The 288,358-nt window shown below is 33.7% G+C and overlaps 6 protein-coding genes across 8 annotated transcripts in view; 4 read left to right on the top strand and 2 right to left on the bottom strand.

Moving 5' to 3' along the window:
• The window catches only part of LOC145261230 (uncharacterized), an 84,618-nt gene extending 37,320 nt beyond the window's left edge, over nt 1-47,298 (top strand). Inside the window, exons 2-6 of one of the 2 annotated variants that reach the window (XM_080119599.1) lie at nt 23,004-23,303; nt 26,416-26,467; nt 35,007-35,141; nt 39,406-39,716; nt 45,479-47,298. In XM_080119599.1, the coding sequence (XP_079975725.1) occupies nt 23,004-23,303; nt 26,416-26,467; nt 35,007-35,141; nt 39,406-39,716; nt 45,479-45,814 (1,134 nt within the window). In that variant the 3' untranslated portion in view covers nt 45,815-47,298. The remainder of the gene's footprint in view (nt 1-23,003; nt 23,304-26,415; nt 26,468-35,006; nt 35,142-39,405; nt 39,717-45,478) is intronic. The other variant, XM_080119600.1, reaches the window with a different exon arrangement.
• A 12,921-nt stretch (nt 47,299-60,219) lies between these two features.
• LOC145261232 (vacuolar protein sorting-associated protein 29) lies at nt 60,220-75,685 on the bottom strand. Its single transcript, XM_080119602.1, has 4 exons — nt 75,546-75,685; nt 67,255-67,446; nt 63,173-63,408; nt 60,220-60,598 (listed from the first exon to the last, which is right to left on the bottom strand). The coding sequence occupies exons 1-4, from the start codon at nt 75,546-75,548 to the stop codon at nt 60,481-60,483; spliced, it is 549 nt and encodes a 182-aa protein (XP_079975728.1). The 5' UTR covers nt 75,549-75,685; the 3' UTR covers nt 60,220-60,480.
• A 45-nt stretch (nt 75,686-75,730) lies between these two features.
• Nucleotides 75,731-132,263, top strand: LOC145261231 (cell cycle checkpoint control protein RAD9A-like). The gene is made up of 12 exons (XM_080119601.1): nt 75,731-75,883; nt 86,025-86,095; nt 89,549-89,701; nt 95,453-95,567; nt 102,224-102,323; nt 104,219-104,322; nt 109,746-109,852; nt 112,083-112,147; nt 117,019-117,153; nt 120,175-120,442; nt 122,399-122,527; nt 132,050-132,263. The coding sequence occupies exons 1-12, from the start codon at nt 75,850-75,852 to the stop codon at nt 132,146-132,148; spliced, it is 1,380 nt and encodes a 459-aa protein (XP_079975727.1). The 5' UTR covers nt 75,731-75,849; the 3' UTR covers nt 132,149-132,263.
• A 9,028-nt stretch (nt 132,264-141,291) lies between these two features.
• LOC145261234 (retinol dehydrogenase 12-like) lies at nt 141,292-176,600 on the top strand. Its single transcript, XM_080119603.1, has 2 exons — nt 141,292-141,871; nt 175,573-176,600. The coding sequence occupies exons 1-2, from the start codon at nt 141,507-141,509 to the stop codon at nt 176,492-176,494; spliced, it is 1,287 nt and encodes a 428-aa protein (XP_079975729.1). The 5' UTR covers nt 141,292-141,506; the 3' UTR covers nt 176,495-176,600.
• Nucleotides 176,601-195,126: 18,526 nt separating this feature from the next.
• Nucleotides 195,127-270,264, bottom strand: LOC145261235 (lysine-specific demethylase RAD23A-like). Its single transcript, XM_080119604.1, has 9 exons — nt 269,987-270,264; nt 218,180-218,258; nt 212,137-212,216; nt 210,873-211,078; nt 209,192-209,417; nt 205,139-205,265; nt 202,742-202,869; nt 200,326-200,613; nt 195,127-195,695 (listed from the first exon to the last, which is right to left on the bottom strand). Exons 1-9 carry the CDS (start codon nt 270,050-270,052, stop codon nt 195,570-195,572), a joined length of 1,326 nt encoding a protein of 441 aa, XP_079975730.1. The 5' UTR covers nt 270,053-270,264; the 3' UTR covers nt 195,127-195,569.
• Nucleotides 270,265-271,071: 807 nt separating this feature from the next.
• Nucleotides 271,072-288,358, top strand: part of LOC145261237 (tRNA:m(4)X modification enzyme TRM13 homolog) — a 58,141-nt gene continuing 40,854 nt past the window's right edge. The window contains exons 1-2 of one of the 2 annotated variants that reach the window (XM_080119610.1): nt 271,072-271,404; nt 280,557-280,603. In XM_080119610.1, coding sequence (XP_079975736.1) covers nt 271,255-271,404; nt 280,557-280,603 — 197 coding nt within the window. In that variant the 5' untranslated portion in view covers nt 271,072-271,254. The remainder of the gene's footprint in view (nt 271,405-280,556; nt 280,604-288,358) is intronic. The other variant, XM_080119609.1, reaches the window with a different exon arrangement.

The following is a 288,358-nucleotide window of genomic DNA, read 5'->3' on the forward strand; positions in this document are numbered from 1 at the left end:
TTGTATTATTTGAATATTTAATCTCTATCCTCGGGGCTCTTAGGTATTAACTTGGTTGTATGCGCTTTAACGGTTTCTATAAACCGAGTCTAAAATCCCACTCTCTTTGATTTTCTTCTCTCTTTCTTCTTCTCTTCCCTGACATACTTATCTTTGTTTTGTTGTCGATGTAATTCATTACAAAACCTAAACAATAAGGATCAAACAGAAGTAAGGAGGTGATGGTGGCTAACGACGCAGGCTGAAAACCTGAATGTATCAAGTTCGAATCCAGTTTGTTCCACAGAAGTACTTAGGGATGTTGGCAACCTTAAAATAGTCCCTTCTGTAAGTACACTTTTTTTTTTTTTTTTAGAGAGAATTTTAGGGAATTGCTTGTAGACACCACCTAATTAAATAAGTAATTGTTAAACATGAAGAAACCATCCCTCTTTTATAAACGAAACAACCGAAAGACCAGTAACAGGTTAAAATGTTCGAAGGAATCGAAGGTCCAGTTGTGTGGAATCATGCATGGGGTTCTCACATAGATTTTGGTCGGATCCTTCGTGGACTTCTGTCGGTTCCCTCGTGGTGTCAATCGGCAGTTATTTCTGGTAAAATCGTTGATTCTGGAAGACGAAGGAAGGGTGTGTCCGTCTTTCCTGGTGGTTGGTTTCTCTCTGTCGAACCCCAGGCTGGAGGCCGGCGAGTTCTATTGAGTCCTCAAAGAGAAGATAGGGATTGACCCATACCATGTGGAGTTGTTGTCAGTCTAAGGTCTGCAAAGAAAAAGAGACAGTGTGGTGCCAGTTTAACCTTTTATAAATTCTATCACGTGACTGAGAGCTGGCTTCTGATTGGACAAGCCAGGAAGGAAGTGTATTTAAAAATTTCCAGCCATAAAAATTCGGTCCTGTTGGTGTTCCTTGCAATTTCGTCTGCTACAGAAGTCTTAAAAGAAACATATTAAGGGGAGCAAATACCAATAAAATTATCATGATTGATGCTCAACCAACAAACAAACAAATCAACAGAAACAACGATAATTATTTTTATTATAAAACTAAGAAAAAAAAGAAAAGATGTTTAGTTAAATTTTACAATAGGGATTATTGAAAAATCGGGCTTATTTCGTTTCCATTTTACAGCATCCATCCATAGCCCTTGAGCCCCTGGAGGGTGTGCGAGCCTGTCTAGTCTCGCACAAAAACACGCGTTAACATCTCAAGCCATATTTCTTGTCATATACATACGCGCACACATACATACGCGCGCACATACACACATCACATAGATATATTCACGTTCGCGAACATACACTCACATTCACGTGCATACACACACGCTAATGTACACACATATATGCACACATACGCGCACACGTACGCACACATGGACAACGTCACTTCCCCTTTAAAGGAAATCCACACATGCGCAAAAGACCACCGGAAATAACTATAAAAGCAACAGCAATAAGCTGCTTCCCCCTTTTTCAACACGCCTTCCAAGCTGAGTGGTTGATGAACCATTCACCCCTTTCGGCGTGCATGCGCCCGCGCGCATCACGCCACCTGCTACTATGTGGGGCAAAAGCCAACAGACAGTACGTACACTTTATACACTTTCTCTCTTCATGAACTGAATTGACTTTCTCACTCTTTCTTCCCTTTTGCCTGGGTTCGCCAACTAGACAAGTTCGCATCCACAGCTAGTGGCCTGAAGACCGCCATATGCGCGCAGCTTTACTGATGTCAACCCTCTCTCTTTCTACATGACGGACTGCCATTTCTCGTTTCTTTACTCCATTTCCTTTTCTTGCCATGCGCGAACAAGGGTCATAAGCCATCTACAACATTTTGTAGATGTTTTTGTAGCGAGGAGTTCTTTTTACAGGGTGAGGGTGCTGGCCCCACGTCCAACCTTCCCAGAAGGCACATACAGCACCTAGCTTTCCCAAATGGTCACGCATCTGGTATTGGCCAGACTCAACGTTGCTTAACTTTGGTGATCTGACAAGAACCGGTGTGTCAACATGATTGTGCCGTACATTTTACAGCATACTTTTAATCAAATGTTTTAAATTAGAATATTTTACTGTTACTGAATTTTTAAAATGAAGTTTGATTATTCGTATTGTTTTGATTCTTCAGACTAATGTTCTCAGAAAGATTCCCAAATTAGACCAGATACATCCGAAGAAGGTTGGAGGTTATATCGACAGAAACGTGGTGAAAATAACACTCAAGATGAAAACAGTAGATCCAAGAATCCATATTATAATATGAATAATTAATCCTCATCTTACAAATTCAGAAACAGATAAAAACTCTGTGGGCCGTTCGCCTTTGCTTGAATTTTGTCTTCAACGATCAGGCGATTCCATCTTTTAAAAAAGGATGACAAGCGAATATATATATATATATATATATATATATATATATATATATATATATATATATATATATATATATATATATTTCGATCTTTATTAGAGTTACCTCCCCTTTGTCAACTAATTTTTTTTTCACAAATACAAAATCATAGCCATAAAATAGAGACTAACTCATGAAAATATCTATGAAGCCAGTAATGTTTCTCTTTTTTCTTTTCCAAACAACAACCAACATGCCTGAAGACGGTCAAAGGACAATGCGGCTAAAACATTACACAAATAACACTCAAGATGAAAACAACGATCCGATCAATACAAATTTCTGTTTCAGCTATCAGGTCTGTTATTGCAGACATTGATGATCATGATTCTCTGCATTTGGTCTTTCTGGTGAAATCTATAATCATGTTTTGTTGAGACTGTTAGTGCTATGTTCGTTGTCTTCCTCTGCTCCTTTTTCCAGCAATTTTGTCCTAACATCAAGCTTTTTTTTCCAAGCGTCCACTCACATTAAACCGTTGAGGAACTTTAACTGTCTGGCGTGGACGGTATTGAATAGTGATCTGCTGTACTCTACCTTCTGCATGTCTTTTTTGTTCGTCTTCATTTCTGTCTATGAGATTCCTAGAATTCTCCTTAAAAACCATATTTCCGCTGCTTCCAAACGACTTTCAGCCGCCTTCATTACTGTCCAGTATTCGCAACTGTAAGGGAAGAATTGACCATATGTACGCCTTCAAGATTCTGATTTTTATGTTCCGTTTTATGCTTCTATTTTGTAAAATGCACGCCATGCTATGGAAGACGGATTTTGCCATCATGATTCTTTTCTTGGTTCCCATGTCACTCTTGCCATCAGATATAATAGTACAACCCAAGTGTTTGAGTGCATCCACCTGTCTAATGGTCTCACTTTAACATTTGGTATTTCATTTTGGAGATAACCGTGCATATTGTCTTCTTAGCATTAAGTTGCATCCCTTTCTTTTCACTTTCATCCGTCACTGTTGTCAATATTCATTGCAATTTGTCTTCAGAGTCTGCGATGACGAGAATATAATCCGTAATTGTTGATGATATGATCACCTACACTAACACCTTCTTGATTTTCAATTTTGCTGTAAAATCATTTTGCTGTAAAATCATTTTGCTGTAAATGTTGAAAATATCATAGTTACAAAAAAGGAAGTCGAGTTATTACGTTTCCTATGTTCCTTACGATGTAGACTGCATATATTGCTTCATGAGTAATTATTATTATTATTATTATTATTATTATTATTATTATTATTATTATTATTGCATTCATACACATATAATATCATAGGAAGAATAATATATTATGCATAGATTTTCAATAATCGAGTAGAAAAATAATATGATGAGCCAGTAAATGACCGGAGTAGATTTTGCCTCAATGAGAAATTTGAAATTCTAAACATTATATATTAAAACCTATTAAAGTCTAGAAATGAAACAGCAAACAATTGAATAGACATAATAAAGCAGAGACCACACCACATATTAACATAAGTCACAAAAAGAACATGTGACATTTTTGTTACTCATGATCGGCTCCAGAACTATTTCTAAATAAAGGTTTTAGGTTGACATCAATATGTGCAAGAAATAATGTGTGTGGGTTTATCAAAGTTTTTTCAAACGAAAGCAACGAAGCTTCTGCCTTGCAATTGTGAGTTTTGTTTTAAAGCATTTCCATTACAATCAAAAGTTTTCCCACAAAACTCACCTCATTCTTTTGTTTGTTTTTTTTTTGTTTTTTTTCCTTGTTGGTTTCCTTTCTGTTTCTCTGCCGCTGATGCCATTTCAATTTCGCAATAAGAAGTGTGATTAAAAATTAGTGCAAATCTGATTTTTTTTGTACAGCATGCAGTGTCCGTGTCAAGCGAGGAGAATAAAGAAGAAAAAATGGCCGCTGCGTTTACTTACAGGCTGACGATCCCATGAGGGAACGAGACTTCATGCATCTGATATGCATATGAGAATTATGGCAACACTTCAAAAGCCTTAAATGACAACGTTCTCTCTGATTCTCTCTCCTCTGATCTTGAGCGCATGGTACAGTGGGAGAAGAGGTGGCTGGTTACTTTTAATGCATCTAAAACCAAGCTCCTATCTTTAAATTATCAACGATCTGATCCCCATCTAGCATCAATTGAAATTGATGGCTCTCGTCTTGGGGAGGCTCCATGTTTTGACAAGCTTCTGAGCTTGACCTTTACTCCTGATCTGAAATGGAACACATACATCAAATCCGTTGCCAAGATCGCTGGAAAAATGGTGGGATCCTTCTACCGCTCCAGAAGATATCTCACTGCTCATGCAATTCTCTATCTATATAAAAGCCAAGTACGTCCAAGGATGGAGTACTGCTGCCACATCTGGGCAGGAGCTGCTAAAAACAGCCTATCCTGCCTTGACAGAGTACAATATATACTTTGTGGCTTAGTGGGGGATGCCCTTTTCTCTTCCCTGCAACCTCTCTCCCACAGAAGAGACGTTGCGAGCCTGTCTTTGTTTTATCATTATTTCCATGGAAAGTGCTCGTCTGGGCTCCAATCACTAGTACCCCCTCGCCAATCTTTCACGAAAAACACCCGTCTAGCTGAAACCACTGTCAATAATTTTCCCCACTCTTTATCTGCGCTTAAATGAAAACGTACATTCCATGAACAGAGATTCTTTCTTAGAATTGCACGCCTGTGGGACATTCTTCCGTTTGCCTGTTTTCCACCCGACTACAACTTGGATGTCTTCAAGTCCAATATAAACAAATTCCTGATAAACCGCCCCCTTAAGTAAGACACTTTATCAAACCCATTCTCTACCCCTTCCGCCATAAGCCCCAAAACTCAAATGACAGATGTCAGTGAGTGGAAAACTTTCCAACGCGATGGTGGTGCCTTTTTGGCAATGAAGAAATAAGTTTAACGAATATCTGAACACGTGGAAACTCCCGCCCGGTATTTTTAAAAATATCAGTGCTAAATTGTCCTTATTATAATTACTTTGTTTGAAGTGCCTCTTGGGAAGAAACACAACTGAACACTCTTAAACGGAAATTACAGTAATCTATATCTATTCCATTTTCATTTCATTCGTAATTATGGGAGGGGAATTTATCTTCAAATATCTTAAATTTCGAATTAGAGCAACGGATACTAAGTAAATATTAATAAGTCCTTACACCCCTCTTTTTTTTTGTGGATGCGTTATCAGCAGTTCTCGTTACTCTCGCTTCCTCTTATTTGTCCCTCAGTCCTCATTTCCAATGAGTGATGTTTCTGACAAAGGGTGAAGTAAAAGCTGCTCTCCAGGACGACAGTACTTTGTGAATAGTAGTCTGAGATGTCGGAAATTTTCTGTTCCTATGTCTATCCTTGTGGCCATGTCACTAGTAAAGGTGCTGGAGGTAAACGTTTTATTTGGGCTGACGTTATCCACCTGATAGTCAGGGACCCGAACCTTGGATTAACCACTAAGGAGGCCGTCCTATCAGCAGGTGCAAAATACTGGGGCTGCTGTATTGCCATTTGGTGAATGGACTCTGGACCGTGCAGTAGTTTCTAGTGGGGCCTCTCGATACCATACTAGTGGGTAATTGTTACGGCTTTACCTTATCATGGCTACAAAAAAAAATTTCCTCTCTTTTTCTCTCTTACTTTTCCTCTCTGTCCTGCTCTGACCAAGTCTGTCGACCTGTTCCACAAATCCAATCCTCAACATGAAATACCTCCAGAAAAATAATATGTGTAAACCTAGAACCCCATCCTCTAACGTAGACCCCTACTACCATGTCTCCTTCCCCAACATCAGGGGTCTACGTTCCAACCTTCCAGAGGTTGAAACCCAATTACAGGAGACTAAACCAGACATATTCTTCCTAAGCAAAATTGGCATAAAGCCGACCACTTCCCTCGACGAATTCATAATTAAAGGATACTGTAAATTAACATCTAAATCTGACCCCCAAGGTCGCCATGGACATGAAATATGTGCCTACATTAAAGATGGCTTTCCGTGTGGTAGGGATATCTCCAGAGAAGACCCTAATTTACTTTATATGTGCTTCCGGGTTGCACTTGCTTACACCACTGCATTTATATTTGCTCTCTATCGCCCCCACAATAGTAGAGTTACTATCTTTAAGAGCATATCTGAAAAAATTGACCACATCACCCTTCAGCTAACATCTACACTTATGGTGACTTCAATGTCCACAATGTGGAATAACTGGCCCACTCTAACAAGACAGATGATGAGGGGAAGTTCTGTCATGATTTTGCCATTGCCTATGACCTCACCCAGATTGTTCACGAACCCACCTGAGTTCCCAATACTTCAAGTCAGTATGCTAGCCTTCTAGACCTTTTTCTTACAACTTCTCCTGAGCTATGTTCAAGTTCCGTTCTGTCTCCTCTGGGATCTTCTGACCACTCGGTTGTATCAGTTAAGATAAAAACTAAATGTAATAAGTCTTCAGATGTACCTCTCCACTGTACTGTATATCGATACTCTACCGCTGACTGGGATAGCTTCTGTACACCTATATCCGATCTACCCCTGCATTCCAAGTTTAAAAAGGATGTGTCCTCCCTAGTATCAGACCTAACCGAATGGCTAATTGTAGGCATAGCATCCAAAAAATTCCAACAAAAACCTAACAGCCAGCCATGGTTCGCCCTAGAATGTGTTGCTACCATCGCGCACAGAAATCACTTTTTCCATAGCTACCAACGTATTAGATGCACTGAGACTAAAGCTGCCTTCAGGACTGCCAGCAACCACAGCAAAAAAGTAATAAAAAATGCAAGAGAGCTATATGCTCAGTCCGTTAAATCCAAAGTAGCTGAGCAGCGGCTTGGTTCCCACCAGTTTTGGCAAATAGCAAACAGGATCCTGAACAGAAGTGTGCATTCTATCTCAACCATCATCAACGGACCTGAGGTCATCTCGTCAGCATCAGATAAGGCCAAACTATTTGCCAAGAACTTTGCAGCTAATTCTACCCTATGCGACAAAGGCCATCAACTCCCCATATTTCCTCCTATAACAGACAACACGCTCTGCAACATACAAATATCTGTGCGTGAGGTCGCCAAGCTAATCAAGAACCTTGATTCCAGTAAAGCAACTGGCCCTGACAGCATTCCAATCATTGTGCTGAAAAAGCTTCAACCAGAACTTGTCCCCATACTTACAAAACTCTTTAAGCGTTGCCTTAAAGAGAAGTGCCACCCTGGAAAACCTCATCAGTATGCCCTATATTTAAGAATTAAGGTGAAAAGTTATCTCCCTCTCAGTACAGACCAATAAGTCTCCTGTGTGTCATGATTAAGCTGCTGGAATCTATATTAAACAGAGAAGTAGTCAACCACCTCAGCAAAAATAACCTTCTTAGTGACATGCAATATGGTTTCCGTTCTGCTAGATCTACAGCAGATGTGCTAACTGTTATATCTCATAGGATTAGCGAATCTCTTGACAAAGGCTTCCTCTCTAGGGCAATTACTCTTGACATATCAAAGGCCTTCAATAAGGTATGGCATAAGGGACTACTTCACAAGATTTCCAGCTACGGTATAACTGGAAATGTTTTCTTGATCATTAAATCATTTCTCTCCGATAGGCTCATAAGAGTAGTGGTTGATGGGCAAAAATCAGAGGCCCTCAATTATTATGTTGGAGTCCCTCAGGGGTCCATCCTAGGCCCAACTCTCTTCCTGATCTACATCAATGATCTCCCAAACATATACTTAAATCATTAGCTGACATCTATGCTGATGACACGACCATTTATGGCAACACATCAAAGGCTGTAAATAACAAAGTTCTTTCAGATTCTCTCTCCTCTGATATTGAGCGTGTGGTACAGTGGGAGAAGAGGTGGCTGGTTTCTTTTAATGCACCTAAAACCAAGTTCCTATCTTTACATCATAAACGCTCTGATCCCCATCTGGCATCAATTGAAATGGATGGCTCTCGTCTAGGGGAAGCTCCATGTTTTGATAAGCTTCTGGGCTTGACCTTTACTCTTGACCTGAAATGGAACACATACATCAAGTCAGTTTCCAAGGTTGCTGGAAAAATGGTAGGATCCTTCTACCGCTCCAGAAGATCTCACCCCTGATGCAATTCTCTATCTGTATAAAAGCCAAGTATATCTGGGGAGACTTGTTGTCACTCAGCTTCTAGAGAACACCACAGTTTTCCAATCAGATCTTTGATGACTTGTGTGAAAGCTCCATGTGAGCCAATAATAATAATAATAATAATAATAATAATAACAATAATAACAATAATAATAATAATAATAATAATAACAATAACAATAATAATAATAATAATAATAATAATAATAATAATAATAATAATAATATATTGCAACTAAAAATGATCAACACAACCTTAAGAAGAATAACAGTCAAATTATTAAAGTATTATAATCACGTAGTAGCCTTCTGCGTACTTGACAAGATGGAGACGTGAGCTTTTAACTGTCCTTAAATATAAAATCAATTAGAGGCAAGTTATACAATTTTGGTCCATTTAACATCGGCAGAGAACAGTGGTCCTAGTCTTTTTTTGCACACACCTGGTGGAGGTCTGGTTAGTGTTTTATCTTGCAACAGCTGTTTTCCATTGACTTCTCACTGGTAATGACCACTGGTGTTTGACTGCGATTTGAGTAGCAATTATCTCCCAAAGATCCCAGTTCCCTTCGCATCCATCTCATGGAGGTCTGGTTAGTGTTTTCTCCCCTCAATCTTTCCAACATTCTCAACTCTTCTCAACTATTTGATGTGGTGTCAATCAATGCTGGCACTCCGATTTTTTAAGGGGCGTATTATTATTATTATTATTATTATTATTATTATTATTATTATCATTATTATTATTATTATTGTTGTTGTTATTATTGTTATTGTTATTATTATTGTTATTGTTATTGTTATTATTATTATTATTATTATTATTATTGTTATTGTTATTATTGTTATTGTTATTATTATTGTTATTGTTATTGTTATTATTATTATTATTATTATTATTATTAGTATGATGATGATGTAGCTTCAAGTTAAGATAATTTTGTTTGTGTTTCTTACCTATACTGTCTATCGTCTGCATTATGTCAAAACAGGTCATGGTTTGGGATACAATTAAGTGCATGATTGGAAAAACATTTTTTTTTTTTTTTGCTTTTATTTATAAGCTTTTGGGATTTTTCTGACGAGTCACTGTCCTAGAATATTCAAGATATGCTTGAAAACCTTGCCTGCCTTGATAAATAATGTATATCATTATTGGAAAATAAAGATATAGTTACTGGAATCTGCCGTTCCTGTTGTTTATTGTATTTTAAGACTAGACAACGCCGGGCTGCCTGCTATCATTTTACATTTTTTTTTTAACTGTTATATTTATATGCAATTGTTATAAGCCTGTTTAAAGGGTTAAAAGGAAAACAGAACACGAGAATACAAAATGTATTGACAAAAAAATATAAAAGTGAGGATTATTCGTTCAGCTGACAAACAACCTTAGTTGGTTCACCGGATATCAACTTCCGCCTCATGGATTTGTCTTCCGGTAACAATAATTTTTGGATGGTTCTGTTATATATATCTATGTATATGTATGTGTATATATAAAAATATATGCGTGTGTGCGCGAGTGCGCGGGCGCGCATGTATGTGTGTTTATATTCTTTTGTTTCATTTTACTTCAATCAGGGTTCTCCGAAATCAATTTCTGGGGATAACATTTGATCTATGTATGAGATACACACATATTCGAATATTTCATTAAATTCATTTCTTATCTCTCAAACACTGAGTCTTTTTGTTTTTTGTTTTTTACATAGGAATAGCCACTTATCAAGGCCCAGAGACCACTCGAGGATAAGGGTTAAGAGTGTACAGTAGTCAATTGGACAATATAATAATTGTTAGTAATTGAAATTTGGTAAATTTGTTAACTTAAGTGGAACGGCTCATCAAGAACTTCCTTACATTGGACTTGAAGACAACCATATTGTAGTCAGCTGGAAAGCAGGAAAAAGGAAGACAATTCCACAGGCGCGCAGTTCTAAGAAAGAAGCTTTGTTCATGGAATCTACGTTTAGGTTTAGACACAGATAAAGAGTGAGGGGAATTATTGATAGTTTTCAGCTAGAGTGTGTTTCTTGTGAAAGTTTGGCGAGGGGAGGACCATAGATTGAAGCTCAGTCAAACACTTTCCATGAAAATAACGATAAAGCAGAGACAAACTTGCAATATCTCTTCTGTGAGATAGAGGTTGCAGCAAAGAGAAAAAGACATCTCCTACGAGGCTATGAAGTCTATTTTGAACTCTATCAAGGTAGGACAAGTCCTTTCTAGCAGCTCCTGCTCAGATGTGGCAACAGTATTCCATCCTTGGACGTACCTGGCTCTTATATAGATAGAGAATTGTATCAGCAGTGAGATATCTACTGGATCAATAGAAGGATCCCACCATTTTTCCAGCGGCCTTGGCAACAGATTTGGTGTACATGTTCTACTTAAGATCAGGAGTAACAGTCAAGCCAGAAGCTTGTCAAAACTTGGTCTCCCCAAGGAGAGAGCCATTCATTTCAATTGATGCCAGATAGGGATAAGAATGTTGATGATGTAAAGATAGAAGCTTGGTTTTAGATGCATTAAAAGTAACCAGCCACTCCTTTCCTCATTGTATCACGTGTTCAAGGTCAGAGAAGAGAGAATTGGAGAGAACTTGGTCATTTACGGTCTTAGATGTACTACCATAGATGGTAGTGTCATCAACAGAAATGTTTACGAATGATGTAAGGATGTGATTTGGAAGGTCATTAATGTAGATCAAGAAAAGAGTTGGGCCCAGGATGGACCCCTGAGGGACTCCAGCCTTAGTACTGTGAGCTTCTGATTTTTGCCCCTCAACTACTATTCTTATGATCCTATCAGAGAGAAATGATTTAATAATTGAAAAGACATTTCCAGCTATACCATAGCTGGAGATCTTGTGAAGTAAACCTTTATGCCATACCCTATGCCGGGTACCCTCGCTAGTTCCTTGTAAAAGCCAGTGTGGATTATCTCATGCCAGATTGTTCTGACAAATCCCTGTACAGAGAAACCTTAGACACGCGAGGATAGTGTCTAGAATGTATTCCATATATATATGTATGTATATATGTGTGTGTGTGTGTGTGTGTGTGTGTGTGTGTGTGTGTGTGTGTGTGTGTGTGTGTGGAATTGATATCTAGTAAATCTATATATCTATAAATGTAAGATTGTGTGTTAGGATACTTCTCAACCTATATACTCAACGGATTTTTGATTTACATATTTGTAATTTCATATATATGGTATTCAAACATGTAGAAAACGTTTTAATCGGTTTTCATCCGGAAAAAAAGGGCTGCAAAATTGAAAAATTGTTACTTGGGAGGTTATCGGATTTTTATCTGTTTTTCAACTGTTTCATGAAGTTTGAAAACAGTTGTTAAAGAACTTGGCAAGTTGGTATAATGGTCATCGTGCTTGACTCACTGTTTTTAGGTCTTGATTTCGATCTCAGTTCGAGTATTTTTTTTACTTACAAGATAATACTCGCATGCTGTGCATGCGAGTATTATGTTTTTTTTTAAACAGTTTCTTTCCGTTTTTTTTTTTAATTTCATTTTTTTTTCTTTAAAGGAATTTAATGTTACGGTTAATATCGGACAACTGTTGTTGTTGTGGGGGGGTATAAGGTCTATATATATGTAAGGCGCTGTATATAAATTGTGTTAGATATGTGATGATTTGTGTATATAATGAAGTTTATTCGTGTCATCTAATGTTCATAATTATTATGGATTCGTGTGTGGCATGCGTTAGAGTACGTTTACAATACGGATAACACAAAAGGGGCAGAACACAGTTTTGGGCGGTTATACATCTTGTCAATACAGAAATTACACTTTTGTTCAGCCGGATTTTGGTTGACGAATCTTCCAAAAGCTGAAATAAACATTTCTTCCAAAGAAACGACGAGGAATCATCAGTTATACTTTAGACAGATTTATTTCACTGTTTCCTTGTTGATTGCACGCTTGTCTTACATTCTGCCTAACCGCCTTACAGAGCCATTACGGCCCTGTCTCCAACACTCTCCTCATCCGTCTAGCCCTCTCTCTAGCTCTGTCTCCTTTTAACTCCTTACTCTCTTGTATATATGTAACTGTTCCTTTCTGCTTACATCACTCGATCACTCGAAGACACAGCACGTGACCTTCGGTCACGTTTTCTAACCAAATTTATTGTTTTTATTCCTAGGTTTGAAAACTCATTCTGCTTATGTCCACCACTTTCTTTCCTTATTATTGTTTCTAAACAAAATAATTAACTAAACATTCCTTTATTTCAAAACATTCTCTATGCATATCTTTTTCTACATAACATTTTCAAAACAATAATAATGTTCATTATCTAATATTTTACTTTTTAAATAATAATAGTCGATGTTCTAAATCGACTATCAACAAGGCCACCCGGTGTTACCCCAGTGTAACATAACACAACATTTTCTATTACTGAACAAATTTTAACTTGTTTGGAGGTAAGTAAGATCGATTCTAACCAAACCTGCCGGCCTTAAGAACTCCGACAAGACAATAGTCAAGAAGTCTTGGAGGCAATTGAAGTAAAGCGAAGTGTAATAGTCTTATTTTCTATTACAGCAAATTACAATCAAGTCGCGTCTGTTAATCAACGATCGTTTCTATCGTTTAATCAGTTTAATTGTTTTTGTCTGTTTATCTTCAACAGAAAACGTAAATTGGATTTGACTAATCAATCATTCACGTTCCAATTAATCGATAAAACTTATCTTGATATTTGACTTTCTTTTTACGAAAGAGTCACCATTTATGAAGGTCCGAAGGCCACTCGAGGATACGGATTAATGGGTGTAAGATGGTGAACGAGACAATAGCGTAATGATCAACAGTGGTCGAAATTGGGTATAATTTGATTATTTAAGTAGGCGGTTCAACAACAACTTATTTACATTAGACCTCGATAACAATTTCGATATCTTTTCAATTTCAGTGTCGGGACTTATTAACTTAATTTATACCTGTAGTAATGTTACCTTTCCACCTTGTGCCATGCATGAAAGTTCGTAATCATACATCGTAAGTTACTGTTATGAAGCAGGGTGGGGGGTTCAAATGGATGACATGTAATTTAAAAGGTTTTTGAAACGGCAACAACTGTTATGTTGTATACTGATGTTGTATATAACCATCGTAACCATACAGCGAGCGTATATATGGTTGCCGTATATATATATATATATATATATATACAGTAGCATTCAAAACTAAGAGACAAAATTTTAAAACCTAATATGTGTTAGAAATAACAACTGTGAAAAGCTGAAATTCTGACAACTGGTAGTCGTTATCATCCATAATAACATACTCAAATTTGAATCATTTGGAAAGGATAGAAAAAAGAATTATTTATTTATTTTCAAAATAGGAACGTCCAAAAGTGAGGGACAAAATCGAGAAAAACAATGTAAACAGCCAAAAAAACAATAAAAATACATGTACAATTAAAGTAAATGAGCCCTTGCTCTGAATGACAACTGCACATCTTCGACTACAAGAACGAATCAGTTCTTGACAAATCTCGATACTAATTTTAGACCATTCTTCTTGAAGCTTCATCCACAAATCCTCCGTATTAGTGGGATTTCTTTCCATAATTTTCACTCCTTGCAGTAGGTTTTAAAATTTTGTCCCTTAGATTTGGACGCTACTATATATATATATATATATATATATATATATATATATATATATATATATATATAATGGTGTAATGGAAACATATTATAAGGTATTTGCAGCTTCTCTTTCAATTTTCGGATTTTTTAATCAAGTCGAAACGCATTTTATTTCCTTTTAGAGGGTTGATTGTTGCTATTTCTTCAGATGAGTTAAGGGCAAAATAGATTCACTGATTGATATAATAATTAAGTGATTGATTTTGCGCTACGGAACAGATACTGTCAAGAATTGTAAGTGTCAACTGAATTAAAGGAATAAATTGTAAGATGGTAAACATCATGAAATTTGGAATATAGACTTTTGCCATTCATTCATCATATATATATGTATATGTGTGTGTGTGTGTGTGTGTGTGTGTGTGTGTGTGTGTGTGTTTACTATTTAATGGGAAAGAATTCTAACTGCTCGATTACAAAGAAAAAATTTCAATATAAGAGTTTAATATTTATTTATGTAAAACTGTACAAAAAGTCAGAAAAACATTCGTACCGTCAGCTTGAAACCGACGGTACCAATGATTTCCTGACCTTCTGTACAGTTTTAGATAAATAAATAAATATATATATATATATATATATATATATATATATATATATATATATATATATATATAATAGATGCGTGTTTCTATAATTAATCTCTTTTAACTTATGAGTGTTAACGTTCTGATGTGTGATTCGTCTAGTGTATTCTCTACTGGGTGTTGATGTGTGTATACATAAATTAACAGTTTATAGTTATCGTTTTCGATTAGAACATCAGGAAAAACATACCTTAAATCTTTTTTCCATGCGTCTCTTCCATGCGTCCTGAAATTAAAAGGTACTTCTCTCCGAAAGTGAAAACGCTCAGGCGGGAATTATATTTTTAGATATAATCATTTATTCTTTACTGAGTTCTTTTCCAGAATTGGCACGCTTTGTATAATATTACATTTTTCTAAGTCACCCCTTCTGACTTCCATTGGGCGTCATCAAAAAAAAAAAAAACAACCCATCTGTCCTTAACGCTTTGCGTATCGAAACTGATCTCCCACGTAACTACATCTCAAAATCTATATTTTTATTACGTCATCACTACACACATAGCCTAAAAAACCTTTGCTTGGGTGTTTTGTCACGTATATTTGCTTATATTATGGTTCCTATTTACAATGCCTCTCCACGGGGCAGAGTTAGACACCAGGGTCGTTTTTTAATGTGGATTAGTTTAAATTCCATCTGTCAAATTAACATCAGGTTAACATTCATGACAACTATTAAATGTAAATTTTTCAACTTAACATAACTTTTCACATCTTTTAAATATTTCTATCTAACAATATACTTTTACAAATCATAATCATCGAAGATTATAATTTCATCATAATAATCGACCATTTTAATAGCTTCCGGTGTTTTCCGGTAGACTAACATAACAATTACTTGTTGTAGAATGCATCATTGCGGTGATCCTTCCAGACTGAGGAAGTACCACCTGCAAATAAGTCCTATCTTGCCTAAAAAAACAAAATAAAATAAAGACAAAAAAGTTGGAAGACAAATGAGGTTTATTCTGCTTAATCTTTGTTCCAAATCACTGATCAGCAGCAGAAGGAGATCGAAAATTATTGTCTAATCATATCTTATTTGAACATTTTAAAATCAATATGTTCACATGTATAGTGTTTCCAATAAACTGCCCAAATCTCTCTCTCTCTCTCTCTCTCTCTCTCTCTCTCTCTCTCTCTCTTTGAGCCATGTTGTAACGTTGTAAACTCAGTCGCAAAAGAACATAAGAACAGGAAACAATTCAAACTGACTTTTTTCTCGTTGTGACATTGATTTTCTCATTCTCCCGCCACACTGACTTCTCGATACGAATGAGGCGTCATTCACGTGATCTCGAGCGTCTTCCACGTCTCTGACATGATCGTCTTCTCTAACGAGCACCTTCTTATAGTCTTCTTATTTACCGGTGACGTCATTTCGGATGCATTTGCATATGTGCATCTGTACTCTGTTACAATGTGACGTCACATTCGTTTCTCTGAATTCCCACAGCTCAATTAAATCTATCCTCGGGTCCAGTTGACCTCGACTGAACGTTCACTTCCTGTTGTTTTCGATTAACCAACTTATACATGGCAAGTGATGGACTGAACTCCAATCTATGGCTCCCTCATTGCCAAACTTATACAAAAAACACTCGACTAGCTACAACCACTAGATACCATTTCCTTTGCTCTCTAACTGTCCCTAAATCTAAACGTAGATTTTATGAACAAAGCTTTTTCCTCAGAACTGCCCGTCTGTGGAACGTTGTTCCGCTGGCCTGCTTCCCGGTTGAATACAACATGGTAGCCTTCAAATCCAATGTAAACAAGTTCTTGTTGAGCCGTTCTCATAAATTCTACCCAACTTACACCATTAACGATGACTACACCTCCACCTTACATTCATTAATCCTTATCCTTGAGTGGCCTTTGGGTCTTGAATAGTGATGACTCTGAAGTAGAAAAAAAATTGCATACCTGAGTCCGCGCTCTGTTACAATATGACGTCATATCTGTTTTTATCAATTCACAATTAACTATTCATTTTCTGTTGTTTTCAATTAAGCAACTTATACACTAGCATGTCTACATACCAAATATTTAACAGTAAGTTATGTGTAAAAATAATGTTAAAAACGATATGAGTAAGTTGCGGGAATCTGTGTTAAATAATGAAGTAATCAACCACTTTAGCAAAAATAACTTCTTCAATGACATGCAATATAGTTTTCGTTCTGCTAGATCTACAGCAGATGTGCTAACAGTTATATCTTATAGGATTAGCAAATGTCTCGGCAAAGGCTTCCTTTCTAGGGCAATTGCTCTTGACATATCAAAGGCCTTTGATAGGTTATGGCATAAAGGTTTACTCCACAAGATCTCTAGCTACTGTATATAGCTGGAAATGTCTTGTCAATTATTAAATCATTTCATTCTGATAGGTTCATAAGAGTAGTGCTTTATGGGCAGAAATCAGAAGCACACATTATTAATGCTGGAGTCCCTCAGGGTTCCATCCTGGCCCAACTCTCTTCCTGATCTACATCAATGATCTCCCAAATCACATCCTAATATCATTTGTAGACATTTATGCTGATGATACTACCATCTATGGCAACACTTCAAAGACCATAAACGACCAAGTTCTCTCTGATTCTCTCTCCTCTGATCTTGAGCACATGGTACAATGAGGAAAGAGGAGGCTGGTTAATTTTAATGCATCTAAAACTAAGCTTCTATGTTTACATCATCTACGCTTTGATCCCCATCTAGCATCAATTGAAATGAATGGCTCTCGTCTTGGGGAGGATCCATGTTTTGACAAACTTCCGAGTCTGACCTTTACTCCTGATCCGAAATGGAACACATGCATCAAATCCGGTGCCACTGCTGAAAAAATGGTAGGATCCTTCTACCACTTCAGTATATATCTCACTGCTGATGCAACTCTCTACTTGTATAAGAGCCAAGTACGTCCAAAGATGGAGTACTTTTTTTACACAGTGATCACCACTTATCAAGGCCCGGAAGCCACTCAGGGATAAGGGTTATTGCAAGTACATTACGTTAGTGTGGAGATTTGATGAAGTGTTTACTTAAGAGGGCGGTTCATTAGGAATTTGTTAACATTGGACTTGAAGACATCCAAGTTGTAGTCTGGTGGGAAGCAGCTGGGCAAGAGCTGTTAGAAATAACTTATCCTGCCTTGACAGAGAGTTCAAAGTAGACTTCATAGCTTAGTACATTTTGAGGCTGCTGGCAATGGTTCTGTTGTCATAACTTGGATCAATAAAGAGCATGAGTTGTACAGCGGCGCATCTCTGATCTCGCTCGTTGAACATTGTCACTTACAGACATGATAGAAGGCTCCTATCGCTCTTGGAATCTGTGCATGACTGGTCAAATAGTAGATGATCCGAAAAAAAAATCGGTTTTCATCAAACGGATATGGAATCATGTCGTCTTTTCTAAGGCGACAATTGTATCGTTCCACTGTATTACGAGGGCTTCGGTTCAATCATTGTCGGAAATAATCGGATGACATTGCGTAGCGTATACAGTGACTGTATACGCAATCATTTCGTTTAAAATGCCTCCCTCCAAAAGTCAACAAATCTAGGAATGTTTTTTTTTTGTTTGTTTTTGTTTTTTGTAGGAGTGGATTTAAGTCTTAAATATATAGACCAATCGATTCTGCACTTCTTTTAAGCCTTTCAGCTGCTTACGCCGTCCAAACACACATGTATGGAATGTCCTCTCGCAACGGGAACATTTCCCCCTGCAATCTTGAGGAGAATGTTAATTTTAGTTAATCAAACAATTTAACCGCCATTCTTCTCTTCTCCTCGTCCAAATCCAGACGACGAAACCGACCCATTCAGAAAAATGTTACTTATTCTGATGATTGCATTTTTCGTGTGCCTGCTCGACTCTTCTCTTCACGTATTGTTTTTTTGTTTTGTTTTTTTCTTTTTTGTTGTTGTTGTTGTTTTTGTTTTTGTTTTTTTAGAGACCTTTTGGTTCGAGGATACTTTTTACTAAAAATAAAATACACCTTTGTTCTAAATTAGAAACAGGCGATTCAAAAGCATAGGGCGATTCAAAAGCATAGGGCGACTCTAAATGCAGGTGAAAACCTAGTCTCGATGTGAAAATGTTCTGATTACCAAACCGGACTTCCTGTTTTAGTTTTAAATAAATCTGTAAAATATATTTAAAAAAAAAAAAAAATGAAAATGCGTTCAAAAGTTTCACATATATACTTTTATGTCAATTTGCTTATTTATTTTAAGCTAAGGCAGGAAATCTGGTTTGGTAATCGGAACATTTTCACATCGAAGTTAGGGTTTCACCTAACACCGGTGTACGATAGCACAGAGTCGCCTATGCTTCTGAATCGCCCAGACAATCAACCTTACTTTTTTCTTCCAGAAACGAGACACATGAGACACGATTCTTTATCAGACGGTTCGTATTTATTTATTTATTTATTTATAACTGCTAGGGATACCCGACATCGCCCGGAGTCCTAACTTCTATAAATTACCTAGGTTGCAAATAATAATAATAATAATAATAATAATAATAATAATAATAATAGATAGATAGATAGATAGATAGATAGATAGATAGAATTACAATTTAATTTACGCAAGTACGAAGAGAGTAAATATGTAGTTTCAATTAGAAAAATAAGCACGAAAAAGAAAATGGACCGACAAACCCTGGATGGGAATTAAAGATGGAAAACTCAGATCAACAAACATGAAAACAAAGAAGTCAAAGCAATGAACAAGATGAAAGCAAATAGAAGAAAACGCTAAAGTAGAAACGTGACTAGCATCTTACTGGAGTAAGATATGGGAAGAGCCACAAGATCACAATAAAAATGGCGAATGACCAAGAGACATGAAAGAAGATCCACAGCAAATAAAAGAAGGAACAGAGAATGAAATCAACAAAGAACCCTTTAAGAAAACCCTACGAAAAATGGAAAACTGGAGAGTACCAGATCACAGCAGAATGCACGCATACTAGTTCCAAAAATTCACGACACTACATGAAAGACTAATGAAAAATCTGGAAAAAAAATGTATCCATTAAGCAAACGTGGCAGAATAGATTACGAAAGGTAGAACTACACTGATACAAAAAGGACAGAAAAGGGAACCGTCCCAAATAACTACAGACCTATAACATGCTTACATATGATGTGGAAAATACTAGCAGCACAATTGAAGGAACTAATTTATCATTCCCTTCATAATCGCGGACTACTTCCCAAGAAACAGAAAAAATGCCAAAAAGGAAAAAGACAATGACCTATTATATATATATATATATATATATATATATATATATATATATATATATATATATATATATATATTTATATATATATATATATATATATATATATATATATATATATATATATATATATAACAGAGAAACGAAGGAAATACGCAGATCTGGCCAGACAGCTGAAAGGGATATGGAAGATGAAGAAAGTCACGATAACATGAATAATAGTAGGAGCATTAGGAACAGTTCCGAAAAACTTTTTAAAAAGAATGGGAGAAATTAGAATCAGAGGAATGGCTAATGGATAACAATAATGAAAACGGCTGAAATATTAAGAAACCCCCTTGAATATGGAGGCTAATATACAAGAGCTTGTAGGACTGATCTGAGTCACCCCTAAAAGCCAAGAAGTAGGATGGAAATAATACCATTCCCTCCCAAAAATAATAGTTTTATAGCCCTTCTCTTTTTCCTTCTCATAAACCAAACACAAACCAAGAACTGCTATCCAGAGTCCCTCATCATATCCCCCCTCTCTCTCTCTCTCTCTCTCTCTCTCTCTCTCTCTTTCTCCTTAACCATTCCCTAGCCAGCATGACAGGCGAGCGTCCAGTACACTCTTAGCCCCCGAACCAACAAGATGTACGTTGCCGGCGAACATTATTAGCAAGAGGTGTACTCACGTTGTGAGATTAACACTCAAGATAAGAACGGTATTTCGAAGAATCCAAATGATACGAATTCTCATGTTTGTGTAATTTTCTAGAAGTGTGTAAATCTATATATTTATTTTCTGTCTTCATTTTTTTTTTTTTTTTTTTGTATTTTACGGGCAACGAATCAACAAAAGAATAAAGCATTAAAGATTGTTTTTATTTTTATTTTTATTTTTATTTTTATTTTCATTTTTATTTTTTATTTTTATTTTTTATTTTTATTTTTATTTTATTTTTTTATTTTTTATTTATTTATTTTGTTACATAATTATAACTACAAAGCGAGGGGAAATATTTATCTGAATTTGAATATTTAAAAATCGTAAAATCAAAGAAAAAAAGAAATCATATACAAATTTTTGTTTTAATGTTTTTTTTTTTCAGTCATTTGTTATTAAGAAAATGTTTATTCATAAAACTTATCTTACAATGATTGTTTTTGTTTTATTGGTTTGAATTTTAATTTTCTTAAAGTTTCGTTAAAATTATCCAATAAATATTCATTGTGTTTTCTTCGTAGCAAAAAAAAAATATTCTTTTCATTTTTCAATTCATTTTTTCATTGAATCATCTTCGTAATAACAGAAATAATATATTTGTAATTGAAAAAAATTGGCCAGCGTTTGCACAAAAAAAAATCACAAAACTTTCGTTTGACACATTTCGTAAATTGCCTGGAAAATTCCGATGATAGCACAGTCCTTATTCCGCATAAGGACCAAAACTTCTGCTGTTACATCACCACTACAGCCATTTTTACAACTAAACGTCACTATCCAATGAAGCGACTATTAACATGCAAGATAGATAGATAGATAGATAGATAGACAGACAGACAGACAGACAGACAGAGGGGGAGAGGGGGGTTACGAACAACTGTGAGGATCAAAGAATATCCTTTCCCCACTCAAAGTGTTACTTTTCATGTTGCGGACCAGGATATAATAATATCCTAACTCGCCATAAGAAAATAATGAAACGAATGGAATTGAAGGAAACAAAGACTCAATTGATCGATAAGATAAACGTCGTTTATTTACTGTTGAAAGAATGAATGTTTTAGACATAACATGTGTTCATATCCGCGCGGGTGTAACCATTGTTCGTCGCGGGACTGGTGTTGTAGAAAGAAAAGGAAATGTGTGTTCATCTCAAGTTCGGGTCACTATCGTTTGTTCGCGCGTGGGAAAAGAAGTGAGTGATGTAGTGGAAATCGGAATGATAGTCCAGCGTGTAGACAAAGAAGAGGACAGAGGGTTGACATCAGTTAAACTGCGCGCCATGTTAGAAGTCAGCTACGCGGTGGTGTTCTCAGGGACAAATAGTAGATAGAGAGAGAAAGAGTGAGAAGTGTACGTACTGTCTGTTAGCTTTTTGTCCCACATAGTAGTGAATGGCGTGAGGTACGCGCGGTCGGTCCGTAGACCGACCGGCTCGAAAGCTGGTCCTAAAAAAAGAAAGAAGCCGCCTACTGCTCTTTTTTATACTTGTTTCCGGTGGTCTTTTGCGCATGTGTGTATTTCCTTTGAAAGCGGAAGTGACGTCGTCCTTGTGTGCGTGTATGTGAGTACATGTGTGTACGTTAGCGTGTGTGTATATACACGTGAATGCGAGTGTATGTACGCGAACGTGAATATATGTACGTGTGTGGATGTGGGCGCGTATGTTTGTGTGCGCGTATGTATGCGACAAGTAATATAGCTTGAAATGTGAATGTGTGTTTTTGTGTGAGACTTGAAAAGGCTCGTACATACTCTTGAGACCCCACTTCACACTCGTTACGTCACAACCATGCATCCCCGTACTACAAGATACAACATTCTTAATACAGTTCTGACTGTTTGAGATGAGGATTGATTTTTCGTATTATCTGGCCTCTTCAGACTACTATTCTTATCTTGAGTATTATTTTCACAACGTTTCAGTTGATATAATGCTGACCTTCTCCAAGGAATGAGAACATGCTATTTCTGTAGGTTAAATAAGGGGATCCATTCAAAATTCTGTGCTAATTCCCAAGTTCAACAAAAAGATTCCAGAGTTCAACAGAAAGATTTCCGAGTTTGACAAGATATACCTGAAGAAGGTCGGAAGTTACATCGACCGAAATATTGTGAAAATAACACTCAAGATGAGAACAGTAGTTCGATGAATCCAAATAATATAAACAGCATTCTTAGTTTATCTTTTTTCTTCTTTTTTTTTCAGACGGACGAAAATGATTTCAGACAATACCGACCTCATCGGACGGTATTTTCCGTGCCTAACCCAGCACTCCCAAGAAACATAAGATCATTGTTCTTGGCGTCAGAAAGATACACAATGGAGTATCCACTTCTCAAAAGATCGCGAATGCCACATTTACGATTGATGTCCCGTAACACAAAGTGGAACCAAGTCTTTCTCATGGGAATCTTTGTATTCCTCTCCGCCTTCCTATTAATCACAATCATCGTCCTTCTTGTGTTCCTCATTCAGTTTAGCGCTGAAAAAGCAATCGACAAAACAGTAAGTAAACATTTTCTCTAGCAATCTATCATTACACTATGAGTTAATCAACGTAGCTAACAGAGAGACCTGGTGTTGCCCGGGATTAGGATTAACAAATGTTCTACATTTCTAATACATCAAACTCGGTGAAGCTGCCTATTTTTTCAATCAAATTCGATTGCTTGGCTACTTTAGTCGGAAACCCACTGCAGTGCACTGGGATGAAGCTCCACATGTTTCCCTGCAGTGACTTAACCCACAATACATTGGAGTCTACATTGCACTGTAGAGAACCTTCTGTTGATTTTATAAAAATATTTTTATAATGCTTTAAATTAAAGTTTAAAATGCAAAAGTCAAGTATCATGGTTCAATTATGTTCTAAACAGAAACATTCATTTCGAACGCGCCTCTGTCTTATCAAAGAACCAACTGTTGGTTTTATATTTCTGCTTATGTTGTGATAAAACTTCTCAAATGTACTTGTAATGTTAGTCTGTATAAAGGTGTTAACTTTGGTCAAAATCGAACTCCTTCTTCTTTAATCGGATTTTTTTCAATTATCAATTTTTTATACTTGTCGGGGGTATTCCAATATAAAACCTATCTAAGAACATTCCCAAATACATCAGGAGTACATTTATGAGAAATTTTTAAATTCGGAGGTTATAGGAAACGAACACACACACACGCACACACACGCACACACATACAAAGTGCCTTTTATATAGTATACACACACATATATATGTCTTTTGATGAATACTCTTCTAGTATATATATATATATATATATATATATGTATACACACACAGACACAGACACACAGACACACATACACACACACACACACACACACACACATATATATATATATATATATATATATATATATATAGAGAGAGAGAGAGAGAGAGAGAGAGAGAGAGAGAGAGAGTGGGACGATACAATTGTCGTCTTAGAAAAGACATGATTCCATTTCTGTTTGATGAAAACCGGTTTTCTTTTTTTTGTCGCAGACCATCTACTAGTTGGCCAGTTGCGTATGAATTCCAAGAGTGATTGAAGACTTCTTTCATGTCTGAAAGTGACACAATGTTCAACAAGCGAGATCAGAGATGCGCCACTGTACAACTCATGCTCTCTACCGATCCAAGTTATGACAACAGGACCATTGCCAGCACCCTCAAAATGTATCGCTGGGTTGCAGCAAATATGAAGAATGCACCCAGGGTGATGAAAACAAAGTTTCCAGCCACGGTTATGGTGTTTAGTGTGGTTTCAAGTGAGGGGTAAATCATGGCACCTCACATCTTCAACCTTTCTATCCACTGTAACAATATATATACCATTCGGTACGGACCCGACCATGGAAGATCAGATAATGAATAAACATGGATTTATAATTTGATCGCCCTTTGGGGCCCGTGGCGCAGTGGATAGAGACGTTTAATCTCTACGATTCCAGGTGAGAATTGTCTGAAAATAGCGGTTTCACTCCTACCCAAAGTCGGCCAGAGGCTTACTTGGTCAAAACGTGGTTAGACGACAACAACTACGGATGTCAGTAATTGCCGAGAATGCAGTTAGGAGATTCGGAGTTCCTATCCCGCCGCGGTTACCACCTGACGAAGGCCAGAGGAATAGTTGGCCGAAACGTCATGAAACAACACCTAAGAAGGATGAGGATAATAGTCCGCAATAAATAAATTAATAAATCTAACTTTTTGTTTAAAATTTCCTCTTTAGAATTCACTATGTGGTATGCCTCAAGTAAGCATAGATTACATCATTTTGGTGCATTTTGTTGTCTAAAGAGTAGCTATTTTGGAATATTTTAAATGATGTAATATTTTAAAGTGTTCAAATGATTATGAAACAGTTGTAACGCATCAGAAAATACACAATATGATGTTCTCATTTTATATTTTGTTGTCTTGAGTTTTGCGAAAATATTATATACTAGCATGGGTCCCTGGCATTACCCGGGTGTTTGGAGGTGTATGCTGAGCAAAACAAACAAAAAAAAACGGTCAATTTTTTTAACTTTGGCCTCTATTATGACCCCTTAACATTTATTGTTTAGGGCTCAAATAAAGTTATTAAGTTAGATCCATGTCCAAGGGATCTATATCTAAAATTTCACGTGTTTAGTTCCAAAATTGTAGAAGGAGTTTGGTAGAGTTCTCAAATGTCAAATCGTTGAACTTTGACCCCTTAATCGCAAAATTTCTTTCCGAAAACCAATCACATCGATTTTCCCAAATCTCAGTACCCTGTATATCAAATTTCGAATCTGTAAGCTTAAAATTGACAGAGTTATTGCGTAGGGAAATGTACACAGACACACAGACACACACACACACACTTTCACTTTTATATATATATATATATATATATATATATATATATATATATATATATATATAGCTTCTATCCTGCCTTGACAGAGTTCAAAACCGGCTTTGAAACCTAGCAGGGGATGGGTGCCCTTTTCTCCTCCCTGCAACCTCTTTCCCACAGAAGAGACGTTGCAAGCCCATTTCTGTTTCATTATTATTTTCATGAAAAGGGCTCGTCTGAGCTTCAATCTCTAGTCCCCTACCGTCACAAACTTTCACAAAAGCACTCATCTAACTACAACCACTGTCAACAATTTTTCCCACTCTCTATCTGGGCCTAAATCTAAATGCAAATTCCATGAACAAAGCTTTTTTTTTCTAGAACTGTCCGCCTAGTGAAACAGTGTTCCACTGGCCTGCTTTCCAGCTAACTACAACATGGTTGTGTTAAAGTCTAATGTAAATAAGTTCTTTTTGAGCTGTCCCCCTAAATAATACCCCTACTGATCATTACGCTGCTGTCTCAGTAACCATCGTACACTCCTTAACCCTTATCCTCGAGTGTTCTTTTGGCTTTGATAAGAGGTTACTCCCTTGTAAAAGAAAAAAAAAAGACTCACATCCATTGTATCATTCTTATAATATTTCTCTTCATGCAACACATATCCTCAACCCTCACTGATCAGGTTTCATATTTCGTAACAAATTAATTATACATACATCGCATCCTTCTCAGATTTTATTTAATAAAACTAACAATTTAAAATGAAATACATTTTTTTTTCAAGGAAGAACGAACAAAAGATCAGAGAATCGGCCATCTTTACCCATCACATACAAGTAAGTCATTTTCATTTCTCAAATATATGTATAAGTGCGCGCGTGTGTGTGTGTATGTGTGTGTATGTGTATGTGTGTATGTGTGTGTGAGTATGTGTGTGTATGTGTGTATGTGTGTGTATGTGTGTGTATGCGTGTGTGTGTATGTGTGTGTATGTGTGGGTATGTGTGTGTATGCGTGTGTGTATGTGTGTATATTGTGTGAGTAAGTGTGTGTATATGTGTGTATGCGTGTGTGTATGTGTGTAGTATGTGTGTGTGTGTGTGTGTGTGTGTGTGTGTGTGTGTGTGTGTGTGTGTGTGTGTGTGTGTGGAGAAAAAAATCAATACGAAAAATATATAAATGTTTATATCTTTTCTGTGTTTATTTCCTACGTGTTGACGTGTACGAATACAAAAAGTCTTTAAAAAAAAACGGAAATGTTTCTTTCAAAAGTACATATTTTCGACCGATCCTTCGGTCTTCTTCAGTGTGAATGATGGAAACATGAGTGCAGGGCAGCAGGGTTAGCAGCAGGAGGGGCACGGGTATAGTCAATGGGGTTATGATCTATCTGAATATGACCCTTCCAATATTTTTAACTTGGAATGGTCAGCAACTTGTGTGGCCTCTATTCAAAACCAAATCTTTCATAAAATATTGAATTGGACACCCCTACTCTCCGCGTACACACTCGCATATGTAAACATACATGCACGTATACTCGCACACTACCACATATGCTTCTACACGTACCCGTACCCACACAGAATACGCACGCACACGTTTGTAGAAGTACGTACATATACACCTTGAAACTGATTACGTACATATACATCTGGAGACTGATAAACAAATGTAGACCAATAGGATAAGTGGAAACTTCTCACCAAAAGCTTGCAATCATAAACTTATTATGGTTCTAGGGCAATCGTAGATTGCTTGCCATTATTATTATAGGTACGGGACGGGGTGAAAGGAAAAGCTGCTTACCTGGATTGTCTACACACACACGCGAGTGCGCGCACATTTATTTATTTTTTCAATAACTTACTGTAGATTCCCGCGTCTTTCATTAATTGATATATACACACATATAATGTTTTTAGAAAATAAACGAAGAATATTCTTCTTCATGTTCATTATTATTTACTTAATTTCTTTCTATTTTTGTTCAAACATATTAAAAGATCAGTGTAAACCTCTTGGATTTCGGGCTCTTTTATGTATAACACTCTTTAATTGCCATTGCTCCCAGGTCCACTCTGACCCGGAATGGTAGTATCTGTTAGGGTCCCAACTATGGGTTAAATAGAAACCGATTTGAAAACAACGAATATATTCTATTAAAAAAATTTTCTTCAAAATCTTTGGATTTGGCATTAAATAACCAGAAAAGGGTTGATATGCCGTAAAACAAAAACAACCAACCAACTAACCCTTTCTTCTCTGTCCATCTGTGTGTCCATATATCTCTCTCTTTCTTCTCTGTCCGTCTGTGTGTCCATATGTCTCTCCCTTTGTTTTTTAAAAAATAATTATTAGATCAGGGTTAAGGTTCAAATGAAGCAGATTTCATTTTTTTCCATCATATTTTTCCCTTTTGGCAATGGTTTCAACCATTTGTTTGATTAAAAATTCGATAATATGCGTAAACGCTTACTTTCTTAAGTGGCCTTATGATTTTGACCAGGACTGTATATATTTATATTTATACCACATAATCACGTTGACACACCGGTTCTCGTCAGATCACAGAAGTTAAGCAATGTTTAGCCTGGCTAGCACCAGATGGGTGACCATTTGGGAATTCTAGGCGCTGTATGTGCTTTCTGCTTCTCTCAGCATTGTTTCCAGTCGTCCTGAACCTCCACTTGCCAATGTCGACTCGAGAGAGGTGTGGTTAAAGATTGCGCAACTCTTGCCACAAAAATTTCACGCACAGACTCCCTTACAGTGGGTATCCATAGTCTGTCAAGATTGAAGGAAGCCTTCATATATATATATATATATATATATATATATATATATATATATATATATATATAAACCAAAACACGGAATAATAAATAATGTTTAAAAATACACATTGTTGATGACCACCCCCTTATTTAAATATACATCTTTCGCATATATATAATGGGTTAAGAAATTCCAATGAGAGAAAGATGTATATTTAAATAAGGGGGTGGTCATCAACAATGTGTATTTTTAAACATTATTTATTATTCCATGTTTTGGTTTTTCATTGAAAATTATGTTTAGATCATTGTAATAATGTTTTTAAATCATTGAAATCGTTTTTAACGCGTTTCAGACGTTCTGTGAAGCGTCCTCTTCAGAAAGTATTTAAAATGTTTAGAATATATTCAAGATGTGTTAAAAAATGTAAAAGAACATTTTCGTAGTTCATTTGAAATGTTTCCGAGAGGTGGAAATATGTGCAAATGATTCTACTTTTCATTCGTATATTCAATTTTTATTACTGGTTCATTGGGCTGGATTGTGGTCACTGATGTCTTATGTTTCTCTCTCTCTCTCTCTCTCTCTCTCTCTCTCTCTCTCTCTCTCTCTCTCTCTCTCTCTCTCTCTCTCTGCTTGTGTTTCTATTTATCTTTCTTTGTTTTTTCTGATTTTTTCCCTTTTTTACTCTTACTTGAGTGGGGATGAGGGGCTCATTGGTACTTGGTCAATTGAGTACATAGGTTAGGATGTGTGCGTGTGGAGGGCGTTTTTTTTATTAGTTTGAAGAGTGCATGTTCTGTTTTATAGTATTATAGAGTTATTTGCTTCCCTAGGAAGGTAACTGTGATCCAAGGTCGTTACTAATGTGTGTGTGGTAGGAGGGGGGAACTAGCTCCTCTGAAATAAGGGTAGGGGTGTTTTGATTCAATTTTGATATTTATTTTTTGGATTCTTAGATTTTAGTATTGTGATTTTTCGTTTCAGTCTTAGACTGTTCGAGTATTCTTAATATTATGTTTGTTTAGATAAAGAGGTGTCTTTATAAATATACGTAGGGTTTTTTTTAATGTTTCTATTTATTTGTCTCCCCGTGTGGGTATGGCCAGACTCAGGATCAGTTCTTAGTATGGGGAAGATCTCGTTCCCCAGAGGAGAGTGGCCACTTGGAGGGGTATAGGTATTTGAGGAGAGATGATAGAAGGGATGATAGTTATCTCAGTCATGAAGGATTTCTCCTCCACTGACTGAGGGGGGAGGGCGAGGTGTTGGAACAGATATTACACTATGGTTCTAGGTGTTTCCTAGTGTTGTTGGTTTCGAGGTTAACTAGGGTTGGTATTGTTCAATGTGTTGTATTAGAGACAGGGGTCTTATGTCTGTGTGTGGCTGTATGCGTGTGTGTGTTTTAATGTGTCGGTTCTGATTTATGTGTGGGTGTGTATATGTATATGTATATGTACGTGCATGCGAGTGTGCCTTGCATTTCATGTTTTTGTGTGTTGATATTAGGCTCTGTTTAGTTCGGGAGTAAATCTTGTTATGAAATGTTTTTCCTGTGTAAGTAAATAAAAATAATTGTCTGCTTGGAAGATTGGCATTATTTTGAAGCTATTTCCACTGCATGTGTGTACGTGTTTTGTTATCTGTTATCTGCAATTTTGTTGTTGCTCTTATGTAAGGCCACTCTATTGCTGAAATCTTTGGTGGCGCCTATGTAGGATTTGTTGCATGCTGTGCATCTTAGTGCATATACTACATTTCTGGAGGTGCAATTTAGATCTTTTTTTATTTCGAATGTTTGTATTGGGTTTTTGAATGTGTATGTGTTTCCTTCTATTATTATGTTACATACTCCACATCGCGGTTTATTGCATTTTGTTACCCCTTTTGTAGCGTGTGTGGAACAAGTTTTGAGGAAGTTAGGATGTGTTTTAGGTTTTTGGGTTGGCGTTTACTTTTTATTATTTTTTTGTTTTAAGTATGTTGTTTGGTTTGTCGTTCTGTTTGAGGAGGATAAGGTTTTTTGTCATCTGTGTACATAGTTCTGGGTTGTTTGTGTTGTGCGTGGAGACGTATGCTAAAATTTGTTCTTTGTTGTGTTCTTTTGGGATTCTTAGTTGGTCTATTGGAATTTTTTCAGCCAGTCCAATACCTTTCTGTATTAGTGGTAGTGGATATCCTCTTTTCCGCAGTGTTATTTGCAGTTCATTCAGTCTAGTCGAACGGAGGTGTCTGTCTGTTACTATGGTGCAGACTCTACGTGCTAGGGAGTAGGGTATTGATTTTAGACAGTTTTTAGGATGATGGCTTTTGAAGTGGAGGTATTGTTGAGTGTCTATGGGTTTGTGGTAGATGTCTTTAATTATGTTGTTGTTTTTGCTTGTTACTATATGGTTGACTATTATAGAAAACTGATCACATATAATGATAGAAGATGTATCGAGACACAGGAATGGGTATGTTTGATCTGGCATAATGATGATTCATTAAAATTGTGGGGTCTGCGTACGCGCCTGGTTAATAAAGTATGAAGATAAAAAATTTAAACATTAAAAAAAACGTTTACAAATGTTTTTGATATAGATGTACATAATAATACTTTGATAAGTATTTTTTAACTTAAATGGGATGGTATAATAAAATTGTGGGGTCTGCGTTTGTGCTTGGCCTTCATGGAATGGAAATAGGCACAAACTTTAATAAAGATTTTTCATATCTATCTGCGTAAGTATACTTTGATAATTATGTTTCAGTTTGAAGAAATATGGTATAATAAATTTATGGGGTGTTCGTTCGCGCCTGACCTCCATAGAATGGAAATATGTCACAAAGTTTAACAAGGTTTTTTAATATAGATCCACAGAATATTGTGATAAGTGTTTCAGTGTGAACAGGTATGGTATAATAAATTATGGGGTTTATCTATTTTATTTTTACTTTCATCATATTTTGCTTTGGTTTTGATACTCCCAAATTCGAAGCTATCTCTTTACAACCCTTCCTTTTCATAACCTATCATACTTTCATAAATCAGAGTCCATTTTCTGTAGGCTGTTTTTGTACCCAGTCAACGACGGGTACTTTTGCTAGTATATATATATATTTTTGTAGAAATATATTTTTCTTATTATATATCAATCCTTATATAAGAAGCTCAATGTGAATACGAAGCAATATATAGAATAAATGACAAAAGTTATATTCCAAAATCCTTATATATATATATATATATATATATATATATATATATATATATATACACACACACACACAAAAACTTTATTAGCTACATATGTGCATACATGTTTCTGTAGTGATCTTTTTTAAGTGATCCCACATCGTTAGGTTACAGAGAAAATATCATCACAACGTAAACACAGATGATAACAGCAGCAGCAGCCATACAAAAACATTACGGATTATCAACAGTAATGACGATTGTTCATGCTGACACGGCTTGATTAATGACATGTTAAAGTGTCAGGAACTATGTTCTTTATTCGTATTATTTGGATTCATCGGATTACTGTTCTCATCTTGAGTGTCATTTTCTCAACGTTTTGGTTGATGTAACCTCCGACCTTCTTCAGGTGTATCTTGTCGAACTAGGAAATGTTTCTGTCAAACTCGGGAATTTGGACGGAATTTCAAGCGGAACCTTTTATTTACTTCATGGGGTAGCATGTTCTTGTTCCATCAGCCATGACTGGAGGTCATAGTTAATAAAAAACCTAAGTAATTCACAATTGTATTTTTTGGTCACCCACACTAAGGATTGAACCTTCAACCTTCAGGAGGATATCACATTTTACCTTTGATTTTTCCAAGTATTCTAACCACTGCGACATGGGTCCTTGCGGACAAATTCCAGAGGTCGACAGAAACATTGCCTAGTTTGACAAGATACACCTGAAGAAGGTCAGAGGTTACTTTGACTGAAACGTGAAAATCAAACTACGTATCTTCTTTATGTTCATCTTTTCATTACTCAGTTCATTTTGGTGAATAAATATTTCACATAACTCATTTAACCAAGGAAATAATCAAGCAAGAGAAAGAAAACATTTCAATTTCGACAAAAGACTACGACATATATATATATTGACAAAATAATTTTAAGAAAAAACATTGTGGATGACAAACTTAGTTCGAATCTATTCACAGATATACCAAGTTTGATTTTATACAGAAAAATGCAGGTTCCGGGAAACGGAGACCCCCTCACATAGGGTCAAACACGGCAGAACTAACACGTCAGCAATGGGGATAAACGTCCTTCTGCAAGCATATAAATACTGACGCTAACTATCCTTTCCCTCTTCGCAATAGCAACAGCAGCCCGCTAACCTGCAACACCAGTATACGACTCATACAATCACTCTGATAATACTATTTGTTGTATCGCATATCCATATTTACACGAATAAACCAGAAACCAGCAGGAGCAGCGACGGCGACAATAATGGCAAAGCTAAGACAAAGCCCGTTCGTCGACACAACGCAAACGAACACACTAAACACACACGACAACTTCAAATCCCATTTTTATTATGTACACACATCAACGGAATAACTCGCACATCACTCCAACAAAGAAAACCACCGGAGGAAGCCGTGCATCCAAAGAAAAACCCAAATACAAAACACAAACATCACAGCAAACGCAACTCTGGCAGCATATAAACACGAATAATTATTTCACGAAACACTGCAGCACTACAACACCTACTAGAACACATCTACAACTTTCTTAGCTTCAAATCGATATAAAACATGTATACATACACCAAACAGACGATTCCCTACAATGCACTAAAACACAAAAAACAAACACCAATAAAAAGCGAAACGATGACCAGCGATTAAAGCCGCCTTTTGTCTACTACTATGTCCGCATCGTGAGCATAAAAACGACAACGTTTTCGACAAACAGGCAGATCGGCCCAGATCAGCCCCTACGTGGCAAGCTGTGAATCTTGCTCCATCAGCAGCAGTTAATCCCTCGCCAACGACTGAAATTACTGCGCCACAGCTGCCGTCACCGCACCGCCGCCATCTCACTTGTGATACTGGACAGCAAGCCTTAAAGTTTACCCCTCTTCGAACGTCACCGCCGCCGCCAGATCACCACAGCTCACCAGCCAACAGCCATCAACCCCTCGCCAGCGACACCAGCTATTAAGGATCGCCGCACCCGTATCCCAGACACTAGAACGCTGCCACGTTCCTGCCATCGCCGCCCCCCCCTCCACATCAACCTGACAATAACTTAGATCGTCGCCGAGTTTATATCAACACCCGACCAGCATTCCTACCGACGCCTCACCGCCGCCGCCAAACTATCCTGACACACTAAACAGTTCGTTTCACGATCATTTAAACTTTAAATAAAACGTTTACACTCAACCTTTTCGTTTGTCACTTTTTTTGCTTTCCACACGCTCAGTTTTGTAATATAACATATTTCTTCCTGTTCGTGCCGGACCTACAGTGACAAGGATAATTTTAACCCTCCTTTCTTTCGGGTTTCAATGCTTCCTAAAACAAGAGACATTACTAATTTTCTTTTTCAGCAGACACTGACAAGACAACATTAATAGTTTCTTTACTTTTTCGAAACATCCCAACAACAATAGACGATCTCAACCATTTTGTTTCTTCAAAATAAATATTTAAACTTAATATTCCTGTCTTTCTTGCTACCATACGCTAATTTGTTGTCATAATTGTCAACATCAAGTGTTGAGATACAACATTTTATAGCGTCAATATAGCAATTGGTATCAATATATTATTATTAGCAATTGGTATCAATATATTATTATTAAGAGCATAATGTGGTGTCCTACAATTGAATAAAAACGGATGATATGGGAAAAATGTTATGCGATGTGTCGAAAGATACCAAAGCAAAAAAAAAATAAAATAAAATAAAAATAAAAAGGGGAAAAAACACAAGTTGGGAATATCAAATCTGTTTTTTTTTTCCCCCTTTTTATTTATTTATTTATTTTTTTTTTTTGTTCTGGTATCTTTCGACACATCGCATAACATTTTCCCATATCATCCGTTTATATTATTATTGGTAATTTTTGTTGTGGTATTATTACAATAACACATTTCCAGTTTTATTTATTTATTGTAAAAGTATTTATAACTCTAGTATTGCACGATCGAGCTATCTGAATGAACTTTATATTATGAATATTTATATTTGAATACAAAATTTGAACATTTTATTTTATATATATATATATATATATATATATATATATATATATATATATATATATATATATATATATATATATATATATATATACAGGGTGCCCATAAAATCCGAGTGCAATTTTAAAATGAATTGTTCCAAAATCAAATCCTTTTTACATGTTATTTCTATTGCAATCACAAATAAAATTATAAATATTTTAAGACGCACACGGACTTTATGGACACCCTATATATATATATATATATATATATATATATATATATATATATATATATATATATATATATATATATATATATATAGTTTGTTATATTTCAATTTATTTGTGCTCATTATCATCATCATTATTATGATTATTAAAGGTACTGAAAATACAAAAGACCGCACTCGATGTTATAATACTTGTTGGCCATACACTGCTTTCCGTTTTGAATCTGTCTGTCAATATGGTTACTGTTATTGCAAAGGCAGCGGATATGACAACTGGACGTGTTTACGTAAGTAAATGTCGGTTTCTTTTATCTAAATTTTAGGTAAAGTAAAATAAACGTTTCAATTTACTGCAACATGTTTAGAAAGATTTCTTTGAACAATTCTATACAGAGCAACACTTTCATAGTAAAACACACACATATATATATAGCCCCTCCACACACACACATAGAACGTATATATATATATACATATATACATACATATATATATATATATATATATATATATATATATATATATATATATATATATATATATATATATATACAGGGTGTCCCAAAAGAAGCTGACGGATTTTAAATTTGATTAACTTCCTCAATATTTAAATTGTGCTTACAAATTTGAGATATAGTAAGATATCTTAGTCTACTTATTCTAATTTTATTTACGCAACTTAATCTAGAGTATGTTTTTCACAAGGTCTAATTTTAGTTATGAAAAATGATGTTACTCAAATGTCCACCATTTTCATTTTCACACTCTTGTGCTCTCTGCAGGGCATTGTCCAGCACATCATTTAATGTTTCAGGGCTTAAGACCCTAATTTCCTCCTCTATATTGTTTTTAAGGGCATTTATTGTAGCTTGTTTGTTTGTGTATACCCGCTCTTTGAGGTAACCCTAAAGGAAGAAATCTGCACATATGACATCTGGCAAACGGGGTGGCCAATTTATCTCACAGCCACGAGAGATTATTCGGTTGCCGAATATGTCCTAGAGCAAATTTAATGTTTCTTGTGCCGTATGCGCCGTATCACTGTCCTGCTGGAACCACATTGATCGAGAGACCCCAATTTGACTTGATCTCTTTCTTTCTGATGTGGATGGATCCTCGACCACATTCTCTGCTAATCTCTGACGATTCACATCACTTCTTGCCGTACAGGGTCTACTAGATTTAGGGAGGTCACATACAGACCCTTGCTCATGAAATCGAGCCACCATAGCTTTTATTGCATTGGGGAATTTCTTGTGTTGATGTTTCGTCGAAATTCTCTTTGAGTTTCTGATATTGACTCATTCGACCGAAAAGACGATAAATATCCGCTCCTCGGTAGTGTAACGACTCATGATGAGCTTGGAAGGGTTACTCTAGATGATCTGAAAAAATAAAAGAAAAATATAAAAAATTAAGAAAGTTTTAACCACATATATATATATATATATATATATATATATATATATATATATATATATATATATATATATATATACAAAAAAGTTTATATTCCAAATTCCAAGATGTTGTCCATCTTACCGTTTATTCTGTTCAGCATGTTAAAATGTTCAATTCTTGACAGCACCTGTTTCGTAGCGCAGAAACATTCATTTAATTATTATGTCAAGTTTTAAATATTTTCTGCCCTGACTCATCAGAAGAATAAAAACTCATTAACTTTAAAAGAAAAGAAAAAGAATTTGGGCATCATTACATAAATCCGGAAAGATCGGAAGAGTAGTTGCAATTGTGTTTTATGCTATTTGCTATTTATGCCATATATATATATATATATATATATATATATATATATATACATTTTTTTTATTATTTCAACCTTTCACAAAGATATTCAGCTCTACTAAAGTATTCAGCACTTTTCCCCCTTTTTTTTACTAAATATACTTCCAAATATATATGTGTATGAGTGACTACTTTATATAATCACATAAATTAATATATGAAAATATAATTTTATACGTAAATTTTCACTATTTACTTCAACAGTGCTCAATACATAGATAGAGCTAGATAGTAAGTTATAAAAATATACATGGCAATTAAGCTACACAGAATATTCTGTTTCATTCTCGTGAGAATTCGTCAGGCACGCGGAATATTCTGTGTAGCTTAATTGCCATATGTATTTTTATAAATGACTATATATATATAAAGCTGAACGTCTGTGTGTGTGTGTGTGTGTGTGTGTGTGTGTGTGTGTGTGTGTGTGTGTGTGTGTGTGTGTGTGTGTGGTCACGAATAGGCTCCTATATCGTTGACTATTTTAAAAAGCTGATTACGTATAATGATAGAAGATGTATCGAGAATCAGGAATGGGTATATTTGATCTGGCAGAACGGTGGTTCATAAAAATTGTGAGGTCTGCGTTCGCACCTGTTCCACAAAGTATGGAAATAAAAAATGAAAAAAAAAACGTTTACAAGTGTTTTGGATATAGATGTACATAAGAATACTTTCATAAGTATGTTTCAAATTAAATAGGGATGGTATAATAAAATTGTGGGGTCTGCGTTCGCGCCTGTACTCGATGGAAATAGGCACAAACTTTAATAAAGACTTTTCATATCTATTTGCGTAAGTATACTTTGATAATTATGTTTCAGTTTGAAGAAATATGTTATAATAAAATTATTGGGTGTTTGTTCGTGCCTGACCTCCATAGAATGTAAATATGTCACAAAGTTTAACAAGGTTTTTTAAAATGGGTGAGTGTCCACAATAACATCTTAACTTTAATCTTAATTCACGTTATCTTTTATTTATTTTTTTTTTTAGTTGAATCATATTGTGTCGAATAAATTCACCTCATAAATTCACGTTCTTATTAAAGTGAAAGCCAAAAAAAAAAAAAAAGTCGGAAATTTAAACAATCCTCGACACAAATTTTGCATTACTCTGTTTTTTCCTTCTGCGCCAGCTTTGAGGTTAGTTGTTGGAACCGGTTGTGTTTGAGGGAAGGTTATGCTAAGCATTTAAGTATATTGGTGCTGTTTCGAAATGCGATTTGATTAAGATTAGGTCTTTGTGTTTTGATATAAATAGCTTCAAAAATTTTAAGCTTTTTTATGTTCGTTTGTGGTGTAATATTTTTGTGTTGTTAACCAAAATTTCTCTGAAATTCGAGGGGGGGCACTGATGTTTTTTGTGTAACTTTTGGAAGATGGCACTAGATTCAACATTATGGAAGGTGAGGCGGCATGATAATGTGGTGGTCGTGTGACCGACGTAACTATTAATTGCATTGTTGTTAGGGGAGTTACATTCTCCCAAGAGGCATTTAGAACTGATAGATAACGTTTGTACGTTCTAGTGGTTCAAACGGAGGGGAGGAATTGTTTTTAATAACTAAGTTTTTGGTTTTAAATTTTTATAGTAAAAGATGAATCTAATGGTATTGTTGTCTACAGGAGAAATGTATCTATGAATGTTTTTATAGCTATTTCTTCTAACTTAAAACCCGGATGCATTTGATTGCAGTAGAATAGATTAATTGTATTGAAGTTATAGTGCTGTGGGGTATTGCTGTTATTTGTGGTGTTGTTTAACTTCTGGAGCATGGATTTTATGTGTTGATCAACGATAACACAAACTTCCCTGACGATGCGTAGATGCCTACAAGAAAAGTAAAAACCATAGACACTTCGAAAACTGCTTGGAGCATACGTCCATACTTTCGATGTATATACAAAAAAGACAATATGGAAAATTGAAAAAATAAAAAAGGTATTACTAAACAGGAACTCTCTGTTGTTTTTAACGATATCTGTCTGAATATAATTACATATATATATATATATAAATATATATATATATGCATACATATATATATACATACATATATATATATATATATATATATATATATATATATATATATATATATATATATATATATATATATTGGCAGCAAATCATTATTCAAGCACGTCTGATTGAACACAACAGAGTTATTCTGTTTTCCGAATTTTTCTGGATTTTTTCCCATTTGCCGAGCGGTCTTTTTTATTTCAGCTAGCATGTTGTGTAATATATATATATATATATATATATATATATATATATATATATATATATATATATTACTGACAGATCACTGCTTATCAAGACCCGGGGTGCGGGTGGGGAATCCAAAGATAAGGGTTAAAAAGTTTGCTGGTTGGACGTTGCTCACCATCATGAGAGAATTGGAAATAATAATGAGTGGAATGGGCAGAGGAGTAGTTAAGACGTTTTTAATTTTCAAAAGAACAGCTTAATAAGTATTTGTTTGCATTAGACTTGAAGACAACGATGACGTAGTTGGTTTGAGAGCAGATTCGTGGTATCTTGTTCCATAGTTGGGATCTTCTAGGAAACAAACTTTGTGCACGGAAGCTCTGTTGGATTTTTTGGTACTCAGAGGAAGAAAGGAAAGTTCTTTGCAGTGGTTGTAGCCTGACGAGTTCTTGCTGTGAATATTTCACAGACTTATAATATTCATATATTGTTGTTGTTTTTTGTTTGTTTGTTTTATTTCATCTCTTGCAGCAATATTTGGTGATTGTGTCATTAGTCGGAATCCCAGCAATGCTGCAGCTTTTCTCCGAGACAAACACCAAGACACATTCGGCTGCCACACTTCACCAAGTTCCCAGCCAGCAAACAAGACGCAGGTGTACGTAATAAGTGTCATGAACGACAGACGATTTCGCCATTCACTTACCGTCAGTGTGACCGCATTGTCAGGAGATGCATCACACATCACCGGTCAGCCGTTCAAGTTGGTCCTAGCATCCTATTACCCTCTCCATTGGTCAGTAGCAACTGATTCGAGACTAAAACTGAATTCAGTAATACAGGTAAGAAAGTCTTTGTTAATTTTAGACGTTTTTTAAAGCCGAGTCCCATGCACTGACTTCACCATGACGATGGCCAGTTTGGTCTCAGATGACTCGGATAACTAAGTGTTTTGAAATAAGATAAACAAATTTTGATGATTAATTTATTAAAACAAACGACGGAAAAAAGAAAATGAATCAACCAAGGGCTTTCCATTTTCATTGGCTACTATAGCGAGATGTAGGAGAGTGCGCCATTCCTTTTACAGGATTACTCCACTTACCCTTGATCCTCACTTTATAATGTGAAATATTTAGAAAGGGGGTATCAAGTACTATTCTTGTAGGCTATTGTGTCCATCCAACGAGAATTGGATACCAGTCCCACGAACACTTAGCAAACACTTTAACCGTTAACTCATATGTACAAGTAACGTTATTTCCATGGGAAGTGCTCGTCTGAGATCCAATCTCTGGTCCCCCCTTTGCCAATCTTTCATGAAAAAAACCCATCTAGCTGAAACCACTGTCATTAATTTTCCCCACTCTTAATCTGTGCCTAAATCAAAACGTAGATTCCATGAACAAAGCTTCTTTCTTAGAAGTGCACGCCTGTGGAACTCTCTTCCGTTTGCCTGTTTCCCACCTGACTACAACTTGGATGTCTTCAAGTCCAACATAAACAAATTCCTGATAAACCGCCCCCTTAAGTAAGAAACTTTATCAGATCTCCATTACTAACGATTACTACAATATTGTCCCATTGATTACTGTACACGCAATAACCCTTATCCCCGAGTGGCCTCCGGGCCTTAATAAGTGGTGACTTCCATGTAAAAAAATTAGTAATAATAATAATAACAACAATAATAATATTAATAATAATGGCAATTTGGAAGCTTAACTCATTGTTCTAAGGGAAGTAAATGTGTTTTACTGTATGAAAAAAATGTTATTTAACTATTTTATTAAATGTAACAAAGTTTTATAACATTAACAACGAAAAAAAAATGTAAAGTGAGACGATATTGTAATTTTTCTTAAACAAAAAAATTCGAGTAACTGTAAGAATAAAAATGATTAATGAAATCGAGTTACCTCCCTTGTACAATGAGTTAAACTTCCGAATTATCGTAATAATAATAAAAAATAACTAACTTTATTCATCCAGCGTTGCCCAGGATTCATTGTTTGTGCATTTTTAAATTAAAGAAAACAGAAATAAATGAGAGACGAAAAACGTTCAATCATAACTAGGGCTATGACAACAGCATATTCTTATCATTGTTTTGACTCTCGAGTATATATCCCACACAGTTAGACACAGTTAATCAACCGAGAACCACATCACTCTGCATAAAAGCATATGAGATATCAACGGATATATATTCGAGAGTCAAAACAATGAAAAGAATATGCTGTTGTCATAGTCCTAATCATAACTCAAATAATGCAAGAGGGATAAGAAATACTGTTAATTTTTAAAGATTTATCTCCCTTATTATATTTTATTTATAGTTCTCCACCCATAAATCACATCTTTTTGTGATTTCCTATTATCATCGGGTGGGTGTCACCTCTGACCATTAGGTGTCACTCAAACTTCAAACACTGCCCTCGTTTCATGTATCTATTTTCAGTATTTACTTCAACAGTGCTCAATGCATGGCAGAGCTAGGTAGTAAGTTTTGAAAATATATATGGCAATTAAGCTATACAGAATTTTGATAGTCTGACGATTATTATTATATACATTTTGAGATTTTATTGTTATTATTATTATTATTATTATTATTATTATTATTATTATTATTATTATTGCCATACAATTTTCAAAGCTTTCTAGTAAATAACTAAAAAAGCTATGATGAGAAATGGGAGTGGGGGTGGGGAGAATGGGCGGGGATAGGGGACGAGTAGGAAGGAGGAAGACATGCTTTAGAATCACCACCAATAAATTGATTCTGGTTGTCCCCTTTTTATTCTTTTTCTTTTCCTTTTTCCATACTTCCTTTCCTTGTTCTTTTCTTCTTTTCCTTTCCTTGTTCTTTTCTTCTTTTCTCCCTGGTGTCTCTTTTTCTTCCTTATCTCTTAACCCCTTTACTAATGTATGTAGGGATGATAGTGGTAAGGCAGGGATGTACGTTTTCTGACCATTATAAAATTCTAGTCAAATTAAAAGCATTTTTATAACTGAATAACTCCAGATTAAATCTGATCCCCTTTTAACATAGATATGTTAAAATTCACATTCTCCTGCTGATTGAACCTATACACACTAGTATGTTTAAGATTTAGGACAGCCATCACACATGCAGATACTATTTTTCTAGTCTTCCATTATCTCTATCCCAATCTTTAGCCTCCATCCTTTCCCCTTCATTCCCATATCTCAACACAGACCCTAAGCTGCACCACTATTAGGTCTTATTTGCATACAACTAAATCTTATTTTTCACATTTGACAGAATCTCCAGATATTAACTCACTGTCACCTAAAGAGGTCTCTAGTTACTGGTAACTAGCTGACCGAAACATGCTCATGAGTGTGTAGTAATATATTACTACTTGGAATCATAAGTTGTCTTTTCTATGGTGACAATTTTATTGTTCCACTATATATATATATATATATATATATATATATATATATATATATATATATATATATATATATATATATATATATATACTTTAAATACAAAAGAAGGTTTTTGTGAAAAAAGGGTCAGCTGTGAGTGTGGATTTATTTATTCATTTTTATTTTTTTTGTATTTATTTATTTATCCATTTATTCAGTTTTATGTTGAGGTTAGGGAATGGAGTAGGTAGGGTTAGGGTTGAGGAGTAATGGGACCAAAGCGTATATAGATGTTATCTTCAACAAGTGTTTGTTTGTCTGTTTGCTGCCTGCTGCTAGTTTAAAACCTATATGCACTAGTGTATTTTTAATTCTTTTTTATTATATTTTTCTCTTAGTATTCTTATGTCTTTCTGCGAAAAGGTTAAGATTTACCCGGATCTATTGACCATTTCTTGGACTCCTAGGGATCGGTGGAGGGAGGGGAAAGGGGAGTAGGAAATAAAGGAAAAGGAGTCAGAAAGAAAAGGAGTAAGAATGAAAGGGAGTAAAAAATAAAGGGAGTAAGAAAGAAAGGAAAAGAGGGAAAGGGGCAAAGGACGATGTGGGAGAAGAGGAAGATGGAGGAGAAGGAAAAAAAGGAAGAAGGGGGAAGAGAAAAGAAAGAGAGAAGGGGGAGGGGCCCATAATTTGTTTAATAGTGGTAGTTTGTTTACTCTCACTTTACCAAAACCTGTTTTTCTAGACTAATATTTATTACCATTTCATTTGTTAGTTTAATATTAGTATATTTATAAATTTGTTATCTATAGTCTTAAAACGTTTCGTAATAATAGTAATTGCAAACTCAGAAAGTATATCATTACTAAACATATGATGATCAAATGCAGTCATTTGTTATAACAGTGATAATAATTATTTAAAAAATAGAGGATGATTGGGAATCGATCCGAGTTATTTACTATTAACTAGCAATCATGTAACTTTACTGAAGGTTATGTTAATTATTTGTAAATAGTAATGCACACGGATATATATAATTTGATTTCCTTTTGACAAATTGATTGTTGCTATTTCTTCTAATGAGTTAAGGACATAATAGATTTACTGATTGATATAATAATTAAGTGATTGATTTTGCACTACGAAACAAATACTGTCAAGAATTGTAAATGTCAATTGAGCTAAAGGAATAAATTATAAGATGGTCAACATTATGAACTTTGGAATATAGTCTTTTGTCATTTATTCACTATATACACACACACACACACACACACACACACACACACATATATATATATATATATACATATATATATTATATTTTATTTTTGTACTTTTTCTCCACGTTAAAAAACGACCTTGGTGTCTAACTCTGTCCCGTGGAGAGGCATTGTAAATAGGTTCTACTACTACTAAACAATTCTGAAAAACTTTGAAAAAAGAATGAGGGAAATTGGAATCTGATGAATGACTGGAAAGATACAACGAATAACAATAATGAAAACAGCTGAAATATTAAGGAAAACCTTTGAATGCAGGAACTAATACACATGAGCCACACATGCGGACCAGACGAACTGCTGCAGAGACATAACATGAAGAAGTGTCACAAGGAATCAAGAACATATGATACATATCTATAAGTTCTCTATCCCTCCCCTATCCCCTCTCCCTTTCCCTCCCGTTACTCAGTCACTGCCCCTCCCCCACAGAAGAATGATGCCAAATGGTCGAGAAGGGTCAAGGATAATGGAAAGACCGAGGAGAGAGCACTGACTAGACCTCTGCTGGACAAGTACAGAAAGAACTGGGGCCTTGGGGAGGCATATTGCCACTCAAATTCCATTGGAAACCAATGGCCGCAGCTAGCAAGAGATCGATTGTGGGCAGCTGTTGCGATAATGCAAATTCATTTGCAAATGTTGTCAGAAGAGGTGGAGAGTACTGAGAGAGTACTGGAAAACTGGAGAGACTTGTTGTCGCTCAGCTTCCAGAGAACACCACAGGCTATTTTCAAGGAGAGATCTTTTATGACCTGTATGAAAGCTTCTTGTAAGCCAATGATAATAAAAACAACAATAACAAAACTGACAATCATAAATATAATAATAATTAATAAATAAACAAATACGTAACAGGTACTCTAGTATAACAAAAATAAATAAACGTCTAAATTAAATGTATGGATGAGAAATTAGCTATGCTAAACTTTAAAGAAACCCAAAAGTTATTAAACTGCAGGAGTGAAATAGCAAATGTATGTATACACAAAATAAACTTTAACTTAGGCTAAAAACAACAACACACACACATACACACTAAAAATATTAATAAATAATAATAACAACAACAGTTACAAAAATCATAATCATAATTATAATAATTAATGAATAAATAAACACATAAACAAATACACTAGCACGTAGTAAGTAGCAAATATGCAGATTTAAACTTCCCAACACAAAAAAAAAGTAAAACTGGATCCACAACAAAAGAACAAGGAAAGAGGTGAATTAGAAGTCACATGAACCTTTGCCTGACAAACGTGCGCCCATTGATGGGTGTGCGCCCATTGATGGGTGTGTGAATAACAAAGAATCTGATTGGCTGACTATATAAAAACATGAAGCATCGATTTCATACAATGGTCTGACAAATCCTCACAAGGATGAAACATGGGAAATTCAGTGTAGTTTAATTACCATATATATTTTCAAACCTTTATATATATATATATATATATATATATATATATATATATATATATATATTCAGACAAATATTGTTAAATAGCATGGAGTGTTCTTGCTTGATAAGCTTTCTTTGTCGTTTTTCAATTTTTTGTTTCTTGGTTGAAAGCAAGATTTTTACATTACCAGCATAAATACACTTGTTTTGCATTGGCAAAAAAGTGTGTTTATTCTGATGGTGCTTATTTCGGTTGATACATTTTTGTTTAAGCCGAGATATGTATTTAAAAGTTAAAATCCACAAGAACTTTCTTGCCAATCTGATACTTCCTCCCATAACGTATCTTCTTTAACATGTCAGCCTATCCTCTAATTTACCTTTTACTAGAACATGTATTTAATGCGTGAATTTTCATTTTAAACACACAACTTAATATTGGTACATTACAAAGAAGGTACTAACCAGAAGATGAAGGTTTATTCTATTTCTTTTCTTTCTTTTTCAGATAAGTACTGTCCGTGCTCACAAAGGAAAACTTACCATTAATGGGAAAAATTTGACTGAGGACAATGAGCATTACATTCGCCGCCGGTCGCTTGTCGGTTATGGAGATGACAGATACAGTGGTCACACCCTTCGTCTTCTTGAAACAGTCCAGAAAATTGCCGGCAACTTTACTAGCTTCTGTGGGTCAAAAGAGGCCGACAGATGGCAGTTGACCATCCAACCTGATTCGACAATGGTAACACCCAGGCAACAGACAGATTTTTCTCTGACAGAGGAAGCTGACAAAAATGCTACAGGGAAAACAGTGAACACAACGATATTGTCATCCAGATGAAGAAATGTGGATGAGGATAAAACTTTCTGCGAAATCAGAAAAAAAATAAACTTGGGAAAATTATATTTCATCAAATTATTTTTGTTAAAAATGATATTATAGAGAAATAAAAGTTATAAATATTTTGTCAACCAGCCTTGTAAGGTCTTCTTTCTATATTGGACTTGTGAAGAACTTACTCTTAGGCTGATCTGTTTGGAGTCCAGAAGATTGAACGCTGGTGGTGGGGGTCTTTTTCAGGCTTCGTTTGCCTTGAAGAGATTTTACCTTCCTCTCTTTTTTAATTATTATGATTAGTTCCCTTACATAAAATGGCTTCATGCCTTGTTTGGAGTGACTTCCCTGAAAAAAAACTTTTTAAAAAATCTATTCTCGTGGCATGTTAACTTTTTCAGAATCATAGTAAATATTGCATAAAAATCCTGTTAGATATTTGGTAGGTGACCCCAAAGAAGAGAGGCATTCGATGGGTTGCACACATGCAGATCAATTCTATCTAAGAAATGTAAGATTTTTCACCATTGTCTATTGAAATGCATAATTTGACTCAGAATATGTGAGAGGATATCGATCAAAGGAAATATTAAATAGACAATGGGAAATGTTGAACATTCTAGGATAAAGGAATGTTTATATAAAGCGTTACAAATAAAAAGTGAGACAGTCGGTCACAGAGCGAGGACAAGCTGACATATTTTCTTCATTGCCAAACATCCACATTCCTGCCACACGCCTTCACTGATGTCAAACACCTGTCAAAATTAAATCCAAAACTGGTGCGTTATATATTCATTGAGGCCAGTTGTTCAAATGTGCTTTTTAGTCTATACAATTTCTAAATCTGCTTTTGTTACTGGTCTGTTATATATACCCGCTGACAGCAAATAAAACACAACACAGCTGATTTTACAAAATAATATTTTGTTTTATTTCACACCGGCAACAAGTTTGGATTTAGTTATGACGGGTGTTTGACATCAGTGAAGGCATGTGACAGGAGTGTAGACGTTTGGCAATGAAGAAATGTGTCAGCTTGCCCTCCCTCTGTGATTGACTTGTCTCGCTTTTTGTTTCTGTCGATTTATATAAATATTCCTTTACCCTGGAATGCTCAACATTTCCCATTGTCTATTGTTTAATATTTCCTTTGACCGATATCGTCTCACATATTCTGGGTCAAATTATGCATTCCAATAGAATATGGTAGAAAGTCTTGCATTCCTTACATGGAATCGATCTGTGCGTATGCAACCCATCAAATGCTTCTCTTCCTGGGCCACCTGCCAAATATCCAACAATCCTTGCATCAGATGATTCTTTTGCAATCTCATGTTTTGAGTTCAAACTGAGACAGTAAAATCATTAACATTCTTCATCATCATCATTATCATCAACATTATCATCAGTGTCATCATAATCTCTTTTTGTAGATGTTTTTAACCATTTCAATAAAAATGTGGTCGAATGGGAAAATAACTGGAAAATCGTGATTTGTTTTTATCCAATTTATTGTGTTCTAAAATCGATGCCAATTCAGTTTTTGCTTTTATTTATAATAAATTTAAGTTCATATTATTTGAATTCTTCCGACTACTGTTCTCATCTTGAGTGTCATTTTCATAACATTTCAGTCAATGTAAGGTCCAACCTTTTTCAGGTGTTCCTTGTTGAACTCGGGAATCTTTCTGTCAAACTCGGGAATCAGTATGAAATTTCGAATGAAAACTTTTATTTAATCTACAGGGTAGCATGCTCTCGTTCTGTCAGCCATGACTGGGTAGAAGTCCTAAGTAATTCACAATTGTATTCTGTGTCGCCCGCACTGAGGATTGAACCTTCAAACTCTAGAAGAATGTAACTTTAGAACTGAATTTTACCAAGTACTTTATTCATTTCGTCATAGCTCAAGATTAGAACAGTAACCACTTAATTACTATATATATATATATATATATATATATATATATATATATATATATATATATATATATATATATATGTACACACTCAATTTACCTGTGACCCATAGAATAATTTATACTAATTATATAGTCTCTGTACTGTTATTATTGTTATTATTATTATGATTATTATTATTATCTGTATACATTATAAAAGTGACCTTGTCTAAACTGTCTGTCTGAGGAACGGTCTCTACCAAACTGCTCTGTCAATTTTTGGTTTACAAACTTGAAACTTGACATATGGGATATTTGGACCTTTGGAACAAATTCGATTTGATTTTTAGCCAGAAAAAGTGTTACTAAGGGATCGAAATTGAAAAATCGGAACTTGGCAGTCAATTAATGTGTATCCTCTACGCATGCGCAAATATACATTCAAATGTGGCACTATGGAGACCGACTCTTTTGGGGGAGCTGGGTTTTATACATTAATAAACCTTATGCCTAACTTGTTCTGTACTTGTGTGGAGGCAAACATACACACATTTCAGTGAGTAAACATTTTTAAAGGTTGATGCTGTTGGCACCCGAAGAGTGACAGTTGTTTATAATATTGAACCAAGTCAAAACGATATCAGACCTTATAATTTGAAAGGAGAAAACCTGAAAGAACTCATAATGGGATACGAAAACAAAACAATGTTTAAACGTTATGTCACTCTTTCTTTCTCTCTTTCATTCTCCTTTTTCTCTCTTTCTTCATTGAAAGCGAGAATTGAATATGATTGTATCGTTTTACAGTTGAGGCTTGGAATGGACGCATGAATAAAGCAGTTTTGGTTGATGACTAAATACGAGGGGTGTGCAATAAGTAATGCCCCTGGCCCACTTACAGTTGTCTGATCTAGCTGAAATTTTGCACGTGCAATGATTTATATCTCTACGGGTTATGTGGCAAATTACAACTCTGAACTAATTGTGTTTCTGTTTTACAGATGTTTGAACTGAGTCAGGTGTGAAATGGAGCCTGTTAATTGTCGAGCAATGATCCGGTTTTTGTATTTGAAAGGACGCACACCACAGGAGACTTTTGATGAAATGAAAGAAACTTATGATGATAATGCCTCATCATATGACCTTATAAAACGCTGGCATCATGAATTCAAACATGGCCGGAAGTCTGTGGAAACAGCTCCCAGACCTGGCCGGCCCACTCCCCTCTGCCATTGATGAGGCATCTATCCGTCAAGTTGAGGTTGCCATTTTGGAAGATCGGCGCATTACTATTTGCCAAATAGCCTAAGATGTCAAGATTAGTACAGGGTCTGTGGAAACTATCATTCATGACCATTTGCATATGCATAAGGTGTCTGCCAGATGGATTCCCAGGTTGCTCACACCATTCCAGAAGTGAGAACACGTTAAGTGCTTGAGGATGAATTTGGAGATGTGCCAAGAAGATGAGTCAAAGTTTTTCAAAAGACTGATTACACAGGATGAAACCTGGATCCATCACTATCATCCAGAGACCAAAGCCCAGTCAATGCAGTGGAAGCACTTGGACTCACCACCTCCAAAGTAGGCAAGGGTGCAGCCCTCTGCTGGCAAGGTCATGCTCACAGTCTTCTGGGACCAGGACAGAGTAGTGATGACAGATTTCCTGGCAAAGGGTACCACAATTACAGGAGCCTATTATGCTTCACTTTTGAGGAAATTAAGGGAAGCTATCAAAATCAAGAGGCAGGGCAAGATCAGCAAAAGTACCCTCCTCCTGCAGGACAATGCTCCGGTCCACAACTCACATGTTGCCAGATCAGAAGCACGGCCACGTGGTTATGAAATCCTACCCCATCCTCCCTATTCTCCTGACCTTGCACCCTCTGACTTTCACCTCTTCCAAGCCATGAAGTTGTTTCTGAAAGGAAAGCGTTTCCCAGATGCTGCAGCCTTGATTCCTGAAGTCACGTCATGGTTGGAGGACCAACCTGGGATGTTCTACAAACACGGTCTCCAGAGCTGCATCAAACGATGGGAGAAATGCATAACTCTGGGTGGTTCCTATGTAGAGAAAGACTAATAACTGTGCTAATTTTCGTTGCTCTACTACTATGGGATGTGGGTCAAGGGCATTACTTATTGCACGCCCCTCGTATGCTCCTTCATTATTAAATGTAAAATAAATTATATATTTTTATAAAAAATGCATTTGTTTACTATTTCTATCCAAGCATTCAATTTCAGCATGCAGTTCTTGCCATTAATGCCAAAGATGGAAATGCTGTCTGTAACAACGCAATGAAAACTCAAGAAGCAACCCATGCCAGCGGTCATAGTCAATGACATCTCAACCTGTTGCTGTTTCATTGTGCCTATCGTTTTTTTTTTTGTTTTTTTTTTTTACAAAGGCGTCACCACATTATCAAGGCCCAGAGGCCACTCAAGGATAAGGGTTAAAGAGTGTACAGTAGAAATTGGTCAATATAGTAATCATTAGTAATGAAAATTTGGTAAATTTAATAACTTATATGGAACGGCTCATCAAGAACTTATTTACTTTAGACTTGAACACAACCATATTGTAGTCAGCCGGAAAGCAGGAAAACGGAAGACAATTCCACAGGCGTGCAGTTCTAAGAAAGAAGCTTTGTTCATGGAATCTACGTTTAGGTTTAGGCACAGATAAAGAGTGGGGGAAATTATTGATAGTGTTTACAGCTAGACGAGTGTTTCTTGTGAAAGTTTGGCGAGGGGGGACCATAGATTGAAGCTCAGTTGAACACTTTCCATGAAAATAACGATACATCAGAGACAAACTCGCAATATCTCTTCTGTGAGATAGAGGTTGCAAGGAGGAGAAAAGGACATCTCCTACGAGGCTACGAAGTCTATTTTGAACTCTATCAAGGCAGGACAAGTCCTTTCTAGCAGCTCCTGCCAAGATGTGGCAACAGTATTCCATCCTTGGACGTACCTGGCTCTTATATAGGTAGAGAATAGCATCAGCAGTGAGATATCTACTGGATCGATATCGTGTCTAACACCCAGGGAGCTGGTTGCATTTCCATGACGTTCCTCACCCAAGTAACGCTCCCCGGGAAACAATAGTGTCGGACATATGTTTAACTGCATTAATTTGAAAGTTTTGATATGCATTAATTTCAAAGTTTTGATATGCATTAATTTCAAAGTTTTGATATGCATTAATTTCAAAGTTTTGATATGCATTAATTTCAAAGTTTTGATATGCATTAATTTCAAAGTTTTGATATGCATAGGTCAGATTGTAGCAAATACATCTTGATGTCACCCAAGTAATGTTTTTTTTTTTAACTTTTGAAATCGCTATTTTATATTGGATACATTATAATAATCACTAAATACGAAATCTGCATAAATTTAAATTAATCTATATTTAAATGTATGTTACAACTGAGCAACGTAAGGTGGCTTGCTAGTGTGTGTGTGTATATATATTGTATGTATATATATATATATATATATACATATATATATACAGGGTGACTCCAAAAAAAAAAACGGGTCCCAACTCTAATTAGGCCCCATTTCTTAGTGTTTTGTTCGAATGAAATGAAACTTTGATCATAACAAGTTTATTATATTCAAAACATCACATCAAAACACTAGGGTCTTTGTCCTTTTTTTCTCCGTTCTACAGCATACATTCTAGATGGCCTCCATTTAGCTTTTGTTTTTTTTTGGAGGGGGGGTCACCCTGTATATATATATATATATATATATATATATATATATATATATATATGGTGAGTCATGGTAAGCGGATGTTTTTTAAGGAAACAAAATTCTGTGAGGAGAGCAAGAAGCGTTCTAAAACATCCGTTTCCGTGCCTCGCCCTACACACACACACGAGGTGCCTTAAATAAATATCCAGACTTTTTTTGTACAGGCATATAAATTGTTGCAGACTCTTGAAAATTCGGTATGTTATTGCTATACATCTTATGAGATGACTAATTTTGGTATATATTTTAGATATGCAATATTGTGTCAAATCTGACATTTTAGCTTGTTTAACGCATTAAAAGGAGCAATTCTTGGATAAAAAAAAAACAAGCAAAGATCATGAAGTGAAAAAAATGGAAGCTTCTAAAGAATTGGATGCAAACAATTGACAAAGACCTTTAATGATGAAATTTAAATGGAATTGATTCTTAAGACAGTCAAGCTTGAAGACTAGGATTGCAGGCTGCCAGAAAATATTAGACCCCTGAGTTAAAGAAATAAAGATGATAAAAGTCAATATTAGGATGATAACTTTGAATTATTATAATTATGGCTCTGGTAAGGAGGATTTTTTTTTTGGTAAAGTTTGTTTGTTTGTCACTATGTGTACAATCCTAGCATTAATCATCATATTGTATGAATCCGAAGATTCTATGATTGGCATTGGTTTCCCTGATATTTTTCTAGTCAGAATTATTTCTAGAAAGACAAGAGATACTCACGGGAGGAATCACGTGAAGGTTGACAACATCCTAAGTTAAAGTGATTTTGTGAAACGAACTGAATTTGAACTTGAGGCACTCAAGTGGCCAGTCTTTGTCATTAGCTACTGTCACCTACTAACATCACTTGACTAATCGTACCCAAACTTGGTTAAAATGTCAGTCACGGTCCAACATAGAACTCATATGATGTTTCTCATTGAAAGAGGAAAATTAAATCCTATGGAAAGTGACTCATTATTAAGTTTTCACAATGAATTATCTATGCCAAAGAGATTATCGCTTTGATAAAATTCGCTTGTTCGTCTGTGTTCAGCCTATTATTCATATACTTGACCAACCATTACCAAACCTGGTCAAAATATCAGTCATGGTCTAACGTAGATATCCAAAATTAAATCAATTCAAGGTCAAGGTAAATGTAAAAGTAACACTTCTTTATGTTTCTGTTCATCATAGATACTCATACTCACAACTTGGCCCATATTGTAATCAATGAAGTCCTACATCTTATATGACCTTGACAATTAACTGAACAACAGCATTTTACTCCTGACCTGAAATGGAACATGTCCATCAAGTATGTTGCCAAGGTCGCTGGAAAAATGGTAGGATCCTTCTACCGCTCCAGGAGATATCTCACTACTGATGCAATTCTCTATCTATATAAAAGCCAAGTACATCTAAGGATAGAGTACTGCTGCTACATCTGGGCAGGAGCTGCTAAAAACAGCCTATCCTGCCTTGACAGAGTACAAAATAGACTTTGTGGCTTAGTGGGGGATGCCCTTTTCTCCTTCCTGCAACCTCTCTCCCACAGAAGAGACGTTGCAAGCCTATCTTTGTTTTATTGTTATTTCCATGGCAAGTGCTCGTCTGAGCTTCAATCTCTGGTCCCCCCTCGCCAATCTTTCATGAAAAACACCCGTCTAGCTGAAACCACTGTCAATAATTTTCCCCACTCTTTATCTGTGCCTAAATCAAAATGTAGATTCCATGAACAAAGCTCCTTTCTTAGAAGTGCACGCCTGTGGAACTCTCTTCCGTTTGTCTGTTTCCCACCTTACTACAACTTGGATATCTTCAAGTCCAACATAAACAAATTCCTGATTAATCGCCCCCTTAAGTAAGACACTTTATCAAATCTCCATTACTAACGATTACTACGATATTATCCCATTGATTACTGTACATGCAATAAACCTTATCAAGGCCCGGAAGCCACTTGGGGATAAGTGCTGACTTCAATGTAAAAAAAAAAAAAAGAAAAAAAAAAGAATTTCAACTTATGATTTTTAGAAATTTAATGTATGTAACCACCATGCAAAAAAATTTCAGTCTAATCAAATAAGTAGTTTTTAAGTTGTTTTCTTGACATAATTTTGCGAGTGTAACTGAGTGCAGATGCGCAATGAGCAAGCCTTGTATGAGGTAACGTCACAGCAAGGAAGAACAAAAGAAAAAGATCATAAAAGACAGAGATAGTCAGTGACACGTGTGGCCAAGAGTAACAGGAAAAGACACATCCTAGACATGGCTGGACAAAGAGTACCACGTGTTCAACACGGCAAAGTCTTGTTAAGCACATTCAAGTACTAAAAGACTTTTAAACAAAACAAAAGATACTAAAACTAAAGCTCTTTATGAGAAAAAAGACGCAGCAGTTGCATTGCCATTATATGGATTCATAAATTCGGACAGAACTTATGGGATGACCTGATAGCTTAGAAAATGACAAATAAGAGAAGTAGTAAAGTAACACACAGAGTGCTCATGTTGGATAGAAGGATTGCCAAAAATAAATAATAAAGGTTAATCCCAGTACTGTGGTAACAAAATAGGGGAAAATGCAATGAGCGTTGCATAATATGGTGATATCTAAATAAGTCAAGGGCACAGATAATGCTTCTAATCCTTTGGGTTAAGTGTCAACTGTAATTGTATAATCTCATTAAGAGAGGACTGAATAGTTATAAAAAAAAAAAAAAAAAAAAAAATGGACCATAATTTTCTCGAAGAAATCTTGTCAAAAGTGACTGAGCAATTAAGAGACAAAAAGGGGCTATAAGTTTACTTTATGACTGTACACAATTTCCAAAAAGGTCCAAGTCGTAGTTATTGAGAAAAGAGCGAACAAATGAACGGATGAACGATTTGGGGGTAATTTTACCCCTATAATGCTCCCCTAGAGAGGAAGGGGCAACCAGAATTATCCCAGAAAATCTGTTCAGCCAAAGATTTACTTTCACTATGACTAATGTTTGTGTAAATTTTTTTTAAAATTCAAGCAGTAGTTATTTGAGAAAAGTGAAAACAAATGGATTAATGGGAGTGAATTACTAGGTCCAATCCCTCCTGTGTCGGGGGATTAATAAACAAATTTTATTACAAAAATATACCCTGTTTCAGTTTGGGGAATTAACAGATCAAAAAACATGAAATACTATTCAACAGAACTGATTTAGTCCTGTCTGAAGTTAAAATTTTGTTAACATTCAACACTTTATTCTTAGTCAACATATCTGAAAAATTTTGGCACTGATTCAGGCAATTTTTTTTTTAAAAAAAGTGAAGGATGCATGGTCCTCTGTGAGTGCATAGTGAACAAGGCGTAAAAAAAAAAAAAAAAAAAAAAATGACTAAGTTCAGCATTGCCCCCCCTCCCCATTTTAGCACCCCAGCGGTAGCAGTGTCAGAAATTTCGTGAAAATAGTGAATAATTCCACCCCATCTTTCCAAGCTTATAACTCCTCGAAAAATGTAATTCAAGCCCTAATTTTTTTTTTCAATTAAAGGAGCAAGGACCAAGGTTTTATTAAAAAAAAAAAAACAAAAAAAAAAACAATGTGTTTTTTTTTTTAAAAAAAGGTTTTAAACTTCGGACTTTACAGGTAAATTTCTAAAAAAGCGATTTTTTTTTTGTTTTAAATTTGAATATATTATTTATTGACCTTTTCTCTTCAATTTGTGATATATAAAACTCCCCGATATAATTAATTATTTACTTTTTAATAGACATTTCAAAATGAGAGGCGTGAATTATTCGACCCCCTGTCTTTTCAAGCTTATAACTCCTCGAAAAATGTAATTCAAGCCCTAATTATTTTTTCAATTAAAGGAGCAAGGACCAAGGTTTCATTAAAAAAAAAAAAAAAAGACAAAAAAAGACAAAAAAAAAAACAATGTGTTCTTATAAAATAAGGTTTTAAACTTCGGACTTTACAGGTAAATTTCTAAAAAAGCGATTTTTTTTTTGTTTTAAATTTGAATATATTATTTATTGACCCTTTCTCTTCAATTTGTGCGACATAAATTAATTATTTACTTTTTAATAGACATTTCAAAATGGGTGACACTTGGGGGGGGGGGCGTGAATTTAAAAAAAAAACGTTTGTCTAAAATATTATATTCGGTTTATTGGAAAGAACATAAAATTTCACATTGACCCTGAAAATATCGTAAAAGTAGAATCAATAGAAAAATTTTGATAGATTTTTAAAGTTTAAAAATTGAAAAATATTGAGTTCGGAAAATTCATTACTGTTTTTAAAAAAAAAAAAAAAAATATTTCTATTACTTTTAAAACAACTGTAATAGTTTATTTTGGAAGTATAATCCATAAAGAAAATAAATAACCCACTTTTAACAGAGAAATTACGAGATTTTTATATTGTATTCGCAGTTTCGTGTTAGGGGTGTCAAAAATTCCTACAAAAATTCTGATACTGCTACCCCAGCGGACGTCAAATCCTGGTGAAAATGAACAAACGATGCATGGCTTGAACATGTGTAAATTTGAGTTCTGCACCATGCAAAAAAAGAAACGCCTATGTCCATCATTTGCCCCTCCCTCCCCCCATTTAGTCCCAAAAGTCCAAAGTCTTAACATATTCAAATTTGAGTTCAGCACTATGCAAAACTAAATAGACATACACAGAAAATTTTGGACAAATATGGTAAAATAGTCTAAAAAATGTAGTGGTTTTATTAGCCCTAAAAAAGCCCCTGGGACACACCCAAGAGCTATCGCAAAGTATAGACAAAATTATATAGAAATCAGTTAGTTACAACTTTTCAGAAAGTTTTATAAAATCCAAGGCATCAATTTTTTTTAATAAGTACAAAAGTGTCAATTTTAGCAATTTTAACCCGAAAGGCACCCCTGGGGGAGCAACCGGAGTTTCCCCGGAAAATCCGTTCTGTTACTTTGTGCAAAATTTTTTAAATTATTCAGAAAAGTGCGGACAGACAAAGGGACAAGAATTAATTTACAAAAAAAGAAAAATACATTCATGCTACTTAAGTTTTTTTTTTTTTTTCCTTTTTAAACATATTAAAATGTTATAAATATTTAGAGAAATACATCCACCCACTTTTTTTTTTCCTTTTTAAACATATTAAAATGTTCTGAAATATTTAGAGAAATACATCCACCCACTTTTACTTTTTTTTTTTTTTTTTTTTTTTTACACAAATGAGAAAATAAATAAATAAAGGAAGCAATTTCTGACAGGGGAGAGAGGGAAAGAGCAAAATGAAAAGGTTGAACAAACTATACACTAAGACATTTTATTTGAATTTATTTATCTATGTTTCTGTGTGAAATTTTGAGATTTTCTTTTCTTCATTTACCTCGAAGCAGGTTTTATCAAATTCTTGTAAAGAATTTTTTTTAGCATATGAAGGTATGTAACAGTGTGCAGATGTGCTAATGGCAGCAGCAGCATGTGCAAGGTGACGTCACATAGAGAAAAAAAACAAAAGAAAAAGATTATAAAGGGCAGATCGACATGTTTAACATGTGGCAGAGAGTGACAGGAAAAGACGGCCTAAACAAAGACAGAGTACAACATATTCGACACGGCAGAGTCTTGTTAAGCACATTGGAGTACGAGAAGACTTTTGAACAAGAGACAAGGCGTTATTCTGAAAAGTACCTGTAAATAAATGTCTGTTGTTTCACTGAAAAAAGTGTCAAATTCTTTCCTTTCCTCTGTGTCTCTGCGATGAATTCTACATGTAAACGTACTCTACATTACACGAGTACTTCATACTTTGACCTATTCTTACATTGTCAGATAGAAACATGCAGTCTCACAATGTTCTTGTCTTTGCGGTGGGGGGGGGGGGGCATTCCAAAAGTAAAGCCTCTTATTTTCTTTTTAACTCAAAAAGTTGAAGAGCTACGAAGATGGGAGTGGTACCATTAAAACGAGTAACCATTTTGTGCTCCAGAATTTACTTTTCTAAATAGTCACCACCATTCTCAATGCACTTTTGCGAGGAATTCAATGATGCATTTCTGTTCCTAATGCACGTCCACGACAGGGATCTCATAATATCAATATTTGCAACAGAAAGATGGAGATTTCAGGTCATGAATGCATAAGTTCAGTCATCATAACAATGCAATTTTGCAATTACCTCTGATTTATTTGGATGGAATAAAAATGAGTTATTACTTTTCTCATACATATATTTATGCTGTATTCAAAACTCCAGGCTATTTTCGGTCCCATGCTTATTGGATATTTGATAGTGTATCAATACTACTATCACAATTAATGCCAAGTGCTCGACTGAACTCCAATCTATGGTCCCCATTTGCCAAACTTTCACAAAAAAAAAAAAAAGAAAAGAAACACTCAACTAGCTGCAACCACCATATATGATTTCTCCCCACTCTCTATAGGTGCCTAACTCTAAATGCACATTCCATGAACAAAGCTTCTTTCTCAGAAATACCCGCCTGTAGCTTGCTTCCCAGATGAATACATGGTCGTTTTCCAATTCAATCAGAAAAGGTTTTTAACAACCCGATTATTTGATAATTTATATAACAACAATCAGAGATATTTGCCCTAAATTCCCACATACAAAAAAAAAAAACAAAAGGAAAAGAAAAATCTGTATGATGTTTGTACTAATGATGGAAAGAAAATATTGTACATTAAAAATCACATAAATTGATCAAATAATTGTATTTTTAATAAAAGAATAAAATTTTATGACTAAACTACGAGTGATGATCTGCTGACGCCATTTTGAAAAAAGGCAGAAGAAACAAGGGAATCCCAAATAGAGATTTTAGAAAGCCAATCAGCATTATCAGGGGTGTATTGGAAAAACTCAAATTCTCTTAAAAACGATTTCCTTTATAAAAATGCAACTACTTGATTAATTTACATGACTTTTGATGTACGGTATTCCCCCCACCCCCACCCCATTACAGGTACATACTTTTCTTTATTTTTGTTTTTTCAGGTGGAAATAACTCTAGACAAATGCCCAATCAGACTTAAAAAAAACAAAAACAGTAAATAAACAAAAAAAAATTTAGAGAAGAGTAAAGAAGTAATTAAACCATTATATGTTAAACTTACATACAAAAGTGAACACCCACTTAAAAATTGAATGAGTTTTTAATAACATGAAAATTGATATTTATTTATTTATTTGCGGACTGTTATCCTCATCTTCATAGTTGTTGATGTTTCACCACGTTTCGGCCAACTCATCCTTTGGCCTTCTTGAGATGATTAACCATGATGGGATAGAAATGCTGAGTCTCTTAACTGTATCTTCCATAGTTGTTATTGTCTCATCACGTTTTGGCCAACTAAAACTCTGGCCTGCTTTGGATAGGATTGAAACCACTTTCTTAAGACAAGGCTCACCTGGAAGCGTAGAGATTAAACACCTCTATCCACTGCGCCTTGGATCTTTTGGATAAATCCAAGCTTTCCGTTCTTATTTGGTCTTCTATTGTCGGGTCCATACTGAATGGTATTATATATTATTTATTTTTTATGAAGATGAGGATAACAGTCTACAAATAAATAAATAAATACAAAAATTACTCATCTCAAACGATTCCGACAAAAAATAATATATAGGGAAAATTTAGTGGTTAATTAATATATTTGTAGAAAAAAAATAGATAAATTTATAAAAGAATGCATCTTATTATATCCACCAGAACAAGCAAATTAAAATAAAAAAATTAAAAAGTGAATGCGTCGAATAAAGGGTAAGGTGCTTCTGCAGTATAATGAAATTTCATACAAATGCATTTCAGGTGAAAACATTATGCTGTACTTGCATGTCATGTCAAAATTAGTATAAATACTACAAAAAATGATTGAGTAGAAAAATGATTACAAGTAAAAATAAAAGTTATCAAGTCAAGTTTTATTGCATGGTTTGAAGAAGAGTTATTAAACTCTAGGGGAGGCAACTGCAATCTCATTTTGATTTATCTCCCTTGCTTTTCATAAAAATCAAACATTTTAAAATAGAAAATGTTACACTTCTTGTATCTATGATCTGTTATAAAAAATAGATTGAGCATCTTCTAGTGAATCATTTTCCATAATTTTTGGAATTCATACTAATTTCGACATGACACCTAAGTATGTAATAGTGTTTTATTTGAAATGTGTTTGTTTGTTTCATTATACTGCAGAAGCATAAAAATAATTGGTACTAGTACAATTTAATCAAGACATTAAAAAATGAAAATATCAAAAAAAGTTATATTGTACATATCCGTTTTGGACTGAAGTTCTCTCCGAAAAAAAATTTCATTTAATTTGATAGAATAGTTTGTTTTTTTTCACAGCGGACAAAGACGTTTTTATGACAGCGCGCTAAAGGTAGCCATGTTTAGAGTTTTAGAACACGCCACAGGGAGATAACTCCGTCTAAAGCGCCAAAACCTCCTCCCATCTTAAATGATAGCTTTTCTTCTTAAAAATCGAAACATGGCAACCTTTTGATCAGTATCATAATGTTTCTCACTGTAAAAAAAAAAAAAAAAAAAAAAAAAAAAAAAAACTAATTGATCAAATTAAGTGAAATTTTTTCCGGAGCACTTCATTCCATAATGGGTATGTACAATATAACTTTGATATTTTCATTTTTTTAATGTCTTGATTAAACTGTACAAATACCAAATAATTTAATTGAAAAGGGGCGATAATGTCTTAAACAAACAAAAAACAAAACAAAAAAACAAAAGGTTTCTTATTTTTTTCAAATAGGGAGAGAAGGAGTTTTATACATCCACAAAACAAGAAAAAGAAAAAAAAAATAATGGCCAAGGTCTATTCAAATCTTGGTTGTTTTGTGATTCCCATTATTATTTATTATTTATATATATATGTATATATATTTTGTTTTATTTTTATATTGGTCAATTGTTGTCCGTTGTTGATAAATTGAAATGTACAAAAGTTTTAGAAGAGCAGTGAGGCAGGGTAAAAAAAAAAAATCTTCCTAAGACTTTTTATATTCTATTCTCTCCACTTTGACGTCATCATTTATCAACTTGTAGACATAGGCAACAACTGTTGATTGCTGGATATCCAAAATCACAAAAGAAGGAATCACATTTCTGAAACGAAAAAATAAACACATTGAGAAATCAGTAAATGTTGTAGAAGATGAGGCAATATCAATGGATGATAAAATCCATCCATATATATTTTGATTTTATTTAACAACTTGTTAGGCAAAAATTCTTTCCTTTAACCGTTAAGATTTACAAAAAAAAAATTTTCTCAACCACCGATTACCATCACTAATAATACACTAACGTACGAACAGTGTTATATAAAGAAAAAAAAAATTAAATACTTGAATTGTATGAATGGCTTATTTTTAAAATGCATCCAAAGAACTTTTTCACATAGATATATACGTAGATATGAAACAAAAGAGAAGGAGAGAGAGGAGAAGGGGGCATGGAGGGGGGAAAGAGACAAAGATAGGGGGAGAGAGAAAGAGACATAGACCCCTTTCTATGTCTCTTTCTTTTATCTTCTAGACAGTGATGTCGGAAAAGGACACAGTGGGATCTGAAAAGGACACAGACGGGGATTCCAAAGGGACAGAGAATTATTTTTTTAAAATTACATTTTTTTTAATTAAAATTCAACACACAACACATTGTTTTGTGTTGTTTTCTGAATAATTTTTTAATAAAAATTATAAAGGAACAGATGTCAATTCACTTGCACATTTTTTTAATTTTAAAATGAATTTATAATCAAATAAAAAAAAAACTTAGTCTCTTCTCAACATGACTTTTTTAAAACTATAAAATAAAATAGCCAATTTGAAACTGTAAACAGATAGCCATGTTTTTTTTTGTTTTTTTTTTTTTTAATTTCTGGAGAGGAAGTACTTTTAATGATTTTTAACTGATAAAGAGCAACTATCAAAGGAGATAATTCGTTTCTCATTAATTAATGTTTGCGATGATGTTTCGTTTTTGTGCCACCGGACAAGTTAATTAATATTTAGATGTGTACCCTGATCAGTTCTTGGAATTGATCTGCCAATCTTCCCATTTGGGAATTTTTTTTACTAGGATTTTGCTCTAAATTCAAATTTAATTTTCATGATTTCATAAGTATTTCACCAGGATTTTTCCAAGATTTAAGTTTCTACTCATATTTACATTTTTGGATTTTTAGATTTAAAACAGCTGCCATCTTCTTTGTTCTCCAGAAACCAATTCTGAGGATTTCACTTGAAATTATTAATCTTTTTTTTTTTTTTTTTTTTTTAAATATTTTTTGAATATCTTAAGGATTTTAATGTGGATTACTTCAACTTTGGATTTAACTTCCTTGAAACATTTTTTTATTTATTTTCTTTTATGTATTTCCATACCCATTATTTGCTTTTTCTGTCTCCACTTCTAATTTCTTCATTTTTCCTTCTTTCTTTTTTTCTTTTACTGTCTGTTCTTCTTCAATGATACCTATTTTCTTTTTACTATTACTTATATATATTACATACACACACACATTTTATATATATATATATATATATATATATATATATATATATATATATACACACACACACACACTGCCCTTACAATTTTTATTCTCCTATTTTTCCCTCTCATATCCACGTATGCTTAACTCTTTCCTCTTATTTATATTTTAATATTTTTTTATATTTCTCATTCAATATATATACTTTCTTCATTTCCAATCTAAATGTTTTTAAGATAGTTTTTATCTATATATTTTACATAATTCTGGCTACTTCTCTTCTGATGAAAAGCATTTAGCTTTGAAATGTCTTTGTCTAAAGAGGTTTTTCTCTATCACTCTTTTCTGATTGATCGGATGATATAATAAAGTTATTTGTAACTTTTATTCCTCATCTTTTATTTAATGTATTTGATTGCTGCTCTTAACAATGGTGATAGGTTTGCTTTGTTAATTTGATTACTTCATTGTGTATGTATGTAATATATATATAATACACATATTGCTTTCTTTTTTTTTTTTTTACATGGGAGTCACCACTTATCAAGGCCTGCAGGCTACTCGAGGATAAGGGTCATTGCGTGTAGAAACAGAAAATTTCCAACATCTCAGGCTACTGTTCATGCAAGTACAGCCGGCCTAGAAAGCAGCTTTTTCTTCACCCTTTGTCAGAAAAATCATTCATTGGAAATGAGGACTGAGGGACAAATAAGGAGAAGCGAGAGTTACTGGAGTTGCCGATAACACATCCACAGTGCATTATCTACTCTCCATTTAAAAAAAATAAAAAAAGTTAAAAAAATAAAAAGGTTTGGAATTTGTGGAACAGATCGACAGACTCGGTTAGAGCAGGATAGAGGGGGAAAGTAAGAGACAGAAAGACAGGAATTTTTTTTTTTAAATTTAATTTTTTTTTATATCATCATTATAAGCACAGAAAAAATGCAACATATGCAGAAACTGACAAATGTACAGGGTTTCTTATAGACATGCATGAACATGTCGAGAGAAATTAAAAAAAAAAAAAATTTATATCGAATAAAAAATTTTGATAAAATTAAAAAAAAATTTTTTTTTAAATCAAATAAAAAATTTTTTGATAAAATAGAATAAAAAATTTTTTTAATCAAATAATAAATTTTTGATCAAATAAAAAATTTTTAAAAAAATGATATACTAACTTTTCTGAGGCACTATAAGCTCCTGTAGCAGAACCTGGATTGATGTAAAATTTATTTTCGTGCTCAAAGGCATCAAATATATGGGTGTGGCCTGAAATGAGAATGTCAACATCCAATTGCCGCTGCACCATAGATAAGCTGTCTGTCTCACCCCAGGGGACCACTTGGTGACCATGACATAAACCAATCCGAAATTGTCCAACAGTTACAACTTTTTGTTCAGGGTAATTTAAATTCTGAAAATAAAATAAAAATAAACAAAATAAAATATCTTTTCAGATTTCTAGGAGAAAATTTAATTTTGAAAAATTTAATTTTGAAAAAGCATATCTTGAAAATGATTAAAAACATTGTTATTATATATTGGGGCCCGAGACCAGTAAATAGAGATTAAGTCAACTAGTATGAATTTTGAAAACATTCATAAAGTGCATGTCATGACGGCTTGGCAGTGAACAGATGTAAACTTAGTGCACTCAGGGAGCGAGGCAAAAGGTCAATGGTTAACTTCCTAGATAAAACAAATGTGAGAAGCAGGTGTCAAACTGTTAGATGAGGACTGTGTTAAAGTAAGAAGTTAATTTAGTTTATACTTTATAAGGAAGAAATTTTTGGTCTCTCCCCTTCTGTGAACATATTTACATATTTCTCTCCCCAATAAAACCTTTAAAATCACAACAAGTCTCAGTTGTGTCTCCATGCATGAATTTTATTAGTCTTGAGTAATAGATCAAAAGCCTAGATGATGCAAGAAACAGCCACATGGGAAAAGTGATGATCAAAGAATGAAGATCTAGCACATTAAATTGATTTGTATTTCTTGATTGCTCACCGGCAATAATTAGCTGTTGCAGCCGAGTAATTGTTTATTGAAGCACACAAATGTGTTTCCATGTGCGTCCTTCATGTAACATCGTTGAATGTCTGTTGAACAATGACGTTCTGATTAAATTTGTTAGTAAATAAATATCTAATCAAAAATTATTAAATTCGCCAATATTGTCATTTGACTTGCAAGGTTCGTACAGATTTTCATTGTCTATTTTCAATGACTTTTCAAACTTTTTCAAGGCCTTCTCCAGATAAAAATTAAAGTTTTCAAAACAAAATTTGATACATAAACAATGACATAATAAACCAAAATACTTAATTGACAACAGGAAAAGTCATACAAAACAATATGCTTGTCGACAATCATATTTAAAGTCCCTGATCCACTTTTATTTGACCAACCAAGAGACATTGTAGATTGATCTGTGCTGTGTTCGTTTTACTTTTAAATTTTGAATTTCCGGTATTGTGGATACAAGAATTACGTCCCTTTATAACAAAACTACTCAATTATATGAAAAACATCAGATATTTTCATGATAAAAGGGGCATAACTCTTGTATTCACAATACGATTTCAGAACAATGTATTTTGATTTTATTTTCAATATTTAAAAATATTTTCATGATATTTTTATTAATACTTAAAAAATCATTTAAAGTATTTATTTCGATTTTATTTTTAATATTCCAACACAAATTTTTACTGAATATGAAGAATACGATTTTCAAAGCCTTTTCAAGATATTTTCCATATTTTCAAGGATTTTTCAATGTAATAATAGAAATAAGGCCTTTTCAAGGCAAAAGTCAAAATTCAAGATTTTTTCAAGCCTGTGTAAATCCTGACCTAATATTTTGTTGTTTTGTAATAAACAGGGTCAGCAACCAAATTATATTGTACCGCTTTGAAAAAAATTTTTTAAATAAAAAATAAATAAAATTTAGCTTCTTATATACTATGCACACACAACATGAGCTAATTTCTAATTACAAAAGAAAAAAGTACTTTCTTTGATGGTTGATATTTGGTTCTTTGTTATTGTAGCAAAATTCAAGAATTGAAATATTGAAATTCAAGTGAAACCAATGTTGTGCCGCAGTAATGAAAACACCAAAAAATTATGAAACGATAAGATAGAAAATAAAATTATTAATGAAAACAGTTTTCAAAGACAACTAGGGAAAATTAAGTTTCGCTAAATTGGCCAAAGGTTTTCAATTTTGAGAAAATTTTTACCTTCCTTTTGTTACAACTGGAACTCTCCAATTTCTTTTGTTGCGAAATTCAATTTTCACTAATTGTCTTTGAAAACTATTTTCATTAGTAATTAAGTTTCTATCCAATCGTTTTTCATAATTTTTAGATATGTTTATTACTGCGACATGATAATTCAATAGATACTATTGAATACCATTTAATATTTAAATTTTCGAATTGTAAACCGATTTTCTTTTTTTTCCAGATCATCTACTAGTTGGCCAGTTGTGTAAAAATCCCAAGAACAATAAAAGCCTTCTAACATGTTTGAGAGTGATGCAATGCTCAACGAGCGAGACTGGAAATGTACCGTTGTACAACTCATGTTCTCTACTGATCCAAGTTAGACAACAGGACCATTGCCAGTAACCTCAAGATGCAAATCTGGACGGTTCAATACTGGAGGGCACAGCTTAAAGTTTCTGACCACGTTTTTGGTCTTTGGTGCGGTTCCAAATGAGGGCCACATCATGCCATCTCACATCTCCGAAGTTGTCTTGAAAGTCAACACCAAAGTGTACCTGAAGAGTGTGGTGATCCCCTGATGCAAATAGGTGGCCACTGGCAGACACTGGGTGTGGCAGCAGGACTAGGTGCCAGCCCACAAGTCCAAAGAGACCCAGGCTTGATTGTTTGTTGATTATTTTATGGCATATCAACCCTTTTCAGGTTATTTAATGCCAAAACCAATGATTTTGAAGAAAAATTTTTTAATAGAATATATTTGTTTTTTTTTTTCGAGTCAGTTTCTATTTAATCCATAGTTGGGACCCACCCCAACAGGTACTACCACTCTAGGTCAGAGTGGACCTGGAAGCAATGGCAATTAAAGGGTGGCTCCACACTCCCCAAAGTCCACAGGCTGGGGCCTCACCATCGGATATAGTTTAAGGTCATATCCAGAACTGTCCCAGGTTTGGAGTGTTACGACTTCGTACCATTTCTCTCACTGGACTCCCTTCTCTTCCGACCTAAACTTGTTGGACTACTTCTTTTGGTCATACGTCAAGATACGTCAACATGACCTCCCACAACACCAAAGCCAGTCTGATCGCTGCCATCTGTCAAGTATTCGCCAAGCTCCCGTTGGCACTTGTGGAAAAGTTCGAGACCCATATCAAGGCGGTGATTGAGGCTAAAGGCGGTTACATTGAATAGATATCAACTCTACTACATAATCAAGTTACCGGAATTGATATTTTTCAATAAAAGTTTTAAAATAAAGCTGTAGTGTTGTTTTCTTTAGGGCGACAAATTTATCATTCCACCCTGTATAAAAGTGACCTTCTCTGTCATTCTCTGTGAGGAAAGGTCTCTACCAAACTACTTTGTTAATTTGGTTAACAGATTTAATATATAGGGAATTCAGACTTGTGGAACAAATTTAGTTTGGTTTTTAGCCGGTAAAAATAGCTGCTAATGGGTCAAAATTCTTTTTTAAATTGGAACTTGAGAGGTGTAAGTGCTTATCTACGCATGCACAAATGTACATTTATACGTTAATGTTTGTTAATTTTTAGAGTTTTTATATCCATCTGTTGGTGGAACAAATAAACCTGGAGTGTTAGTGCTAGATGTTTTGGTTTCAAGTCTAGCTGATGGCACCCAAGTCATATTTTTTAACTTCTGAAATCACTACTATATATTGGGTACAACATAATAATCAATAGAGTATTGGTTCTATAATAATAAATATGAAATCTCCACAAATTAAAATATCATATTTTGGTGTATTTTACGACCGGGCAAGACAGCCTGCTAGTAAAGATATGTTTTTAAAAAGCAAAAAAGATATATTGTTAACGTAAACAAGTTCTTGATGAGCCGTTCCCCTTAAGTAATTCAATTTACCAAATTTACACTTCTAACGATAACTATGATATTGTCCCTTTGACTACAGTACACTCTTTGACCCTTAGCCTCGAGTGGCCTCTAGGCCTTGAAAAAAGGAGATTCCTTTATAAAAAAAAATTTTTTTTTTAAATACTTACGTCATCAAAATCTCCTCGTACAACATGAACATCGCTTGCCAAAGTTTTAAGATAATCAAAGGATTCTTTTGTACAAAGGTTGCCTGTACAAAGAATATGCTGAATCTTTCCGGGAACAAGCAATTTCTTGAACTTGGTCGGCATGTTATTACAGCGGTGAGGAATGTGAAGATCTCCAAGAACTAGCACCAACTGAAATAAAAAAAAGAAAAAAATTTCTTATCTGCAGAAATAGCATCGCTATTATTTGTAGATACAGCATAATCATGTTGACATATAGACTCCTATTAGATCACCAAATTTAGACATCGTTGAGCCTAGTCAGTATTAAAATGGGTGACCATTTCGAATACCAGGTGCTGTATGCACTCTCTGCTTATCTCAGCATTGTCCTGGACTTCTTGTTACAGGAATCAAGCAGAGGTTAAAGATTGTGCAATCCTTGCTTCACAATCCACTGTGTTATCATCATCACAGCAGGATGATCACATGATGTTTGTAGTTACGACAGACGAGCATCCATCCATTACTTGTAGATATCGGTTAAGCTACTGCAACTTGTTATAAGTTACGAGGATATGCTTGACTAAATTTAGAAAAAGATTTCTTTTGTTTTAGTTTTTGGAAGAAGGGCTTTGTGCAATGGTTCATTATAACACTACAAGAAAAAAAAAAAAAAAAAAAAAAAGGAGGGTTAAAAAAAACAAAAAAATTGTTGCAATATTTTTTATATGAGGGGTATGGTTACTGAAAATTGGAAAATTCTACTTATAGACAATGGCAATAGGAAGTGACGAATCAAATTGAGATATGTTCTGCTAGCAACCAATCAGAAACCAGAATTGCTCTATAAAAAATTGAATCTTTGACCATTCCAGAACATAATTTTTTTCGTGTCAACACGAGAAGGATCTTTTGCTCATTGCCTGAAAAATGATAAAGTCCAGGACCTGTACAGAACAGCTACCCACTGTACAGTTTAGTCAAGACATTAAAAAATGAAAATATTGAAAATAAAGTTATATTGCATGTATCCGTTATGGAACGAAGTTTTCCGGAAAAAAAAATTTCACTTAATTTCATCAAGTAGTTTTTTTTATAGCGAAAAAACAATTTCTTATGATACCGAGCAAAAGGTTTGATTTTTAGGAAGAAAAGCTAGAATTAAAAATGGGGAAGGAGTATCGGCGCTTTACATAGAGTTATCTCCCCATGGCGTGTTCAGCAAATTTCACAATGGCTGACTTCAACGCGCTCTCATAAAAACATGTTTTTCCGCTGTAAAATAAAAAAATAAAAATAAAAACTACTCGATCAAATTAAATGAAATTTTTTTTCGGAGATCTTCAGTCCAAAACAGATACGTACAATATAACCTTTTTTTTCGATATTTTCATTTTTTAATGTCTTGATTAAACTGTACAAGTACTGAAAATTCATTTCCAGAACTTGTACAGAATAGCTACCCATTGGGAACTCTTCTGAAATTTAACATGGCTTCCAATTCCAGACAAATTCGCAACAAATAACGTATCTTTATCTTCTATTGATCTACACAGTTTTTTTATTCTTGAAAAATTTTTTTCCTTAAATACGAGGGGCATTCTAAAAGTAATGCTTCATATTTTATTTCTCCCAAATGGATCTGAGAAAATTATAAATTGCTTTGTTATGATGACTGAACTTATGCATTCAGCATCTGAAAATTTAATCTTTCTGTTGCAACTTACTGACGGTGTGAGACTCTATGAAAGCAACCTCTATCATGGACATGCATCAGAATCAGAGGTGCGTCATTGAATTCCTCCATGCAATAAAAATTGAATTGACCAACATTCACTAGTGCCTATTGAATGTTTACTAAGCCAATTCAGTTGACATCAGAACAATTAGGAGATGGGTTCGTCGATTTCAGAGTGGTGATAGCGATGTGAGCGACAAAACGCGCTCCAAACTTTTACAACTGAGGGCGACAAAAATGCATTGAGAATGATGGTGACTATATGGAAAAATAAATTCTGAAACATAAAAGGTCACTCGTTTTAATAGTACCACTCCCATCTTTGTAGCTCTTCAACATTTTAGTTTTGGAGTTAAAACTAGGAGGCCTTACTTTTGGAACAACTCTCATATATATATATATATATATATATATATATATATATATATATATATATATAAATATATATATATATATATATATGTGTCAGAATTTGTATTACACCTGCAGAGGCTTCCATTGCCATGATTCAAAATGGCTATCATTTCTTTGATAGAAAGGTTTGATGTTTACATTAAAAAACTGAAAAATCAAAAATTCAACAAAAGTTCAACTGTCACCAATTAATTGAAAATTTAATTTTAAACCGATTTGTATATTTTTTAACATACTGAAATCGTTTCTAAGTTTTGTTTACTTCAAAATATTTTGCATGCTACTGAACCTTTTGGCTTTACATAGTCGTATTTACAAGCCTCTGAGGCTGCAATACAAATTTTGACATTAGAAACACTTCAAAAATGTGCCAAAACTAAACAGACGCAGATCAATAAATCAAATTTTCTTGCATTTGTAAAAGTTTTTGCCCATCCTCTTATTTTTTTGGAGATATATATATATATATATATACACTTTATTTTTTTATTACCGTATCTTTCTGTTAAGTTACATTATTGTTTCAGCTACTCGGCCAAGTAGCTGAAACAATAATGTAACTTAACAGAAAGATACGGTAATAAAAAAATAAAAAGCATATTTGCTCTACAACAGTATTGAGCACTTTCTTCAGTTTTTATTAATTACCATTTCCACTAAATATATATATATATATTTCCCAAAACCTCTGGCTTTGATGGAGGGGAGACTAAAACTTGTTGCTATGGTTTCAAATGACCTGAAATAACAGCAAGGGGAGACTTGATTCCAAATATTTCTCATATGTTATATCTCCCCTCACTAGGAGATAGGGTACGATTATGAATATCTCCAGTATCAAATAATCTTTATACACTGTGAAATTTACTTTATGTATGAAAACCAAAGAAAGGAGATATACAATATGAGAAATACTTGGAAATATCAGTTATTTTGTAATTCATATGCAAAACTAGGAAAACAAATGACTATGATTGAAATATTGGTAAAGGTGCAGTATCTTTCCACCGACAAAAAAAATCCTTTAAAGTTAATACTATTATAGGTTTTCGAAGGTGCTGAAAACAGTTAAAATCCCAGGAAATGAGTAATTTCAATGATATGAATAAATTATAGCTTTTAAAAAGTGGGAGATCACTTTTCTATATTAATTTAACGTAAAATGAACACACACTTTATAGCCAAGGTGGCCATAAATTGGATGCTCATTTTACGTTAAATTAATATAGAAAAGTGATCCCCCACTTTTTGAAACAATAATGTTCGACCTTACGGGCAAATGTCACATAGCCCACTACACAATTCAGGTTATTAGCTTTCCAACGAACCTTCATTTGTTAAATTCTGATCAATAGTTGCCGAGATTTAGAACTTATAAAACTGCCAAAAAAAAGTGATTATATATATATATATATATATATATATATATATATATATATTCGATCCTGGCTTGAGGTCGTTGCCTGTCTAGCCGCACTAATGAGCTGTGATACAGTGAAACAGTACTGTATGTGGATGACATATGTATATATATATATATATACTCGTAGTCAAATTGAATATTGAACTGCTCATATATTTGGTTCTATGGGACAAAACTACATGAAACTTTGCATGTTTTTTGAAAATTATAATACTATTCTATGGTTAAAATTTTACAACAATTGATAAAAAAGAACCTATATTTTCAAACCAATAAAATGTGCCAAAATTTGCCTACATTTGTATATACAGTGTCCTGGCAGACCAGCATCTGTTTTGCTGCTTCTGTTGTCTCCCCCGTGGCCTTGCCAGGCCACTGATATACTCCTATAAATTTGTCTTTTTTGTTTTTTGTGTATTGATATTCATATTAAAAAGCCATTTTTCTATTTATTTAAAAAGAAAATACAACTTTGCTATATATGGGTCGTGGAACTGCATTCATCTGCAAAAGATCTAGCTAATTTGCATATTCTTTTAAACATTCATTTTAATTAATTCAATATTAGTTTTTATCGGTTTTCTTATGTGATGATCATTCTTTAGTTAACTATTACGTGTAATTATATTCATGCAGATATTCTACATGATTTATACTTACGAAATATTTGTGTAACAAGTTTATAGTTTCTATATATATTTATGTATGCGTATATATATTTGTTTAAAAAATTTAGCCTACCAAACTCCTGTCAGTTTTTGGTCTACAAACATGAAACTTAATATATAGGGTATTCAAACTCATGTGAAACTTTATATTTGGGTTATAACATGAAAATTAAAGAAATGGAATTTGCTCAGTGAAGGTCCAACAACAGCATTACGAATATGTATGCATAACGTAATAGCTACTGCTTCATGTTTTAATTTTTAACCTTGCAGCAAACATGTCTTCATAGCTCAGGTATTAACGTCAAAGGAAAAAGTAAATCGTAAGCTAAACGTTTTGATTCTTGGTGGTGGCACACGAGTCATTTTTTTTTTTAACTTTTTAAAACATTACTATATATTGGATCTAATATAATAATAAATATGAAATTTGCATTAATCAAAATATCATATTTAAGTGTATTTTATGACCGGGCAATACCAAGTGGCCTGCTAGTATATATATAGCCTGTTCTTGTTTTTAAATATATTATTTCAGGAAATCATTTTTCTGCATTTGGATTATTCCGACCACTGTTCTCATCTTGAGTGTTAGTTTCACAACGTTTCAGCCAATGTAACCTTTGACTATCGTCAAGTGCATCTTGTCGAACTCCAGAATCTGTGTGGAACACTTCATTTAATCCACAGTGGTAACATGTTCTCATTCTGTCAGCCATGGCCAGATAGATATCTTACGTAATTCACATTTTGAGTGTCAACTGCACTCCAGAACAATTTTTACTTAGAACTGAATTTTATCTAGTACTTTAACCATTATGCCATAATTCTAGTATGAATTTTGGCAGCCTTAAACCTAACCTATTTTGTTTTTAGATATATGATCTTACAACTTATAACTATGGATCACTACTTATATATATATATATATTCTATTATTTATAATTAATGGCTCCATATTGTATTGGAAATATTACGTTGAAAAGAAAGTTCTTGCAGAATTTTTCATTTTGATTTCAAATGATGTACTTTCAAATTAGTTTTTGTTATAATACCTTTACTTTATATATTTATATATCATTTTGAAAAGCATTTTTGGCTCTATCATTTAAATTGTTACAATCGTTTTAAAACAATTATGTTTTCTTTTCAGAATGTTGATTACAAGATGGAAAAAAAGAAAATTTGCACAATTTTCTTATTTCAATTCAAGTTAGGCCGAAAAGTTACTGAAACAGCTTGCAATATTGCTGAAGAATTTGGCCCAGGAACCACAACTGAACACACAGCACAATGGTGATTTGAGAAATTTCATGGCAGCAACGAGTCTTGAAGATGATGAGCATACTAGTTGGCCATCAAATGTTGACAACAGTCAATTAAGAGCCTTAGTCCAAGCCAATCCACGCACAACTGTTTGAGAACTTGCTTCTGAATTAGGGGTAATGTATAGAATGATTTTCAAACCGCTTGAAAGAGATTGGAAAGCCAAAAAACTTGATAAATGGGTGCCTCATGAATTGAACAACGACAAAAAGAAATGCTGTTATGAAGTGTCATCTTCCCTTCTTTTACGCAACAATATTGATCTGTATCTCAACCAAGTTGTAACTTGTGATGAAAAGTGGGTTCTTTACGACCAGTGATGCTCAACTCAGTGGTTAGACGCCGATGAAGCTCCACATTTCCCGAAGCCAGAGTTGCACCAAAAGAAGGTCGCGCTGTTTAGTAATCTGTGACCAGTTTCATCCATTAGTTTTTTGAATGCAGGCGAAACCATTTCTGTGGGGAAGTACTGCCAACAAATGGATAAAATGCATCAGAAACTTCGACAACAACACCCAGCATCAGTCAACAGAAAATGTTCAATTCTCCTCTATGACAATGCTCAACTGCACATTGCTAAACCGACCCTGCAGATGTTGAATGAATTGGGCTACAAAACTACCTCATCGGTCATACTCTCCAAACACCCCCTCCCTTCCACACTACTTTTTCAAGCATCTCGATATCTTTCTGCTTGAGAAATGCTTCAAAACCTAAGTGATATCAAAAACACCTTCAGAATGCAAGACTTTTACGTTACTGGCATAAATGCACTTGTTTTGTGTTGACAAACGTGTGTTGATTCTGATGGTGCTTATTTTGATCAATAAAATTTTGTTTGAGTCGAGACATGTTCATCTGACTTTAAATGTTAAAATCCGCAAGACCTTTCTTGTCCACCCGATACATTCAAATTTTCACCGTTATGGAATTTGTATTTCTTTCACTTGACTCTTTTAAGAAGAATCATCTAAGGATTCCACTTTCATTTCTCATACAACCATAACTACAATGAGGATCTCTTATTTTCATAAAAATTGGAAATATTTTCAAATTTTTCGCCAATTATGGGCAAATAGCTCCACTGCAGAATGCTATTGTCATATTCGAGAGAAGGTTGCCATCGACATTGTATTGAATTCTATACTACATCTGCTTAGTAAGTGATCATCGCCCGGCATATACACGGCTTCTTTGAAGTGTTTTATTCTTTACTCTTCTTCTTTGTTTATAATTCTCTAGTTCGACAAGATGCACCTGGAAAAGGTCAGAGGTTACATCTGTTGAAACGTCATGAAAATAACACTCAAGAGGAGAACAGAATTATCAATCCTTATCTCAAAAACTCAGAAAAATAATTACAACAGACAACAAAACGAAAGAGTGGTCAAAAAACAAATACATAACAAATACCGGTGAAAGTGCACTGGGGGACCACCCGAAGACAATCAATGCACGGTTGCCGCACTGGTTGTTCAATCTGCAAAGGATGTTTATTCCGAAAGCCGTTCTTAACATGGGGAGGTTAGGGGTGTTTATTCCGAAAGGCATTTTCTCATTTTCAACCTCCTCGTAATCAACTTTTAAAAGGTAAATCTTCGGGTGGTCCCCCAGTGCACTTTCACCCAAATATCATCAAGGCAAGATAAATTACTCTTCTACCTAACTGGATAAGTTTTTTTTATTTTTTTAAAACTTATTTTAAAGCGTTTATTCCATTCGAAAAACAAGTAGTGCCGAGTGTTACGTGAGAATAAGAAAAAAATGACCGACACGAGACGGTCACGTCTTTGGAATCTGGATAATCGATCAAAAATAGAAAATTAAACAAAATGTTGGTAGAAACCCACACAATAAATGTTACTGTGACGCTACTTGTTTTGAATTGAATAAACGCTTTAAAATAAGTTAAAACATGAAAACATCCAGGCAGGTAGATGAGTAATTTATCTTGTCTTTGATAACATTTATTTGTTACATGCTTTTTTGTTTTTTTATTTTTTGAGAAGGTGGTATCGTTTTTTCACAGTTGTTTACAGTTAAAAAATTAATAATAAATGTTCTATAATACTGTCGGATCGCATATACGATGGTCGAAGTAATTTGTTTTTACTAGGCGGCGTCAAAGGAACTCCTGCATGTAGCTGTGGACATTTTCTGGGCTAATCTCTCGTATGGATCGGAATTGTCCTTTCATGTGGTTACAATTGATATGGATTGAAAATGATTCAACCAAAGTCGACATGAACAGCCAAACCCTTGAGAAAATATTACAGAATAAAATAATGCTGCAAATAAAGAATTATTAATTTTCAACATTTATTTAAAATGGGAGGGAGGGAAAAAAAAGAAAAACCGATTGTGTATTTCTGTTTGAAGTTTTAACTTCAAAAGGGCACGACGAAAAAATAAATAAGTGGTTTAAGACCTTATTTGTTTATTTTTAAGATCTTACATTTTAAATGGGAACTTGTTTGGGTTTTTTTTAGGTATTATAACAAATTATTAAAGTAATGTTTATACATTTACCAAAATAAATACAAGGAATTTAAGACCGAAAAGGAGTGCGAGCGAGTACACGAAAAAGCCGAATTCCAAAATATACGCCCACTGTCAGAGTTTTAACAAAATAAAAGTATCAGTTTGATTGCTTTGAAAAAATTACAACGCATTCTCTTTGGGATATAAGAAAATAAAAATTTCAAGTAAAATAACTTACCATATTGGCAGTGAACGATTAGTTCCTTATACAACAAAAATTCTGAAAAATTCTTTAAAATAAAGGCCAAGTTTTGTCAATGGAAAAACGTCCGCTACAAGAGTGGCACCTGACTAGTCGCTAACGTCGTTCATTAGGACATCACTGATTGGTTAACAGAAATAATTCCGACCAATCAGAATCGTTCATAACTGGAAAGGAAATAATCGTAAAAATGATCGCCTCTCGCACGGAAAATTACCCGGTGAAGATTTTATTCTGCCAAATGTAAAATTAATACCGAAATTATTTTTATATATCAAGTATGAACTGTATTATTCCGGGTAAAAACATCAAAGGTAATTAGTAATTGAAAATATGCATTACAAACTCAACTTATCTATCTATCTATGTATATATTTTTTACCGATACATACTGTTTGGAACATAAACAATAATTTAGCTTTTACGTTTTTTTTTATTTTGTTTTTCAAGTGTATTTTTTAATAAATAAAAAAAAAAACGTAAACATTATATTCATACTATAATTATAAAAAAGCTTTTGAAAGTATAAGTAAAAAATTCCGACTATTTTAGCGGTAAATTCAAAAAATAAGGCGTATTGAATTATTTTCATGCATTAAAAACAGTGTTTAGTTCTTATTTAGAATTCAACTTAAAAAAAAATACAGAAAAATCTTTGCGTATCCTCGTATCCACAGACGAGACTATCATATTCCAAAAAGCACGTAAATTGATTAAGTATTTTTAACTAAGAAAATCTAATTTTTGAGTAAGCAAAAGTCCAGCGTCTGAGCGTCAGCGTCACCATCTTCAAGAAACATAAGCAGATAAGTATACAATAATTCAAACTTGTGCGATCAGCTTTGTAATGCTAAGGATTTCACATTAATCGTTTAAAATCGATTTTGGTACTGGTCGCGATTTGAGTTCCCTGCCGAACACCATAAAACACTGACTTCTCCCTACGCATGAGCAAAGGAAGGACATGTTTTAGTTGCCATAGTAACTAAACGATCATGAATTTTTATCGACTTTTTATAAGTTTTACTGTTTATGAATATTGAAATAAAAGAAATTACTATACATTAATAATACCTCACTTTTATCGACTTTTCTTTTTTTTTCTAATAGCATTTTCTTTTTAAATGACGACGTTTTTACTGTTTATGAATACTAAAAGAAAAATAATTACTTAACATTTATTAATAAAAAAAAATGGGTGCTAGTGCACTTATGATCCGCGCTATATTTTAAATCGTATTTCTAAGTTTAATTTTGTGGTACTAGTGCAAGTGCACTTATTGATCCGTGCTGAAATAACGTTATTATTTAAAAAGCCATTCTTAACATGGGGAGGGTGTTTTGTACCTATTCTCTACTTTAACCTTACAATTGAATAAAAAAAAACATTAAACTTTAATTAAACTTAGAAATACGATTTAAAATATAGCGCGGATCATAAATTTTTCTTTTAATATTCATAAACAGTAAAAGCGTCGTCATTTAAAAAGAAAATGCTATTTAAAAAAGAAAAAGTCGATAAAAGTGACACATAAACAGTAAAACAAAGTCGATAAAAGTGATAAAAAACAAAGGCGATAAAAGTGAGATATTATTAATGTGTAGTAATTTCTTTTATTTCAATATTCATAAACAGTAAAACTTATAAAAAGTCGATAAAAATTCATGATCGTTTAGTTACTATGGCAACTAAAACATGTCCTTTGCTCATGCGTAGGGAGAAGTCAGTGTTTTTTATGGTGTTCGGCAGGGAACTCAAGTCGCGACCAGTACCATCGATTTTCTTTACATAAATAATTACTTAATCAATTTAAGTGAATTTTGAAATATTTTCGATCCGTGACGGATACATACACCCATGTTGTTGGTTACTACACCATAAAGATTTTTCTGCATTATTATTATTATTATTATTATTATTATTATTATTATTATTATTATTATTATTATTATTATTATTATTATTATTATTATTTCCATTTAGATTGAACTGTGGAATTGCACTTGATAAATCCCGACCGACCCACATTCCTATATATTTATATTATAATTATGAAAATGTTTTTACAATTGTAAGTCAAAATTCTGGACAGTACATAAGGCGCGTTTTCTTCAATTGGATTATTTTGATGCATTAAAAACATTGTTTTAATGATTAATTTGTTTATCTTTTAGTTGCGGCAAACGAAAAGGACGGCACTTACACTATCTGACGAAATTTTGAAAATCGTAATACTGAATTTCACATACAAAAAATAATGGTATCTATTCCTCGTATTTTTAAGATGATTATATCCAAAAATTACGAAAATCGATGACAGAAAATTATTTATTAAAGAAAATATAATTTGAAGAAAACGACCGTATTTGCTTATGTAAAACACAGGAGCAGCGAGCGGAGGAGCGGAGCGGCGCGCGTTCAAAGGGGGGGGGGTAATTTCCTCTCGATAATTCTTGGAAAACTCAGGAAAAAGTTTTTTGAACTTGTATGTATGTTATTTTTACGTAATTTAATTTTGAGCGAATTTATTTTTATAGTAAACAATTATGAAAAAAATCTTAAATAAAAAAAAAAAACAGACTCAGAAACACTGCATGTATGTTATGTTTATTTTGTTGTTTGTTTTGCGTTAGTCACATTAAAAATTTAGAGTTACTTCCCTTGTTTGTTTTCGATTCGATTTATTGGTACTTGTACAGTTTAATCAAGACATTAAAAAATGAAAATATAAAAATAAAAAAAAGGTTATATTATACATATCCGTTTTGGACTGAAGATCTCCGAAAAAAAATTTCATTTAACTTGATCGATTAGTTTTTTTGTTGTTGTTGTTTTTACAGCGGGAAAACACGTTCGGGTTTGTATTACTGTACACATAGATTCGAAAAAGTTGCCAAAAAACAAATATATAACAAATAAATGTTATCAAAGGTAAGATAAGTTATTTTTCTACCAAAGTGTACATATTTTTCGTGTTTTTATTCAGTGTAACATATTTATTCAGCTCGAAAAACATACAGTACCGATGTATTGGAAAATTCAAAATGGCGGCCGACTCTCTCTCGGAGAGGGTAAGTTTGGGAAAAGGTATTATAAATAATAAACTAGACAAAATACTGTTAGAAATTCGCTCAATATATGTTACCGTGACATAAGTTGACATATATTCGGTTGTTTTTTAATAGTATTTTGTCTAGTTTATCATTTATAACATCTTTTCCCAAACTTACCGTGTTAAAGAGACAGTCGGGCGCCATTTTGAATTTTCCAATACATCGGTAAACACTGCATGTTTTTCGAGCTGAATAAACATGTTACATTGAATAAAAACACAAAAATATATGCAGTTAGGTAGAAAAGTAACTTATCTTGCCTTTGATAACATTTATGTTTTTTGACAACTTTTTCGAATCTGTGTATGTGTACAGTAATACAAACCTACACGTTCTTATGAGAGCACGTTGAAGTCAGCCATTGTGAAATTTGCTGAAGCTGAACAACATGTCACGGGGAGATAACTCAATGTAAAGTGCCGACACTCCCTCCCCATCTTTAATTCGAGCTTTTCTTCCTAAAAATCGAATCTTTTGCTCGGTATCATAACAATTTTTTTTTTTTTTCGCTGTAAAAAAAAAAAAAAAAAATACTTGATGAAATTAAGTGAAATTTTTTTTCGGAGAACTTCGTTTCATAATGAATACGTGAAATATAACATTTTTTCAATATTTTCATTTTTTAATGTCTTGACTAAACTGTACAAGTACCGATTTATTTTATAAAAACAAGATGGTCGCAATTTTTCACCTACTGACACGTTTAAAATTGTTGTTTTTTTTTAATAATTCAGTAATATTTAAGTAATTTCGATCACATAATTTGGAAACTAACGTTGCAATTTATTAGACTTGAACCATTGTTTTTTTTTTTATTCGAAAATTCTATTTATCGACTACAAAATTTCGTTCTGATAGTGTAGAAGAGCCGAAAGGACTCAACTCGCAATTCGAAGTCCGCAGTAAACGGTGTTATGTCAAAATTAGTTCCTGCTATTAAAGACTTCCTGTTTTGTTTTTAAAAAATAAATAATCAAATAGGTTTTTTGTACTTATTTTCATTTTAAATAATTTCTATAAAAAAATAAGTTTTTTTATGACCTAACTCAGCATAGTTTACTTCTTTAAAAAGAAATCAATATCTACTTTTTATTTTTATTTATTTATTTTTTTTTTTTTTGTTAATATATTTCAAAGACCTTGAAAGATGATATGAAAAAAAGGAATTATTTTTTAAAAAAATAATCAAAATTTAATATTTTACGGAGGGAGGGTCACTTTTTTTTCTTTTTTTTTTTTTTAATTACATTTTCACCCCAAACAAGGCACATTACCACTTTGATGTAGGGGGCTACTATTAGGGACACAGGCTACAGGGGTACTAAGTGGGGAGTTGGGCAGCAAGATGTCGGTTCACATTACACTTGAACTTCTGCATGTCAGTACAGTTGGGGAAGCAGGAACCTGGCAGGGAGTTTCAAAGTCTAGCGGTTCTGGGGAAGAAACTACTGGAGTAGAAGGCTCTCTTACATCTAGGGATCTCTACTGTGAAGGGGTGGGATTGTACTGCTTGTCGGGGGTATTTATGTAGAGGGGGTACAAGTGCTTGCAGCTCGTTGGAACATACACCGTTAAAGTACTTGTAGAACAGGCAGAGGGGTGCTACATTGCATCGATGGGACAGAGGCTGAAGCTTGGATGATAGTTCAGGACCTATTAGGTTGGCGACTCTCTTTTGAACCTTGTCTAGGAGTGAGACACTAGTAGCAGATGCCTCGGCCCAAATATGACAACAATACTCCATACATGGGCGAATGCTGGCCTTCTAGACGGAAAGGATACTTTCAGGGGTCAGCAGCTTTCTAGCACGGTAGAGAGAACCTACCTTTTTCGCAGCGGTCCTAGCAATACTCTTAATGTAATTGCTCCAACTCATGTTTCCTGTGAACGTTAGGCCGAGGAGTTTAAAAGATGTACTTTCAGATAAAGAGTCTTTGGCCATTGCTATTGGTGGTAGAGAAGGTTTCTTGTAGTTATTGAAGGAAACAAGTTTAGTCTGGGTAGCATTGAATGTGACCATCCATTTTTGTCCCCATTCCACTACAGATTGGAGGTCATCCTCTAGTGTTTCTGCCATTTCTTTAGATATGTGTTCATTTGTTTTCCTGTCGTGTCTGTTATAGAGTGTGGTGTCATCAGCATATATACCCATCTCACAGACAATTTTGTCAGGGAGGTCATTTATGAATATTAGGAATAATAGAGGTCCAAGGATAGACCCCTGAGGCACTCTCGCATTTATATCATTGTTTAGATGTCCGACCGTCGAGGACAACCTGGATTTTTCTCTTATTTAAGAAGGATTTAATTATGTTAAGTATTCTTTCAGTGATATCGTATGATCTGATTTTCCTGACAAGACCTTCGTGCCATACCCTGTCAAAAGCCTTAGATATATCTAGAGCTACCACTCTACCCTCCCCTGCTTTGCTAAGTGAATGGTATATACGCTTGGAGATTACAGTTAGAATGTCTGCTGTGGAACAGGCTTTCCTAAATCAATATTGTTGGTCGGTAAGAAGTTTAGCATCAGTAAGGTGATGGACTAGAGCTTGGTTAATTATGGACTCAAATGTTTTGGCAAAAAGTGGGAGGAGGCTAATGGGGCGGTAATTTGCTGGGGGAGTTCTTTCGCCAGAATTCTTGAAAACTGGTACCACAGAAGCAGTTTTCCAGCAGGCAGGAAAGCAAGATTCATTAAGGCATTTGTTGTAAAGTTTGGAGAGGATTGGAGCTACTTCGACGGAGCACTTTTTTAATAGCATAGCCGGGATGAGATCAAGTCCACATGGTTTTGCAGTGTCAAGATTTTATATAAACTTAACGTAAAACGAGCACCCACTTCTTGGACATGCATGCAGTGGTCAACGAGACCTATAAACGTAAGTATTTTATCAAGTTGGGGGGGGGGGCGACGAGGGAGGTCATAAGTTCCAAACATTTTAAAAACACACAGAAATACTTCAAACATTTGGAGGGGGGGGGTCTTAAAACTTCACAATTTCCACTTTTTTTTTTTTTTATAAAATTTGCCGTGGCAAAAGGTCTCACTGTTAAATATTATTTCCTGATATTTTTTAAGTCTGTTAATAAACAAAAAATCACTACATTAATCCATCATATTAAAAAAAAAAAATTTCAGTGTTGGTAAAGGGTGCTCAGTTTCCCTGATCTTGAACCACTCAACAAGAACACCCGTCTTATACAAAGGAATTTTCACTTATTAATATAAGAGCAATAATATTGACATTGATATTCCGTATTGCGAATGCATTCATGACAACCAGTGAATACAATACAAAATACATTGGATAATAAAAGTCTTAACGTCATTGCCTTTAGATTAATAAATGAAAAATCCTTTATATAATAGAGGTGTAATCTGTTGTAAAAAATATTTAATGGTGAGACCTTTTCAAAGCAAATCTACTAGCATTTCAGCCCGGTGTTGCCTGGGTGTATAGGTGTGTATGTTGAGCAAAAAAAAAAAAAAGAGTGGTAGTAGGAAGGCAGGCTCAAATCCGTACCGCAAAGGAGGAAAAGAACGGGGAAAAAACCTGACGTCTATGCTATTACGACCACTGCCAAACCGAAGTGACATTTTTTAAAATAAAGGCTAGACAATCAAAAGGAGAGGATGACTTTCGAAAATATCAGCAAAAAAAAGCCCCCCCCCCCCGTAGAAAAGTGCCCAGTTGAAGGTGAAGATATTAATGTTTTTGCCCAATTTTTCGATATTTGTCATCTGAAAGGTCGAACTTCAAAACTATAGTGATCTTGAGAAAATCCGTCGCCTCTGTCAAAAGTGTTGGGCAGATATGCAAACATACATACATTTACATATTGGTAACTAAAAATTTTCGACCCAAACCGATGAAAAAGCTTGCCCTATCTCTGAATACCTTTTATGTAAAATTTCAAATATTTAGACCAGAAATTGTCTGAGTAATTTGGTAGAGACCGCAGTTATTGTATAGGGAAATATACACACAGAGACAGACACACAGATACGCAGACACGTTCACTTTTATAGATATATAGATAAAAGTGAACGTGTATGTCTGTGTGTCTGTCTGTGTACATTTCCCTATGCAATAACTCTGTCAATTTTAAGTCTACAGAATCGAAATTTGATATACAGGGTACTGAGATTTGAGAAAATCTTTGTGATCGGTTTTCGGCCAGAAATTTCGCTGTTAAGGGGTCAAAGTTCAATGATTTGACCTTTGAGAACTCTACCAAACTCCTCCGACAATTTTGGGTCTAAACACTTGAAATTTTAGATATAGGTTCCTTGGACATGGATCTAATTTAATAACTTGATTTGAGCCCCAAACAATAAATTTTAAGGGGTCATAATAGGGGTCAAAGTTTAAAAAATTGACCGCTTTTTTCTTTCTTTTTTTTTTTTTTGCTCAACATACACCTCCAAACACCCGGGCAGCGCTGGGCTGAAATGCTAGTCTTTAAAAAATTTAAAATTGAAAGTCCCCCTCCCTCATGTTTTGAAGTGTTTCTATGTGTTTTTAAAATGTTCCTAGTTCCCTCTTTCTGCCACCAAACTTGAAAAAAATGTTAACGATTACATTTCGTTTGGGTACTCATTTTACGTTAAATTTATATAGGAAAATGATCCCTATTCTAAAATGTTGAATTGTATTATTATTTAAAAATTCCTTCTTTTATATTATCTTTAAAGGCCATTAAAATGTATTAGGTAAAAAAGTAGATTTTGATTTCTTTTTAGGAGGTAAAACTATGCTGGGTTAGGTTGTAGGTCCTTCCTGTCATCTACCGGGCACACCCGAGTAACTTCCTGGAAATCGCAGATCGATAAATGCAGAACTTTCCGGTTTCTTTTTTTTTTTCTTTTTTTTTTTTTTTTGCAAAGCTCAATGTTTGCTAATTGTCTTCGAAAACTATTTTCATTGATAATTTTTTTTTTTTTACTTTATCCTTTTTCATAATTTTTGAATATGTTAATTACTGTGACATGACAATTCAGTAGATACCATTGGTTTCACTTGAAATTCTATATTTCAATTTTTGAATTTCGAATTTTGATACAATAATGAAGAAGAACCAAACAGTTTAGGTAGCAGTTTCAGTTCATGAGGGAAGACCAACAAAAACCTGGGGCAAGTGATAAGAATGTCTTTGAGAGAGAAAGAGTTTTAGGTAGATTTTATGTGCGAGTGCACAAAATGTCTAATAAAAGATTAATTTGCAACATAAAAGCGTAGAATAATTAACCAACAAAACAACGAAAGGGTTTATTTCGATAGAATGGCTGTGTTCAAAATGAAAAAAAAAAGTGGAATAGAAAGTTTTAGGATATTCTCGTGTCAGGAGGCGGAAACTTAATGTGTCCTTAGGTTATCCAGTAGAGGTCTACAATGAAGCAGTCGCAGCCTGGAGGGATTCAGTGGACAGAGAGTGAGAGGAGAGAGGTCTGTCTTTGGTGGTCTCAGATCCTCTGCTGACTAGTTTCTAACAGGGTTAATTAGTTCCGTAAGGGACATATAGGATTAATGCGCCCTGGTAGCTGATTAGTCAGTGCATGGCCGCATCAGTTAGCAAGGGGGCATTATTCCAAGAGAAAATAGTCTGATATGGTAACTGCTACAGAGGAATAAATTTTGTAAGTGATAGGTTAGTTTAGAAGTCAAATTCTAAAAGCTGTCCAACACTTGCGATGTTTGTTTTTTTGTTAAGTATCATTGATCAGGATTTTGTTGGCATTTGTTTTCCTGATATCTTTCTATTAAGAATTTGGTACAATTTTATTATAGTGTGTCGACCAACCTAATCATGTATTTCCAACAAAAGGCATTTCAGAGAAAAAACATTATTATGTAGTTAAATGTCATGTCGAAATTAGTATAAATACCAAAAATTTACGAAAAATTGTTCAGTAGAAGATGTGCTAGAGTTAATTTTTAGAAAAAAGCATGCAATAGCTCGAGAAAAAACACGATGGTTGACCTGAAAGATAGTTTTATTAGATTCTGCAAAAAGCAACTTAAACAATAGAATGCACTTATCTCCCCTGTTTTCTATCTTCTAAAGGGTTAATTTACAGTGAAAAATCGCAACTTCAAAAAATTTTGTTTTTACTTATAGTCATTTTTCTACTGGACCATTTTTCGTAATTTTTGTTTTTTAATTTATGCTAATTTTGGTATGACACATGACTACGTAATAACGTTTTTTTCTGAAATGCATTTTTTCAAAGATACACTATAGTAAAGTTGCACCAAGAATTCTTTCTAGAAGGATATTGAGTACTTACAAGAGGGACTATGTGAAGGTTGCCAACATCCCTAAGAAAAAATGTTTCTGTGAAACGAACTGGATTCAAACTTGACACACCCAGGTTGTTAGTTTATGTCATTAACTTCTAAGCCACCATCACCTCCCTGATGCTGAAGTCAAAATAACCAATAGTTTCCAAACTTACAATTAAACAAAATAGAGTTGTCAATTTAAAGTTTGATGTCTCTCTAAAAAACCATCTTATACATGTGTGTGTGTGTGTGTGTATATATATATATATAGAGAGAGAGAGAGTGTTTTTATTAGATGCAGAAATGCAGAAATTTAAATACAATTTATAATTTAAATACAATTTATAATTTAAATACAATTTATAACTTAAACACAATTTATAATTTAAATACAATTTATAATTTAAATACAATTTATAATTTAAATACAATTTACAATTTAAATACAATTTATAATTTATAAATTAAATGCAATTTATAATTTAAATACAATTTATAACTTACAATCTATAATTTAAATACAATTTATAATTTAAGCACAATTTTATAATGTAAACACAATTTATAACTTGAATACAATTTATAATTTAAATACAATTTATAAGGTAAACACAATTTATAACTTAAATACAATTTATAATTTAAATACAATTCATAACACAGACCTTACATATCCCAAAAGAAAATAATTGAATGGGGTTTAATTACACAAGTGAGGTGACAAATTAACAAGTCCATTTCTGTGAAATTATTTGTTCATCAAATGTTCCTCTCAATAAATTGATCATATCAGATGCAATCTGCAAACGTTGCTTGCATGTCAGTCTCTTTATGATGAATTGCCAAACCAAGCTGAACTCAAAATAACTGATAGTCGCCAAATTTGCAATTAAAGAAAATAGAGTTGTCAATTTGAAGTTTGCCACCTCTAAAAATATACCCTATACTATTTCGAGCTGAAAAATAAGACAAAATTCAAAAAGAAAATACTTCCTGTTGAAAGATGAAGTTACATCTAATAAGTTGATGCTTCGTCTAATTATTCTATTTGCAGTTTTTGCTCGGGCGATCCATTCTCTTGCAAAAATAGGAGAAGAGTTATACATTGAATCGCTTAAAAATGGGGTAAGTAAAAAAGAAAACACTTGAATCATAATTTTTTTATTTATTTTTTTACTCACCTTCGCACCAGAAAAGGCATGTTGTCACTTGGACGTAAGGGGTTACTAATTGAAACCATGCCTAGGAAAGATTAACAAGATGTTGGTTTGTGTTACATTTAAACTTCTGCATATCAGTACAGTCAGGGAAGCAGGTAGTAGGAAAGGAATTCCAAAGTTCAACTGGCCCTGTCAGTGGGGCATTAGAATACGTCGACTGCCCCCCTGCAGAGGGTAAAAGTCCCTCAATGGGTGTCCTGGATATGACCTTAAACTATATCCAGTGGTGAGGCCCCAGCTTGTGGGCTTTGGGGAGTGTGGAGCCACCCTTTAATTACCATTGCTCCCAGGTCCACTCTGACCCGGAGTGGTAGTACCTGTTAGGGTCCCAACTATGGGTTAAATAGAAACCGACGTAAAAACAACAAATATATTCTATTAAAAAATTTTTTCTTCAAAATCTTTGGATTCGGCATTAAATAATCCGAAAAGGGTTGATATGCCGTAAAACAGAAACAACCAACCAACCAAAGTTCAACTGCTCGAGTAGAAAGTCTTCTGCCATTTACGGACCTCAAGAATGAAAGGGTGTGATTTAATTGCTAAACGGTTTGTCGAGGATATGTGTAACGTGTTCATCAGAGCACATTCCATTAAAATACTTGTAAAACAGGCACAGGGATGCAACATTACAACGATGGGGCAGGGGTTGGAGCTTAGTTGACAAAGCGGGACCTAATAGATTGGAGACTCTTTTTTCGACTCTATATAAGAGGGAGAGATTAGGGGAAGATACACCAGCACAGATGTGGAAACAATGCTGCATGCCTGGGCAAATAGTGGTTTTGTAAATGTACAGGATACTCTTAGGTGTGAGTAGTTTTCTAGCCCGAACTGAAATGTATAATTGCAAATAATTTACGTTTTTTTTTTTTTACTCGGTTTATACTTTAGTTATGAGTTGTCAGTCATCTTAGTTTTAGAAAAGAAGAGAAATGAAGATTGTAGAAAAACAGAAAGAAACAACAGCTGCTTTTCAAATCCTGAGATTGAACATCCGAATTTTGAATGCGTTTAATTTGTTCATTTGAGTACGTTGTTAATAATTATTGGTACCCTAAACAAAGGAGGGACTGGACCTAGTAATTCACTCCCATCCGTCTGTTTGCATTTTTCTCAATAACCACGCCTTGGATTTAAAAAAAAATTTGCACAAACATTAATTATGATAAAAGTAAATTTTTGCCAGAACAGATTGAAGCTCAGATGAGCACTTGCCATGAAAATAATTATAGAGTAGATAGATTCACAACGTCTATTCTGTGGGAAAGAGGTTGCAGGAAATAGAAAAGGATATCACCTACTAGGTTTCGAAGTCGGTTTTGAACTTTGTCGAGGCAGGATAGGGTGCTTCAAGCAACTCCCACTAAAATATGGCAACAGTATTCCATTTTAGAATGCATTTGGCTCTTATATAAATAGAGGATTGTGTCGGGAGATAGATACCTTCTGGAGCGATAAAATGATACAGCCATTTTTTCGGCGACCTTGCCAACAGATTTCATATACGTCTTCCAGTTCAGGTTAGGAGTAAAGGTCAGATGTAAAAGTTTGTCAAAACAGGGAGCTTCTTTTAGATGAGAGCCATTCATATTAATTGGTGGGGGATCAGAGCGTTTATGGCGAAAAGATAGAAGCTTGGTGTTGGATGAATTAAAATTAACAAGTACCTTCTGCCCCATTCACGACATATTCAAGGTCAAAGGAGAGAAACTCAGAGAGATCTTATTCAGTGTTGGCTTTTCAAGTGTTGTGTAGTATCATCTACATAACTGTCGATGAGTTTTTTTTCTTTACATGGAGGTCACCACTTATCAAGGCCCGGAAGCTACTCGGGATAAGGGTTATTGCGTGTACAGTAATCAATGGGATAGTATCGTAGTAATCATTAATATTGGAGATTTGATAAAGTGTCTTACTTAAGGGGGCGATTAATCAGGAATTTGTTTATGTTGGACTTGAAGACATCGAAGCTGTAGTCAGGTGTGAAACAGGCAAGTCACCACAGGTGTGTACTTCTAGAAAAGAAGCTTTGTTCATGGAATCTACGTTTTGATTTAGGCACAGATAAAGAGTAGGGAAAATTATTGACAGTGGTTTCAGCTAGACAGGTGTTTATCATGGAAGATTGATGAGGGGGGGCAGAGATTAGAGCTCAGACAAGCACTTGCCATGGAAATAACAATAAAACAAAGACAGGCTCGCAATGTTTCTTCTGTGGGAGAGAGGTTGCAGGGAAGAGAAAAGGGCATCCCCCACTAAGGGAATTTAGACTGTGATTTGGGAGATTATTGATGAAAATAAGGAAGAGAGTTGGGTTCAGTATCGATCCTTAAGGCATGTCAACATTGATACCTTGGTACATCTTTTACCCATCCACGACTATTTGTCAGCATAATACGGCATAATCACGTTGACACACCGGTTCTCGTCAGATCACCGAAATTAAGCAACGTTGAGTCTGGTTAGTACCAGATGGGTGAACATTTGGGAATTCTAGGTGCTGTATGTGCTCTCCGCTTATCTTGGCATTTGTTTCCAGTCGTCCTGTACTTCACTTGCCACTGTTATTTAACAATGTCATCTCAGGAGAGGTGTGGTTGGAGATTGAGCACCTCCTGCCACAAAAATTTCACGCACAAGCAACCCTTCATGGGTATCCATAATCTGTCCAAGACTGAAGGAGCCTGCTTTTTTGATCAGAGAGAAAAGATTCGATGGTTGAGGAAACATTTCCAGATATTCCATAGCTGGAAATCCTGTGAAGTAGACTTTCATGCTATGGTTTCGAGTTTGAGTGTCGATGACTTTTTACAATTGTAACAAATACATTGAGGACATTGCTAAGGTTGCTGCAAAGAAGGTGGGTTCCCCTTTATCATGCTAGAAAACTACTCACACCTCAGAGTGTCCTGTATCTCTATAAAGCTACCATTCATCCATGCATGGAGTATTGTTGCCACATCTGGGCTTGTGCATCTACCCATCTGTGTAATGTTGCATCTCTGAACCTGTTTTACAAGTACATTAATGGAATGTGCTCTGATGAACTCATAGCACTTGTGCCCCTTCATGTACATACTCGCGATTAACCTGTCAAGCAATTAAATCCTACCCCTTCACTGTTGAGGTCCTTAGATGCAGTTAAGTTTTTTTACACTGATAGCTGCTTCCTACAAACTGCTAATCTTTATTTGTCATTTATCAATGTCATCCTTTTACTCTATTTTGCTACTATTTCAGTTTTCTTTTTTATTTATGTCATTTATTTATGTCATCCTCTTGCTCTCTTCTTATGTTACTACTGCTTCTACACCTCTGTTGCTTCAATTTATGGTTATTTTTTTTTCTATTCCAGTTTGAACTCAAAACTGTCAATTCATCCAGATCAGCTTTTGGTTCATTTCTCTTCGACCCAAGATTTTTTGAAAAGTATCAAAGATCATCGGATGACAATGCAACACTTCAGCAAGATGATCATGAATCCCTTCGGTGTAAGATAGGGATGACTGTAAGTACAGGACGATCCTTTCTTTACAATAACCCCCACCATGTATAAAAATAAATAAATGTATCAATTGTTGTTGAGGGTGATCTGAAGGCTCCCTTTTCGTTAGCTACTGGACCGAGATGTAGAGGAGGCTGTAGCTTCTTTCTCTGAATATCTCCACTTATCTTTGATCCTCAGCTAATGCTTAGTGTTTAGCAAAGAGACATCGAGTACAATTTTGTTTTAGTCTTCAGCATGACTCAACTGAGGATTGAACTCCAGTCTCCTGGCCCATTAGTGAACATTCTAATTTTTATACCAACCGAACCATCATGTACAAAATAAATAAAAATGTGCTATTTTTAAATAGTTAAATAATCTTAGAAGCTCAAGGAATAAACAAATGATATTACATGATAATATTATAGGCGTATTATTTGGATTCTTCGGACTACCATTCTCATCTTGATCGTTATTTTCACAACGTTTCGATCGATGAAACCTCCAACCTTCTTCAAGTGTGCTTTGTTTAAGTTACACTGCAACAGTGTACCCCCCCTCAAAAAATATTAAGTATAATTTTAGAATTAAAAATGATTTCTAATCAGAAGGTAATCATAATCCAAGTAATGTTATGTATGAAGCAACCATTTTCCTGAAAGAGGATTGCAATAACAGAAGAATATATATATATATATATATATATATATATATATATATATATATATATAATGTATATACTAGCAAAACTACCCGTCGTTGACTGGGTTCAAAAACAGCCTACACAAAATGGACTCTGATTTATGAAAGTATATGATAGAGTATGAAAAGGAAGGGTTGTAAAGAGATAGCTTCGAATTTGGGGGTATCAAAACCAAAGAAAAATATGATGAAAGTAAAAATAAAATAGATAAAATCCCATAATTTATTATACCATACCTGTTCACACTGAAACACTTATCACAATATTCTGTGGATCTATATTAAAAAACCTTGTTAAACTTTGTGACATATTTCCATTCTATAGAGGTCAGGCGTGAACGAACACCTCATAATTTTATTATACCATATTTCTTCAAACTGAAACATAATTATTAAAGTATACTTACGCAGATAGATATCAAAAGTCTTTATTAAAGTTTGTGCCTATTTCCATTCTATGGAGGCCGGGCGCGAACGGAGACCCCACAATTTTATTATACCATCCCTATTTAAGTTAAAACATACTTATCAAAGTATTCTTATGTACATCTATATCAAAAACACTTGTAAACGGTTTTTTTATTTCCATACTTTGTGGACCAGGCGCGAACGCAGACCCTACAATTTTAATGAACCACCATTCTGCCAGATCAAACATACAGATTCCTGTGTCTTGATACATCTTCTATCATATCATTATATGCAATGAGTTTTTTAAAATAGTCAACCATATAGGAGCCTATTCGTGACCAGACACACACACACACATTCAGCTTTATATTATAGATATATATAAGAGCAAATAGTTAATAAAACATGTTAAAAAACACTTTGAGAAAAGAGTTAAAAACATATTTAATTTGAAAAGGAAACACTAAATGAGTGGATAGTCCTTAATCTGCGGAGTTTCGAAGAAATACTTTCCTTCTCATCAGAGGGTAGGAATTAGCAAAATGCGGGATCAAATTTTATTTTATATATATATATATATATATATATATATATATATATATATATATACATACATTTTTCTTATTCGGGAAGTGATGTTATCCACTGGAGAGGCATGTATTTAACAGCTGTCCTGTTTTTAAATCTCAGAAACAGCTACATGGTAAGCAGCTGAGGATCCCTGTTTTCTATTTAAAAAATTTTAGTTCAGGTTTTTTTTTTCATCCTTATATAGCTAAATTCTCTTTTATAATTGAAGACTTTTGCGAAATCGACTTATGCAAGTACTAAGTCTATTTCTATTTAATAATTTTTGTTAAGGCTTTTTTTTCTCCCCATCCTTATATAATTGAATTCTCTTTTGTAATTATAAACTTTTTAGAAGTCAGATTATGTAAGTGCTAACATTTGGTTTCTTTTTTCCAAGAATTTAAACTGCATTCTTTATATTTATTTTTTACTCAAAGCTTCTTTAGACTAATATATATATAATCAAAATCAAAAAGTAAAAAATTAAGTTTCCAAGCCAAAAGCTTCTGTAAATCTCATGTGAATATAAATATCAATACTTATGTAGTGATCCCACAAAAATAAAAAGCTCAATACAACCAAAATAGATAATAGAGCTTGTCATAAAAGAGCACAATTTAAGATTGTAAATTATAATTTGCAAAAATTTATTGCTTGATTGAATACTCAAAAAAGAAATGTTAAGATTTCCTTAATCTGCGGAGTTTAAAAGAATTCTTTTCATCAGAGGAAAGATATTAACAAATGATTATTATAGTATAGTTATGAATTTGCTGGTACTGGCATAAATTGAAGTGGCATTATATGAAAACTTGTCATGTATGCAAAAATATTTACAAATAACAAATCTTTAGCTGGTAATGAAAGCAGTGTTATGCCAGCCGCATTATCTTAAACGCTTCGAAATAATCTTTCCTCTTCGACCACTAATAAACTGGATTTTTCTACGGATTTTGGTTACACATGTTTTCGATTTTTAATTTAGATTTATTTGTCAACATCTTATGGAAATACTTAATATCCTTTAATCTGGATTTTTAATTTTTAGTTTTTAATTTTTAGTTTTTAATTTGTAGTTTTTGATTTTTGGTTTTTAATTTTCAATTTGTAGTTTTTAATTAATTTTTAGTTTTTAATTTTTGGTTTTTGATTTTTAATTTTTAATCTTTAGTTTTTAATTTTTAGTTTTTAATTCGTAGTTTTTAATTTTTAGTTTTTAATTTTTAGTTTTTAATTTTTAAATTTTTATTTACTTTTTTCATTTCTCATGTCTTTTCTCTGTTTCATGAAATTTTTAACATTAACATTTTTTTTTTTACACATTCTTTGGAACTCCACAAATTAAGGAAATCTTAACATTTCTTTTTTGAGTATCCTATCCAACAATAAATTCTTCTAAATTATAATTTGCAGTCTTAAACTGAACTCTTTTATGACAAGCTCTATTTCCTATTTTGGTTGTATTGAGCTTTTTTATTTGGTTGGGATTACTATATAAATATTAATATTTATATTAACTATAAATTTACAAAAACTTTTGGTTTGTAAACTTAAGTTTTACTTCTTGATTTTATATATATATATATATATATATATATATATATATATATATATATATATATATACTAGCTGGAAGCCCAGTGTTGCCTAGTCATACAATATGCTTAAACGTGATATTTTTATGCAGATTGCATATATATTATTATTATGGAATCAATCCTCTATTAGATATTATATACTAGCCTGGGTGCCTGGCGTTGCCTGGGTGTTTGGAAGTGTGTGTTGAGCAAAAAAAAAAAATTGTAGTAGGCAAGCAGCCTCAAACCCGTACCGCGAAGGAGGAAGAGAACGTGAAAAAAACAAATCTGACGTCCTTGCTGTTGCGTCCATCGCCAAACCGAAAGTGACGTAGGTTTAAATTAAGGCTAGTCAATCGAAAAAGGGGATGACTTAAAAATATCAGTGAAAAAAGCGACCCTGCCTGTAGAAAAGTGCCCAGTTGAGGGTGAAGGAATTAATGTTTTTGGCCAATTTTTTTTTTGTCGTTCAAAGGGTCCGGCTTCAAAATGATACTGATCTTGTGAAAATCCAATTGTTTTTGGCCAATTTTTCAATATTTGTCATCTGAAGGGTTGAGCTTCAAAACGATGCTAATCTTGTGAAAATCCGTTGCCTCTGTCGAAATGCGGTATCAGATTTTGCTTGCAAAAGTATTTGATGAAACTGCAAGTAAGTCAAAGATCTTACTTGATAACAAAAAGTGAAGCGGAGGGGATAGGGTGAAGAAAAAGGTGATTTCACATGAATGGATAGTCTGGCGAAAGGTAAAGTATCCAATGACAGTAAAATCCAAAAATGTAAATCCAAGAAAGTTAGTTAAATTTCCATTCGCACAAGTAAAATTCCAGGAAATCGCATAATTGGAAGATGGTCCAAAATAATCCAAAAGGCCAAATCCGTGGAATAGTTCACAAATAGGTACAAGGAAAAGAGGAAAGAATTCCAATAATATTATTAAAAGAAAAATAAGATAAGCGTTAAACATGGCTGCCGAGACAAGGTGTAATTAAGAAAAATGAGTGAAGAAGAAGAGAGAAAAAATGAGTGAAGAAGAAAAAAAAATTGAATGGTGATTGAAATAAATATAAAATAGAAAAGCAAATGTCAAAATGACCCAGACAAGATGATGTTAAAAGGCGCCAAAAATGTAGGGCAAAAAAGAGGTCAACTGAAATGTACAGGTTATTACTTAAGAAAATATCAGCAGGAGTTATTAAAAGACACTAAAAAAAAAGAATTTTTAAGGGGAGATGATGTTCGGTATCTGCAAATTCCGGATAAAGCAAGTAATATGTAAGTAAATGCATATAGTAAAATATAAGTAAATATACATACAGGGTATGAATGTGTAGGTAGATTGATATTTGATAGATAGGAATATTTAAACACTAAAACGGAAAGTGCAGATTAAAAAACCGGCCAAACAAAGAAGAAATAAAGAATTAAAATAAAGGATTATTAAGTAATAAAGTATTAAGAAAGTATGTAGAAAAAACGATAATGTTAAAGAAAAATTATATATATCTGAAAGGTTAAAGTAATAGCTATGTAATTTCAAAAACCAAATATTTTTCTTTCTTCTGATACAACTGGGTGGGTTATAGAGGTATTACGATGAGTATTTTGGTTTGGATTATATATGTAGACTGGTTCATTGTTATTGATAGCGGCAGATCTTGTTCTTTGAACTGGTTTCTTGCGAGTCATATTGTGTGTGATTACAGATTTAAGGTGGCCAGCAGGAGGAGCATAATGGTTGTATTTAATCTTTTCATTGTGTCCTGAGTTCCTTAAGGCATTATTGAAGAAAGTAGCATTTTGATTAAAAGCTTTTTATCAGCAGAAAGAGCAGAAATTCTTCTAGAAACGGATGGTACTATAGATTTTATAATTGAGTTTGGGTGGTTTTATATATATATATATATATATATATATATATATATATGAGAACAAATATTTAATAAAACATTTTAAAAACACTTTAAGAAGAGTTAAAAACATATTTAATTTTCAAAAAGGAAACGCAAATTAAGTGGACTGTCCTTAATCCACAGAGTTTCGAAAGAAATACTTTCCTTCCCATCAGAGGGTAGGAATTAGCAAAATGCAGAATCGGATTTTGCTTGCAAAGTATTTAATGAAACTACAAATAAGCTTACTGATAAAAATAGTGAAGCAGAGGGAATGGGGAAAAAAGAAGAATGATTTCATGTGAATCGATGGTCGAGTGAAGAGTAGAATGTCCAATAACGGTAAAATCCAAGAAAAGTTGGTAAAAGTTCCGTATCTACAAGTAAAAATCCAATCACTAAAAGAGATACTTTGATATTTCCAAATTCTGCACTGTATTTATTACATTTGAAAAAATATGATTGACAGATAAACAAAATCTTTATATATATATGAATAAAAAAAATTTTTATTGCATTGTCTGGTTTCTAATTATAATTTTTCTTTTTTAATTTAAAAGTAGTTCCTTTCTAAAACAAATAAATTAATAGCTTAAAATATTTATTTTTTTCTTTCCAGTCCTGCATGAATATCTTCAAATCTGCATCGACCATCGAGAAGACGGTAGAGAAATGCCAAATTTCTTTAAACATGAAAGACGACAGACTTTTGATCAAAATGTATTGTAGACATGGTTTGTCATTTTTTCTCATTTGTTTCGATACATCAAGGCCATCTCTATAACAGGCTGAGAGATTTTGATTCTTTTCAGTTAGTCAGCAGAAATCTCTTTAACTTCTAACACTTAACCAAGAAAACTTGATGCTTATTTAGAAATATACTTAATTTTTTTTTTTTTTTTTTTTTTTTTTATTACATTTTCACCCCAAACAAGGCACATTGCCACTTTGGTGTAGGGGGCTACTATCAGGGGAAACAACTACTGGGGTACTATGTAGGGATTTGGGCACCAAGATGTTGGTTCACGTTGCACTTGAACTTCTGCATGTCAGTACAGTTGGGTAAGCAGTGACCTGGAATGGAATTCCAAAGTCTAGCGGTTCTGGGGAAGAAACTACCGGAGTAGAAAGATCTTTTACATCTAGGGATCTCTACAGTGTGGGGGTGGGATTTTGCAGCTTGTCGGGTCTGTTGAGGGTGTTCACGTCGTGGGGGCACAAGTGCTTGCAGTTCATCAGAGCATTCACCATTAAAATACTTGTAGAACAGGCAGAGGGATGCAACGTTTCGTCGATGGGACAGAGGCTGAAGCTTAGATGCCAGTTTAGGGCCTATCAGATTTGCGACTCTCTTTTGAACCCTGTCAAGGAGTGAGAGACTAGTAGCCGATGCACCAGCTCAAATATGACAGCAATACTCCATACATGGGCGAATGGTTGCCTTATAGAGGTACAGGATACTTTCGGGTGTTAGTAGTTTTCTAGCACGGTAGAGAGAGCCGTCGAGGACAACCTGGATTTTTCTCTTATCTAAGAAGGATTTAATTATGTTAAGTATTCTACCAGTGATACCATATGATCTAATTTTCCTGAGGAGACCCTCATGCCATACCCTGTCAAAAGCCTTAGATATATCTAGAGCTACCGCTCTGCCCTCTCCCGCTTTGTCCAGTGAGTGGTATATGCGTTCAGAGATTACAGTGAGGATGTCTGCTGTGGAACGGGCTTGTCTAAATCCATATTGTTGGTCGGTCAGAAGTTTAGCATCTGTAAGGTGCTCGACTAGAGCATGGTTAATTAAGGTCTCAAATATTTTGGCAAAAAGTGGGAGGAGGCTAATAGGGCGATAATTTAATGGGTCAGTTCTTTCACCAGAATTCTTGAATACTGGTACCACAGAAGCAGTTTTCCAACAGCCCGGAAAGCAAGATTCATTAAGGCATTTGTTGAAGAGTTTGGAGAGAACTGGAGCTACTTCGGCTGAGCACTTTTTCAATAGCACAGCTTGGATGAGATCAGGTCCACATGCTTTTGAAGTGTCAAGGTTTTTTATGATAGCATGCACCTGAGCAGGGGTGATTTTCAGATCGTCTAGCGTGACGTCTGTCCGCATAGGAAATTGAGGTAGGGGGTGGTTGGAAGGGTCCAGTGTGGAGTTTGAGGCAAACCGACTGGCAAGCATGTTAGCCTTTTCGGTTGCTGAGCAAACAACTTCGTGATTGTTGGTTAGTGGGGGAATTGTTGATTGCCCATTGTTTACTACACTGTTGTAGATTTTCCAGAAGTCACGAGTTCCTAGTTTTTGTGCTTCGATGCGTTTTTTAGTGGTTTCCGTAAATTCCCTCTTAGCTGTCGCTATTTCTTTCTTAACGTTACTTCTAGCTTCTATGTACTTCTGTCTGTTTGAACTGGACTTATGTCGGTTAAACCTGCGGAATGCATGCTGCCTTTGAGCAATGGCAGTTGCGCAAGTCGAAGTAAACCATTGGGGAGAGTGGGGCTTGCTATAGAATTTCCGCATGGGAACATGGGCTTCGATTGCAGTTTTGAACCATTCAGTGGTCTCGTTTGCACACTGTTCAGCAGGAAGAGAAAAAATATTTCCCCATAGGGCGTCTCTGATAAGATCTCTGATGGCTTCCCAGTCAGCCTTTTTATAATATCTCGTTTTGAGCACTGGCTCTTCAGTTTTGGGTCTAGAGTTTAGGGCGATTTCAACCATTATCACTGCATGATCAGCGTTCCCAAGTGGGCTGTCAGCTTTCGTTATACAATCATCAGGAACTGTGGTCAAAAACAGATCTAAGAGTGATGCGTGTTGTTCTTCCTGATCAGGAAAACGGGTTGGAAAAATAACAATTTGCGATTGGGAGTGAGATATAGAGAAGCTGTGAGTTGCGCTGCCCGCTGCATCTGTGTAAGTAGAGAATCCAAGCCAGTTTTTGTGATGGACATTAAAGTCACCAAATACATGTACTTGGGCGCTAGTGTCGAAGGAGAGTGCTGTGTCTATGCTGTCAGATACTTTGTTTATTATGGTGCAGTCTTGGGTCGAGGGAGAGCGGTAGAGAAATTAAAAGTAGCTAACATTGTGTTGCATAATTAGTCTAAAGCACATAAAGGCTTGATCATCCGTTTCTAGGTTTGTTTCTCTAGTCAAGGGAAGGGTATTACGAATGTAGACTCCAAGTCCGTGCATATGTCTGTCAGAGTCCTTACGGCAGAGTGGGAGATATCCAGGCATGTTAAAGTAGTTAGAGGGGATGGAGGAGTGTAGGTTAGTCTCACTTAAAGATATCCGGGGTATTTGTTAGGAGAAATGCTTCAACATCAGCTAAATTAGTTCTAAGCTCACGGATATTTGTGAATGCAAGCCTCAAGGGAGGAGGCAAGTTGGATTTGTTTGACCCTAAGCCTGGTTTAAGCTTATTTTTAGATTATACTGTCATCATATTTTTAACGAGTTTCAGTTAGGTTAGGGGGAGCCAAACAGGAGGTTATGCAGAGTATCACACATGCATCACAAGTAGACCATCAGCTGACCCTCCATCAACTAGGACTGTGGCCTCGGGAAAGCCCACCGGGGATGAGTGCAGGGTCCCTTTCCATGCGCGACATGGCACTGCAAACATCCCGATATTATACAGCTGTTGAGGTAGCAGCCGCTCCAAGTGCTACCAAAGAGTTAGGGCTCCTGTACTACCAGTCGGAAACAGCAGCCAGTAACTGTCAATCCGGTACCCTCATCCCATCAGAGGAAGGTCAACCCAATCTAATTGCTCAGGCATTTATGGTACTCAAGCACTCAAGTGCCCAGCTTTAGGGGTGGGGTGTGTCAGGAGTGGGGAGATGGCGTTCATTGCCCTAGACAAGAAACAAGATCTATCACTGGGTGTTTCTGTCGAATCACTGTGATTCAATCTCTGCGCCTGACTAATAGGCAAAGAAGGAGTACAGAAGCCGGGCGATAGACAGAACCTATCTACTCCTTAAGCAATTTAGGTTTGCAAACCGGTAATTTGTTTGAGTCACCAGCTCTAGGAAGGTTGTCATCCAAGACTGAAGAGGCCTCCCTCCCCTTTGGTTTAGTTTCAGAGTTTTCCTTCTCCTAGACGGATGATCTGGAAAGATCTACTGGGTCCGTCACCACTGAGAGGGTTTTGCTCCGCGCCTGGGTTCTAATCCAGGTATTTTTGCGACCCCCGCGTGGTTAGTTAATGTTACTGGGTTAATTTGTAGAGGTTATATATCTGCTAAATAGTTACACTCCTCAAAGTGAATTAGGGACATTGTTATATCATTGTTACTGGATAAAGGGGTTGAGTAGAGCTCATGCAGTGTAAGAAACTATGAAGAAGGAGATAATGTGGTTTGAGGCTTTCCCTTTATACATATATATATATATTTTTATTTTTATTTTATTTTTTTTTTTTTTATTATTCATGTTAGCTTGGGTCTAGGATAACATTTAAAATGTGAGTAGGTGTTAAGAATTGAACTACGAGTTGTGCCCAAACAATATTTTAGATGACAGCAGGGCATGGAAAAAATCAAGATACAGAAAAATCTTAATAGTGTAAGCACGTGTCCCGAAAAGAAGATGTCATATTTGAAAAATCACATAAATTGATCTAGTAGTTTTCCTTTTTAATTAAGAAAATCAAATATTTGCAATTTTTAGCGAATAATAATAAAATAGCACAGTCTGTAAATCTCAGTAGTCAAATTGAGTTGTCAGCCTTTGAATTTTAACATATTCTAAAAAAAACATGGCGTTTCACGGCCCTCTCCTTGCTTACTCATAAAATTTTATTTTCTTATTAAAAAAAGTACTTGATCAGTTTACGTGATTTTTGGAATATGACATCTTCATTCTGTAATGAGTATGTACATCATAAAGATTTGCCTGTATATATATATATACATATATATATATATATATATATATATATATATATTAATGTTGGGACGATTCCTAAATTTTTTCCAATTCTGATTTCAGGAAAATGTTGATTAACGATTCCGATACCGATTCCCGTGCAATTGTTGTTTTGAAATATACCATTATATAATCAAAAGTTTTTGTGTAGCGAAAAAATTTGGTACAACGAAAAAGTAGAAATACAATTAAGAGAATTTCGGAAACGATTTGATTTTTTTCGTAAAATTTCTTTCATTGAAGATAAAAGTCAAAACAAATATTTTAACCATGAATTAAACATGCACGATGAAATTAATAACAATCAATTTCAGGAGTTATTTTATATATTTAAAAAATATAAAGAAAAAGTAAGTCATGGTTAATTCAACAAAAATACAATAACATCAAATTTAAAGGGGAATAACATGTTTTGTTTATTTTTTTATATTCATTTTTTTTGTTTTATTTTCTCTTTATCTTCGATAACTCTTTAAATTTTAACATTTTTTTTTATAGCTTCAATCGCTAACTGATTTTTATTCCACTTTCTAGAATATTCAAATATTCTAAATGAAATTTACAAATAACTAAATCTTTGATTAAATTTTTAGCATTTTATATTCAATCGTCTCAAATTATTCCTATTTATTTATTGGACTTTTTAAAAAATATTTTTAACAATAATAACATTATTTTTTAAATCTAAATAAATTGGTTTATTTTTATATTTATTTTTATTATATAATTATATACAGCAAACATAGCGATACGCTACAACAGAAAACCGACCACTCTAATTTAATTTTTTAGAGGTAATCGAGGTTGCTGACAACGAATCTGATAATCAAACGTGTCGCAAATTTACCGTTTGTATGGTATTAACCCCTGAACCCAGGGATTATTTTCCACCATTTTACAGCTTACGCTATGCGTGAGCGCGCAGTAACATAAACGACGGTTGTTGAATGTGCCTTCATGTAGCAAACTGCCTTTTCACATGGCGTACAAATCTTTTGTGGAACATTTAAAATTATATGAAAAAGAAGAAAAGCACTCCAAGTGGGGAGGGGGCTGATGTCGGAAAGACATTTTTTTTTTTTTTAGAACTGGGGTGGTGTTGGGGCGGTGTTAATAAATTTTTCACATTTTTTTTTTTTTTTTTTGGTTTTTGTTGTGCAAAGAAGTTCCAAAAAAAATGTGTAATTGCTTCATTCGCAAAATATTTTAATGAAATGTAAATTTCTAAAAGAAAAAAAATTAAATTCACTTACCACATTTATTTAACAGATAGCAAAATGATTGTTTTCGTTTGTAGTTTTTGAAAGACCTTAAGCGGAACCGTCAGTCAGCATAATATGTAGTTCTAACGTTTTTGTTTTTGGATACTTTAAAAAAGCCGACCGATAGATAACTAATCATGGGCCTCAAAGTTTTGAAATAGACAGACAGCGCTAAGATAAATAAAGATTATCTTTAAAGTAGTTATTAAAATTCTTGTTTATCATATTAAATGTGTTATGAAAAGTTCTATTACGTTTTTATCAAATTTTTGACAGCTTTAATCTCACTTCAAACAAACAGTTCAACTTAAAAATATAAGAGAATCATAATGAAAGAATCATAAATCTAAGGTATTTTTTAACAATCCAATTCCGATTCCCCCCAAAATACACGATTCTTATGATTAACGATTCTGATTAATCGTCCCACCACTAATATATATGTTTTATTTTTCAAATTCAGATGTCAGCATGCAAAGCTGACCTTTCACTGTGCACCAAATTATGTAAACAGCTGTCAATCTTTGTGTGCCGAGAGCGTCAACCTTTAAAAATGTGCACTCGTTGAGATGTGTGTATGTTTGCCTCCCTACAAATACAGAAGTTTTGCACAAGGTTAATTAATGTATAAGCCCTCCCCAGCTCCTCCAAAAGGGAGCTTTTTCATTGTACTACACTGTCATCTCGCATTTACATTTTGATTTTAAGTTTGTAAGTATATCGTAAATTGTCCAAATTGAATTTTATTGAGAACTATTTTTTGATATTATTAATTTTTATTAAAAGTGGAACACTAGTTCATACTGTTTTTAATGTGTTTCCTAGTTTTTCCACATTAGCATGGAATCTCACACACACAATACTTAGTCATAATTTTTTTTTTCTGCTTGACTTACACAAAATATGAATTATCAATCCTCATCTAGTCATGCTAGTCTATTATAACAAAGTTAAAATAATCATTGAATTAGAAAACAATAACAATGAATAGTGAATTAATGAGATGGCTTTTTGCAAAGCAATATGCAAATGAGTTAACCATAGTAGGTTGAGTGCATAAACCTGATCAGTTTATTAGAAAGTTATTATTCTATTTTGAATGTGAATTTTAATCTCATCGTTAGTATGATGAACCAACTTTATAAATAGAGATTTTAAATTTGTTTTTTTCTCTTTTTTTTACTTACAGGTATCGTAAAGACACACAATCTTACGTTTATTGAATGTGAATCGTTAAATGCTATATTTAATAGTGACAACTGTGAAAATTCACTTATTTCACCCAGCAAGTAAGAACTATATCTTTTTCTTCTCTCTGCAAGTAGGGGGTGGGGGATAGCAATGATGGTTCTTCTTTTTCTTCTACTTCTTTATTTTGTTTTTTCTCTTTTTCTTTTTCTTGTTTCTTTTTCTTCATTCTTCATTTTCTTTTTCTCTTTTGTTTCTTTTTCTTCATTTTCTCTTTTTCTCCACCCCCAGTTTAACATTTGTTTTACACACTCTGGCATGCATCTGACGGCTTTTAGAAATTAACTTTCAAACTTAACTATCTCTGGCCAGGTCTTTATTTATACTTTTTTCTCTCAGATTCATCCTCATCATTTCCTTCCATGTTTTCTTTTTTGCTTCCTCCAGTGAAATGAATCAGATGTTCTACATCTCTCATCCATTCTTTTAATATGAATAATGTGTCTTCTATTGTACATCCATGAGGTATTTATGGCAAACCATACGCTAACCCTTTGAATTCTCATTTATTTATTGTGGACTATTATCCTCATCTTTTAGTTGCTGTTTTACAATGTTTCGGCAAACTATTCCTCTGGCCTTTGTAGGGGCCTGTGGTGCAGTGGAATCTCTATGGTTCCAGGAGAGCATTGTCTGAAGATAGCGGTTTCAATCCTACCCAAAGGCTGAGTTGGCCAAAAACATGGTGAGACGGAAAACAACTATGGAAGGCAGTAATTGCTGAGGATGCAGTTAGGAGATTCGGAGTTTCTATCCCGTCATGTTTATCACCTGACGAAGGCCAGAGGAATAGTTGGCCGAAACGTCATGAAACAACAACTAAAAGATGAGGATAATAGTTCGCAATAAATCAATGAATAAATAATACTCATCTCAATAAAACATTCCAATTAATTAAATAATATATATATATATATATATATATATATATATATATATATATATATATATATATACCTTTGAATACTGTATGACACAAACCACATTTGAGAATTTAACAACATTTATCTGGTAGCCGGAGAGAGACCAAACAAACCTCCATCAAAATTCATTAAATTGTTCAAAATCGGATACTACCATGGTCACCAGTGGCAGAATGTATTTATTTATCATGGAAAGGATTAGGGTTTCGGCATTACGGTTTGGTACAGTCACCAATAAATCCTCCTCCTTTTTGGTGGAGTCATGCACGCCCTATCCAGTCTTGATAGAGTTCAAAACTAGTTTCGAAATCTAGGAAGTGATGCTCTTTTCTTTTCCCTGAAACCTCTTTCCCCATGGAAGAAATGTTGAAAGCCTGTCTCTGCTCTATTATTTTCATGGCAGGTGCTCGACTGAACTCCAATCTATCGTTCCCCCTTGCCAAACTTTCACAAAAAATACTCCACTATCTATAACCAATATATACGATTTCCCCCATTCTCTATCTGTGCCTAAATCTAAACGCAGATTCCATGAACAAAGCTTCTTTCCCAAAACTGCCCGCCTGTGGAACATATCGTCACCAGTAGAGTCTGGAACGGATCATCATTGGCAGAGTCTAGAATGGATCGCAGAGTCTGGAACAGATCGCCACCAGCAGAGTCTAGAACAGATCATCACCAGTAGTCAGTCTAAACAGATCATTACTGGTAGTCATTCCAGAATGGATCATCGCCAATAGTCAAAATAGATTATCACCAATAGTTGGTCTAGAAAGGATTCCCACCGATGATCAATCTAAAACGGATCACCAACTATTACACTTTGCCCCTAGTCAAAAGGCCAGTGTCTTCTTTAGCAGTTCAATATTATTGCATGATAAAGTTTTTTCACTCAGACCCAGCAAATACTCTTGCTGTTTTTCTAGTTCATCCTTAGAATTATGTTGCTTTTATTGTAGATTTTTTTCCCCTCTTTAATGAAATGGGTGTTTTTTTTGTTTGTTTTTTTTTAGGATGTTGTGTGATGCTGTTATCCATTTCCAAAGTAACCAAGAAGAAGTCACATTAGTTGTATCATCTGAAAAAATATCCTTCAAAAATTATATCGAAGAATCAGGTAAGAATTTGTATGACATTATTTTCATATGCATACACAATAAAGGGTTGCATTATTTCTGGCGATAAAGTGATATTTTTATATTTAGGTATATTAAATCATGTTTAGGTATATTAAATTATGTTTAGGTATATTAAATTATGTTTAGGTATATTAAATTATAGTTAGGTGTATTAAATTATATTTAGGTATATTTTGTTATATTTAGGTATATTGAATTATATTTAGTTATATTGAATTATATTTAGTTATATTGAATTATATTTAGTTATATTTAATTATATTTTGTTATATTTAATTATATTTTGTTATATTTAGGTATATTAAATTATACTTAGGTATATTAAATTATATTAAAGAGAAATTAACGTTTATTTGTGTGGTATTTGAAATGTAAGCAACCTATAAAATACTATAACCCTTTGTTTAAATAGTATTTGTACTTTCCTGATAAACACCTTATAAGCATTTTTAAAAGCAGGTTATAATTATCTCTTTTTAGCCTATAATCTTGATTTACTGTATTTTTTGATATTTTCACTTTGGTGTTTTAACTATATCGCATCCTTGCAAGGATGTGATATAGGTAAAATATTTTCGCTTGTTTTCTTTTCTTTATAAGAGAAATGGTTTCCATAATGTTTCATTGTTAAAGTGTTTTTTATTCAATAAGTCTGAAGAAAGGCTATTCTTGTGAAAATTTTCAAATTACATAATGTTTGAATTTGTCCGAATAGTCTTGAAACAATTGTAACTAACGATGAAATACACTATTTGTTGCTATCAACCAATTCTTTGATGTCTTGATTTTTGTTAAAACAATATATGAATGTTCAATTATGAAATATGATAATTTTGTAGCTTACAGTTTAAGTCATCTCTTTTTGGCTTAAAATTTATTGGTATATGAACGATTACTGAATTATATAAACCCAGTAAAATTCGGAATACTACAAATAAGACTATATATATATATATATATATGTAGTAACATTTTTCTTAGCATTCCATTTTCTTATATATATTTTTCTATATTCTTTTAGTATTTATTACTCTTTTACCCCCATTATTATACCCCCTATAATTTTTTTTTTTTTCAATTCTAATCCCCAGAATTTTCCCATTTTTAATCTGAATGTTTTCAAAGTCTTTTTTACTTTTACATTTTTCTTTAGCTCTTATTGACTTAATAATGTAATAAAGTTCTTATGTAACTTTAAGCTTTATCTTTGAAAGTTCTTGTGGTTTTTAACTTTTCAATTCAGATGAACACATCTCAGCTCAAACAAAAATTTACTGATCGAAATAAGCACCATCAGAATCAATGCATTTTTGCCAACGCAAAACAAGTTTATTTATGCCAGTATTGTGAAAATCTTGTGCTCTGTTGGCGATGAAATCACTGAAGGCATTTTTGATATCGCTTAGGTTTTTTAAGCATTTCTCATGCAGAAAGTTGTCAAGATACTAAAAAAGTGGTAGTCGATTGGTGACAGGTCTGGAGAATATAGTGGATGAGGCAGAGTTTCATAACCCAATGCGTTCAACTTCTGCAGGGTCAGTTTAGCAACGTGTGGTCAGGCATTGTCGTGGAGGAGAATTAGGCCTTTTCTCTTGACTAATGCTGGTTGTTGTTGCTAAAGTTTCTGATGCATTTTATCCATTTGTTGACAATACTTCACTGCTGTAATGGTTTCGTCTGCATTCAAAAAACTGTAATAGATGAGACCGGTCGCAGACCACCAAACAGTCAGCATGATCCTCTTTTCGTGCAACTCTGGCTTTGGGGAAATGTTGTAGAGCTTTGTCGGCGTCTAACCACTGAGCTGATTGTCACGGGTTATTGTAAAGGATCCACTTTTTATTGCAAGTCCCAACCTGATCAAGAAATGGATTGTTTTTGTTGCGTAAAAGAAGGGAAGATGACACTTGATAAAGCATTTCTTTTGGTTGTCATTCAATTTGTGAGGCACCCAATAATCAAGTATTTTTTGTATTTTGAATCTCTCTCAAGTGGTTGGAAATTATGTCTAATTCAGAAGCAAGTTCTTTAACAGTTGTACATAGATTGGCTCCAACCGAGGCTTTTAATTGATCATTGTCAACATTTGATGACCAACCACTATGGTCATCATCTTCAAAACTCTCGTCGCCGCCACAAAATTTCTTAATTTCTTAAACCACCATTGTACTGTGTGTTCGGTAGTGGTTCCTGAGCCAAATGTTTTCTTGATATCGCAAGCTGTTTCAGCAGCTTTTCGGCCTAGCTTGAATTGATACAAGAATATTGTGCAAATTTGTTTTTTCAATCTTGTATTCAACATTCTGAAAAGAAGACATAATTGTTTTAAAACGATTGCAATTTAAACAATTAGAGCGAAAAATGCTCTTTAGGTATTATAACGAAAACTTATTTGAAAATACATCATTTGAAATTAAGATTAAAATTTCTGCAAGAACTTTCTTCTTAACCTAATATATATACATACATATATAATAGTAAATAGTGATATATAATGATAAGTATTGAGATTATACATCTAGAAAACAAAAATAGGTTTAATGCTCCTGAAATTCATGCTAGAATTGTTGGCAATCTTTGATATTGTCAATCATGAATATTTGTATTAAAATACTTAATACATTTGAATAGTTGTATTAAAAGTGTTGTGGTGGCACACACTCATTTACATATGTCGATAATATTACACATAAATAACAAGACTCTGTTAGTCTGAGTGTGTGTTAACCAGAAGCCACCGAAGGCCGAGCCGAGAGCAGATATGTTCTCCAGCCAAGACTCTCTTACTTGACAACCATTATGTAAATATACTGTAAATATACTTTTCCTAATACACTTCTTATTGATCTACCTTTGTTTGTTGAGTCTTCATTTATATTGCCTTATATGTTATTTGGTTCAACCTACAAACATAACAAAAAGTTACCTTCATTCCTCAGATACTTGTCAAAATGGCTATTTTTACAAACTCGTGCCCAAAAAGTTTTTAAAAAAAACTTTGAAAACTTTAAATAAAAATCAAGTTGTTTGTTTGTATTTTCTCAAACATGAAACAATAATTATCAATTGCCATTAATAAGCAACAGAACATTACAACTGTCAATCTAGAGAAGAATCTATCAGGCATGTATATGCAGTGTGATGATCTATGGAAGTAAAATTTGATAGTCAAGTTTGAGGATATGTGTTGCATGAAGAGAAATGATAGGAGAATGATAAGATTACATTTGGATAGTCTAAGGCAGGGTTTTATGTTGCAAGTAAAACAATCACATTTGCAACTAGAAATAATAAAACGCTTATCTTTTGGTGATTGTGTTTTTTCACCAACACTCTTCCAAAGCTCATTACTGAGTGAAAAATGTCTTTTCAACCTTTATTTTAATAAAATGAACAGTCAAATTACTTTTTAAAATACAGTGATACCTTGGTTGTCGAATGTGTCAGTGATCAAACAACTCAATGTTCAAACCAAAAGTTGGAGATTTTCTTACCTTGGTAGTTGAACAAAATTTTGGAGTTCAAACCACTGACTTCACTTCAAATGTAAACAAGCAGTGGTGTTCCTTAATGGAACTTTGTATTTCATACTGATTGTTTTGATACTTTTGAAGTGTAGTGTGACGAATCAACCCCACTCCAATGACGTCGCCATGCGAGTCTGAACTTTGTGACAAGGTATATTTGAGCAGCAGCATCGCAACCCCTTTGACACTCTAGAGTTATTTTTAGCACATCAGCGTGGCGCAAGAACGACACAATTTGATTAGTCGACCCCTTCTTTGCATGGGATGACAAAGGACCTTGAGGTGTCCAAAAAGTAAAAAAAAAAGTACGTAGACTTCAATACGACAAACAAAACAGGCGTATCTCGGGACGACAGTAATTAATTGCTCAAGAATAAAACTTTGCTTCTAAAGTCTTTACACAAAGCTAAACCGATTATTTGAACAACAAAGTAGAAATGGACATTCTTTTACCATTAAATGTATAAAATCCTCAAAGTTTATAGATAAAAAAAAGACTTTTAAACTCTGGAACCAATTCTGTTTGAGTTAATTTGAAAGGGAAATATCGTTTTGGTTGTCAAACATTTTGGTGTTCAAACATTTAGGTTTAATAGAAAATATATGCTTTGTTTTTTTTTTGTTTTTTTTTTAAACAAAGTCTGTTTAAAAAAAACATCTGAAGAAATTTGAATGTTTATGCCTTTAAATCTTGACATAAAATCCGATGCATATTTAGAATTATACTTATTTTAAAAAAATACAAAAAATCTTTATGGTGTATGGACTCGTCATGGAACGATGATGTCATTTTCCAAAAATCACATAGGTTTGGCTAGTAACTTTTCTATTTGGATAGTAAATGAAAATATTTAGTTTTCATAAGGTAACTAAAGATAAATTTATCAGTAGAGCCCTGTAAGGAAATATATACAGAACAGGAGACTTTGTTGGTTTGGTCAAATTACAAAAATGGATGAGGGTACTTGTTTAGTAGATGTAGAAAAGTTTAGGTAACGAGATCAGTTGGCAGGGAAGGGTCAATTGAAACATTGAGAGGAAGTGATACAGATAAATTTGAAATAAAAGAGAGATAAATAAAGACCTGGCCAGAAAGGTTAGTTTGTAAGTCCATTTTTTAAAACAATCAAAGACAAGCCAGCAGATGTTAAACTGAATTTGACGTTAAATCCACACAAAATAATTTTTTTTTTACTATAGACAACAAAACAAAAAAGTGGTAAAAAAAAGTATAAAACAAATAAATGTTCTCAAAGGCAAAATAAGTTATGCTTTTACCTAATTGGATAAGTTTTTAACATTTTAACTTATTTTAAAGCGTTTATTCAAAAACAAAACAAGTACTGTCAAGTGTTACATGGAAACAAGAGAAAATGGCCAACACGAGAGGGTCACATCTTTTGGAGTCCACATAATCACTCAAAAAGAGAATTTTCTTTTACGCACGGTGACAAACAAGCTACATCTATATGAAAAATAAAAAAATGAAATAGAATGTCATTTGTATCCTTTCTTTTTCTTTTTCGTTGACACCATTAAGGTCAAAATTTTATTATTAAATTGGTGCAAAAATGTTGTTTTTTGACGTTCAATTTCATGTCAAAAAAACGACATTATTTTTCCACCAACCTAATAAATGTTTTTATTTGCCTTGTCAAGACAAATTAAATAAATTTTACAAAAAAAAAAAAAAAAAAGAATGCCATAAATTATATAAAAAAAAAGTTAATGGTAGAAACCGAATAAATGTTACCGTGACATTTATTGGGTGGGTTTCTACCAGTATTTTGTTTAATTTTCGATTTTTCTACTTTCTCGTACTGTTGTTTATTGTAAAAAATGCCCAAATCTTATTTATGTTTTTGTGTTTCTAGATTTAAAGAAACAGATGGTTACTGAAGTAAAACTTCATCGTGATGAGTTTGATGTCTGTGATATCGGAATTAGTACGGAAATAACCTTCTGCTTGAAGGAACTCCGGGTATGCTTTATTCCCATAATAATCAATTATAATTATTAATCAGAATTGAGCATGGATGGAAGTTGATTGGGAAAAAATTTTTGGTTCTTGTCCAGAATTCCCCCTACATTAAGACGAAAATATTGTTTTGTTTATAATTCAATTAAAACTAAAAAGAAAAAATTATGTTAAAACAAAATGTGTCCTTTCAGTTGTCGTTCATTCTAGGGTGCCTCAAATCTATTTGATCCTTAATCATTAAAAAATGTGATTTTTGTGCATAATTCCCCCTATATTAAATAACTAGCAGGGGTACCCGGCATTGCCCGAGTGTTTGTTTCCGGGACGGGGGGGGGGGGAGTTTTAAAAAATGTTATGGTAGGTAAGTAGGAAGGATCAAACCCGGAGTCATGAGTAAAAGTAGGAAAATAAAGTGTGAAAAAAAACAAACAAAAAAAAAAAAACATCTGCAACGTTAAAAGTTCGGCCACCAAGAAAAGTCCATTCCAGTTGTTTAGGAAAAAAAAAAAAAAAAAAAACGACTACGGTAGGTCGGCGCGAACGTGAAAATATAATGTGAATTGTCCAGCACGCTAACCACTACGCCACAGAGCACTGCAGCTTAGTTTAGTGATTTTAAATAACTTCACATGAAAGAACTACGAAGCCAAACCGGTGTTCTCTTCTCAACTGTTCCTTGTGAACGATCCCCAAACGGTGTTAAGTGGTGGCAGGAGGAGGAGGAATTTATTAGAGAGAAAATATTTTACCACTTCCATTGATCTTAACCGATTTTGGCCGTGACTTCTCAGCAGAAAAAATATAGAAATCTAAGATTATCGAGGAATTTGAGAAATAAGCCTATAACACACCTCAGATATTGTTCTGCCGTTTGTGCATATTATATTTGCATGAAATATCTTGATTTTTAATCCTATTAAGGTCAAAATCCGACGGGAAAAAATGAGTTCATTTTATTTATATAGAGATAACAAAAATAAAGAAATAAAGAAAAAATTGGTGCTTCTATATTATAATAACGAAAAAAAAAAATATTGAATTTCAAGTAAAACAAATGATACCTATGTACTTGTTATGTCACAAATAGTAACATATCCAAAAATTACGAAAAACGATAGATAGGAAAATAATTATTAATGAAAAAACAGTTTTCGATAAAGTTTAAATGAATAAAATTTGTCCAATATTTTGAATTACGTTCATTATATGACGTAAGCAACAAAACTTGATGATCTCCCCTGTCAACTTACCTCTTGTTATTTTAGTATGCATAATAGTGGTTTCTCTTCATTTTACAGATTTCTTTTTTCATAGCTAATTATTTTTCTAACTTACTGCTTCTCATAATTTTTGGATATGTTACTATTTGAGACCTGACAATTACGTAGGTTCACTTGAAGGTCATAATCAGAATTAAGCTTTTCTCAATAATTAAATTTGTTTCAAAATGGATGAAAATCGATTGTGATATCTGATTCTGAAAACATTTTTTTTTAACGCTTCATGATCTGAAATGGAACACATACATCAAATCTGTTGCCAAGATTGCTGGAAAAATGGTTGTATCACTCTACTGCTCCAGTAGGTATTCTAACTGCCGATACAATCCTCTCTCTATATAAGAGCCAGGTTCACCCTAAAATGGAGTAGCGCTGGAGCTGCTCTGCGTGTCCTATCCTGTCTTGATAGAGTTCAAAACTTAGTAGGTGATGCTCTTTTTTCTCCACTCCAATTTTTTTCCCACAAAAAAAGACATTGCAAGCCTGTTTTTGCTTTATCATTATTTTCATGGTAAGTACTTGACTAAACTTCAATCTGTGGTTTCCCGTTGCCAAACTTCCACAAAAAAAAAACACTCAACTAGCTACAACCGCTATATATGATTTCCCCCACTCTGTCTGTGCCTAAATCTAAACGTAGATTCCATGAACAAAGCTTCTTTCCCAGAACTGCCCGCTTTTGGAACATTGTTCCGCTGGCCTGCTTCCCAGTTGAATACAACATGATAGTTTTCAAATCCAATGTAAACAAGTTCTTGTTGAGCCGTCCTTATAAATAATCAAATTTTACCGTTAATGATCGCTACACTTCTACCTTACATTCATTAAACCTTATCCTCAAGTGGCTTTTGGGCCTTGATAAGTGGTAACTCCTCCCCCAAAAATAATAATAATAATTTTCAAATCTTCTTTCAATTGATATTTTTCACATTTTTTTGTTCTTCTTGTAGGCCATATTAACATTTGTTGAAGCGACAAACCTGCCATTGAAAATTAACTTTGATACTCCTGGAAAGTAAGTAACTAAATTATACAAAAGGACGTTCCATAAGTAATGTCTTCTATTTTTTTTTAAATTCTGCCCGAATGGATTAGAGAGGATTGCAAATTGCATTGTTATCATGACCAAACTTATGCATTCATAACCTGAAAGTTTTCATCTCTCTGTTCCAGATATTCCACACCTCTCATCATCCCTCACAGAATCCTTGAATCTCTTATGCCATTTAAAAACTGATACTTGATTCATACAAGATGGTCCAAAAGTAGTCTGAAGCATTCCATACGTTTCTGTGGCATTTTTTCCAAATTTAGAACAGAATTTTATTGCATATCGTTCTTCTAAAGTTTCCTCACATCTAGATTGCATTTTTGAAATTCACCAACTGTGACAATTAGGTTTAGTAGAGTGTATTCCAATTCCTGCTGTAGCTGTTAATTTGAATATGAAATCATAAAAATTGGTCAGTCATCTCATAAGATATATAGCGATAACATACTGAATTTTGAAGAGTTTACAATTTTAAATGCCCATACAAAAAAAATCTGGAAATTTATTGAAGACACCTCGTACATAGCAAACTGAACACCTCTCTAATAATTGAACAGTCATTAAAAAATAATGTTAAGAGTTATAATAATCTGACGGTTATTTTCCAGAAAATATTAAATAACAATAACTTTTTTGAGGATGGTGAAGAAGTTCACTGTAAATATGAATTACAAAGGGATCATTTTTAAGTACTCTTCTAAAATTCGTCATTCATCTAAGGGAGATAACTCCATTTTATTGACAGATTCCGTCATTTTCTCCTATCAGAATTTATGATGCTAAGACCAACGTAACTTCGAGAAATTGTAAAAAAAAAAAAAAAAAAAAAAAAAAAAAAATGCAACTATTTTCTAAAAAAAGAAAAGGATGAAAACATCACAAAAACAAAAGGAATTTTTGTTTTTAAGAAAAATGAAATGCAAATAATTTTTATTTGTTATAGTTTAAAAGAAAAGCTTGATGATAATAATAAAGAATAAAATCATTGAAAAGGGCGAAAATAATGAAAACATTAAAAAAAAAAATTTCTTATTTTTTAATGTTTAAAAAGGCACAATAATGAAAATATTAAAAAGGCACAAAAATAAAATCGTTAAAAAAGCTAACAGAATGAAAACATGAACATGGCACAAAGATTTAAAACATTAAAAAGGCACAAAGAACAAAATCATTAAAAAAAAAAGGCAAAAAGAATGAAAACATTAAAAAGCACAACGAATGAAATCATTAAAAAGGCACAATGAATGAAATCATTAAAATGGTGCAAAGAATGAAAACATTAAAAAGCCCAACGAATGAAATCATTAAAAAGGTACAATGAATGAAATCATTAAAAGACAAACAGAATGAAAACATTAAAATGGCACAAGCAATAAAATCATTAAAAAAAGCTAACAGAATAAAAACATTAAAAAGGCACAAAGAATAAAATCATTAAAAAGGCACAAAGAATGAAATCATTAAAAAGGCACAAAGAATGAAAACATAAAAATGGCACAAAGAATTAAATCATTAAAAAAGACACAAAGAATGAAAACAGTTTTTTAAAAAGGAACAAATAATGAAAACATTAAAAAAAAGCAAAAGGAATGAAATCAGCAAAAAAGAAGAGAAACGCTACTTTTGCTGAGAAAATTTAAATTTTTATTAAACAAAGCATTTTATTAAAAAAAAAGATTTCAAACTAAAAAAAAGCTGCGACAACTTTTAAACGTAAAGTTAAAAGAAAAAGAATTTTTATTTAAGAAAACTGTGACGTGACTACTTTTTTTTCCAACTACATTTTTTATTAAAAACAAAAAAAATTAAATGAAAAGGTCGTGCTTCGACTAATCCTTAATAATATTAATTTAATGATTAAATTTAATCATTAAAAAAACATTAAAAAAACACAAAAATCATTAAAAAATCATTAAAAAAAGAACGAAAACATTAGAAAAGAAAGGTGCAATTTCTTTTTTATTTTTACAATTACTTTTTTAATAAAAAATGTTTATGTATTAAAAATGTAATTTTCAAAATTACAGAAAAGAAGGAAAATACGCCAACACTTGCAGATGAAATATAATTTTTATTAAATAAAACATTTTATTTAAAAAAAAGATAGGTTGAAACATTTAAAAAAAAGATTGTCAGGGCAATTTTTTAATGTAAAGTTAATGTTATAGATTATATTTAAAAAGAAAAAGTAAAATTTTTAATAAAAAAAAAATACTCACCAATGTTCGAGTCCCTGACTATCAGGCAGATAACACCAGCCCAGTTGGAACGTTTACCTCCAGCATCCTTATTAGTAGCATCATAACAAGAGTAGAAATAGGGACAGTAGAGATAGAAAGGGAATCACATAGAAGTTTTCCGACTGAGAAATCGGTATTTTCTTGCTCCTTTGTCAGAAACATCACTTATGAAAGATGACGACCGAAGGACAAAAAAAGGGGAGTGAGAGTTATGAGGCTGCCAAAAATGCATCCATAAGTGGTTTTTAATATTTTCCATTAGTCTGGTTTCCACATGAAAGCTTCTTTCTTAGAACTGCATGCCTGTGGAACTCTGTTCCGTCTGCCTGCTTCCCACCTGACTACAACCTGGATGTCTTCAAGTCCAACGTTAACAAATTCCTAATGAACCGCCACCTTAAGTAAACACTTCATTAAATCTCCACACTAACGTACTGTACTTGCAATAACCCTTATCCCTGAGTGGCTTCCGGGCCTTGATAAGCGGTGACCACCATGTAAAAAAAAAAAAAAGAAAAAAAAAACTTGTACTTAAAAAATACTTGTACCTAATATTAGTTTTCTTGGATATTTTTGTGGAAAAATTACAGATAATTTCCGCTTGCATGTTATTTATTATTCATTTTATCAAATTAACTTTGGCACATAGGGGAAAAATAAATAAAACAAAATTTTTTGCTTACACTTATAGAGAGACGAGAAAGATGTGAGAAATTTTGGATATACGATTACGTTTGTATCCAAATCACTCCTAAGCGAATCAAATTTTCCATCATTCTCAGTTCTGTTTTTAGTTTTCTTAATTCAGAGTGTCCGAATAAAATGTATACACTTTTCAAATGACCATAAAACCAACATTTATTAAAAGAAAGAAAAGTTTCATACATCAAAATGCTGTGAACAAATATAGAAACCAACTAATTATCGAAAGTGTTCAAATTATTGGCCATTGTGGTCCATGAACAGCTAACAACGTTCACTGATTGAATCGAAAACGTTCTTAATCAGTTCAATTAGTATGTTGATACATCTTCTTGCAATGGTTGCTTTCAACTTATTCATTGTAGCTCGTTTTGTGGGGAAGTGTTCCATCCTGCTGGAAGTGCCATTCTTTATTCATAAACATTTCTTAGGAACGTGGTATAGTGTATTCATGTAGAAAGTTGAGATAATTTTAAGAGTATATACATTTTATTGGGATAACCTATATATTATTTACATTAGACTTATGCCACTATGTCTTTATTTTAATTTTAATATTTTTTGTGAATATCATTTTATTTATTAATTTTTTTTTTTTTTTTCGTTATTAAAGCAACTTACTTGTAAAAGAAGATATAGTGGATTTTTTTTAATTTATTTTTCTCTTCATTATCTATTTTTTGGTGATATTAACTTAAGGAGGTCAACTCCTCATGAAGATAGAAAAAAAGGAAAAGTACACATCCAGTGTTGTTGATGGTTGCCGTAAAGTCTACATCAATATAGGTTGCATGATTAGCGCAAATTTGAAAAATTTAGTCATGTTTTTGAAAACATTATTGTTGCTTATTACGTTTCTGAAATTTTGAGATGAGAATTGATTATTCATTTGGATTCTTCAGACTACTGTTCTCATCTTGAGTATTATTTTTACAATGTTTCAGTCGATGTAAACTCTGACTTCAGATGTATTTTGTCCAAGTCTTGTTGAGAATCTGCACACAATTTCAAACAGAACCCTTTATTTACAAGAGTAGTGTGACCGGACATGCACGGCCCCAACAGATCGCCGACTCCCAACGTCGTGTATCGTGGATTTTTTCATTCGACTATTCCTCTTATGGCCGGATCGTCATTTTCTCGTTGGTGACTGTTGATGGGAATACACGCGTGGTTTCACAAAAGTAGAAATATAATAAATCGTGGAAAAAAGAAACGAAAAACACAAACGCCAATGTTCACATATAATTGACAATTGGACTTGTGTGTGTGTGTGTCTTCTCCCCGTTCTGTCGATGTTACGCTCCTCTCTATTTCTGTTTCACATTCAACTCTAAAAATTGTCCAACTCCCATCCGCCGCGAAGGGCATCTAGTTGTCGACTAACTGTCTCCTCTACATTGGTATCTAAGGTCGCCCCCCCCCTCCCCGCCCCGGCTACCAGAAGCTCCCTTTCCCTGTTTTATCTGTAGGTTTCTATTATCATGTCAAATCTAAAAAGCTCAATCTAGAAATACCTACAGATTCATTGTTTGCTACTTCCTATTTCTTTGTTTATTCTAAGCCATTTCCTATTCCTTTGTCTATTGCCCCCCTCTCAGCACTTAGTGACTCAAGTCCACTTCAGGTCCACTTAAGTATCACAGTATCATGACTGGTTAGAAGTCTTAAGTAATTTATGGTTGTATTTTTGATTATTTCCCCCACAAAGGATTGAACCATCATTCTCCAAGAATGTAACTTTTACCAACTGAATTTTACCAAGTACTTTATCCACTGCGCCACAAATCATTTTCTAAATTTTCAAATTAAACTTGTGAAATAATGTTTTCAAAGGTGTGACTAGGTCTCTCTATGAAGTACTTTTTTTTTGTTGTTGTTTTTCATTATTAGGCCAATGTCCTGCCTTATTAATAGTGAAGGAATGCTTCAAGCAACATTTGTGTTGGCAACTTTGGCTGGAGATGATTTCTCAAACAGTCAATTACCGCCTTCTGCGAAGCAAACAACTTCTCAAAATAAAACAAGGTAAGGAATTTCTATATATAAAAAAATTTCACCTTAAAATTCATAAAAATATATTATTGCTAAACATTTCTGTTTATTATGCCACGGTTTATTTTTTGTTTAAAAAAAAAATTTTTTTAATTTTCCAGTGTAAAATCTTTTCACTATAAACGCTCTGATCCCACTTGGCCCCAATTGATATGAATAGCTTTCATCTCAAAGAAGCTTCTTGTTTTGACAAACTTCTGGGTCTGACCTTTACTCATGACCTAAAATAGAAGATTTACGTCAAATCTGTTGCCAAGGTTGCTGAAAAAATGGTTGCATCATTTTACCGCTCCAAAACGTATCTAACTCCTGGCACAATTACCTGTGTAAGAGCCAGATACACCCTAAAATGGAGTACTGTCGACATATCTGGGTGAGAGCTATTCGAGGCTCCTATCCTGCCTTGACAAAGTTCAAAACCAGCTTCAAAACCTAATAGATGATGCACTTTTTTCTTCCATGCAACCTCTTTCTCACAGAACAGACATTGTAAGCCTGTCTTTGCTCTATCATTATTTTCATGGCAAGTACTCATCTGAGTTTCAATCTATGGTCGCCCCCGCCCCTCGCAAAACTTTCACGAAAAACACTCATCTAACTACAACAATCATCAACAGTTTCTCCTACTCACTGTCTGTGCCTAAATTTAAAGGCAAATTCCATGAACAAAGATTCTTTCCTAGAACTGCCCACCTGTGGAACTTTGTTCCGCTAACCTACTTTCTCGCTGATTGCAATATGGCCGTCTTCATGACCAATGTAGTTCTTGTTGAGCCCCCCCCTAAATAATCCATTTTTACCTCACTTCCACCACTAACTATTAATGCACTGTTGTATCAGTGACTACCACACACTCATTAATGCTTATCCTTAAGTGGTTTTCAGGCCTTGATAAGTGGTGACTCCCATGTAAAAAAAAAATTATATCAATCATTTTACAGAGTGGAGCGATAAAATTGTCGCCCTGGAAAAGACGCCATGATTCTATTTCTGTTTGATGAAAACCGGTTTTCTACTGGTTGGGTACACAACTGGCCAACTAGTAGATGGCCTGCAACAACAAAAAAATGGTTTTTATCAAACAGAAATGGACATGTGTACAAATCCCAAAAGTGATAGGAGCCTTCTATCATGTCTGAAAGTGACACGGTGTTCAATGAGCGGGATCGGAGATGCGCCGCTGTACAACTAATGCTCTCTACCGATCCAAGTTATGACAACAGGACCATTGCCAGCACCCTCAAAATGCAAATCTAAATAGTTCAACGTTTGAGGGCACACCTTAACAGAGGTTCTGGCCACGGTTATGGTCTTTGGTGTGGTTTCAAGTGAGGACCATATCATGTCACCTCACATCTTCGAAGTCGGCTTGAAACTCAACCCCAAAGTATACCTGGATGTGCTGAAGAGTGTGGTGATCCTCTGGTGCAATTAGGTGGCCACTGGCAGACTTTGGCTGTGACAGCAGGATTTGATGCTGGCCCACGTCCAAAGAGACTCAGGCTTGGCTTCAAAAAGAGTGCTACGACTTTGTACCCTTCTCTCACTGCCCCCGTCCTCCCCCAACCTGAACCCGCTGGACTATTTCATTTGGTCATACATCGAGAACATCACCAAAATGACCTCCCACAACACCAAATCCAGCCTGATCGCTGCCATCCGCCGAGTATTCACCAAGCTCCTGCCGACACTTGTAGAAAAGACATACTCCCAATTCCAGACACATATAAAGGTGGTGATTGAGGCTGAAGGCAGCTACATTGAATAGATGTCAGCTCTGTTACATAATCAAGTTACCTGAATTGAGTTTTTCAATAAAAGTTTTAGAATAAATTTGTAATGTTGTTTTCTTTAGGACGACAAATTTATCGTTTCACTGTGTACATACTTTATTTTGTGCATGTCAAGAATTCTTTTTCTCCCAGATTTAAAAAATAAAATGCCAGCATCCAATTTTTGCATGCACAAAAACAAACATGACAACCAGTGAAAACAATAGGTAATTATATTGCATAATAAAAATTTTAATATCATAGAAACTACTTATCGGCAACAATTTTAAATGTGATAAGACTTTTGAACAAGAGAGAAGGCATTATCCTTTGAGTGCCTGTAAATTAATGTCTGTTGTTTCCAACTGAAAAAAAAAGCAAGTTGAATTCTTTCCTTGTCTTTGTTTCCTTTGCGACTGTCTGCATGCAACATGTGGGTCCACTTGTTGACATGTAACAACTATGTTACAGTAGTAGACGATGGTGTATGTGAGAATGTAGATGAGAGTTTCGCAATTTGTGTAGTAACAAAAATGGCGACCACTGAAGACCATTATAGAATACATTGGATAATAAAGGCCTTAATATCATAAAAACTACGCCTGAGACTATTTTAAATATGATATTTGTTCAAAACAGAGCCGAATACTCCTAAAAATCAAATTTTAAAAGGTAAGTCTTAAAGTGGTACCATATTACACTTTGACCCGAGACTTTTCAACAAAAATATTAAAACCAAATTTTTTAATGGCCGGCATTTTATTTTTTAAAACTCACTATTCCAATCCACTGTGCCGCATTTTGAGGAACAAGTTCCTCAAAATGAGGCACTCTGGATTGATATTTTTATTTAAAAAAAAAAAAGAAAATTGTATTTGGTCTAAATACTTTTATTAAATTTTTTGTAAATATATATATATATATATATATATATATATATACAGGAATTATTCAGTCAGAATATTTTTATCCAATAAACAATGCTTTAAGCAAACTATGACATACTTCTTATATATATAAAACGCACTCTATATAAAAAATAAATCTTGGTCACAAAAGTTTGAACAAGTCTGTTATTTTATATTTGTTTTATGGAGGCCATGCATGTGTGTGAAGGTCAAGGTCAGAACGGTGCTAATCAAAATCTCTCCTTTTGTTTTTCTTGGTTGATTGGGGTCCTTATTCTTGTCTTGATCCTTGAGTTGATTTTTGTGAATTCCAGGAGATCCAGTCATAATAAGAACACGAATGCAGACGACTCGGTCCTTGTGGAATGGGATGATATGACGATGGCAGAAGTGGAAGAGATGAGTCTTGTTGAAGCTTCCGTTAGCCGCATACAATATCCTCCGGCAGAACTGAGACCACAGACAAGCTCCAAGAATAACCAAAAGCTTAACGTTAATAAGGACAATAGTAAAAGAGACAAAAGACTCAAGGAAAAAGCAGAATCCGATGAGGATTATAATAGTCCTGTTATAGCTATACAGGTAAAAAAAAAAAATGTTATTTTTTTTTGTTACAGAAGATTTATATCATTTCGAGGTTGCTTTTTTTCATAGAAATTAATTTTTTTTAACCTCTTATTACCATTAAATGTAAAAAAAAAAAAATTTTTCCAGCCAGACTACGTACTAACTAAAGGGCAGTAACTCATTTTTTTAACCAAGGAGTTAATCCTTTATGTCTAATGACTTGTCTGTGTATATGTCCAGAGAGAGAAATGGGCTGGGCGGCGAAAAAGTAAGGGTGGTGGGAGAGAGGGTAGTAAACCTGGGAAGGAAGAGGACAGAGAGGAAGATAAACGGATAGAATGATAGAGGTTTTAATAGAAATATGTTACACTTTTGTCCTGCATAACACCAGGTAGCCATGTTAGTTTTATAATATAGAATCTAGACCAACCTGGCATAGTTTGGAAAATTTTTTTCGTTCATACATTTTGAAAGCTATACATAAAAGTAAGGAAAATTTTAGGCTGTACAGTTTTTTATTTATATGAATATCAGATTAATATGAGTGGTGCTTCGAAAGTAATGATTCCTATTGTTTTATTCCGTCCGAATGGATCAGAAGGGATTGCAAACTGCATTGTTATCATGACTGAACTTATGCATTCCTGACCTGAAAGTTTAATCTTTCTGTTCTAGCTATTGATTTTGTGAGACTCTTTAAGAAAGCAAACCCTGTCATGGACATGCATCAGAAGCAGAGATGTATCATTAAATTCTTCCACGTAGAAAAAATTGTACCGATCAACATTTACCGGTGACTGTTGAACGTTTACAAAGCTGATGCAGTTGATGTCAGCATCGTTAGGAGATAGGTTAGTCAGTTTCAGAGTGGCGGCAGATATGAGTGACAAAGCGTGTTTTGGACTTTTATGACCAAGGGATCAAAAGAGGCTGGCAAATGTGAAAAGGTTGGAGGTTACATTGAATTAATTGTTGCGAAAATAACACTAAAGATGAGAACAGTAATCAGAAGAAATCCAAATGATGTAAATGATCCTCATCTCAAAAAATTCAGCGACGTAAAACACGTGAATTATTTGGATTGTTTGGGCTACCGTTGGTTGTTATCCTTACAACATTTCAGCCGATGTAGCCTCCAAAGTTCTTAATATGCATCATGACAATCTTATTGGACAAAAGAATACATGCATTCTATACACCAATCACCAATAAAAATCTTTGTCAAGCTACGTTTAAAGACGGTCAGAGATTACATTGACTGAAATGTTGTGAAAACAACACTCAAGATGAGAACAGTAGTCCGAAGGATCCAAATGATACAGAAGAAATTTATTAAAACGCCTTCTGAATTTGTTGTTCTTTTTAATTGAGCTGATGGACTTTGACAAAATAATAAGTGACTTTATTTCTACAAAAGCTTGCAAAGTCGAAATTCAAATAGATCACAACGTTTCAGTCGATATAAACTCCGACCTTCTTTAGGAGTCGAACTCGAAAATCTTTCTATCAAACTCAAGAGTCTACATAGAATTCGACACTAACTTCTACTAAGGTTGCTTCTTTCTCCTTCTTGTCCCGATCATTATTTAGAGATGAAAATACTATTTGAAACTGAAGCTTGACAGACAAAGCCTCTCTTAAGAGACTTGAGGACACATAAATAAAACAAATAAGTTGTTAATCGATTGTCCATTACACATTTAACCAATGCAAATAGCATTCTCTCATTTCAATCAGCTATGATAGGGACAGGGCAGAAGTCCGAAGTAATTTTCAATTGTATTTTGAGTGTCACTCGTACTGAGGATTGAACCATCAAGCCCCAGAAGAGTGTAACTTTACGACTGAATTTTACCAAGTACGTTATCCACTATGTAACATGTCTTTGTTGTAACATGATATCGGTTTAGTAATTTAACCAATAAGTATACAAAGCAAAATAAAACTGGCATTACTTATTTGTCATTCCAGCCATGTATAAATATACGAGCACCAAACATAGACATGAACAGCAGAGAAACACAAGAAAATTCTGCTCGCAGAGAAGAGTCAGAGGAAGAGGAGGATGACTTCATACCAGGAACTCCACCAAGTAAAAAGGTGAGTCTTCGAATTTTTAAAGACAAAAAAAAGAATAAAAGAAAACTGTATTTCAAAGATTTATTTAAATAATGAAAAATAAAATTTCAGATGATATGTTATATGATTTCAGATAATATGTTATTTACTTGTTTTTTGTTTTTTTACTAAGAAACAATCACCACTTATTAAAACCAAAAGCCACTTGAGGATAAAGGTTAATGAGATGCAACGGTTGTCCGGACCCAGTCCAAATATTTGTGTGAACAGATGCTTGTTTACATTGGTGATTTTTTTTTTTTTAAACCAACACATTTCAGGTGAAAATATTATTATGTACTTATGTGCCATGTTGAAATTAGTACAGATTCCAAAAATGACAAAAAATGATCCAGTATATAAATATTTACAAAATGAATGAAAATTATCAAGTTTCGTGATTTATTGAGCGTTACCATATTTTTAAATGTTGGAGAGTTCACAATATCCAGGGGAGGTAACTGCAATCAATAATTTTGACTAAATAAATGCGCACCACTATTTTTAAACACAATATCTGGGAACGTATTTGTGGCTGATCTTTTATTTTAAAAACTTACTTTTAGCACTGAATCGTTTTTCATATTTTTTAGAATTTATACTAATTGTGAAATGACACTTTACATATGTAATAATGTTTCCGCCTGAAATGCGTTGGTTTAAAATATCACCACTGTAAACAAGCACTTGCGGACGTTTCATGGTAAGAATATGTTGCCATTAGATTTAAAGATGACCAGGTTTTAATCAGCAGGGAAGCAGTCTCATGACAATGTGTTCCACAGAAAGAAAGTCCTTGCAAAGAAGCTCTGTTTGTAAAAAATTCTGCTCAACACAGAAAGAAAGGAAAACTTTTTTCGTTGTTGTAGGTAGACGAGTTCTTGCTGTGAATGTCTCACAAGAAAAACCTAAGATTGAAACTTAGTCCATGGAAATAAGCGAAAATTGCTAGTCTCTCTCTACTTTTCTACTCTATCATTATTTCCACAGAGGCTGGACAACTGAGCTCCCCCCTCCAACCTTGTAAGACATTCACAGCAAGAACTTATCTTTTTACCACAACAGTGAAAACCTTTCCTTTCTTTCTCCATGTGCCTAGAATCAGGTTGTATTGTCATGAACAGAGTTTCTTTCCAAGGGTTTCCCATCTGCGAAACACATTACTATTAGACTTTTTCCCTGCAGACTACAACATGGTCATCTTCAAATCCAATGTCAGTGAATACTTATCATAAACTGTTCTCATAAGTAATTCAATTTTGCTCATTCTATGATTATCAGTCGTCTCATAATATTCTTCATCAACCAACTGACAAGCCATTCATCTTGTTAACCCTTATTCTCAAGAGACTTTAAAAAGAAATTGAAATTTAGGGAATCTTGATTAATTGGTGTCTAATGATTACAGATCAAATTTAATGCAAATCTGATGTGACATTTATTTCTCTCTCATAGTTAGAAATGTGACACAAGAGTCAGAAGGTCAGCGTCCCTAAGAAGGAGCACTCTAACTTGAAAAAAAAAATGCTTGGTCAGCCCTGTCATCCTCCCCCATTAGGGGCGCCTGAGGCAATTAGCAATGAACTAACCCCTTCTCAAAGAGAAAAGGCAAAGCCTGGAAGGGTGGACCTCCTAGAACTGCACAGGATCTGTATTTTTCGCAATCAGCATGAAAAAAGGTCACTACAAGAATGGTCTAGACTCTGTTGATTTTGGTGCTGAGGTAAAACCTTCACTGGCATCACTCAAATAAGAGATTGTGCCTTTAAAATATGCTAAAGAAACTGAGATTTGGTGAATATTTATTAATTGATATCTAATATTTCTAGTATTTATTTTGTTCAAATGCCACAAAAATCTGAATTTTTTACTGGAGCTTCCGTCTGCTTTTTACTGCCTTTGTATAAAACTATATTAAACTCAATATTGTCCACATTACTACCCTTTAGGCCTAGCAGCTGTGTTTCAACATTCAAAATGATCGGTTAATTAGTTTAGGAGTGAATCCTGTACATGCAAATATACAAAAAGACTTTTGTACATTCATTCTTTTTACGGACTATTATCCTCATCTTCATAGTTGTTATTGTTTCATCACATTTCGGCCAACTTATCCTTTGGCCTTCTTCAGGTGATTAACCACGACAGGATAGAAATACTGAGTCTTGTAACTGTATCCCCAGTAATTACCGCCTTCCATAGTTGTTGTTGTCTCGCCACGTTTTAGCCAACTAATCTTTTGAGAGTGAGTTGGCAAAACAACAACTATGAAGATGCAACATAAAGATGAGGATAACTGTCTTCAAAAAATGAATCAATGCAAAAATTAATGCACCCATCTCAAAGGATTCAAAAAAATAAAATAATAAGATTTTTGTAGGTACATAAGTTTTAATAAACGCTTAAATAATATTATCAATAGTTAAGGTATTAACAACCGTCTGTGCAAACAAAAAGAGCACACCTAAAAGTTGGATATCTTCGTACCATTGCCTCATTTTTTTTTCTAATTTTTTTTGTTTTTGTTTTATTTGTCATTTTTTACCCTTGATTATTATGGTCTTTTGATTGCGTTTTGAATTGACATTTCTCCTGTCGCACAATTATGTTGAAAAGTCCAAAAGATATCTAAGTAACCTTTATTATTATTATTATTTCTGATGCACCCTTGTTCACTTTGTTTATTATGAGGTTTTAAAGTATCGCTTTCTAGTAAAGAAATAATGAATATCTTTTCAAAGTGATTCATTTTTGTTTCATGCGACTTTCTTTGGATTTTTAAAACTAAAATAATTTACTCCAACCATTAATAATAGCATTACACCCAGTATTATTTAAATAGTACTTGTAAAGTTTAATCAAGACATTAAAAATTAAAAATATCGAAAAAAAAATGTTTAAATTGTACATATCTGTTATGGAATGAAGTTCTCTGAAAAAAAATTTCACTTAATTTCATTAAGTAGGTTTTTTTTTTTTTTTTTTTTTACAGCGAAAAAACAATTTGTTATGATATAAATGAAAGGTTCGATTTTTAGGAAGAAAAGCTAGTATTAACGATGGGGAAGGAGTATCAGTGCTTTAAACAGAGTTATCTCCTCGTGACATGTTCAAAAAATTCAAAGATGTCTACCTTCAACATGCTGTCATAAAAACATGTTTTTCCGCTGTAAAAAAAAACTACTCAATCAAATTAAGTGAAATTTTTTTTCTGAGATCTTCAGTTCAAAACGGATATATACAATATAACCTATTTTTGATATTTTCATTTTTTAATGTCTTGATTAAACTATACAAGTATCATTTAAATATACACTGCATGTCAAATTATTAACGAGATAACATTTTTCTACCAGTTTCAGAAACTTACCGGTAGTTTCGTATCAAAAGCTTCGGAAACATTGGTAATGCCGAACTGCACATATTGTGAAATTTTCGTACTGTTCTGCGCAATGTAAACAAGTTACCATTGTAATTGCTGAATCCACGATATTTGAGGTGTGTCAAATTATTAACAAGGCAGTTTGTTTCATCAATAAAATGGGCCGTAAAGGTGGTTTGAGTAGTTCTGAAAAGCGTACTATTACAGAACAGCTAGCAAAAGGTAAAACTACCCTCGAAATATGATAGGAAGGTACCGTCAAACTGTGAAGAACTTTGTCAAGGACCCTACAAAGGTAGGTAGGGGGGGGGGGCTGATAAAAGTAAATCTAGAGTTGTTTCACGCCGTTCTCTACTCCAATTTAAACGTGAAGTTGTTAAGAAACCTGTGCAGACAAGTCGAGAAGTCTTTGACCAAGCCAGATTGAAGAATGTCTCAAAAAGTACTCGATGTTGCCTTCTGAAAGAAGTGGCAAAGTCTGTTAAACCTGTGACAAAGCCTCCATTAAAGCAACATCACATAGAAAACCGATTGAAATGGGCAGAGGACAACATGAAAATGAATTTTTCCAAAGTTTTGTTTACGGATAAAGTGCGTGTCACTCTTGATGGCCCAGATGGCTGGAGCAAGGGATGGGTTCTAGATGGATGACATCTTCATCAGCATTTAAGGCACCAACAAGGTGGTGGTGGTGGTGGTGGTGGTGGTGGGATAATAATTTTGGCTGGGATTATTGGAGGTACTTTTGTTGGCATATGGAAAATCCTAGAAGGCGTAAAAATGATGTCAAATGCTTACGTATCTTTTCTGAAGGATCACTTTGAACCATGGCTGAAAAAAGCAAAGGTTGACGTTCAGAAAAACTATTATCTTCATGCAGGATAATGCTTCTTTCACATGCAGCAAACAAAAGCAAAAAGTATTTGCAACAACTGGGGTTCTCTGGGCTACGGAAGATGGAGTGGCCAGTGAATTCACCAGATTTGAACCCAATTGAGAACGTTTGGAGTATCATGATGCAACACCTCTATGCAAGTGGATGCCAATTTAAGAGCAAAGATGAGTTGTGGGAGGCTCTCCAAGAGGTATCACAAGGAATAACTGTTGACGAAATCACAAATTTGACTAATTCTGTGGACCAACGTCTTTCATAAAAGTCACAACATCTTTTACAAGTCATTCATGAAAAAGGATTGCATATCCCGTACTAATTATGTCAAGATAGAAATTGCTATGTAGTTATTGTGTTCTAAGCATTTTTCCTAGTTCATGTAATGTTTGAAAATTATTTCAATAAACAATCTCCAACAACAAAAATCTTTTAGACGGATTTTTAATTTTTCTGATGAGTAAGCCACTAAAAATGCAACAAAGACATAATTTTGTTAACGTGTTAGTTGCAAACAAAACAAAATTGTATTGTAATAATTTTTCTTTGAACCAACTAAGGAGAATTGATTTTGGAACTTTGAAAACTATTATATTACACTATATATGCTCTGAAAAGACATTCATTGAGCTTGAACATTATCAATTTATAGATAGGTGGAAAGTTTTCTTGTTGAAAATATTTTTTTTAATGGGACAATTTTTTATATATATAAAAAATTGTTTAATATATGGACGATTGGCATATACAAACTTTTTTTTTTTGTTTCAAGTAAATAATCTAATATATAAACAGCTATATGTCTGTCTGTTTGTCTTCTTATTTTCAAACTCTATCTTCTCCGAAACTAAAAGTTGCAGAGCAGAGCTAGGGGCTTCAAATAATTGGATTTTTTATGGGCCGTTCTTTATGGGTCTTTAGCCAATTAAAATTGTTTTTAAGGGTCTTTAGCCAATTAAAATTGTTTTTATGGGTCTTTAGCCAATTAAAATTGTTTTTAAGGGGTCAAAAATGGGTCAAAATTGAAAACATTGTTATACATTTTTTACATTCATCTTAGTTTATTTTTAATTTTTTAATCAATTCATATGCATATCACATTTGTACAGTGGTAACGTCACCAGCTTTGAATGCTACAGTTTCAGTTTCAATTCTAGCTGATAGCACCTAAATACTTTTTTTTTTACTTTTGATATCACGACTCTAATAATATATACAAAATCTGAACAAATTAAAATATCATATTTAAGCGTATTTTACGCCCGGGCAAAGCCAGGTGCCCCCTCCTCAACTAATACAAATATATAATATATATATATTTTTTTGTCACGGATTGGATCTTGTTACTGTTGAAATGTCTTCTCAATTATTAAATCATTTCTCTCTGATAGGTTCATAAGAGTAGTAGTTGATGGGCAAAAATCAGAAGCTCACATTATAAATGCTGGAGTCCCTCAGGGGTCCATCCTGAGCCCAACTCTTTTCCTGATCTACATTAATGATCTTCCAAATCACATCCTTACATCATCCGTAGACATTTTTGCTGACGACACTACCATCTATGGTCGCACATCTAAGACAGTAAACGACCAAGTTCTCTCCGATTCTCTCTCCTCTGATCTTGATCACGTTGTACAATGGGGAAAGGAGTCGCTGGTTACTTTTAATGCATCTAAAACCAAGCTTCTATCTTTACATCATCAACGTTCTGATCCCCATCTGGCATCAATTAAAATGAATGGCTCTCGTCTTGGGGAGGCCTCAAGTTTTGACAGGCTTCTGGGCTTGACCTTTACTCCTGATCTTAAATGGAATACGTACATCAAATCTGTTGCCAAGGCCGCTGGAAAAATGGTCGGATCCTTCTATCGATCCAGTAGATATCTCACTGCTGATGCAATTCTCTATCTATATAAAAGCCAGATATGTCCAAGGATGGAATACTGTTGCCACATATGGGCAGGAGCTGCTAGAAAAGACTTGTCCTGCCTTGATAGGGTTAAAAATAGACTTCATGGCCTGGTGGGAGATGTCCTTTTCTCTTTGCTGCAACCTCTATCTCACAGAAGAGCTGTTGCGAGTTTGTCTCTGCTTTATCGTTATTTTCATGGAAAGTGTTCGACTGAGCTTCAATCTATGGTCCCCCCCCTCGCCAAACTTTCACAAGAAACACTCAACTAGCTGAAAACACTATCAATAATTCTCCCCACTCTTTATCTGTGCCTAAACCTAAACATAGATTCCACGATCAAAGCTTCTTTCTTAGAACTGCACGCCTGTGGAATTGTCTTCCGTTTTCCTGCTTTCCGCTGTCTATAGTATGGTTGTCTTCAAGTCCAACGTGAACAAGTTTCTGATGAGCCGTTCCACTTAAGTTAACAAATTTACCGAACTTCCATTACTATCGATTACTATATTGTCCTTTTGACTACTGTACACTCTTTAACCCTTATCCTTGAGTGGCCTATCAGCCTTGATAAGTGGTGACGCCTATGTAAAAAAAAAAAAAAAGAAAAAGTACATCTTCAATACAGATATTCTTTTTTTAATCTGTATAGATTTCTATATAACATTTTGAACATCTTTCAAACTTTGACGCTTTCAATTTTTGTGCTAACCAGAAAAATTGTAGCTAGTTTATATAAAAGTTCTTTTGCTATGTGTTTTTCCTCTCAAGAAAAAAAGCCAATTTTTTAAACTCCATGGAATAAGGGAATAATTATCTTTATCTTGTATTCTTTGTGTAAACAATAAATGTTGCGAATCATAATTTGCAAAAATGTTAACTCCCATTATTCTATCCCCCTTTCCTTCTTTCCCCCCAAATAAGAACAACCACAGTAGTAAGTATATCACTCCTAAGTCAGCGACAGACCGGACTAGTTCATCTCGTCTAATAACTCTAGCACCGGGTCTAAATAAATCTTAACAATCCTGTACAATTACAGATTCTGTTCTAAATTCCTGATTTAGATACAATTATCGATTCCAATTCTTTTAAATTTCTAAGTATAGAGTTGTTCTTGAGGGGCAATTTCAGCAAAAACCATGAAATATGTACATATAATTTCCTAAACATAGAAATACACATATGGGGATGATCTATGGATTTTAGTTTTAGCTTAAAATTGATAAATATTTATCATTTCATTGTTAATATAAGCCATAGAAAATTAAGTTTTAAATAAAAATAAACACATAAAAACAATGAAAAGAATCATTTTTGGCATCGGAAATAGGCACAAATTTTTCCAATACCGATTCCAATCCGATACCCCCAAAAAGTTCAGATTTTAATTCTGATTAACCATCCCAACATTAATACATATATATAAATAAATAATAATAATAACAGAGATGTAAAGTAGAAATTTACAAAAAGTTTTTATTATTCGGCAGAATACTCCAAAGCTGGTAGCTAGGTGCTCCTTAATCCGCAGAGTTTCAAAGAACGTAAATTCTTCTCATCCAGGAAAATCCAATAGTTACGCTAAAAACTTTTTTCACATTTCTATGTATTTGCTGGTTACTGCATAGGATGAAACTAAAAGTTTTATGATTTGTAGTCACAAAGCTTAAAAACATAAGAATATAAAAATATAAATATGGAAAAAATAGCTCATGCGGACAGTTCATACAGAGTTCAACATTAAAATAAAAATAACCAACTGTATTTAAAGAAGTCCAGTGTAATGGAGGTTATTATTTGCAGGTAAAAGAACCAACAGCAGGTGCTCGCCTCAGTTGTTGAAATTGAAAAGCAAAGCATCAGAAATTGGAGTTAAAAAATTTATATATATATATATATATATATATATATATATACACTAGACTACCCGTGACCCGTTGGGTCAGTATGTTATATTAGCTATGGAATCAATGTATGAGCATGACACTTGTGACGTAAAGAAAATAGTTTTTTGTGACATAACAGAAACATACACAGTAAAACAATACGTTTTATTGTCGCATTAATTATTTAGTATAATATATATTGTATATATGAAGCAGGCCGATGATTATACGCATTATTTGTAATCACGTTTTGCGTTTGCTTCTCATATCTTGAAGTTTTTTATTCAATAAATTTAAGATATTCGCTTTTCTAAGGACATCCGTTTGTTCGAACGAAACCGGTCTAGCGATTTGTGTTTATTTGTTTACACTGTTATGGGTTTATGTTTATGTACGCATGTGCAACCGGAAATCGTAAATCGGATGTTGGGTTACAACACCCGTTACAAGGTCATTTGAGTTTTATAATTATATAGATTTAGTAAAATAAAATCTATATATCTATAAAAGTGAAAGTGTCTGTCTGTGTATGTAGATTTCCCTACACAATAACTCTGTCAATTTTCAGTCTACAGACTTGAAATTTGATATACAGAGTACTGAAATGTGGGAAAATCTTTGTAATCGGTTTTCAGCTGGAGATTTGGCTGTTAAGGGGTCAAAGTTCAACGATTTGACCTTTGAAAACTCTACCAAACTCCTCCGACAATTTTTGGTCTAAACACTTGAAATTTTAGATATAGGTTTCTTGGACATGGATCTAACTTAATAACTTGATTTGAGCCCAAAACAATAAATGTTAAGGGGTCATAATAGGGGTCAAAATTAAAAAAAATTTGATCTCTGCAGTCTCTACCAAATTACTCAGACAATTTCTGATCTAAACATTTGAAATTTTACATAAAGGGTATTCAGAGATAGGAAAAGCTTTTTAATCGGTTTGGGTCGAAAATTTGAGCTACAAATATATAAATCTATGTATGTATGTTTGCATGTTTGCCTAAAACTTTTGACAGAGGCGACGGATTTTCACAAGATCAGAATCGTTTTGAAGCTTAGCCCTTCAGACGACAAATACAGAATAATTGATTAAAAACATTAATTTCTTTACCCTCAACTGAGCACTTTTCTACAGGGAGGGGTCGCTTTTTTCGCCAATATTTTCGAAATTCATCCACTCTTTTCGATAGTCTAGCCTTAATTTAAACCTACATCGCTTCCGGTTTGGTGGTGGTCGTAGCAGCAAAGACGTCACGTTTTTTTCACATTCTTTTCCTCCTTCGCGATACGGGTTCGAGCCTACCTTCCTACTACCACTTTTTTTTTTTTTTTTTTTTGCTCAACACACACCTCCAAACACCCGGGCAACGCTGGGCACCCATGGTAGTATACATATATGAAACATTTTATTAATTAATGTAAACGTTTTCTTTTCCAGTTCAAATCTTTGCTCTTTGGTAATTCTCAATCTTCCACGACCAGTGAGAAACCAGCACCAGCTGTTCTTTGTCTTGACACTGACGATGAAGATGACTGAAATGGGAGAGGAGAACAAACACTTCCAGTGCCTTTTTGTATTTAAAAAAAATTGTTTTGTAATATTTGTTAAAACCAACCCAATAATATGGGCTAATAAATTAAATAAATAACAATACAGCTCGATCTTAATTTTTTGCAAAGATACGCGAATTGGAACAAATACATTGAGGACATTGATACGGCTGCTGCAAAGAAGGTGGGCTCTCTCTAACATGCTAGAAAAATTATTCACACCAGATAGCATCCTATATTTTTACAAAGCCACAATTTGCCCATGCATGGAGTATTGTTGCAACATCTGGGCTAATGCATCTACCCCTAGTCTCTCACTCTTAGATAAAGTTAAAAAAAAAAAAAAAAAGAATTTCAAATCTAATAGGTCATGCACTGTCAACCAAGCTCCAACTTCTGTCCCATCATCGCAATGTCACATCCCTGTGCCTGTTTTTCAAGTACTTTAATGAAATGTGCTCTGATGAACTTGTAGCACTTGTGCCCTTTCAATATACAAATCCCTTATCCCTCCACTTTGATAAACACGACAAGACACACAATCCCACTCCTTCATTGTTGAGGTCTCTATATACTGGAAAGCCTGCTACTATATAAGTTCTTCCCACAGACTCTAGACTTTAGAATTCCCACCCTGTTTCCTGCTTCCCTGACTATGAATTTAAATGTTTTCCAGTCAATTACAATATGGTAACCTTCAAGTCCAATGCTAACAAGTTCTTGTTGAGCTATCCCCTTAAATAATCCAAATTCTACCCAAATCTGCACCATTAGCGATTACTACACTACCATCTTACATTCATTAACCCTTATCCTCTCGAGTGGCCTTTAGGCTTGGATAAGTGGTGACTACCTTGTAAAAAAAAAAAAATACTAATTTTTAATATTACGGTCTACTGTGTGAAGAATGTGGTTGTTGCTTGCTAAGAAAAGGAAATTGTTTCTATATTAGAAGAGGATGAGTTACGTCCCTTGGATCAAGTCAGGGAGAGAGACATGCTTACGGCTCATTTATTAATATGTAGAATTTTCGTTTCCACTCCAGAATTCCTCCTGTATTAAAAAATAAGGAAAAATCGATACAATTTTCTTACCCATGACAAAACAAAAATATTATATTCCAAAAATTATGTCAATTGATGAAGTAGTTTTGTTTTAAAAAAAAAAAAATCAAATTTTATAAGTATTCGAAAAGTCACTGTCTTATCTGTCATTTTGAAATAAATTTCAAGAAACAAAGGGAGATAATTCAGTAGTAATTCATTCTTACTAGATTTATGTTGTAATGTCTACTAATTTTCATTAATTGCTTAAAAATGATTTTCTTTATGAAAATAAAACTACTTGATCAATTTACGTGATTTTTGGAATGTGATATTTTCGTTTTATCACTGGTACGTATATCATACAAATTTTTCTTTATTTTTGTTTTTTTATTATCAGGGGAATTTTCGACAAGAACTAGATTTTCGTATCTCGGATATCTCTCTCCGAACACAACGGGGTTCAAACTCACTGCATCAAGTTTTCACGCTGATGTCAAGAAAGAAAACAATAATGATTTGTATAAATGAAATCTTGCGTTGCATAAGGGTATATATTAAAGAGGTATGACGAGAGATTTATATTGGGGCCATATAATACACGAATGACGATGATGATGAGAGGGAGAGGAGACATTTATACAGTTCTGTTCTGAGGTGCTTGGGACTTCATATATATATATATATATACTGAGGGTGATAGATGCACAGTTCTTATATTTCTTGTAACACATATAGAGAGGAGGAGGAGGAGAGATACATATTCTTGGAAGAGTTACGCAATGTTCATAATAAGATGATTAGCACATTACCTTCAATTTGTGGAATGACGACACATGACAACAGTTTTACAAAAACACAAAGATGATCATTCTTTATTTCATTGGACCGGTCGAATGATGATGACGTCAGGAATTCACATTTGTTCTACAGACTTTAATCTTTCTACCCTTCGCTTCCAAAGGGTCAGCTGACCACTCTGCCAACTGACTCTTCTGATCTCTGCTGACTAGCAGACTCAACTGTTCTGCCTCAACAACCCTGATCTGATCTGACTAACTCTAGCTCCTATATTGAGAATCCCCCTTTTGCTATGATGTCAGAAGTGTGTTTCCAAAACGTGACCAATTCACGTGGCTAAGCACACGTTTTTTCCTAACACTCCTTTCTTTGACTACAAAGAATTCTCAACTAACCTACTTTTTAACAATGTATTTTTAATTTGCATTGCTCATTCTTTTAAGCTGACATTTTTTAATATTCAGTCTCATAAAAGAATAAACAATCAGTTCTTTTTACAATATAAACAATATCTAACTATTTAATAATAGAATTTAACAATATTTTAAGATTCTGATTTCTAACATTCCGTTTCTTAACCTTGCTTACAGGGTTCGAGTCTCGGCTTATCCTAATCTCATTTTCACTTATCTAATTTTCTTCTTATTTACATGGAAAGGGGACAGCCCTTTTTCCTGTAACATCTACATAAAAATTAACAAGATCCTCTTTTAAGTGGTCTGCTGTGTTCAATCCCGAATCTCTCTTCAATGAACAGCATGTGGCGTGACACTTACTCTTTTTACTTGTGGACCTCCATAACATTTGGAACGATACTCTGCTATCAAGTGTTAATGATTCCTGCTGCCTCCACAGATATTTACGAATTCATATTGTTCGCACACACTAAACCATAAGCATGTCTCCATTCAATAGTCTCTCCTTCCTCAAAAAGGTTTTCCATTTTGTTGCTTGTGCAATATAATGGAATTTCAAACAAACGCATTTCAGGTGAAAACATTATCACATACTTATGTATCAGGGTAAAATTAGTATAAATTCCAAAAATTAGGAAAAATGATCCTACCAAAAAATAATTACAAATGAAAAACATAATTTATCGAATCATTAAAATTGGAACAGTTGTGTGATCAATTCTTTATGACAAACTGACTTATCTCCCTTACTTTCCTTAAAATCTATCATTGAAAAATTGGTAATGTTGGATCGCTATGATTTTTTTAAATTTCTTTTTCAATTCTTTTAAATAAATCTAACAGATCTTCTACGGGATCATTTTTGCATAATTTTTAGATGTTATACTAATTTCGACATGACATATAAGTATGTGATAGTGTTTTTACCAGAAATACTGTGTGAAATCATAAAATTGCCACCCTAAGAAAGACACTATAGTTCCATTTCCATTTGATGAAAACCATTTTTTTTTTTTGTTTTGTTACAAGCCATCTACTAGTTGGCCAGTTTTGTACAAATACCAAGAGCGATAGGAGCTTTTTATCATTTCTGAAAGTGACACAATATTCAACAAGCAAGATTGGAGATGTGCCGCTGTACAACTCCTGCTCTCTACCAATCAAAGTTATGACAACAGGACCATTGCCAACAATCTCAAAATGCAAATCCGGATAACAGGGATATGTCCAGAGTGATGAAAACAAAGTTTCCGGCACGGTTATGGTCTTTGGTGTGGTTTCAAGTGAGGGCTACATTATGCTACCTCACATCTTCAAAATCAGCTTGAAAGTCAACATCAAAGTGAGCCTGAATGTGCTGAAGAGTGTAGGGATCGTTTGGTGCAATCAGGTGGCCACTGGCAGACCCTGAGTGTGGCAGCAGGGCTCGGCGCTGGCCCACAAATCGAAAGAGACCCAGGCTATGACTTTGTACCCTTCTTTCACTGGTCCTTTTCATCCCCTGACCTTAACCTGCTGAATTATTTCATTTGGTCATATGTCGACATCACCAACATGTCCTCCCACAACACCAAAGCCAGACTGATCACTGCCATCCGCCGAGTATTCACTGAGCTCCCGCCGGCACTTGTGGGAAAGGCATGCTCCCAGTTCCGGACCCGTATCAAGGTGGTGATTGAGGCTGAAGGCAGCTACATTGAAAAGATGTCAGATCTACTACATAATGAAATTATCTGAATTGATTTTTTAAATAAGTTTTAAAATAAAGCTGTAGTGTTGTTTTCTTTAGGGCGACAATTTTATCGTTCCACCCTTACATTTGTTTGAAATTCCACTATACTGTACAAGCACCTCCAATTTAAATACCCTACCAAAAGCCATGTGCTTTTAAAGTTCTATATAAAAACAAATGTTTTTAAAATTGTTGCAACAACAATGGATGGCTGCTTCGATCACATAAAAACAAAACTAATTATAAAAAGAAATTAGTTTTCTTACCAACCTTAAAAATCTAAGATACCCAACTATATAATTCATAGTTTGAGGGAGGACAGGCAGGTTTATAACTTTTCCAAGGGTTAAATAGTTTGACAGGACTCTACTAGCTGTGTTAATAGATTAGATGAGTTACTTCCCTTGAATCTGGACATGGAGTTGAGACTTCTAGTGCTTGTCTACATTTATGATCTTTTAAACCAACGCCTTTCAGGTGAAAACATTATTATGTACTTACATGTCAGAGGGAAATTAGCTTAAATTGTAAAAATTACGAAAAATGATCCAGTAGCAAAATAATTCAAGTAAAATTAGAATTTATTGAATTATCAAGCCGGAATTTATACCATACCGTGCCTTGATTGTTGCAAGATATACGTAGGAGAGACGCAGCAAAACCTTGCTAAAAGATTATATGAACACAAAAGAGACATAAAGAATAACAATACACTTAATGCTGTTAATGGAAAATGACCATCATTTCGATTTCGAAAATGCGACCCTCCTAAAGCATATACATAGTAGGTCAACACGCCGTCTGTTGGAATCTGCTCTTATCTCTAACTCTACTAACACTATCAAACATAGAAAAGGATTTTTTAACATTTCTTTCCACTTATCTAAAATAATATTGCACAAAAATAATCTAGACACTGGTTAATAAATATATATTGTTCTTTTTTTTTTTTTTTGTATATTTGTATAATAGTTTTACTTGCATACACTCCCCCAGTATATATAAAACTAAAAACATCGACCCTCTCGTCAGTGACCACACCTCCTGAAAAAGCCTGCATAACTCGGGCGAAACGTCGAGCCTCCGGTCTTCCGCTTCCTTTTCATATCATATATATATATATATATATATATATATATATATATATATATATATATATATACTGTGTAAGCAAAATCAAGACTTCAAAAAAGGTGTTGATAGCAACAAAAAGTGTATTTCATTTTACGTTACAATTGTTTCCATGCCCGGTCGACAATTTCAAACATTATATCGTTTGAAAATTTTCAAAAACCAGCATTTCTTCAGACTTTATGAATAAAAACACTCTTGACAATAGAGCATTTTTTAAAGAGAAAGAAAAAGAAAAAAAAAAAGAAAAATTCCCTTAACAGAAAAAGAAGCATGTGAGAAACATTTACCCTTGAGGTAACCTCTGTGGAAAGCCCATTTAAATATTAATAATAATAATGATAAAAAGTAGTCAGAAACCTACCAAAAATTATGATAAAACGGCTTTCAAAACTATGCTCCCTATCTTTTCTACCATTTTTTTATATATATATATATATATATAATATATATATATACATTGTTGCGGGGCCGGTCATCTACGGACAGTCGACCCAACAACTAATGGATGACACTGAGAACGGACGATCAGTGTTAAGGAACGGACGGTCGGTAGGGAGCCAGGTGCAAATGAGGTTGCAGACTGGGGGAACAAGGTGCGAGCAAGGCAGCAGACCAGAGGTGCAAGGTGCAATAGAGGTTGCAGGGCGGAGGAGCAAGGTGCAAACGAGTTTGCAGGCTAGAGGAGCGAGGTCGCAGGAAAGCTGCAGGAGGAAGCTGAAGGGAGCTGGAAGCACCAAAGGCTGGAAGGCTGTGGGAATGAGCAAGAAGCCATTGGAGTGGGCTGGAAGCGCCTAGAGATTGGGAGTGAAGTTCACTACTGGTGGGTCTCAGGAAGAAAGCAGTAGGGAATCGCATTTGTGAAAAAACTTATCAGCCCTGATATGGGTTGTTTGAACTGTTGCTGAGACAGCTGCTGTCACTGCTGCTGCTGCTGGAATCCTTCGGCGCTGGTGGATTCAGTCGACGTTACTGGTAGCATCAGTCGTCGTTTCGGGAGCCTCCTACTCCCTGGCCGAGTAGGTCTGAATTGGCCGAAACGAGCTGCATTCATTTGGCCAGCGTGATGTTAGTGATGTCGCTCCCAATAAATCAAACAAACGACTCTAATTAATTCTAGAACAAAATTTATGCAATCAAAAGAAGATTGTTAATTTCTTGATTCCATTTAAATTAATTTCGTCTAAAAGCAAAAATGTCAATTGCCTGTTTTGTTAGCATTTTGTTGATCTATTTAAGTTCTGACATGCGTAGCGAAATCGACGATGAAAAGTAGGTAGGAGAATGTATTCACTGAACCCGGATATGTTCATATGTATAGCTCGTATTAGCCAATCGCATCCTTTGTTTAAGGTAAAAGAAAGCAAAGAGAAAGAGCGGGGGTGACGAACAAAGAAAAACAAAGGAAAATGGAGACAGTAATTTTGAAACCGCAACAATATATATATATATATATATATATATATATATATACAAAATAATAATAAAATAATATATATATATAAATAAAATAAAATTAAAATATAATAAAAAAATAAAATATAATAAAAAATGTAATAAAAAAATAAAAAATAAAATATAAAATAAAATAATATATTATATATATATATATATCTATATATATATATATATATATATATATATAAATATAATAAAATAATGGTAATTTTGAAATTACATAGTTATTACTTTAACCTTTCAGATAGATATATAATTCTTCTTTAACTTTATCGTTTTTTCTACATTCTTTCTTAATACTTTATAACTTAATAATCCTTTATTTTACTTCTTTATTTCTTCCTTGTTTGGCCGGTTTTTATCTGCAATTTCCGTCTTAGTCTTTAAATATTCCTATCTACCAACACATCTATATCCTGCATGTATATTTACATATTTTACTATATGCATTTACTTACATACTTACTTGCTTTATCCTGAATTTGCAGATACCGGCCATCCTCTCCCCTTCAAATTTTTTTATTTTATTATTTATTTATCATTTATTTTTTATTTATTTATTAATTTTTTTTTCATTTAGTGTCTTTTAACAACTCTTGCTGACATTTTCTTAAGTAATAACCTGTACATTTCAGTTGACCTATTTTTTTGCCCTATATTTTTTTTGCACCTTTTAACATCCTATTTGTCTGGGTTATTTTGACATTTGCTTTTCTATCTTATATTTAATTCTAGCACCATTTAATTTTTTTCTCTTCTTCTTCCCTGATCTTTCTTGTTATGTCTCGGTAGTCGTGTGAAAAGCATATCTTATTTCTCTTTTATTAATATTATTGGAATTTTCCCCTTTTCTTTTCTTTGTACATATTTGTGAATTATTCCATGGATTTCGGCCTTTTGGATTATTTTGGATCATCTTCCAATTATGTGATTTCCTTGAATTTTACTTGTGCAAATGGAAACTCAATTAACTTTCTTGGAGTTATATTTTTGAATTTTACCGTCATTGGATTATTTACCTTTCACCAGACTATCCATTCACATGTAATCACCTTTTTCTTCACTTTTTTCCCCTCTGCTTCACTTTTTGTTATTAAGTAAGATCTTTGACTTACTTGTAGTTTCATCAAATACTTTTGTATGCAAAATCCAATCCCGCATTTTGCTAATTCCTACCCTCTGATGAGAAGGAGTTTCTTCGAAACTCTGCGGATTAAGGACTATCCACTTATCTAGTATTTCCTTTTCAGATTAAATATGTTTTTAACTCTTTTTCAAAGTGTTTTTTAACATGTTTTATTAACTGTTTGCTCTTATATATATATATATATATATATATATATATATATATATATGAGTAGTTTTTTGGGGAAAAAGAAATCCAGCAGAGTGCTCAATTAAAAGGAAAATCCGAAAATAAGAGTGTATTTATATTTTGTATTTTGTGTACAGAAAGTTGTTAGATGAGACAAGTCATTGGTACCGTCGGTTTCAAGCCCGATAATTAGGACCGTTTAAGATATCCATATCAAGCTCTCTTCAGCCAATACTCATCTCCTATACATATAAGTTTGATGTTTAAAGTCAAATTCTGTAGATTAAAATATATACACAAATATTTAAGTTAAGAATTTATTGTTTGAAACAAAGAATATATGGAGAAAAAAAATTATGTTTATTTCCTTAATCCATAGATTTTCAATAATGGCTCATGTCATCAGAGAAAATGAAATGCAATTCGGAAAGTGTTCAGCTATGAATAAACAAGTATTTTGCTTTTCAGCACATATATTGAAAATGTTATTTGAATGGTGAATAAGAGTCATAGAAAAAAGGATTTCATACAACCTGGGCAGTCCTTTATCAGAATTAGTTCAATAGTTTCCGGGATATTACTGCCAGTCGGACGAGTAGTGATCCAGGAGGAAAAGCCAGTAATCTGATATATCAAGAATATTTGGTTGTCCCATACCGTTTATATATATATATATATATATATATATATATATATATATATATATATATTTTTATGAATTCTGATGATGCTAGTTGAATTTTTCCTCTCCTTGAGGATTTTCCTCTAGTTGAAACAATTTGTAAACTCATTCTGGACTCACAGTAATAAATTTCCTATATATATATATATATATATATATATATATATATATATATATATATATATATATATATATATATATAACATTTTAACATGCTTAAAGAAATAAACGGTAAGATGGTCAACATCTTGAAATTTGAAATATAGACCTTTTGTCATATTCAAGTTTTATGGTATCTTTTAAATTGTTAGGTGAAAGTACAAAATAGTTATAAAACATCCTCCCCATGTTAAGAATCGGTTTCTAAATAATAATGTTATTATTTCAGAATGGTACCTTTTCTGTATAAGTACAAAAATGGATTTAAATGCTTTAATCGCCTTGTGAAGTAACACCGACAAATTAGATAAATCTTAGCAAAACAAAAAAAATAAATAAATAAAATACGTCGTAAATTCTAAAAGCTAGAAAAGTTTTTTTTTTGTTTGTTTGTTTTTCAAAATAGTACAAAGAGCAAACTACTTCTGACAGGTTCTTAAAAAAATCCAAGTATTTTCATTGGTTTGTGATGATTTTGTTTATATGAAGGAAGGGAGTGGTTATTCACATGGCCATTTCTGACTCGAGCGCAACAACTATATAAGCAGGCCGACTGTTGAAGTAGACCCACTCAAACGGATTTTTTTTTAAGAGAAAAGAGAGAAAAATGGTATTTGAATTCGTGTTCGTAGTTGTGGTCTTAGGTTTGATTAATTATGGATTGTATAGGTTTTTATATTATTCGTGGGAAGAAGGGAAACCTTTGCAGTATAAGAATGTTGACAAATTAAATGGGAAGACTGTTTTGATAACGGGTGCTAACTGCGGCCTGGGCAAGGCGACAGCGTACGACCTGGCCGACCGAGGTGCCCGTGTGATTCTGGCTTGTCGGGATCGAGAGAGGGCCGAGGCGGCCGCTGAAGATATAAAACGCGGCACTGGAAACGAAGACGTGTCCGTCGTCATCTTGGACCTTTCGGACTTGGATTCGGTGAAGGCCGCGGCTGATGCTGTTCTTGAAAAATACGACAGGTACGTACGAAAAAGAATATATTGAAAGAAAGTTTAGCGAGAGAAATTTCTTATTTAGAATTAAACCGAACTATGAAAAAAAAAAAAAAAATGAATATACCTACAGAAAAATGTTTGGTGACAAAAATGTCATATTTTTTTTTTTTTTTTTTTACACAGTGATCACCACTTATCAAGGCCCGGAAGCCACTCAGGGATAAGGGTTATTGCAAGTACATTACGTTAGTGTGGAGATTTGATGAAGTGTTTACTTAAGGGGGCGGTTCGCGGTTCGGTTCATTAGGAATTTGTTAACATTGGACTTGAAGACATCCAAGTTGAAGTCCGGTGGAAAAAAGAAAAGCGATATTTAAGAAAATCGACAGATCGATTTTTTTTTAATATGCCGTTTTAAGCAAAAAACAATATTACATACTTAATTGTCATGTCGAAAATAGTAATATATCCAAAAATTATGAAAATTCATCGAGTGGAAGAACTACTATTGTGTTTTTAGTCTTAAAAAAAGTCTGTCGTTACTGGTTGAAAAGTACGTCGTCAGCCCTTCCCCTTTACGTGCTGAAAAGGGAGATAAGTATGTCTCCTGTATTCGCAATCTTCAAGGTGTTCACATCTAGGGAAAATGCCATTTCCCCCATCCGTAAAAATCAGTTTTATAAATAACTTTCTACTCGATGAATTTGAGTAATTTTAACTATTTTCGTCATGACAAGTAAGTACTGTTGTTTTTGCTTAAAACCACATATTTAAAAAAATAAAAATTCCTTCGACTCTATCTTAACAAGCCTCAGAAAAACATTTTAAAGCGATTAATGTTAAATCAGTAGCATTACAAGGCTCATCTCGCAAGTTTTAATTATTGTGAACTTATCTGTTTTGGTTCTCTAGCACTTATTGATCCGTGCTGAAATAATGTTATCATTTAAAAAGCCATTCTTAACATGGGGAGGGTGTTTTGTACCTATTCTGTACGTTAACCTTACAATTGAATAAAAAAAAAAACATAAAACTTTAATTAAACTTAGAAATACGATTTTAAAAATAGCGCGGATCAGGAAGTGCATTAGCACCTGTTTTTTTTTTTTTTTTAATGGTAACGCGAGACAGTTTCTTTTTGCTTACTCATAAAATTTGATTTTGGGGGGTTGAAATAAAGCTAAATTTGCATGCTTTTGGGAGTATGACATGAGATTGTCAACGGTTGAGTCTTGATAATCACTTAACTCGAAAATGAAATAAATACTGATCGAAATCCATCCACCTAATAAATGTCACTGTAACATTTATTGGGTAGGTTTCTACCAGTATTTATTCATTTATTTTATTTTATTTTTGAGCGATTATCGAGATTTCACCGATGCCCGTCTCGGCGTCACATGTCAGCCATTTTTGTCTTATTTTTACTTAAGACTCTGCAGTAATACTTGTTTTAAATCAAATAAACGTTTTAAAATAAGTAAAAATGCCGAAAACATATTCCGATAAAGAGTAATCTTAGCTTTTTTAATTTTTTAGCCACTTTTTCATTTTGTTGCCGAAAGTGTGGCCAATAGTTATAAAATTTATAATTTACACATAATACTGACCACAATGAGTTTTTAATTTATTTATTTTCCGGTTGGTGTGGAGGAGTGGAGGGGATGACGTGAATGAATCTATCGTTTTATTGGCAGTCTTTCAGTTAAGTCCCGGCAAAGTTCGACAACTCTAGAAGGGTCACGTCAGTATTTTACACCGTCAAATCACGAATATTACGAATTATTAGTTTAAAAATAAAAATAAAAATTATTAGTTTTAAAATAAAACAAAATATATAATTAATATAAAAAATATTTTAATGTTGGAAGTAAGCACTTGATTAAATAAAGTAAACGAACAAAATGTACATTTTTATATATTTATAACTATTTATTTAACAAAAAAAACGAAAAAAATTTTATTAAGTGTATTAAACCAAATAAAATCTGAAGTAATGAACCACGTAACAAAATATAAATTTATATATACAAAATAAAAAAAAAACTTTGAAAATTAAACATTTCTTAAAAAGTGTATTGTTATCTTATGCTTTTAATAATTCATGGAAATGCGTTTCCTTTTTCACGCCGTCTCCACAACTCTTCCATTAGATGGGAATAATGGAACAAATTTTCATTAGTCGCTACCGTCCTCATCTTCCTTTTCACATGTGACTAGAATCCATCCACAGTTTATCAAATATTAATTATATGTATTTTTTAGTTTAAAACTTTAATTTTTATTTTAAAATTAATAATTCGTAATATTCGTGATTTGACGGTGTAAAATACTGATGTGACCCTTCTGGAGTTGTCGAACTTTGCCGGGACTTGACTGCAAGACTGCCGTTTTATTTTTGGTTAATTTATAGATTACCGCCGAAAACCCGAGATTTTACTTTTTTGAAGCGATAACGTGTGCATAACTTGACGAAAAAAACAACAAAAAAATTAAAGTAGGGGGATCAGTTTCGTTTCAGTTTAAGATGAAATGGTTTTATTTCCCAAGCAGCTAATTTTATTTGTGATAAACTTAGTTAAATCCTATTTTAGTCACCTAAATTATTTGAAGTGAATTAATTGGGTTTTGACATTAAAAAAAAAAACAACTTAATTTAAACTCGCTACAACTTATTGTTTTAATGAACAACAGACATCGAACAAGTGAAAACTTGACCAGTAAAATATAGTCGCAATTTTTATTAACAAATTTGTGTTTACCGATGTATTGGAAAATTCAAAATGGCGCCCAACTCTCTCTTTAACACGGTAAGTTCGGGAAAAGGTGTTATAAATAATAAACTAGACAAAATACTGTTCGAAATTCGCTCAATATATGTTACCGTGACATAACTTGACATATATTCGGTGGGTTTTTATTAGTATTTTGTCTAGTTTATTATTTATAACACCTTTTCCCAAACTTACCGTGTTAAAGAAAATCAGACGCCATCTTGAATTTTCCAATACATCGGTAAACACTGCATGTTTTTCGAGCTGAATAAACATGTTACATTGAATAAAAACACAAAAAATATATCCAGTTTAGTAGAAAAGTAACTTATCTTGCCTTTGATAGCATTTATTTGTTATATATTTGTTTTTTTGACAACTTGTTCGAATCTGTGTACAGTAATACAAACCCCCAATTTTTTTTTCAAATTTATGTTTAATAAATAGCAATATTTATAAAAAAAATAATTTCACACTGGTCTTGTCTTTTTAATTGTTAAATCTTAAAATGAGTGTTTCAAACAGTGAATTCCTTTTTTACAAAATATTTTTTGTTTAACCATTTATATTTGTTTTTTTGACAACTTTTTCGAATCTATGTGTCACACATAAAAATTAGGGGTTCGTATTACTGTACACTGTACGAACCCCTAATTTTTTTTTATAGAACCTCACCATAATATTTACTTTTTTATAAAAAATGTAGTTTAAAAAAAAAAAAGAAAAAAAAACAGAAAAAGTTGCAACTTTCGGGTTTACATTTTTTATTAAAAAGTAAATATTATGGTGAGGTTCTATAGAAAAAAAGTCTTTAAGCTTAAAACCCAAAGAATGAAAATATTACAAAAGAAATGGAATTTTTACGACTACGATTTTTCGTTCTTTTGTTTGGTATTTTGTTTTTTATTTTTTTACTACTTTTTTTTCAATGAACAAATAAATGTTATGGTAAGATTGTTGCGAAAATCAAGGGAATTGTGATTTTAGTAAACAAACTCTTTATAATAAAACAAGGATTAAACTTTTTTAAAGCTGTGGCGACTTTTTTTTTTTACTGTAATATTAATATAATATTAATAACACCAACATTCAGTTTTTAACATTGCAAAAAATGAAAACGCGACGATAGTTGTAGAGGAATTGTAATTTTTATTTTTATTTTTTTACATGGGGTCACCACTTATCAAGGCCTGGAAGCCACTCGGGGATAAGGGTTATTGCGTATACAAGGTATACAGTAATCAATGGGATAGTGTCGTAGTAATCGTTAATATTGGAGATTTGATAGTGTCTTACTTAAGGGGACGGTTCATCAGGAATTTGTTTATGTTGGACTTGAAGACATCCAAGTTCTAGTCAGGTGGGAAACAGGTAAACGGTAGAGTTCCACAGGCGTACAGTTCTAAGAAAGCTTTGTTCATGGAATCTACGTTTTGATTTAGGCACAGATAAAGAGTGGGGAAAATTATTGACAGTGGTTTCAGCTAGACGGGTGTTCATCGTGAAAGACTGGTGAGGGGGGACCAGAAATTGGAGCTCAGACGAGCACTTGCCATGGAAATAACAATAAAACAAAAACAGGCTCGCAATGTCTCTTCTATGGGAGAGAGGTTGCAGGAAAGAGAAAAGGGCACCCCTCAATAAGCCACGAAGTCTATTTTGTACTCTGTCAAGGCAGGAGAGGCTGTTTTTAGCAGTTCCTGCCTAGATGTGGCAGCAGTACTCCATTCTTGGATGTACTTGGCTTTTATATAGATAGAGAATTGCATCAGTAGTGAGATATCTTCTGGAGCAGTAGAAGGATCCCACAATTTTCCCAGTGACCTTGGCAACAGACTTGATGTACGTGTTCCATTTCAGGTCAGGAATAAAGGTCAAACCCAGGAGCTTATCAAAACACGGGGCCTCCCTAGACGAGAGCCATCCATTTTAATTGATGCTAGATGGGGATCAGAGCGTTGATGATGTAAAGATAGAAGCTTAGTTTTAGATGCCACCTCTTCCCCCACTGTACCACGCGCTCAAGATTAGAGGAGAGAGAATCAGAGAGAACTTTGTCATTTACGGCCTTTGATGTGTTTCCATAGATGGTCGTGTCATCAGCATAGATGCCAACGAATGATTTAAGTATGTGTTTTAGGAGATTATTGATGTAGATCAGGAAGAGAGTTGGGCCTAGCATGGACTCCTGAGGGACTTCAGCACTAATACTGCGGGCATCTGATTTCTGCCCATCAACCACTACTCTTATGAGCCTACCAGAGAGAAATGATTTAATGATTGAGAAAACATTTCCAGTTATACCGTAGCTGGAAATCTTGTGAAGTAGGCCTTTATGCCATACCTTATCAAAGGCCTTTGATATGTCAAGAGCAATTGCCCTAGAAAGGAAGCCTTTGTTGAGAGATTCACTAATCCTATGAGATATAACCATTAGCACATCTGCTGTATATCTAGTAGAACGGAAACCATATTGCATGTCACTAAGAAGGTTATTTCTGATGAGGTGGTTGATTAGTTCTCTATTTAATATGGATTCCAGCAGCTTACTCATGACGCACAGGAGACTTATTGGTCTGTACTGAGAGGGAGATGACTTATCACCTGAATTCTTAAATATAGGGCATACTGATGAGGTTTTCCAGGGTGTTGAAAAGCATTTCTCCTTAAGGCAACACTTAAAGAGTTTTGTAAGTATGGGGGCAAGTTCTGGTTGAAGCTTTTTCAACACTATAATTGGAATGCCGTCAGGGCCAGTTGCTTTACTGGAATCAAGGTTCTTGATTAGCTTGGCGACCTCATGCACAGATATTTGTATGTTGCATAGCGTGTTGTGTTATAAGAGGAAATATTAAACAAAACTGCGATTTATTGGTATTATTTTACTTTAAGGCCCGTCTCACGTTCGTATAAAACAAAATATTTTTTTTTGTAGATTTCGGTATGCTAAAAACGAATCTGCAAACCGTTTCCGTCGCAAAAAATAGTTTTCATGATATAAAGAAATTACTTTTTCCAAAAGTGGGTGATCACTTTTCCATGTAAATTTAACTTAAAATGAGCACCCACTTTCTGATCACCTGAGAGAGAGGGCATTTTTTGTATGCTTTGTTATATACAAACGTGGCACGGGCCTTAATGCAAAATTTTACCGATTTATTTTGTATGAAATATTTTCTTACATGAATAATTTGAACACAAAATTTGTTCAGTAAAAAAAAAAAAAAAAGCCGCGGCAGCTTTTTTTATATTTTCATCCTTGTTTTACTAAAATATTTTGTTGAAAACAATCGTGCTTAATAGTCGCGTAAAGACTACATTTTGTATTATTAATGTTATCAACTTTGTTAAATGAAAAAAAAAATAACCGTCAAGGCTTTCTTTTTTGGATATTTTGATTTGATAAAAATATTGTTGGTTTTAGCGTCCTAAATTATGAGATAAAAAAATGAACGAATCTCTTAATAAAATGGAGTTGTCTCCCTCTGCAAAATGACCTTGTATAAAAAAAAAAAAGCGCCACTAAAACACTATTACGTACTTAATTATCACGTAGAAAATAGTAATATGTAAAAATTACGAAATTCACCGAGTAGAAATTTATTGATATTAATAGAAAAATGAGTAAAATTGAATTTTTCTTAGATGTTATAAAGTAGATGAAGAGTTCACACACAGGGGTCATAACTCGGAATGCAAAATTTAAATCACACCGATATTTGTAGCTTTTAGGGATAGACTTTTTTCTTTTCTTTTTCTTTTCTTTTTTTTTTTTTTACTAAAAACATATTAGCAGTTGTTCTACTCAATGAATTTTCGTAATCTTTGGATGTATTACTATTTTCGACAAAAAAATCGATCTGCCGACTCTATCTTAACAAGCACCAAATACTCATTAAATTTGTTTGTAAGGAATTGCCATTGTCTGCCCTTGCTGTGCACTCTCCAAATTTCTAAACTGAAAACCAGAAAAGTTATTCCTTCGCAGTAGTGCATAAGTGTCGAAAAGAAATAGGATTTTTTTGAGTTAACATTAAGAAAAAAACGTTTGCTTTTGTTTAATTGTTTTTTGTTTTATGAACTAAACTATAGTACTTAATATGACAATATCTCAATTATAGAGAAAAATTAAAGACAGCTAGAAAAAAAAAACCTAACTAAATTTCATTTTAGGTTTAATTATACTAGTCATTATATCGTATGAATCTGAAAATTCTATTGTTGGCATTGGTTTCCCTAATATTTTTCTCGTCAGAATTCTTTCTAGAAAGACATTGGGTAATTACAGAGGGACCCCATGAAGGTTGTTAACATACTTGGTGGAACGAGTTAAATTTGAACTTGGAACACCCAGGTTGTCAGTTTGTGTCGTTAACCACTTGACCACTGTTACCTCCCAATTCTAATAGTTAAATTTTATAACTGTGTACGTTTAATTATAACTGTTCTTAAATAACAGAACCTTTCCCTTCATTTTTGTTAATGGCAAGATTTTTTTTTTCTTACAAAACGTTTTACACAACATCCTTGTACCTGAATTGTTAAAATGTATGCTATATTTTTTAACAAATAATTCCAAATCTAGTGTTCTGATACTATATATACCTTTATCTTTTCTGTCCTAAGGAGAAAACCTTCTAGACTGAGTTATTGTTATCTCCTGCCATCACGGGGAGACAATTACATAGGATCACACATAATTAGTAACACCTTCAATTAAATTACTCCCCTCCCTCCCTCCAAAATGAGATTCTATTTTCTTTTTAAGTGATTATGTGCAAACTTTCTGAAAAACCTGACAGAAAGAGAAAAAAGAATTAGTTTAGAATTCAGAGATGAAATATATATATAAGACGTCATGATACATGGAATACAAGATGAATGTGGAAAAAAAAAAATCGTTATTCTATGGAGTTTCAAAGATAGGTTCTTCTCCTCAGAAGAAAAAAGTTAGCAAAGGGAATATATATAGATAAAAATCTATTTTTGCTGGTTAGCGCAATTTTTGAAAAGGGTAGTTATAAAAGTTTTTTTGAAAGAAAATAAGTTTACTAGAAAACGTAAAAGAATAATCAGCAATATCCAATAATTTTGGTTTCAGATAACCAGTGAGAACAAAAGGCCTGGCGATTCGTAAATCCAAGAAGAGTTAAGTAAATGTCCTTGGGAATCTCTTTAAAAAAAAACAAAAAAACGGGTCTTGTATTGAAGAGTAAGGGGAAATTTATTCCATGGAAAGTCTTATTTCTAAAAATATAGAATTCAAATGGAGAAGGGATGAAAGAAGCTAGATATGGAATTGGATGGCATTGGCGATCAGTCCTTCCATGACTAGTTTAAATTATATATATATATATATATATATATATATATATAACTATTTCATTTACTCACATAAATTAATATACGAAAGTATAAATTTATGCGTAAACTTTAAGTATTTACTTCAACAGTGCTCAGTACGTAGATAGAGCTAGTTAGTAAGTTATAAAATATATATAGCGATTAAGCTACTCTGAATATTCTGCGTTCCATCCACTCAAGAATCCTAGAGTGGATGAAACGCGGAATATTCAGTGTAGCTTAATCGCCATATATATTTTATAACTTACTATATATATTCCAGGTTAAAGATATCCCAAAGAAAAAACCTTGAATATAACAAGGTTGTTGACGGTGCTCAATAAAAAGAGTAACATATTTTATTCAATTTAGGTAAAGAAAATTACCATTAGTCGCAACAATAAATCTACTGTTTCAATCTAAAAATATTTCACCGTACAACCATAGCCTCCTGTCTACAACAAAGTGGCAATGTGCCTTGTTTGGGGTGAAAATGTAATAAAAAAAAATTAAAAAAAAGCAAAAAACTGTTTTAATGATATTAATAATCAAGAATCATTTTAATATTAGTTTTTTATTTTATTTATTTTATTTTAATTATTGTTTGTGGACTATTATCCTCATCTAGTTGTTGTTTTTTAACGATGTTTCGGCCACTTATTCCTCTGGCCTTCGTCAGGTGGTAAACTGTGATGGGATAGGAATGTCGAATCTCCCATCCACTACATCCACAGCAATTACTGCCTTCCATAGTTGTTGTCATCTCACCTCAGTTTGGCCAACTAATCCTCTGACCGGCTTTGGGTGGGATTGAAACCGCTACCTTCAGACAATACTCATCTGAAATCGTAGATATTCCATATCTTTATCCACTACGGGCTCTGAAGATTGGATTTTTTGGTCTTATAAATCCATATTTTTTTTTATATTTGTTCTTCCAATTGTCCGGTCCATACCGATTGTTATATTATTGAATTAATTTGGAATTCTTTATTGAGATGAGTAATTTGTATAATTTAATTGCTCAAACGATGAGAAGGTAAAGCCTGGGAAGGTGAACCTCCTAGAGCTAACCAGAACTATATCGCAAACCGACCAGAATCTTTACTCTGGACAGTAAGTGAGTAAAAATAATTCATAGCTATTTAAGGTTTATGCTTTTTTTTTTTGTACACAGGAACCACCACTTATCAAAGCCCGGAGGCCACTCGAGGATAAGGGTTAATTGGTATACATTAGTCAATGTGATTATAGCGTAGTAAACATAAGTAGTGGGAATTTTGTAAATTGTAAACTTAGGGGGATGGTTCATCAAAAATTTGTTTACGTTGGACTTGGAGACAGATTGTAGTCAGCTGGAAAGCAGGCAATCGGAAGAGAGTTCCACATGCGTGCAGTTCTAAGAAAGAAGCTTGGTTCATGGAATCTATGTCCAGGTTTAGGCACAGATAAAGAGTGTTGGAAATTATTGATAGTGGTTTTAGCTAGCCATGTGTATTTCGTGAAAGTTTGGCGGATAAGGATTAATGAGTATGCATAAGTTGTGGAAATTTTGTAAATTGGATTACTTAGGGGGGACGGTTCATCAAGAACTTGTTTACGTTGGACTTGAAGACAATTAGATTATAGTCAGCTGGAAAGCATTCCTTCGCCCGTGGCCGTGCAAAGCAAAAATAAAAATTTGAAACCTTGATATTTTAAATTATTGAATTAATTTGGAATTCTTTATCGAGATGAGTAATTTGCATAATTTTTTTTTTTTAAAATTATTTGCGGACTTTTATCCTTATCTTCTGTTGTTTCACGACATTTCGGCCAATTATTCCTCTGTCCTTCATCAGGTGGTTAACTGTGATGGGATACGAATGTCGAATCTCCAAACTGCATCCATAGCAATTGGCTGAAACGTCATAAAACAACAACTAGAAGATGAGAATAATAGTCCACAAATAATTTAAAAAATACGAATTATGCAAATTATTACAAATAATTAAAAAAAATACGAATAATGCAAGTTATTACAAATAATTAAAAAAATACGAATTATGCAAATTATTACAAATAATTAAAAAAATACGAATTATGCAAATTATTACAAATAATTAAAAAAATATGAATTATGCAAATTATTACAAATAATTAAAAAAATACAAATAATGAAAATTATTACAAATATTTAAAAAAATACAAATTATGCAAATTATTACAAATAATAAAAAAAATACGAATTATGCAAATTATTACAAATAATTAAAAAATACGAATTATGCAAATTATTACAAATAATTAAAAAAATACAAATTATGAAAATTATTACAAATAATTAAAAAAATACAAATTATGAAAATTATTACAAATAATTAACAAAATACAAATTATGCAAATTATTACAAATAATTAAAAAAATACGGATTATGACAATTAATACAAATATTTAAAAAAATACAAATTATGCAAATTATTACAAATAATTAAAAAAATACAAATTATGCAAATTATTACAAATAATTAAAAAAATACGAATTATGCAAATTATTACAAATAATTAAAAAAATACAAATTATGCAAATTATTACAAATAATTAAAAAATACAAATTATGCAAATTATTATAAATAATTAACAAAATACAAATTATACAAATTATTACTAATAATTAAAAAAATACGAATTATGCAAATTATTACAAATAATTAAAAAAATACGAATTATGCAAATTATTACAAATAATTAAAAAAATACAAATTATGCAAATTATTACAAATAATTAAAAAAATACGAATTATGCAAATTATTACAAATAATTAAAAAAATACAAATTATGCAAATTATTACAAATAATTAAAAAAATACGAATTATGCAAATTATTACAAATAATTAAAAAAATACGAATTATGCAAATTATTACAAATAATTTAAAAAATACAAATTATGCAAATTATTACAAATAATTAAAAAATACAAATTATGCAAATTATTACAAATAATTAAAAAAATACAAATTATGCAAATTATTACAAATAATTAAAAAAATACAAATTATGCAAATTATTACAAATAATTAAAATAATACAAATTATGCAAATTATTACAAATAATTAAAATAATACAAATTATGCAAATTATTACAAATAATTAAAAAAATACGAATTACGCAAATTATTACAAATAATTAAAAAAATACGAATTATGCAAATTATTACAAATAATTAAAAAAATACAAATTATGCAAATTATTACAAATAATTAAAAAAATACAAATTATGCAAATTATTACAAATAATTAAAAAAATACAAATTATGCAAATTATTACAAATAATTAAAAAAATACGAATTATGCAAATTATTACAAATAATTAAAAAAATACGAATTATGCAAATTATTACAAATAATTAAAAAAATACAAATTATGCAAATTATTACAAATAATTAAAAAAATACGAATTATGCAAATTATTACAAATAATTAAAAAAATACAAATTATGCAAATTATTACAAATAATTAAAAAATGCAAATTATTATAAATAATTAAAAAATACAAATTATGCAAATTATTATAAATAATTAAAAAAATACGAATTATGCAAATTATTACAAATAATTAAAAAAATACAAATTATGCAAATTATTACAAATTATTAAAAAAATACAAATTATGCAAATTATTACAAATAATTAAAAAAATACAAATTATGCAAATTATTACAAATAATTAAAAAAATACGAATTATGCAAATTATTACAAATAATTAAAAAAATACGAATTATGCAAATTATTACAAATAATTAAAAAAATACGAATTATGCAAATTATTACAAATAATTAAAAAAATACAAATTATGCAAATTATTACAAATAATTAAAAAAATACAAATTATGCAAATTATTACAAATAATGAAAAAATACAAATTATGCAAATTATTACAAATATTTAAAAAAATAGGAATTATGCAAATTATTACAAATAATTAAAAAAATACAAATTATGCAAATTATTACAAATAATTTAAAAAATACAAATTATGCAAATTATTACAAATAATTAAAAAAATATGAATTACGCAAATTACTCATCTCCATAAAAAATTCCAAATTAATTCAATAATATTAGTTCTTTTTAAATTTATTTATTGCCTTCTATCTCCATTATGATCCACTTTTAATATCTTTTTAGAAATTTTGTTTTACAAGCAAACAAGACATGGAAACTCAAAATCCAAGAATTGATGACAAAGTGTGTTCTAGCACATAGCTGTGAAACTATTTAAACTTACTCATTCCTTTTATAATTCTACACCAAGCCTAGTATGTTCAAAATTCAAAGGATTTTTTTTTTCACTCTTTGACCATCTATTGTAGTATTGTTTACCAATACTGATAAGACGAACAAAAGCCTATCATATATACATTCCAAGTGGTTAAAAAAAAAATTCTTAAATCGTCATTTAAGATTTAATACCATTAAATTGGGTTAGTGTTCAAGAGTTGTGGAGAAAAATATAGGCTACTTGGACTACCTCCTATAAAAAATAGGTTACTTGGACTACCCCCTATAAAAAATAGGTTACTTGGACTACCTCCTATAAAAAATAGGTTACTTGGACTACCCCCTATAAAAACCCACTTTTTATGTCTAAATGTTTGTCTGGTATTAATTGATGTTTTTCTTAGAAGTCTCAACTTTTGGTGAACAGATGTTTCTCTTTATTAGAATTGAGTGCAAAGATTGTTTTTGAGTTCAAGGTTAAAAAATGGTAAAAACTGGAACAATAACTTGTTTATATTAAATTGCTCTGATTTTTTTTTCTTTTTTTTTTCTTTTTGAAGAATTTATTTTGAAATGACATAAAACTGTTCATTCCACTTTAAGCTTTTTAATATGGAGTCAGATCTTTGACTCCATTTCTTGAAATTGGAATTCTTTGTTTTATACATTTTCTTTTACTCAAGCTTTGAGAACCATTTTGTATCTACAATTAGAGATAATTCTTTTTAACCCTGCGTTAGTCACCTGGGTGCTCCAAACATGGTTAGTCCCATGGGGTTTTTACACAAAAATGTGTATAGTGTTATTTTGTAAAATATAGTTATCCTCCTGGTACAGGATATACCTAAACTCCCTGTTGAACTGCTTGAATCACTTATAGCTTGTTCATATTAATATAAAATAATACAATAAAATCTATATCTGTGAAATTGTGTGTGTGTGTACATTTCCCTACCAAACTACTCTGTCAATTTTCGTTCTACAGACTCGAGATTTGATATAAGGGGTGTTGAGATTTGGGAAAACCTTTTTAATTCATTTTCGGCCAGAAATTTGGCTGTCAAGGCATCAAAGTTCAACAATTTGAGCTTTGAAAACTCTACTAAACTCTTCCGCCAGTTGGGGTCTAAGCACTTGAAATTTTAGATGTAGGTTACTTGGACATGGATCAGACTTTTTAATTTGATTTGAGCCTAAAACAAATGTTAAGGGGTCAAAATTGAGGCCAAAGTTTTAAAAAAATGTGACCTCTGTGGTCTCTACCAAATTACCCAGCCAATTTTTGGTTTAAACATTTGAAATTTTATATAAAGTGTATTCAGACATAGGACAAGCTTTTTAATCGGTTTTTGACCGAAAATTTGGCTGCCAAGGGGTCAAAGTTCAAGAGTTGACCTTTGCAGACTCTACCAAACTATTCAGCCAATTTTCGGTCTAAACATTTGAAATTTTATATAAAGTGTATTCAGACATGCAGCAAGCTTTTTAATCAGTTTTGGGGCGAAAATTTGGCTGCCAAGAGGTCAAAGTTCAAGAGTTGACCTTTGCAGACTCTACCAAACTCCTCCGCCAATTTTGGGTCTAAACACTTGAAATTTTTGAAGTAGGTTACCTGAACATGAGTCAAACTTTTTAATATATATATATATATATATATATATATGCACATAAACTTATGAACAGTACATAGGGCCCGAGCAAAGCCAGGCTGAACTGCTAGTAAATTATAAAACCAAGGAAAAATTTTGATCTTAGATTTAGATCACATTTATTTAAAAATACTCACAGGATACACCAGTTTATTTTTTGATTTTTTCATAAATTGAAATGGCAATTAAACATAACCTTTCAATCTGGTTCACCTCCAAAGAAAACTGAGATACAATTCAGCTATACCCTCACTGAGTCAGGAGAGTACTGGGAGAGAGGAAAACAAATAAGTTGCCAACTAGGAATTATGAGCACTTAAGTAAAATTGTGGTGACGAAACATCCAATGAGACAAACGCAAGGTTAAACATCTTTTTAATTAATTTTAACAAATAATAGAAGCAAGCACATCTTTACTAATTTTCATGAGTTTAAAATTAAAACATTTAAAAATCAAGTACCGAACTGTGGGGTAAAAGGGCTCTTTTGACAACCGTGTATATAAAGAGCACTTTTTTTTTTTAGTTGGTGCAATAACTCCCGGATTTGGTGCAATTACCCCAAAGAACAGTTATGTTTTTTATTTATTTTTTTTTGGGGGGGGGGGGTCCATCCTAATCATAGAAACTTTGTAATGTTTTTTTAGCGATGTTAAGTCCATTTTGCACTAGTAGAGAAAATTGTGGGATCCCTAGAGACCCAAGTGAGTCGTGTGATTGGTTGAGAAAAATACCCATATTCATTAAATTTAATCATCAGAAGTTTCTAGATATTCACAAGTATTAATGGCTTGTGATAATTAATTTCGACATTTAATTGCTTATATTTACTCGTTTAAATTTAATATTTTTTTATTTATTTATCTTTTTTTTTCTTTTTTTTGTGTTAAGCCGTTCTTCAGTATTTTCATTTCTTACACCCGTATAAGAAAAAAATTGCACAATATATACAAAAACCGTATAGGGCTTAATCACAAAAATAAGACCTGAAGAATTCACATGTAAAGTTTAGCAATTCGGAGTTTATACCAAAATGTATTTATCTTTCGGATAACCTTTTCACCTCCATACTTTCCCTTTTCTTGCAGAAGAGACATTGCAAGTTTGTCTCTGCTCTGTCATTACTTTTATGGTAAGTGTTCGACTGAGCTCCAATCTGTAATCTCTTCCTTCCTCCGTAAAATGTTCGCAATGAATACTCTTCCAGCTACAACGACTGTCAACAATTTTCCTTGTTCTCTATCTGTGCCTTAAACTAAACGAAAATTCCATGAGCAGAGTTTCTTTCCTAAAACTGTTCGTCTGTGGAACACAATACCGTGGGGCTGCTTCTCAGCTGGCTATAACATGGTCATTTTCAAATCTAATGCAAGTAATTCCTGTTGAGCCATCTTCTTAAATAACTACCAAAGTTCCACCATTACTGATCATGTTAACTTGCCATTTAAGTAGTGATCCTCCTCTCACCAAATTAAAAAGAAAAAAAATAAGTGAAGTATGCATGGTCCCCTCTGAGTGCACAGCGGATGAGGCATAAAAAATGACTAAGTTCAGCATTTCCCCCTACTCCCAGTAAGCCCCAAAAGTCCCCAGAGGACGTCAAATCTTGGTAAAAATGAACAAACTGTGCAGTTTTAGACCTTAACATATGTAAATTTGAGTTCTGCACCATGCAAAAAAAAAAAAGAAATGACTATCATTTGCACCCCCCCCCCCGATTTAGCCCCAAAAGTCTCCTGGGTCTTACTTAGCATATATAAATTTGAGTTCAGCACCATGCAAAACTGCTAAATAGACATACACAAAAATTTTGGACAAATATAGTAAAATAGTCTCAAAAATGGAGCGTTTTTATTAGTCCTAAAAGAGCCCCTGGGACACACCCAAGAGTTATCGTGAAGTATAGACAAACAAAATTATATAGAAATCAGTTAGTTACACTTTTTCAGAAAGTTTTATAAAAATCCAAGGCATCAATTATTTTAAGAAGCACAAAAGTGTCAATTTTAGCCATTTAATGTGAAAGACACCCCTGGAGGGGGGGGGGGGGGGGGCAGCCGTAGTTTTCCTGGAAAATCTGTTCTGTTACTTTTTTACTCATATCATGTTTAATGTTTGTGCAAAATTTCCACCAATTCCAAGGCGTAGTTATTGAGAAAAGTGCAGACAGACAAACGGACGAACGGACTATGGTGGCTAAATGAGAGCGGGGGGGGGAATGCTGAACTTAGTCATTTTTTTTTTTTAGGCCTCGTTCACTGTGCACTAACAAGGGACCATGCATGCTTCACTTGTTGCCTGTGTTTTTTTTGTCTATAACTGTTAAATAAACCAGTGTTCTGTACGTAAAAAGCGTTATATGAAGTGTTCCCCTACTTAACTAAACAAAATAGACCAAACCTGGATATGAGAGAAACACGGATAGAAGACTTCTTCTCCGGTCGCAACAACTCTTTTATATTCGGGTTACATTGCATATTAAAATAAAATAAATAAATAACAATATGGATAGACTTTGGCTTTATAGTCAATCCTAAAGAATTAAATAGAAACTTAAGGTTGGTTTGAACACCTCATCTCATTTACATCAGTCTATTTGTAGAAGAACCTTGAAGCCATCTGGGGGATTTGTTAAGAGCGATTTTCGACAGATGGTTAACCGGGATAAATCTGAGAATCAAAATTTTCGACCTAATTGATGTAACAATTGTAATCTGATCTAAAGATTAACAATCTCAATTCCAGATTTCAATCAGTCGATCATCCTCAATAAAAACCACACCTTCTTTTCCAGAATTCAACCTAATTTAAAAAAAAAAATACAGAAAAATCTTTATGACGTACCTACCTGTCACAGAACAATGTCTTTCTGGTCCCTGATTACAGTATTTGCCCTGCTTTACAGTGTTATTTATAATGTTATTTGATTATATACAGGTGTATTATATACTGTACTGTATTTTGTCACTAATTTTTAATGCTGTATCCCGGGGTATATAAACACCACAAAATTCTGGACATCGATAGTCACATTTCCCCTCGTATTTCTTCTGTGTTTAAAAGAATAACATGCTGATATTCCATTTTCACCGCAAACAAGACACAGTCCCACTTTGATGTAGAGGGCTACTATTGGGGACATAAATTGCAGGAGTACTATGTAGGAAAATGAGCAGCAAGATGTCTGTTCACATTACACTTGAACTTCTGCATGTCAGTACAGTTGGAAAAGCAGAATCCCGGAAGGGCGTTTCAAAGTCTAGCAGTTCTGGGGAAGAAACTATTAGAGTAGAAGGTTTCCTTACATCTAGGGATCACTACTGTGTAGGGGTGGGATCTTCCTTGTCAGGTTTATTGGGGGTATTTACGTCGAGGGGGTACAAGTGCTTGTAGTTTGTCGGAGCATCTACCATTAAAATACTTGTAAGACAAGCAGAACGATGCAACATTTCATCGATGGGACAGAGGTTGAAGCTTAGATGATGATTCATGACCTATCAGGTTAGCGACTCTATATTTCATCGATGGGACAGAGGTTGAAGCTTAGATGATGGTTCATGACCTATCAGGTTAGCGACTCTATATAGAAATATAATATATCTTTATTGTGGATGACGGTTATGGATGGTTGGTTGTTAGGAAAAAGATGCACGCACTGGAATTCGATGGGCTGATTATTCATAGGCCAAATCATCAACCAACGACAATATCCTCTCAAGTTGTTATATTTGTGACGACTTGAAACATGCCTTTTGAGTTACTATTGTCACTGTAGCCACACCCTAAGGACATTTTATTCAGTTTTTGTCATTTCACTGAATTGGCCTGACTTTAGTGCGACTTGATTATACCTGTGTAATCTTTTGCCGAAAATGACCTTTTCAAACATTATACTTTTAACTTATCTTCTTTTTAATAATTAACCAAGTTTGCTGCTTCTTCACAGCAAATACCTGCGTCAGATTCATAATTTTTATTCAAATAAACTTTTGGTACATTTGATAATTATTTTGTTGTTCCTTATATTTTTGGCCGGGAGTATGCTTTTGTTAAAATTATTTCTCTGTAAACACGACCTAGATATCCTAACAAAACGAGGGGTAAAAAAAAATCCCTTTTAAAGAGTTCTTTTCTGTTCCTTTTTGAAACTTACAATTTAGAAATGGATAACTTGTTGAAAACCAGGTCAGTCCCCACCTAAAGAAAAGTCTGAAAAGAAACATCTATAATATAAATTTCACCTGTCTGTTAAAATGTATGTATGTCTCGGAAAAACTTTCGACAGAGGCGACGGATTTTCACGTGATTGATATCGTTTTGAAGCTCAACTCTTCAGACGACAAATATCAAAATATTGGCTGAAAACATTAATTCCTTCACCCTCAACTGGGCACTTTGCTACAAGGATCACTTTTTTCGCCAATATTTTCGAAAGTCATCCCCTTTTTTCGATTGTCTAGCCTTAATTTAAACCTACGTCATTTCTGGTTTGGCGATGGACGCAACAGGAAAGACGTCATTTTTTTTTTTTTTTTTCACGTTCTTTGCCTCCTTCATGGTATGGGTTCGAGCCTGCCTGCCTGCCTACTATCACTTTTTTTTTTTTTTTTGCTCAACACACACCTCCAAACATCCGGGAAATGCCAGGCATCCAGGCTAGTTTGAACATAAACATGAAACGTTTGTCAATGGGATCAAAACAATCATTGGACTTAAAAACAATTAAAAAAAATTTGCTAATAGAGAGAGTAGTTACTACTCACTCTGCTTATCAACTCTTCTTGCTGCTCTGTAAATCTCTTTGGCTAGCCATGTTAAATTACCTCCCTTGAGGTAATTTTCACTTAAATTACCTCCCTTGAAAAATAATGAGCAAATATTTTTTTTTTTTTTTTTTTTTTACACAGTGATCACCACTTATCAAGGCCCGGAAGCCACTCAGGGATAAGGGTTATTGCAAGTACATTACGTTAGTGTGGAGATTTGATGAAGTGTTTACTTAAGGGGGCGGTTCATTAGGAATTTGTTAACATTGGACTTGAAGATATCCAAGTTGTAGTCCGGTGGGAAGCAGGTAGACGGAACAGAGTTCCACAGGTGTGCAGTTCTAAGAAAGAAGCTTTGTTCATGGAATCCGCATTTTGATTTAGGCACAAATATAGAGTGGGGGAAATTTTTGATAGTGGATTCAGCTAGACGGGTGTTTTTCGTGAAAGATTGGCGAGGGGGGGGGGACCTGAGATTGGAGTTCAGACGAGCACCTGCCATGGAAATACCAATAAAACAAGGATAGGCTCGCAACGTCTCTTCTGTGGGAGAGAGGTTGCAGGGTAGAGAAAAGAGCATCCCCCACTAAGCCACGAAGTCTATTTTGTACTCTGTCAAGGCAGGATAGGCTGTTTTTAGCAGCTCCTGCCCAGATATGGCAACAGTATTCCATCCTTGGACGTACTTGGCTTTTATATAGATAGAGAATTGCATCAGTAGTGAGATATCTTCTGGAGCGGTAGAAGGATCCCACCATCTTTCCATTGGTGCTTATCAAGAAATTAAAAAAAATAAATAAATAAAAAAGTCTTTGTGCGTGCCTATCACTAAACGAAAACGTCATATTCCAAAAAAAAAAAAAAAATGAAACAAAGCAAAATACGCTTAAATATGATATTTTAATTTGTCCAGATTTCATATATATTATTAGTTGTGCTTTCAAAAGTAAAAAAAAAAAAAAAGTATCAGCTAGAATCAAACCAAAAGCAAAACTGTAGCATTCGAAGCTGGTGACGAACCACTGTACCAACGTGACACACACATGGACTGATTAAAAATAAACTATGATGAATATACAAAATGTATAACGATTTTTTTTTCAATTTTGACCCATTTTTGACCTCTTCAAAACTATTTTAATCAGCTAAAGACCCATAAAAGAACGGTCCATAAAAAATCCAATGATTTGAGGCTCCTAATGCTGCTCTGCGACTTTTAGTTTCTGAGGAGATAGTTTGAAAATATGGAAACAGACAGACATATAGCCGTTTATATATTCAATATATATCTATAAAAGTGTGTGTGTGAGAGAGGACAACTCTCAACCTATACACTCAACAAATTTTAGATCTACAGACTTGGAATTTGGTATATAGAATATTCAGACGTGCAGAAAATTTTTAATCAGTTTTCATTCAGTTGGTTGTTTTTGTTTTACAGCATATCAACCCTTTTCAGGTTATTTAATGCTGAATGCAGTGATTTTGAAGAAAACTTTTTTAATCAAATATTTATTTTATTTTTTTTTTTTTTTCAAGTCGGTTTCTATTTAACCCATAGTTGGGACCCTAACACGTACTACCACTCCGGGTCAGAGTAAACCTGGGAGCAATAGCAATTAAGGGGTGACTCCACATTCCCCGAAGCCCGCAAGTTGAGGTCTCACCATCGGATATAGTTTGAGGTCATATCCAGGACTAGTTTTCATTCGGATAAAAAGGGCTGCTAAGGGGTAAAAAATTGGTACTTGGAGTCATCGGATTTTTATTTTTGTTAACTGTTTCATGACTGCACATGCATGAATCGTTCATGTGAAGAACGAGTAGTTTTGAAAACACTTTTTAAAGATCGTATCAAGCTGGCCTAATGGTTATCATACTTGACACGCTATCTTTAGGTTTTGGTTTTGATCTCAGCTCGAGTTTTTTTACTTACAAGAAGTGAACTCTTTTCTTTTGTTTGTATTCTTATTGCATTTTCCTTAATTTTAAAAAAAAAATTTCTTTAAAGGAATTTAACGTTACGTTTAATACTAGGCAATGCCAGGCACATCTGATCATATATATATACATATATGTAAGGGCAAAATGTGTATGTGTTTGTATGGCTCGAAAAACTTTCAACAGAGGCGATGGATCTTCACGAGATCGGTATCTCTTTAAAGCTCGACCATTTCGCACGGCAAATATAAAAAAAAAGTCCGAAAACATTAATTCCTTCACCTTAAACTGGGCAGTTTTCTACAAGGAGGGGTCGGTTTTTTTGAGTCGCCATTTTTGCAAGTCATCATATCGGTTGGATTAACTTCACTTAATTGTAATACTTTTGACTTCCGGTCGGGTAGCGTCATGGAGCATCAGTAAGATGTCAGATTTTCTATCACTTTCTTTTCTGCCTTCGCGTCACGGGTTCGAGCCTGCCTGCCTGCCTGCCTACTACCACTTTTTTTTCCACCTGGACTTCTTACTGTTATTTTATCTCCTCCCCCCCCCCACACACACACAAACACCCTTCCACACCCGGGCAACGCCGGGTACTCCCACTTGTGTATATATATAAAAGTGAGCTTGTTTGTCTGTCTAGGGAACGGTCTCTCCCAAACTCTTACGTCAATTTTTGGTCTGTTAACTTGAAAGAGGTCAAAATTGAAAATAATTAGAACTTGGCAGGTGTAAATAAAATTAAAATACTCTTTTTTATGTGCATTTTTGTTTTCTTTTTACAAGGGAATCACCACATATCAAGGCCTAAAGGCTACTCGAAAATAAAAGTTAATGCGTGCATGGTGATCACCAAGACAATGATGTAGTAATCGTTAGTGGTTGAAATTGGGTGTTATTTGATTGTTAAAGGAGACGGCTCAACAAAAATTTGTTTACATTGGACTTGAAGACGATATTGTATATTTGCATGCACAAATATACATTCATATTAAAGTCGGTTAAATTTTCACATTTTCTTACCCGACAATAGTTAAAATGGTAACACTAAATGTTTTGGTTTTGATTTTAGTTGATGGCACCTATCTCGTGTATGTATATGCATGTATATTTTAACTTTTGAAACCAGTTCTATATGTTAAATACAATATTATCTGGCCTTTGGACCAAGATCAGAGTGTAGTGTCTGTTCTTATGCTACACTTGAGTTTATTTTGTCCTTAGTCAATGATGGAGAACCCCTTCTATACTTAGGCAATTTTTTATTTTTGCTTACTTTCAGAGTGTGCCACTTTTTTGGGAGCTGGTTTTCTCCCACATTAAAAACGACCTTGTGTCACATTTTGTTTTTTTGGGGAAGCAACTAAATACCAATAAAGTATTGACTCTATAATAATAAATATGAAATCTGCATAAATTAAAATATCGTACTTAAGCATATTTTACGACCGGGCAATGCCGGGCAGCTTGCTAGTTGTAGATAAAATTCAACTTGCTTTTTTTTTTTTTTTCATTGTTCTTCTCCAGAAAGTTAACCTTTAAATTACGGTAGCAAACAATGTGAAAAGTAAACCTTGATAGAAATTTGAGCCGTGTTCTCCATTTGTTGGCTTTTTGATCTTGCCTCTTGCGATTGTTTTATTAATTCAAGTAACCGAATTCGACTCAACTTTGTCTTCTTGAATACATCATATCCGCGAAAGTTTAAAGGTTTTTGCAAACGTATGACTCATGCTGAAATGTCTACTTCAATTTTCACCCTATTACGAGGAGGCAGGAGGCGTAGTCACTTAAGGGTTGGCATCAGGGTGTCTGAGTAATTTCATCACACTGCATCCTGAAGGATGCAATACAGGCGCTAGAAACTCGCGAATGCCTCAAATCTATAAAACTGGTCGGTGCTTGTGCTGATTCGGTGAACTTTTAAACCAACGCATTTCTGGTGAAAAAAAAAAAAAAAACATTACGTACTTGCGTGTCGTGTTGAAATTGGCATAAATTCAAAAAAATGATCCAGTAGAAAAATAAGTAAAAATAGAATTTATCAAATTATCGAGTTTTATCGTATGTTTTAATGTGAGACTAATTCAGTATGACAAACTGACTTATCTCCCTTAACTTAAGAGTCTGCCATTTTTACATGCAAAATCTTAGAACGTAATTGCCGATAGTTTTTTGGTTTGTTTTCCTTGAAAATACATCTAGCATATCTTCTACTGGATCATTTTTCATAATGTTTTAATTTTTACTAATTTCGACATGACATGTAAGTATGTAATGTTTTCACCTGAAATGCCTCGTTTTAAAAGATCAATCTATACAAACCCCCAGGGAGGCTGCAAATAAGAGATGTTCTTTGTGAACAACTCTTTGTTACTTTAATGCTTTATTGTTGACAAGTCTTTTGACCCTGAAGTAAATATTTTGATGGAATGTGCTCTGATGAACTCATTGCACTTGTGCCTCTTAAACGTATATATCCCCGACAAACCCACTTAGCAACAAAATCTCACGCCTTCACTGTTGAGGTCCCTAAATGCCGGAAAGCTTTCTACTGTAATAGTTTCTTTTGTTAAACGGCTAGACTTTGGAATTCCCTTTCTGCTGCCTGCTTCCCTGACTGTACTGATATGCAGAAGTTTAGATGTAATATAAACTAGCATCTTGGTAATCTTTCCTAGGCTTATGTCCAAGTGGCAATAGGCCTTGTTAGGAGTGAACGTGAGTAAAAAAAGAAAAAAAAGTAATATTTTTCTTATCTTCTTGCATCAAGTGGCTTCATGCTTTGTCTGGTGCGATTTCCATAAAAAATATCCCAAAATATACTTTGATTAAAGCGAAAAGCTGACATTGAGATTTTTTGTCCAAAATCTGTATTGACTTCTGTATGTGCGTTTGGTTTTCCTTGTATATTCAGAATTTAAAATATTTAGATATGTACAGACTTGTGTGTGTACACACGTCATAATTGGTTCTATAGGAAAAACCCTAGCAGAGTAAAAAAAAAAAAAAATACAGAATTGACTCTAGAAATCTATCCTGTCCCGACCTTCGACTCTTCGACTCTTCCAGGTGATATATATGTATAGGAGACTTCTGTTATTTGGTTTATCTGTATATTAACGCTGATGAGTGGCCCGACTGATGTAAGAATAATAAAAAAAATATATATATGCAGATAACTATATATAAAAATATAAAGGGCAGAAACAATTGTATGCTTGTATAGTAAATAAAACTGAGCCGTTCTTGAATGAGCATAAAATGAGTGTCTGTTTCTGGTGAAGCAGTATATTAGAAAAAGTATTTCTAGCTCTAATATTGCACTATCGAGCTATCTAAATGAATTTGTTATTTATATTTGAATAAAAATAATTAGAAAATTTTATTTCAAAAGTGTGAGTGTGTGTGTGTGTAATATATATATATATATATATATATATATATATATTAGTGATGGGACGATTCCAATATTTTTCCCCCGATTCCGATTCTTTACAAATCTCTAATTATTTAACTATTAAGTCGTTATTTTCCCCGATTTTCGTAAAAAACACATGCTAAATATAGATATTTTCCTAAATGTCAAAATACACTTGTAAAGTCTATCGATTTTAGCTTTACTGGTATTTTAAAATCAATAAATATTTATTATTTTATCATTATTATTACCAGCAATGGAAAATTTTGGTTTAAACAAAATAAAATAAAAAAAAAAAACAATTAAATGTATCGTTTTGGCATCGGAAAATAGGAATCAATGTTTCCGATTCTGATACTCCCAAATCTTCCGATTTTTCTGATTCGCAATTCTGGTTCCAATTAATCGTCTCAACACTAATATATATATATATATATATATATATATATATATATATATATATAGACAGTAGAGTTTAGTTTCCTAGAAGTACATCCAATAAAACATGTGTCTACCAAAGAGTGCTCAATGAGTGAACAGAGCAGGTATATTAAATTTATTTATACAAACATTGATGGCTACATATGTGCATACATGTTTCTGTAATCACCCGCGTTGGGGGATTACGTCTTCAGGCCAAGAATTATCGTCCGACGATAATTCTTGGTCTGAAGATGTAATCCCCCAACGCGGGTGATTACAGAAACATGTATGCACATATGTAGCCATCAATGTTTGTATTAATAAATTTAATAAATAAATATATATATATATATATATATATATATATATATATATCTTGGGTTGAACTTATTGGGAAGTGATATACAAACTTCCATTAGCATATTAAGTGATGCTCTTTGTGTAAACAAATTGAACTTTGGCATTTGGACGATGTAAAACGTTGTTAATTCACTACCTGCACAGCAGCAACTAAATAGTGTAATGGTGAGAAGCGTTGACTGTCGTTTGGGTGGTTGAGTTTCGATCCTGGCTTGAGGTAGTTGCTTGTATAGCCGCACTGATGAGCTATGATACAGTGAAACAGTACTGTATGTGAATGAGATATATATGTGTTCATCAACGTTTTGTCTTTATTTCAAGACGTTGATGAACACATAACTCGGTTTGTTCCTTTTTATTTTTATTTCTCTATTTTGTCGGAATACTTCTTCCATTATTCTCATGATACATATATATATATATATATATATATATATATATATTTTATATACCATTAGTCGCGACAATAATCTGTGCAATTTCCTGAAAATTAATATTTTACAATTCGAAAATTTGAAAGAAAAAAAAATTTGGGTTTGTATTACTATACACATAGATTCGAAAAAGTTGTCAAAAAACAAATATATAAAAATAAATGTTATCAAGCAAGATAAGTTACTTTTCTACCTAACTGGATGTTTTTAGTGTTTTTATTTAATGTAACATGTTTATTCAGCTCGAAAGACATACAGTGTTTACCGATGTATTGGAAAATTTGAAATGGCGCCCAACTCTCTATTTGACACGGTAAGTTTGGGAAAAGGAGTTAAAAAAAAAATATGCAAAATACTGTTAAAATCCACCGAATATATGCCAGCCTATGTTGCGGTAACATAAATTGAGCGAGTTTCTAACAGTATTTCGTCTAGTTTTTTATTTATAACTCTTTTTCCCAAACTTACTGTGTCAAAGAGAGGGTCGGACGCCGTTTTAAATTTTCCAATACATCGGTAAACACTGTATGTTTTTCGAGCTGAATAAACATGTTACATTAAATAAAAACACTAGAAAATTATTCAGTTATGTAGAAAAGTAACTTCTCTTGTCTTTGATAACATTTATTTGTTTTTTGACAACTTTTTCGAATCTGTGTACAGTAATACAAACCCAAAGTTTTTTTTCAAATTTATGTTTAATAAATAGCAATATTTATATAAAATAATTTCACACTCGTCTTGTCTTTTTAATTGTTAAATCTTAAAATGAGTGTTTCAAACAGTGAATTCCTTTTTTAAAAAATATTTTTTTGTTTAACCATTTTCCTGCCTTGCAAGAAATGATTTTTTTTATCAGGTAAATTATTGAGTAAAATTATAGAAAAAGATTCTTATCCCACCATTTAAAAGAAGAAAAAAATGAAAGCAAAAATGGCTTTAACAATTGTGGGAGGAGCTACTGATGGAGAAAAGAATATTTCATAAAAGATAAATTTGGAACATTTCATGAAACCATAAAAAGTAATGGTCATTCGGAAGAGATGACTAAAACATGACTCCACCTAAAATTCTTTTCCTTCTTGCTACCATCGCCATCATCACCATCATCATCATCGCCATCATCACCATCATCATCACCATCCTCGTAGCCATAGGATCTGATATAAACCAGCTGTTCTTATCTTTAAACTTTTACCGCCTCCACAACATGGGAAAATTGTGACAAGTCATTTCAAAGTGCTTTAACATTCTATGAGAAATAAATCGTTTTACTATTTTTCTTTTTTTTTTTTCACTTCTCCTCTCTCTCTCTCTCTTTACTCCCCCCTCTCTCTCTCTCGCTCTTTCTCTCTCTGTTTACTCTTCTCTCTCTCTGTTTACTTCTCTCTCTCTCTCTCTGTTTACTATTTTCTCTGTTTACTCTTCTCTCTCTCTCTCTCTCTCTCTGTTTACTTCTCTCTCTGTTTACTCTTCTCTCTCTCTCTCTGTTTACTTCTCTCTCTCTCTCTCTCTCTCTCTGTTTACTTCTCTCTCTTTCTTTCTGGCCTTTCTCGACATAGTTATTCATACTTTTTCTGAACCCTGTTCATGTTAAACAATGTCGTTTAATAAATATTAGAAAAACCTTTCTCTTCACAACTGTATTTTACGTAATACTATATCAATGTGAGTTTTCTTTGTTTTTTTTTAATTTTCTCATGTTTCTGGGCATGCTCTTTGATCTTCTGAAAAGCAGCACATATGAAAAATCCAGAATATTGATCCATATTTGGTTGTTTGTGTAGACAAAATGATCCGTAAATTTTATTGATTTTTTTTTTTTTTTAATGAATAAAGTGGTTATTTGGATTTTGCATTCTATTATATACTAGCGGGGGTTACCTGGCGTTGCCCGGGTGTTTGGAGGTGTGTGTGTTTTGGGTAAATGAAAACAAAAATCATTGGCCGGGTGTTTGTTTTTTAAAAAAACCGAAGCCTTGACGCACAGTTGGAAAATAATAAAGTGTAAAAAAAAAAATAAAAATAAAAATAACGTGCGACGTTTAATGGCAGGTGCCCGTTTTGACGACTTAATGACGACAACTTTAATCGCGAGTCTGTTCGCTTCTTTTTTTATACGATAAAGCTTAATGCACATGCGGCGATCGAAAAATCTTGAATATTTATCTTTTGAAAGTCGGGCAAATTAAATAGACAGGCGACCCCGGTTGTTAACTTGTAGACATTATCATTTAGACGTGATATAAAAAGTTTTAAGAAGTGAGTCGACCGATCGCTTCTCGGAAAAAAACTTTCTTTGACATACACGAAAACGCACACACACACACACACACAAACATTTTTGCTTTTATATTTATAGATAAATAATAGCAGGCCATCCGGCGTTGCTCCGTTGTAAATATGCATAAATATTATATTTTTAATTAATGTAGAATTCTTATTTAATATAAACAGAAATACTGCTAGTATCAAACGTAACGTTAAATTTCTTTTAAAAAAAGGGGGGGGGAAGAAACTGAGACGTGTCCATGCAAGTAATGTTTTTTCTAAACAGTTCACTTCTTGTAAGTTAAAAAAAAAAATACTCGAGCTGAGATGGAAACCAAAAACCTAAAGACAACGAGTGAAACACGATAACCATTAGGCCAGCTTGGCACGATCTTTAAAAAGTGTTTTCAAACCTACTTATTTTCATTATAAAGAATCTAACATGAACCATTCACACATGTGCATGCATGAAACGTTTAGCAAACGGATAAAAATCTGATGACCCTTCCCACGTACCAATTTTTCAATTTTTACCCCTTAGTAGCCCTTTTTTCCTGATGAAAGCAGATTAAATTTTTCCACATGTCTAAATTCCATATATACCAAATTTCAAGTCTGTAGATTAAAAATTTGTTGAGTATATAGGTTGAGAAGTATCCTCACACACACATTCTTGCTTTGATAGATATATAGATAATACTGCTAATTAAAAAAAATTAATTACATTATTCAGACTATCTTCTTGAGTATTATTTTCACATCGTTTTGGTCGATATCACCTCCGACCTTCTTCAGGTATATTTTGTCAAACTTGGGGGAATCTGCACAGAATTTCAACCAGAATTTGTAAGTAATTCACAATTGTATTTTGAGTGTTGTCCGCTCTGCAGATTGAACCTTCAACCTCCAGAAGAGTGTAATTTACAACTAAATTATGCCAATACACAAAAGGAACTGCTTATTTAAGTTAGCAATTCTTTCTATAATTGCTGTACTATAAAAAAAAAATTTTTCACTATTAACAATGAAAATAAATGAACGTGTCTATCATGCATTGGTTACAATTTTATTTAATTGAAAGCTTTGTTTTTTTAATAGTTTTTTATTTTTATATAAATGTGATACTATCAAGCCCTCACCCTCATCCCACAAAGTGTTAAGTGGGGGAGAAAAGAAAAAGACATATAACAAGAGGAAATAGGTTTATCAGGTGAACAAAGCGGGGGAAAGACGATGGATAGGCAGTTGAAATAAATTTGTTAAGCAAGGTGAGGTAGTCCTTTTAGGACAAAGGACTTAACAGGGGTTCAGTTAATATATTTTAGAGTTAATGCATGGACTTTACGATATTTAGGAGTGTCGATGGGTTTTGTGCTAATGGGTTCTATGAGGATTGGGGCTGTGATGGTTTACAGGTTAGTTGGAGTCTGCCAAAGGGAGATCATGGCTTGAAGAAGATGACTTGATCAGCTGACTAATTGGCACTAAGATATGGACCTTATTTTTTTTATACCTGTGAACCCATGCCCCCCCCCCCTTCGACAGCCACCAATCTGAGAATGTGTCCTGAAGAGAAGATGAAGTAGAAGACTATGGAAACAATGCTGTGGGTCGGTACAATGCTGTCAAGTAGACCACGTGGTTTTGTGATATAGCAACTGTGTCCTTTCTGTAGTGCAATCCTAATACTGCCAATATGCATATGATAAATGAAAGGGAGATAATTCACCGAAACTTGACACGGTAGCAGGAGAAACAACATTGTCATTGGTTTGTTACCTCCGCCAACATGAATGTTGTTTTTTGGTTGAATTTCTTTGTGTACATTCCACATTGCTGGACCAATCGTCACCAAACGTGGTCAAAATATTACTCATGGCTTAACTTAGAACTGTGAGTTTGATTCATTTGAAGCCAGATCATGGCTCAGGAGATGAGGAAATCAATTGATCAATCAACTGGCAAACACTGCCTCGACAGTAGATGTAGATGTGGACCTTAACGTCCAAAGGATAGTTTCCCACAATGGTGTCACGCACGCACCCAGAATGCAACCAATATTTACAGAAAGTGGTCAAAGTTAGTATTTTTCCTTTGGAGTTGTTTTGTATTTGTTTTATATACTTGTAAACCCGTGCACACCCGTCAACTGCTGCTAATGTGAGATGACATCATGATCATCTATATATATATATATATATATATATAAAGTAGTAGGATTTGTGTGTGTGTGTGTGTGTGTGTGTGTGTGTGTGTGTGTGTGTGTGTGTGTGTACAATTATCCTCCAGCCCACACCACTGGGCCGATCATGACCAAACCTGACATGATGACATTTTTCAAGGTCAAAGGCTAAGTTCATATTTAGTATGGCTCTTGATAAACTCCCCCACCTAGGGACGGTTCACACCAAGTTGGGGTTTGTCACCATCCTGGCAGCTGCCACCATGGCATCGGCCAACTTTTTTGTGAATTTTAATCGGATCACACTGCTCCACCCCCTTCTGTTCAACCAATTAAACAGATGTTAATTATTGTGATTCTTTGTAATTCTTTCAATTTTCATATGTAACAATGTAAGTATCAACTTTGATATAATCTATTTGCTTTAAAGTTCATGGTTGGAAGTTAAAAAAAAAAGGAGGAAGTTAAAAATTTTTTAAACACCTTAAGCAACAGTTGCTCTTACAAGATCCACTTACTGCAAGAGTGCTCGCTTTGCGGGTACCCGAGCATACAACGTCCCACATAAAGCATGGGTATATTTGCTAGTAAGAACAGAAGACAAAAGCGGTTCACACCATTACACAACGTTGAGCGGGGCATCTCATATAGAGTTTACATGTTAGCTCCTTGATTTCTGACAATTTCGATTGAAGTAAAATCAAAGAAAAAAAAAACGATTATTTTAAGTTTTCTACCATTGCTTTGAATAGGTGTACATTCGTTTATCCTGCGTGTCTATCACGTGTGAATTGTATTGAAAAATATCAAAGGATAAGTAGCAAAAAAAAAAAGGATGACATTAAACATATGCTTGCATTTTTTTTTTTTAATTATATTGTTATTTATCCCTAACAAAGGGTCCTGGATATGACATTAAACTATATCCAGTGGTGAGGCCTCAGCTTGCGGGCATTGGGGAGTGTGGAGCCAGCCTTTAATTACCATTGCTCCCAGGTCCACTCTGACCCGGAGTGGTAGAACCTGTAAGGCTCCCAACTATGGGTTAAATAGAAACTGATTTGAAAACAACAAATATATTCTATTAAAAATTTTTCTTCAAAATCTTTGTATTTGGCATTAAATAACCCGAAAAGGGTTGATATGCCGTAAAACAAAAACAACCAACCAACCCTAACAAAGCTCAGTGTCACTGATATGCAAGCAGCTACTATTTGAGTCCATATTTACACTGAGCAACAAGATGTCTGTTGACATACATTTTAACTTCTGCATGTCGGCATGGTCAGGGGAACAGGGAAGGAATTCCAAAATCTAGCAATTCGAGTAGAAAGCTTTCCAGCATACAATGTAGGGGTGGGATTTTGGTGCTTGTTGGGTTAGTCAGGAGTATTTACGTTTGGGTGGGGTGGGGGGACAAATGCTTTGAGTTTATCAGAACACATTCCATTAAAATACTTGTAAAACAAACGTAGGGATGAAACATTTCTGCGAGGGGTTGAATTTTGATAGTGTGCGATTTATTAGACGTGACTCTTTTTTGGTTCTTGTCTCAGAGCGAGAGAGAGAATTGTGGTAGATGCATCAGAGATATAGGATTTTGTAAATATATATATATATATAATTACTTAATTTACTCACATAAAATTAATATACGAAAGTATAGATTTATGCATAAACTTTAAGTATTTACTTCAAAAGTGGTCAATATGTAGGTAGAGCTAGTTAGTAATTTATAAAATATATATGGTGATTAAGCTACACTGAATATTCGGCGTTTCATCCACTCTAGGACTCTTCAGGCTTATGCGCATAAACGATCCAAACGATCATGAATAGCAGGTTCATATTTTGCCGTACTTTCTTTCTTTTTTTTTCTTTTTTTTTTTTTTTTCGAGAGAGAGAGCGAGAGAGACTAGTGGCAGATGCACCAGCCCACATCCTGAGACTCTGACAAACTATTACAGGCTTTATTTTATACAAACTGCATCTTTTATCAATTGTTATGTTAAAACTGTATTGACACTTTCTTTTTTAGGCCTTGGTGGTTGACTCTAACCAATCATCGTCCAATGACTTACAGACTTCCGTTATCAAAGAATACAATTGTTATATTGCTAAATTATAAAGGAAACAGTTTGTTTTTGGTGTTGATTAAAATCTGGAAAGAAAAGTTGAAAAGCTGGAAAGAAAAGTTGAAAAGCTAACAGTGGAGGCCAAAATGTGAAAAAGCTGATTTTTTTTTGATCTGTCTAAGAGCGAGGGACTAGTGGTAGATGTGTTGAATAGCAGGGGTATATATTTAAAGATGATGCGGAGTTCGTATTGGGCACATATATAACGATAATGAGGGAGACATTTATACAGTTCTTATATTTATACAGTTCTTATATTTCTTGGGGACTTCGTATTAACAGTTCTTATAACACAGAATGATAATGACATTTATATATCAGACAGGGGATTGTTCTTCTTAACATATACCGAGGAGAGGGTGATATGATACCCAGTTCTTAACAAAGAGGAGGGGAGATACATAATCTTCAAAGGGTTACACAATGTTCATTATAATTGATGATAAAACACAATTACCTTTCGTTCATGATGAAGGATGACACAAGACAACGGTTACAACATAACGATGACTTCTTTATTCATCCAATCGGCCAGTCGATGATGTCAGGAATTCAAATTTGGATCTACATAGTCTAAAAGTTCTCCCTTCGCTTCCAAGGGATCAACTAACCAACTGACTTGCTCTCTTGCTGACTGACTAAAATCTGAACATCTAATATGGAGAAATGTCCTTCGTCTATGACGTCAAAAGTGTGTTTTTCAAACGTGACCAATATCATGTAGCTTTACATATGTTTGTCCAACACACTTTTGACAAACAAAAGAATCCTCAATTCTAATCTAACCTATTTTAAACAATATAATTTAATTTGCATTGTTTATTCTTTTACTGACATATTTAATATTCAGATTTCTAAAAGAATTAACAATAGACTTAATTCCTAACATTCCATTTCTTAACTTTGCTTACAGGGTTCGATTCTAGGCTTATCCCAATCTCATTTTTACTTACCTAATATTCTTCTTATTTACATGGAAAGGGGACAGCCCTTTCCATGTAACAGATGCACCAGCCCAGATGTGGCAAGAATACTCCATGCATGGGCGAATTGTGGCTTTGTAAAGGTATAGGACACTCTTAGGTGCGAGTAAAACTCGATGCAAATAAAGTTTTTTAAAAATCTATATATGTTTTTAAATATTCGTCATGCTTTTTACAAATATCCAAATTTCCAAAATAAAGGTTTATGAATATTGAGTTCACACTGAATAATTATTGTTCAAATTTAATTTTCTTTTTATTGAATAGAAATTATTATATTAGGTTGGTTGTGACGTCTAATTGTTGCTATCTAATTGTTATCTGCAGGGATAAAAGTAGGGGAAAAAATTGTAAAGCTTGACTCTGGAGAAATTGTGGCCAGCAATAAAATGAAAGTTGGTTGAGTTTGTTTTTTGGAATTGACTGAAATTTGAAAGAAAAACTGAAAAGGGAAATATAAATTTTTTTTTTCTGTCGAAATGGCTCCAGATAAGGCATGAAGCCACTTAATGTCAGGAGCTAAACAAAAAGTACTTTAAGGTCAAAAACTTGCCAACGATAAGTGCTTGATAGAACAGAGATGGAACTTTTAGGTCATGAATGCATAAGTTCAGTCATTGTAACAAAGCAATTTGCAATCACCTCTGATCAATTCGAGTGGAATAAAAAAAAAATAGGAGGCATTACTTTTTGAACGACCCTTGTATAAATAGTTAACCATGTGAATGTTCATACTTTTAATTAAATATTTTTTTTTTTTATCTATTTCAGGTTAGATATCCTAATCAACAATGCTGGAATTGGTTTGAATGACGAAAAAGTCACCAAGCAAGGGTTTGACATGATTTTTGGCACAAACCATTTGGGTCACTATCTTTTTACTCAGCTGCTTCTCGACCTTCTCAAGAAATCTGCACCCAGCCGAATTATAAATGTTAGCTCCGAGGCTCTGTGGGCAGTTTGGGGTAAGCTTGATTACCAGCCCATCTCGGAAGATGGAACAACGAAATTTCCCAAATTGCAGGGCTACCCCATTAGCAAACTGGCAAACTATTATCACGCGATGGCACTTGCAGAGGAGTTGAATGGAACCCGTGTGACTGCTAATGCTATTCATCCTGGAATGGTGAAGACACAAATTGCCAATAGGGTTTGTGCAAATAAACTGAAGGTTTTCTTGAATAAAATCTTTTCTGGACTGTCCACCATGTTTGGACGTTCGGCCAAATATGGATGCCAAACGATAGTGTACATGGCGGTTGATCCAACGCTTGTATCTGTAACGGGAAAATACTTTGCAAATATGAAGTATGCCCCAGAAAGGTTGAGTAAACTCGCTAGAGACAAGGAAGAGTGGGATAAACTATCAAAATTCAGTTACGAGATGTGTCAGGATTATTTACCTGCAAAGCCATCAGTTGACAAAGATACGACCATTGAAAAGATGGAAGGTAGAAAAGATGACAAACCAGAAATGAAAGCAGAAAGCCTTTCCATAAAGCAAATAATTGAAATGAAACCAGAAGAAATCCGTCCTTTCAGTTTGGAAACTTGTGTTGAAGAATCAGAGGGCGAAAGTCCTTCTGCGTCTCTGAATAAGCCCAGGGCAGAATTTATTGTTGCTAAGGAAGATCCTGTATTTCCTCCTTCCCCACTCGATGAACCAATTTGGAAACCTGTTGTTGCTAATTGAAAGTATTTTTTGTGAGGATTCCGCCACTCTGAATAAAAGGGGCAAGACTTTATAATTGATCAAAAAAATTTCTTGTTTAATAAAAATACAACTGCAATCAAACAAATTACCTTTTTTTTTCTATTTATTTTTAGTACAGGGTGGAACAATAAAATTGTCACCATAGAAAAGACAACAGGATTCCATTTCCGTTTAATGAAAACCGTTTTTTTTTTTTAGATGCAGACTATCTATTAGTTGGCCAGTTGTGTACAAATCCTAAGAGCGATAGGAGCCTTCTATCATGTCTGAAAGTGACACAATGGTTAACGAGCGAGATTGGATGGAGATGTGCTGCTATACAACTCGTGCTCTCTACCGATCAGTTATGACAACAGGACCATTACCAGCATTCTCAAAATGCATCGCTGGATTGCCATGAATAACAGGGACATGCCCAAGGTGTAAAGTTTCTGGTCCCAGTTATGATCTTTGGTGTGGTTTCAAGTGAAGGCCACATCATGCCTACTCACATCTTGAAAGTCAACACCAAAGTGTACCTAGATGTGCTGAAGAGTGTGGTAATCCCTGGTGCAATCAGGACTCTGCACTGGTGCACAAGTTCAAAGAGATCCAGGCTTGGCTTCAGAAGGAGTGCTATGACTTTGTAACCTTTTCTCACTACTCCCCACTCCTTCCCTGACTTGAACCCGTTGAAGTACTTCATTTGGTCATACATCGAGAACACCACCAACATCACCATCAACAACATCACCATCAACAACATCACCAAAGCCAGCTTGAGCACCGCCATCCACCAAGTATTCACTGAACTCCTGCCGGCACTTGTAAAAAAGGTATGCTCCCAGTTCCGGACCTGTATCGAGGCGGTGATTGTGACTGAAGGCGGCTACAATGAATAGATGTCAGCTCTACTACATAATCAAGTTACCTGAAATGATTTTTTTTTTTTTTCAATAGAAGTTTTAAAATAAAGCTGTAGTGTTGTTTTCTTTAAGGGCGGCAATTTTAGCGTTCCACCCTATACTATAGTTCTTTACTTACCTTTGGAAGACCCTCATACATGTTATTTTTGGTACTTCAAATGTTCTATCGCCAATTCAAATGCATTTCTTTAATAAAAACAAAATTGCATCCAAACAAATTTTTTTCTTTTTTAAGAATTTTAGAACGATCTGCCATAAAAGCGTTTTTATCTTTGACCAGTGGCCTCCAGGGCCTTGATAGTTGGTGACTCCTTTGTAAAAAAAGATTAAAAAAAAAAAAAAAAAAAAAAAAAAATGGAGTTTATTTTCTGTTCGGACATAATAGTATAACAAAATATTTTTGTTAATTTAATTTAAAAATTATAATATACTAGCAAGGAAATCAGATGTTGCCCGGGATTTAAATGATGATCAATAAATGTTTCATTCTCCCATATTTTTATTGTCATTGAAATCGGAGGAATTACGCCACCCCCCCTTTTTTTTTTTTTTTAAATCAAATCGATTGATCGCCTACTCTAGTTGAGGACCCATCACTGTGCACCGGGAGGATGCTTCACATCCTTCTCCAAAGTGACTTAGTCCATAATACATTGTAGTCTACATTGCACTGTAGAGAACCGACTGTTGATTTTATAAAATTATTTTTATATACAAGGTGTTCAATATTTACCGTTACAACTTTCTATTATTATTTATATTTAGTGAATTTTCATCTTTTTCATGGGTATATGGATAAAGTTTAATTTGAAGGTTACTTTTGACAATATGCCCGATGGTTTAGCGAAACAAATTCCCCTTGTAGAGCTATTCAAGATCCGGAAAGTCTGCAGGAGACATTGCAAAGACTTTAAATGTGAACCGGATGTTAGTGTGGAGAGCACTAAAACAGTTCACATCAACTGGTGAAGTTACTAATGTATCTGTCAGGGTCAGTCTGATTCTGCTAGAATAGAACAACTGATAAAATCCACCAGGGAGAAACTGAAGAGGTGTGATACTATAAAGTGGGCCTTAGGTGGACTTGAGTCACTAAGTGCGGAGAGGGGAGGGGCAATAGACAAAGGAACAGGAAACAATGGATAGGAAGTAACAAACAATGAATCTCAAGGTATTTTTAGATCGAGCTTTATTATTTTATTTCTACTTTTGTGAAACCGCGAGTGTTCCCATCGACAGTCGCCAGCAAGAAAATGACGATCCGGCCATAAGAGGAATAGTCGAACGAAAATTCCACGATACACGACGTTGAGAGTCGGCGATCTGTTGGGGTCACTTACGTCTGGTCACAAAGGAATCAAAGACGATTCTGCAGAAATTTTGCAAATGAGGGGAAAGTATCCATTGGAACTATGTCTACCATTCTCCACACTGACCTCAAAACGTTTCCATGCAAGCACCAAAAGAAGCACCACATATCTTCAAGTTCTGTCCAGAAATGGAGGCAAAAAGCGGAAATCATCTTATGTTGAATCACTGTTGGTACGCTTCCAAATTTGGTTTTCAGTGACGACAAGAAATTCAATGTTCAACAACATGTTAAGGTCAGTGATCAGATATGGTCTCATATTGGAGATGTTGAGTCATTGGTTGTCACTCAGAGGTAAGCTGCCGCCTCGGTAATAGTCTGGGCCGTGATAAGATTGGAAGAAGTCCCCTAGTTTTTGTAGATGATGGTTTTAAATTGAACCAGGAAAATTATCACAAGACCATTCTTGAATCCTCATTATTGCCCTGGACTAAAAGGCATTTCAAAAAAGCCATTGGTCGTTCCAGCAGGACTTAGCTCCTGCTCATGGAGCAAAAACAACACAAGAATGACCTAAGAATATTCCGGAATTCATTTCAAAGTAATGTCCTCTATCATATCCAAACCTCAGCCTGTTGGACTTTGGTATTTGATCTTGGAGAGTAAAGTCTCAGCTTCCCACCATATCAATTTGTGGGCTTTAAATAAGAAATTAAGTGAGAAATGGACCAAAATCCCACAAAAAATCATTTCACAACGTTTTGGGCAATTATTCCTCTGGCCTTCATCAGGTTAACTGCGATGGGATAGGAATGTCGAATCCTCCAACTACATCCACAGCAATTGCTACTTTCAATAGCTGTTGTCATCTCACCACAGTTTGGTCAACTAATCCACTGACCGACTTTGGGTGAGATCGAAACCGCTACCTCTAGCTCAATACTCACCTGGAATCATAGATATTCTGCATCTCTATCCACCACACCACGGGCCCCAAAGGGCAATCAAGGTTGGATTTTTTGGCCTTATAAATATATAAATCCAATGTTTCTTCCAATTTTCAGGTCGATACCGATTGCTATATTATTGAACTAGTTTGGAATTATTTTGGAGATGAGTAAATTGTATAACTTTTTATTTAATCACTAGCATGGGTATCTAGCGTTGCCTGGGTTGACATGAAGTTCTGTTTGAAACACACCGGTATACTAATCATTTTCATCATGGGCAATGTGGATATTCCCGCAACAAAAATAAAAGAACGGATGAAAACATGTAAATGTAATCACCCCAAAAAAAGAAGTATGTGATACCCTCTCCACCAGATATTTCGGCAGAAGGGCTACAAAGAGAAGAAACTATTCTCCGGATATTGAGCACTGGAAATACCCCCACCCCCAAAGAAAAGATAATTAAAAATAAATCATTACAACTTTTATTTCAATGAAAATAGCAGTGAATGCCCGTGCAATCGCAAAAAAAGGAAAAAAAAAAAAAATCTACCAAAATTAATTCAAAAAACAATTAAATGACATTTTCGTCATTTTATATTTCTAATGTAATCCCCCCCCCCAAATTTGTCATATTTTGGGGTTTGTTCTGTTTATAAAATTGTTCTGTTTATAAAATTGTTAGGTGAAAGTGCAGAATGGTTTAATAAAAATTAATTAAATTTATCGTTATTTTATGTTTCAAATGTAATTCCCGCTCCCCCCACCACCACCACAAAAAAAACTAAAAAATTTTATATTTGTCATGTTTTGTCCACCCCACCCCCTCGATCGCCAACCTTGAAAAAAATACTAGAGATGACGTCTGGTTGAACGCTTTGTGGACAAAAAGTGGGTGCTCATTTTACATTAAATTTATATAGAAAAGTTATCCCACACGCTAAAATGTTAAATTTTTTTTTCAAAATTTCTTCTTTAACATTATTTATAAAGACTGCTTAAACGTATTAGGCCACAAAAAACCAGGTCTTAATATTTTTGGTCAATATCAAGTTTCTTTCCAACTACCCCAAAAACTTTAAAATTACGACTTTTAATGGTTTTCGGTGGTGCTGAAAACGAATATTACGTTTAAATTTGGGGCAGATACATAGTTTTCATATGAAGAAATTACTTTTTCAAAAAGTGGGGGATCACTTTCCTATATAAATTTAACCTAAAATGAGCACCCACTTTTTAATCACCTAGTAATTTCTTCATATCATAAAACAAATTTAACTGTGATATTCGTTTTCAGCACCCCCGAAAATTGGCACTTTTTTTTTTTAGTAAGAGATGCTTTCATTTTTTCATCTCATAATTTAGGACGCTAATTATCCCGTTAGTAAGTTTACAAAAGCATACTTTTGTTTTTCGTTCTTTTTTATTTATACAACTTGTATAGTTGTGAACAGGTGCCTCTGCAGTTTAACATTTCACAAAAAGTCTGTTTACATTAGGAGGTGCTGTTTGACTTTTTGTGAAATGTTTTGCTGAAAACGAATATCAGTTAAATTTGTTTTATGATATGAAGAAGTTATTAGGTGGTTAGAAAGTGGGTGCCCATTTTACGTTAAATTTATATAGGAAAATCACTGATCCCCCACTTTTTGGAAAAGTAATTTTTCATATCATGAAAACTACTTATCTGCCCTAAATTTAAATGTGGTGTTCGTTTTCAGCACCATCGAAAACCATTAAAAGTCGTCATTTTCAAGTTTTTTGAGGAGTTGGAAAGAAACTTTACATTGACCATTTTTTTCTAGGGGTTAAACGACGCTGGGTCACGTCGTAAAAATTGACCACTTTTAATTTAAGATATTAAATAAATTATAAAGAAAATCTGTTTTGCAGGCAATTAAACACACTTGCTATGGTATAATTATTATAATAAATCCTGGGCAACACCGATTAAATTTTATAAACAAAAAACAAAAAGAGCAGGGGATGATGGATTTTGTTCACATGTGTCTCTGACTAACTCTGCCCTCGTGAGGATGCAAGTAAATGAGGACATTAGTTTTAATTATTTTTCTCTAACAAATATAAAGGTTACTTAAAAATTAAGAATATGTGAAAAAAATTTCCTCCGAATAAAAATAATAATTCAGCTTAGAATAATACTTCGAAATGAAAACAAAAACAGGAAATATTTAATAACGTACTCCGTTTAAAACATTTTTTCAATTAAACTATCGGTTATTTAACCTTTTGGTTTTCTGGGTTTTGGTTTGAAAATAAAACGGTTTCAGATTTCAGATAAAATAAGTTAAATCAAGTATAACTTGAAATTTAAATAAACTAAACAATTAAAAAAATTTTTAATCAGTACAGTTGAAACAAAGCTATTATGTCGAATAAGTAATGTCATTGAGGTAATTATTTAAATAGATTGCATTTAATGTAATGTGTTAATGACCGTAACTCAATAATGTAAATGTGGTTTGAAGAATGCTATATATTGAAAGTCCGTATACAATATAATGTCTCCTTTGACAGAAGTATCCTAACATGCGCATTAATATTTCTTGACCAGGAGAGGTGTACACACATATGGCCTTTATATTTCTTTGATGATTGGTAGTTGTACACACAGACACACACAAACGCTACTACTTTACATATATAGATTTGGACTATTTTTCTCATCTCCTAATTTTTGTTTTGATGACGTTTTTATCCAATTATTCCTTTGGTCTTCATCAGGTTTACTTAGAGGGTACGCCCAATCCTGTTTCTTTTCAGACAAGCCTCGTATACAGACAGCAGCAAATTCTTCAAATCATTTGTATTTGATGTAATTGATATTGATTATATTTCCAACAAGAAGCAAAGTTTGGGGCCAGTGGTGCAGCGGATAGAGATGCAGAATATGTATGATTCCAGGTGAGCATTGTCTGGAGGTAACGATTTCAATCTCACCCAAAGCCGGTCTGTGAATTAGTTGGCCAAACCGTGGTGAGATGACAACTATTGAAGGCAAAGTAAATAAAAAGACATACAGTATTTCCTTAAATAACTTAATACTGGAAGTTATATTGGTCAATTATTCCTTTGGTCTTTGTCAGGTGGTTAATTGCGACGGGATAGGAATGTTTGCTGTGGATATAGTTGGAGGATTCGACATTCCTATCTCGTCGCGGTAAACCTGACGAAGGCCAGAGGAATAATTGACTGAAACGTCATGAAGACAACAACTAGAAGATGAGGGTAATAATCCAAATAATTTTTTTTTTTTTTTTTTTTTTACACGGTGGTCACCACTTATCAAGGCCCGGAAGCCATGCAGGGATAAGGGTTATTGCAAGTACAGTACGTTAGTGTGGAGATTTGATGAAGTGTTTATTTAAGGGGGCGGTTCATTAGGAATTTGTTAACGTTGGACTTGAAGACATCAAAGTTGTAGTCAGGTGGGAAGCAGGTAGTTTAAATAAAAAAAATTATACAATTTACTCATCTCCAAAATAATTCCAAACTAGTTCAATAATATCTTTAATCTAGTAATACTATTTAATATCATAGATGTTAAATGTGCAGATATTTTCTCAAACGTTTAAAAACACACTTGTGGGAGGGGGTGATCTATAGATTTTAGTTTTACTGTTAATTTCAAATCAATAAATATTTATTATTTTATCATTATTACCGACAGTGAAAGATTTTGTTTTGAATAAAATCAAATGAAAAAAAAAAGATAATAAAAAAAACGGTTTTGGCATTGGAAAGGAGACAAATTTTTCCGATACCCCTCCCCAAAGTTCCGATTTTTCTGATTCAGATTAATCGTCCAGCACTTGTACTTGTTTCATGTCGAAATTAGTATAAATTCCAAAAATTATGAAAAGTGATCCAGTAGAAGATGTGGTAAATGTATTTTTAACAAAATAAAAAAAATCATTCACAATTATTCTAATATTCTGTGTTTAAAAATAGCAGACAGTTAATTTAAGTCAAGAGAGATGAATCAGTTTGTCGTACTGAATTGGTCGCACAACTTTTCCACATGAAAACATATAATAAAACGTGGTAATTTGATAAATTATATTTTTACTTGTAATTATTTTTCTACTGGATCATTTTTTTGTAAATTTTGGAATTTACACTAATTTCGTCATGACAAGTAAGTACGTAATGTTTTCACCTGCAATGCGTTGGTTTGAAAGATCGCTAATCTACATAAGCGCCCAAAACGCTTCCATCATTTGATCTCTAAACTCGTGTTTCACATGTTCGTGTTGCATAGGGGTACATATTGGGGACACATTAACGCAGACTCAGAACAGATAACAATGATGAGGGAGATATTTATAAAAGTTCTTTGAACATCATGACGATTGTGATGATAAGGATGTAGGGAGACATTTATATATATTACATCATGACGACTGCAACACTTCTTGGAGGTTTCATATTAATACGGACTGGGAGATATGACGCAAATTCTTCATACAGAGGAGCGGAGGACGCATAATACTTGGAAGGGGTTACACAAAAGTTCGTTATAAGATGATAAACACATTTACCTTTTCTGTTGTAAAGAATGACGACCCGAGACAAACACTTACAAAATATAGATGATTTCTTTATTCTTCAATCAACCGATCGGTGACGTCAGGAATTCAAATTTGGATCTACATGGTCTAATCTTCTCCCTTCGCTTCTAAGGGGCTCTCCTCTCCAACTGACTCTCTTTCATCAATTCTTGACTTCAACTGACTTCTAACTTCGAACCCTTAGATTCCTATATTGAGAAATCTCCTTTGTTTATGACGTCAGAAGTGTGGTTTTCAAACGTGACTAATTTTCATGTGGCTTTTCATGTTTGTCCAAACACACACTTTTGGCAATAAAGAATCCTCAATTCTAATTCTAACCTATTTTTAAACAATATATTTTTAATTTGCATTTTCCATTCTTTTAACTGACATATTTAATATTCAGATTTCTAAAAGAATGGACAATCGACTCTTTTTCGACATAAACAATATTTAACTATTTCTAATAGAATTAACAATAGACTTAATTTCTAACATTCTTTTTTTTCCCATTATTATCGTTAACACTTGCCTACAGGGTTCGATTCTAACTTTATCCTAATATCATTTTCACTTATCTATTACGCCTTCTTACTTACATGAGAAGGGACAGCGCTTTCATGTAACATTCGTCATCCAATCTCTACACCTTTCTCTTGGGGATAAACTTTCTCATGAGCTTTCACATTAATGAAGAGCTTGTTCCCCTTTTTCTTAACCCTTTATGACCTAGTTGAACTAATTTGTTGAGCCGTAATGTAAATGAATATAATGGCACAAATAAAGTGGGAATTGATTCAAACACGCCTTGTACGTATTAGTTCAGTATCGGGGTAGATCCTAGATACCTCCCAGATTGCAACGGTCCATTGCTTACATTCAGTATGGTGCCATTTGTCTTAGAGAGTGTAGGATTTCGTTGTCATAAGCACTTTTTTTTTTTTTTTTCCAAGCACTATGGATAATAAAGTAAGTTTATAAAATGCAAAACTTCTCAGTCATAGTTTAACTATTGAAATGCATATTTTCCCCGTTTCAAGACAATCATAAAACGAATTAGAATTAACAATAAATATATTTTTTTAATAATCTACATCATAATTCTGGCCATAAAGGGTTAAGGAACAAATAGTCGGCTCGAGTCTTTGCTGTACCAGCCAAGTTCTAATTTTTATATTTTGACATCTTAACTGATATTTTTACCAACTAAAAACTAAATCGAATTTTTTTTTTTCCATTACTCTCTCTCTCTCTCTCTCTCTCTCTCTCTCTCCTGTAACAATTTTCCTCTGGAATGCAACAATTATGAATCTCATTTAAATTTATCGTTAATCATTGCTCATTTTCTGATATCTAATTAATAAATTTGTATTTTTCTCAAATAATTCTTTACGATTCAAAGCAATTACAAAAAAATGCATTTAATTGCCTTTTCTTAGAAAAATGGCATTTTTTTTTAATGCGGATAATGGCTTCTAATTACAAGATAATTGTCTAACTTTCAAAAAGTAATAAAATAATATTGCCGTTATGTTTCTTTGCAACACGAGGAGTGCCAGCCAAAATTATTCTTTAAAATATCAGTGACTATTGAAGATTAAAAAAATTAAAAAATTACAGCTTCATGAGAGAAAAGTGTGGCAATTTCCGTTTTTGCTATGAATGCTTTCAAAGAATCACTTCTTGACTCTGTCCAGAGAGGGGGGGGGGTAAACTTTTAACTCGGAACGATCGCTGACACACAGCAAAATCAACAGGAACGATAACGCTAACACAGACTCGTTCAGTAACGCCACGAACGATAATGTCAACATGGACTCGACCAGTAACGCCAATAAAAACTTGAACAATAACGTTGACACGGACTAAGAATGACTTACGAAGACGTTCACGAATGATTCGAATGTCGTCTTTATATAATTCCTGGGCGAGTGCATTCTCATACTTTAAGGGGTGTTCAGTAAGAGTACGCGCATTCCATCACATCAGTTATCTTCTGCGAGTTTGTTTTAATGAAACATTTAAATTCTGCAGATTCAGCACAAAAAGAGGAAAGTATAACGTTTGCAGCCGACGATAATGTACAGGGTGACCCCCCCCCCCAAAAAAAAAAAAAAAATTAGGCCCCGTTTCTTAGTGTTTTGTCCGAATGAGATGAAACTTTGGTTATAACTAGTTTATTATATTCAAAACATCACATCAAAACACTAGGGGTTTGGGCCTTTTTTCTCTGCTGACTGTAAAATGCTCAGAAAAACAATTGAATGTCCTCTGTTTTTTTGGGGGGGAGTCACCCTGATAAACTATTGAAAGGCACTTTGTGTGTGCGTGCGTGTGTTTCTGTGTGAGCTTGTTCCCCATGGACTCCAAAACGATTTAAATTTTTTTTTTTTTTAATTTCACACAAGTCTACTTGGTGTTTAGGAGTGTTTTTAGATAGGTTTTGTATCGTAATGCCTCAGATAAGTATTGAAAATCGATAATCGAAAAAATCAAATTAAAGAAGAAACAGTCCAATTTTGACCAGAGTTAACACCCTTATACAGCCTAACACCACAAGTGCATTTGAGAAGTTTTATCACTGCACAACCAGAAGAGCCGGCATTTTTTTTTTTCAACCCAAACAAGGCACAGTGCCACATTGATGTAAGGGGTAACTATTTGGGACATAATTGCAGGAATAGTATGTAGGGAGTTGAGCAGCAAGATATCTGTTTACATTACACTTGAACTTCTGCATGTCAGTATAGTCTGGGAAACAGGAACCCAGAAGGGAATTCCAAAGTGTAGCAGTTCTGGGGAAGAAACTATTAGAGTAGAAAATTTTCTGGCATCTGGGGAAATCTGCTATATAGGGGTGGGATTTTGCTGCTTGTCGGGAGTATTTATGTCGAGGTGGGGGTATAAGGGCTTGTAGTTCGTCGGAGCATCTACCATTAAAATACTTGTAAAAGAGGCAGAGGGATGTAACATTTTGTCGATGGGACAGAGACTGAAGCCTAGCTGACAGTTTGGGATCTATTAGGTTGACAACTTTTTTGAATCCTATGCAAGAGTGAGAGACTAGTAGCAGATGCACCAGCCCAAATGTGACAACAATATTCCATACATGGGCGAATTGTGCCCTTGTAGAGGTACAGGATACTTTCTAGCACGGTAGAGAGAGCCTACCTTCCTCACAGCAGCCTGTGAACGTTGAGTTAAGGAGTTTGAACAAAGTACTTTCAGGAAATGTATTATTAGCCATTGGTGGTTTAGAAAGTTTTCTTGTAATTATTAAAGGAAACAAGCTTAGTCTTGGCAGCATTGAATGTTACCATCCACTTTTGCCTCCATTCAATTACAGACTGAAAATCTTCCTGTAGGGTTTTCGCCATTGTCTTAGATATTCGTTTCCCCACGTGCCTTTTATAGAGCGTGATGTCATCAGCAAATTTTTTTTTTTTTTTTTTTTACATGGAGGTCACCACTTATCAACACCCGGAGGCCACTCATGGATAATATAACCATCTCAGAAACAATTTTATCAGGGAGGTCCAAGGATCAATCCTTCAGGTACACCCGCATTTATATCATATTGTTTTGACGTACAACCATCGAGGACAACTTGGATTCCTCTCTTATTTAAGAATTTAACTGTTAAGTATTCGTCCAGTAATACTATATGATTTAATTTTCCTGAGAAGACCATCGTGTCAAAAGCCTTAGATATATCTAGAGCTACTGCCCTAGCTTCCCCTGTTTTATCCAGTGCATGGTATATATGGTCAGAGATTACAGTTAGGATATCTGCAGTAGAACGGGTTTGCCTAAATCCATATTGTCAGTCAGATAGAAGTTTAGCAACTGTAAGGTGATGGACTAGAACTTGATTAATTATGGACTCAAATATTTTGGCGAAGAGAGGGAGGAAGCTAATGGGCCGATAATTTAATGGATCAGTTCTTTTATCAGAATTCTTGAAGACTGATACCACGGAAGCAGTTTTCCAGCAGTCAGGAAAGCGCAAGATTTGTTAAGGCATTTGTTGAAAAGTTTGGAGAGAACTACAGCAACTTCAGTGGAACATTTTTTAATAGCACAGCCGGGATGAGATCAGGTTCACATGCCTTTAAGATGCGTAGAGGCTTTTTATGATATTACGTCAACGTGAGGTTCTTTGATAAGACAGAGGAATGTTTGAAATAAATATTTCTGTTTAGAGTACAATTGACCCATGATACTTGACTTTTGCATTTTAAACTTTAATTCAAGCCATTATATAAAAATAATTTTATAAAATCAACAGTAGATTCTATACAGTGTAAAACAGACTACAACATACTGTGAACTAAATCACCGCAGGGAGGATGGTGAAACTTCCTTGCAGTGCGGTGCAGTGGATCCCTAAATAGATCAGGCAATCAATCAATTTTGATTGAAAAATGGACAGGTTTCACCAATTTTGATGACAATAAAAGTATGGGAGACAGATCTCCCTGTTAGTGATAAAATAAAACTATATTGTTTTAAACATAAAAATATTTTGTCCATTTTATACACAATTGTTTCTTTCAGCTCCCAGGCTTGACCTCTGTCAGATTTAGTACAATTAACATACAAGGTGTCTTCAATAAGTTTCCAGACTGTTTTTGTACAGGCATTTAAAGTTGTCATAGATTCTTGAAAATTCAGTGTTATTGCTATACATCTTATGAGATGACTGACCAATTTTAATGATTTCAAATGAACAGTTACAGCAGGAATTGGAATACACTCTACTAAAGCCTGATTGTCACAGCTTGGGAATTTGAAACATGCAATAAAATTGTTTTAAACTTGAAAAAACAACCGCCACAAAAATGTATGGAATGCTGCAGACTGTTTTTGACCCGTCTCGCACAAACCCAGCATCAGTTTTTGAGTGGCATAAGAGATTCAAGGAAGGTAACGAGTCTGTAAGGGATGATGAGGTGGGTACCCGGGTGTTTTTGGGTGTGTGGTCGGGGTGGATAAGCGAACAAAAAAAAAAAAAAAAAAACGTTGCGTGAAAAATGGCTTAAATAACACTGGTTCAATATTTAAATTTAAAAAAAAAAAAAAAAAAGACATCTCAAAGACACTAAAGATTATAGCATTTATATTTGATATAGCGGAAGATTCTGACACCCCCTGAAAATGGATTACTCAGTCTATAAAAGCAAGTTAACAAGGGTAGCCAATGGAAGAGAATAAGCTAATCTTGATACACCAGCATTCGAGTGTCAATCTCTTATTTGCTACACTGTGCAATAAAATTGTTTAACTAGTGCTGTGACAACAGCATATTCTTTTCATTTGTTTTGACTCTCGAGTGTGCATCCGTTAATATCTTATATGCTTTTATATAGAGTGATGTGGTTCTCAGTTGATTAACTGTGTCGGATATATACTTGAGTGTCAAAACAATGAAGAGTATTGTTGTCACAGTCCAAGATATAACTTACTGTGTTGAGTCATTTCATCTGATTAATTTATACTGATTATATTCCCCCAGGAATATCAATATTGTATATCGACTTTGTCAGTCTGTCAGACACAATTTTTTTTTTTTTTTTTTTTTGTATTTATTAATACATTGTGGAATTTAAAAATATCAGATCTTAACTACTTCTAGAAATGCATTAATAGTAAAGAAATTCTCAATGAATAAAGCAGGGTTCTTTGTTATTGTAGCAAAATTGGAAATATTGAATTTGAAGTTATTTATCATGCCTCAGTAATGAAAATATCCAAAACATTACGAAAAACGATAAGGTAGAAAATTAACTATTAATGAACATTTTTTGAAGACGAGTAACGAAAAATTAAGTTTTGCTAAAATGGTCAAAGATTTTCAGTTTTCAGAAAATATTTACCTCCCTTTTTTTACAATTAGAACTCTCCGATTTCTTTTGAAACTTTGAAATCTTCAGTCTGACGTTCTACCAACTGAGTTATTTCTTGTACAGCTTAAAAGAATAACTGAATAAAATCGTTTAAATCTAAACGGCATTTAAAAATTGTGTGTGAGAGAAACACAGATAAATTGTCTGATAATTTTATTAATATAGACGCAACAGATTTTCCTTCTATACAACCGAGTTGAAAAGTCCATTTTAATTTGATAAAACTTAGTTAAAAAAAATTTCCCAAATATCAATCACATCCAGTCATTAAAACGGGCACATTTCACTATAGACAACAAACTGAAAAGTGGTCAACAAACAAATACATAAACAATAAAGATACTTATGCAGTTTTGTTACCACAATAAATCCGAACTTTCATAAGCATTTCCAGGCAGATAACAGAAAGAATCAGGATACACAGAGCTGCTCAGTCAATCAAATTCAAGCTAGCAGATGAGAAAACAATTTAACGAATTTTTCAAAAACTCTTTGCCAAAGTTCATAAGCAATAAACAAAATGAATTTATCGCAGCTAAGCGAAAAACTCCAATCTGAGAAGTAACTGCCCTGTCCTCTACATAAAAATCAGAAATATGACCACCAAAAATTTTGAATCTGCAATAAAAAGTTTCATTACTTTTTCATTCATGTAAAAAAAACAAAAACAAAAAAAAAACTTTCATATGTTGTTTTAATTTTTTTTATTTTGTTATGTTGTTAAAATAAAAGTTTAACATGACCAGTGATACTTAAATTATTTTCTCCTTTTAGAGATTAGTAACTTTTTGGTGATTTGAGTTTCCTGTATTCGGCGTTTCTGCATCAACATATTCCGGGTTTTTCTGTTATCTGTCCAGAAACGCTCATGAAAGTTTGGATTCATTGCAGTAACAAAATGGCATAACTACTCAAATTTTACCGAAGGCAAGATAAGTTACTTTTCACTCCTAGCCGGACAAAGTCTTAGTGTTTTAACTTATTTTAAAGCGTTTATTAAGTTTGACACGCAAGTAGTGTTGAGCACTTAAATTAAAATGAAAACAAAGATGGCAGACCTGATGTTGCCACCTTTTCAGTCTCGAGAATCATTAAAAAAAAAAAAAAATTAAAAACTACAATAAAAAACTAAATAAAAAATAAAAACTAAAATAAAAAACTAAATAAAAAAACTAAATAAAAAAACTAAATAAAAAAACTAAATAAAAAAACTAAATAAAAAAACTAAATAAAAAAACTAAATAAAAAAACTAAAATAAAAAAACTAAAATAAAAAAACTAAAATAAAAAAACTAAAATAAAAAAACTAAAATAAAAAAACTAAAATAAAAAAACTAAAATAAAAAAACTAAAATAAAAAAACTAAAATAAAAAAACTAAAATAAAAAACTAAAATAAAAAACTAAAATAAAAAACTAAAATAAAAAACTAAAATAAAAAACTAAAATAAAAAACTAAAATAAAAAACTAAAATAAAAAACTAAAATAAAAAACTAAAATAAAAAACTAAAATAAAAAACTAAAATAAAAAACTAAAATTAAAAACTAAAATTAAAAACTAAAATTAAAAACTAAATAAAAAACTAAATAAAAAACTAAATAAAAAACTAAATAAAAAACTAAATAAAAAACTAAAATAAAAAACTAAAATAAAAAAATAAAATAAAAAAAAAAATAAAAAAAATGTTAGGATGATATTTTTTTGGTGGATTTCTACCATTATTTTTTTTATTCATTTTTGAGTGTTGAGTGATTACCATGAAAGATAATGTGGCAGATTTATGTCTGCCAACTCTACAGTTGTTTTATCTTATTGGCACTACTTGCATTTCAAACTTAATAAACACTTTAAAATAAGTTAAGGCGCTAAAAAGTTATCCAAGAACATAGAAGAATAACATCTTGCTTTTGGGGATATTTCTTCATCATATGCTTGTTTTTTGACCATTTTTGTTTGGTTTGTTGTTTAAAGTAAAACATGCCCAATTGATAATGTTTTGACTAAAGCAAATAAATTTGTTTACTAAATATGAAAAAAAAAATAAATCTGAAAATTGTAACATTTATTGCATCAACTAAAAATCGCTCATACAGACATGCGCACATAGAAAAAAAATACATGAAACAAATTTATATCTTTTTTTTTTTTTATATAGAAAATAAAAAGAGGGAAAAATTTTCACACAAGTTTAAACTAAGGAAAAACAAAAATCAAAATAAAAATTGAAAAAATATAAATTATAAAATGATTTTTTTTTGTTTTTAATTTTAATATAATTTGTTGATCTAGAAACTTGAAAAAATTGTCCATAGAAAAGGCAGCTGCTTTTAGGAATTGCAATTCAATAAGAAAAAAAAAGAAAGATTTTTTTTGTTGTTGTTCAGTGGAAATGTTTAAGTTGTTAAACAAAACCAGGAATAAGGACGACAGCAGTGCATCGTATTAAAGGAAGCCTTTTAAACTCTTGATGGGGGGAGGGGGGAGTACTTAGCATATACTAAAACAACTGAAAAAATATTTTAAAAAATAATGCTGATGGTTACAAAATTAAAAAAATATTTAATAAAAGTAGGCGTTCATTTTTTGCAGATTCTTTTATTACATTCAAATATAATTTTGCTGTAAAGCGTAATTTAATTTAAATTTGGTGCTTGTTTATATTGGTGATCTTTTAAACCAACATATTTCAGGTGAAAACATCACAAAAAATAATCCAGTAGAAAAATAATTATAAAATAGAATTTATCAAAATCATCACGTTTTCATGTGGAAGAATTCAGTACGACAAACAAGGGAGATAACCTTCGACTTAAATCATCAAATTAAAGGTCCGCCATTTTTAAATCTACGCATTTCAATGCGTTAATTGTAAATTATTTTTTTTGTTAAAAATACATCTAGCACATTTTCTATTGAATAATTTTTTGTGATCTTGTAAATTTATAATAATTTCGCCATGACAGAAGTACATAATGTTTTCACCTGAAATGCGTTGGTTTTAAAAGATCACTAATGTAAACAAGCATGTTAAATTGGAATATTACTTCCCTGACAAATAGTAAAAAAAAAAAAAAAAATCGATTTTAGGAAACAATCTAATAAAATGAATCCTTGCTTTTACCAGATATTTTTGAAATTAGGAAAAAAAAAAAAAAGGAAAAAAAAAGCATATTGTATTCTTTTTTGTTGAATTTGAAACAGTTTATTATTTTACAACTTGAGTGATCATCCCATCTGAACATTAAGATGAATTTGTTCAGAGAAGCAACTGAGAGCAGAAGGCAAAGGAAAGAAAATGAAGAGGTCTAAGAAGAAAGGGGTGGGGAAGCATGAAGGAGCCTTTGAGACTGCTCCCCCTCCTCTTTATCTGCCTTATACTGCCGAAGAGGAATCTGACAAAAAAAAAAAAAGGTTTGGCTAGGTAAAAAGTTTTTCTTCTCTCTTAAAATAAAAATATTTATGGTTAACAAGAACAAGCAGCAAAAAATTCATTAAAAAACCAAAAAAAAAAAAACCCAAAAAAACTTGTTAGTGACAACTCACTAAAATCACTATTATAAATAATTAAGCAAACCTGCATAAGACCACTAGTTTTATTTTATTATTGATATTTTTTTCGGCACGTGTACAGTTTAATCAAGACATAAAAAAATGAAAATATCGGGGGGGGGGGAAAAAAAAAAAAAAAAAAAAAATTTCACCTTATTTGATCGAGTAGTTTTTTTTTTTTTTACAGCGGAAAACATGCTTTTATGACAGCGTGCTGAAGACATTTTAATTTTCTTAATTTTTTGAACATGCCACGGGGAGATAACTCAATGTAAAGCGCTGACACTCCCTCTCCATTTTTAATGCTAGCTTTTCTTTCAAACATTTTGCTCGGTATCATAGCAAATGGTTTTTTCGCTGTAAAAAACACTTGATGAAATTAAGTGAAATTTTTTTTTTTTTGGAGAACTTCATTCCATAATGGATACGTACAATTTAAACTTTTTTTTTTATATTTTCATTTTTTAATGTCTTGATTAAACTGTAGAAGTACCTTTTTTTCAAATTCTTCAGAACATTAAGAATGACATTTTCAGATTTTAATTGAAAAAAAAAAAAAAAAAAATACTCGTTCAATTTTCAGTGAGAGGGTTAGTTTGTCATGTAAATTTAACATAAAACGATTTCTCTATTCCATTTTTCGACCAATGTTTATTTAGAAAAAATAATCCTGTTTTTAAATGCCTTTTTTGGAATTTCAATCGAGGCATAAGTGCGAGTGTGTGTGAGGTACCATGTTGAACTATATGCGACTTGAACATAACAATTTATCATCTCTAAAAACTGAACAGTAAATTCCATTTATTTTAATCTCAAGATTTGGTAAAATTGAATAGCAAAGATTTTAAAGTGTAATGAAGAAATCTGTGGAAAATATCAATTCCAGAAGTTCAACATTTAACATAAACAACAACTGAAATGAAAACCTAACAAGAAATTTCTTTAAATTTAAAAAAAAAAAATCTTTTATATATAATCTGGAAATTTTAGTCAATAGCATTCCAAAAAATAAAAATATTCAGTAATACACATTTTAGTTAAGGGTAAAAAAAATCTGCCAAAATTCCTTTTTCTTAAATATGAACTAATAATACAAATCTTATTTTTTTAGTATTTATTATTTATATAATAATATAAGTAATAGAACCGTTAACAAAGACTAACAAAATCAGAGAGGAAGAAATTTTTTGGGAAAAAAAAAAAAAAAAAAAATTATATATATAAAAAAAAATATAAAAATGAAATCCACCAGCAAAATGGTCGGAACCAAGGAGTTTCAGCCAGAGTGTAAAAGATTATTTTTTAAAAGTTGTGGTTGGTTCGTATCTCAAAAACGATCAACTCAACAAACATTTAAAATAAAAAAAAAAAAAAAATTAAAAAAAAAAAATTTAAAGGAAAGAAAAAAAAGAAAAAATTGCTTCCATTCTTTATGTGTGCTTTTTAAAGATATTTAATGTTCAAATATGGATATGCTGTATTACACTGCTGTACTGGCTGACCCATTAGCCATTGCAAATTTTTTTTTTTTATTAATTTTTATTATTTTTTAACATAAAACTTATTTTTACTTTTTTTCATTTTGTTTTTTAAAAAGATATTGAGATTATCTTTATCACCGCTGTCATTGTATCTTCAAGCTTTACGATTTTTATAAGAAAAAATCCGAAGATAAAGATGGCATGAAAGTGACAGCCAGTGAGTTGACATGCCGTCACCTGTCATTGGGAAACTGCATCACCAATAAAGAGGGGGTTCGGCCAGGACAGATTCTAGTGGAAAACAAGTTCCATTAGCACTTATCAAAGCAAACCACGTCTACAGAGCGGCAAGTGTCATTGTCCCATAGTGACATCTAGATCAACTTAGTTGGTCATCGTCTTCGAAATTTTGAGACAATAAAAAATTAGCAGCCAGTTCTTCATTCTTCTCGCAAGCAAAGTAGGCCTGAATACACATTCCCTCGGGGAAGCCTAACGCCTTCAACTGAAAAAGAAAAAAAAGGAATATTATTAAAGTCAAAATAAGAATTTATTAAAATTACAATAAAATAGACTTTTGGTTCTTTCTTTTGTGATTCCCAAACAAGGAATATGATCACTGAAGTGCAAGCGACTACTGTTTAATAGGAGTAACTTGTGTAAAGAATTAGGCAAGAGGTTTGTTCACATTACATTTAAATTTCTACATGTTGGTACAGTCAGGGTAGCAGAGAGGAAATTCAAGAGTTTGAAGCAAGAAGCTATGAGGTGTCTTCAATAAATTTCCAGACTTTTTTTGTACAGACATTTAAAATTGTCATAGACTCTTGAAAATTCAGTATGTTATTGCTATACATCTTATGAGATGACTGACCAATTTTAAGAATTTCAGGTTCAAATGAACAGCTACAGCAGGAATTGGGATACACCCTACTAAAACCTGATTGTCACAGCTGGTGAATTTCAAAAATGCAATCTGGATGCGAAGACACTTTAGAAGAATGATATGCAATAAAAATCTGTTTTAAACTTGGAAAAAATGCCACAGCAATGTCTGGAATGTTTCAGACTGCTTTTAAACCACATCTTGCAGGAATCGAGCATCAGTCTTTCAGTGGCATAAGAGATTCAAGGAAGGCAAGGAATCTGAGAGTTGATGAGAGGTATGGGAGGAGTAAGGAAGTCAGAACACCAGAGCTGATTGGCCAAATAAAGAATTTCATGAATAAGGACCGTCGTGTGTCTGTAAAGACAATAAGTGCATAGTTTGATGTCAGTGTGGGAACTGTACACACAATTATTCGTGATGAACTGAAGATGTGGAAAATTTGCGCAAAATTTGTCCCAAGGTGCTTAGAAAAAAATCAGAAAGAAAGACTTTTTTTCGTAACCAAGATGAGCATCAAGACAATTCATCACCCTTGCTGTAGTCCAAACCTTGCTCCCTGTGACTTTTGGTTATTCCTTAAGCTCAAAGAAAACCTGAGAGTATGTCGTTATGAGACAAATGAAGAGATAAAAGAGGCTGTGACAAAGGGTCATTGACACACTCACACAAGAAGACTTCCATGGAGCCTTCCAGAAGTTGTTGGAACGGTAAAACAAGTGCATTGCAGCCGGAGAAGATTACTTTGAAGGGGACTAGAGTTTCATGTGCGTACTATCAATAAAAGTGCCCATACGAACAAAGGCTGGAAACTTGTTTAAGGCACCTCGTATTAAAGTAGAAAATCTAGCATCTGGCGAAAGGATGAAATTTTGTTCCTAGTCAAGTGGATCAGGGGTATTTACATGGGGGGGGGGGGTACAAGTGCAAGATTGTCAGGGCACATTCCATTGCTTTATTTTTTATGTTTGTTTAGAATAATGAAAATCAAAACTTAAAAAAGAATTGAATTTCAATTAAAAACCAAAGTTATTTTAATTTCACGTCAATTTCCACTAAGAACAGCAATATCTACTGGTCATGCTATAATCAGTAACATATCACTACATTACAGAAAACATTTACTTTAATGATTCATGATCCATTATATTTATTTTTGAAATGTAACAAACAAGGGAAATAACTCCGTTTAGAATTTTTATTATTTACAAATTTTCATTAACAATTTTCTACTTTATAATTTTTTCACAATTTTTTCATGTTATTTCAATATGACAATAAGCAGATACAAATGGTTTTCGTTTAAATTCAATTTTTCGATTTTCGTTCTTATTCTGAACAAGGTGTTTTTTTTCCCAATTACATTACAAACTTTATTTGAACTTTTTAACAAACCTTTGCATATATAAAAAATAGACTTTATAGATCTTTTATAAATTAAAAAAAAAAATTTATTCAACAAAAATTTTTTTTGTTGACATTTCTCATGTATCAAACACCATAAAATAATCCGTACCCAATACAGGATATTCCCAAAATAATTGTCTTTGTTTATTTGAACCATTTAACTGCATTTGTTAATGTGTTCATAAGTTTTCAAAAGTGATTTCCAAATTAAGTCACGTTAGAAAAGAATCTCATTTCGAAAAATAAATTTTGTACTTTTTTTTTGTAAATTGGTTTATCATTTTATTGTTGAAAAGATTTCAAAGTGATAAATAAAGAAAAAAAATCTCGAAAAGAAAAAACACTTTTTTAAAAATTAATTTTAATTTTAAAACTTTGATAACGACGTTTACCTAACTTTTATTATATAAGTTGTATTTTTATACTTTATTATTTATAAAAATTACCAACACCTGATGTTTGGAAAACAGTTCATAATATATATTTTATTATAAATCTTCTATTTTTGTTTGATAAAAAAAAAAAAAAAAAAAAAAAAATTAGTTCATAAACATATTGTTCAAGAAAAAAACGGTTCATAAATAAAAAACCCCAGTTCAAATGAAGACTGAATAAAACTTCTATTTTTATATTTGCATCTAAAAAAAACAAAAAAACAACAAAAAAAAACAGGTACATTCTATACAGTTGTGGTCATCTGTAGCTAAATATTTATCGGATGTCACCTCCACCAAATGGCTTTGTAAACACAGGGATGCGGAAGGTAAACTTAACTGAAAACTTTTGTAAATTACTAAGCTAATAATTGATATAAGGGTTATAGCCAGCTAATATACTTCCTAACTTCCGGCATGGCTGCTACCGGAATCGGTGACAAGGCAAATCAGTTCCTTCACTTTTATTGAATTTCAGTATTTTTATTGTGAAGAGATTTATTAAAAAAAAAAAAAAAGGACATTATTGAATATGCAATAAAACACAATAAAAATGAACAAAATCATACAAACAAAAATGACACAATCTGGGTGCTTATGCACTTATGTTACTATACTATTTTTTAATAGTATTTTCAAATTCAATTCTATTTGCCCAATATCTATTTTTATTAAATTGTTAGGTGAAAATACAGAAAAATTACAACCCCCCTCCCTACGTTAAGAATGGCTTTCTAAATAACATTTCAGCATGGTAACGTAAGTGCATAAGTACTACAATTAGTCTTTATTTGCACTTAATAAAGATTTCATTTTATTTTAAATTTTATAAGAAATATGCTTATAAAATTATAAAAATGTTTTTTTTTTCAATTTTAAAAATAAAATTTTTTTAATTTGAATTTATGTTCATCTATACTCCTATAAATTCGTTTTTCTTTTGTGTGTATTGATATTCATATTAAAATCCCGCTTCTCTATTTATTTAAAAAGAAAATACAATTTTCTTATATATAGGTCCTGGAATTGCGCTTATCTGCAAAAGATCTACCTAATTTGCATATTCTTATAAACATTAATTTTAATTAATTCCTTATTAGTTTATTCGATTTACTTATGGGATGATCATCTTTAGTTAACTATTACATGTAATTATATTCATGCAGATATTCTACATAATTTATACTTGCATAATATTTGCGTAAAAAGTTTATAGTAAACACAAAACTGTTTCCATATATATTTATGTATACATATATATTTCTGTTTAACAAATTTTGCCTACCAAACTCCTCCTAGGGTTTTTGGTCTACAGACAGGAAACTTCATATATAAGGTATTTGAATCCATGCAAAACTTTATAATTGGGTTTTACCCGGGAAAAAAATCAGTGCCAAAGTGTATAAAAAAAAAAGAAGAAATTTGCCAGGTGAAGGTTGAACGCCGGCATTACAAATGCATAATGTAGTAGCTATTGGTTCATGTTTTAATTTTTAGCCTTGCATTATAAATGACTTCATAGCCCAGTCATTAACAGAGGCAAAAATGAATCGTGAGCTGAACGACTTGGTTTCGATTCTCAGTGGTGGCGCACGAGTCTTTTTTAAAACTTTTTCAATCATTACTACGTAGTGAGTCCAATCTATCTTGATCTATCTATATCTATCAGGTTTCGGCCAGAAATTTGGTTGTTAATGGGTCAAAGTTAAATGATTTCACCTTTGAGAACTCTACCAAACTCCTTTGACAATTTTGGGTCTAAATACTTGAAATTTTAGATATAGGTTCCTTGGAGATAGATCTGACTTAACTTGATTTGAGTCCAAAATAATAAATGTTAAGGGGTCATAATAGGAGTAAAAGTTAAAAAAAATTGACTGCTTTTTATTTTTTGCTGAACATACACCTCCAAACACTCGGGCAATGCCGGGCTGAAATGCTAGTGAAAATATAAAAATAAAATTATTGAAATCAAAATAAAATTTCAAACATCATACAAAAACGTAACCAATACCAATAACATACCAATATTCCTAAAATAATTTTAAAAGATTTTAAAAAACTGTTTTCAATAATTCTTTAAAGAAATAAAAATTAAAACTAATTTCAATAATTCTTAATTAAAATAAAAGCCAAAAAAAAAAACCAACTTTCCAATGAAAAAAAGAATGATTGGAAAAACAAAGAGTACATGCACAGGCGAGATATAGACATGAGAGAAAAAAGTGAAGGAACAGATTTGCCTCGTCATTGCTTCCGGTAGCACTATGACGGAAGTTAGGAAGTACGTTAACTGACTATAAGCGATAGAAGCAATAAATTGCAGTTGTATTTTTGTTTTTCCATTTTTTTTTTTTAATTCTTGCATTAAAAAAAAAATAAATAAATAAAAAGGTTTAATATCTTACACTTTCAATGGCTTCTTTTTCCTGAGGAGTTACTTGAATAAACGTTCCAGGTCCTATCTGTACACCCTGGCCTCCTCCTCCTCCTCCGCCACCACCACCACCCGTGGTGCCTCCACCACCACCTACACCGCCACCTCCACCACCGGCAGTGGTGCCACCAAGTGTACTGCTCAAACCAGCGGCTACTTGGCCAGCAGCCTGCCCTGCTTGAACCGTGCCTGCTTGACCACCTTCATCGACTGGCTCGTTTATCATTTGCACAAACGTTTCTTGATTCTGGCTGATTAACTAAAAAAAAAAAAAAAAAAAAAATTATAAATAAAAACAAAGATATTTTGAATGTGCATCCATTTGATTTGAGTGTTTAGTGATGAACATGACAAACAAAACTGCTATTTCAAACTATGTATGACAGACGAAAAAAAAAAAAAATCTTAATCTTTTAAACCAATGCATTTCAGGTGAAAACAGTATTATGTAGTTACATGTTGAAATCAGTATAAATAAAAAAAAAAATTATAAAAAATGATCCAGTAGAAAAAATAATTCCAAGCAAAAATAGAATTATCAATTTCTCTTCCCTGCAACCTCTATCTTACAGAAGAGATGTTGCGAGTTTGCTGTATCATTATTTTCATGGAAAGTGTTCGACTGAGCTTCAGTCTATGCACCCCCCCTCGCCAAACTTTCACAAGAAACACTCGTCTAGCTGAAAACATTATCAATAATTCCCCTCACTCTTTATCTGTGCCTAAACCTAGATTCCATGAACAAAGCTTCTTTCTTAGAACTGCACGCCTGTGGAATTGTCTTCCGTTTTCCTGCTTTCCAGCTGACTACAATATGGTTGGCTTCAAGTCCAACGTAAACAAGTTCTTGATGAGCCGTTCCACTTAAATTTACCGAATTTCCTTTACTAACGATTACTATATTGTCCAATTTCTACTGTACACTCTTTAACCCTTATCCTCGAGTGGCCTCTTGGCCTTGATAAGTGATGATGCCTATGTAAAAAAAAAAAAAAAAAAAAAAAATTTTTTTTTTTTTTTTTTTAATAATAATAATTTGAAATTTAAAAAAAATTGATGATCCAAATTCATTGTTCACTGCTTTCTTTCTTTTAAATTGCTAGATTTTGAACATAACTTTATAAAATGAAAATGATTCAAAGTTTTTTGGGTTTTTTTTAAATACAAATTTTCCTTTTTTATAGATGGCTTCCCTCACAATAAAAAGTCCAAACAAGGTAAAGTAATTTCAAGAAGGAAAGTCTTTACCATTTTTTTTTTTTTTTTAGAAAATGACTAATTAGAATCAAACACTGATTTTGTTGGTTTGAACAAATCTAACAAATCTTGAGAACCAGATTGACTTTTTTTCTTTCTTTTTTTTTTTTTTATATATTAGACAAGGCAGCCATGTTGGTTAACTGTTCAAAAATAAACAAATCTGATATTCTGAAAATCTGGTGAATGTATGCGAACAGCCAATCAAAATAGTTGGAAATTGTTAAGGGGCCAGTCATTATTTATGTACGAAATGCATATTAGTTAAACAAAACAAAATGATGAAATAAAATAACGGACGCATGTAATAACCCTATGAAACATTTGGTAACGATGTAAACTGGGTGAGGAGGAGGAGGAGGAGGAGGAGATAACAATTAAGGAGGTATCTTACTAAATATGACCTGTTTGGGAGAGTGAATTTTGCTGTGACAAACAGAACTTACAATAGTGAATAAAAGCGAATGAAAACATCCAGAAAACATGCACAAGCTATAGTCAGCTAGTGTGAGCACATTGAATCTATGTGTAGCATCTGTGTTTACAATATTTTAAAGATGTTTTTCTAAACAGGAATAATCATTTTTGTTTTATTATACATTTATTTTATTAGTATTATTAGTTTTATTAGTATTAAGGTGAATAACATTAATCGAAAAATGTTTAGTCACATAAAACATGAAAAGTGGTTATATAATTTTATATTATATAGAGACATATGATCATGTTAATACTTTAAGTTAAAGAAAAATGAATGTCTTGCAAACACTTGTACCTCCCCGATGTAACTACCCCCGACAAACCTGACAAGCTACTAAGTCTCATCCCTTTACAGTAGAGATCCCTAGGTGCAAGAAAGCCTTTTACTCCAATAGTTTCTTCCCCAGAACTGCGGGTCTTTGGAACTCCCTTCCGGGATTCTGCTTTCCCAACTGCACTGATATGCAGAAGTTCAAGTGTAATGTTAACAAAAATATTTCTACTCATCTCCCTCCATAATGAAAAAAAAAAAAAAATCTCTTATTGTTCTTTCTTAGTCGAAACTGAGAACACACAAAAAAAAGTTTATAAAACTTTAAAGTTTCATTAGAAAACATCAAAGCTAATAAAAGTTAAAGACCAAAAACTACCTGCAAAAGTGGAGGGTTTGTTGAACCTATTTGTTGCAGCAGGGCAGGTAATACATGAGGATTTCTTTGAATGACACGACGCATTTGTTGAAACTGTGGTTGATTTCGGAGGAATTCAAGTGGATTCTCTAAAACGATAGAAGTTCATATTGACAAATAAATATACGAATGTGAGAAACCTTCAGCAAGAAAAAAAAAAAAAAAAAAAAAAAAAAAAAAAGAAACAAGAAGAAAGAAATGAAAAAAGATAAAAAAGAAAAGAAAATTAAATGAGTTTCACAAAATTTACAAGATTTTAAAGGTTTCGTAACAATGTTTTATGTGTTAAACTCTTTTCCATTTCTATTCTCTTCTAATTTCCACATCGACCTCCTGATAGACTATTTCCTATTTCTAATAACCGCTAAAAAGGAAATTGAATACATTTTGAATTATTTAAAATATTAAAAGAAATGGCCTGTTGACATGCAATATTTGACCCATTAATTAGCAATTGAGGTTTAAATTAACTAAATATGCATCGAAATTCAAACATAACTTGAAACAAAATATCAGAATGAATGTTTAACGAGGCTCATCACTAGGGCTATGACAACAGCATATTCTTTCCATTGTTTTGACTTTTGAGTGTGTATCCGACACACAGTTAATCAACCGAGAACCACATCACTATATAAAAGCATATGATACCAAGGGATACACACTCGAGAGTCAAATCAATGAAAAGAATTGTCATAGCCTTAGTCATCACTAATCACAAGTCGAATACAAATCGATAAAAATTATGGCATCAAGAAATCATTGTAAGTGTATAATAGCCACATCTAAGTAGATAAATCAAAATGTCCAGAGAACGCATGGAGTCGCAAAAATTAGGAACTTACAATTTCTAGAAAATCTATAATAGTATAGCGAATAATAGGCAACAATTCCTTGACTATCCAACCACAATGATATTGTTTGCACAGCAACTGATAAGGTTGAACTGCTTTCCCAGTGATGTTCACATTGGACTTTTTCTTTTTTAACAAAGGAGTCACCACTTATCAAGGCTCGGGGGCCATTCAAGGATAAGGGTTAATGAGTATACAATAGTCAATGGGAAAATGTAGTAATTGTTAGTAGTGGAAAGTTGGTAAATTGGATTACTTAAGGGAACGGCTCATCAAGAACTTGTTTATGTGGGACTTGAAGATGACCATATTGTAGTCAGTTGGAAAGCAGGAAACGAATAGAGTTCTAAAAAAGAAGCTTTGTTTATGGAATCTATGTTTAGGTGGAGGCACAGATAAAGAGTGGGGGAAATTATTGTTAGTGGTTTCAGCTAAACAAGTATTTTTCATGAAAGTCAGGTCAGGGGGTACCATAGATTGGCGCTCAGACGAGCAAATTAGAGAGAGGCTCATAACGTCTCTTCTGTAGGAAAGAGGTTGCAGGGAAGAGAAAAGGGCATCCCCCACTAGGCTATGAAGTCCATTTTGAACTCTGTCAAGGCAGGATAAGCTGCTTCTAGCAGCTCCTGCCGAGATGTGGCAACAGTACTCCATCCTTGGACGTACTTGGCTCTTATATTGGTGAATAATTGCATCAGCAGGGAAATATCTACTGGAGCAGTAGAACGATCCCACCATTTCTCCAGCGACCTTAACAGATTTGATGTACATGTTCCATCTCAGGTCAGGAGTAAAGGTCAGACCTAGAAGCTTGTTAAAACGGACCCTCCCAAAGATGAGAGCCATCCATTTCAATTGCAGCCAGACGGAGATCAGAGCATTGATACTGTAAAGATAGAAGCTTGGTTTTAGATGCATTAAAATTAACCAACCACCTCTTTCCCCGTTGCACCACATGATCAAGATCAGAGGAGAGAGAATTAGAGAGAACTTGGTTGTTTACGGCCTTTGAAGTGTTGCCATACATGGTAGTGTCATCAGCATAAATGTCTACGAATGATCTCCAAAATTCCAAATTTCCTACTGTAGACAAACGCCACACATCTATCTGATCACCATCCCTTCCACTGTCCAGAATGTCATAAAAAAATTGGACACCGCATGTGGGCCTGATCTTATTCCTGCCATAGTAATAAAGAAATTTTCAGCTGAGCTTGACCCAATCCTCTCCAAACCATAACAAATGCCTTGATGAATCTTGGCAATTTATACATAGAATCCATCATCATCATAGTCATATTCAGTTTTAACTTGTATGTTTTATCATAATTTAAATATACTGTACATTAATCATATATATATAAAACAAATTATCAATTCTATTACATTAGTTCATCAACAAAATCTTGTGGAAACAAAGTGTTTGTGTACATTTTTATATGCAATGTTTAAAATGAAATGCTAGAAATATAATAAAAGAAAAGGCATAAGCCATAATACTTACCAGTGGACTGTGTAGTTGCAGCAGACTGTAGGGGACTACTAGAACTAGTAACGTTAGCTTCATTTCCACTCCCAGTCAAAGGAGATTCCTCCATTATCCCAGCTTCAATTTCTTGTGTACCACCACCCTATTAAACAAAAATAAAACAAGAAACTTTAAAATAGATAAAAGTAAATTCATTTTTGCAAGTATATTAATAATAAATTAGCGGGACCTGTGGAAATTCCACAGTGGCATCTTTCATATGTACCATATTGCTACTGGATATTCTATGAACGTTCCGCATGAATGGAAACTTCACAATATTATTGTAGTCCTTTTATTTAAACTGTAAAAGTAATTAAGTAATCTGGTTATTACAGTTTATCTCCAATATCCTTAGGAGATTGTGACATATTTCCATTATATGGACGCCTGGCACGAATGGAAACCCCACAATATATCATTATACCATCTTTAGACAAAACAGATACTACCCTTGAATCCTAGTCAGAAAACCAAGACGTTTTACATATGGTCCAAAAATGACTTTTTTTTACGTTGCATCTTTGATAATCGGAAGATCCTATTTATTAGAACGGAAGATAGAAGGTGATAACATACTACAAACATTGAATTAGTATATCCATATACTAATAATGTTTGTAGTAGGTTATCACCTATCTCTTTTTTAATAAACAGGATCTTAGAACTGAATAATTTATAATCTGAAAACGGTGACAAACGCACATACGTTAAAGGTACTATGGTATTAATATATAGATTATTTTTGATAAATTGTTTTGCACTATTCAAACACTATTGATAATGTTTACCATTCATTCATTTTTTTTATTGCTTATGTTTTAATTCATGCCATAAATCATAAATCTTGTGTTATTTTGATTCTTCAGACTACTGTTTTCATCTCGAGTGTCACTGAAACTATCCAAAGTGCATGACATCAGTTCCAAGAAATCTGAACCAGATACCAAAGGACACCACCAGAAAACTTGTCAGATACTGATAGAAATTACCTTAGTCCTGTTGATGATGGTCGAGATTGAGCACATCTGTTCGAGACCTTGTTTGTTATTCACCTAAACTCATGGGAGCCAAGTCTATTGTTGTTCTACTTTGGACTTGATGGACTGAGTATATGACTCTTGTGTTTTCTTTCATCCTTTTGCAGTGATTGCTGGCAGTTCTAAAAACTATTTTAATTCCAAACATCTATTGTGTTTGAAGCAATTAAAGTAGTGGTTCCTAGGAGCAATGGTGGCAGCGCATTCAGGGATGTACCAAGGCTGGCTGTTCAGTTTCTGTTATTTCTTAGAGGGTATATAGTTTTCTATGCTGACAACCAATCGGTTAAGTCAGATTCTATAGTGGACATATAGTTTTTAAACATGGAGCATCAAAGTAATTCCGATATGAACACTTGGAAATTATCCTCATTCATCATTGAGTATTAATACACTGTTTGAAGGAGAGGGATATTTCATGTTTTGTTATACTTTGTTTTCATGTTTATCGAGACAACAGAGTGATCAGAAGAGCCTAGTAGAAACAGGACTGAAGATGAGCATAGTTCAGGGCAGGTTGCTAGAAAAAGACGTAGAAGATTTGCAAATTGTCTGTCAGCATCGGGTAGGTTTGTTAAAGATCTGCGTTAAGTCATAAGCAAGGGAGAAATCATGACAAAACCTCCCTTCATCATTATCGGTTTTGTTTGAATGGACTAGCCTTCAACATTGTGAACATTGAAATCTCCAGATGTGAATGTTGGCTGAGGGATGAGCAGACAGGGTGTGATCAATGTGCTTAGCGATACTCTCAAAAATAGCTACTCCATCATTGTGAGGATGATAGAGGGCAAATATAAATTCTGTGCTGCAAGTAAGCACAACTTTAAAGCAGATGTAGGAATGTTCTTTGGAGGAGTCCCTGCCACAGGGTTTATCAATTTACATGATTTTTTGGAATATGACAGTTTTGTTCCATAATGGATATGTACAGCAAAGATTTGCCTATTTTTTTTTTTTTTTTTTTTTTTTTTTTATTAGGTCGAATTCTGGACTTGCACCAAATAAAACAGCAAAAATTATTTCCCCTTGCAACTCTCCAGCATAAAAAAAATCAGTAATATTGAAAAGACAAAGAAGTAATTACATTTAAAACAGAAAAAGATTTCAATTTAGAATTCTGTATGACTGGCAGATTGTTCTTGTTCTGCCTGTCTTTATTTTATAACAACCAAGAAGAAAATAGTTTAAATAATGCAAATCATCAATTTTTATCTAAACAATTAAGAAACTTAATAGGTTTTAGGTCCATGTTAAATCTATCAACTATTGACAAATGCATGAAAACCATACGACAGAGCTCAACTGAAGTCTCAAGTGAAATTCGGTACTACAAAACTGTTTGCATGACATCGGATAGCAATGAAACATAATCCGTTTTCCTGTAGTGTTATAGAAAGGATGCAAACTGATCTGTGGTTACTAAAATCTTTTCTTTACTTTTATTTTCGAACTTGATATTTCAAGGATTTAATATTTGTTTACGCTTTTAAAACTTTTCCAAATGGCTGAACAAGGCTACATGTGGATGTAGATGGCACTTCATTTAATGTTAAAACAACCTTCTGCTACCTGGCCAACATGTTGAATGCTGGTGATGGTTGCAAACATCTCTGCTCGATGTTGTGTTACTGCCAATCCTTACATCTAGGCACATTTCCTTCAGGAACGTTGGACAGGTCTTTTCGGCCTGTGTTTGTCTGCCATTTGGCATGGCAATGAGACATGTCGCAATCACTTCTGATTTGCAACATGTTACTAAGTGAATATGTAGCAGCAAATTAAATTCATTAACCATACTTCATCAGAAGGTTGGTATGGGTGAGATTTTAGATGCACTCTGTATTCAGCATCTCAAGTGGTTTGGCGAAGCATGCTGCTTCCTGCAACAACTCCATAACAAACCAGAATACCTCAGGCACTATAGTCCGTAGTAGATCAATAAAAACTTGGCTTAAGTGCGCAAGAAGTGATCTGATTGCAGCATGAGTGCTGGATTGAACCGTGTGATGAGCAGGTGTGAAATGTTACCTGGTGTCACCCACCCCAGAATCTGGAAGTCTCGTAGCATCTTAAATACTAAAATCAAATTAAAATGAAAACACTGGAAAATAGAGTAATGCTGTAATTTTTTTTTTAAATTATCAAATTAAAAATGAAAGTCAGTTTTATTTAATATTCTGAGATTTTGGTAGAATTTAATCCTAATTATAGACTTTGTAATATTTTTTTCTCATCATTTTGGTAGTGATGTTAAATTAACGAGTGATTGCTCTGGAAGAGAAAGTTGAACATCCGATCTTAACAGTTGTTACATGGTCAGCATGTATTTGAATACGAACAGGCATATCCTTGAAAGCGTTATTTTGTAAGATTTTCCAATGTTTTCATTTTAATCTTACAAAATAATGTTTTCAAGGATATGCCTGCTCATATTCAAGTATGCTTCGACCAAGCGACTCATCATCCAAAATTCACTTCAATACAATCATCAAGAAGATCGGACATTCAACTTTCTTTCACAGCTTTCACTTGTTTACTTAACATTGCTACCAAAATAAAATTCAAAGACAGAAACTCAATTTAATTACCAAGATTTATGAACCAAAAATTATGAATTGCTAAAATTCGTAAAATTTGATTTAAAAAAAAAAAAAGAAAAAACAGAAAAGGAAAGCATCAAATGTTTTATTTTTAATTAAAAAGAAAAAAAAAATTACAGTATGACACGGTTTTCCAATGCTTTCAAATTAATAAAATCAAATGATTATACTATAAAATATGATATCTATATCGAATATAATTCAGAAAACATCAAGGTCTTGAATCTCTTGATAAAAAATATAGCTACACAAAGAAATAGTATAATTTATAGGCGTTAATTTTTTTTATGAACACGTGAAAAATTCATTGAAATACGTTAAGTACTGAGAAAAGTAAAACTTTTTAAAAAATAATAAAAAGCAAAAAATGGAAGACAAATACTCACATTATATAAAAACTCTACTGCTCTGTCGGGATTGTTAAAATTAACCCTCAAAGCGCGTTCAACATGTTCACGATCAAATCCTAATTTCATTATTTCCATAACCATATTTTCATAGTCTTGACCAGTGACCAATGCACTTTCAGCAGATTGGAGAACTGACAATGGCTCATCAATGGCTGCAGCAAGGGCTATGGCTGTACTTTCAGCAAGAGATGCATCATCAACACTGAAAAAAAAAATATAAATAATCAAATGTTTATTTTTCAAAACAATAGTGTGCACATCCGATATTGCCTGGGAATGAAGGCGAACCTTTGTGCACTTTCACTTCCTGAATCTTATTTTTTAGTAGAAATAGTACAAGTTAGGTATTTAGATAGGTTTATATATTTCCGGGGGAGGGGCATTCCCTCGTCGTAAAATATGCTTAAATATGGTATCTTAATTTGCCCAGATTTTGTATATTATAGAGTTGTGAAAAACAAAAAAGTATTTGAGTGCTATCAGTTGCAATTGAAACCCAAGCAAAACTATAGCATTCAAAAATAAACAAAGATGAATGCACAAAATGTATAATGATTTTTTTTTTTAATTTTGACCCATCTTTGTCCCCTCAGAAATATTTTGACCCCTCAAAAACTATTTTAACTGACCCATAAAAGAATGGTCCATAAAAAATCCAATTATTTGAGGCCCCTAGCACCACTCTGTGACTTTTAGTTTTGGAAGAGATAGAGTTTGAACATATGAAGACAGACATATAGCTTTCTATGTATTAGATTTGCTCCTAAACTAAAGTGTAATAGTGTATAATATGGGCTATATTTAGTTTACTTTAGTCTAATGCAAATGGGATAAAAAGCCCTTTGTGTAAATTCAAACACAGTAAATCTTATACTTGAGTGGCCTTTGGACCTTGATAAGCAAAAAATAAAATTTCAAAATTAGATATTCATTTTTAAACATTTATATTTGCCTTAGTGTTTTCATTTAAGTTTATTCAAAGCAGAATTTATTCATTTTTTTTTCTTCAAATAAATTGAATACTTTATTTTATGTGTGATTGAAAATCATCCTTCAGTTGTTTGCAACAATTAAGATTTTATCATAGCAATACTTTATACAATACACACAAAGCTTCAAACAAACTATAACATTTTCTTAATACAAAATTATTTACCAGCAATTGTTTTGAATCAAATTACTATTTTTTGTTGGTATAATTTCCCAAATGATTTATTTTTTTTTTTTAATTATAGATATCTTTCATCAAATGAAAAGATTTCCTGATTCTGATAAAAACTAAATTCCGAATCTTTTAAAATCTGTAAATATTTAGTTGTAGAGTTTGTTTTTTTTAATTATTTTTTCAGATTACCGTAAAACCCCATATATTTCTGCAAACATAAAAATGCACTTTTGGGCGGATTTATAGATGTTAATTTTATTGGTAGTTTAAAATCAATAAATATTTATCATTCTTTTTATTAGTACCACAACAAAAAATTAATTTTTAAATAAAAATAAAAAATAAACAATTAAAAGGATCATTTTTAGCATCAGGGAAAAATAAAAAAAGACAAATTTTTCTGATTCTTATAACCTAAAAAGCTCCAATATTTACGATTCCCGATTCTGATTAATCGTCCAACACTAGTTAAAAATTTGCACGCATAATTACCCGGCTGGTTTTTCTGAAGCCGTTGCTTCAGATTTTGCCTCAGCTTTATCAGCATCAGGTGTCTCTGAGGTTTTTGATGTGCCAGAGGCTGGAGTTGATGTTGCTCCTTGGCTTGTAGCTGGTCGAGATTTTTCGGATGATGCAGCACTAGCCGTTTCTTCTTGACTAGCCGAACTTTCGGAAACCTTGGCAGACTGAGGCTTATTCTGAAATGAAAAAAATATTGATGTTATAAGCACAAGTTCACAAAGCAGGTAAAAAAAAACATATACATTTTAAATATTAAATACTTTAATTAAAACTAAAGATATTTTTAAAGCTAAAACATAATTGAAAACTACTTTTTTTTTTTTAAATAATAATTATTACACATTAACTAGAACAATCAACCAGAGGGTTTTTAATACTAAGGGTTATTTAATAGTGGAAACAATCGAAATGCTATAATAATTCAACACATCAAAAACATGGCAAGCTTAGTGCATAAAGCTTAGATAAATGGAATTATCAAATTAGTGGATTGTACCTTATAACAGTCTAAATTTTATTAAAAGTATAGGTTTCAATGGGACAGAGGGTCCAAACCCCTTAAAATTTTTAAGATCCCAAATACTTAAAATCAATCAAATACTGTTATGATAAAAACTGAAATATACAATTTATATGATTGAACATATGAATATATACTTTTCATGATGAAAACAAAAACGTATCATGTACACACAATAAATCAAATAACAAACTGCGTTAATTGCATATAACAAAAACAATTATAGATGAACGCTTACTAGACAATCCAGATTGGGCAGATACTTTTGGAAAGAAAACTATTTCTGGACTAACCTTTGAATTATTTGATTTAAAAGCAAATGAAATGTTCTCCTGACTTGGTTATCACCAAAAGATGGTGTTCTGATACCAGCACTAGTTCCTATTCAGTTCATTAGGTTAGCATCAGGAAAAGCATCCAACTTATAAAAATCTTCCTTCAACCAAGGAAATGACTTCCAAAGATAATCCTTTGCATTTTAGGTAATGTAGTTTAAACAATGACCTAGCCAGAGACAGGTTAATTTGAAATTCATTAGTCTAACGCAGACCAGCATGTAAAATGGACGTTAAAACCGAATATGACAACGATGCTAATGTTAAAAAATATGGCCATCCAGGTTGGTTGGTTGGTTGTTTTATGGCATATCAACCCTTTGGCCATCCAGGTGTATACAATAATGAAAATACTATTTATAAAAGTGGTATTACTCACCTTTGTTACCATCAACACCACAAATTTGCTTTCTTCAATGTCATAGTCGATTATTTTTTTCTCATCTTCAAGTATCTTTCCTAAATCACAAAAAAATACAAATATAGAGAGAAAAAAAAAAAAAATTATATATATATATATATATATATAAAAGTTAATAAAAATTTTTAAAATGTGAAATTATAAAGTATGCATATAAATAAAAATTAAATAATTAAAATTTTTTTTTTACAAAAACTTTGTCTTTCCATTACTAAACAATTCGGTGCAGCGCTACCGAAAGTGGTGACAAGGCAAATCCGTTCTTTTGCTTTTTTGTTCTCATGCATACATCTTTCCCCTGTGCATGTACTCTCTTTTTTATTACATTTTTCCTATCTATTTTGATTTAAATAATTTTATTTTTGTACTTTTATAAACATTTATTATATAAATTCAAATAAAAAAACTTATTTTTTAAATTATATAAAAAAAAAACTAATTCAGAAACATCCGCAAGAAGTTTTTGCATACTTCCCAGATTGTAATATCTCACATTCGCAAATAGACATTCTTTCTTTTCTTTTTTTTTTGTTCGAGTTAAAAATTTTCCACCGTGCCATCGTCTCCAGTGCTTGTTTGTCTTTTTCGTATAAATAAAGTGAAACTATTAGAATGCAACCGCCTGGCCTTCGAGCCGCTTGGTCAATGTAGGGGAAACCCTTCATACTAAGACAATTACTATTTATTTGGATACTGCCAGAGCCGCCCCCCCTTTTTTTTTTTTATATCTCTATGGGTTATGTGGAAAATTATAGCTCTGAACTAATTGTGGTTTCTGTTTTACAGGTGTTTGAACTGAGTCAGGTGTGAAATGGAGCCTGTTGAATGTCGAGCAGTGATCCGGTTTTTGTATTTAAAGGACGCACACCACAGGAGACTTTTGGTGAAATGAAACTTATGGTGATAATTTCCATCATATGACCTTGTAAAACGCTGGCATCATAAATTCAAAAATGACCAGAAGTCTGTGGAAACAGCTCCCAGACCTAGTCCCCCCCCCCCTCTGCCATTGATGAGGCATCTGTCCGTCAAGTTGAGGCTGCCATTTTGGAAGATTGGCACATTACTATTCGCCAAATAGCCCAAGATGTCAAGATTAGTACAGGGTCTGTGGAAATTATCATTCATGACCATTTGCATATGCATAAGGTGTCTGCCAGATGGCTTCCCAGGTTGCTCACACCATTCCAGAAGCGAGAACGCGTCGAGTGCTTGAGGATGAATTTGGAGATGTGCCAAGAAGATGAGTCAAAATTTTTCAAAAGACTGTGATCCAGAAACCAAAGCCATTCAATGCAATGGAAGCACTTGGACTCACCACCTCCAAAGAAGGCAAGGGTGCAGCCCTCCGCTGGCAAGGTCATGCTCACAGTCTTCTGAGAGCAGGACGGAGTAGTAATGACAGATTTCCTGGCAAAGGGTACCACAATTACAGGAGCCTATTATGCTTCACTTTTGAGGAAATTAAGGGAAGCTGTCAAAATCAAGAGGAGGGGCAAGATCAGCAAGGTACCCTCCTCCTGCAGGACAACGCTCCGATCCACAACTTGCATGTCACCAGATCAGAAGCACGGGCGTGTGGTTATGAAATCCTCCCCCATTCTCCCGACCTTGCACCCTCTAACTTTCCCCTCTTCCCAGCCATGAAGTTGTTTTTCAAAGAAAAGCGTTTCCTAGATGATGCAGCCTTGATTTCTGAAGTCACGTCTTGGTTGGAGGACCAACCTGGGGTGTTCTACAAAAACGGTCTCCAGAGCTGCATCAAACGATGGGAGAAATGCATAACTCTGGGTGGTTCCTATGTAAAGAAAGACTAATAATTGTGCCAAGTTTCGTTGCTCTACTACTATGGGAAGTGGGTCAGGGGCATTACTTATTGCACGCCCCTCATAGTATACCTGTCAACAATCATATTTACATTCTCTGACCTACTTAATATTTTTATACTAATGGGTCACTATTAACAAAGGCCAAAAAAGGCACTTATATTTTATTTTCCCCATTGTAGATTGGCTTAGGCTGAATTTGTTTTACTTTTAAATTTGGAATTCCCAGGATTGTGGAAACAAGAATTACGTCCCTTTTATTATGAAACGACTTGATCAGGGAGTTTTGTGATAAAGGGACATAACTTTAGTACCCACAATACCAGAAATTCAAAATTAAATAATAAAAGTAAGTTTCATGTTAAATGGATGTAACTCCACAACAGTAAGCAATTTTAGAACAATGTATTTCAATTTTATTTTTAGTATTTAAAAAATATTTTAACGGTATTTTTATTAATCCTACCAGACCGCGTTAGCGATATACCAATAATTTCTGAAAATGCTTTATACCAAGTTACTGCTAAACCGGTATTTTTCCATGTCTTTTTGTGATATCAGGGAGCAAAATATAGCTACCCAATCGCTGCATAGCCTCGACTTAGCGCAAGCCTAACATTCTACAAATGGCTTCCTTTGTTATGGCAGAGTTGTAAGTTGTTTCGTAGACTAAAGTAGCCATGAAGCGAGCTAGTGACAAACCAAGTACTTGGATAGGTAAAAGAGCGAGACAAAGGAGTTTCATGGTGTTGGATAAAGTGACAAATTCTGATCCAGATGAAGGTGAATTTGATCAGGAGTATGTTTCTGAATCAAGTAACACTAGTGATGATGAATATATCGATGAAGGAAAAAGTGATGATAATTTTGATGATGCAAGTGGGCCTAGATCAACATAGAGTGTTTAAAGTAGGGGCCATGTCACTCAACCAGGTGATAGGGGAGATTCTGGTGTGGTTAATAAGGGATGGAGTCGCGATTTTGTAGCTCCAGATCTAGATTTCGATAAGGATGGGAAATGGCCAGTGAACATTCCATTGAATATCACTAAAGAAAGCAAGTGCATCGACTGTCTTTCATAGTTTACCGATGATGACTTTTACCGACGATGACTTTTACCGACGATGAATTTTACCGACGATGAATTTTACCGACGATGAATTTTACCGACGATGACATCTGGCGGAATTTGATAGAGAATACTGATTTATTTGCCACTCATGTGTGCAGAAAGGCCCAACTACTACTGCAAGAATTTTAAGGATGTTTTTGTTGAGGAAAATAAATCTTTGTTAGACTGAGGATCTACATGGAATATATTTGTGCAAAACCCAGGATTACTGGTCAAGTGATGGAAGTGACTTCATTGGATATGCTTCGGGATTCCACAACGTTATGACATGAAACAGATTCTTGGCCATCTGAACTTTCCTGCATGTGGTTGATGAGGAGGAGGCTGGCATTGAGAAGAGAGACAGAATCTACAAGGTCAAGCCTGTTCTGGAGTATCTACTTCCCAAGTTTCGACACTACTACCAGTCCATACAACACCTGAGCCTGAATGAAGGAATAGTTTCTACAAAAAAATTGCCTGGCGATAAAACAGTACATAAGAGACAAGCCCACAAAATGGGGCATCAAATCATTTCTTCTTTGTGAAGCGGAGACCGGATATATTCTCAACGTAAAAGTCTACACCGGTGCAGCACCAATGCCAGTTCCAGAATTGACTGCAGTCTTGACGTCAGCTGGGATGAAGGGCAGCTCACAAATTCTGGTCATGGACCACTTGTACAACTTAGTAACACTGACCAAATATGCTGTGAAGCACCTACAAACTGGGGTTGTTGGAACTCTCCTGCAGTCTCTCAAGAAACTCCCTTGAGGTGAAAGTTGCTACCTATATAAGGACAGCATCACATGTATGGTATGGCAGGACAACAAGCCCATCACCTTCATCTCTAACTACCACGATCCTGTAAAGATGGGAACTGTCAACAGGAAGAAGGATGGTACTTAGACTGAAGTGAGCATTCCACAGCTTACCTTAGACTACAAGTACATGGGCGGTTGCAACAAAAATAACCAGATGACCCGCCTTCACCGTTCACGACGCCACTACCGCTGGCCCCAACGCCTCTTCATCAAATTCTTCATGTGAGCTTGCTACAACTCACATGTGCTGTAAATTTCTACACAAGGAACTGCCAGAAAACCTCTGTACTTTACAAGATACTTTCAAACACTGTGTCTGGAACTGGTAAGAAACTACCGTTCTACAGCTGTTCGCAGAGGACAACAACAACCCTGTGATCAACGACTCAAGCCAGGCAACCACTTCCCTGAAATTCCTCCTGGCACATCATCTGACCACACCTGTGTTGTGTGCATGGAGAAAACCAGAGATACAACAGACAGCACCCTGGAGTATCTTACAAAAACAACCCCCGCAAAAGAAGGTGAAGACAAGGTTCTGATGAATCCACTGCAGAAAGTACCTGTGGATCAAGGAGGGCTTCCCCTGTTGGGCGGACTGGCACACGAAGGCTGAATGTTGGCGGTAGATGAAAGGCGATTACTAACACGTTTAAATTTTTTCACAATTTTGCCCAGGAGGCCAGGCACAGGGGAAAATTAGGTTTAGTGGCTCATATCTGGTAGGGTTAATACTTAAATAATTTAAGAGTATTTATTTGGATTTTATTTTTAATATTTTGAGACAAATTTTTACTGGACATAAAACATGATTTTCAGGACCTTTTTGAGACATTTTCCATATTTTCAAGGATTTTTCAAGGAAATAATAGAAATAAAGCCTTTTTAAGGCAAAAATAAAAATTCCAGGACTTTTTAAGTATGTGCAAACCCTGTAAAATGACTAGAAGTGACTTATGAAATGCATTTTTTTAAAAAGATCTATCCAATCCTACACTCTTTATCCTAAACAAAAACATTGTTTATGAAATTCAAGCTTTATGAGCACAGCTACAGATACTTCACTTTGATCCCAGCAAAAAAGATTGAGATAGCAATGGACAAAACATTTGGTATATTTACTTGCTCACATCTAAAATAAGATGTGAAACAAGGTAGCCAAAAACAGCCTCCTTCAGGGGGTACTCTTGCTGTGTACAAAAATAGTTATGAACAGATTCATTAGCATGTCTCATTAGGGCAGGGGAGGGGGGCTCAGTATGAGCAAGCCGGACACTAGGTCTGTTTGATTACCAAGTTGAATCTCAACTGGTATATAAAAAAAAAAAAATGCACAGCAATTGATTTAATGTATTAGTTTGTGGATGAACAGACATGTAATTGATGTTATTTCAAAACAATTAATATAAAGTAATGTATACCTATATATTTATTTATTTTTACATATATAGAGGATTCACCCCTAAACTAATATTTAGTTTTATGCAAGTGGGGGGTATTTAATATTTAATTTTATGCAAGTGGAGGTAGCCTTTTATAAAAATTCAGATACATTAATTTTTTTTGTGAAATTTTTACAGTACATATTAATTAATGCTCTCCAAATTTCAGTTCTTTTCTAAGGAGAGGGAGCAGCACAATAATGTCACAACCTTCCATTTTAAAATTCAAATATTTCAGATCTACATAGTCATTAGTCATCAATTCCTTTGCTTGAACTATACATTATAAGAGAAGGCTGCTGCAAAGGATAATAAATTACTCACATGGAGAGAGGATCCTATACTTTTACAAAGCCACAATTCGCCATCCGGAATGGTGCATCTACTACTAGTCTCTCACTCACAAGATAGACCTGCACTATCGGACAAGCTTAAACCTCAGTCCACTCGTCGCACATTTTCTGCACTGATAAATTCATAGCATTTGTGCCCCCTTGACGTACATATTCCAGATTAAGCTGACAAGTAACAAAATTCCACCCCTTTACTTGAGGTTCATAGATGCAGAAAAGCCTTCTACTCTATTTGTATCTTTCTCCAAACTGCTAGACTTTGGAATTCCCTTCACTAACCTTGAACTAACCTACAGAAGTTTTAAATGTAATGCGAGCAGACATCTCACCATACAGTCTCCTGTTAGACACGATCCCAAATAGTGGTCCCTTACGTTCCAGCTGGCATTATGCCTGGTTTGGTGTGAAGGGGGAAGTAGCAGCAAAAAAGGAAATTAAATCTCACCTGAATATATCAATTTCTGTGCACCTGCCGGATATTCTTTTCCTTTATCTTCTTCAACTTTTTCTTTAAGCTGCTTTACCTTAAATTGGAAAAAAAAAAAAAAAAAAAAAAAAAAAAAAATTAATTTTCAACAACAATTGTTAGACGCAGTTCAAGAATATATTACTGTTATAAAGCTATGGAAGATGACAATTTCATGATTCATTGGAACTTTTTTCTGCAAAAAGTGAATATATCCATTCAAAATATTATTTCTGTGAACAAGGGTTATCACGACCCAGAAAGTTAATTGAAATAAGATTAAAAAATTTTTTTTTAAAAAGTCAATACGGCAGACAAAAATGGTATTAAATTGAAAAGAATAAAATATTTGTACAAAAACGAGAAAGGCAAGCGATGAAAAGAGAACAAATATTGAAATGAAATTTTTTAAAATTATTGGTGCTGGATAACAAAATTTAAAAAAATTTTGGTGCTTAACAAAATTAAAAAAATAAAAGTAAAATTCATTACTAAAAATTAACAAGAATCCACACTGAATATGTTTCTATACATTAAAATATAAATTTCCATCAACTTAAGTTGTAGAAATATTCTTTTTGCTTAACAAAGATGGTTACTGCATGTTAATAACTACGGCTTCTAATATTTTCACATGATATTTAAACCATGCTATGTGCAGTAAAAAATAATACCTCATCACTATAAGCTTTAGCAGAGGAATCGCTCCCCAATAAACGTTCTCATTCAATAAAATGCCTGGATGCATACAATTTGAAATTATCAATGTTGCTAGGAATGTTTTGGGAGTACATATGCCAGAAAGACAAATGAGATTTGAAACTTTGTCAGCTATCAGAAAAAGATACGATTCAACATAAGAGAAAAATACATGATTAACAATCGAACACTGTCAGATCACCAGTTTCTCTCTAAAAGTAACATTATACCTCCTTACTACTTTTCAGAGGGGATCAGGCTGAGCACAGATGGTTGTATTTACCATGTTCTGAGTGAAGTAGTGAAATTCTGGATTGGCTAAGTAACTGCAGGTTGTATGTGTGGCAGCAAGAATAAACACACTGCCATACAAACTGGAAAACTCGGGTCTGGCTGTCAGAACTTTGTTGACTACATTTCACCTGATATCTGGCCTTCCAGCTTATCTGTCCTCCTGACCATATGGAACAGAACACCAGCAGATGTAGTTGTAATAAAAAAGATTAGTTAAAAGGCCAGGATCACCAGAGCCTTTGGGGACCTAAGTTGAGAGATGCTGATGAAGGCCAGCGACCAGTCTCACATCTGTCATTTAAGTCAAAAGCGGGTTCATTGAATGAAGTTGACAGAACAAGCTAGGAAGACAAAGTCATTTGATTCAATGAAACCTAAAAGAAATGAAATTTTAATTCATAGACATCGTCTCCATCCTGTACACACACACAAATGTATGTGCGAATGAACTTTGTTAGGTGCAAACAATACATTCTTTTATTTATTAAAAAAAAAAAACGGATAATAAAGTTTAAAGTCCCAAGTTTTTAATTATTCTATTTAGAAATATATATTTTTCACATAATTTCAGGTTAAAAAAAAAAAAAACAACAATTAAGTCTGTTTTATGTTTGTGATGGTATGTAATACAGACAATTCAGGTGTTGACAAATTTATGTACACCACGGATTAGACAGATGTGGTCAATTTTTTTTTTTTTTTTTTCTCCCAATATATGGCAGTTTGGGATCATGAATTCATTTCCATTACACATATTGCAGATAAATCCTTATCGATTCAGGTAACTTTTTTTTTAATTAAGAAATATATCACTGTATTACAACTTGAAGCAGCATTCACCTGGAATGGGTTGAGTGGCTCCATCTAGATATTCTTGCCATTGTATCCCTCGTGAAGGCTAATCAAGCCTGACAATATGAAGTCAATGATTGAGTGACCTTAAGCCACTTGCTGTTCCAATGACAAACTATAAATTTGGAAGCCAAGATTGGGTCTCACGTCAGCTTTAACAATTATCAGATTTTCTGTGTTAGGGTAGCTAAGACGATTGCTTCATAGATGAATTCTCCTGGTTGATGGTGAACGGCATGACTCAGCCAGCAGAGATGTTTTATGAGGATGACTTGTCAGAGTTAGTCTTGCCAAAAACACAAAACAAACATACTGCTGTGTTGTTTGAAAGGACGTGCTATTGAACACATGTTGATTGAAAGTTTCGAATTGCCTAAAATCTTTGACTCGCATTGGCTAGAACTAATTGCCATCAAGGAGAATTGTTTAGACCAGCACTTGGTAGCTCTTTATTTTGGCATTGTGCCTTATCTCAGATCTTAATCAGGGCCGAAGATAAAATGAGCAGAAGGCATGACATGCAAGATCAATTTATGTTTTGATGTCAGCTTCACCATGACCCAAAGCTATTTATGATGGCACCAAGATATTTGAAACTCAACCTCTTCAAAGTGGATGTTTTGTCTGTTGGGACAAAGCCGGCATTTAGTATTTTTACCCTCAAGGTATTTATTTTCATTCCAATCAGCGACACAAATTTCCAAAGTTCATTAATAGACTGGACATTAGCAAATGTTTCACTGATGCTGGATTGTGCTGAGCACTAACATGCTTTCAAAAGATGGAAATTAAAGTAGAATACCATATACTTGCATTATCTACCAGAGAGTGGCACAACCGAAGAATCGAATGCAGCAGCAAGATCACTGAAACAGATGAGGGTCTTTTACTGGAAACACCAATGATGTTTGAGGATTCGACTTTTGGTGAAGATTTGATCGGTGCATCCATGGCCCAGATAAAAACCATAGTTGCATTCTAATTAGAATCATCTTAGAAAAATTGGTACAACTACACTATAATAGCGAAATTCTAATTTTTAATATTAATTTTCAAGGCAAACCAATGGTCTCTACTTAATTGTCATGTTACGGTAATGAATACAGTAGAAGCCCGGAATATGCTTTTTTTTTCAGATTACGGTATGGAATACAATGTTTTTCCAGACCCTGATTACAGTATTTGCCCTGCTTTACAGTATTATTTATAATGTTATTTGATTATATACAGGTGTATTATATGCTGTACTGTATTTTATTACTAATTTTTAATGACGTATCACAGGGTTCTACTGTATATTCAAAAAATTATGAAAAACAATAAGGTAGAGAAAAATACAATAACCGAGAGAATTCCAAAGGGAGATAAATAATATGTAACTATTAACAATTTTTAAAGTAAATTGTGCATTAATAATCATAAATATGAGTTGGCTTGTTTTTAGCATAAGTTAGTTCAATTGTTATTATGTCATGTATTCTCAAAACAATATGGTGAGGTTTTTTTTACAATAAAGATAGAAAACTTGTTTTTTTTGTTGTTTTTTCTTTTTTTTAAATAATGCAGTAATGTTTAAGTACTTCTGACATACCAATTAAGTAGATTTCATTGCTTTTAATTGAAATTGACACAAAAATTTGTAGATAACATTGTTTTTAAATCGATTTTTTTCGTTTTCTGAATTTCACTATGATAGTGCAGCTGCACCCAATAATCAAAGCGAGATATTTTAGCAGTGATCAGGCTGCATAATTGTTTATCACCTCCTTTTAAAATATGGTACCAATGTTGCATTGCTCTTAACTTGGGAGAGTATTTTAATCTCCTAGACCTAGTTGATAATGTCAGATTAATGAAGCATTCATCAAGCGAGATATTTTGGACACCAAAATCTGAAAATTAAATTCTTTTTTTTTGCCTTCCAAGACAATGAATGGCTCCAGGTACATGGAACTTTTTCAGAGAAGGGGGACAAAAAAAATCGCACCCTCGTTTCATTTTTATTCATTTCGTTGCAGATATCGCCTGTATCGTTGTACTGTACTTATCAATTTAATAAGGCGTCATGTACGTGGAAACAAGACTCAAATGGAATGTTTTTGAATAATCTATTTTGCAAGTTTCAACACGATTTCATTTCCAAATCTGCTTTACAGTGTAAAACTACACCTTCAGTACACTCTGCCTATTGTTTTTTGTTTTTTTTCAGAAAACAATTAGAGGCTTTGGGGGCGATCGGGTAAGGTGTGAGGACATTTCTCTGCATAATGTTACTCAACGCCATTCTATGAAGGTTAGGCAAACCTTTTTGTCTTAAAACAAAAAGACTAATTTCAACATCAATAAAAACATTTTGGATTATTCACAAAGAATAACAATTGGAGGTAATTTTAGTTTAGCAGCACAATCTTTTTTTTTTTTTTTTTTTTTATAGACAGTAACCAAAGGTGCTAATTAACCAATTCTCTTTTGGGAAAAACAAATATAGAAAAATAAAGCATTTTTTTTTTACAATTGGGAGGAGTGTTTTCCAGCTCTCCTACAGGGGCAAAGCAGTGTCTCTTAGGGACGGGATCATTAGTACTTGTTTCATGTAAATAAAGTGTTGGTGGATTTTTAGCAAAAACTAATGGAAGTGCAAAAATTTGGAAAAAAATTACATGATTAACTGAATAGCAAACTGTGGCAAAAAGCTTCTTCCGATCAACATTGGAGAATGAAAAGTTAATTTCTAAAAACTTTGGTCCTATAATAGCGAAATTCAAAATTTTTAATATTGAATTTCAAAGCAAACCAATGATCTTTACTCAATTCTCATGTTACAGTAATGAATATATTCAAAAATTATGAAAAACACTAAGGTAGAAAAATATTAAAACAAACATTTTCTTTTTAATTAAAATTAGTGAAATTAAAATGTTTGGCTAAAAAAAAAAGTTCCAAGGTGAGGTAAATATAGGGTTTAACTATTGCCAATCTTTTAATAAGTTGTGTTTTAACAATCATAAAGATGAGTTACTTGCCTTATTTTTAGTATAACCGAGTTACTTCCCTTGCTATTATGTCACATGTTCTCAAAGAAATATGGAGAGGGTTTTTTTTTTGTTTTTTTTTTTTAACAATAAAGATCGAAAACTCAGGGTTTTTTAAAAAAAATAATGCGATAATATTTAAGTACTTCTGACATGTCAATTAAGTAGATATTGCTTTTAGTTGAATTTGTTTCCCAAATTTTGCTATTATAGTGTAGTTGCACCAAAAATAATTATATCTACAAATTAAACAATTTGATATGCTTGTAATTAATGTTGCATCATAAAGGAAGCAATTATTTTTTATGATAAAAAAGTTATGTCAATTTTTCAGTTTTGTCAAATTCTATTGACTACTGTCACTAACTTTATATCTACTCTACTATATAATATTTTGATTTCAGAAATTCCCCTCTGGACCAAATTACTGTAAGTTTGCAATAACAAATGCCACATACAAATTTATTATGTCTAAACTATTATCCACAATCTTATGTAAATTTAGAGCACCGTTACAGACACATTTAATTGTTATAATAAAATCTTACATTACATCCTAGGAGAAACATCACTATCGCCAACATTTTTAGAGGAAGTAGTTTGTATTTTTCCCTCTAATTCTTATGTCCTCCTACCGCACCCAATCATCACCGGGACGAAGTACACACATTATTACTATACTGAATTTGCACCCTTCGTAATTGGATCAAAATCTCGTATACGAACCATTAACTTTCCATTTCCCATTACAAAAATAACAATTTCTCCCTACTAAAATTCTTTCATTCCCCATTTGCTGAGACCTGACAAACTGATTATTCCGGAATACAATCTACATATATAAACGAACATGCTCGACATTTACCAACATGGCTGCTATCTCTACATGGCACAACCAGAAAAAAATAAATTAATCCAAATACAACCATATCAAATTCCCATTATCAGAATTTTTGGTACTGATAAACTAACACTTCCATATGTTCCCATTACTATTCGCAACAACCACACCCCCACAAAAATTACCCTGAAAACAAAATGTTTAACTGTGTTTACATTATATGCTTTCTGAGCGGCGATTTTTCCCATCTTCCTTGTCTTATTACGAACCATTCCATTTTTATTTTTAAATATTTATAGTCTTTTTTTTCTTCTAATTACACCAAAAAGTTCTACTCCCTCCTCAAATTACCATACCTTGAACCCTATATTTTCTGCATGTGCGCTATATACTTATTCTACAAACGCGACCCCTTCCTTGTGTGTTTACCTTTCATGCTTATTGAGTGGCAATTTTTCCTTCTACTGAACGAATCCCTGAGTAAAAGACAGTTGTCTCCCTCAGAACAATGACAAAATGTAAAACAGCATTGGTTTTCGGGGGTGCTGAAAACGAGTATCACAGTTAAATTTGTTTTCATGATATGAAGAAATTACGAAGTGGCCAGAAAGTGGGTGCTCATTTTACGTTATATTTATATAAAAAAGTGAACCCCCACTTTTTAAAAAGTCATTTCTTCATATCATGAAGACTACTGATCTACCCCAACTTTAAATATGATATCCGTTTTCAGCACCCCCGAAAGCCTGTAAAAGTTGTCATTTTAAAGTTTTGGGGGAGTTGGAAAGAAACTTGATATTGACCATTTTTAGTTTTTCCTTTTTTTTTATCATACAGTTCTACATCTAACTTCCCCCACATCTCATACCCTGAACCCCATATTTGCTGCATGTACGCTATATACTTACTTATTCTACAAAAGCTACCTCTCCTTTGTATGTTTGCTTTTACAAAAGTTTTTTTTTACCTTACCTCAAACTTCAAAATTTCCTAAATAATGAATTTTATAAGTTTCCCTCTATGCTGATACAACTACTTTGACATAACACGCTCTCTCCGCAGTTATTCCCCACCCCCATCAAAAAATAAACATACCCTAAATCCAATATTTTATGCATGTAGGTTAAAAACGCATTTACTTTGTATAACACTTATTTGTTATGTGTTTGCATTTACACCAGTTTTCGTTTTTTTTTTTTTCTTTTTTAAATATAAATTTTTACCCTTAGACACTGCAACCACCAAATTTTTTTGTTGGTTCAGAGTATTTGCGCATGAGAATCCCGACAGCAATTATCAGGGTTACGTTTCAGGATATTTTTTGAAAACCCTACACCCACTCACAAAATGGGGTGTCTATTCCGAAAGCCATTCTTAACATAGGGAGGTTGATGGTGTCCATTCCAAACATGAGGAGGTTGCGGATTGGGCAACAACAATAACAGCCATACTTTAATTTTTTACGTGTGTGTGTGTGGGGGGGGGATGCTTCCATCTGGCAACGCTGGTTAATGGGTCCTGCTAGTGTGTGTATACATGTATATATCTTAAAGTACCACATTACAAGGAACAGACACTGATAGTTACTCATTTTCAAAATATTGGTCTTTTATTTAAAAGAAAATTATTTGGAAAATTAGTAACTGTCTGTTCCTTGTAATGTGGTACTTTAAGAAATATAGCTCTAGTATTGCACTATTGAGCTATCGAAATGTAAAACCTTGTGTTACTTATATTACTCTCAGTAGTTAAATCACACACACACACATATATATACATACATATTCTATATTCACAATTTTAAATGTTATTTTTGGAACTTATTCGATACACAATTTAATTCCAAATATATCAAACTAAAAATTAACCACGCAAACCATGAAGCCATTAAAAGTTTAGACAAAAAAAAAATCTCTTGCTTTCTTGGCATCTTCTCCCAACTCCAAGCAACATTTGAGCAAATAGGAAAGAAGCCAAGGTAATATAGATTTTGAATTAACTCATTAACACATTCGATCTGCCAAATCAATATTTGTGCCTAACGAACCAAGTACAGAATTTTTCAATCTCTGTTATTTGCTAATGAAAATGCAATTCAAACCTTTTTCATCGGATACATATTCTATCCGAACAGATACTTTTTTTTTTTTTCAGTAGATTAAACTGTGCAAAATTCACTGTTTACTTACATTGAAAAGCAAGATACAATTAACCAATAGTACTGCTCTTATTCTTATAAATATAGAAATTTTGTCCAATGCCCACAGCAGAATTTCTATGCATCTACTTATTTAAATATTTTGGATCATTCAAAACTTTTTTTTTTTCACTCCTTAAACCAAGTGGCTTGATACCTTGCCTGGAGCAATTTCCAGTAAAATCAATAAATCCTAGAATAGTGTAAAAACAGTGAAATTTAATTTTGTGAATTTCATAAAGGATTTTTTAGGCAGTCATGAAACTTGGTAGATGTATCTGAGCGATACAAGATAATCTTGCAGAAAATTCATTTAAACATTACTATATTGAAAAGTAAATGTGATACACTGGGTTTTGTATTGGTATAAACTTTGAATTTCTGTAACAGACATAAAATATTGTTATGATGATACTTGAAAAATTCATGCATTTCCATAAAGCAAAATAACTTTTGCATGAACATATTTATTGTGTATATAAAGAATGTGCTTTTTTTTTTTTTTACAAAGCGGTCACCGCTTATCAAGGCCCAGAGGCCACTTGAGGATAAAGGTTATTGAGTGTACAGTAGTCAATGGGATAATTTGTTAATAATCATTAGTAGTAGAAATTAGGTAAATTGAATTATTTTGAAATATTATTGACAGTGGTTTCAGCTAGACGAGTGTTTTTTTTGTGAAAGATTGGCGAGGGGGGGGGGACCATAGACGTGATCAGATGAGCACTTGCCATGGAAATAACTCTAAAGCAGAGACAGGCTCACAATGTCTCTTCTGTGGGAGAGAGGTGGCAGGGAACAGAAAAGGGCATCCCCCACTAAGCTACAAAATCTATCTTGAACTCTGTCAAGGCAGGATAAGCTGCTTCTAGCAGCTTATCCTGCCCAGATATGGCAACAGTACTCCATCATTGGACGTACTTGGCTCATATAGGTAGAGAATTACATCAGGAGTGAGATATCTACTGGGGCGGTAGAAGGATCCCACTATTTTTCCAGCGACCTTGGCAACAGATTTGATGTACGTGTTCCATTTCAGATCAGGAGTAAAGACCAAGCCCAGAAACTTGTTGAAACATGGAGCCTCCCTAAGATAAGAGCCATTCATTTAAATTGATGTCAGATGGGGATCAGAGCGTTGATGATGTAAAGACAGAAGCTTGGTTTTAGGTGCATTAAAAGTAACCAGCCACCTCTTTCCCCATTGTACTACGTGCTCAAGATCAGAGGAGAGAGAATCAGAGAGAACTTGGTCATTTATTGCCTTTGATGTGTTGCCATAGATGGTAGTGTCGTTAGCATAAATGTCTACAAACGATCTTTTAATATTTATTAGCTACCCTCCCCCTGCAAAATAATAATTCCAAACTTGATCCTGAAAAAAAAGAAAAAAAAAAAAAATCTGTTCACTACCTATTTTAACGTCACCTAAAAACTAGGTTCACATACATAAAAGCAGGGTTTTCTTCAAACTCATAGAACATAAAAAATTTTGATTTTCATACTGATTAGATACGATACTCCAAGATTGACGAAGATGCCTGGGAGGCTAGCTGAAGATGTTGATACACAATAAAACCAAACAAGTAGCAAAATCCCACCCCTACACTGTAGAGACCCCTAGATGCCATGAAGCCTTCTACTCAAATAACTGCTAGACCGAAATTCTGCCCCAGGCCCCTATTAACAGACATCTCACTGTATAACTCCCTACATAGTATTCCTGTAGATCTGGTCCCAAATAGTAGCCCCTTATGACTTAGTGGCACTGTGCCTTGTTTGGAGTGAAAAAACAAAGATAATCTCTGACCTAGCTCCAGTCCACAGATATATGATATATGTTACTGGTCTGGCTGCTCATAACTATCTTGGCCACTGTGGGCCGTTGTGTGGTTTGTGTTCATTCGGTACACTGTTCTATGGGTCAATGTTGCCAAAGTAAAAAAATCATACTGAATAACATTCACAGATTGTGAACAATGGTTGAAGAAAAAAAAAAAAGTCTTATTAGAGTGCTACACCCTATGGTAATGGATTCAATGAAAGAAACAGATATTAATTTATTTTTTACATGGATTACATGTAAAAAAGAAACAAAAAAAAGCTGAATGGTAAGCATTAAAAAATTACACAAAACAGTGAAATTTAATTTTGTGAATTTCATAAAGGATTTTTTAGGCAGTCATGAAACTCGGTAGATGTATCTGAGCGATACAAGATAATCTTGCAGAAAATTCATTTAAACATTACTGTATTGAAAAGTAAATGTGATACACTGGGTTTTGTATTGGTATAAACTTTGAATTTCTGTAACAGACATAAAATATTGTTATGATGATACTTGAAAAATTCATGCATTTCCATAAAGCAAAATAACTTTTGCATGAACATATTTGTGTATATAAAGAATGTGCTTTTTTTTTTTTTTTTTTACAAAGCGGTCACCGCTTATCAAGGCCCAGAGGCCACTTGAGGATAAAGGTTAGTGGGGGATCAATTTCATAAGAAACAGGCAAACGGAACAGAGTTCCACAGGCGCTCACTTCTAAGAAAGAAGCTTTGTTCATGGAATCTACGTTTTGGTACAGATAAAGAGTGGGGAAAATTTTTGACAGTGGTTTCAGCTAGACAGGTGTTTTTCGTGATACACATTTTGTATCGTTTCACTTGCCTCAAATGGTTTTAAATTTTCCAACTGGACACGCTCAACAAATGGAGGATTAAGAAACATAGCATTGGAATTCTCACCTCATCACTTAGCAGATAAAAAAGTCCCAAAAGACAATTTATACAATAGTTAGGTATCAGGTGTGATAAAAAAAAATCCCCTGTAATAATATTTTTTAATAAATAGCAGTGAATTTCCTGTCCATAAAAAAACAATTGCTAATGAACAAATATTGCAGAGATATCAAAGGTCTTTTGTAAATAATTTTCAACAGCTGACCATTTTGTTTGTGCTAATTAAGTATATTTGTAATCTTATCACTTCAAATAGGAATTAAAAATTTTTTTTTTTAAGTGGAACAAGCCGAGCATGTGGCTAAAGAAGGGGTGTTTGACCTATACTGCTTCTGCAGGTCTGTTAGCACCATTTTGTCTCCAATACCTAAATCTGAATGCGAGCTGAAGGTGTGGATACACACTATCAAAGCCGATGTTGAATCTACCTCCAGTTCACCATTGAGATCCCCGGATGCCAGAAGGCCTTCTATTTTAATAATTTCTTCCCTCAGACGGACAAATTTTGGAATTCTCTCCCTGTTTGCTGCTTCCCTGACTGTACTGACACACAAAAGTTTAAATGTAATGTAAACAAACATCTCGCTACTCAACTCTCTACAATCCCCTATAGACAGGATTCAAAATAGTAGCCCTTTACGACCAAGTGACAATACGTCTTGTTTGAAGTAAGAAAAAAAAGTGCTTAAAAAAACAAAACAAAACATAGGCATACATAAATATGCATAAGGCAAAAGAAAAGAGTGAAAAAGACGAGGAGAATCAGAAATTAAGTCTATTTCACAACTGCTTTAGTATTATCAGGGGATGACGTCAACTGATTTAAAATTATTTAATGTCCGATTCACTTATGTTGGTAAAAAGTTATTCAAGTTCTTAATATCTTAAAATATTTTTAAGAGTTTTTTTTTGCATCCAGATGGTTTGTAGGTGTAACAATTATTTGTAATTGATGCGGGATTGTGACAATTACGAGCACCCTAGGTCAGAGTGTACCTGAAAGTAATCACAAGGGATGATTCCCCACATGCAAAGTTCCCCAACGACGGCGCTACCATCAGATACGATTAAAGATTATACCCAAAGATGAACTAGGTGAATAAATTTCTCCAATTCAGAAACGTATAACATTATATAGGACTTTTGTGATGTAAATAACATTATATAGGACTTTTGTGATGTAAAAATTCCATTTCTAAAAAAAAAAAAAAAAAAAAAAAAAAAAAGTTATGATACTATTGACGCCCCGCTCCCCAATGTTAGGAGGTAAAGAAATATATAAAAGATAAAATAAGTTTATGAGGAAAATAGATAAGAAAGTTGTTCAAAGGAACATAAAAGCTAAAACAGGATGATTAATCAAGGTGTGGCAGTGAACAGAAACAAAATACTGGTAAATATATTTGAATTAGTTTTAGGTGTGGTGATGAGTTTTGGAGGACAGTCTTGGGTTTGCAACAATTGTAAGTTGGACACAGTAGGATGCAGATCGTAGCAGATGGGGGAACAAATTGATCAACAACAAAGAGGCATCGGCAAACAATTACTAAACGTGTAGAGTCAATAGTATTACACACACACACACACACACACACACACAAACACACATCCAGAGTGCATTTGATATTTGCAGAATGTGTTGGTTGGTTGTTTTTGTTTTACGGCATATCAACCTTTTTCAGGTTATTTAATGCCGAATCTAGTTATTTTGAGTAACGATTTTTAATGGAGTATATTTTTTTAAAGTCAGATTCTATTTAACCCATAGTTGGGACCCTAACAGGTACTACCACTCCGGGTCAGAGTTGACCTGGGAGCAATGGCAATTAAAGGGTGGCTCCACACTCCCCAGAGCCCGCAAGGTGGGGCCTCATCATCGGATATAGTTTTAGGTCATATCCAGGACCGAATGTGTTGGAGTTGGGGTTTTTTTTTTTTTTTTTTTTTTTTTTTTCACACATGTCAACTGGGAACTGTCAGGGAGTTGAGAAGTGAGATCGATGTCGACACAAACTATTTAATCTTGGTTCAATGAATGACCCAATGAGTACCATTTTTTCTCTGTACAGTGTAACCTGGATATATGAAAAACGGACATAGAGATTTTCTTGCCCAGCTTAATGTAACCCGGATATAAGAGAGCCACAGAGACCAGTGAAGAAGTCTCTTATTATCCGGGTGTCGCTGTATTACGTAAATTTGTAATTACTATGTTTGTTCACCAACTCTCTTAGGGATTCATAAGGATATCCATAACTATGTATATTCTGAAACTACATTAACCAGAATACAAGAGCTGAAAAAAAAAAAAAATAAATAAAATAAGTTTTAAACAAAAACAAAGAAATAAAAATGATGAAAAAGAATCGTTTTCGGCATTGGAAAATAGGCACAAATTTTTCTGATACCCCAAAATGTTCCAATTTTTTTTTTTTTATTCCGGATTCTGATGAATCTTCCCAACACAAATATTTATGCTGATATAAATGAAAGTATCTTGTTTAAAAAAAAAAAAAAAAGACAAGGGAAAGCTTATGACAGTGGAAGAAATTTTGTCTAGTGAGCTTTGCATAAATTAGGGGGAAACCAAGTGATTGGTGATGGTTAATGTACAGAAATTTTCAAAGTGGTATTTAGAATTAACAGTATATTTAGTGGGGTTTTTATAGACTGAGTTTGTGCTTTTGATTTGTGTCTTAGAAGGGTTGTCCAGAGAATTTCATAAGATATGTCTAGAAGCAATGCTGTATGCTAATGACTTCGTGCTTGTCAGTGAAACAATGGAAAGTCGACTTGGAGTGTTAAAGAGCTGAGAATAAATATTAGCAAAACAAAAATGATAATCAGTGGTGCAGTATTGGAAAGCTTAAAAAAAAAACTACAAAGTTTCTAGGTTCAGTTTGTAGAAAAGGAGTTGGATGCAACTTTTTTTGTGGTATTTGTTAGCATTGGTAAACAAGAAATGAAGTGAAATTATTGGTAAGCAGAAAGAAACCTGACCGATGAGAGCAAGCAACCTACAAAAGCTTCAGGTGTTCGATCATTACTATTTATGTTGAAACCTTTGTGTTCACTGGCAACAACTCCTCTCAAATGCTGCCGTTTGTTCTCACTGCAATATACCCTCCCTACAACAAACTCTTCTCATGAGATTTTTTGCTGGTTTGATCATGTCTTTGCTGTCATGTAGAGAATTTTATCCACAAAGGCATTGATCCAGCCCCTCAGAGTTGAAGGAAAAAAAAAAAAAATGATGTGGCGGCCAGCTGAAAACATGGCTCAGGACAGTGAAACAGGATGCAAAGCTGATCCTGGGTCCTCGTTTTTATGAAATTTGCTGCTGGAATAGAGATTGGCTAATGCTCATATCTATTTTTGTGATGGACCATCAGGCCTGGTCAGCATTTCTTTGGAATGCGGTAAATTCTTTGGATGGAGCTTGCCCAACCGCTCCAGGGTGAATGCCAAAACAAGTAGGCAAAAAGATAAGTTTGTGTGTAAGATAACGGAGATGGATGAGAATTCAGATGTGGAGAAATTATATTTAGATAGCAAAATGATTAAAAGTATCCAGAAGTTAGGGAAGAACCTATCAGGCATGTGTACATAGTGTGATAATATATGAAAGTGAAACTTGAACAGTGAGGTTTGAGGACATGCGTTGCATGAAGAGAAATTATATTTGTAAAACTACACAACTTGCACTTCAAATTGCTTCTGCACCCACCCTACTCCTAACAACTATAGGCCCTGTCGGTGGGGCATTAGAATACACCGACTGCCCCCCTGCAGAGGGTAAAAGTCCCTCAATGTGGGTTCTGGATATGACCTTAAACTATATCCAGTGGTGAGGCCCCAGCTTGCGGGCTTTGGGGAATGTGGAGTTACCCTTTAATTACCATTGCTCCCAGGTCCACTCTGACCCGGAGTGGTAGTACCTGTTAGGGTTCCAACTATGGGTTAAATAGAAACCGACTTGAAAACAACAAATATATTCTATTAAAAAAATCTTTCTTCAAAATCTTTGGATTCGGCATTAAATAACCCGAAAAGGGTTGATATGCCGCAAAACAAAAACAACCAACCAACCCAACAACTATACAACAACATGAAGAGTGCGACTGCACGAAGACTATCATGTGGTAGCAATACTTGGGTTGGTAATGTTGGAGAAGTTCTACAACTTCACTAGTTCTAACATTTGTACTCTTTCTCCCCAAGACTTATGTGTGAAGTGCAGCTGAAAAAAAAAAAAAAAAAAAAAAAAAAAAAAAAAACTATATTACTTGCAATACAAAGAGAGTACATCAATTATTAGTCCAGATATGTTTTTCTTTGCTTTCCAAAAACTGTCAAATTTGTCTCACATAGCTTGCAAAAAAAAAGTTTAAATCTACAGCATATTTATTGTATCGCAATTTCTTTAGATTCTGCGGATTAACTTTTCTGTTTCTGTAAATGACATCATTCATTCAGAAACGTGATATCATCTGTTTTAAGTTTCAATAACAAAACTACAATAGTCATTATGGATTTTGATCCTTTTGTTTTGTTAAAATATATAAACATTATCAATAATTTCGAACAAACTTCTTTTAAAAAATAATAATTGAAGGGAATGTAAAGGAATGCCATAAGTTAAAGGTTTGTCTTTCACCTATTTTGAAATTGAACTTCATACAAAGATGACTAAAAAAAAAAAGTCCACAAAAGCAAAACTCATTGTTTTGTTGTGATATACAACACAATTTGCCACCAGAAATCGAGAGAATATACAGAAAGATCAGAAAAAGATAGAACTCCAACATATTCAACCAGGCCTTGAAAATGACTCACTGCCGAAATATACTAGCAAAAAAACTTGACATTGCTTGAGAATGAATGAGGATCAACGAATGTTTCTCCCTCCCATATTTTATTGTCATCGAAATCGATAAAAATAGCCCATAACAGGGTGATAACATCTCCACAATACATTGTAGTCTACACTGCGCTTTAGAGAGGTTACTGTTGATTTTATAAAATGGCTTGAATTAAAGTTTAAAATGCAAATATCAAGCGTCATGGTTCAATTCTGCTTTAACTAGAAACATTCATTTTGAACTCACCCCCGTCATATCAAAAGATTTACTGCCAGGCTTTTCTGCTTGTGCGGTGATAAAACTTCTCAAATGCACTTGTGATGTTAGGCTGGATAAGGTGTTTAGTCAAAAATCACCTGTTCTTTCTTTCATCAGATTTTTTCAATTATCGATACTTATCAAGCACATTCCAATACAAAACCTATCTAAGAACACTGCCAGGCACTTGAAGTACATTTGTGTGAAATAAAAAAAAAATTGGCTCAGCTGTTTAAGAGTCCATAGGGAACAAACACAGATGCACACAAAGTTCCTTTTATATAATAATAGATATTACATTAATTCTTATTAATTTATATGTGGCAAAGTAAAAACTATTCTTCAGAGATGCCAAATCTGTTGAGGAGAGGAACAGAAATATATAAATAGTATAACCATACAACTAAAACAAGAATATGTTTAAAACTCCTAAAATTCATGCTAGAATTGTTTGTGAAAATAAAAATTATTTTCAAGTGACTATCATAGAATTCAATGAGACAAACCTGAAGATGGTTAGAGGTCACATTGTCTGAAAAATTATTAATGTTTGAGAAATCCAAATAATAGGATTTTATTTCTATTCTTAGTGCTATTTTGACATTCTGTATTAGTCTGTGTGTGTGTGTGTGTTTTTTTTTACAGAAGCATCACCACTTATCAAGGCCAAGAGGCCACTCGAGGATAAGTGTTAAAGAGTGTACAGTAGAAATTGGACAATATAGCAATCGTTAGTAATGGAAATTCAGTAAATTTGTTAACTTAAGTGGAACGGCTCATCAAGAAAACTTGTTTACGTTAGACTTGAACACAACCATATTGTAGTCAGCTGGAAAGCAGGAAAACGGAAGACAATTCCACAGGGGTGCAGTTCTAAGAAAGAAGCTTTGTTCATGGAATCTACATTTAGGTTTAGGCACAGACGACGAGTGGAGGGAATTATTGGTAGTGTTTTCAGCTAAACAAGTGTTTCTTGTGAAAGTTTGGTGAGGGGGGACCATAGACTAAAGCTCAGTCGAACACTTTCCATGAAAATAACGATACAGCAGAGACAAACTCGCAACAGCTCTTTTGTATGTCATGCCAAACATGGCAGAACTTCCAATTGTTGGAAAATAAGACAAAGCAGTAAAACCAAGTAGAAAGAATATTTCTTCCTTAATTTTTTCTAGACTCCTGATTAATACTATTAATATTAGAACAATCATACGGTTCTGCTTAAACCATCAGCAAACATCTAAAAATATGTTCTTTACTTGGTGTCCACCCACTGAAGATGTTTCTAGAAATATATGAAGGTACTAGGGAATGCAATGAATATGGCAAATTCATTTGCCAGTTCCAGCCTGAAACTTGAAAATTAATCAGGGATCTTAAAAGAATCAAGGAAAAAGATGCATTTGTAATATTTATTGAAATACGTTTTCAAGAAATAATGCTGCCCATACATATGAGAGAGAGAGAGAGAGCAAGGAGGAGAAAGACAATATGCTTACTACTCTATGATATAGATCGAACACAGCTTAAATAGGCCAAAAATAAAATGTTTTTGAAGTACAGAAATAATTTGACTTGGCTTAGTAACATTCACCCAGGATGGGTTGAGCTCGCTCCCGGATAAAGGTAGACAACACACAACAGTCCGCATTGGCCAAGATAGTTGTGGGCAGCCAGTTCTGGAATCAGTGTCAAACACCGTAGACTTGTGGATCAGAGATAGGTTCAACATTGGCTTTGGTGTGTAACCATGTCTTCATCTCGCCTCCTGGCATCTTTGACTATTTTGGAGTCTTCCTGGAGCTATTGCTTCATGGATGAATTCTGTATTGTGATGCACAGCATAGTCAAACCAACAAAGTCTCCTCTTTAAAAGAGAAATAGTTTGCCAAGTTATTAGGCTTGATTGACAAGAATAGGCTTCCTTTGTTGCCATTATAAATTGTGATGCGGTGCGCCAATTCCGATTTAATAATTTAGAACTTTCCCAACCGCACTCGTAATTGACTTAATTTCTTACTGATGACGATAATAGATGTTGGGGTTCTGACCTGACTGATGCGATAGCTTCAGCTGTGAACTATTGTTGAAATCCTGACGTCTGTCCCAACATTAACAGCACCTGCTGGCTCCCATCACCATGAATGTGGACATCCCATGGAAAATATGCGAATCAGCTTACCACATGATTCAACCACTTCAACTTTAGTTGCAACATTATAGGAATCCAATTCTTATGCTGAAATCACTTAAGAAAATTGCAGAATGAAAATTTACAAAAAGTTGTTTCATATATGCTGGTTGTTTAATTCTCTCTCACTACAAGAAATTAGACAGCAGGGTCGGATAGTGGGATTGAGAGGTCAGAGTTCCTGAGGAGGGATACTATCGCCATTCCCCATTGAGTGCTCCTCAGGCGATTAGCAATAAACTAACTCCTCCTCAAAGAGAGAAAAGGCAAAGCCTGAGGGTGGACCTCCTAGAACTGCACATAACTTCCACTGCAAAATCAAAAGGGACCAATCATTACAGAAATGGTATAATTTCTGTTGATAAGTTATAGTATAATGTTAAGTACTAATGTAACGTCCCAGACCTTGCTGAAATTTAAATCTAAATAAAATGTGTTTGTGCATATATTCATAATTATAAACTGAGTATAGATAAATTTTTAAGCTAACTTTTTTTTTTAATTACTTTTAATCAGGCCACCAAGTTCACTTTTTAAAATTTTTTTATTTATTTTTAAATCAACTGCAGAGTCACTTTTTTAAGCTAATGTCATGTCGATACTGGTTAAAAGTTTATAATAAAGAAGGAAATGATGTAATGCTTCAGAATTTGAGATAAGGATTAATAATTTGTATTTTATTCAAACTATTAGTCTTATCTTGGATGTTTCTGGCGATGTGACTTCTGACCTTCAAGTGCATCTTTTCAAGCTTAAGAATTTATATGAAATTTTGAACTGAACTCTTGGATCCCCGGGAAAAGATTATTCACATTCCATCAGCCATGACTGGGTAGAAATGTTAAATAATTTTTATTTTATTACTAATTAATTAACAGTCTGTAATAAAGATTAAACCTTTAATTGCCAAAAGACTTACTTTGTCATGATTGTACTCAACACCTTTATCCATTGTGCTCCATATCCACAATTTATATAATGTTGATTACATAAACTAATAGTTCAAAGCTCTCAAGTGATCTAATAGTTTCAACGACAAACGAACAATTTTGTTACAACTGCATCCTTTGAACGAGATGTAACTCAGCGTTCACTTGGCTTTCCCTGGAACATGATGTCATCAGCTCGGGTTTAGCTACTGTCTGACGTAACATGGCGATCAACTAATCACAACGCCGCACACTTAATTTTAACTAGATGTACCTGTGCTACTCCTGAGCAGCAGATGAGAAATTGGATAAATATTGGAAGAGTAAAAAAAAGTCACCATTTCTTACATGCAAGTCATAAGTGCAGCTTAGCAAAAAGAGGGAGCATTACCGGCGGCTATGGCTGGAGATGTGCGAATGTGAAGGGTCAACGGTGGACAGCAATCCGGACAGGGAATTTCTTCGGTAAATCTTGGCAAAAACAAACAAAAAAAAAAAAAAAACCTAACCCACCCACTTTTGTTTTAACTTATTTACTAGAAAATACTTGAACAAAAATATGTGCAAAAAAGATCCCTTGACCATAACCCGAATACCCCTAAAAAGTAATTAAAAAAAGAAAAAAAAAAAAAAAGAAAAAGTTCTTTTCCAATTTTCCTTCTAAAAAAATTAAATTATCACATTTTTAAACAAACTTGTTAAAAAAAACACAAAAAAAAACTTGTTCCTTTGAACCTTTCTTGAAAACATTTGCTTCAAATTATTTGACAAAAAGGCACTTATAACCTTTTCTTCACACAGTTAATAAAAAAAGAAAGAAAATTACGGTGGTTTTTTTCATTTTTAAAAATCTTTCTACATTTAACATTCTGCTATTTTCTTTTATGTAGCGTTGTTATGATTTCATCAGCGACGCTTGGCATAATCCGGCTGTTGACGTCATGTTCCAGAGAAAGTTGAACGAACGCTGAGTTGCGTCTGGTCCAAAGGATGCACTAGTACCATAATTTTCGTTAGAAACTAACACCAATGAAATTACTTGCATTTACTTTAAGCTTGTGCAAATCAATCGAGTTCAAGAGAAAAGTAGAGTTTTCTAAGAGAAGGTAGTAAACGACAATGAGAAGAAAAAGAATCTCGTCTGCTTGTACAAAGAGTGACAATATGAGTCAATGTACAAATGAGGTATTTAATTGAATTACAGCTCATCACCTCAATGTGGAATTCTTAAAAGCTTTGTATATAGATAAACCTATAATTTGATAAATACTATTTTCTGTGGATCTGTTTGTCTACCTTTCTGACACATGCAACAACTCGTTCAATGCTGAAATATAACTCATCATTGCAAATGAGTCCCTACACACAATTCTTTACAGTGCAGATTTTATGTACAATAGGAAAAGAAACTGAAATCTTAGCAAGATTGTCATTTCAATAATTATAGGAGCAACAGAACTCATGAAAAAGAATTTCAAAAACTACCTAGCAAATATACCGCTTGAACCAAGTGCAAGAGAGATTTAAACAATTGCACTTAAAGTGATATTAAAATCTTAAAAAGATCTCTCGGCTGGAATGTATGAGATAGTAAGTGAATGGCCCATTCCCAGTTAGAACAAAATAAGAAAATTAAAAAAAAAAAAAAAAAATTGGGTCAGAACTAGAATTTGATCTTTTAAAATGTAAAGAGTCAAAATATTTCTGACTCTACATCTTTGAAGTCAGTACTTACGGAGGATTTCAATAACATCCACAGCAAAAACTTGTCTAATCTCAACCACTATAAAAATTTTCCTTTCTTCCTCTGTAGAACTACCACAAACAAAATTATTACACACAATAACACAGGACTGCTTCCCAGCTGAATATGACATGGTAACTTTTAAATTCAATGTTAAATTTTTGTTGAGTTGCGCAACTAAGTATTCAAATTTTTACCATTTAAAACTCATCACTTCCAATCCTCTCAACGTGTAGTTTATTGTCAATAATCTCATTAGCCTTTGTTCTTGAAATGTTTTTTTTTTTTTAAATAAAAACATTTTTTTGATCAGAACAGTCTGATAGCTGTGAAGTCATCATATTGTCAAGTTGGCAATGTCTTCAAGCTTTATGAAATTGGAAATCATTCAACAAATTTCATTAACGTGAAACATAATAAATGGTTATGACTTTTTTAATCCTCCTTTTTAATTCAGACACATTTCGGAAAAAAACAAAAAAAAAAAAAAGAAAGAAAATGAAACAAGGTTATTGTCCATTTCTGTGTTGATATGAATATAAAGAATTGAAAATAATTCCCTCGAAATAATGTAACAAGATCAGACTGAGTGTAGGAGTGGTTTAATTGTGCAGAGCGGGAGTCAAAATGTACATTCACACACAAAAGCTGGGTAAAATACTGTTCACAACTCTATTAGTGCATAAATAATGACCACAACGGATCAACTGGGATTTAAAATCAGCATATATTAAAATTCAAAAGGTAGCCCCTCCCTCTATTCCCCTCCAAATCCTGATAAATCTAATAAAAAGATCTCAATCGTAAAAAACAGATCAAAATCTTCAGATTTAACTAGTTTACTAAAGATAAGAAATTTGATATCATCAAAATAATTCAAATCAAATGATTTAGCTATCCCTTAAAATGCACTATTTATGGAGGAAGTTTTCCCTTCTGTCTACCTGGCTGGCATAAATGTGTCGGTGGGCTGAAGCCCTGGGCAACAATAAGTCAAGACAACTTGCGATACTATCGGCCCCACAAGTAGTTGGTCTTCTGTGATGGAATCGGGAGTGGTTAGGATTTTTAAATATGAATTTTTTTTTTTTTTTACCTTTCTCTCCCTGGACTGGAAATTTATTGGCAAGAAGATTTCAAAAAACAAATCTATTTTACAATTGCATGAAAACTAAAAAAATTGTGTAGAAAAATTTGGAAGGATTCAGAAACAATATTAAAAGAATGTTTTTAGGATTTATCTGATGAAATATTGTTTTTATCATATAGTGTGTATGTGTAATATACCATTTTTGCCCCCATCCTTATTTTTTTTGATAATGCTTTGTACTGACCAGATTTTATACAAACCTAGCATAACCAGATCGATGAAACCTGGGTACCATGTAATGTATAGTTTTTCAAATAATTTATATTAGATTCTATAGAACCTACAATCGAGTATTAATTTTTTTTGTTTATTTTTAACTAACTTGTGATATATATATATATATATATATATATATATTCCTATCATTTTTTTTTTGTATTGATATTCATATTAAAACTCTTTTTGTATTTACGAAAATACAACTTTGTTTTATATGGGGCGTGGAATTGCATTCATCTGCAAAAGATATAGCTAATTTGCATATTCTTTTAAACATTCATTTTAATTAATTCCCTATTAGTTTTTTTTCGGTTTTTTATGGGATCATATTTAGTTAATTATTATGTGTAATTATATTCATGCAGATATTCTACATGATTTATACTTGCGTAAAAAGGTTATAGTAAACACAAACCTCTTTCTATATACATATTTATGTATGCGCACATTTAAAAAAATTTGCCTACCAAAGTCCGATCAGTTTTTGGTCTACAAATATGAAAGAATATATAGGGTATTCGAACACAGGCAAAACTTTACATTTGGGTTTTAGCTGGGGAAAAATCGGTGCAAAAGTGTTAACATTAAAAAAAAAATGAAAATTGCCAGGTGAAAATCGGACGACGGCATTACAAATATGCATGTGTAACATAATATCTATTGATTTATGTTACTTTTTAGCCTTGCAGCAAACATGTCTTCATAGCTCAGGTATATATATATCTATATATAATAAAGACGAAATCTGCATTAATCAAAATATATTTAAGCATATTGTACGGCCAGGCGGCCTGTTAGTATATATATATATACACTTGTGCCCGATATTATTCATACCTCCCCTTGAAAATTGAGTTTATTAGGTGTAACTTTGTAAGAATTTATTGTTTACGTCCATATTGATACATATTCTTAATAAACCTCTTCTGATCATTTTCGTCTTTTTAAAATCTCGGGATACTTGTAATAAAAGAAATATACAGCTATTTATAAAATCTGCAATGTTCAAAAATAATCATACCCCCTTATTTTTTCAGTATTAATCGAGTTTCTGACTGTTTGTTTCCTGTTTGATTCTTATTTTGAATGCTTGTATACAACCTTTGATTAATTTCATTTCGTTTTTTGCATTTTTCAGAAATTAAAATGATATCAACTGAAAACCAATAAAAGAATAAAAATTATTAGAATGGGGAAGAAAAAAGAGCTTAGTAATGATCTTAGGACTAAAATTGTGAATTCACATAAGGATGGTTTAGGTTACAAGTCAATTTCCAAAAAAATTTAGGTCCCTACAGCAACAGTACAGAGCATCATCAAAAAATTCCAGAGCCACCACACAACAAACAACTTGATTGGTAGAGGAAGTAAAAGGAAACTGTCTGCTAGAGCCACCAGGAATATTGTAAGAAGTGTTAATACAAATCCAACCACCACTACTAAGGACATTTTAGAAAATCTGGAGTCTTCTGGCATAAAAATATCAAGGCAAACATTTCAAAGGACTCTGCATGAAAATGGTCTGAAAGGAAGAAGACCAAGAAGGACCCCATTGCACACCGGAAAACACCTTGCAGCACGTCTAAAGTTTGCTAGGACTCCTGTGAATTCTCCAGAGTCCGTTTTCTCAAGTATTTTGTGGACTGACGAAACAAAAATTGAATTGTTTGGCCATATGGATTCTTCTTACGTTTGGAGGATGAAAGGAGAAGCTTACAGCCCAAAGAACACCATACCCACGGTGAAACATGGTGGTGGTAGCCTAATGTTTTGGCGCTCCTTTTCGGCTAGTGGTCCAGGTAGTTTGGTCAAGATAGATGGAACCATGAAGAAGGAGCAATATTTGGAGATACTCCAGAAAAACATTAGACAGGATGCGGAGAAGCTCCATTTAGGACCAAACTGGGTCCTTCAACAGGATAATGATCCAAAACATACTGCCAAAATAGTCAAGAAATGGTTTGAGGATAATCAAATTAATGTTTTGGAATGGCCTAGCCAGAGTCCCGACCTGAACCCTATTGAAAACCTCTGGCACATATTGAAAACTGAGGTTAAAAAGCGGAAACCTAGAAATTTGAGGGATTTCGAGAACTACTGCATTGAAGAATGATCAAAAATCAGTGTTGATGCTTGTAAAAACCTTGTTGATAAATATCCAAAACAGTTATTAAGAATAAAGGGCATGCTATTGACTATTAGTAAGAGAGGTATGAATAATTTTGAACTAGTGCCACTATTGTTTTTCTTTGTATAATGTTTCAAACTTGCATAATTTATTTATTTGTTGAGTTTAAATTAAATGCTTATGCTTGATTTATTGTTTGAAATACCTTTAATATTGTCTACCTTCTGGTTTGAGCAATATTCTTATAGAAATCTCAAAGATCCGAGGGGTATGAATAATATCGGGCACAAGTGTATATATACATACATACATACACACACGATTTAAATGTTTTAAACAAAGTTTTTGGTATTTTTCAAAATTGTAGTGCCTTTGACAGGTATTAGACCCATAACCATTGAATAGTATATATACGACATGGAAAGCTATCTAAAGACAGAGTTAAGACAGATTTGGACATCATACGGTTTGATTTGGTTAATGCATATGGACCTGTACCTTATCAAATGATTCAACTATCCCTTCCAATACACTATTTATGGAGGAAGTTTTGTCTGCCTGGCTGGCATAAATGTGCCGGTGGGCTAAAGCCCTGAGCAATAATAATTAAAGACAATTTGCGATACTATCAGCCCCACAAGTAGTTGGTTTCTGTGATGGAATCGGGAGTGGTTAGTCATATCCTGCAATATGGTCAAAGATTGACAAAACTGGACTGCGATGATTCGAGATGCAGTTCATACTCATGAGAAACCCAGGATGATAACCGCTACAAGTGAGATGTACTATACCTCAAAGGGAATACACAAGATGCTTACAAATTATTTTGATGGGTTTCATATATGGTTTACCACAAATTACTATATCATAAACTGTAAGAGATTTGATATTGGAATTGTAATGGGATCTACACTATCATCGATAATTTCATTTTAGCGATGCAGATAATTTTCTAAGTAGCAGAGAGTGATGCAAGCTCTACTACTCCCTTATGAGGAAGAATGTAAAATGCCACCATCAAAGGTTTTCATGGATGATACTACAATTTTGACATTTAAAGTTTAGACACACAAATTTCAATGAATGATTTGGTCTAAAATGATCTTCAAGCCCAAGAAGCCAGGAGAGCGAGTGGTCAGAAAATTTCTACTGTCCAAGAGAAACTGATCAAGAGCTTGGGTAGATGGTATGGAAAGACCTCGATAAGCACTTTGCCCTCTATCGCCCCCACAACAGAGGACTTACTATCTTTAAGACCATATCTGAGAAAATTGACCACATTCTGTCTGTTCATCCTTCGGCTAACATTCACATCTGTGGAGACTTCAATGTTCACAACATGGAATGGTTAGCCCACTCAAACAAGACAGATGACAAGGGGGAGGTCCAGTCACAATTTCTCCATTGCTTATGACCTAACTCAGATTGTTCATGAACCCACTTGTGCGCACTACACTAACGGTCAGTATACAAGTCTCCTAGACCTTTTTCTCACTCATTGCCCTGAGCTATGTTTATCAACTGTTCTGTCACCACTGGGATCTTTCAACCACTCCGTTGTATCAGTTAAGATAAAAACAAAATGTAATAAGTCCTCAGACATACCTCTCCATCATACAGTATATCGATATTATGGCTGACGTGGATAGCTTCCGTAAATTTATATCTGCTCTACCTCTGCGTTCACTGTTTAAAAGAATGTGTCCTCTATAGTATCAGATCTGACGGAATGGGTAATTGTAGGTATAGACCGCTTCATACCCTTCAAAAAATTCCAGCTAAAACCTAACAGCCAGCCATGGTTCTCTCCAGAATGTACTGCTGTCAATATGCACAGAAATCATTTCTTCCAACGTAATAGATGTACTGAGACTACGGCCGTCTCCAGGACTGCCAACAACCACTGTAAAAAGAGTAATAAAGAATATGAGAGAGTTGTATACTCAGTCTGTTGCATTCAAAGTAGCTGAGCAGCAGCTTGGTTTCCACCAGTTTTGGCAAATAGCAAACAGAATCCTGAACAGAAGCATGTGCTCTATCCCAACCATCACCAATGGACCTGAGGTAATCTTGTTAGCTTCAGACAAAGCTAAACACTTTGCCAAGAACTTTGCAGATAATTCTACCCTATGTGACTATGGTCAACCCCTCCATATTTCCTCCTGTATCTGAAAACATGGTATGCAACATACAAATATCTGTGTATGATGTTGCCAAGCTAATCAAAACCCTTGATCCCAGTAAAGCAACTGGCTCTGAAGGAATTCCAATTATACTGTTGAAAAAGCTTCAACCAGAACTAGCTCAGCAAAAATAACCTTAGTGACATGCAATATGGTTTCCGTTCTGTTAGATCTACAGCATATGTGCAAACGGTTATATCTCATAGGATTGTGAATCTTTCGACGGAGGTGTCCTTTCTAGGGCAATTGCTCTTGACATATCAAAGGCTTTTGATAGAGTATGGCATAAAGGTCTACTCGACAAGATCTTCAGCTATGGTATAGCTGGAAATGTCTTCTCAATTATTAAACCATTTCTCTCTGATATGGTCATAAGAGTAGTGGTTGATGAGCAGAAATCAGAAGCGCACATTATTAATGCTGGAGTCCCTCAGAGGTCCATCCTAGCCCAACTCTCTTCCTGATCTACATCAATGATCTCCCAAATCACACCCTAACATCATTTGTAGACATTTATGCAGATGACACTACCATCTATGGCAACACTTCAAAGGCTGTAAATGACAAAGTTCTCTCTGATTCTCTCTCCTCTCTCCTCTGATCTTGAGCACATGGTCAATAGGGATAGAGGTGGCTGGTCACTTAATGCATCTAAAACCAAGCTTCTATCTTTACATCATCAATACTCTGATCCTTGTCTGGCATCAATTGAAATGAATGGGTCTTATCTTGGGGAGGCTCCATGTTTTGACAAGCTTCTGGGTCTAACCTTTACTCCTGATCTGAAATGGAATGCGTACATCAAATCTGTTACCAAGTGGCTGGAAAAATGGTGGGATTCTCCTATCACCCCAGTAGATATCTCACTGCTGATGCAATTCTTTATATGTATAAGAGCCAGGTACGTCCAAGGATGGAATACTGTTGCTACATCTGGGCAGGGACTACTAGAAGCACTTCTTTGACAGAGTTCAAAATAAGACTTTGTAGCCTAGTGGGGGATGCCCTTTTCTCTTCCTTGCAACCTCTTTCCCCCACAAAAGAGACGTTGTAAGCCTTTCTCTGCTTTATCATTATTTTCATGGTAAGTGTTTGCCTGAGCTCCAATCTATGGTTTGCCCTCGCTAAACTTTCACAAAAAAACACTCCTCTATCTGAAACCACTATCAATAACTTCCCCGACTATCTGTGCCTAAACCTAAACATAGATTCCATGAACAAAGCTTATTTCTTAGAACTGCATGCCTGCGGCACAGTGGGCCCAGAGGTGGAAATAGCCTAAAAAAAAACTTTCTCTATGTACATTGAACTATAGAAATTCTGTAAGTAAATAAAATTTCTGAACAAACAAAAAAAAAATTAGGTCTGTAGCATCACGTGAAGTGATTTTATGCTATCTCAAACCTAGCGGAAATTCAAAATCGTGTCGAGATCATATTCTTGACTACATATGAACCTTATCATATAAACTAAGCCAGAATTTGTAAATAAAATGCCATAATGGTTTTTTTTATGTTATTTTTTCAATTTGTATAACTAAATTCATCTTTTTTTTCTAACAGAGGTCTTGTTTGTGGTATAATAGATGAAATTTTGATAAGATAAAAGCTTATTTAGTGAAATTTTACCTTAATGTTTCAGCAAAATTGTCATTTATTTTTTGTTCAATTCCTCAAATAGCTCAAAAACCGCTAAGATTTACATATCAAAGTATATATGTTTCAAAACATATAGCCTAAGACCTTTCTAACTATGTCAAATTTGTTTTGTAAATCTTGTCAGTAAATTTTTTTTCTGACAAATAGAATTTTCATTTTTCCGGGATCTGGGACCAAATTACCAAATTCGGGCATTTTGCCAAAGTTTTAGTTTGCTTTTACATGTTCTATCAAATATTTTGAGTATTCTATTATTCTATATGACCATTCAGTTAATGTCTATGCTTTTTTCTTCATTACAGGCTATTATCGGGTTAACTGAAGTTTAAAAAAAAGAAATTATCATATTCAGATGGCAGGCAACAATGTTCTCACCGCAGAATATCAGGTCTTCGAAGCCATCATTAGTCAGGCTGCATTATGCCGTACCAAACCACCTGAATATGCCAAATGCTTTCGCCAATTCAGAGAAACTCATGGTTTTCACGAAAACAAAGAAATCAGTGGCTTCTTCTTGAATGCATGGAACCATTTCAAACGATTGAAAAAGAAACGCCTAGCAAACACCGAAATCCTTGCTCAAGTATCGAAAGAAGAAATCGAAATGGAAGGGAACTGTCCACAAGTTGGAAAGAAGCAAAGGAAGAGTTTTGTCAACTTAGGGGAGAGAATGCAGAAGGAAAGAACACAGGGTCTGCTCGACTACATTGAAGAATACGCTGCAAAGGAATGTCCTGAGCTTTCAGTCACTCAGTTGCTAGGATATATGATTCATCGTGTGAATATTCAATCGGAAAAGAAGACAGCTCGAGTTGGGTATGAGATATTTTCGTCCAATGTGAACGATATTCATTCCTTTGAGATCAATGAAGCGATTGCATTGATGCATTCATTAACGTTGAGTAGGGAGCAAATGAGAAAGATGAGGCACATACTTGCTGCGAAGGGAATCTATTTTCCAACCAGCAATGAGTTGTTGGAAGGACGTAAAAAGCTCCGCCCCAGTATCTCCCCAGTTCTTGATGACAGTGGAGTTCAGGTGCAGTACAAGGACCTAGTGAAAATGAAGATCGAGTCCATCATATCCTTGATCCCTAAGAAAATCATAAAAGATAAATGCAGAGATGGTGTCCTTGAAATGGTGTTTAAAGATGGATGTGACGGTGCTGGTCAACAAGTAGTGTGGAACTCTACAAGTATGCTGGACGCAACTGAAAATATGTTCCAGTATGGCATTACACCACTGAAACTACTTGCTCGTTACCAGGACGGTTCTTCTTTTTGTCTGTGGCAGAATCACTCGCCAAACAACTGTAGAACATTAAGACCAATATTCTTGATCAGGGAGAAAGAGACCGATGAAGATCTTCTTAATATGGTCGTTCCCACTACAGACAAAGCACGCCAAGAGTTGGCTTCAGATGGAATTTTTGTTACTGCTGATGGTCAAGGATATGATGTGAATGTCATAGTACACGATTCAATGAAGGATCTGAAATTCAAAAGGGACATTTCAGGGTTGGGAGGGGCTGATTGCATCCTATGCACAACAAAACAGGCTGATTGGACTGACAGAACCAAGGTTGCAAAGGGCTTTCCCATTAACAGATCGGCAAAGAATTCTCTCGAGCTGTACAATGAACTAGTTGATGAGAATGGTAAAGTCAAAGCAAAACAAGGAGATTTTGAGACTCGTCAAGGATTAACCAAGAAGCCACTCACAACATCTGACCAATCAAGTATCACTGTGACTCATTCGTACATCAATGGAACAACGTGGTTCCTGAAGGTTTTGTATCGGTGCCATGCTGACTACCAACAGTGGATTGAGAGGTCCGACGTTCGTGGTGAACCTGTCCGTCGAGCGAAGGATCGAGTTCTCGAAGCGATCTACACAGAGACAGGCCTGTATCTTGATAGAGTCAACTCTGCTGGTGGAAAAGGTGGGACATCAACCAATGGTCCACAAGGCCGTCGCTTCTTTTCAGAGGAAGTTCTAGCTTCAATCGAAAAATTAGTTGATGAAAAACACAGAGAAAACCTGCTTCTCCTTCATCGTCAGCTCTCCACTGTTCTATCGGTTGTGTCGTCGTCACGTAAGATCGATCTGATGAAGTTCAAAGAACTTTGTGAGCAGACTTCATACAATTTGTGTGACAACTTCCCATGGGTCATGATGAATCACACCTTGCATGGGACTCTTCATCATTCAACACAATTGATGAGTCTAAATGATGCTCATGGACTGGGAAGTCTGTCAGAGGAATGCTTAGAGTCGAACAACAAAGACATTCGCAACTACTTGCAGTTCTTGTCGAGGAAAACTGACCCACTGCTCCAATTAACTGATGTAATGGCCAGGTTACTAGAACGATCAGATCCAATCATCCAGAACATAACCACTCATTTTCAGGCAAGAAAATTTTGCACGGAATTTGGAGCTGACGATCACACCATTCGGTCGCATGGTCGGTTGGTAGGTCTACCGAAGCGGTGGTATGCAAGCCTCGTTGAAGACATTTTTCTTGACTAGATGGTGATTTATTTGTTGTTTTATTTTATATTCTTATCTGCCAGTATGGAATGAGAAACATAACACAAACTGAATTATCTCGGTTGAGTCAACGAAACTACTCCAATTTTATAATTTCTCCTAATTTCGTGAATTAAGACAAAATCAAAGCATTTTTGGTTCCTGTATCCTTTTATACACTTTCTCTAAGTCAAAATATGCTTTAGTTACTCCGTACTTGGGTATAAAACTGAAAAAAAAAACGAGAAAATGCCAGAAAAATCAAAGTAAGACTTCGCCTAATCTCTATTTCCAAAGTTTGGCGATCTGGGGCCAGTGTGCCATATGTTCACATAATCGGTTGTTTGGCTTGTCCAAGAACTGGTATGCAAGCCTTATTGAAGACATTTTTCTTGATTAATTTATATTATCTTTATGTGAGGTTTTGAGAAAATTCAATAATACACATAATGTTTGTATTGTTACCTGTGCAATTTTCAACAGAAATACACAATTTCAGACAGATTCATTACTTTATAAAAGCCAATACATAAACTGGTATATTAGCTCAACATGAATTGCTTCCATTATGTTCTCCTTGGCCATACGCTTCTAACAAGCCCTCAACCACTTTCCTATCTCAATCCAAACTGAAATAATGCCTATTTCAATATTTCTCTGAATTTAGTAAATTTCGGTAGATTCGCGACATTTTGTGACAGCCAAAATAGGTCAATTTGGTCCCAGAACTGTTTTCAGAGACAAATATCAGTTAAAATCTAATTAAAATGAACCCAAGTTGATCATATGCCTCAAAAGTTTTGAAAAAAAATCTTATAAAAGTCATTTGTGATGATGCTTCACCTCTATTTCCAAACATTGGCCATCTGGGCCCACTGTGTGCGGAACTCTTCCGTTCCCCAACTGACTACAATATGGAAACCTTCAAGTCCAACATAAACAAGTTCTTGACGAGCCATCCCCTTAAGTAATCCAATTTACCAAATATCCACTAACGATTACTACGATATTGTCCTATTCACTACTGTACACTCATTAACCCTTATCCTCAAGTGGCCTCAAGGCGTTGGTAAATGGTGACTCATTAAAAAAAAACAAAAAAAAAAAAAACAGGTTAAAGTAATAATCAAAACAGTTGATGAGCATCTAAAAATGATCAGGTGTTGTTTACTGCAAAATAAATACAAAGTATGACGTCTTTAACACATGCTCATCCTAATTCTATTATCGTCTCTTCTTGTAAATTACTATTGAATAGAAGCAAAGATCAGGAGATATACGAGAAAATGGCAAGGTTTACCCTCAGAATTGTCAAATATATTTTATGTCACAATTACCGTTTGAATCTACTGCAGAGGAATTCAAAGTGGGGAAAAGTCAAGTTTCAGACAGCACTGGACGGTAACAAGGACACAGGGATAAAGATAGTACCAGTCCTCTCAGGAAGGATGTCCGCGGCACCATAAATGACACCAAAGAAAACCTAGCTCTCAATGAAATGATTGGACTCACTCAGACAGTTGTGTTGGGAATAACTATCATTGAAAGATGGTCAACGGTTTCAAAGATCACCAAAATCTGGTTATTCAGAAAATAAGGAAAGCAGAAGGCTTGCAAAAAAAGTTGAACACAGAAGGGAAGCTGGATGAATCAGGAAGAAGTTACCCAAAGATCACTTACATGCAATGACATTTGGCGTCGCTTATGCTTAGCTTCTTAATATGCTCAACTACGGCCAACCTTGTCAATTTACGACATGCTACGGCCAACCTTGTCAATTTACGACATGCTACGGCCAACCTTGTCAATTTACGACATGCTACGGCCAACCTTGTCAAATGGAAGTATTCAACCTGTCCTTTATGTAATGAAAAAAAAAAAACAAAAAAAAAAACACAATGGAGCATGCTCTTAGATCCTGCAGAGCGACTCTTGCTAATGGCTAATAATTGGCAGCACAACAGAGTACTAGATGAGCTGACGACAACAAGGAGTAGTCATTAAAAACCTAAAATCTTTTGCAGCGGGAGGAAAGATATGAATCCAATCCAAACCAAACAACCAAAATATTCTTAGATTAGATGGTGGCCACAGATTTCTCTGGCTGGCACAATAATTACCCCAAGATTATAAATGACAAGAGGCAATGGTCAGACAGTGTTAACAAACACAAAACCATCTTGGTTGGATTAAAAATACTTTCTAAAAGCCACATAGAAAAACATCAATACAAGACAGAGAAATACAAAAAAAACAGAAGAACTGACTCATGAAGGTTATTATAGTGTAATCCTTAGAGTTGTTGAAATTGAAGCAGGTTCCGTTTTAGCTCTTAAAGATAATCTGGAATTAAAAGCCGAAAAAAAAAAAAAAAAAGAAAGATTCACAGCCAGCAAACACTAAGATAATCGCAAAACTCCAACAAAAACCTAACAGCCAGCCATGGTTCTCCCCAGAATGTGCTGCTGCCATCGTGCACAGAAATCACCTTTTCCATAGCAACCAACGTAATAGATGTACTGAGACTAAAGCTGCTTTCAGGATTGCCAGCAACCACTGTGAAAGAATAATAAAAAATGCAAGAGAGCTATATGCTCAGTCTGCTAAATCCGAAGTAGCTGAGCAGTGGCTTGGTTCCTACCAGTTTTGGCAAATAGCAAACAGGATCCTGAACAGAAGCGGGTGTTCTATCCCAACCATTATCAATGGACCTGAGGTCATCTCGTCAGCATCAGACAAGGCCAGACTATTTGCCAAGAACTTTGCAGCTAATTCTACCCTATGCGACAAAGGCCATCAACTCCCCGTATTTCCTCCTATAACAGACAATACGCTATGCAAAATACAAATATCTGTGCGTGAGGTCGCCAAGCTAATCAAGAACCTTGATTCCAGTAAAGCAACTGGCCCTGACGGCATTCCAGTTATAGTGCTGAAAAAGCTCTAACCAGAACTTGCCTCCATACTTACAAAACTGTTTAAGCGTTGCCTTAAGAAGTGCTTTCCAACAACCTGGAAAACCTCATCAGTATGCCCTGTATTTAAGAATTCAGGTGAAAAGTCATCTCCCTCTCAGTACAGACCAATAAGTCTCCTGTGTGTCACGAATAAGTTGTTGGAATCCATATTAAATAGAGAAGTAGTCAACCACCTCAACAGAAACAACCTTTTTAGTGACATGCAATATGGTTTCCGCTCCGCAAGATCTACAGCAGATGTGCTAACGGTTATATCTCATAGGATTAGTGAATCTCTTGACCAAGGCTTCCTTTCCAGGGCAAAAGGTATGGCATAAGGGCCTACTTCACAAGATTTTCAGCTACGGTATCACTGGAAATGGTTTCTCAATTATTAAATCATTTCTCTTAGATAGGTTCATAAGAGTAGTGGTTGATGAGCAGAAATCAGAGGCCCACAGTATTAATGCTGGAGTCCCCCAGGGGTCCATTATGGGCCCAACTCTCTTCCTGATCTACCTCAATGATCTCCCAAAACACATACTTAAATCATTCGTTGACATCTATGCTGATGACAGGATCATCTATGGCAACACATCAAAGACCGTAATGACAAAGTTCTCTCTAATTCTCTCTTCTCTGATCTTGAGCACATGGTACAATGGGGGAAGAGGTGGCTGGTCAATTTTAATGCATCGAAAACCAAGCTTCTATCTTTACATCATCAACGCTCTGATTCTCATCTGGTATCAATTGAAATGGATGGCTCTCGTCTTGGGGAGGCTCTATGTTTTGACAAGCTTCTGGGTTTGACCATTACTCCTGATCTGAAATGGAACACATACATCAGGTCTGTTGCCAAGGACGCTGGGAAAATGGTGGGATCTTTCTACCGCTCCAGAAGATATCTCACTACTGATGCAATTCTCTATTTGTAGAAAAGCCAAGTACGTCCAAGGATGGAGTACTGCTGCCACATCTGGGTAGGAGCTGCTAAAAACAGCCTATCCTGCCTTGACAGAGTACAAAATAGGCTTCGTGGTTTGGTGGGGGATGCCCTTTTCTCTTCCCTGCAGCCTCTCTCCCACAGAAGAGACGTTGCGAGCCGGTCTTTGTTTTATTGTTATTTCTATGGCAAGTACTCGTCTGAGCTCCGATCTCTGGTCCCCCCCTCGCCAATCTTTCACAAGAAACACCTGTCTGGCTGAAACTACTGTCAATAATTTTCCCTACTCTTTATCTATGCTTAAATCAAAGCATAGATTCCATGAACAAAGCTTCTTTCTCAGAAATGCACAACTGTGAAACTCTCTTCCGCTTGCCTGTTTCCCACCTGACTAGAACTCTGATGTCTTCAAGTCCAACATAAACAAATTCCTGAAAAACCACCCCCCTTAAGTAAGACACTATCAAATCTCCAAATACTAATGATTACTACAATACTATCTCATTCATTACTGTACATGCAATAACCCTTATCCCTGAGTGGCCTCTTGGCCTTTATAAGTGGTGACCTCCATGTAAAAAAAAAAAAAAAAAAACAAATATCACATGATATAATAACATGTGTACATTGTAGAGTTAGCTCTACAAGAAAATTTTTGTCAATAAAAGCAGATTTTCATTAAGAAAAAGCCAAGATGCTCAGCTGTTAAATGTTTAGGAGTTTCGATTTTATTGAACAGTTTGAGTCAATGACAAAAATGCAATTCAAATTATATGGCCTAACATCGGGGTTGGAGGAGGGGGGGGGTGATACGTTAAAAATCTGCAGAGAAGAAAGACTCAAAACGATATGTATTCTCTTTTGATGATCCAACATTCTCTAGAAGGCAAAATGAAATATACTAATGATGAAAACAGATGATGAAACAATTATATTAAAGTCTACAAAGGAAACTGTTTATTCCGAACAACAATGTTTTCTTTTTCACCACAAACAAAGCATATTGCCGCTTAGAATGTAAGGGGGCTACTATTTGGGATCATGTCTAAAAGGGAATGTGGGGAGTTGAGCAGCAAGATGTTTACATTACATTTAAACTTTTACAAGTTAGTACAGTCAGAGAAGCAGGAAGGGTATTCTAAAGTCTCGTAGTTCAAGGAAGAAACTATTAAAGTAGAAAGCTGTCCAGCATGAAGGGGTAGGATTTTGCTGCCTGTCAGGTTAGTCAGGAGCATGTACATCAAAAAAGCACAAATTCTATGAGTTCATCAGAGCACATTCCATTAAAGTTACTGTTTGCTTCCTTCATTGTGTGTTTCTGCTACTGTTCAGGCAACAAGTTCCATTCTATATCAGGAGGAGTCAAAAATAACTAGGTAATCAATGATTTCACAAAAATCTAGCTTTTTCAAAAATTGATTTTAAGAATGTTACAATAAAAATGTTTTCATAGCCTTATTTCTGACTCACCTTATATATTTTTTTATAAAAATATTAATAGATTTACACAATATTTTAAACGTTTTTCTATATACTCTCATCAATATTGGATTTTACACTCTGATCTATCCTGCAAAGGACTCTGTGAAAAGCATTTTCATCAAACTGATGTTTCTTGAATTAAAATGTAAAAGATTGTATTATATACATTTCTGAATTTTGGGAGATTTGTATTATTTGGATTTTTCAGACTACCGTTCTATATTTTCACATTTTGGTCAATGTAACCTCCAACCATCTTCAGGTGCACCTTATCGAACTCTGGAAACATTCTTGTCGAATTCGGGAATCTGCACAAAATTTAAAACAGAACTCTTTATTTATTCAATCCAGTCATGGTTGACAAAACGAGAGTATACTACCTCTGTGGATTAAACGGAGGCTTCTGTTTGAAATTTCGTGTAGGTTCCAAAGTTCGACAAAGAAGATCAGAGGTTACATTGAATGAAATGTGAAATTAACATTCAAGATGAGAACAATAGTTCAAAGAATCCAAATAATACGAAAAAAAAAAAAAAAAAAAATTCTACCTCAGCACAACATAAAAACCATAAAAACTATGAACACGATTTGGAAATTGAAGCAGAATGGCACTTCTTTGAAACCACATCCTATAAAAAGAGAATGTTTGCCACGGTGTCTGTGAAACAAGGATTTAGCAGCATAAGTTTACAAAGAGCAACGTTAGACCAGATTCTAACTCCAAAACTATCAATTTACATTTGCTTAGAAGAAGATTGAAGGAATTAAATGCTTTTTTAAAATTAATACAAAGTTAAGCAACATGTTTTTGTAGAGCCTCGGTTTCAAAAGAACATGTAGAAATCACCAGTTTATCCAAACAGGTCACATTTCCAAAAGCAAAACTTCATGTCCAGATTTTTTTTTTTTTTACGGAATAAAGCAAGTACACTTGGCCTAATCACGTCAACACATGGGTTCCTGTTAGATAACCAAAGTTAAGCTACGTTAAGACTTGCCAGTATCAGATGGGCGACTATTTAGGAATACCAGGTGCTGTATGTAAGAGGACATCAATATCTCCCTCCAAGAATTGCAAAAACCTAACATCGTCATTTCTCTTGATGGCTGCAACTGGAGGCCACTTGTGAATTTGATATTCACATGAAACTTCCTCCTACTGAAGAAGGCAGCTCAAGCCATCAAGAATTAGTGGTGCTTAAAGTATACTATCAGTAGAAGAAATTTCACCTGGATCTGACTAACTTGTAAATTTGTAGCGCTGTAAAACTTTGAATTTTCTGAATATTCCGATATTAATGTCAGAAGAGTCTGCAATCAATTTTTCTGTCCCGTTAGAAGTTGGGTTCGATCAAAGGACATCATCCTTATCTAACGGCCAACGTAAAGCAAGACGGCATAATAAAAATGCAGTGAAATAAATGTTTTTCTTTTTAGTGTATACATTTTTGCTATCAGAAATACAGTTTTGATGTTATTATAATATGACTTTTTGAAGATCCAATATACTTGACTACCAACAAATTGTTGCATCATAACCATTACCAATATTTGTTTCAATATGATTTCATTCTAAAATTCATTAACTCTTAAATATCTCTTAAGATATTCTTCTTATATAATAAGTCTCTTTACTTGTACATTATACTTAAGGATAACCTTCTATCTATATATATAAAAGCGAAAATGTATGTATGTATGTACGCTTTTCCTCGATGTCCACAAAAAGCTTCTTTCAGAGAAGCGCTCGCTCGCTTCACAACTTCTTAAAACTTTTTATATCATTTATAAATTGTAATATCTCACACTTAACCACGGAGCTCGCCTGTCTATTTAATTTTATTGACTTTCAAACGTTAATTATTCCATATTTCCCCGCATCGGCACGCGTTACATTCGGTTTTCGGTATAAACAAAAAGCGAAACTCGACTCCAAATACTGGCCGAAAGCCAGTGGTCTCTAGAGAGCTAAGTAATGTTCGGTCAATGTCGACTTCGTCATATCAGACGGTAGCTTTCATTTCGAGACAAGACGCTCCCCCTAATAAACAGGGAGTAGGTTTTTAAAAACAAACAAACCGATTTATTGACCTCATTAAAAACTGTCCTGCACAAAATGCTAACTGCTGAATACCTATCGCCGTCACGTCAATCAAAAACGCGCACCTATTTTTTTTTTTCACACTTTACTATTTTCCAACTGCATGTCAAGGCTTTGTTTTTTTTTTCACAGGCACCTGTTTTTTTTTCACATTTCGGGGTTTTTTCACACACACCTACAAACACCCGGGCAACGCCGGGTACCCCTCGCTAGTATATATATATATATATATATATATATATATATATATATATATATATAAATAAAAGCAAAAATGTATGTATGTATGTTCGCAAAAGGATTTTTTTCGGTAGCTTCTCGAGGTCATCGCTCATTTTGAAAACTTTTTATATCACGTCAAAATCATAATATCTCCGACTTAACAATGGGGGGGGGGGGGTCGCCCGTCTATTTAATTTGCCCGACTTTGAAACGTTAAATATTCAACATTTTGGGATCGCCACATATTGCTTTCATTTTTCGGTATAAAAAAAAAAAAGCAAAACTCGATTCGAATCCCTGGCCCACGGGCAGTGGTCTGTAGAAAGTGATGTAACGTTTGGTCAACGTTTGTCATATCAGACGGTTGGTTTCATTTCAAGGTGAGACACTCCCCTAATAAACAGGGGAGCTGGTTTTCCCCAAAGTTAGGTAAAAACAAACAAACTGGGTTATTGACCTCATTAAAAAGTGTTCCGCAGAAAATGTTCACTGCTGAATAACTATTGCTTACGTCATCGTAACGCTCGCACAAAATGTTAACTCTACGACTTCCACTTGACGTCATTTAGTGCGGGCACCTGTCAATTCTCTTCTTAATTAAATAAATTCAAACTTCTTTCAGTAACTCATTCTTGCTGGCCGAGCAGTTAACGGCTCCTTTTTTTTTTTCACATTTTATTTTCCAACTTCGCCTCAGGGCTTCGGGTTCGATTCTACCTAAATTACCAAAACTTTTTTACCCCCACCCCGTGTTTCTTTTTGATTTAAGAGCACACACACCTCGAAACACCCGGGCAACGCCGGGTACCCCAGCTACTCTATAATATAAATCTCACCTGTTTGTCTGTATGTCTGTCTGTCTAAAACGTTCAATGGAGGCGAGGGATTTTCACGACAAATATTGAAAACATGAATTCCTTCACCCTCAACTGGACACTTTTCTACAAGGAGGGGTCGCTTTATTCGCCGATATTTTTTAAAGTTATCCCTTTTTGATTGTCTAGCCTTAATTTAAACCTACTTCCGGTTTGGTGATGGGTGCAACAGCAAAGAAGTCACGTTTTTTTTCACATTCTTTTCCTCCTTCGTGGGGCTGCTTCCCATTGCTGACTAAATAAGTTCTTGAACGGTCCTCTTATATAATTAAACCATCCCAAAGTTCCACCATTACGGTATTGTTTCACCGTCTACCTGACATTCATTAAATCTTATTCTAGAGCTGCATCCGGGCCTCAATATCCCAAGTAAAAAAAAAAAAAAAAGACTTCTTTAAATGTTTAAAGACATAGAAAAATAACGGAGAGTGGTCGAAGCAACATAGAATGAGATTATGTGATTGGTGACTTGTTCAGATGATTTTAAATTACAATTCGAACAATTAAAATACATTTTTTTCAAGCATATCTCAATCCCAGAAATAAGTATATTTTAGCACAGATTTTGTTATTAAAGTATATATTAAAAAAATTTCTTATGGAAGCTAATACTGATTAACACACATTTAGTATAATATATGAAATATTTTGTCAACTATCATACTGGTTGTACCCATTTTAATATATAAATGAGGTAATTCAGTATATAACACAGAAGTAGCCAATGTGAAATCTATTAAAAAAAATGAGAATTGTTTGCACTTTCTGTAAAAGTAGCAATAAACAATCATTGGGTTGAAGCTTTTTTTTTAGTGTAACATAAAAAGTTGACTTCAAAGCGAAATACATTCTATTGTAGTTTATTGGGATTGTCAGGATTGAACTCAGCACCTTTGGGTAACTAAACTTTGATACAACGTCTAAAAAAATACAGACAATTACTATTCTATTGTAGTACGAAAAGTTTATACATTCTTAATGTTGGATTTTTTTTTTAAACAAATAAAAAAGCAACATTTTTCTAAATTATTTATGGATATTCAAGAATATAAATGTAGACATGTGTACATGTTTAATGGCATAATGGTAGATAATGTGGGTTGTATTTAGTTTAATTCAAAGGGAGCAGAAGTTAATTTGAAAATAAATGTATCTATAGATTAAAAAAAAAACACTAGTTAGTTTTTGTTTTGTGAAATTTGGACCATATATAGTAGACTAAAATAACGAGCTATATTGGATACTGGATTTATGCCTTAAGAGATTAAAAAATATTCTTTTTTTTTTTGTTTTTTAATCTCCTCTCAATATTCTCATAAAATTACTCTTAATTTTCACTACGGTTGAATATGATGTTATCCAACCTGGGCAACACCAGTAACCCTAGTATTTATTACAAAAATGTAAACAGGATTATTAACATAACAGATGTCTAGAAAAAGATAAGTTAACTTAAAAAAAACAAAAAAAAAAAACAAGTATGTTCTAGAAAAAAAACAAGGTAGATAACTCGTTTTAGAATGAAAGTTTCATAATTGCAAAAAAGTTCTCAAAAGGATCTGCAAAAAACAAAACAAAAAAAAACTTCATATTAAAGTAGCCGCCTAACAATTACATGATAAAGGTGTTTCTCTTTATAAATCCATTTTATATTAAATATTTGTTTTTTGTTGCATTGTGATTGCATTAAAAACAAATATACTATCGTTTCTGCTGAAGAAATTTTAACTTGAAAACATTGGTATGTCTGTTCAGCAGCAAATTAACCTCATTTGGAATGATTTAATACGAAATCACAATACCTATTGTCAACAAATAATTGTATACAAATCACTATTTTACAAATAGTTGGGGAACTCTGTACATCAAGGAGGACATTTTAGACAAGCTTTGAACATATACAAAACAAAATTTCTCATTTTCTCTCGTTTTTTATTCCACCCAAATGGATCAACCGTAAATTGCATTATTATGATGACTGAACTTATGCATTCATGATAACGAAAGTTTCATCTCCCTATTGCAGATATTGACGGTGTGAAAATTAGAAAGCAACTCATGTCATGGACGTGCGTCAGAACAGAGATGTGTGATTGAAGCCCCCATACAGAAAAAATTGAACCGATCAATATTCATTGGTTTCTGTTGAACATTTACAAAGCTGATGCAGTTCATGTTAGCACAGTTAGGAGATGAGTTTGTTAATTTCAGAATGGCAACAGAGACGCAAGTGACAAAGCATGGCCAGTCATTACCTGCATTGCTAGCAAAAGTGCACAGAGAATAGTGGTGACTATGTAGAAAAATAAATTCTGCACCACAAAAGGTCGCTCGATTTAATGGCACTGCTCTTATCTTTGTAGCTCTTCAACTTTTTTTTTTTTTCTTTTTAGTAAAAAAACAAAAAACGATGCATTAGTTCTGGAACAGCCTCCGTATATTAAGGCAAATATTTTTTTATTTCATTAATATTAATGTAACAGAAACGCTGACGCTAAGCAAATAAGCGAACCATTGTGCAATGTGTGTGAAGTCACAGAAGAGATAAAAAGGACACATGTTCAAACGAGGAGTATTTTGAGGAGTGGTGTTCGAAGCGTGGCCGGTGTTCAGGGAAGCATGCGTTTGAGACATGATGGAGAGAAGCATGTGTTTGTGACATGTCGGTGACAGTCACATGTGGCCGGAGAAACAAACTTTTTAAATATTAAAAAAAAAAAAAAAAAAAAAAAAAATGCATTTTTAGAAATGCCAGATATAAAGGCTTTTGTTAAAAAAAAGTCTAGTTTTTGCCGTTTTCCTTTCTTGTTTCTTTGTGACAGAGTCTATGTGGTAGGTCTGTTAATATGTAATGACACCATTAAAAAAAAAAAAAAAAAAAAAAGGTGTACAATGTTACATTACGGCAAATATTTTTATTTTAATATATTAATGAAAATATTTTTAATATAAGAGATTCTTTTTTTCAATCATTTTTTGTACAACACTGACGCGTTCATAGAAAATTTATCGAATAAAGGGATCGTAACAAAAAAACAAAAACTAAAAAACTAAATGATTTTTTCAAAATCTTTACTTTTATATAACATCCAAAATTCTGCCTTAATTTAACCTATTTAATTCAAATCTTTTAAGATATAAAAACATGGCTTTCTCACAACAATGTTACTTCAATAATTGCATATTTTTTTTCTAATTAATGCAAAGACATGAACTAAAAAGAAAAAAAATCCAATTTCAAACTCCATTAATATTTAATCTTTTTCTTACACTAGCCAATTTTCTCTCTACATGTATTTGTCTCATTCACACACACTATATATATATATATATATAAACGGCTCTGTTTAGTCTTTTGTGAAATTATTGTCGCAAGAGTTGGGCAATCTCTAATCACACCCAAGATGGTGTGATTTTAATTTCAGTTGCAAGTATGCATAATTTGAAGACGACTAGAAACAATGCAGAGATAAGTGGAGAGTATATTCAACAAATGGTCACCTCTGTTATTGGCCAGTGGTGGTGATCTGATGAGAACCAGTGTGTCAATGTGATTATGCCAAAAGTTACTTTTCATTATTTATTATTCATTTGAAGTAAATATATATTTACACTTTGATATAATCATTTTGTCCTCATAACTCTCATCTATTTATATATTACTAAAATTCTGTGGATCTGTGCATACTGGATGCAGTTAATAACTTAACCAGATCTGAAAGAGACTGGGAAAGTTCTTTATAACATCACAAAAGACAAGACGTAACCAACTAAAACAGGTTGAAGAAATTAAAAGATCCTTGATGCTATTTAATAAAACAAAGAACATAAACGACCTGTGATCTGAATAGTCACTGTATGCAGATGTGAGATTACACACACACATATATATATATATATATATATATATACACACACACATACATACACACACACACACATAAACAAAAAAAAATAAACTTCATCATATACATCTAAAGCACATCCAGTTTTTGACATTCGTTTTACATGCTTTTAGAAATCAACTTCCGAACGAACCCATTCCTGGCCAGCTCTTTATTACCTCGCTATATCACAAGTCCATTCTTATTCGTTCCTTACATGTTTTCTTTAGAATTCTCCCATTACTGAAACTATTCTACATCGACTAAACCCAAATTTTTCATCCACTTTTCAACATGGTGAGGTCTGTTCTGTACACACTTTCCTATACTGTTTAGATTCAATCTTCCTCAGAGGTCATCAGATCTAAACCAGTCTTTAGTTTCAAATATATACATATATTTAGACGAATTGTTTAGAGCCAGAGGATTTAATATACTATCAAAACGTTGAAGAATCTTGTGTTCATGTGCACTTTGGATGATGTCATCAATTAAAGTAAGCAGAGATAATTATGCATAGTGAATGACATCTCAAAATGACATCTTTTGACCAAAAGAGAGAGAAATATATTTAGACAATTCACTACCCAAAAAGTGGCAGGTCAACTACTAAACCTCTGGGGAGTCACACATACTAAAACTCCATGGATTTTGTTATGCAGTGCTTCATAATTATTAGGAAAGAAATTATATATATTTACTTGAAAATAGATGCCATAAATGAACAATAATTGCTAAAAGCAGCATGACATCATAAAGAATGAAGGGTAATTGGCAAAACTCTGAATTACCAAGGATATTTTTATGCTTGTACATAAGTTATAACACTGCATTTTTGAAAGATGAAATCACTTGATTGCGAAAAATGTAAGAAAAGTTTTAAAATTTCATCTGATGTTGTTCGGCATCATTAATGATTTTGTTGGCATTCATCTGTTGTGTCAAATGGAGAAACTTAACTAAAATATACTTTCTTGGCCTTTGAGCTAAAGTGTAGGATCTGCGCTTGGGTTAGATGTCCATAAAATGGAAGCACGTCACAAACCTCTACAAAGATTCTGGATATACTCTTCCCCTCCAATCAGATATATTCTGAAACTACATAAGTCAGAAAAGTCAAGTAGGTTTCAGTTTGAATAAAGTTGATACAATTGTGGATTCTTTATTTGTGCCGGATGTACATAAAATGGAAAAATAATTTATATATTAATTGGAATTCGTTATTACCACCTGACGAAGGCCAGAGGAATAGTTGGCCGGAACGTCGTGAAACAACATCTACAAAAGATGAGAATAATAGTCTGCAATGAAGTAAATTCGAAAAATAATGGTTGGCATGGTTTTCTTTATGAGCCTTCAAACTGCTGATGAGAAAGTAATTTTATAGCGTTAATTAAAGCTCAGATCTATTAGTAAAGTTTCTTTGTACTCCTATAAAAAAGAAAATCTAAAATTATCATTATTTTTCTTTTTTAATAGTGTTTCTTATGTACTTATTGCAATTCTCAGAGAACAAGAAAGGGGTGGGGCATAAAACAAATAAAACCATAAAAAGAAAGCCGAGCATGGCCATAATTTTACATCTATAAATAGATAATATGTAAAGAGTTAGCCCAGAAAATCCGTTCTGGCAAAATTTACTAACACGATAATTAATGTATATGTAAAATGTTTTAAAAATCCAAGGCATGGTTACTGAGAAAAGTGCAAACAAACGGGAGTGAATTACTAGGTTCAATCTCTCCTTTGTCAAAGGATCAAAAAATCTAGTCGTTATTTCAAACTAATGTAATTAATTTTAAATTTTTCATGTAAACAATAAATTACCAACATACATTTGGGAAGGAAAAAAGCCAGCATCCATACACTCCCTTCACAACATAATATCAAAGTCTTGCAAATAGTGATTTGTCTTTTGATAAATCACATCCTAAAATGTGAAAAGAAACTGGAATGTTAAGATATTCAGCATTTCAGTAATTATAGGAGCAATTTTTTGATCTCCATGCTCCTAAAACACATGGACATGTCTACAAAGTCAGAAAACAGCACAACAAAAACTTTTCATACTCCAAATTGCTCAAGCATGGAACAAACTCCTTGCATCAGTTATTGGTTGCAGAGGCACCTTATTCTTTAAAGCCCTCATACTTAGGGAAATTCATCAGTACTTTACACGTGTAGCATGCACTTTTGAGGAGTAATAGCACACCTGAACGTAAGGATTTTATAATCATTAATTAAAATTGGCTAAAAATGATATTCAATTCTTTACAGTTGTTGATCAGAAATTCCTGGCTTGAATTAAAATTTAAGAGAAAGTAAAGTATTTCAATCCTATAAATAATAAAAGTAAAGTATTTCAATCCTATAAATAATAAAAGTAAAGTATTTCAATCCTATAAATAATAAAAGTAAAGTATTTCAATCCTATAAATAATAAAAGTAAAGTATTTCAATCCTATAAATAATAAAAGTAAAGTATTTCAATCCTATAAATAATAAAAGTAAAGTATTTCAATCCTATACATAATAAAAGTAAAGTATTTCAATCCTATACATAATAAAAGTAAAGTATTTCAATCCTATAAATAATAAAAGTAAAGTATTTCAATCCTATAAATAATAAAAGAAAAAAATTGTTTTTGACTACACATCGATTGCAATAAATTTCTGTGTTGTGTGTTAAGAAATTATCTAAATAACATGAAATTCCCTAAACTGAAATTGAAAACTAAAAATAACATTAATTTATAATAAATTTTTGGTACTTGTGCAGTTTAATCAAGACATTAAAAAATGAAAATATTGAAAAAAGTTTATATTGTATGTATCCGTTATGGAATGAAGTTCTCCAAAAAAGAAAAAAAAAATTTCACTTAATTTCATCAAGTAGTTTTTTCTTTCCAGCGAAAAAACAATTTGTTATGATATCGAGCAAAAGGTTCGGATTTTAGGAAGAAAAGCTAGTATTAAAGATGGGGAGGAAGTGTTGGCACTTTAAATTGAGTTATCTCCCCGTGGCGTGTTCAAAACTCCAAATTAAAAAATTTCAAAGAGGTCTTCCTTCAATGTGCTGTCATAAAAACGTGTTTTTCCGCTGTAAAAAACAAACAAAAAAAAAAAAAAAAAAAAAAAAACTACTCAATCAAATTAAATGAATTTTTTTTTTCCGGAGATCTTCAGTTCAAAACGGATACATACAATATAACCTTTTTTGCTCCTTGATATTTTCATTTTTTAATGTCTTGATTAAACTGTACAAGTACCACATTTTCTTTGTTTTTAATTTGGTTAATGGCAAACAATGGAAAAAAAAAAATTCTAAAATATTTTTGCTACTCATCATCATCATCATGTTCAGTGTAACATGCTGGCATGTGTCGGACCGTTTTTACGAATTCAATTTAGAACTAACCTATCTCACGTGTTTAGCAAAGTTACACAGTAAGAATTGTGATGTATAATTATATTACTATTAACTAATGACAATCAAATTAGCATTGTTACAAACTTATCGCATATTATGTGTGTAAATACTAGTGTTAGGACAATCAATCAGAATCTAAACTTTGGGAGTGTATTGGAATCAGAAAAATTAGTGCCTATTTTACTGATGCCAAAATATGATCATTTTGTTTTTTTGTTTTTTAAAAAAAAAACAATTTTTTTCCTGTACTACTACTACTACAATAAAATAACTATTCATAAAAAAACTGAAATCTATAGATCACCCCCATCATATAAGTGTATAATTGCATTTGCGAAAATAAACTAATGGTGATTTTTTTAAAATCAGAATCGGTAATTCTATCAACTGGCAAACAAAATTGGTAAAAACATTGTAATCGTCCCATCACTAGTAAATATAAATAAACATGCTTTGTAAAATTAAAAATATGAGTCGATTAGTAAATTATTGAAAATAAAGAAAAATGTAATGAAAAATTTAGGTTTGAAGATTTAAAAAAAAAAAAAAAATACACCTGCCTCTCTGCAGAAGACAACTGTTCTATGGCATAGGATTGGTAATCAAGATCTTAGCGATTCTCTCTTCCAATGAAAAGCGTGTGGTGCAACAGAGACAAAAAAAAAATGTTACTTTTAATGTGTCACTTCTTTTGTCTCAACTGAAATGAACGTTTTGAGATGAGGATTGATTATTCATATTATTTGGATTCTTTAAACTACTCTTCTCAAAAGTGTTATTTAAGACTCCTAAAATTGGTACTAAAATTCTCCACAAGGATCACTGGCATAGTGGTTAAAGTATTTGGTAAAATTCTGTTGTAAAAGTTACTTTTCTGGAGGTTGAAGGTTCAATCCTCAGTGTGGGCGACACTCAAATTACAATTACAAATTATTTAGGATTTCTACTCAGTTATGGCCGACAGAATGCGAGCATGATACCTCCATAGGTTAAATAAAGGGCTCCGTTAGAAATTCCATGCAAATTCCCCAAGTCTGACAAGATAAACCTGAAGAAGACTGGAGGTTACATCAACTGAAATATTGAAAAAATAACATTCAAGATGAGAACAGTAATCTGAAGAATCCTAATAATATGAATGTCTCTTTGAAGAAGCTGCCTTTTTTGATAAGTACCTAAGACTGACTTTTTACTCCAGGTCTAAAATAGGAGACCATGTGTTTTAAAGGTTGCTAGAAAAATTGGGTGCTTCTGCATTTATCGACTCATGATTTCCACAAAGTTGGCTCAGGCTCATTCAGCAACTGACGGAAATAACTGGAAAAAGTCGGCAGAGTGTTCGTCAGCAGGGCTCTACATCGCGAGTAATTTTTCAAAGTGGCGACTAGAAATAATAAAATGCTCATCTTTTGGCGATTGTATTTCTTTCACTGACAATCTTCTAAAGCTCCCTACTTAAGTGAAAAATATCTCAACTTTTTTTTTTTTTTAATAAAACGAACAAAGTCAAATTATTTAAACAATAAAAGTTTAATAGAACAATATACTCTTTTTAACGAAGGCTGTTAAAAAAAATATCTGAAGAAATAATGTTTATAGCTTCAAGTATCAACATAAAATTTGTTGTACATTTAGAATTACATTTATTAAAAAAAAAATACAGAAAAATCTTTATGATGTACATACTCGTCATAGAATGAAGATGTCATATTCTAAAAATCATGTGGGCTTGGCTAGTAACTCTTCTATTTGGCGAGTAGACGAAAATATTTAGTTGTCAAAGGTCAACTAAAGATAAATTTGTCCATAGAGCCCTGCTCAATTTTTAACAAATGCGCTGTCTGTTTTTTTAGCTAATATAAACCTACGAAGGCTAGTTTTTTTATAATTTGAAAGCAATAAAAAATTTTAATCACACAGGTTAGAATTAGGGTTGGGTTTACTTTTATTGTATTTCCATATTTTTCCTTTTTATCATAATTTGCGATTGGTCACTTCCGATTATTCGTGTCAGCAGTCCCGAGCACACCTATGAAACTTTGTGAAAACCATGGGTCAATAAATGCAAAATTACAAAAAATTGTTGGACCATTTCCACTCCAAAACTCTTTCTTGCTTCGACAAAGTACAAAATCAACTTTGCAATCTAGAGAGATGAATTCTTTTGTTTACAGCCTCTTCTATACAGATATATATTTTTTATTTCCATGTAAGGTGCTCGACTAAGTTCCAATTCATGGTTCATCCTTGTAAGACATTCACAGCAAGAATTCATTTTCTTACCACAACTGCAAAGAATTTTCATTTCTTCCTCCCTGTGCCTAACATTACAATTTCGTTCCAAGAAGTTCCTATTAGTGGAACACATTACCATGAGACTGCTTTCCTGCAAATGTGTTTGCCTTCAAATTCAAATAGCTAATTAATAAAAGTGTTTATTCTATTAATCATTTTCAATCTTATTACACTCATTTCATTAACTATTATCCTAATAAAGTGACTTTTGGTCTTGAAACTGCTGACTCATGAAAAAAAAAAAAAAAAAAGGCATGCACTTATTACAAAAACGAAAGTAAAGGTATTAATAAAGTTGACGCAAGAGATCGACAATCAAACAGAAATTAAATAAAATTAGATTTTTTCTTATTTGGGAAAGGTGGATTCGCCAATAATAATCTGACGTCATACCTGACCTTGTAGTGAGACGCAGGTAAATAGATACTACACTTTGATCCATCCTAGCCAGGATAACACCCACAAGGACTGGATTTAACATAGGGTCGATTTAATGTGCAGAATATATAGAACCCCTCCCCCCCCAAAAAAAAAGGGCACTCTGAATTGGAACAAAGATAAAAATTGTCTTCCAGCCTTAGAGAATTTCCATTTCTGACCGAAGACAAATCAGAATGATTCTAGCTCGAAGGATCATTTTGTTTGTTTTGTCCCCAATGGTCAAAAAACGAGTTAAACAAGGAGTTAGTTTTGGTTGTAGTCCACTTCTACAAAAAGGGGTCCTCAGGTGGGACCATTAGCATTCTCTCACGCATGAGAGCATCTAGACAAATCAATGTAAACCCTTAGATATCTCCAAATGTATGGCTTCCTGAGATAAAACTGACGCAACACTTTGATCAGTTTGATGATCGTCTACGTCTTGGAAAAAAAAAAAGAAAAAATTTAACCAATTGTTTTTTTTTAATTTCACGATTTTTTCCAAATTTAAAAAAAAAAAAAAAAAAAAAAAAAACATCGATATTTGAGAGATTAAGTTTTTTTTTTTATGGTAGTTTGAATTTCAAAGATTAGTTTTTTTTTATCAAGTTTTAAAAAAATGTAAAAATTTCTAAACTATTTGTTCCAAGAAATGAAATAAAGGGATAGCCCATTTATGACATCAAAAAAGCACATGGCTGATTTGATGATAAAAAAAAATGTGTAAATTGGAAAAAAAAAAAAGAAAAAAAAAAAAAGGACAATAGCAATTTAGTATTAGAAACATAACATATATGTAATATTGCTGTATGGGTTTTGGTTTTAAATGTTTTTAATACAATTCATTAATTAAACAAATTATATATATATATATATATATATATATATATATATATATATATAGCTATTAACTTTTAATCCTTAAAAGTTAAAGCTCAGTAAATCATATTTTTGGGGTGTTTAATAATAAATTAATAAAAAATACAGTATTGGAATTGATTACAAGTTACTGATCTAGGATGAAAAAACTTTTCAGCTAAATATCTTAAATAATAAATATATAAAAAAAAAAAAATACATTTGTTTAATAGATAAAAATTAACTGATGAATTAAAAAAAAAAAGTTATGGGGGTAGTTTTTTTGTTTGATTGTTAAAATTCAATTTTTCATGAAGGCAAAATTAGAATATAAAAAAAAATACTCAAAATGGAATTTTATTACGAAGGGGTATGTATATATATATATATATATATATATATATATATATATATATATATATGCTCTGCCTGCAGCCTCTGCAATAGTATTGAGAACTTTCTTCAGGTTTTTACTAATTACCATTTTTGCTATATATATTATGTTGACGTGATGTTAACTTACAGACCTACGGTTTATTTTAATGACTTGTTAAAATAAAAATTAAATTTAAAAAACGGTTATCTTAAAATATCTATGTGTGTTAACAGATCAACATGAAGAAAAATATCTGGGTTTAAAAATCTATAAATTAGGAGTGTTTCTTTAATATATATATATATATATATATATATATATATATATTAGGAACAATAAATGTTTGTAAGTTAACATTTACATAACTTCTGCGTGTTTAAATCGGAAGATAAATTGATACTAGTGCACTTATTGATCCGTGCTGAAATAACGTTATTATTTAAAAAGCCATTCTTAACATGGGGAGGGGAGGGTGTTTTGTACCTATTCTGTACTTTAACCTTACAAGTGAATAAAAAAACATATCAAAACTTTAATTAAACTTAGAAATACGATTTTAAAAATAGCGCGGATCAGTAAGTGCACGGCACTGCACTAGCACCGATAAATTAAATGAAATAAATAAATATGTATAGGATCTTTTTTCTAGATTTGGTTTAAAAAGGTTAAATTCTAGAATAGGGACTCCTGAAAAAGCTCTACATGAAATAGATGGATCTAATTTATTTTTAATCAACTAAAATTTTATATTCCGTATTTCAAAATCTATAAATTTGAGCATGCTTTCATATATATATATATATATATATATATATATATATATATATATATAAATTGAGGTTTTTTTTCTCCCCTGGTTTCAGAGCAACAACAAAAATTGTTTAGAATAATTTTTTTAAGTTAAAATATTTTTGGTGTAAAATAAATAAATAAATCACCGCCGGCGGCGATTAAAACATCGAATTAGTTAGGGTTTTTTTTTTTTTTTTCGAGACTAGAAATTAGAATTTTATTTAAAAAGAACAATAAGAAGGCACAACATTTGAAATTAATTGAAAAGATAAAAGAAAACAGGTCAGATTTTTTAAAAGGTCCATATTCTATAATTGAACCATTTTTTTTTAAAGACGGAAAGAGAAAGACAAGGCGGTTTTGGTTGCCACAAGACTTGTAATGTCGAGAAGGGTCGTTATTGGTCTAGTTTCAAAAAGATATATCGGCACGATAACAGAAACTATAAGCCTATTCATTAATGCCTGATCATCGAACAACACAAACAATTTTAAAAGACACAATGAAAGCCGATTCGGTAAGCATTAGTGTGTGTGTGTGTATATATATATATATATATATCAGTACACTTGTTGGGTCTTGTCGACATCGGTTAATGTAGAAAATGAAATCGCTACACCAAAATGTAGACATACTTACGGTTGAATTTACATCAATTTCCACTTTAAACATATGCTGTTGTAATGTTCTTAGTGTGATCAACATGATTAATACTACCTAGGCAACGAAAATTAGAGGGACATAAAGACTTTAAAAAATAGAAAAAAAAATGTCTTCCACACGAAAAAAAAATCCGATCTTTCACGTCAACGCGTCTAACAGCGCCATGAATGTGACGTCATACTACCTTGACTTCATGTTGGAAGAGCAAAGCGATTGAAGGAGGGGGAGAGAAACATACTAAGCGTAAACAGAGTGAGTGGGAGAAGGAAGAGAGAGAGAGAAAAAACATATACGCACAAATAATAAATGAATTTCTTTTTTGTTTGTTTTTTTTTTACATTATTATTAAAAAAAAAAAATTATTAGTTTTGTAATAATATTTTTTTAATTCGGTTATTTTTAATTTTATTATTACTTTTTTAAGTGATTAAAAAGTAGACAAATAAAATGACACTGCTTTTGTTCACGACCTCCGTCAAGCACGCAGGTCTGTTCACTGTTTTCAGTGACGTCATGCACGTGGTTTGCAAGCAAGATCTGTCGAACAGACTCTCGATAATGAATGAGAGCATTTTTCTTTAAAAAAAGCATCAGAAAACTTTTAAAGATGTATTTAAAAAGGGGAAAACAAGGACACGGTTTATACTGAAACTGAACTTTATTCAATATTAATAATAAAAAAAAACAAAATTAATTTCCGCGTTTAATAAACATCGCATTATTGTTTCATGGATTACAAAGACTAAAATTCTTTTCTTTGTTTTTCTCATTGAGATACAAATTCAAGCACTGTCAATATATCAACAAAACGATATGCATCTTTTTTTTTAATACTAAACAATTACTAGATCAAAAATTAAATAATTTAAGAGAGAAATTACCAACGTCGTATGTCTAATTATAGTGTGTAAGCATTTAGAGGTGACTTATTACCAACACCTTTGACGTCAGATGATAAACGAGACTTCTTGAACAGGCTTATTTTACGGGGGTTGTGTTTTGTTGCTAGAAAATTCAACCAATCAGAAACTGACAAGTACGTGTCTGCTGACATCATGAATAGAGAGTTCCGGTTTTATACACCTCGCTTCCGGTTTTTTTTTCTCCATATTTTATCTCCTTTAAATGAGTTTGCATTTTTTATTTTATTTTAACAGCTACAAATGTTTACACTCCCCCTTGTAATAGTTTTAACAACAGTATTGTCCTTATAATTACTTACACGATATAAAAGAGGTCTTAAAATGGCATCCGTAGAATCCTTATCTAGTTCCAAAAACGAAGTCGGCACTCACACTGCCTGTTCATTTTTCCTTACCAAAAAGAAACGATATTGCCGTTTCAAACCTAATAATGGTAACACATATTGTTCGGAACATATTTATCTGTTAAATGTAAGTTTTGTTAATAGTAGTTTTTATTTTTTAAATGATTTTTATAAGGATTTACTTGTCATGCTTTTAAAGCTTACTCCCTAATGTTCGATCATCAATACAGTATTTTGTCTAATTTTCTATTTTTGAGGGATTATCGAGATTCCATAGATGTGATCCCGTCATGTCGGCCATTTTTCCTTGATATGTGGAGTAACATTCGACGCTACTTACTTTTAGAACTGAATAAACGCTTTAAAATACTAAAAACTTATCCAGCTAGGAGAGTAATTTATATAGCCTTTATTATTTATTTATTATATATATAACCATTTTTTTTTCGTATTGTTATCTGTTGTAAAAACGTCCCCTTTGTCGGTAGTCTAACCGTCCTTTAATCTGTGATTATATAAATAGTAATAAAAAAAAAAAATCACGTAGTCATAGAAGCCAAATTATCTTTTTTGAGCAATTGTTGGTACTTATGCACCTATTGTATTAAGATTAGATAAGATTATTTAGAAAGTTGTTCTTAACATATGTAGGGCGTTTTGTAACTATTCTGTAACTTTCACCTAACAAGAAAATACTATTAAATATAGCGTGGTAACGTAGATACACAAGCATCCAGTTATTTATTTTTGCAATTTTAAAAGGGAAATAATAATGATAAACAAAAAAACAGCACGTGTTCTTCGAAATGTTTTAAAATTTATTTTTATTTCCATTAAATTATTCGCGTGTGTACCCCTATTTATGACAATGATCGATTCTTTGTTAAGCGAAATTTCGAATATTGAATTTCAAGTGAAACCTATATGTACTGAATTCTCATTTCGCAATAATGAAAATATCCAAAAATTACGAAAAACCATAAGGTCGAAAATTATTAACGAAAACAGTTTTCGAAGACAATTAGCGAAAATTGAGTTTTGCTAAATTCGTCAAAGATTTTCAGTTTTCAGAATTTTTTTTTTTTTTTTTTTTTGCAAAACTCAATTTTTCCTGCTTCGAAAACTATTTTCATTAATAATTAATTTCTACATTATCGCTTTTCGGAATTTTTGGATATGTTCATTACTGTGACATGACAATTCAGTAGATACAATTAATTTCATTCGAAATTCAATTTTCGAATTCCGCTACAATAACGAAGATTCGGTTGAACTTTTATCCGTGGTTGTTTTTGTAGAGGGGAGGGGTATTATTTCTAGCACATTCCTATAATTGAAACAGGTTCAATATTAAACTAACATTAAAATTACTAATGTTACTTCTAAAACAAGTTTCTCTACTCTCCATCTGAATCTAAACGCATATTCCATTAACAAAGTTTCTTTCCGAGAACTGCCTGCCTGTGGAACTTTGTACCGCTAGTCTGCTTTCCAGCTGACTACAACATGGTTGTCTTCACGTCCAATGCGAACAAGCTCTTGAGCCTTCCCCATAAAATACTCAAATTCTATCCAAGCTCTACAACTGCCGATCATTATGCTGTTGTCGTGCTGACCATCTTACACTCATTAACTCTTATCCTCCAGTGGTCTTTGTGCCTTGATAAGTGGTGACTCCCTTGTAAAAAGTCATTCTATTCATAATTGATGTAACTTTTGTTTCAGACGCTGGTATATCTTGAATGGCTTTATCTATCTGTCAAATCCATTCTAATCACTTCCATCTTTTTTCTTTGATATCCTCAGCCCACCTGATCCTGCTATCTCAACTGTTCTACATTTATTAACCTAAGTCCCTCATCCATTCAGCATAACCAACAAAATCTTCGGTGCCACTCTATGATAGCAAAATTCTGAAGACGTAAAAAACGATTAAAAAAAAAAAACGGTCTCTACTAACTTTTTATATCAATTCAACTAAAAGCAATTATAATACTTAATTGGCATGTCAGAAGTAGTTAAATATTACCGCATCATTTAAAAAAAACAAAAACATTTTTGATTTTTATTGTAGCAAAAACCTTGCCATATTTGTGACATAATAAGAGAAGTAACTCAGTTATACTAAAAACAAGGCGAGTAACTTATATTTATGGCTGGACGGCGGGGGGAAGGTGCATTGGTTGTAAAATATGGTTAAATATGATATATATTATAATAGACAATTAAAAAAAAAACTGGACTTTGGTGCCATCTTATTGTGTTATTAAAAGAAAAAGAAATGCTGCATGTTGGGTACGAACTTGCAAAATTTATGTTCGTAAGCAAACACTATCGGTTGGACCAAGCCGTCACTGATATTATGTCATAAATTTAACTTTTTAAAATGAAATAATGCATCAACCATTCGCACACGCCCGATTAACAGTGTCGAAACCAAGATTTTTATCTGATTCCCCCCTTCAAAAAAACAACATTTCTACATAAAATAATTGATTTTTTTCTAATTTTCTGATATTATGTGTCTGAGATTGCTCTTTCAAATAGTATCAGTAACTTTTAGCGGGTTTGATGCAGATGACAAAAGATTTTAGCTGACATACAAACACAGACGACTGAGACTTATACAAGAGGTTTGTTAATGTACAATCTCTATATAAATAAAATGAACTCATTTTTTCCCGTCTGATTTTGACATTAATAGGATTAAAAATCAAGATATTTCATGCAAATATAATATGCACAAACGGCAGAACAATATCTGAGGTGTGTTATAGGCTTATTATTTCTCAAATTCCTCGATAATCTTAGATTTCTATACTTTTTCTGCTGAGAAGTCACGGCCAAAATCGGTTAAGATCAATGGAAGTGGTAAAATATTTTCTCTCTAATAAATTCCTCCCCCCCCCCTGCCACCACTTAACACCGTTTGGGGATCGTTCACAAGGAACAGTTGAGAAGAGAACACCGGTTTGGCTTCGTAGTTCTTTCATGTGAAGTTATTTAAAATCACTAAACTAAGCTGCAGTGCTCTGTGGCGTAGTGGTTAGCGTGCTGGACAATTCACATTATATTTTCACGTTCGCGCCGACCTACCGTAGTCGTTTTTTTTTTTTTTTTTTTTTCCTAAACAACTGGAATGGACTTTTCTTGGTGGCCGAACTGTTAACGTTGCAGATGTTTTTTTGTTTTTTTTTTTTTTTTTTCACACTTTATTTTCCTACTTTTACTCATGACTCCGGGTTTGATGTTTCCTACTTACCTACCATAACATTTTTTAAAACTCCCCCCCCCCCCATCGTCCCGGAAACAAACACTCTGGCAACGCCAGGTACCCCCGCTAGTTTATTAATAAATTGGCAATAGTTACACACTATTTACCTCCCCTTGGAACTATCCCATTTTTTTTAACCAAACATTTCATTGGTTTGCCTAGAAATTCAATATTATAATTTCAAATTTTGTTATTATGCAAAGTTGCACCAAATTTTCTTTTCTGCACATAACTATCTACTGTCAAGATTTTTTTTTTTATTCACTAATAATTTATTGAGTTGTGAAATATGACACTTAAAAATAAAATAACAGAAAAGCTTTAGAAAATTATTATTATTGAAAAGAAATATTAGCATACACCAAAAATTACCAAACATACTTTTTAAGAAATTCAACAAATTTTCAGTCTTCAACCAACACAAGGGAGATAAATCTAACTTTTCAAACAAAGAGGACTAATGGTGTCACTCCATCATAAAATCATTAATCTTGTACATGAATTAATTTAACTTTTTTTATTTAAATCCTCTAAACGCAGATTCCATGAACAAAGTTTCTTTCCTAGAACTGCCCATCTGTGGAACACTGCTCCACTGGCCTGCTTCCCAGTTGAATACAACATGGTAGCCTTCAAATCCAATATAAACAATTTCTTGTTGAGCTGTCCCCATAAATAATCAAATTCTACCCAATTTATACCATAAACGATTACTACACTACCATCTTACATTCATTAACTCTTATCCTTGAGTGGCCTTTGGTGGTGACTCCAAAGTAAAAAAAAATAAATAAATAAAAAAAAATTCAACTTGAGAATAGTTCCATGTCAAATCATCCAGAAATGGAAGATTTTGAAATCCATGTCCTCAGAATTTGTTGTAACTTGAGCCACAGATGGACGTCATAAAACAACCACATCACATTTTATATCCTTTATTGGTGAAAAATTTCCACAATCTAATAAAATCACATTTCTGAGCAAATCTAATTCCACTTCTTTGATTCCTAGAGTCGGAAAACTAACTTGAGTAAATTTTCATAGTTACATCATATTCTGAACTGCTTGTAAAAAAACAAAAAAACAATCAACCTGGCAAATATACCCAGTGAACCAAGTGCAAGAGAGATTCAAACAATTGCACTGGAAGAGACGGTTAGAATCTTAAAAAGATCTCTCAGTTGGAATATGAGATAGTAGGTGAATGTCTGGCATCCGGTGGGATGCCCTATCCTGAGCTTGAACAAACTGATAAGAAAACTTGAATGCCTACTTAGACAATATCATCAAGTGTCTAAGGTCTCTCTGTACAATGGTTTGTCAGGACAACCTGGCATGAGGAAAGTTTCCCTACAAGTAAACCCCGACTAAATATTCAAAATCACATAGTTATTTGTGGGCCAAATAAGATCTTGTTATGGCTAGCCAACGCTGGCTTTTACAAGGAATGATGCACCTTCTTTAAATGATGTTATCTCAAGTAACAGCACGAAGCTGGATACTCCACCAGACTAGATGAATTCTTGTCCTGGAATCCAGTCAGACCAAGAGACCACAAGAAAGATATATTATAACATATTTATATGGTCAAATAGAGAGAGAGGGAAAGAATGTTTGAGAGATAAAAGAAAACTTTAATGGAATATTCAAATATCAAGGTATGTCATAATGAAGTGTTGGTCACAGGAAGGGAATCACTTGATTTTTGAAAATTTTGACTGAAGTAAAACGAAACAAAAGGAAAATTCATGAAAATGTAATTACAGTGGAACCTCTATATGCGAAATTAATTGGTTTCTTTTGTGGCTTTCATATCTTGAAATTTTCATATTCTGAAAGGCGTTTTACACGTAAATCGTCTAATCCATTCTAAACACTCATTAAATTTTATAAGTGTAAAACCAGAATGAAATAAGAGCTAAATAGTACCTATGTTCAGGCTCCTTCAGTCTTTGACAGATTATGGATACCCACGTAGGGGTGCCTGCATGTGAAATTTTTATGGCAGGAAGTGTGCAATCTCCAATCACATCTCCTGAGTCAACATCGTCAAATATCAATGGCAGGTGAAGGACAACCGGAAACAAATGCTGAGATAAGTGAAGAGCACATACAGCGCCTAGAATTTCCAAATGGTCACCCATCTGGTACTAACCAGGCTCAACATTGCTTAACTTTGGTGGTCTGACAAGAACCGGTGTGTCAACGCGATTATGCCGTAAATGTACCTAAATGAATATAAATAGTACCTAACCTAATCGTTAATACTTTCACTTGAAATTTATTTTTTACTTTTTTTTTGACATCCAGATATAGAATTCTATTCAATAAAAGAAAACGACTGCGAGATATGACGATTTTTTAAAACAATTTAATAACGTAATAAAACTAACGAAACAATACAAAGATTTTTTAAAACAATTTAATAACGTAATAAAACTAACGAAACAATACAAAGATTTTTTAAAACAATTTAATAACGTAATAAAACTAACGAAACAATACAAAGTTTTTTTAAAACAATTTAATAACGTAATAAAACTAACGAAACAATACAAAGATTTTTTAAAACAATTTAATAACGTAATAAAACCAAAGAAACAATACAACGTTTTACTGCACTTACATTGCTTCTTAGTCATTCTGTGTTAATGTTAGTGATAACACAATCCATGAATGCGCTGCAATCATCCGGATCATCAACGTCATCGGATTCTTCACTAACAGCCGCAGTTGCCTGTGAGTTCAGGGTTTCTTTCATGTCTTTATGAAAAGCTTTTTATTCATCTGGAACGCCACAGAGATAAGAGTCATGTGCAGGGCGTACAAAGGTGAACAGACCCTTCACATCAGCCAGTTTGTCTTTGCAGCGGGATGTACAGATGAAAGTCGTCTTCATAAACATTGTACTTTCAGGGTGTTAAATAAATTTTATACTTCCAACCCATGCATCATGTAGAAAAAAGTTTGAGGAACAACGGTGGTATACATCAGGGTTTCCCAAAGTGGACTCCATGGAACCCTGGGACTCCATGAGTGAGGCTCAGGTGCTCCGGAAGCCCTTTCTTTGATTCCTGAGTTTGACAGAAAAATCCCGGAGTTCAAAAAGATACACCTAAAGAAGATTGAAGGTTACATTGCACGAAACATGAAAATAACATGCGAGCTGAGAACAGTAGTGCGAAGAATCCAAATAATACAGATAACCAATCCTCATCTCAAAAATTCAGAATTGCCGACCATTTTTACTTGACTTTGCCGGCATTCAGTCAGGATGGGTTGAGTTGGCTCCTCTTATAGAAGACACAATGTCCTGGATAAACGCAAACCACGCATAATGGTTCACAGCAGTCAAAATGGTTCCATGGCCAGTGATGAACACAGTAGACCTGTGGATCAGAGATATGGTCGACATCGGCTTTGATAGTGTGTAACCATGTCTTCAGCTGACCTTCCAGGCATCTTTGTCAATCTTGGAGTGGTTCTGGAACTATTGCTTTTGTGGATGGACTTTCTGTGTTGCGATATGAAGGATGGCTGAACCAATGAAGTCTCCTCTTTAAAAACGCTTGATTAAAGTGGATTATCCTACATCATGTCCAGATTTGTGTATTGGAGACAAAGTGGTGTTAGCAGACCTGCAGAAATCGGTGGAATCAGTAGAGGTCAAACATTTTCAACCTTTTGAGATCCACAACTCTCATTAGCCAGTTCTCACAGGTTTATAGCCAGGTCTCGCAGCAATATCCAGCTTTAAAGCCAGCTTCAGCGAGCATTCAAATAATGCATAGATGTACTCTTTCATTTGATGCTCGTACGAGCACACATTAAAAAAATGTTTGTAAAGTTCTCCAAATGGTTAGGCATGAGGTTCCTTCTGATAATTATGCCATAATCTTCATTGCAGATGTCATATTGTTTAAAACTGAAAAGAAACACTTTTCGTCCGCCAATGATTTTGTTTCGAATTTCAATAAGTATTTTCTTACAGCAAGTTTGATCACAAATAAAAGAAGTTAGCGTCCCCGATGATGCTGGAATAAACAGAGCTGAGAGGGAAAAGGTAACAAAATAGCAACGTCTTGTGTACAACATGAAAAGAAATTGGAATCTTAGGAAGATTTCCATCATTCTAGTAATTATAGGAGCAACTGCGCTCATGAAAAAGGATTTAAAAAATTACCTGGTAAATAACCCGGTGAGTCAAGTGCAAGAGAGATACAAATAATTTCACTTAAACGGGCGGTTAGAATCTTTTAATAAATCTGTCGGTTGAGATGTATGAGATAGCAGATGAATGTCTAGTGTCCGGTAGTGTACTCCATCCCTAGCTAGAATAAAATGATAAAATTGGAAAAGAAAAAAGATGGTCTTGAAAGAAAGTATTTTATTGTTAATTTGTGTCGACATTGTCTTACTCTCACATTAATTTTATTATATATGGTGGGTTCTCTGCCATGGCTCACCACAGGTGATTCAGAGAATGCCATTGACTGGATGACCCGCAACGCATTTGCCGAGTTTCCTGGTGTTTCTGTTGGTTGCAGCTTCATCCTGACTAACATTGACTATGCTAACCACATAGCTATTCTTGGAGAAAACTTTACCGACATCCAATCAGCCGTAGACAAAATGTACCGCTTCACATCTAAGATTGGTATGAAGGTAAAGTGCTATGAAAACAAAAATCCTCTTAACAGGATTCTTACCCTCTGAGAAAAAAAGCAACCCTAGAAATGGTTGATCACTTCAAATATCTGGCTCAATGTTATTAGAGGGTACAATGACAGTTGGATCAACAATGCCCAGGATGCTTTTAATTACCTATTACCCCGTCTATGATCCCGAGATCACAATAGGCACGGTTGTCTGGATTTATCAGATGCGTATTCGGATGATCCTTCTCCAACGTTGTGAGATCTGGCTGATGAGAGCTGCGGATCTCAAAACGTTGGTAGTGTTTGATTTATCTTGCTTCCATCAAATTCTGTAGGTCTGTGAGCACCATTAATTTTTAGAAAATACTAGACTACCCGTGACCCGTTGGGTCAGTATGTTATATTAGTTATGGAATTCATGTATGAGCGTGACACTTGTGATGTAAAGAAAATAGTTTTTTTTTGACATAACACAAACATTTCTATGAAAGTATATTAAAATGAAAAAAAGAATATAGATAGATTTCTATGAGTCGTTCTGTTTATTATAATTGATTATTTAAAAAAAAAAAAAAATTTACTGTTACTGAATTATAAGTGGTTCGCCATACTTATAGGTAAATGTGCACTGAACTGATACCATAATACTTATTATACTTAAATTCAAATTTTGATATATCTGCTTTTTTTTTTTTTTTTTTTTTACATCGTTCATTTCTGTATTACGTTTAAGTTATTTTAAACCCCAGTCTTCCCATGTTAAATAATAATTTTGAAATAATAACGTTAATATTTCAGCGTCCCAATTGTTCTTTTGTTTTTTGTTTATTTTAAACCCCACTCTTCCCATGTTAAATAATAATTTCGAAATAATAACGTTAATATTTCAGCGTCCCAATTGTTCTTTTGTTTTTTGTTTATTTTAAACCCCACTCTTCCCATGTTAAATAATAATTTTGAAATAATAATGTTAATATTTCAGCGTCCCAATTGTTCTTTTTTTTTTTCGCATTTAAATTATCCAAATAAACAATTGTTAATACTGTCTGCTTTTTTTTTTTTTTTTACATCGTTCATTTCTGTATTACGTTTAAGTTATTTTAAACCCCACTCTTCCCATGTTAAATAATAATTTGAAAATAATAACGTTAATATTTCAGTGCGAAGGTTATGCGTGCATGCGCAACCGGATGTCATAAACCGGAATGTGGGTTACATACATTGTTACAAGGTCATTTGAGTTTTATAATTATACAGATTAAAATGCTGATTTCTTTTTTTGACAATACATGTTAACATTTAACAGTACATGTTAAAATTCTATACAATGTCTATCTTAATTTTTAGGATGCGTTTGACCGCAAAAGAGTACCATGTCCATTGGATCCTAATCAGTAAGTAAAATATTTAAGACGTCTTAATTAAGGACTGTTAGAAAGGTTTTGAGCATTTATTTATTTGCAAACGGTTATCCTCATCTTCATAGTTGTTGTTTCACCACGTTTCGGATAACCCATCCTCTGGCCTTCTTCAAGTGGTTTACCACGATGGGACAGGAATGCTGAGTCTCATAACTGTATCCTCAGTAATTACTGCCTTCCATAGTTGTTGTCTCACCACATTTTGGCCAACTAATCCTCTGGCCTGCTTTGGGTAGGATTGAAACCACTGTCTTCACACAATGCTCAACTGGAACTGTAGAGATTCAACGCCTCTAGCCACTGTGCCATGGGTAAGACAACAACAACTATGGAAGGCAGTAATTACTGAGGAAATCGTTAAGAGACTCAGCATTCCTGTCCTCTCACGGACACACAGTCACCTGAAGAAGGTCAAAGGAATAGTTGACCATGGTGAAGCAGCTGACCAAAACTATGAAGATGAGATAACAGTTCAAAAATAAATAAAAAAAATAAACAAGATTACTCATCTCAAAGGATTCCAATAAAAAAATAATATATAATATTTTGAGCACTTTGAATATTGTTACATTTTTGTTTTCAACGCTGTTAACGACAGCATTACAGCCGAGATTTTAGTGACTGTTTATTATCAGTAGTATGTGGAAAGAAATGAAAATAAATTAAAAAAAAGCTGGTTTTGAACTTTTAAGATATTTTCCTATTCAGACTACTGCTCTTATCTTGAATCTTATTCTCGTAATGTTTTGGCCGATGTAACCTCCAACCTTGTTTAGATGTACCTTGTTTAACTTAGCGATCTATAGCGAACAGAACATTTTACTTAATCTGCAGCAATAGCTTGCTTTTGTTCCTTTAGCCATGAACGGATATAAGTGCAAAGTAATAATAAGTTCTTAGTGACAATGTTCTGGAGGTTGAAGGTTCAGTCCTCAGTGCAAGCAATACTAAGAATAGAATTGAAGATTTCCACCTAATCATGACTAACAGAATCAGAGTAATCCTCCTAATAAATGGTTCTGTTTGAAATTTCATACCTATTCAACATTCCAAGAAGCTGATTGGCTGAATAAGTCACATGACCTAGCTGACAACTACCTCAGCAAAAGCAATTCAAAATTTCAGTAAACCTATTGGATAAGCAAATCACATAACCTAACTCACAACTAGATCAGCAAAGGTAGGTCATGTAAGCAATTCAAAATTCCAATTAGTGGAATGGATAAACAGGTCACATGACCAATTCAAAATTAAAATGTGTTATAATCTGCTGAAATTGGATCTCTTTTGGATCTTGTCAGTGATGGACATTGAGGATTAATAAAAACATCAGAAAATATCTCCCTGCGCAGGTGGTCCCATATCTGTTCTAATACTTAAATGTTTAGATTAAAAAACTGACAGATTTTTTGTATCATTTGGCTTGTTTTTAGACTACTGTTCTTGTCTTCAGTGTTATTTTCACATTTCAGTCGATGTAACCTCCAACCTTCTTCAAGTGTGTCTTGTCAAACTCGAGAATGTACATTAGCATGCTCTTGTTTCATCAGCCGTGACTGGAAACGTTCTAAGCAATTGGCAATTGTATTTTGAGTGTTGCCCGCACTGAGAATTGAACTTTTAACTTCCAGAAGAGTGTAACTTTACAACTGAATTTTACCAAGTAATTTTATCCACTATACCGCGGGTCCTTGCAGATACACCTGAAGAAAGTCGGAGGCTACATCGACCGAAACGTTGTGAAAATAATACTGAAGATGAGAGCAGTAGTCCAAAAAATTCAAATAATGCGAATAATCAATCCTCATCTCAAAAATTCAGAAATGTAATGATGGATCTCTCATGAAAAAATGGGATCAATGTCAAAATTCTCAAGACGATCTGATTTTCTCTTAGCCATGTTTCAAACCAAATTCACTTTTCTCTTAAGCCTTGAAGAAAACAGCTGTTGGCGTTAAACAAAATACTGACGTTGCCAATTTATCACACTCAACCAACCACAAACCATTTCTAGAAGTGTAAGCCATGTTTAGTTTCAGAACAGTTTCCGATGGTTCGTTGTTCTACACAAGTCCTGGGAGTTGACTGGTTTGCAGTAGACAGTTCTCGAGTTGGAATCCACACAGAGCAAAAGATTCTTCCCCTGTTGAGACGGAAAAAAAACATGCGAAATTACTAGAGAAAGGTTTAATATTTATGGAGCAATTCTGGTTTCTGATTGGTTGGTAGCAGAACTTGAATTAATTTGTCAGTTCCTAGCAGCATCGTTTATAAATAGAATCTCCCGACTATGTGGGATCATACCCCATTATACACCAAAAATATTGTAACACCATTATTATCATCAAATTCTTTGTTAAATTTTTGGTTTAATAAATGAGCTGCAGTCGATGAACGTTTAAAATCCTTTTTATTTCATATTTGGATTCTTAGAACTACTGTTCTCATTTGTAACCTCTGAGCTTCTTGAAGTGTTGTATCTTGTTGAACTTGGAAATCTGCATGGAATTTCAAACGGGACCCTTCATTTAATACATAGCATGCGTTCTGTCAGCCGTGACTGGGTAGAAATCCTAAGTAATTCACAGTTGTATTTTGAGGATTGAATCTTCAACCTCCTTAAGAGTGTAACTTTACAACTGAATTTTACCAAATCCCCTATCCACTATGCCATGGGTTCTTGGGATTTATATCATCGAATTCAGTAGAAAAATTCTTGAATTCGACAAGATACACCCGAAGAAGATCAAAGGTTACATTAAATGTAAAAATAACACTCCAGATAAAAACAGTAGTCCAAAGAATCCAAATGATATGAATAACGAATCGTCATCTCAAAATTTCAGAAATATAATATCCTTTTTATTTATTGATTTTTTTTTTTAAAGAAATAAGATTTTTAGACTTGAATTTAATTATTGCATTATCATTTCGTCAATTTGTTAAAAAAACAAAAATGCAAAATAAAGATAAAGACTCCCGAGTAATGTTGAGTCATATACATTTTAATATATTCAAGTTTTTTTAACCAAAAATCGTCTCTCTTTTTTTTTTTTTGTTTTGCTGGCATTCAGCTATTATTTATTATAGTAAACTTTTTTTTTTTATCCCTGAAAAAAAACAAAACAAAGAAACTTTAGCTCAAACTCACAGCAAAAAGAGCTAATTGCAGAAATTGAATTATGACAACAGTTTTTGAAGATAAGAAAATGGCAACTGTTTGTTAATTCGACGATTTTTTTTTTACTTATTCAAATGATAAATGTTGTAATACATGTATTAAGGAGAGTCCTCCAGGTTGAAGGCCTTGTACCATTCATGCACAGGTATAAAACAAAAACTAAAAAAACAATGATATTGATCTTTAAAACAGGTTATGCTTATGCAGATCACGGATAAATATTGAAAAGATTTAAAAGGTCAATTGATTACAATGTAAGCCACATTTGCACAAAAGAAGGAGTCAAACATAACAAGTTCCCTACAACTTTGACTTATTTTGAGTTGAAACTAATGAAGATTTAGTTAAGGACGCAATGAGATATCTGTCTAACTATCTTATATATATATATATATATATAAAAGCGAAAATGTATGTATGTTTGTATGTGTGTTCGCTTTTTCTATATGTCTACAAAAGGCTTTTATCAGAGAAGCGATCGGTCGGTTCACAACTTTTTAAAACTTTTTATATCACATATAAATCATAATACCTCAGAGTTAACAACGAAGCTCGCCTGTCTATTTAATTTGCTCGACTTTGGGAAGATAAATATTCAACATTTGTCGCTCGCCGCATGTGGGTTAGTCTTTTTCCTATAACATCTTGGGAAGCGTTCCCGCAGTAAATGAAATACTATCCTGCAGTCAAACTTGACCTCATTAAGTCAATAAAACGGGCACCTGCCAAATACAAGTAATTAAATAAATTCAAACGTGTTTCCGTTAGCATCTCGCGGTGGGGCAATGGTTAACGTCGCACGTTTTTTTTTTTCACACTTTAATTTACAACTTTGCCTCAAGGGTTCGGGTTCGATCCTCATACTTACCTACCAAAACATTTTTACCCCCCCCCCCCGGAGTTTCCACACACACCTCCAAACACCCGGGCAACGCCGGGTACCCCTTGCTAGTATTCTATAAAAGTGAGAATGTGTGTGTGAGGATACTTCTCAACATATATACTCTAGAAATCTTTGATCTACAGACTTGAAATTTGGTATGTAGGATATTTAGACATGTGGAAAACTTTTTAATCCATTTTCATCCAGAAAAAAGGGCTGCTAAGGAGTCAAAATTGAAAAAAAATGGTACGTGGGAGACCATTGGATTTTTATCTGCTTTCAACTGTTTCACGACTGCATGCACAGTCATGAAATATGACAACTTCCTTATGTTACGTATAAGTTGGTTTGAAAACAAATATATCAATACTTATGTGACAAAAATTAGTGGCTGCATGTTTAATTTACAAAAAAAAATATAATTAAAATCATCTTTTATAAATTTTTTAAATAAAATCATTATCTTTCACAGAGACAGATTCAAAAAATAGTTTTAGCGCATTTTTAAAGGGAGATAATACTCAAAATTCAATATAACTATTTAACTTTCATTTTAAATAAAGTACGGTAGCGTCAATACGATAAAAAAATTTCATTTCAAAAACGTAAAAAAAACACACATTAGAAGAAGGGAATTTTAGTTAATTCTAGTAGTTAGGCATACTTATACAAAAAATAAAAAACATTTAGGCTAAATTATTATTTAGCTTGGATGTTTTTTTTTTTTTATAAGACTTGATTTGACTGAAAAATATCTCTTCCCACTTCTACTATGCCAAAACGTACCAAACATTATGTCCATAAGTTGTGGGAAAAGGGAAGATCATTAGTGCGGGACAAGGATCGAGTACTGTTACCACATCTGATCAGGAGCTGCTAGAAAGGACTTGCCCTGCCTTGATAGAGTTCAAAATAGACTTGTAGGAGATGTCCTTTTCTCTTCTCTGCAACCTCTATCTCACAGAAGAGATGTTGCGAGTTTGTCTCTTCTTTATCGTTATTTTCATGGCAAGTGCTCAACTGAGCTTCAATCTGTGGTTCCCCCTTGCACAAGAAACACTCGCCTAGCTGAAAACACTATCAATAATTCCCCCCACTCTTTATCTATGCCTAAACCTAAACGTAGATTCCATGAACAAAGCTTCTTTCTTAGAACTGCGCGCCTGTGGAATTGTCTTCTGTTTTCCTGCTTTCAGGTGACTACTATATGGTTGTCTTTAAGTCCAACGTAAACAAGTTCTTGATGAGCCGTTCCACTTAAGTTAAAAAAATTTACCGAATTTCCATTACTAACGATTACTATATTGTCCAATTGACTACTGTACACTCTTAACCTGTATCCTCGAATGGTCTCTAGGCCTTGATAAGTGGTTTTGCCTATGTAAAAAAAAAAAAAATGTGTCTAAGATGGGCCACATGTGACCTGTGGGCCATGTGTTTGACATGCTTGGTCTACATGAAGTCCTCCTTATTGACTGTAGTTATTTGTTAGACCTGCAAGACATCGAGAGTAGCAAATCCCAATATTTGCACACAAAGTCAAGCAAGGTCTTCTTTGGAAAATACAAAAGAATGGAGTAGAACATGTGCAGAAGCCGCATTGTTATCTTTACTCCATGGATTTGCATCCTTCTTTTCTGCTGAGGCAATTAAAACCTGATGTCGATTCCTCCCAGATTTTCACCAGAACTTTGTTAGCCTGGTTGCAGTTTTTAATACCGCTGAGTGCCAGAAGCCGAGAACCAGACTTCCAGATGGCATAATGCTGACATTAGCATATTTCCATTGCTCATATCATGAGGAGGAAAGGTTAAACTTTGCATGTGTGTGTGGGAGAGGTACTTTGATAGCAAAGAACCACATCTTTGGCTGACCATCCTGTCTTTCTTGTCAACTAGCTAAATGCTTCAAAATTATTGGGTCATGTACTTGTGCTATTATCATCGTTTCCTCTCCTCCCAAGTTTTTTTTTTTTTTCTTTTTTTTTTTTTACATGGAGGTCACCACTTATTAAGGTCCAGAAGCCACTCGGGGATAAGGGTTATTGTGTGTACAGTAATCAATGGGGTAATATCGTAGTAATAGTTAGTATTGGAGATTTGATAAAGTGTCATTACTTAAGGGGGCGATTCATCAGGAATTTGTCTGTGTTGGATTTGAAGGCATCCAAGTTGAAGTGGGGGAGGGAAAGAGGCAAGAGGCAGAGAGTTCCTCAGGCGTGCAGTTCTGAGAAAGAAGCTTTGTTCATGGAATCTACGTTTTAATTTAGGCACAGATAAAGAGTGGGGAAAATTATTGACAGTGATTTCAGCTAGACGGATGTTTTTCGTGAAAGATTGGCGAGGGGGGACCAGAGAATGAGGCTCGGATGAGCACTTTCCATGGAAATAACGATAAAACAAAGACAGGCTCACAACGTCTCTTCTGTGGGAGAGAGGTTGCAGGGAAGAGAAAAGGGCATCCCCCACCAAGTCACGAAGTCTATTTTGTACTCTGTCAAGGCAGGATAGGCTGTTTTTAGTAGCTCCTGCCCAGATGTGGCAGCAGTACTCCATCTTTGGACGTACTTGGTTTTTATATAGATAGAGAATTGCATCAGTAGTGAGATATCTTCTGGAGCGGTAGAAGGATCCCACCATTTTCCCAGCAACCTTGGCCACAGACTTGATGTATGTGTTCCATTTCAGATCAGGAGTAAAGGTCAAACCCAGAAGCTTGTCAAAACATGGAGCCTCCCCTAGACAAGAGCCATCCATTTCAATTGATGCCAGATGGGGATCAGAGCGTTGATAATGCAATGATAGGAACTTGGTCTTAGATGCATTAAAGGTAACCAGCCACCTCTTCCCCCACTGTACCACGCGCTCAAGATCTGAGGAGAGAGAATCAGAAAGAACATTGTCATTTACGGCCTTTGATGTGTTGCCATAGATAGTCGTGTCATCAGTATAGATGTCGACGAATGATTTTAGTATGTGTTTTGGGAGATCATTAATGTAGATCAAGAAGAGAGTTGGGCCCAGGATGGACCCCTTAAGGACTCCAGCATTAATACTGTGGGCCTCTGATTTCTGCCCGTCAACCACTACTCTTATGAGCCTATCAGAGAGAAATGATTTAATGATTGAGAAAACATTTCCAGTTATACCGTAGCTGGAAATCTTGTGAAGTAGGCCTTTATGCCATACCTTATCAAAGGCGTTTGATATGTCAAGAGCAATTGCTCTAGAAATGAAACCTTTGTCGAGAGATTCGCTAATCCTATGAGATATAACTGTTAGCACATCTGCTGTAGATCTAGCAGAACGGAAACCATATTGCGACAGCTAAGAAGGTTATTTCTGCTGAGGTGGTTGACTACTTCTCTATTTAAAATAGATTCCAGTAACTTACTCATGACACACAGGAGACTTATTGGTCTGTACTGAGAGGGAGATAAATGACTTATCACCTGAATTCTTAAATACAGGGCATACTGATGAGGTTTTCTAGGGTATTGGAAAGCACTTCTCCTTAAGGCAACGCTTAAACAGTTTGGTTAGTATGGGGGCAAGTTCTAGTTGTAGCTTTTTTATCGCTATAATTGGAATACCGTCAGGACCAGTTGCTTTACTGGAATCAAGGTTTTTGATTAGCTTGGCGACCTCATGCACAGATATTTGTA

Source organism: Euprymna scolopes, chromosome 37 (assembly GCF_053919585.1).
Source record: "Euprymna scolopes isolate OS-2025 chromosome 37, ASM5391958v1, whole genome shotgun sequence".
In the NCBI taxonomy this organism is placed as follows: domain Eukaryota; kingdom Metazoa; phylum Mollusca; class Cephalopoda; order Sepiida; family Sepiolidae; genus Euprymna; species Euprymna scolopes.

Coding starts and splice junctions, on each gene's coding strand:
- LOC145261232 (XM_080119602.1), bottom strand. Junction 63,409..67,254: donor TACGAGGAGATTTTGATGAC/GTAAGTATTTAA, acceptor TTTTATTTTCAG/AATTTAAATTACCCTGAACA. Junction 60,599..63,172: donor GCTTATAGTGCCTCAGAAAA/GTTAGTATATCA, acceptor TTTTCGTTTCAG/AAATGTGATTCCTTCTTTTG.
- LOC145261231 (XM_080119601.1), top strand. CDS start 75,850: ATGAACTGTATTATTCCGGGTAAAAACATCAAAG. Junction 109,853..112,082: donor TCTGCTTGAAGGAACTCCGG/GTATGCTTTATT, acceptor TTCTTCTTGTAG/GCCATATTAACATTTGTTGA. Junction 120,443..122,398: donor GTCCTGTTATAGCTATACAG/GTAAAAAAAAAA, acceptor TTGTCATTCCAG/CCATGTATAAATATACGAGC.
- LOC145261235 (XM_080119604.1), bottom strand. CDS start 270,052: ATGTTGATCACACTAAGAACATTACAACAGCATATGTTTAAAGTGGAA. Junction 211,079..212,136: donor TGGTGTTGATGGTAACAAAG/GTGAGTAATACC, acceptor TTTTCATTTCAG/AATAAGCCTCAGTCTGCCAA. Junction 195,696..200,325: donor AAAAAGAAGCCATTGAAAGT/GTAAGATATTAA, acceptor TTTCTTTTTCAG/TTGAAGGCGTTAGGCTTCCC.
- LOC145261234 (XM_080119603.1), top strand. CDS start 141,507: ATGGTATTTGAATTCGTGTTCGTAGTTGTGGTCTTAGGTTTGATTAAT. Junction 141,872..175,572: donor GTTCTTGAAAAATACGACAG/GTACGTACGAAA, acceptor TATCTATTTCAG/GTTAGATATCCTAATCAACA.